At 41.8% G+C, this 231735-nt stretch overlaps 57 protein-coding genes across 85 annotated transcripts; 29 read left to right on the top strand and 28 right to left on the bottom strand.

The window, feature by feature from the left end:
* Positions 1-286: 286 nt before the first annotated feature.
* Positions 287-1520, top strand: BCIN_16g01930 (hypothetical protein). Its single transcript, XM_001553330.2, has 2 exons — positions 287-1163; positions 1219-1520. Exons 1-2 carry the CDS (start codon positions 342-344, stop codon positions 1258-1260), a joined length of 864 nt encoding a protein of 287 aa, XP_001553380.1. The 5' UTR covers positions 287-341; the 3' UTR covers positions 1261-1520.
* Positions 1521-1928: 408 nt separating this feature from the next.
* Positions 1929-7084, top strand: BCIN_16g01920 (hypothetical protein). Its single transcript, XM_024697946.1, has 2 exons — positions 1929-2273; positions 2326-7084. The coding sequence occupies exons 1-2, from the start codon at positions 2111-2113 to the stop codon at positions 6579-6581; spliced, it is 4419 nt and encodes a 1472-aa protein (XP_024553763.1). The 5' UTR covers positions 1929-2110; the 3' UTR covers positions 6582-7084.
* Positions 7085-7327: 243 nt separating this feature from the next.
* Positions 7328-9235, bottom strand: BCIN_16g01910 (hypothetical protein). The gene is made up of 2 exons (XM_001553333.2): positions 8888-9235; positions 7328-8835 (listed from the first exon to the last, which is right to left on the bottom strand). Exons 1-2 carry the CDS (start codon positions 9147-9149, stop codon positions 7565-7567), a joined length of 1533 nt encoding a protein of 510 aa, XP_001553383.1. The 5' UTR covers positions 9150-9235; the 3' UTR covers positions 7328-7564.
* Positions 9236-9722: 487 nt separating this feature from the next.
* Positions 9723-10874, bottom strand: BCIN_16g01900 (hypothetical protein). The gene has a single exon (XM_001553334.2). It carries the CDS (start codon positions 10641-10643, stop codon positions 9996-9998), a length of 648 nt encoding a protein of 215 aa, XP_001553384.1. The 5' UTR covers positions 10644-10874; the 3' UTR covers positions 9723-9995.
* Positions 10875-16545: 5671 nt separating this feature from the next.
* On the top strand, positions 16546-19438 carry BCIN_16g01890 (hypothetical protein). Its single transcript, XM_024697945.1, has 4 exons — positions 16546-16912; positions 16973-17142; positions 17197-17941; positions 18004-19438. The coding sequence occupies exons 1-4, from the start codon at positions 16892-16894 to the stop codon at positions 19399-19401; spliced, it is 2334 nt and encodes a 777-aa protein (XP_024553762.1). The 5' UTR covers positions 16546-16891; the 3' UTR covers positions 19402-19438.
* Positions 19439-19728: 290 nt separating this feature from the next.
* On the top strand, positions 19729-21134 carry BCIN_16g01880 (hypothetical protein). Of its 4 annotated transcripts, XM_024697941.1 has the most exons (3): positions 19729-20108; positions 20301-20816; positions 20870-21134. In XM_024697941.1, exons 1-3 carry the CDS (start codon positions 19872-19874, stop codon positions 21035-21037), a joined length of 921 nt encoding a protein of 306 aa, XP_024553761.1. In that variant the 5' UTR covers positions 19729-19871; the 3' UTR covers positions 21038-21134. The 4 variants fall into 4 exon arrangements, with proteins under 4 accessions (XP_024553761.1, XP_024553760.1, XP_024553758.1 ...); XM_024697942.1 differs by having other exon boundaries at positions 20301-21134; XM_024697944.1 differs by having other exon boundaries at positions 19729-20816.
* Positions 21135-22178: 1044 nt separating this feature from the next.
* Positions 22179-23689, top strand: BCIN_16g01870 (hypothetical protein). 4 transcript variants are annotated; one of them, XM_001553341.2, is made up of 3 exons: positions 22179-22796; positions 22941-23179; positions 23276-23689. In XM_001553341.2, the coding sequence occupies exons 1-3, from the start codon at positions 22434-22436 to the stop codon at positions 23436-23438; spliced, it is 765 nt and encodes a 254-aa protein (XP_001553391.2). In that variant the 5' UTR covers positions 22179-22433; the 3' UTR covers positions 23439-23689. The 4 variants fall into 4 exon arrangements, with proteins under 4 accessions (XP_001553391.2, XP_024553755.1, XP_024553756.1 ...); XM_024697939.1 differs by having other exon boundaries at positions 22941-23689; XM_024697938.1 differs by having other exon boundaries at positions 22179-23179.
* On the bottom strand, positions 23682-25731 carry BCIN_16g01860 (hypothetical protein). The gene has a single exon (XM_001553342.2). The coding sequence runs from the start codon at positions 25659-25661 to the stop codon at positions 23883-23885; it is 1779 nt and encodes a 592-aa protein (XP_001553392.1). The 5' UTR covers positions 25662-25731; the 3' UTR covers positions 23682-23882.
* A 1365-nt stretch (positions 25732-27096) lies between these two features.
* Positions 27097-28011, bottom strand: BCIN_16g01850 (hypothetical protein). Its single transcript, XM_001553344.2, has 2 exons — positions 27706-28011; positions 27097-27637 (listed from the first exon to the last, which is right to left on the bottom strand). Exons 1-2 carry the CDS (start codon positions 27733-27735, stop codon positions 27296-27298), a joined length of 372 nt encoding a protein of 123 aa, XP_001553394.1. The 5' UTR covers positions 27736-28011; the 3' UTR covers positions 27097-27295.
* A 1216-nt stretch (positions 28012-29227) lies between these two features.
* BCIN_16g01840 (hypothetical protein) lies at positions 29228-30687 on the bottom strand. Its single transcript, XM_024697937.1, has one exon. The coding sequence runs from the start codon at positions 30162-30164 to the stop codon at positions 29334-29336; it is 831 nt and encodes a 276-aa protein (XP_024553754.1). The 5' UTR covers positions 30165-30687; the 3' UTR covers positions 29228-29333.
* Positions 30688-32344: 1657 nt separating this feature from the next.
* Bcpks14 lies at positions 32345-38053 on the top strand. Its single transcript, XM_024697936.1, has 5 exons — positions 32345-32789; positions 32848-33076; positions 33137-33211; positions 33266-36670; positions 36727-38053. The coding sequence occupies exons 1-5, from the start codon at positions 32470-32472 to the stop codon at positions 37963-37965; spliced, it is 5268 nt and encodes a 1755-aa protein (XP_024553753.1). The 5' UTR covers positions 32345-32469; the 3' UTR covers positions 37966-38053.
* A 779-nt stretch (positions 38054-38832) lies between these two features.
* Positions 38833-40132, bottom strand: BCIN_16g01820 (hypothetical protein). The gene is made up of 2 exons (XM_001553348.2): positions 39714-40132; positions 38833-39654 (listed from the first exon to the last, which is right to left on the bottom strand). The coding sequence occupies exons 1-2, from the start codon at positions 39813-39815 to the stop codon at positions 38989-38991; spliced, it is 768 nt and encodes a 255-aa protein (XP_001553398.2). The 5' UTR covers positions 39816-40132; the 3' UTR covers positions 38833-38988.
* A 732-nt stretch (positions 40133-40864) lies between these two features.
* Positions 40865-42221, top strand: BCIN_16g01810 (hypothetical protein). The gene is made up of 4 exons (XM_001553349.2): positions 40865-41453; positions 41508-41630; positions 41684-41911; positions 41969-42221. Exons 1-4 carry the CDS (start codon positions 41174-41176, stop codon positions 42187-42189), a joined length of 852 nt encoding a protein of 283 aa, XP_001553399.2. The 5' UTR covers positions 40865-41173; the 3' UTR covers positions 42190-42221.
* Positions 42222-42696: 475 nt separating this feature from the next.
* BCIN_16g01800 (hypothetical protein) lies at positions 42697-44309 on the top strand. 2 transcript variants are annotated; one of them, XM_024697935.1, is made up of 4 exons: positions 42697-43443; positions 43497-43607; positions 43662-43786; positions 43843-44309. In XM_024697935.1, the coding sequence occupies exons 1-4, from the start codon at positions 43092-43094 to the stop codon at positions 44116-44118; spliced, it is 864 nt and encodes a 287-aa protein (XP_024553751.1). In that variant the 5' UTR covers positions 42697-43091; the 3' UTR covers positions 44119-44309. The 2 variants fall into 2 exon arrangements, with proteins under 2 accessions (XP_024553751.1, XP_024553752.1); XM_024697934.1 differs by having other exon boundaries at positions 43662-44309.
* Positions 44294-49819, bottom strand: BCIN_16g01790 (hypothetical protein). Its single transcript, XM_024697933.1, has 6 exons — positions 48728-49819; positions 48363-48677; positions 48134-48307; positions 47472-48084; positions 47064-47419; positions 44294-46936 (listed from the first exon to the last, which is right to left on the bottom strand). The coding sequence occupies exons 1-6, from the start codon at positions 49113-49115 to the stop codon at positions 44394-44396; spliced, it is 4389 nt and encodes a 1462-aa protein (XP_024553750.1). The 5' UTR covers positions 49116-49819; the 3' UTR covers positions 44294-44393.
* Positions 49820-57690: 7871 nt separating this feature from the next.
* BcFar1 lies at positions 57691-63078 on the top strand. Of its 6 annotated transcripts, none has more exons than XM_024697932.1 (6): positions 57691-58805; positions 58913-59281; positions 59376-60051; positions 60104-60336; positions 60394-61096; positions 61156-63078. In XM_024697932.1, the coding sequence occupies exons 1-6, from the start codon at positions 58580-58582 to the stop codon at positions 62390-62392; spliced, it is 3444 nt and encodes a 1147-aa protein (XP_024553748.1). In that variant the 5' UTR covers positions 57691-58579; the 3' UTR covers positions 62393-63078. The 6 variants fall into 6 exon arrangements, with proteins under 6 accessions (XP_024553748.1, XP_024553746.1, XP_024553747.1 ...); XM_024697930.1 differs by having other exon boundaries at positions 59349-60051; XM_024697931.1 differs by having other exon boundaries at positions 58913-59302.
* Positions 63079-65772: 2694 nt separating this feature from the next.
* Positions 65773-68999, top strand: BCIN_16g01770 (hypothetical protein). The gene is made up of 9 exons (XM_024697926.1): positions 65773-66690; positions 66740-66876; positions 66923-67002; positions 67053-67165; positions 67210-67402; positions 67448-67797; positions 67844-67988; positions 68041-68766; positions 68857-68999. The coding sequence occupies exons 1-9, from the start codon at positions 66068-66070 to the stop codon at positions 68908-68910; spliced, it is 2421 nt and encodes an 806-aa protein (XP_024553743.1). The 5' UTR covers positions 65773-66067; the 3' UTR covers positions 68911-68999.
* Positions 69000-69145: 146 nt separating this feature from the next.
* Positions 69146-70492, bottom strand: BCIN_16g01760 (hypothetical protein). The gene is made up of 2 exons (XM_024697925.1): positions 69906-70492; positions 69146-69816 (listed from the first exon to the last, which is right to left on the bottom strand). Exons 1-2 carry the CDS (start codon positions 70280-70282, stop codon positions 69213-69215), a joined length of 981 nt encoding a protein of 326 aa, XP_024553742.1. The 5' UTR covers positions 70283-70492; the 3' UTR covers positions 69146-69212.
* Positions 70493-71631: 1139 nt separating this feature from the next.
* Positions 71632-73076, top strand: BCIN_16g01750 (hypothetical protein). 2 transcript variants are annotated; one of them, XM_001546479.2, is made up of 4 exons: positions 71632-71890; positions 71944-72342; positions 72397-72664; positions 72720-73076. In XM_001546479.2, exons 1-4 carry the CDS (start codon positions 71834-71836, stop codon positions 73007-73009), a joined length of 1014 nt encoding a protein of 337 aa, XP_001546529.1. In that variant the 5' UTR covers positions 71632-71833; the 3' UTR covers positions 73010-73076. The 2 variants fall into 2 exon arrangements, with proteins under 2 accessions (XP_001546529.1, XP_024553741.1); XM_024697924.1 differs by having other exon boundaries at positions 71632-72342.
* Positions 73077-74029: 953 nt separating this feature from the next.
* Positions 74030-75498, bottom strand: BCIN_16g01740 (hypothetical protein). Its single transcript, XM_001546476.2, has one exon. The coding sequence runs from the start codon at positions 75249-75251 to the stop codon at positions 74265-74267; it is 987 nt and encodes a 328-aa protein (XP_001546526.1). The 5' UTR covers positions 75252-75498; the 3' UTR covers positions 74030-74264.
* Positions 75499-76439: 941 nt separating this feature from the next.
* BCIN_16g01730 (hypothetical protein) lies at positions 76440-78454 on the bottom strand. The gene is made up of 4 exons (XM_024697923.1): positions 78251-78454; positions 77943-78193; positions 77815-77887; positions 76440-77761 (listed from the first exon to the last, which is right to left on the bottom strand). Exons 1-4 carry the CDS (start codon positions 78375-78377, stop codon positions 77001-77003), a joined length of 1212 nt encoding a protein of 403 aa, XP_024553740.1. The 5' UTR covers positions 78378-78454; the 3' UTR covers positions 76440-77000.
* Positions 78455-78832: 378 nt separating this feature from the next.
* Positions 78833-82828, top strand: BCIN_16g01720 (hypothetical protein). Its single transcript, XM_024697922.1, has 5 exons — positions 78833-79107; positions 79146-79255; positions 79307-79695; positions 79752-80025; positions 80078-82828. Exons 1-5 carry the CDS (start codon positions 79055-79057, stop codon positions 82279-82281), a joined length of 3030 nt encoding a protein of 1009 aa, XP_024553739.1. The 5' UTR covers positions 78833-79054; the 3' UTR covers positions 82282-82828.
* A 3991-nt stretch (positions 82829-86819) lies between these two features.
* On the bottom strand, positions 86820-88445 carry BCIN_16g01710 (hypothetical protein). Of its 2 annotated transcripts, XM_024697920.1 has the most exons (3): positions 87870-88445; positions 87714-87809; positions 86820-87654 (listed from the first exon to the last, which is right to left on the bottom strand). In XM_024697920.1, exons 1-3 carry the CDS (start codon positions 88072-88074, stop codon positions 87236-87238), a joined length of 720 nt encoding a protein of 239 aa, XP_024553737.1. In that variant the 5' UTR covers positions 88075-88445; the 3' UTR covers positions 86820-87235. The 2 variants fall into 2 exon arrangements, with proteins under 2 accessions (XP_024553737.1, XP_024553738.1); XM_024697921.1 differs by having other exon boundaries at positions 86820-87809.
* A 2255-nt stretch (positions 88446-90700) lies between these two features.
* BCIN_16g01700 (hypothetical protein) lies at positions 90701-91822 on the bottom strand. Its single transcript, XM_001546467.2, has one exon. It carries the CDS (start codon positions 91567-91569, stop codon positions 91165-91167), a length of 405 nt encoding a protein of 134 aa, XP_001546517.1. The 5' UTR covers positions 91570-91822; the 3' UTR covers positions 90701-91164.
* Positions 91823-93423: 1601 nt separating this feature from the next.
* Positions 93424-94513, top strand: BCIN_16g01690 (hypothetical protein). 2 transcript variants are annotated; one of them, XM_024697918.1, is made up of 4 exons: positions 93424-93720; positions 93803-93949; positions 94004-94188; positions 94238-94513. In XM_024697918.1, the coding sequence occupies exons 2-4, from the start codon at positions 93919-93921 to the stop codon at positions 94241-94243; spliced, it is 222 nt and encodes a 73-aa protein (XP_024553735.1). In that variant the 5' UTR covers positions 93424-93720; positions 93803-93918; the 3' UTR covers positions 94244-94513. The 2 variants fall into 2 exon arrangements, with proteins under 2 accessions (XP_024553735.1, XP_024553736.1); XM_024697919.1 differs by having other exon boundaries at positions 93803-94188.
* Positions 94514-95819: 1306 nt separating this feature from the next.
* Positions 95820-96814, bottom strand: BCIN_16g01680 (hypothetical protein). The gene has a single exon (XM_001546465.2). It carries the CDS (start codon positions 96515-96517, stop codon positions 96014-96016), a length of 504 nt encoding a protein of 167 aa, XP_001546515.1. The 5' UTR covers positions 96518-96814; the 3' UTR covers positions 95820-96013.
* A 1495-nt stretch (positions 96815-98309) lies between these two features.
* On the bottom strand, positions 98310-102924 carry BCIN_16g01670 (hypothetical protein). 2 transcript variants are annotated; one of them, XM_024697916.1, is made up of 3 exons: positions 100941-102924; positions 99186-100892; positions 98310-99123 (listed from the first exon to the last, which is right to left on the bottom strand). In XM_024697916.1, the coding sequence occupies exons 1-2, from the start codon at positions 102492-102494 to the stop codon at positions 99210-99212; spliced, it is 3237 nt and encodes a 1078-aa protein (XP_024553733.1). In that variant the 5' UTR covers positions 102495-102924; the 3' UTR covers positions 98310-99123; positions 99186-99209. The 2 variants fall into 2 exon arrangements, with proteins under 2 accessions (XP_024553733.1, XP_024553734.1); XM_024697917.1 differs by having other exon boundaries at positions 98310-100892.
* Positions 102925-103102: 178 nt separating this feature from the next.
* Positions 103103-105465, top strand: Bcrmd1. Its single transcript, XM_024697915.1, has 2 exons — positions 103103-104398; positions 104451-105465. Exons 1-2 carry the CDS (start codon positions 103235-103237, stop codon positions 104874-104876), a joined length of 1590 nt encoding a protein of 529 aa, XP_024553732.1. The 5' UTR covers positions 103103-103234; the 3' UTR covers positions 104877-105465.
* Positions 105466-105660: 195 nt separating this feature from the next.
* Positions 105661-107318, bottom strand: BCIN_16g01650 (hypothetical protein). The gene is made up of 3 exons (XM_024697914.1): positions 107149-107318; positions 106616-107051; positions 105661-106539 (listed from the first exon to the last, which is right to left on the bottom strand). Exons 2-3 carry the CDS (start codon positions 106874-106876, stop codon positions 105910-105912), a joined length of 891 nt encoding a protein of 296 aa, XP_024553731.1. The 5' UTR covers positions 106877-107051; positions 107149-107318; the 3' UTR covers positions 105661-105909.
* Positions 107319-107457: 139 nt separating this feature from the next.
* Positions 107458-109427, top strand: Bccct8. Its single transcript, XM_024697913.1, has 4 exons — positions 107458-107575; positions 107631-109023; positions 109074-109247; positions 109297-109427. Exons 1-4 carry the CDS (start codon positions 107517-107519, stop codon positions 109312-109314), a joined length of 1644 nt encoding a protein of 547 aa, XP_024553730.1. The 5' UTR covers positions 107458-107516; the 3' UTR covers positions 109315-109427.
* Positions 109428-109888: 461 nt separating this feature from the next.
* Positions 109889-112206, top strand: BCIN_16g01630 (hypothetical protein). 5 transcript variants are annotated; one of them, XM_024697909.1, is made up of 6 exons: positions 110161-110476; positions 110546-110716; positions 110768-110852; positions 110901-111496; positions 111554-111638; positions 111701-112206. In XM_024697909.1, the coding sequence occupies exons 1-2, from the start codon at positions 110334-110336 to the stop codon at positions 110604-110606; spliced, it is 204 nt and encodes a 67-aa protein (XP_024553727.1). In that variant the 5' UTR covers positions 110161-110333; the 3' UTR covers positions 110607-110716; positions 110768-110852; positions 110901-111496; positions 111554-111638; positions 111701-112206. The 5 variants fall into 5 exon arrangements, with proteins under 5 accessions (XP_024553729.1, XP_024553728.1, XP_024553727.1 ...); XM_024697911.1 differs by having other exon boundaries at positions 110529-110716; XM_024697908.1 differs by having other exon boundaries at positions 110161-110492.
* A 56-nt stretch (positions 112207-112262) lies between these two features.
* BCIN_16g01620 (hypothetical protein) lies at positions 112263-113745 on the top strand. 2 transcript variants are annotated; one of them, XM_024697906.1, is made up of 3 exons: positions 112263-113101; positions 113150-113610; positions 113670-113745. In XM_024697906.1, exons 1-2 carry the CDS (start codon positions 112734-112736, stop codon positions 113262-113264), a joined length of 483 nt encoding a protein of 160 aa, XP_024553723.1. In that variant the 5' UTR covers positions 112263-112733; the 3' UTR covers positions 113265-113610; positions 113670-113745. The 2 variants fall into 2 exon arrangements, with proteins under 2 accessions (XP_024553723.1, XP_024553724.1); XM_024697907.1 differs by having other exon boundaries at positions 113150-113745.
* Positions 113746-113817: 72 nt separating this feature from the next.
* On the top strand, positions 113818-115071 carry BCIN_16g01610 (hypothetical protein). Its single transcript, XM_001546459.2, has 3 exons — positions 113818-114284; positions 114362-114472; positions 114523-115071. The coding sequence occupies exons 1-3, from the start codon at positions 113880-113882 to the stop codon at positions 114994-114996; spliced, it is 990 nt and encodes a 329-aa protein (XP_001546509.2). The 5' UTR covers positions 113818-113879; the 3' UTR covers positions 114997-115071.
* Positions 115072-115133: 62 nt separating this feature from the next.
* On the top strand, positions 115134-117021 carry BCIN_16g01600 (hypothetical protein). Its single transcript, XM_024697905.1, has 2 exons — positions 115134-115772; positions 115827-117021. Exons 1-2 carry the CDS (start codon positions 115175-115177, stop codon positions 115859-115861), a joined length of 633 nt encoding a protein of 210 aa, XP_024553722.1. The 5' UTR covers positions 115134-115174; the 3' UTR covers positions 115862-117021.
* Positions 117022-117322: 301 nt separating this feature from the next.
* Positions 117323-119032, bottom strand: BCIN_16g01590 (hypothetical protein). Its single transcript, XM_001546457.2, has 2 exons — positions 118742-119032; positions 117323-118676 (listed from the first exon to the last, which is right to left on the bottom strand). The coding sequence occupies exons 1-2, from the start codon at positions 118890-118892 to the stop codon at positions 117562-117564; spliced, it is 1266 nt and encodes a 421-aa protein (XP_001546507.1). The 5' UTR covers positions 118893-119032; the 3' UTR covers positions 117323-117561.
* A 5088-nt stretch (positions 119033-124120) lies between these two features.
* On the bottom strand, positions 124121-125839 carry BCIN_16g01580 (hypothetical protein). Its single transcript, XM_001546454.2, has one exon. The coding sequence runs from the start codon at positions 125586-125588 to the stop codon at positions 124824-124826; it is 765 nt and encodes a 254-aa protein (XP_001546504.1). The 5' UTR covers positions 125589-125839; the 3' UTR covers positions 124121-124823.
* A 289-nt stretch (positions 125840-126128) lies between these two features.
* BCIN_16g01570 (hypothetical protein) lies at positions 126129-128852 on the bottom strand. The gene is made up of 6 exons (XM_024697904.1): positions 127977-128852; positions 127700-127898; positions 127320-127629; positions 126853-127249; positions 126649-126798; positions 126129-126580 (listed from the first exon to the last, which is right to left on the bottom strand). Exons 1-6 carry the CDS (start codon positions 128102-128104, stop codon positions 126241-126243), a joined length of 1524 nt encoding a protein of 507 aa, XP_024553721.1. The 5' UTR covers positions 128105-128852; the 3' UTR covers positions 126129-126240.
* A 599-nt stretch (positions 128853-129451) lies between these two features.
* On the bottom strand, positions 129452-132245 carry BCIN_16g01560 (hypothetical protein). Its single transcript, XM_024697903.1, has one exon. The coding sequence runs from the start codon at positions 131640-131642 to the stop codon at positions 129819-129821; it is 1824 nt and encodes a 607-aa protein (XP_024553720.1). The 5' UTR covers positions 131643-132245; the 3' UTR covers positions 129452-129818.
* Positions 132246-135200: 2955 nt separating this feature from the next.
* BCIN_16g01550 (hypothetical protein) lies at positions 135201-140062 on the bottom strand. Of its 2 annotated transcripts, XM_024697901.1 has the most exons (5): positions 139668-140062; positions 138994-139251; positions 136893-138814; positions 135743-136836; positions 135201-135622 (listed from the first exon to the last, which is right to left on the bottom strand). In XM_024697901.1, exons 2-5 carry the CDS (start codon positions 139235-139237, stop codon positions 135529-135531), a joined length of 3354 nt encoding a protein of 1117 aa, XP_024553718.1. In that variant the 5' UTR covers positions 139238-139251; positions 139668-140062; the 3' UTR covers positions 135201-135528. The 2 variants fall into 2 exon arrangements, with proteins under 2 accessions (XP_024553718.1, XP_024553719.1); XM_024697902.1 differs by having other exon boundaries at positions 135201-136836.
* A 1004-nt stretch (positions 140063-141066) lies between these two features.
* Positions 141067-143335, top strand: BCIN_16g01540 (hypothetical protein). Its single transcript, XM_024697900.1, has 3 exons — positions 141067-141484; positions 141542-142681; positions 142744-143335. The coding sequence occupies exons 1-3, from the start codon at positions 141418-141420 to the stop codon at positions 143001-143003; spliced, it is 1467 nt and encodes a 488-aa protein (XP_024553717.1). The 5' UTR covers positions 141067-141417; the 3' UTR covers positions 143004-143335.
* Positions 143336-147045: 3710 nt separating this feature from the next.
* BCIN_16g01530 (hypothetical protein) lies at positions 147046-148581 on the bottom strand. Its single transcript, XM_024697899.1, has 2 exons — positions 148384-148581; positions 147046-148312 (listed from the first exon to the last, which is right to left on the bottom strand). Exons 1-2 carry the CDS (start codon positions 148412-148414, stop codon positions 147324-147326), a joined length of 1020 nt encoding a protein of 339 aa, XP_024553716.1. The 5' UTR covers positions 148415-148581; the 3' UTR covers positions 147046-147323.
* A 295-nt stretch (positions 148582-148876) lies between these two features.
* Positions 148877-152658, top strand: Bckar3. 2 transcript variants are annotated; one of them, XM_024697898.1, is made up of 6 exons: positions 148877-149064; positions 149143-149418; positions 149473-149713; positions 150221-150346; positions 150407-152190; positions 152243-152658. In XM_024697898.1, exons 1-6 carry the CDS (start codon positions 149041-149043, stop codon positions 152294-152296), a joined length of 2505 nt encoding a protein of 834 aa, XP_024553715.1. In that variant the 5' UTR covers positions 148877-149040; the 3' UTR covers positions 152297-152658. The 2 variants fall into 2 exon arrangements, with proteins under 2 accessions (XP_024553715.1, XP_024553714.1); XM_024697897.1 differs by having other exon boundaries at positions 149473-150346.
* Positions 152659-158551: 5893 nt separating this feature from the next.
* BCIN_16g01510 (hypothetical protein) lies at positions 158552-161126 on the bottom strand. Of its 2 annotated transcripts, XM_024697896.1 has the most exons (4): positions 160788-161126; positions 160348-160609; positions 159411-160296; positions 158552-159351 (listed from the first exon to the last, which is right to left on the bottom strand). In XM_024697896.1, the coding sequence occupies exons 2-4, from the start codon at positions 160534-160536 to the stop codon at positions 159113-159115; spliced, it is 1314 nt and encodes a 437-aa protein (XP_024553712.1). In that variant the 5' UTR covers positions 160537-160609; positions 160788-161126; the 3' UTR covers positions 158552-159112. The 2 variants fall into 2 exon arrangements, with proteins under 2 accessions (XP_024553712.1, XP_024553713.1); XM_024697895.1 differs by lacking the exon at positions 160788-161126 and having other exon boundaries at positions 160348-160705.
* An 18319-nt stretch (positions 161127-179445) lies between these two features.
* BCIN_16g01500 (hypothetical protein) lies at positions 179446-182669 on the top strand. Its single transcript, XM_001545213.2, has one exon. The coding sequence runs from the start codon at positions 180090-180092 to the stop codon at positions 182136-182138; it is 2049 nt and encodes a 682-aa protein (XP_001545263.2). The 5' UTR covers positions 179446-180089; the 3' UTR covers positions 182139-182669.
* Positions 182670-186500: 3831 nt separating this feature from the next.
* On the top strand, positions 186501-188667 carry BCIN_16g01490 (hypothetical protein). Its single transcript, XM_024697894.1, has 4 exons — positions 186501-186816; positions 186883-187819; positions 187898-188167; positions 188292-188667. The coding sequence occupies exons 1-4, from the start codon at positions 186625-186627 to the stop codon at positions 188486-188488; spliced, it is 1596 nt and encodes a 531-aa protein (XP_024553711.1). The 5' UTR covers positions 186501-186624; the 3' UTR covers positions 188489-188667.
* Positions 188668-189266: 599 nt separating this feature from the next.
* On the bottom strand, positions 189267-191379 carry BCIN_16g01480 (hypothetical protein). Its single transcript, XM_024697893.1, has 4 exons — positions 191043-191379; positions 190447-190991; positions 189985-190392; positions 189267-189767 (listed from the first exon to the last, which is right to left on the bottom strand). Exons 1-4 carry the CDS (start codon positions 191254-191256, stop codon positions 189444-189446), a joined length of 1491 nt encoding a protein of 496 aa, XP_024553710.1. The 5' UTR covers positions 191257-191379; the 3' UTR covers positions 189267-189443.
* A 410-nt stretch (positions 191380-191789) lies between these two features.
* Bcrny1 lies at positions 191790-193149 on the bottom strand. The gene is made up of 2 exons (XM_024697892.1): positions 192612-193149; positions 191790-192556 (listed from the first exon to the last, which is right to left on the bottom strand). The coding sequence occupies exons 1-2, from the start codon at positions 192923-192925 to the stop codon at positions 192001-192003; spliced, it is 870 nt and encodes a 289-aa protein (XP_024553709.1). The 5' UTR covers positions 192926-193149; the 3' UTR covers positions 191790-192000.
* Positions 193150-193344: 195 nt separating this feature from the next.
* Positions 193345-195119, bottom strand: BCIN_16g01460 (hypothetical protein). Its single transcript, XM_024697891.1, has 6 exons — positions 194815-195119; positions 194604-194766; positions 194467-194553; positions 194154-194344; positions 193826-194102; positions 193345-193764 (listed from the first exon to the last, which is right to left on the bottom strand). Exons 1-6 carry the CDS (start codon positions 195021-195023, stop codon positions 193498-193500), a joined length of 1194 nt encoding a protein of 397 aa, XP_024553708.1. The 5' UTR covers positions 195024-195119; the 3' UTR covers positions 193345-193497.
* Positions 195120-196198: 1079 nt separating this feature from the next.
* BCIN_16g01450 (hypothetical protein) lies at positions 196199-197518 on the top strand. Its single transcript, XM_024697890.1, has 2 exons — positions 196199-196376; positions 196435-197518. Exons 1-2 carry the CDS (start codon positions 196299-196301, stop codon positions 197374-197376), a joined length of 1020 nt encoding a protein of 339 aa, XP_024553707.1. The 5' UTR covers positions 196199-196298; the 3' UTR covers positions 197377-197518.
* Positions 197519-197792: 274 nt separating this feature from the next.
* BCIN_16g01440 (hypothetical protein) lies at positions 197793-200178 on the bottom strand. Its single transcript, XM_001545599.2, has 4 exons — positions 199693-200178; positions 199507-199637; positions 198717-199451; positions 197793-198666 (listed from the first exon to the last, which is right to left on the bottom strand). The coding sequence occupies exons 1-4, from the start codon at positions 199923-199925 to the stop codon at positions 197939-197941; spliced, it is 1827 nt and encodes a 608-aa protein (XP_001545649.1). The 5' UTR covers positions 199926-200178; the 3' UTR covers positions 197793-197938.
* A 1343-nt stretch (positions 200179-201521) lies between these two features.
* BCIN_16g01430 (hypothetical protein) lies at positions 201522-204288 on the top strand. Of its 4 annotated transcripts, XM_001545598.2 has the most exons (5): positions 201522-202100; positions 202192-202502; positions 202642-203001; positions 203137-203613; positions 203730-204288. In XM_001545598.2, exons 1-5 carry the CDS (start codon positions 201931-201933, stop codon positions 204173-204175), a joined length of 1764 nt encoding a protein of 587 aa, XP_001545648.1. In that variant the 5' UTR covers positions 201522-201930; the 3' UTR covers positions 204176-204288. The 4 variants fall into 4 exon arrangements, with proteins under 4 accessions (XP_001545648.1, XP_024553706.1, XP_024553704.1 ...); XM_024697888.1 differs by having other exon boundaries at positions 202192-203001; XM_024697887.1 differs by having other exon boundaries at positions 201522-202502.
* A 474-nt stretch (positions 204289-204762) lies between these two features.
* On the top strand, positions 204763-206706 carry BCIN_16g01420 (hypothetical protein). 2 transcript variants are annotated; one of them, XM_001545597.2, is made up of 2 exons: positions 204763-204991; positions 205073-206706. In XM_001545597.2, the coding sequence occupies exons 1-2, from the start codon at positions 204911-204913 to the stop codon at positions 206627-206629; spliced, it is 1638 nt and encodes a 545-aa protein (XP_001545647.1). In that variant the 5' UTR covers positions 204763-204910; the 3' UTR covers positions 206630-206706. The 2 variants fall into 2 exon arrangements, with proteins under 2 accessions (XP_001545647.1, XP_024553703.1); XM_024697886.1 differs by having other exon boundaries at positions 204763-206706.
* Positions 206707-207589: 883 nt separating this feature from the next.
* Positions 207590-210147, top strand: BCIN_16g01410 (hypothetical protein). Its single transcript, XM_024697885.1, has 7 exons — positions 207590-207878; positions 207930-208023; positions 208300-208726; positions 208785-209084; positions 209141-209251; positions 209363-209559; positions 209624-210147. Exons 1-7 carry the CDS (start codon positions 207650-207652, stop codon positions 209796-209798), a joined length of 1533 nt encoding a protein of 510 aa, XP_024553702.1. The 5' UTR covers positions 207590-207649; the 3' UTR covers positions 209799-210147.
* A 2381-nt stretch (positions 210148-212528) lies between these two features.
* Positions 212529-214192, bottom strand: Bctip41. The gene is made up of 3 exons (XM_001545593.2): positions 213555-214192; positions 213111-213501; positions 212529-213062 (listed from the first exon to the last, which is right to left on the bottom strand). The coding sequence occupies exons 1-3, from the start codon at positions 213872-213874 to the stop codon at positions 212943-212945; spliced, it is 831 nt and encodes a 276-aa protein (XP_001545643.1). The 5' UTR covers positions 213875-214192; the 3' UTR covers positions 212529-212942.
* Positions 214193-214489: 297 nt separating this feature from the next.
* BCIN_16g01390 (hypothetical protein) lies at positions 214490-216089 on the top strand. Its single transcript, XM_001545592.2, has 3 exons — positions 214490-214733; positions 214790-215737; positions 215788-216089. Exons 1-3 carry the CDS (start codon positions 214644-214646, stop codon positions 215959-215961), a joined length of 1212 nt encoding a protein of 403 aa, XP_001545642.2. The 5' UTR covers positions 214490-214643; the 3' UTR covers positions 215962-216089.
* Positions 216090-216126: 37 nt separating this feature from the next.
* Bcatp23 lies at positions 216127-217055 on the bottom strand. Its single transcript, XM_024697884.1, has 2 exons — positions 216473-217055; positions 216127-216416 (listed from the first exon to the last, which is right to left on the bottom strand). Exons 1-2 carry the CDS (start codon positions 216977-216979, stop codon positions 216189-216191), a joined length of 735 nt encoding a protein of 244 aa, XP_024553701.1. The 5' UTR covers positions 216980-217055; the 3' UTR covers positions 216127-216188.
* A 100-nt stretch (positions 217056-217155) lies between these two features.
* Positions 217156-218853, top strand: BCIN_16g01370 (hypothetical protein). Its single transcript, XM_001545590.2, has 5 exons — positions 217156-217284; positions 217341-217528; positions 217587-217697; positions 217747-218017; positions 218082-218853. Exons 1-5 carry the CDS (start codon positions 217245-217247, stop codon positions 218786-218788), a joined length of 1317 nt encoding a protein of 438 aa, XP_001545640.2. The 5' UTR covers positions 217156-217244; the 3' UTR covers positions 218789-218853.
* Positions 218854-231735: the final 12882 nt, after the last annotated feature.

Raw genomic sequence — 231735 nt, 5'->3', positions numbered from 1 at the left:
GCAATTCGTCTTTGTTTAGCCATTGTGAATCGTATCAAAATGTATGACTGTATTCAAAATCCAAAATGCATAAAGTACCTTGTAGAGACTGAACGGCTTTAAAGTACGTACAGCAAATAATGTACAGATAGTATCTTCAAAAGACAAAAATAAGTGAATTCATAGCTAAACAAGTCAGATAATACTGGAATAAGTTCAAAAATAAAAGGTACCACTGCTTCGGTTATTTATCTTTAAGTTCGGAGGTTGTCTAAACATAAACAACAACTAGAGAAAGAACCACTGGGATCCCTTCAACCTCACAACTCTCAAATTTCTTTGCACTGGCTACCATTACAACCATGGGAAGAACCAAATCAACACCTATCGATGCAAGAAACTTGGAATGTATGAACGCGGCTCGAATAATCCCTTCCACAAACTTCATCGGTATTAATGCTCAGGAGAATCGCGCTGTCAGATGCATAAGGGGGCCTCCATTTGTCACCTTCAGTAACAGCGGAGCCATAAACGACATTTACAAAATTCACAGAAGAGCTCAAACTAGCGACGATATCAATTTCAGGACAAAATGGACTTCACAAGCCTTACTCCGAGAGGAAGAAAACTGGATTGCCCATCAGTACGCAGATGGGGTTCCTGGAAGCAAACAAATGATAAAAGACATCGCCAAAGAGGATGGATTTTGCGCGCAGCAAGAAGGAAGAATACAAAAATACATGGAATCAAGTGACGAAATCACTCCACGCCTTCGCCGCATTACGGATAAAATACGACGTCGCCCAAAACAACTAGAGCTTCCGCCAGTCGTCGATGGTGTCAATCGGCTTGCGGATCGGCTGAAAGAGAGGGAATTCAATGGCCAGACATCCTTTCTTAAGTACTGGCACAATGATTCTCGCCAATATACTGAGTTGAAAGGCAGGGCTAAAAACCTTTCGGCAGAGTATGCAATTAAGGTGCCTATGGAAGATCTCGAGGTCGATGAACCATATTCTTCGGGAGGAAGTAATTATCGTCTAGCACTTTCTCCGAGACAGCGCGCGCCTACAATATCACCTCGAGCCTGTGTCAACTGTTATGATCGACATCATGGGTGTGACAGAAGTTTGCCTCGTTGCTCTGTCTGCAGCGCAATTAATGCATACTGCGTCTATCCCACTGTAAGTCCTCCTGGGTTAGATCATCGCGATTTGACAGCTGATATGTTCTTTGAAGGTTACTGCTAGAGTATCTCCAAAGAAGCGGAAGAAGTGGTAGCTGGATATGTTTGCATGGGTGATATGCATTGGTTTTGTCAGCTATAGGGATTTCCTTGGGCGACTAGATTGCTTGTAATATGTGTTGATATTAGATGATTATGGAGAAGGGGGAGAAGGGGTGGACAAGTCATATCGTGCATAATCTTAAGCAAAACAACCTCGTCTCCGAGGGGAACAGCTTATACAGCGCATTGAGTTTTTCACGAGTAGCTACTCACAAGGAGGAACATGTCCGGCAGCGTACAAAAATAGTAGTAAAATCTGAAGTAAAGCGTTCATCCTCATCATTCCACTACACTAGCTACATGTAATGCTCCCAGTGGTATAGCCGTGAGACGACCAGATGGTAAGCCCTGGAGAGCAAGAAGCTCGTCTAGCCTGTAAATTGAGGTGGATCTCCTGTGAGATTGAGGACTTGGTGAACAGTCCACTGACAGTGCCATGAACTTGAACATCAACAGGACTTCGAAATGTTGACATACGTATATACAACAGCTGTGTTGACATTTGATCGAAGTGAAGCAATGAGGTTGAGTGACTTGGAGTGAAGTTAAGAATCTAGCCTCGGGATGTGCCGCTACCGGGGACCTTGAACCATTTACCAATCATGCAAAATAGTCACCGTATAACAGGGGATCTGGTATCCTCGTCGTCTCATAGTAAAGAGATAGCTTTACGACAATTCAATTATTTGTCATATTTCACTGTTCTTTGGTCCTACAAATTCTCGGACATTTAATTTATTATTTCTAAGAGCCATGAATCTCAGCTTAAGCCGGTAGTAACATCATCATATCACGAATTCGAGCTCTACTTAGCTAGGCGCATCACATCCAAATGTTCTCACAATGCTCGATCAGCTGTCGCCCGTTGCTCCTGCGAGAGTACGAGTTGTGCTGCTACCAATTGGGCAAATCAAACGTGAAAGATTTCTGAGCTTCGTAGAAAGGTTGCAACCTCAAAATGTTGTACGTTTGGGAGATATCAGTCCAGATGGACGTCCTAATAGAAGTGAGAATTGAACTCTCCTTGGTGCGCATTTGGCAGCGCTGACAATTAGCAGATATGTTCTCCCCATTAGCTTTTCCTCTAGGGATGATTGTTTATGACCTTACAACACATTTCCCACCCTCTACCCACCTCGCGTTGTCTCCTTTTGAATTATACAGAGAGCCACTCGTTATCATAGCACTTGCGGATGGTGCCGAGCTTGAGCATACATCCTATAAAGGGGTTTCGAGGAAGAGTCCCAATGGCACTGGGGTATCACGGTTAGACCAAAATGTGCGGAACTTATACCAAGATTTGGAGGATTTGAGAGATAGATACCCCAAGGCGCTGGTCCACCAAGTATTATTGTTCGACCATGTACACGAGAAGCCTGCTACAGCCTTGCCAGAAGGCCTAGTTGCTATACCACCAGCTGCTGAATGCGGTTTAACGACAATGAAAACTGTTATGTGCGACATATCTGCTTTGCTGCTTGCGGAGATGACGACACTCGCAAGGTCACTCCAAGCCTTGACCACGATCGAGTCACCCAGTCAATCAGGGAATAGGCCGTACAACGGAGGATCTTGGGGTGGAGGCTCGCCCGATGGATCCTCAAGACGGAACTCTCAATTTTCAGTCCCTCAACAAGACTCCAGATCTTCTTCTCCCGCCAGCGCCGTTGATCGTGCAAACTATCGAATGTCGATGCCAGTAATTCGATCAGCCTCGGACTCTGGAAAATCTTCCCCCCTAGGCCGTTCTGGCAGTCCTGCGACCGGTCTCCGCTCTGACTCGCCACCAACCTTCGATAATATAATTGGGGATACTGGACTTACATCGAAAAATTTACCTTCTCGACTAGGCACTCCTAGTAGCACAAAGATCAGAGATAGTAGCAGGGACAGAGTGTCAATTATAGGATTCGGATCAGGAAGCACTAGTGAAAGATCAAGAAATAAAGGGAAAAGTCGTGTTGGCATTGTCATTGGGTCGATGTATATGTGCGCAGGGCGGTGGAGTGATGCATTACGCGAGCTTGTCGAAAGTGCCGCTATTGCAAAAGCAAATCTTGATCATTTATGGCATGCAAAGGCACTTGATAACATTCTTGTGAGTATGCTAATGCTAGCCTGGGCTGGTTTGGACTTCCAAATTCCACAAATCTGTTATGTATCTGCAGATAAAGCCCCGTCTTTAACGTCAGCTCTGGAGCCAAGAAGCCCCGCGAGCAATCGTCTAGTCTCGCTACAGAATCTGGCAATTTTGCTTCCAGAACTGTTGGATAGAATCTTAAATCTCTATACCCGTGCTGCGAATAATAATGGGGAGGCTATGCCGCAACATCCATTTTCCGAAACTGTTATTCGATATGCAAAACTTTCTTCAGCTATGCACATAGGCGGTGGCCAATTAAATAACGAAGTCTTACAGCTAGTTGTTCTCGGAACCCCCTTTCAAAAAGCCCCCAATCTCGCGACGCCTCGTTTGAACATACAACCTACCCGTGGAGAAATTCTTAAAACCATACTAAGAGCATTTCCTGTATATTCATCCTCTGAAAATATCGTTGTTGTGGATCGAATAATAATATTGAGCGGCATAGCTTCAGTTCTCGGATCAATGGGATATAATAGGAAAAAGGCTATGGTAATCCGTGAATTAGTTTCAGTATTGATTCCAGCCCTCGTCCAAGCTCGCCTCAGAGGAGCAGCCGAAATGGGAGTCCATCCAGCTGCAGGATTGGCAGCGCTGAGTGCGAACGGGAACACCAACGGTGCTGGGGCGCTTGAACTTGGTGAAGGTGATATGGAGAATGGGGTAGACTCGTTTCTCTCGTTACTAGGTCAAACTTATGGAGTTGTAGCTTGTAAAGCTACTGCCGAAGATGCATTTGATGATTCAGATGAAGCAACTATTCTTAGGATACTTGATGATTCTTCGATCCGCTCTTTTGGAAGTCAAGCCTTGAAGATGGAGGTTCTGAGATCCTGTATTAATCTTTCGGAAGCATTGCCGGATTTCCAAGGTGTTTTGAAGTTCACTGCAGATTTATTAAGAACTGCTGGTAGTGGTGTAGCACCGGGTCCACGAAGTGAAGATGCATCGCCCAATATGAGTCGTGAGGAACAGATTCGTCTGATGACTAACATCACTCGGACGCTGGGAGCTGCCAGAAATCTGGGGGTTCATGAACTTTCCGCGGAGTACTGGGATGAATTCTTGGTACGAGGCGTTGAGCTTGAGCCTCTACCTCAATCGAGAACCCCAATTCCACACACACGGGGAGAACTCCCTGATGGAGAGAATATTGCTACAGCAAGAGAGATAAATCCTTTCATATACAATCCTTTCTTACGCCCACTAAATGCCTCTATTGTTGATCACATCATGGTTGCTGGTGAGGGAGCTGTTTTCAAGGTTACTTTGCAGAATCCATACGAGTTTGATGTGGAAATAGAAAGTATCAAGCTGGATGCTGATGGGGCAGGCTTTGAATCTGCCATACAAAAGACTGTCATCGGGCCCTACCGAACACAAATTCTCACCATATTAGGGACACCTAAAGGCCCGGGGTCTCTCAAAATTACTGGCTGCATTATTAAAGTAAGGGGATGCCGAGAACGGCGATTCCCAATATTCTCGGATTCATGGTCACCGCAAGGCGATGTCAAGATCAAGTCTATTGGCGTGGCAAAGATATTCGGCCAGAAGGCTCGCCCTACAAGTTTTGGCTCTACATCATCTAGTGGGATACCTTGGGGTGTCACACCTCCTCTGCCAACTACTGTAGGATTGAATGTCATTGACAAGCAACCCATAGTCGCAATAAAGTCTACTGATCTATCACAATCTGCTTTGATGGTATTAGAAGGGGAACGCCAAAGGTTCTCTATTACTCTAGAAAATCTTTCGAAGGAAACACCTGTAGATCTACTACTATTCTCTTTCAAAGACTCTACTCAAGCGCCACTACAAACAGCGATGAGTAACCGTGAAGCATCACCAGCAGAGCTATATGAGTACGAATTAATACTGGCACGCAAACAAGCACTTCGGTATATTCCAAATCCTGACCAGAAGCCATATATCGAACCTGGTGGAAGGGCCACTTTTGAGTTAGAAATACTGGGAAAACCCGGTCTAACAAGTGCCACTGTTCACGTGGACTATGCTCATCTTGGTATACCCCAGTCAGAGGTTGAAAATGGGTTTCATACTCGTCAAGTGAGTCTACCACTTACAATAACCGTAAACGCAAGTATAGAGCTGGCACGAATGGATGTTATGCCATTTACCGGAAACTTACCCCTATCTTTGTGGTCTAAAATCGACGGCACTGTTGCAGCTGACGATTTTACACCGCAAGATCATTGTTTACTAATTCTTGATCTTCGAAATGCTTGGCCAAGCAGTATCCATGTCTCGATAGATATTGAGAAAGGAGGCAAAATTGAAGAGGAAGTGGTCCCGGGTAATACGTCCCGCATAATGTTTCCTATCCCTCGGATATATTTAGAAAATCCAACTGCCTCTATCCCAGCTCTTGACCCCTCGCGACAACGACAGTTCGTCGTAAGCGCAGGCCGAATTTCCGCAGATTCAGAACGAGCCACTCGGGAAGCATTCTGGTACCGTGAAGAAATTCTTAAAATTCTTAAAGGGACCTGGGAGACGCGCTTTGGCGTTCGTCGCAAAGGAAATATAGAATTACGTGGTCTTCGTCTGAGTCAACGTGTTATCGACGTTATCCGAATTGAGGACATTTCGATTGATATCTTAATCAATGATGAGCCAGGTCCAAAACACGACATCTATACCGACACATTTTCTTCGATAACAGTACGCATCAGCAATCGATCGTCTAACCCTATTCATCCACTTCTTCGTCTCCAACCGTCAATTCGCAATCATTCACTCACTCAAACTCTCGATCTATCCAAAAAGTTTGTTTGGAACGGTGTGTTGCAACAAACTCTCCCACAAATTCCTGGGAACGAACACGTCGAACTCAATATCGGCATGACACCGCTTTGTAGGGGCGAGTTTGAACTCAGTGCTTCAGTCGAAGAAGTGAGATTGGTTGAGACGCCGAAAGAAGAAGTCACGGTTAAAGAAGGTGGGAGAGCCAGAGCTGATACGAAAAATTTGATGGATGCGATGTTGGGGGTCAAGGAGAGGAGGATCTGGCATTCGAGAGAACCTTCTTTGTTGGTTGTAAGGGATGAGGATGATGACTCTGAAGATGAGGAACAAGGAGATGCTGACGATCAAGATAAAAATGATGACAAGGTTGAAAGTGCTGAAGATGATCAGACAAACACATAAATGAAGAGCGAAGGAGTTGAATTGTATTGTACTGATGTCTGTAGATTTGCGGTGTATTAAGCGTGCATTTGGAATTGTATCGGAGAGGAGACGAGATGAAAGTAAAGCAAAGAAAGACACGCAGTGATGAGAACTCAATACACGTTGGCATTTTTTTTTTGATATGAATGTTCATTGCGTGGGTGGCTCGGTGGGTAGGGTATAGAAAGAGAAATAAAATGATATGAGTATTGGAGAGGTGCTGTCTGTGTTTGGGAAAGAACGAAAGGGATTAATATAGATAGATAGGATGGATGGATGAGATACCATAAATGATATGATGTATGCTTATGATACTTTTTCTTTACTCTTACTTGTACTTGTACTTTGGCTGGGACTTGAATCTCAATTCTGTGTTCGCTCGAGACCGAGACGCGAAGAAGGGATGAGATTGAGATTGAGATTCAGTTTGAGTTTGAGTTTGGGGGATTTTTATTAATTACCCATAGTTACATATAGTTACATATAGTTACATATATATATGTAGAAGGAAATGTAGTTTGTATCTATCAAATCGATCAGTTCCTCGCAGCCTGTGCAGTGTGCTGTATCAGGACTTAGGATTCGATTCACATACACGAAAATTCCCCATTATCGATGAATTTAGTAAAAGCGTGTTGTATAGTTATATACTAGAAATTCAGCAGCATAAGCAACGATACAATTTCTCACATTGCTCGATCTGATGTATAAACACGCTAATGATATGAACTGCACAATTTTATAACTATCCTTGTCAACGAAGACATTTATTCTAGATTCTAGTAGTAGCCGAAGCCACCCATTCGACATGCAATAAAGCAATCATACAATGAATTTTGACCCTCCCATTATACAACACCAGAAAATAATGTATAGCTATATACAACGCACACACACACAACATTAAGCTTATTTTATCGTCCACAACGAATTCCTCAACATCCATATCCATTTCCGATCCTTTAGAGAGCTCCATGTTGTGTGATGCTTCCCTGGCTTCTGAGACCGCCTCTGGTAGATTCTTCCGGCGCCTTAAAATTACGCTCCACCAAACTTTTAAGCTTTTGTGCCATAATTTGATGCTTCTCTTTTGGTTTATAATCGACTGGAGGTTCAAAGTCGGCAAAGCCGGTTCGGAATTCTAATTTCCTCACGTTCTTCAGATGCCTCAAAGTTTTGAACAAGCCACAATCCATGAAAATTTCTGTGGCGGCAATATTAGCCTCAAGATCTGCCATATCTTGCTTCTCATCCATTTCCTCCATTTCTTCTTCATCCTCTGTATCAATTGATTCGGCATCTAGACGTGTCTCGGCCGTAACTTCGACAAGCACGTTAATGGTGAGCTGATTGACGACTGAAGATTTAGATAAAATCTTGACAAAGTCCTTGACGAAGGTCAAATTGCGTATGTAGTTGCGAAATCTGGTTTCATCTTCAGAATCAAATTTTCCAGTCTCGACATCGAAAAATAGTTGGACGTTCTCGGTATGTTCTACTTCCAACGCACAATCGAGGACAACCTTTTGAAACTTTGCGAACATGTGAGGCTCCAACCATCCACCCAAGTCCTCTTGATCATACTGTATTGTGCCACCTGGTAGTTTTTTCGCGACAGCTGTGAGGGGGTTGTACCTCCAAGGATTCTCACCGAAAATGGTACCCATTCTGAAAGCCTTGTTGCTGAGAAAGAAAAGGTCGTTGCAACAGATGACGATAGTGGCTTCAGTGAAAAACATGGAAGAGGCTTCTTCGTATATTTGTTTGTTAACTCGCAAGATCTCAGGCCACATGCGATATTTTACTGCGAAGTCGGTTCCATCGGAGCTTGTAGAGTTGGTTTCCCACTTCCCTCCGTCTTTTGTTCTTGTAGCCGTTCCTCCATCTTCTAAGTTTACAACCTCAATATCGTCAGGTGCAGGCATTGCCGGGTCGACTTCGTCGAGAATCGACTCTGCTTCGGGATTCGACGGGAACTCTGGATCATCATCCAATTCGATTGTACCTTGTTGCTCCGCCATTGACCACAATAAAGTTCCCAGCCCATCGACACCCCCGGGTCCATCATACTCTATCTCCATATCTGAATTATCGCCATCGAATGAAATCGTGTCTTCGTCGCTCCAATCATCCGATGAACTATCGTCAGAACCCAAGTGGCCACCGCTCCTTCGCCCGACGAAAACGTACTTCACAGGAAGAATCAGGTATCGATATATCTCTAGTCGAATTTCTACAATCTTTTGTTAATCAATGTGTACAAGATAAGCATGCCGAAATATTACCTTTCGGGAGAGAGAGAAGCATAGATGGCATATCTGGTGTTGGAGTGGCTGCAGGATGATTTGCATAAAGTTGAACTTCTGGTGGTAGAGGCATTTTATTTCCGCTTTGAATGCAACGGTCAAACTCTTCTTTCTGTTCACTAGATGCTTTGCCTTCTGCCACGATCTTTGCCAGTGTCTTTAACGCGAGATCCTTTTTTAAACCTTCCACTATTCCCTTTGCCATCTCGACTCGGATACCATCGAAATCGTTGTTGGCCATTTTTGAGTACTGGAGTACTGGAATGATGTTTGGGTGCACAAAAGTTGGAGAGTAGAGATTGAAGATTGAAAATGATTTATGACCTCAGAGAAATTCTAGATTAAAGGTTACCGCGGGGTACTTTGGATTAACCTGATTTGGCAACGCGTCAAATTGACTGTGGATAGACGAAGGGGAAGATGGAAGGCGCCATGAGGGTCACTCGAGATTGGGAGTTGAGGAGTATTTTATATGCGAGCCGTGATATATGTGTCTACTTTGAATCTAAGTATGCTTTCACTGCGACAGTCTGTAGCTGGTTCCTGTATTGTGAACTTGCTTGAGAAGGGAAATCTACATTCTCGATGGTAGTTACCAGTGTCGTGTAGAATCCATCCCGTACTCACCCATTTCATTCTAAGACCCTACGGCCAGGATGAAGCACATATCAATTGCCATTTTACACATCAGCTCAACAGGTACAGCTAGTACAAGACCATATCTATTGTCATGCTTTCGAAGGAAGAACGAGGTCACTGTGCCGAATGATATATCATGGAGATATTCTTACCTCGTGTCCCTGTTTCTGGAGAATGCTCATGGAATTAGATGGATGATCTAGACACTAAATATAAGTCCAAAGACAAAATCGATTTGCTCAGAAAGTAAGTGATGAGTTTCAGGTATACCATGATATTCGATATGCAATGGCGGACTTCCTGTATGAATATCAAGATATTAAACATGACATGGATTATACACGTAATTTCACAGATTCACTCCACGCCGTCATTTCAACACATACCTAGGTACTATCTACCATCATCGTCGACGCGAAAGAAAGAAGAAGAAATCGCCCTCATCATTTCAATCTTCCTCATCCGCTTCCGTCCAGATACCTCCCTCGACCACCCCAAACTCTTTACCTAACCTCCCATGCACGAGCGTTACCCTCGGACAACACCACTCCGGTTTCTCTCTTCTCATCTCCTTCAACTCCTTCATGATATTGTTCAAGTAATGCCCCTCTGGCTGCCAAGTATTGAGATCCTCTCCTTGAGCCTCCAATTCCAATTCCTGTAATCCGCTCATGTTGGATATTGCTTCCAAATTGTAATGACCAAAATATGCCCCGTCCGAAACCACCAACTCCATTTTCTTTATCCCATCGCGTTCTTCTCCATCCAAATAAGGGATAATCCCATCCGCAAGTTTTATGGTGTCGGTGCTAAAGTTTATGTAGATGTAGGATGGGGAATGCTGCGTACGGAAGAGGGGTTTGTAGTGGGCGAGGGCTTCGGCGCGAGATTCCTGGCAGATGTGTAGGAGGGAAGGGATGGGAGTTGGTGATTTGAAAGACTTTAGGTAGCGGCGGCGGGTTGAGATAATAGTGGCCTTCTCACAGTCTATTTTGACGGTGCGAGCTTCATTGAGAAGCATGCCATAGATCTTGAGACGGAGCTCATAGGGAAGAGAGGAGAAAAGGTGAAATTGAGTCAATGGAGACGTTGCCATTGTGGCGATGCTTTGGTGTCAAATTCGAGTTTTGAGAGAAATCAATCGTGATTGAATGTATCGCTTTGGTTTTTGTTATTCAGCATGAGAGCTTCCAGCAAGTTGGAATTGTATTCCATCTGAACTCGACGTCTCCTTTGATTGATTATCGTTTGTAGTGTGCACAGAGATGGGTGCTGATGGGTGGCACACGCTGTACAAAAAAGCCGGCTTACCAAATCATTTAAAATCAAAGATAAGAATAAATTAGTCATTTAATACTATGAAATTCAAATGCAAAGCAATTTGAATATTTTATTATTATTTTTTATCAATTTCAAATTTAAATATGAATAGATTGATTTGATATAAAATTTTGAAAAGGGAGCACTGTTTGAGTCTACCGGTTTTTTCGTACAGTGTGCTTGCTTTGCATTTTGGGACCGATACCGAAACTAGGCCTAGGATATAAGCGCGAATGCCTACCATTGGCGGTACTTAACACACAGAAAAGTTTAATATCCTTCAACCTTTTCCCTATACTTGTTCATTCCATCCTTTCCTTTTCACTTCCCATCAAAGCTACATACTCATATGTGACCCTCGTGAAGTGACACACGGCAATCAATGTTATAGCCGAGTGCTTCCATCTTTACTCAGGGGTAAGCAATGATGCTTGGTCTCACGAAAAGGTCGCATCGTGCAAAGTGGCTAAAATAGACACCGAATGAAACGGTTCCCATCACACCGTCACCTGGCTAAGATGCCATGCATTCACCCTTCGGGAACAGGCAAAGATCACAGGCATCATTGCGAGGGTGGTACCACATTATGCAACCTAAATACGTAGTGGTGGCTGTCCTTAACCAGAATGCCGGGTCCCCTCCAAAACCTAGAGCTCCTTCAAAGTTGCGGGGATTATTCTCAGCTCAGTCCTTTTCCTCATATATTGAATTTGATTGTTTCGCCGTTTTTTGCTTTTTGTATATGCCTTTCAATACTTTATCAACTTAGGAATTTCTTTGGTGCTTTGTTACTTTGGTAAGTATGTTGTGGATAAGACAGCGATATCCAGCTGAGTATAATTTCCAGCCCCCCGGCCTTGTCTAGAGACTCCCAACACCTAGTTCTCTATGCTGCAAGTAAGTCCTCCTAGATGGTTTGATTTTAACAATAGAGATGCTATAATTAAACAAAGAAATCTAGCCTCAGTGCAGGTCTCTCAATATTAAACTCGGGGCATAGACTTCCATCTCGATTTCTATTCGGGTCCCCAACTTCCACTCCTATCAGAAACCACACAAGACAGAACGTTTTGGACAACAATCAATAAAGCCTCGACATATCTTGCTCGCACGCAAAACTAGATACATCCATTCAACGAGAGTATACGATGTTTTATGAGTAATGGTTCGTCAATTCCAAAAGGCACGTTAAAGTCTAGAGCCTTTCCAGCCGAGAAAGGTTCCCGCATATTGGAGGATTTCATGAACAGATACGGCGGACTATAAGGGACTTCCTCATCTCTCATTTATCAAAAGACTATCAAGTTGGGTCGGTGGGGCGGTTTGAAATCTTGAAAGTCTTCAATCTACAGGGTGCTCTGCTTAGCATGCTAAGACCATGGAAACGGATTACACAAAATTGTCCGAGATGTCCAGAGCTCAACTCCATAGTCCACAGCCCGACTTATAAAAGGATTCAGGCGCCACTTCTGTCACTTCTTGAAGAATCTCTTGAGTCATATAATCGTCTAGGCTGTTTGATAATACTATCGAAAAATCTCTTGCCTGGACATTTAAGAACATTTGGAATATGCCACTCATCTGATTATCTGGGCTAGTTTCGCACGTCAAAAATCCTCAATTCACGTGGGACTTGAAAAATCGACCTTCTTGTATGATTACATCCAGTCCTTCGAAGTCACTGACATGAAAGTTTCGCTGGCCAAGGCTCCACGTTCCTGTGGAGGAGAGAGAAGAAAGACAGATGCGTTTCATGGAGTTACTGATTCATCCTTCAAGCTTTAATTATGAGCGCAAGTCCATTGCATACGCCACAGCGAGATAAAACTTTGACGGTCAGCCCATGCCTGATAATACTACTCTTCACCTCTCATTGACAACAAATCATGGCAATCTGGCGGGACCACTATCAGAAAAAGGAATCACTACCAACGCTGGGGGTTCCTCAAATATTAAGCCATGAATGATGGACTAATGCGGTGGGAGATTATGCATCTGTCGTGAAGCTACTTGTTTCCAAATGTGTTAAAGCGGAACTAAAGATGACGCGAGCAACGCGGATGGGCCAAATTAAGACGTTTTAGCAGCAGTAGCTTGAATTGGTATGATCACAATTCTAGAAGCTTATGAGGCTGCTGATAATACCTGAGATTAATGTGGGAGTACTTTCGGGAGCTTCACATGCTTGAAAAGCCTCACCGTCTAAGTCAAATTCGGTCAGAGGTGCTTACATAAGTGCGCTAAATAGTTGTTGACATGAATACGTCACAGCCAATAGCTTGTTAGTCTATTCTCACAACTTACAACCTTAGAACTTTGTACCTACTACCTTGGTGGTAGAGCCATTGAAATCGCAAGAAGGCTTTGAATTGAATCGACGATCATTGAATGCTGAGTCGTCATTCTACACAATACCTACTACCATGACGTTACTCAGTATCTCCGCCGGCGAGATTTCTGTACAATCCCAAGCGATGACACCCGACGAATTTAGCATGAAATCTGGAATCAAACTACATTTCACGGCATAACTCAGTTTCTCCATAATCTCCCAATTCTGCCTCTTCGATGAGACATTTTCAGTCGTGGAGCAAAGTGCGCCAATGGTTTCTGCAGCATCAACTTTGTTCAATCTTTACGAGCCACCCAATGAGAAACCTGAATTTGCCTCTACGCGCTGCAGAAAATCGGCCATTCCGGAACTAATCAAGGTACAAAATTCAATTCTAAGTTATCCAGTAGCGTATTCTGACCGTGCAGTTTATTGTCAAAACCTTCAGATCTTGCTAAAAATCTCTTCAAACCAAAGATGGGATTACAATGCAAATTGATAATCCCGAGAGGTAAATGATTCAACGGCAGCTCGGCAGGAAGTGATAGAAGTTGACATAAGCGTTGCTTGTATAAGCACTAGACTGTAATACATGTCAATAGATCCAATCGAAGAATCTCATGTCTTGATCGCAGCTTCGGCTAATACGCAGGCACTCATTGAAATTCCAGGTTTGTCGCAATGGCTACTACAGAAGCTCATCCTAATCAAAAGTTTCTGTATACGAGAAACGAAATCTACCCATGCCCATGTTCGATCCCATCATTTCAAAAATGTTCTTCAGCGACCAGCATCACATTAGTAGTTCTGCAAAGTGAGGCTAGGATGACAGCAAGTGATTCCTGATTGGAAATCACATCACCAAGCATTTTAAAACCAGCTGATACTAAGTCAAGCGATATCTAGATTATCCAGTGTATTAAGGCTTAGCTTGCCATACATTAGCCCAGTAGGCTGGTGTCGATCCACTTCCCACTTTTCTATACTACAGGTTGTTTCTCTTCATGGACCGCTGGGACCCAAACTTAACACTATTCCTTCAACTTCGATTAAATATAAGAGTTTTAGCCTGTTACCGTCTTATATTCACTAAAATATTATTCGTCCTTCTTCATCCGCATTCGCTCTTCAATCATCCTTCGACCCATTTCTGGTCATAAACGGATGGGATCTTCTTTTGCTCCATGTTGTAGATGAAAGTGTGGACAGCCCCATGGGCCAGAAGCTGTTTGTAAGACAGGTTTCATTAGCGACGCAGGGGATATCATAACTTGGGTTTCGTATGGCACAATGCTTGCAGAAAGATCTAATATCTCATCTAGTTTTTAGCGTTCTTAAGCCGTCTTTTCAACTTCAGCTCTGCTGGAAAACCTCTTCCATTTTAGAAATTCCCATTAGTACTGCTATTTATAAGATATCCTATTTTGGTCTCTCAACTAGTGCAGAGGGACAAAAGATCAGGAGCTGGTGTTGAAACCCTCTGTCAGCGTACTCTGATTTAAGAAGTGGAGGTCGATCATGTGTAAATACCGTCTGTGCATGCATCTGCAGCTTATACAGATGTCGTTGGGCCCACCGCCTGCCTCCTCTCAATCCTACCCAAGCACGAGGCTGGGTTGGATTCACGGCCAGCGTGCTGGGCCGATTCGATTTGAATGACCTTCCTTCCCACAGGGTGCGCTGCTGCAGATTGTTGGCCGTCATCTTCCTCCTTGTTTAAACGGTCGCCATCGCCAAGTCAAGTTCCGCAACTTCCACACACTATACCCATTTCAAAGAAATAGTGGGGTCATGGGGTAGCCCCAGAATTGGAGGAAAACTAAAAATTATGGGGGAGGGAAAGACACAAACTTTAATTCACTATCTTGGCACGGCTTAGGGACAAGAATAGCATTTCACGTGAAAAATGAAAAAGGTAACAATACGACAAATTGAAACTACCACTGATCTACACACGAAATAGTCTAAATCCAGGAGCACAGTTGAACATCCAGGGTGCAGCAAAGTGACAGTCACTGTGAGCCATTCATATTTAACCATTGATAAAAATAATACCGAAGCGTCCTGCGGGAAGCACAGAAGCTTAATTTTCTTCAATCTCTTGTCTGTTGATCTTGATGCACGCGCTCCTTCCGATTGGTAGTTAATAGCGGGCCAAGCCAATTGAGTGGGTTTTCTCGGTTGATACTAGTGGAATCTTTCGCCTTAGCGATAACGTTAATTCGTGATTAGACTTCCAAACGCCACCTGCATCATTTTTACACTACTATATTCGCAATGCCGCCGTCGGCAGCTTTGGAAGAAGGTTTATCGTAAACTGTAAAATCAACATACGGTTGTAGTTGGTTTGATGGCGCAAAATGAAGGTTGATGAGATTGAAACGTACGTGATGATAGCGTCGATAATGGCACTTTTGATACCGAAAGTTAAACTCAATCTCACCCGTGGGAAACTGAACTATGCCAATATGGAAAATTCTAAAATCTCTTTATTCCTGCCCATGTGAAATTATCTTGTCTGCCAGTCAGACAACCGGCTAATGATAGCCGTACGCACATTTTGCGGAGTGGGATACGAGGGCTGAAGAAGCGCCAGTCACTGCCTCAGGCAATTTAGTTAGCTCGATCCTCTTGGTCGTATTACTGCTGCGACTCTTGAAAGGCTTGATTACGGACCATCACGCAGCCAAAATAAGGAGATGCGGAGAAAATCAACCTGGCATGGCGTGGAAGAACGATTGGAACATGAAGATGTCATATTGCGCGGTATAGACTGATAACTCGAGTTGATTTACAACCATCCGCCTTGTAATGGTACGAGGGTGGTTTGATTTAGAGCTGACGTGTGCTTATATTTGTCGTCACTTTTGACGTAAAATGCAATGATGTTTACAGAAAGTTATAGTGCCGGCTCGTGTTACGGGTGGTGCCGTTTGGAGCCCCGTTAAACTATCGCTATCTGAGTTAAACGTTATGCGCGAGTTTCAAGATTAATTCAGCTTCCAGATCTTCTGCAGGAGTGAAAGCTTATTCCGGTATGAATCCTGATGATGGATCAATTTCTGACTCTGTTATGAAGCGAGAAAACTTCTGAGTAATATGCTTAGGGAGAACTACAGTAGAACTTGGTTATACCGGAATGAAAAATGCGATCAATCAAATCCGGTATAAAGAAGATTCCGATATAAAGAATAGTAGTCTAAGCGTTTAAATTAAAACTTACATCCGATTTCAGCTCCAAACTTTGATGTTTTCAAAAAAATATTATTTGATATTAGCCAGTCAAACTTAATTATCCAGAAAAGCTTAATCACCTTAATCTACCACCAAAATCTTACAACTATCAGATTCACAAAAAAGCATCCGGTATTTCAGTTTTGTCTTAAATTCCGGTATTGCCATACAAAAAGTAGTCGAATAAAGAGATTATTCCAGTATATCCAAGATTTCAGTGTATCCCAGTCCATTATAGCTAGGTTCTACTATAGCTGCTACTAGCAATGCTTACACAAAGTCAAACCCCTTGATCAATGGCATATTTAATTTAAGCTTATATAGGAATATCACTACGTGTTTCCCATCTGCCTACAATAAAGCCAAAGCCATTATATCAATCATATGTTTGTATCTGCTTGGAGAGATTCTACGAAAGCAAGCTGAATTAGATCAAAATATTCTTCAAATCCCGCAAAATGTCTGGACATCAGAAAAGGGTACATATAAAGATGTTCATGTTGTTGACTATACCACATTTTCGCTAACTGAGCGAATAGAAACAAAGTCACTCCGAGGATTCTATCTCAGATCAGACATGCACTCGCTGCCGTGAGCGCAAGATTCGTTGTAGCCGTGAGCTCCCACAATGCAACAACTGCGAGCAAGACGATAGCGTGACATGCATTTACCAAAATCCTACCAAAAGAGTCAATCACCTAAAATCACTGTGAGTCACTTTACTACTCTCAATAAGATGAAAATTTGTCTAATTAGTACCCAGATTTGACAGCGTGAATGGAGTCAAAGAGCGCCTAATCAACATAGAATCGTATCTCGGTCGCCTTTCTAACAACATCGCACAAAATACAGACCAGGATTACTCTTCCTCAAACTCATCGACACGACAAGCGTCTGTGGGTGGAAGCTCCGATGGAGATGACGATGAAGATTATCCGACGAGCCCTTCCCTATACAGCGAAGATTTCGCCGACTTTCACCTCTTTTACAACCAGGTGGATAGAGTCGATTATTATCACGGCCCACTATCACTTTTTTTTCTCTGCAAGCAGTTTCAATCTTGTGTTGTTTCTGCAAACAATGCTGAATGCAATGCTACTTTACCTGATATGCTGCAGAGTTTATGTGAAAGGGCCGGTGCAATCGAACCATTCCCACCTTTCGGAAGCCAGCCCGTTATCAACCTTCTACCAAAACAACAATTCACCACCATTATTAGCCATTTCTTTCAGCACGTTGACTGTGAAACCGATATTTTCGTAAAGGGTAATCTCATTGCCCATGTCGAACGTATATACTCGAATAATCCTGAGCCTGGGGATGACGTATGGGCCATCTGTTTTCAGGCCATTACAGTGCTTGTTTGGGGGATGGAAATTTCTGCCCAATCAGGCAACGGTCTATTTGGCGACTTCGCACGTTCTTTCCTCCCGAGTCGAGCTGCGCTGGTTAATTCTCGATTACTGACTACGCCAAGACTTATCAACGTTCAGACTTTAATACTTCTAGTATGTACAAGTTTAATTGCACGTTGTTAATTATCACCCTAGCGAGCTAATCATTTGTCTAGAGCGTCGCAGCACAAAAATTTGACCCGCCAGGATGGGCTGAACTTATTTTCACCAACGCTTGTGGGCTTGCAAGAACCATGGGACTTCACCAAACACAAATCTTTCCCGATGAAAACAATACATATGAAACATTGGAGCGAGCAAAAGTCGTACAGTCCCTATACGTTAGGGACAAGAGTTTGTGCACTACTCGAGGTGCCGTCTCCTGGCTGCCGACCCACGATTGCAATATCGCTCCTCAACTAAGCGCTGCGATAGAACGCCAGGTGCCTTATTCGGATAAAATACAACTAGCAATGATCCAAGATGATGTTTACCGCTTGACGCACACTGCCTCATTTCGGACAAGTAAGGTTAGAAAGTCAAAAGCTTCTAAATTACTGCTATCCGTCGAACGCCAACTGGACCAATATACACAATTTTTTGGTATTCTGAATTACAAAGCCTCCTCTTACAATCCTCGCCGCTCCATGTTGACTTTGGAGTTTCTGGCTACCCGTATACTTGCTCTACAGCATGGATCTGGGCAAAAACATTCCGAACAATTACGTTCCGATGCAAGAGCCAGTTGTCTGTTATTGCTGATAGCAAACGGAGTGCAAGATCCTCAAATAGTCGATGCTTTCAACGATCTGGCTTATCAAAAGACCGCCAATCCTAACCGGGATGAGAAGCTACCCACCATTAAAGCGAACACAGCCTCATTTGCCAGTATACTTGACGCTTTCTCACTGCCAGCATTCTTTATACTGCTCAAAGACCTCCTACAGTCCTCAAATAATGACCTCGGGTCCAATGCCGATCTTGAATTATTGCGCAGAGTATCCACTTGCTATATCAACAGCACAGAGCGGATGCAGTCCAATAGCTACCACCGCAAGGTGGCGTGGGCATTCGAGCAGCTACTTATAATAATCAATTTGATGAAGAATCCCGAACAGCATCACCCGATATCTATTGCTTCAACAGCATCCATGTCTGATATAATGATGTCTCTCAATACCCAAACGGATGATTTTTTCAAGATCTCCCCACCAGACTCAATAGGAGACGGATCTATTCTCTCTTTCTCACCACAAACTGCTGCGAGCACACCTTTTTCTTGGGACATCGGCTCATCCCTCCCATCTTCATTGGGACCATACACACCCTTCGGTTCGGCATATTCTACAGATGCTTCAGATGCTGGTATATCAGATATACTCAACCAATTGAGACAAAGCGGTACCAACGGTAGCCCAGAGCAAGCTATGAAATGGCCTGAACTGGCCCCTGATTTTCCCAGGAAGCGTTTGCGAACTCACGAAGAGCCAAGTATTTCAACAGAGAAGAATGGGTCGATTCATATGAGTTTTAATACTCAAGACAAAAAGTTTTCTTCCACAAATGTAGTGTAGCAATATAATATAAATTAAATCAAATATGTCACTGTCAAACATTGCACGATAATTCAGCCACTAGAGAAGTTTAGCTACAACTATTACCAGCCTAGCTCTCAACTTTCCATCACTGGTTTCCTGCGGCAGGAACTCCACGGCGTCTAGCATTGCATCGTGACAGACTCGGAATTCGGCACATGAATTCCTAGGATTTGATAGCTGCGCTCTGCTTAGACTTGAGCTTTGTTTGAACTGAAACTTGTGCATGGAAACCTTATAAATGCCCCCCAAAAAATGGCTTTGAAAACAGATGTCCAGCCCGGCCACCGAAGCGAGGAATTAGCCGAAAAGTGGACGACCGAGCTCTGATTCAAACTAGAATGTCAGACTTCTGCTGACTCTTCCATGTATTGGAGAATATATATAGAATTGTGAGAGCTCAAGCTCCAATAGTGAACATCATAACGAAAAGCACGTGAATATTCAACATGTCTTCTATCAAAGAGCTCAGTGAGAGAATCGCTAGAAAATCAGCTATTGTCGAGAAATGGTTGGCGGGCAAGAATGCCAAAGTGTCGTTTGATCAGGAGGCAAAAGATGAATACCCCGATACTGATGGCGAATCTGAGATTGGAATGGTGCGGATGGTGGTTATTGATGACACGAGTGCATTTTGTGACTTGTTTCTTGGTCCGCGAGAGGTTCTGGCTCCGGTTTGGGGAGCTGTAAGTAATATTGAGAATTGTATGTAGTGTTGGAAAGATGGGGCACGTGCATCTTATATGCATTATCTTCCACTTCCGATTTTAGATTTAGATCACTACAGCGAATTCTACATAGTCAATAATATATGTATTCCACTAGCCTGCTCCCTTAATTGTGAGCATGGAGCATGATATGCTAAGATATGTGTCTAGGCCATTGACAATGCGGCTCAACAATTTATCTATCACTTCAATATTCTTCATGCAATTCCACTCGATGGTGAAGCGACTTATGCGGAAATATCTGCAAAGGTTGGCTTGTCTGAGAGAAAAGTCAAACCGGTTGTGCGTAAAGCAATGCTGAATCAGATGCTGCGAGAGGATGTTCCGGATCATGTTTTTCAGACTGCCTCGTCTGCTCTGCTGTTGCGTGATCATAATATGATGAATTACTACGGCTTTTTCGTTGAGCAAATTCTTCCTGCCAGTGCAAAGCTAACCGAGGCGCTGAAGAAATATAAAGACAGCACCACTGCTCAAGATACCGCACTTAGTCTTACCCTCAACACGAAGGATGTCTTATTCAAATACCTCGAGCAAAGCCCCGAGTTGATGGCTCGATTCGTCGGTGCAATGGAGGGTGTTGACAAGGATCCTAGCCAGAGTCAAAAGCACGTTATAACAAGATATTCATGGACAGAGCTTGGAAAGCCACTTTTATCAATTTCAGTTTGACTTTCTTCTCTGTCCCCTTCCTGGAAAGTTAACTCAAATTCGTATAGGTTGGTGGCTCGTCCGGGTTTTTGAGTGTAGAACTTGCAAGAAACTACCCGAAGCTAAACTTTGTGGTAGAAGATTACAAAAAGAATATTGAGCAAGGAGCTACACAGTTGTTATCCGAGTTGACCGAACGTGTCAAGTTTGTACTGCATAACTTCTTTGACCCCTAGCCCGTAACGGGCGCAGAAGTCTATATTTTGCGTCATATCTGTCACAATTGGTCGCATGAGAATAGTGTCGAAATCATTCGTCAAATTTTACCGGCCATAGAGCCTGGAAGCAAGATTCTGATGGTTGAAATTGCTGTTTCGCCATCAAACAAACCAATTCCGAGTATTGCAGAACGATATCTACGGTTTATTTTGCACTTCAAAAGCCGGCCATTCTTTGTTAATGTTTTGCTAGATTCAGGGATCTCAATATGGTTCAAATGCCAAATGCACAGGAGTGAAGTGAATCTGAGTGGAGAGGGATCATCACTGAGGCACATTTTAATCTTGAGTTGTCATGCATCCTCGTAAGAATTTCTTCATAAGAACATTCCGTGATCGGATTTGAAGACATCCATAATAGACAGTACTGACTTCTTAATGGTATAGATGCCCAATGGAAGTACAGACTCAATAATTGAGATCTTGTTGAGGCAGAATTGAGGCAAGAATCCATTAATGACTGCTTTATTGTTCAGGCTCTGGATACAGAGAAGCGTTTATAGTATATAAAGATATTTCATAGTGATCCTAGTGGTGGCTAGGGTATCCAATAGTCCGGACTGCAGTGCGACGACCAGAATCTTTTGATAGGTGAATGATTCAAGTATTAACACCTGATTCGCGTTAGATGCTGTACTGATCTCAAATATTGAAAACTTACATCCGACCTGCTAGTCTGGACCATCAACCGACCTGGCGATGAATCAATGGGGGAATTTTCAAGGGCCAGAGGCAACTTGATTACAGCTTGATGGTCCAACAGGTTTTGCCTCTACAATGAAGGCTAGTTTATTTACTCAACAGGCTCTGGCTGAGTCTCATATTCCAATCAATGAAATCATTAACGTTGTATTGTGTGACCCACGTGACTGTTTACTGTTAGCATATTACCGGAGTCACGCCGTCGATAAGTGGATATAGAACTTGTGGAATAACAACACCGTTGAGGAAGGTGACTCGTATTACAGTAACGGTAAGGTATTGGGCAGTCGGGCATTGGAGCTCGCGACACTTATTAAATTGTTAATGTTGATTTCCAAGCATTTTAACCCACACCCGCGCGGCTTACTTAAGCCGCGCGCCGTTAATTCTAAATCATGGATCTGTGCATGATGCACACTGGGTTTATTAACCTGCAGGGCCCACTCCGCCATCGTAGCCAGCCAAGAGCAAGGGCTCAAAATAGGAATGTAAGATAAGATTTCCAGGAATATTTTGAATGCGGCGCGCGGGTTTTGGGCCTCATCCCCGCGCGGCTTATAACAGAGACTCGCTGATATAAAGAAGGAGTGGTTGGCCTCCATAAGAATATTATACAGCATTTTCTCCTAACCTATACATATACCTTGATTTCATGAGATTAGTCTGTGCAAAGTTACGTTTCAATACACGAAGCTTCTCGAAAACTCCGATAAAAATGGCCACCAAAACTGTTCTCATTCTCGGCTCAGGTCCACGTATCGGCGAAGCTGTGTCTGAGAAGTTCGCTGCAGAAGGATACAAAGTCGCCATTGTCTCGAGAAAAGGTACAGACTCAGTCAACGAAAAGGGCTATCTTTCTCTCTCAGCTGATTTCGCCAACACCGACCCCAGCATCTTAGCTTCTGTCTTCGACAAATTTAAGAGCGAGTTCTCAACGGCTCCTAGCGTAGTCATATACAACGCCGGTTCCATCACTCCCCCACCCGATGCAGAATCAGCCTTGTCTATTCCAAGTGTAAGTCGCCATCAAACGAATTTCCAACCTTTGGTTTCAGCTCATAAATCCCCTCTCCATCTCAATGTTTTGAAGAAAATTTCCCCGCATCTCCCTTTAGAAGCCTTCCTTATTCACAGAAATGCTAAATTTGTTGCTCTGCAGGCTCGTGTTGCCAATGATTTGAACGTGAATGTTGTCACCCCCTTCATTGCCGCACAAGAAGCCATCAAAGGCTGGGAAACTCTGCCCGAAGAGAGCAAGAAGGTGTTCATCTACACAGGCAACATCTGTAATGTCGCGGTATTGCCAGTGCCATTGTTGTTGAACGGCGGTATGGGAAAGGCAGCCACTGCCTATTGGCTTGGTGTTGCTGACGGAGCATATACAGCCAAGGGTTATCGGTAAGTCGTTGTCTATTTTTTCTCTTCCACATCATGTTCTCCACAGAAAGAAACAGTGATTTGTTGTAGATCGTCTTCTAACACGTCCCCCCCTAGATTCATTTACGCAGACCAGCGCCAAGCGGACGGCAAGATCGCAGGCCAGGCGGTTAACGGCCCCGCGCATGCCGATTTCTACTCGCAATTGGCGGCGAGCGGCGCGGAGAACGTCCCATGGCATGCCACATTTGTGAAGGACCAAGGTTATACCAAATTTTAGATATCGATTGGCTTTATAAACAGCGCGTTTAAAATGGCCACTTAAAAAATAAAAATATTTCATCTTATCAATTCAAGTACTCAAAACAGACCTAGCTCTTTCTTTTCCTTCCTGTGTTGATTTAACTGGAGACGATCTCTGCCTTCTAAAATCTGTAATAAGTTGAATACCATCATAGGCCAGATAGATCTAAACATATTGAAAATTTAATCTGAATAAGAAAGCAATGAATTAGAGAATGAATGAATACAAAAACCGCTGAATTGACTAAGCAAGAATTGAAAACAGACAGGCTAAGATCGATCACATTATAGAAAATCGTATAATTTGCGGAAAAGAGCCCCAGAATTGATAAGAACACTTCTTAATATCCATAATAGTGTTTGAATACAATTTGGAAAACTTGAAACCGACAGTCAAAAAATCAAAATGGTTCTGACGCCTTTAAACGAGTAATACAAGAGTGATATCACTTCGAAAATATGAAGCGAATTCGCTGGCATTACCCATGGCCCTATCGCTCCACACCTTTTCTATAATGTCAAAGCCACGGCGCACAGTGCTAAAGCGGCTGGCTGGTCGTAGAGAATCTACCATGTCGCGTATCCGGGCTTTTTGCGCAGATTCTGTCAAGCAACCTACAACGCAAAATGGCCAGGCCATTGTCCGCAATAATGCTGGGGGTGATACGTGACGAGTTAACAGCTCGAGAACTTGAGCTACATGATACCGTACATCAGGGTTAGCAGGTTGCCACCCAGATACGACAACAGATAGATAAAGGAAGGTACTATGTGCCCATATTCGTGTTACTAATGAGGTTTGCCGAGCGATTGTCCGAGCTTGTCCAGTGTAGTCTTCTGCTGCAAACATGTCGTCCAGTAAGTTGCTCTCCTGGGATACAGACGCCAGATCAGATTCGAAACGTGAAACCTGCGCCTCTAACGTTTTCTTGATGGCTGCTGCGCGCTGTACCAACTCAATAACATCCAGATTGCCAGCTGCCTTGCAGTGCTTCTTCCATGCATCCAAAACAGCGATCTCACCGATCTGTTTAAGCACCCAATTTTGACACCCCACAGTAGTCTCAAGGTTAATAGGAGGGACCGCATCAATTCCATCGTTTTTACAAAGGAGGCTTTGGTGATAGTCGTACAACTTCGGACGCTCCTGCAAAGCGGTGCTAGCGATGATGTCATCGAAGATCAACAGAGCTGTTGAGAAGCGAAAAGCAGCTTGCTCAGAGCTAGATATTTCAGCTTTTTGGCCTGGTAGGATCCATGTAGGGGGACCCAGAAGACTGAGAATACTTTGAAATGTGTTGGAAGAGCTAGCTAGGTTGTCAGCTCCAACGACATCAACGACTTTTCTGAAAATTGTTAAGGCCGCATTGAGATGCGCTTGACAATTGTCAAAAGAAGTGATGGCAATCTCGAAACGTTGCAGCTGCATGACAGCAGCCATGGCGCGAACGCTACCAAGTATGTGCTCATTTTCATTGTAGCTCTCGATGATTGTAATAGAATTGCGTAACATGTTAAAAGCATCTCTTGTTTGTTCAAGTAAAGCTTCCCACATTCGATCGTCTTTGATGGTAGAAGTTCCGTGTGCCAGTGCAAAGAAATATGAGCTCTGACAAAGGATGGCTTGACGGACGACGGGGCTGCTGATAGCCAAATCCAGAATCCATGCTCGGCCGCCATGGAGTGGCGCAGGCCGATAGAAAGGAAATAGAAACGGAAGGATCCGTTCGAGGTAAAACACAAGTAGCACTGAGTCTGACTGTGCGAATGGTCTTATCTGCAGTACTTGCTTACAAATCTTTTGGGCATTAACAGGAGACGTGACATTCGATATATCTATAGAAGTCGCGCTAGTATCATTTGTATACGACCTGGCTTCACTTTGAACTCCGGATTCTGGAAGAGAGGCATTGAAACTGGTTAACTTCTGATCTCCAAGTTCGGGAATAGAAACGTTGAGATTAGAGGTAGTCGACTCCCGTTTGCCACGGCGGCGATAAGGAGCATGCTGCTTGACCTCCATTTTGATCTTCTTGGTCATGGCTTCCTGCCTTATACCGCCGTCCATCCATACCGGCTTGGCGCCATAGTTGCAGGTAGAGATGTGGAGCGTCATGCACTCGTTGCAAACAGGACGATGCTCATCGCACTTTTTGCGCCGAAGTCGACAAGTCCAGCAGCCGCGAGAACTTCTGTTCATAGTGATTGGAATCAGAGAATACCAATGACGTGCATGGAATCGAGAAGTGACAACTTATGGATATACATGCAGAAATAATTGACAATTGATGTTATTGTAAAGCAGTCCCAAGGTCAGCTCATGTTAGGTAATCCATCACGCCTAGGTACCCTGCTTTGATGCCTCAGGCATTTACAGATCGCATTCCATAAATTAATGGCAGTTTGGTTCAAGGGTTACAAATGTTGGATCCGACGAAATGGGAGCATCGCAAATCATTCCACATCTTGTGCCCCATTTGTGAGCAGCTAACATTGCGTTCTACAAGAACGCGCAATGACTAATTTCCACACGCGATATATCTTCTATTGGCACATACTTGAACAGAATCAACCACGATAACTTCAAAACTCGATAACAAGAATCAAGAAACGTGTGATGGTTGAAGTGGCCAGATTGGAGATCCTGTTCAATGACACCGGTATTAGCGAGTGCTATAAAGACAACTGCTCTAATTTTTCCACAATGGTACAGAAAGTTTCAAGAGGCTAGGCCTTTTCCAATCCGATAGAGTGCCTGCCGCCGACGAAGAAGAAGCCTTGATTGTTAATACCGATAAGTCGATGCAAAGACATATGCCTCACATTATTTTTATAGCCAGAAATATTGCGAAAGTGAATTCGTATTAGAAGAGTGCTGCACGGCTACCTCGTCGAGGGGGCTCAAGATCGACTTAATGTCCCTGTTACATCGATAATTTACGTATGAAGACCGGCATTGCTATTTATTTCTGAGATATCTAAACATCCACCAGGCTTACTTGAAGTCGCTGCTTCTATTCATTGTACAAAAATCATTGTGCTGATATCATACTCTCTATATAGTTTGCCAGTGCCGTTGAAAAGTACGATGTATTGTTGAAGCACTTATACGACTAGGATGAGGAGAGCTCTCCAAACTAGTCTAGGGAAAATTCCGACCGAGAATACTACGACTGAAACATACAACTGTGATAGAATGACAAAGGATAGATAGGTAGCACGAATGAGAGGATTTTATCACTTGGATCACTTGCATCTGCACTCATTGCACTACGATCCAATCTAACATTTGAAGCAGAAGTTAGGGTTCCATATGGTACCTCGGTCGATGGCCTTGGTGTAAAGGTTGAAAGCTCTTATTTGGGTCACCCTCTCCCAATACGTTTGGCCCAAGTGGCGCACAGATGCATTCCCATGGTTACATATACGTCCTATGCTGGTACATCAACCAAACCCAAGATCGGTCGACTTCGTATAATGGCTACACATGGTTTGTTTCTAATGGTGAGAGTCGTTTGCGCCGATAATGGAGTTTCTTCTACAATTTTCTCTAATATGATTTCAGATTAGCTCTATATATACCATCGAGAATTTCAACTATAAGTTGTAAACCAATTCCTATCCCGCCCTTCAAATGATATATACATGTGATATTTCCTCCTCTTCTATGCAAGTGGGATTAAATTAACCATTTTACATTCTTCAACCACCTCCTCTCGCATATGGACTTGCCTCTCTCAGCCTGTGCCCAAAAACCAGAGAATCAAAGCTCCAGCATAGCCAACGGCTAGGACCGCGAACCCGAGCACACTATTACCCCATCCATAACCAAGTTTACAATACATAGCAGGGGCGAAAAGCGGGAACCCAAACCCAGTCAAACTTCTCAGCACCAATGTATGCCGAAAGCCAGAAAGTCCTTGTTTCAGCGGACCACCCATACATGAAAAGTCCCGCTGCAACCAATAAGGCGGAGAAGAAAAGAAGAGGCACGCGAAATTCGGGTCTTCCAGTATTATCTGGTGATCGAGCTTTGAGGGTCTTGTATACATAGTCTACAATACGCCCACCTCCTTGTGCACCGATGCTCAGGCCGATCATGATAGCAATATAGTTGAGACCACCTGTGCCGACGGATTCGTGATAGTAAGTCGTCCACAGCGATGGGAAGTTAGACTAAAGATAAAAAATCTCAAATTAGTTTTTGATCTAGTATTGAAGATAAAAATTTAATGAGTACTCACCAGCATAAGATAGATGATACCATAGACCATCGCAAAATACACGTAGAGGAAAATGACGACGGGCTAAGTGGTAAGCAGTATTATGACGCGAACGAGCGAAGTTCGCATGATAGAGACAAGACGCAAATCTTTAAGCTCAAATGCCGTCCGCAGTTGGTCATTCCCGGTTTCTTTTCGTAGCTTCTCGGCTTTTCTTTACAGGATTCGTGGGCCATATGTTTCTTTCGGTGTAAAGAAAACGAGGGTTTAAACAATCACTCCGAAAATCGTAATGGAAAAGAAGCACCATTTTCATGTAGACCTCTCGACAATCCAAGCTTCAAGTAAGGGTCCGAGGGCAGGAACAAGCAAAGGAGCTAGAGTGTACAGTCAAATGGTCATATCGATTTCCTCTGGGCGCCATAGATCAGACAGAACACTACCACCAATTGTCAATGGAGCACAAGCGCCAAGGCCGCTAAGAAAATGGAAGACCAGGAACTCGCCTTCAGTATCTGCGAAGCCGTTCACAAAATTGAAGATTAAGAAGAAAACATTGGAGGCTTGAAGAATTAACGAACGTCTGTATACTTCAGAAAGCGGAGCTAGTATCAGGGGTCCAATGACGTAGGCAAGTCGAATGATGGAGAAGTTGAGCTGCTTTCGAAAAGAAGTTTGGATGTCAAAATTTTCGGCAATGACATCACTAGCAGGCGCGATAATAGCAGAAGATATTCCTGTCATGAATGCAACAAGCGAGACTACAACAGTTATGCCCTATTTACGCTTGAAAGACCAATTCTTGGGATTACTGGGATCGTCTGCACCGTCCCAGGACACAATCTTGATGGTGGCACATAAATCAGCTTCTCGCATCTGTATTTTTAATCCTGTGGACATACCATTTGCTCATCTTCATTCTCAACTATCGCCTTTTCAGAATCAGTCTCTGGTAGCTTTTGAGAATGGGAGGTTTTCGTAGACGGCGTTAGTGTTTCAGATGGCTTATGATTTAAAAGGGCGACATGCTTCGTACTTGTCTTGTCGTCGACTCTTGCCATTTTTTATCTATATTCGGAAAGCATATCAATCCAATTGAGATTTTCGAGTTATAAGAACAACGAAAGAAGATGAGCCAATCTAACACTGCAACCTCCGCTAAGAAGGGAGACCGCGCGGTGAAGAGGATTCTAGGCCACATTTCGAATAGAAGGGCGCGCGCGTCAATATCACCTTGCTTTCCAGGAAGCTGAGACAGTACCTGGGGTACTATGAATTCCAGTTAATTGATATGGAAAAGCCGAGAATCTAAGCTTCATGGGAGGATAATTCACGAGTGTAGAGCCTATCTTTTGTCATTCGAGTTTATTTTGCCGAAGGCTGACCTAACGCGCGCGGGGTATGGGAACAACAATATTCTTAGGGTTTGATACTTCGTTCAAATTTAATCTAGAATAGCCACTTCGACAGACTAAATGTCTAAAGCGGTATAAAATCATGCATTTCAGAATCACCTTTATATCAAATCAAATCTATAGTAGGATGGGCTCCAATTTTTTACGAAAGCTTTTAAACCCAAAGAGGTATTTGTTTATATTCTTCTAGAAAGGCATTTTACTAATTTAATGCCTAACAAATTCGATCCGATTCTACCCTAGAATCTTTACATCTTGCAATTTTACAGTCTTCGGTGGCATCAATCCGGCTTCCCTCCCGAATGTAATGAATCTAGCCTCTTTGCCGTAGGCCTCAAGTACGGTGTTGGATACGCTAGACGCGAACTTGTTGCGTGAAACCATATCTGCGTTGAACGCCGAAATAAGATTGTGAGACTTACGTGGGGCCATCGAATGTGCTGCATCGCCAATCAACAACACCCTTCCAGGTGGCAATTGTTCAAGTTCTAACTCCACACTTTGAAGCTGGAAGCCAGGAGTATTGTGTTCTTCCGTAGGAATTTTATCGATCAGAGAGCAAAGCTTGTCCGGGTAATGATTGGTTTTCCCGCGCGCAAATGCTGCCAATTGTTCCTGTGATGCTGATTCCGCCCGTTTCTTCTCGCTTACGTTAGGGGTGTTCTTATCTACCCAAAGAAGAATATAGTAGTAATAGCGAGTCTTGCCATCAGGGCTTATTCGGTTGAGAGCGCAAAAGATAGCGGTCTGCTCATCCCCACCGAGGCTAGGATCCATGATGATAAAGTTTGAATGTGAGTTGGTGAGCTGTTTTGAGAAGCTGTCGCCTCTGAGTGAGATCTCGCCGAATATTGAGCTGATCGGTGGTGGTTTCATCATATCCTGGCCTTTAAGGAAGTGCTGCCTGCGCACTACACTACGTGTACCCTCGGCAACGACCAGGAAATCACCTGTTGCCGAAGTGCCATCCTCAAAATACGCCGTTACTTTATCACCTTGCTCCTCCACACGAAGCAAGCGCTTGTTGAACTGCACGTCGATACCCTGCATCAGCCATTCTCGCATTCTTCGTCAATTTGCTCGGACGACCTTGAGAGTTCCATCCGTGATGACACCGACCCGGAACTCTGGATGAGTGATATCATAGAAAGAGAACTGTGTGAGCGAAGTGAATGACTTCAATTCGATTACCACTGTAATATAGTTACTGTAGTAAAGCCCTAAGCGAATGCGAAAGAGACTAGCTCTTTCAGTAAGTCTATATAAGACTTACTACTTTCAATATGTAGCTAGCTCTTGAGACAGAATACAATTAGACATACAGGACCTAGGCAATTCGTGGGTGCTACGTCTTCCGCATCCTTCTCGTACCAACAAGAACTGTGGTTGGAGATCGAGAGGGTAAAGATGGCTTGTCTGCTCCACCGGTCCTGATTCCGATGGCATCAAAGTCTTCATCACGTCATAGGCTTCTCCAAATAAGGAGAGCGCCCAACCTTGATCACGAGAGTCATTTTTCACGTCTCGCTCGAAACCCGTGAAGGAGATGTCATTTTTCTTCAATTGTTGCGCGAGCGTGAGTCCACTCATAACAGCACCAATAATAATCACGTGAGAGGGCGTCATCTTTCAAGTAGTTATAGTTATATAAATTGAGTGTCGTGTATCACGGTGCATGCCAGAAGTTCCACAATCTATTCAAGAAATTTTCACTCTTAGTCTAATCATCGCTTTTCCGACGAGCGGAGCAACTCTCACGGCAGATTTCTATAAAGGTCTATAATACAGACCTAAACCCTAAACAAAGCCTGGAGATTAATGAAACTTGATTATTAATATTAATATATTAAGCCCCTAACAGATCTTTGAGCTTTAGATATTATACAATGGATATATTTCGATCTTCAAAGGTTTATTAGAACTTTAGCACTGATCTTTGTACAAACCTTTACAAAGCTTTGCAGTTTGAGTCTCTAAAGAGACAAGGAAACCTTAAAGTGAGAATACCTCGGCTATTATATATTCCGATTTGGACCTAAAGTTGACCTTCATAATTCGGCCCCCGAGCTCCGTAGAAATTTTTGACCGGTGTCGTACGGAAACACTCACGGAATCGCGCGGTGCGACGGAAAATCTTCACCGAATATCCCGAGATCCAGATAATTCTATAAGCTAGATATATAGCGGGCCCACTTGGATCTCACTGGTGTCATGGAAAGATACGATTCGAGGAGCTTTGCAACTGTTCCGGTAATCTGTGTGTCGTTTCTGAATGTTCACGTGATGTCAGCCTTATTCGACCATGACACTTTCAACAATCTGTCGATCCGAACTAAAAAGACAATAGTGAGAAGGCTTTGTTGCTTGGATTCAACATAAAAAAAATCGGTCGTTTAGGATACTCTAGTCCACGAGATCATTAATAGCATTCAAAATGTTCGTTTTGGCACTTTGCGTGTACTGACTAATCACTCAACTTGAGGGTTACCCTGTATTTTGCTTATATTGGGACCAATTGGAGTCCACTTTTGCTTAGCTTATTCCAAGGCGATACCTCCAATTCATTCTGAAAGACATCAACAACGTGCTTAATCCAATCCGAAAGTCCTCGGTTAGTCAACGCATGGTGAACCATTCAAGGTTTTGGATTAGTAGATTAACCTTACTTGATTTTGAATGCTTTGGCCTGGAGATGCATCAGCATCCTAGCGACTTAACTCAAGAGACGTCAGAGTCCAGACAGTATCGGTCAACTGAAGATTGAACACTCTACAAAGTCGAGCACCAGATTCACTTGCCTTAGCTGGCTAGACATGTGGCGGTGCTTGAAGCAAGGTGGTTGTATGTTGTACAATCAGCGATCGATTATACACAAGTTACATATTCTCCCCGTTAGCTCGGCCGGAAAATTCTCCGAAGAAATTACTCCATTCATAATCAGTGTCTTTCAAGAAGTATTTCTCTTGAAAAGGTATACTGGCAATCTCAATATCTTGCATCCTTTCCAAGAAGATCCTGAGCAGTTTGAAAATCGTTTGGTGCTTACTATCGGCCGGAGGCCCGATATGATCCAAGCTTCGGGACTCGGCTGCCATGGATCAATTACCAGTATTTACCTGGACTCGGATTCCGAATCCCTCTAATTTATCTTTAATCATGTATGTAGATAGATTTGTAGGTAAGTTAAATCAGTCAATAGGGCCTCAATCTCCCATCAATCAATTAATCACTTCAACGTACTCATTGATCCATTTCGACGTGATCACTGACCACTGACTTATTTACCTTCTGCTACGTATTAATACTTCATTTGTACTGAATCGCTGCAAATACGTCGAATGATAAAGGTCCTGTACGAAGCTTTAGTACAATGACACGTGCGAAGATTATCTACTTGTCTGGTGAGATTCCTCAAGGGGATCCAGAAGGAGACCAGCGCATTTTGTTTAGAAAACTACATATCTTAAGCAAAGAGAGAAATCACCCTATTCTTGCCTCGACCATCGATGCGATCACTACTGCTCTGAAGCAAGAATGCCGGCGACTGGAAAAGTCAGAAAGGGAATTGGTACCTGTATTTGAGAGCGTATTAGACTTGACCGATAGTGTCATTGAGCTCAGGAAGACCCCACTGGGTGGAGCTATTGAGCGAGTTCTTGTTTTGGTCTTTCAATTAGGTATATTCATCGCGTAAGTTAAGATGCAAATTGAAAGGATCGAACTAAAAATGCTGACCTCTTGTCCTAAGCTACCACGAAGCTAATCCTTTAGAATACGATTTTCGAGCAGAAAATGCCGTGCTTATAGGACGAGGCCCAGGTTTGCTTTCCGGAGCAGCCATTGCACTTTCTCCCAGTCCGCTGCTATTTCCAGCCATGGCTGCTGAAATCGCCAAAGTCACATTTAGATTTGGTCTTGTTGTAGATCAAGTTTGTCGCTCACTGAATGTTTCACCCAACGAGATCACTGCTGAAGGAGTAAGACATATCACAGGGTCCCTTTTTTTCGCAAATTATTTACTAACCTTTGTGTCTCAGGCTTGGGTATATTGTGCCCATGAGGCTGATCTAAAAGATGCTCAGCAAGCAGTAGCAGAGTTTAATTTGGAAAAAGTGAGCCCACAAACTCGATTGGCTCGAGGATTTTTAGCTGATAAATAAATTCAGGCATACCCGGAAGCCAGCATGGCGACGGTTTTCAACTCTGATGGTCAATCGGTGAGCATTAGTGGCCCGCCATCAACTCTTAGATCTCTTTTCTCAGAATCAGAGTTCTTCAAGGGAACGAAAAACATTCCAATAAGAAAGGTTCAGGGAATGTGGCATAGCAATAAAGCCTATGGTCTGGAGCATGTGAATCAGATCATGGAGGGCATCACACCAGATAGCCACCTTTGCTTTCCCATATTTTCTCCTGTTACCGGCCGACCGTTCGAGGCGACAGATGGTACATCATTGCTCACAGAGATGATGACTGAAATATTAATGGAAAGTATTCAGTGGGATAAGACCATTGATGGCGTATCCGCAGGTTTGAAACGGCTTTCACCAGATGCTGTACAACTCTGGAGTTTACAACCTTCACATTATATGGAGAAAGTCCTTGGTCGATGGAAGACGGAGCTTCCTTCTACAACTCTATCTCAACAAACGATGATGCCTACCGTAATGAATCTGATTCTGGAACAAAGTCCACCACGTGATGCAAAGTCCGCCAAGATAGCAGTCGTTGGTATGGCATGTCGATTCCCTGGTGGTGCAGATGATACCGAGAGGTTTTGGGACTTATTGGCGCAGGGTCGTGATGTCCATAGACCGGTACCAGCTGATCGTTTCGATATCGAAAGTCATGTAGATCCGACAGGAGAGAGGTCTAACACATCTAAAACGCCCTACGGCTGTTTTGTTGACAACCCAGGACTATTCGATGCTTTGTTCTTTGGTATGTCTCCGCGTGAAGCAGAGCAAACCGATCCTATGCATCGATTAGCTTTAGTTACAGCTTATGAAGCCTTGGAAAGTTCAGGTTATGTTCATGGCAGAGGTATTCATCAGCGTCGTGTCGGTACATTCTACGGATGCTCTAGCGATGACTACCGTGAAGTCAACACTGGTCAAGATATCGGAACCTATTTCATTCCTGGTGGATGTAGAGCTTTTGGTCCCGGCCGCATAAATTATTTCATGAAGTTCTGGGGACCAAGTTATAGCATTGATACAGCTTGCTCATCAAGTCTGGCAGCCATTCAAACGGCTTGTACTTCTCTCTGGAGCGGTGATATTGATATGGCAATTACTGGTGGTATGAATATTATCACAAACTCAGATTCTTACGCTGGCTTGAGCAAGGGCCACTTTTTATCACCCACTGGAGGCTGCAAAACGTGGGATGAGGGAGCAGACGGTTACTGTCGTGCTGATGGCGTTGGAAGTGTGGTTCTCAAGCGATTAGAAGACGCCGAAGCTGACAATGACAATATTCTCGCGGTCGTTCTTGCTGCAGGTACTGATCATTCGGCTGAGGCTGTGTCCATCACACATCCCCACGACTTGGCACAAATTCATCTTTTCAACCAAATAGTGAAGCGCTCCGGAATTGATCCATTGTCTGTTGGATATGTCGAGTTTCACGGAACCGGCACTGGTGCGGGGGATCCGACCGAGATGAGTTCAGTTACCAAAGTCTTTGCTAACGGGCAGCCGAGAACCACTGACCTTCACATTGGATCTGTGAAATCAAACGTTGGCCATGGAGAAGCTGCTGCTGGTATTATGGCATTCATCAAGACTATGCTTGTTTTTCAAAAGAGCACTATCCCTCCACATGTTGGCATCAAGACTGGGCTGAATCCGGCCTTGCCCAAGGATTTGGATCAAAGAGGCATTGTTATACCATACACTGCCACGTCATGGGAAAAGAGCAGTAGTCAGAAGAGGTTGGCGATGGTAAATAACTTTGGAGCAGCAGGAGGAAACACGGCAATGATAGTAGAAGAAGCAACAGAGCGTCCAAGGATTGGCGAAGATACTCGACCTACGCACCCCATCACAATCTCAGCAAAGACACCATATTCACTTCAAGAGAATATCAGACGTCTTGTGAACTTTATGGAAACTCAACCAGGTGTCTCTATCGCAGATTTATCTTACACTTTGTCTGCACGAAAGATGCACTACAACTACCGGGTTTCGGTACTTGCATCTTCACTCAACGATGCTGTTAAACTTCTTCGTCCACATATCGATACCGCCCTAGATCAGCTACCTACCGATCCAAAGCAAGCGCCAGTAGCCTTCGCTTTCACTGGCCAGGGGATATTCTATATCGGTATCGGAGCACAACTTTATCGCGACTCTAGGCCTTTCCGAGAGCAAGTAGACCGACTTGACGGTATTGCACAGCGTCAGAAGTTTTCTTCCTTTTTGCCTATCATCAAGAACACCTGCGATATTAAAGATGTACCCACAGTGTCTCTTCATCTAGCTATCGTTTGCATAGAGATTTCTCTAACACGACTCTGGGCTTCTTACGGGGTGACCCCAAGTATCGTTATAGGTCACAGCTTGGGTGAATATGCTGCATTGAATACAGCAGGAGTCTTCTCTGATAGTGACACTGTTTTCCTTGTCGGAACACGCGCAAATCTGCTCGAGACACACTGTAAGCCTGCTACACATGGTATGCTATTCGTTCGAGCGTCCCACGAAAAGGTCCAGAAAGTAGCCAATGGTATTCCTTATGAAGTTTCTTGCATCAATGGCCCCGAGGAAATAGTACTCGGTGGAGAATTAGAAGACCTGGAGGCTCTGGTCAATGTTCTCGGGAAAGCAGGCTATAGTACCATAAAACTTAATTTGCCACATGCCTACCACACAAGCCAGATGGACGTTTTAGTTGATGATTTTATCAAATTGACGAATGCTGTTGTTTGCAAGCCACCCAAAATCCCTGTCATATCACCTCTCTACTCCAAGGTTCTTACATCTGGGATCGATGCCAGTTACTTGGCCAAGGCAACTCGAGAAACAGTTGACTATGTTGGTGGACTCAATGTTGCTTGGGAATCTGGCTTTTTGTCAAAATCCACCATCTGGTTAGAGATTGGACATTATCCTTGCTGTATCAGCTTCATCGCAAAGACATTATCGGACACTCGATTGACATCTCCAACAATGCACCGAGACCAAGACAACTGGACCACGCTCGGCAAGGCACTCACCTCTCTGTACAATGCCGGCGTAAACATCGATTGGACAGAGTTTCACTTACCTTTCGAACAGGCTCTTCGACTAGTCGATTCCCCAACATACGCATGGAATAACACGAACTATTGGATTCAATACAATGGAGACTGGAATTTGACCAAGGGACAAGCACTATCAGATCCCAACTTTACCAAGGCTATAACTCAAGTTGTCAAGGGTTTCCGCACTACAAGTATTCACGAGATTCGCTCGGAAAACTACACTGAAACCTCAGCCCAAATTGTGACTGAATCGGACATGACTGATCCAGCGCTGAAGGATGTTATCGAGGGACATACCATGAACAACTACGGAGTTGCTTCTTCTGTAAGTCTATCAATTTGTATTCATTGACTATGATCCTCCTTTTCTAACATTAGCAGTTCCTCCATGCAGATATGGCTTTCACAGTCGCGAAACGTATCCTCGATAAAGGTATCCCAAATTCATCTAACATTGGCATCAACGTTACCGACTTTGAGTATCATGAACCTGTGGTCAAGCATTACAATCCAACAGAAGCTCAGACAATTGTGGTTAGTGCTGAGGCCGATTTAGAGAAAAGACAGGCTCATGTAAAATGGTACAATCCCGTCAAAAATCTTTGGTATTGTCACGCGACTATCTCTTACGAAGATCCATCATCTTGGTTATCAGCATGGTCTCGTTCATCAGGTCTTGTAACAAGCCGTATTGCAGCTCTTAACGATCTGGCCGCCAGCGGTCAAGCCGATAAATTGACAACCAATCTTGCATACAGCCTCTTTGGAAAATTGGTCAATTACTCGGACATGTATCGAACAATGAAGTCGGTGATTCTTAATAAAGATGAGGCTGTGGCTGAAGTAGAATTCCCTGCGGACACCTCTGGTAATTGGACGGTACCTCCTCATTTCATCGATGGATGTGTCTCCTTATCAGGCTTCATCTTGAATGGAGGCACGCATTTTGATAATAAAAAATACTTCTACATCACACCATCTTGGAAGTCTATGAGGTTTGCAAAGCCGCTTTCACCTGGCGGAAAGTATCTAGCCTATGTCCGAATGGTCCCTGCGGATAATAACAACTTCGTTGGTGACGTCTACATTCTCCAAGGAGACGAGATTGTCGGTGTTGTCGAAGCCATTGTTTTCACTCAATGGCGACGTGTCATGTTAGATCGTATCTTTCGCCCTCCCCCTCTCAAGGCGGCATCTCATGCTTTAGATGCCTCTCAAGTTGCTCTCTCTCTGGCTTCGTTAGGTTCAGGTGCCACTACCTCTAAGTCGCAATCGTCCCAACAATCATCATTTGCGGGTGACTCTAAGATCGTCACTGGTCTATTAACCCCTCCTTCACCGGCACGGAGCGTCCACGAAAAAGAAAGCAAATGTGAATCACCGGCTCCGAAGGCAGAAGCGTCAGCCTCTTATGTCCGTGCTAAAGAAATCATAGCTGAGGAGTTGGCCATTGATATTCGAGTGCTGACTGATGATGCAAATATTGCTGATTTCGGGTTGGATTCACTAATGTCTCTTGTTATATCTCAGAGATTGCGTGAAGAGCTCAAGACTGAAATTAGAGACTCATTTTATTTGGAGATATCGACTTTTGGGGATATGAAAACCTTGATTGGGTAGATATACAATCGTCTTGTATGGGCGTTTAGAGTACTTGGATATTAGAGTAGACACTAGATAATTATTGAATGTAATTTTTTCTTAAGCAACACGATTTCCGTCTAATATTTTTACCTAGGTATCTAGGTGTTGTCTGAATGTCATGTCTGAACGTCAAAAGAGCACCAGATGGCACTTATTGCTCGGTTCCATGATTACACCACATCTTAGATTTTCAGACTTATTCTTTTTCAAAATTAATTTCATAAAAACACAAACAGGTATAGCTAGTTCGAATGTTAGTTTGTTCTCTTCGACTGTTATACGAATCATGGGTGGTAGGATTTCAAATTAAATGGAGACGGAACGAACAGATGGATTCTTTATCAGTATTGTGGCAGAAATCTTCATTGTTGAAGAAGGTCGATTTTGTCACTTCACTTCAGCCCCTTCCCTTCAAGTGTTTTCATTCTTTGTACTTTATATGTAACTTTTGCTGTTTTGAAAAACACAATACATCTCAACATGGTCATATTTTTGCCTGATACCAGTTTCGGCACGAAAATATTGATCATGAAGAGCAGTAGGGGTGTGCTCAAGGACTCTGGCGGTATGCCAGAACTGGTCTCCTTGTGTGCTTTAGGATTGATACAATAGGTCATAGAAGGCTCTAATAGATTAAGTTGTTTCCCAAAACGAAAAACATAGTTACTAGTATCTTCGAGCGACATCTATAGTATATGAAAGAAGTCCATAACATACCTCCCGCTGTCCAAACGCAGGAAACCATGTCAGCTTTGAATGTTGGGAGTCACCAAGCTTGGCACATAGGAAGGGGAATCTCCAGAAGTATAGTCACATGAGAACCGGTTCGATCACTTATCCAGTTGAATATTTCTCTATGATTATAAAACGACGCTAATACCTCGTCTTCCCCAAACACTCATTCACATTTATCTGTAATGAAATACAATATATTCTCTCAGATACCCGACCATCCGACCATTCAACACGTTCCAACAATTTACAGCAATCCAGTCAAATCTATTGTCCCTTGGATTTACCAGCTTTGGCTGCCTTAGCAGCAATCTGCGCCTCGGTGTGGTGTCTAGTTTCAACGTCGCGTCCATTCTTCTTTCCGGCTTTCGCCTCCTTCGCTGCGATTTGTGCTTCGGTATGGTGAGGTTCTCTCTCTTCTACGTCACGTTGATTCTTAGAAGCTTTTCCTTTTTTCGCTGCGATTTGGGCCTCAGTATGATGAGCCTCACGTTGTTCCACGGCGCGTCCATTCTTTTTCCCGGCTTTCGCTTCCTTGGCAGCAATCTGTGCCTCAGTATGATGAGGTTCCCTCTCTTCTATATCACGTTGGTTCTTGGAAGCCTTTCCTTTTTTCGCCGCAATTTGTGCTTCGGTGTGGTGTCTAGTTTCAACGTCGCGTCCATTCTTCTTTCCGGCTTTCGCCTCCTTCGCTGCGATTTGTGCTTCGGTATGATGAGGTTCCCTCTCTTCTACATCACGTTGATTCTTTGAACCTTTTGCTTTCTTTGCTGCAATCTGTGCTTCAGTGTGATGCGGCTCTCTCTCTAAAACATCGCGCTGTCCTTTTCCTTTTGCCTTTCCCGCCTTAGCGGCGATCTGGGCCTCGGTGTGGTGACGATTGATGAGAGCAGGAATATCACGAGTCTCAATGGATTCTATGCCTGTGCCAGCCTATGAGTTTGTTAGTGACGCTCTGATGCATTTAATTGTGTATGAAGGATATGACTTACGATAGACTTCTTGTCAATCGAAGGAATAGTAAGAGCTGATGTGAATGGGGTAGAGAAGAGAAGGCCCACAGCGAGCAAGATATTGATGGATGGAGTATGCATGATGATCGAAGTGGAGTGTATCTGAGATAAAAAAAATAAATAGATTTGAATATTTAACAGGGGTACTGGCCGGCAGTGAGCGAATGGAAGAATGCAAAGAAGAGAAGTAAGAAAAGAAGCTCAGAAGGTGGCGTGAGAAGTGGTGTGAGAATGGAGAAGGCATGAGAGAATTAGAGCGACTTTATACATATACAAGAACAACGCAAACAGATAAGATAAGATAGGGGTAGGTGTTGTCATAGGTTTCTTTCGAGTGCTTCCCGACTTTGGACCAAATTCAGTACGCTGGTACAGGTTGCTCCCACCCCCAGTGTACCCGAGACAAGATGTGAATGATAGTCGCAATCGATTTCGTATACAAAGTTACAACGAACTCATTGTGATTGGTATACGACGTGGTGCACTTGCATCATTGTATTGCCTGAGATAGATCAATAATAGCTATTTTAAGAGCCAAGTATCCATACATTGTCAAACGATAGTCGCCTCTGAAGCAAATGCGGAGGATTGACAAAGTTCAGACGGTTGCTTGAATATGTTGAGGCATTAATTAACATTTGATAGATGGGAGGAAAGTATAGCCTAGCTATCACAACCACACACTTCTAATGCTAGAACTTCAGATGTATCAGATGCAACTAAGAAGCCTTGTAAAGATTCAGATAAGAGAAATACATTCCAGATACTATGAAAGCAATAAGCATTCTCAGGGCTGATTTAGACTTCTAAGTGGGGCCAACCGGACTTCTGGTATATTGATGTATAAATCAACGGCACAATCATAAATACGATCCACATGTATCTCCATAGTTACTGGCATATTGAACGCATCAAGCCAATGATCTTGTACCAACAAAATTGATCTTGATTTTGATCGTTGATGAATTTTTGCCGGGATGGAGCGTCCGCTTACATAAAACGTGGGCCTGTCGCGTAGTTTCACCCAGCTAGAATAGCCTAAAATATCCGGGGACTCCTGCCATTTCTTTGCTTCCAATTCTCTCATGTCTTACAATTCTCAAACATCAAAGGAAAGATTTCCTTGTTCGGATGAGACATTAGCTGTGTTGGATATCGTGACAGATTAATTCAACGGTCGGAATCACTCCAATGACATAACAATGATAACCTATTGACCTTATGGATATCTGATATTGTCATCTGAAGTTTTTGAAGGTTTGAATATTTGTCTTCGTTTGCTCTTCCTTTCCTCATCGCTGGCCGTTGTCTTTTTTCTTCCATTGTCTTTAACTTTGCTTCTGGTTAAGCTATTCTCTACATAATTTTTACTTATTTTCGATTGTTTGTCCGCTCAAATAAATATAATCCGAGTTTTGTCAACGAGAACACGATCAAAAATGCCGGCTGAATATCATCGAGTTGATAATGATGAAAAGTTCATCGATGTATCCCTCGGTCGAAGGTCCACAGACAGCTTGAATTCGACTTTGTTAGATTCAGAATATGATGAAAAGGCTCAAGATGTAGAATCTATACCATTGCCTGGACATACATATGATAATCGATGGATGTGGTTGGTGCATGCTGTACTGCTTTCGTTTTCATTTGGTTTATTCATATCGGCATATTTTACAAGGATGACGACTCTCAAGCACGTGAAGGAGTACTCAGCATGGTGTAAGTAAATCTTCACGATGAATGAGAGGGGTTTGAACTAATTTGAACAACTAGCTCCTGCTGCAAAAGCGGTTGAGTATCAAAAAGTTAAATTCAATAACACGATGGGAACTGGTTCACCGTATGTGGGCTACGGACCAGACGTTGACAAAGCATGGAGTGCTATTTCATACGACGGTAGGCTTATTAATCCTCTTTCGATCAAAAGGTTCTAAGTAATTTGCAAATAGTTGGTGATCAAATGATCTTACCGGATCAACTGGACAAAATCGGGATGCCTAATACCCACCTGAAAGTCAAGGATCCAAAAACCGGAGTCGAAGGTTACAGAGTTGGTCTGGAAGTTTTCCATCAACTACATTGTATTAATCTTCTTCGGCAAGTCACATACAGAGAGTGGTACGAAGATATCAGTGGAGAGTTCAAAGGAGGACAACAGGGCCTTCAAATGCACACAGGTACTCCTCGCTTACTTACCCCTTCATTCATGAGAAATTCTAACAACTAATTTTCAGATCATTGCCTAGAGATCCTACGCATGAACGTACAATGCAACGCAGACGTTGGAGTCTTCACACTCTATATGATAGAAGATGATCCTCTTCCTTGGCCAGAACTCAACTCTTGGCATGTTTGTAGAAATTTTGATGCCATCGTAGATTGGGCCATGGATAATTCAGTAGGAATCATGGAAACGCATGATAACAACACGGATACCAATGGTTCTACTTCATAGATATTGGAAAATTTATATAAATAAAAATTACAAAATAGATATTTAATACTGCATCTGTATTTGATGTACTTGATTTCAGGCGGGCAATTTTTACTACTTGGCTCCTGATTACTAACCGTCTACTCGTCCGTATTGTTTTCGCAAAATTTCTAATGTATAGCAATAACACAGCAATTAAGACATCGAAATCAAGAAAAGTACTTTCATCGCACCCCCCCCCCCCCCATCCACCATGTCGAATATCAAACTTCTACCCCGCTTATTTTGCCCCTGAATTGGTAATTGTCCACGCAGGGATTCCCCGACGGGTCAAGTTTTAGAAGTCGACGTTTTACATCAGATCGAGACTAAAAATACCATCTGATTGTCTATTTTCAACACACTGGCCAAAATGAAAGCGATAGTCGGGTAAAAGAAGAGAATGGAGAAGGAAAGTGGTGCCGATGTTTTGTATCATGTCGTTGGTACTTCATGCTGCAAGACGTAGTCTTGTGTGATGCCAGCATGGAAGCGCTGTCAAAAGTGCGGTGATATGGAACGTTAGATAGAAGATTGCCTATCGATTCGAATTATGAAACTAGAATTCATGGGTGGAGATGGAAACGAGTACGAATTAAGATAATGGCAAAGTTGTGTTTTATCGGCTGGTCTCTTGAAGCTCATCCTTCTGTGCAACCCTCTCATCGTCGCTTTCTCAATAAAAATTTTTGGGTACAACGAGAGCTGGTTCTTGTATTTTTTTCTTCTATCAATTTTCTTCAATAACCTATTTGCATCGATTGTAAAGTTTTCGCTCCCCTCAATTTAGTCAAAGAGCTGGTTCTCAATTTCCTTTCCTCCCTCCTATATCTGCATCTCTCTAAAGACAAACCCATTCTAAACTAAACAATTTCCAAAAAACAATGTCTCCAAAAGAATCCGCCAGTATATATCAACCGATCTCCGAAATGGATATTGAAGAGATCGATCTTGAAAATGACTCCGACACTACCCTCGGATCACATCGTGAAAAATACACGACCACAAAACTATCTCCGCCTTCGCGTCTCCGTAAAATATTTAAAGATAAGAAATCGAATAGAAAATTGAATAATGTTTTGATGTGGGCACGATGGGGTGTTGTTGTTTTGATGCAGGGCTTGATCGTAGTTTTACTATTGAGGAATGGAAAAAATAGCGAGGCGCATAATGAGGAGGGCTGGGTGCCAGGAGATACGGAAACTGGGGGAGATATTAATGGGCTTTATATTCCTCGTAAGTCCATCTGTCATTCTTGTAAAGAAAACGATGCTAACTTTCTGACATAGAATCTCATAATTGGACACTTCTTAAAGGAGAAGAATCATCTTTCTTCCCAAATATGACAAGTAATGATGATCGGATGCAAATTCGTCATAACTGGGATATGTTAATGCCATGTGAGTAACATGCGAACAGAGTAGAGGTTTAAGAAGCACACTAACCTTGAACAGTGGGTAGTGGAACTGTCAGAATTCCCGATTACGAACAACATCCCATGTTAGGTAAACCTATCGTCGACGACCCCATCCGTTCCGGTCCCATATTCGAAGCATCTTGGACCCATGCTTTACATTGCGTATATTCCCCTCTTTCTCCTATTTCCATGAATCGCTTCGCTGACCACCACGATAGCTCTACTACACGGTAGACACCTATCATCAACTGGTACTCTCTTCCGGACAAACTTTTGGGTTCGACGGCGCTCGAAACGATATGCATGCCTCACATTGTTTCGAATATCTGCGTAATCAGATATTATGCATGGCAGATATGACGTTGGAGGGAAGCGAAAGTGTGCTTGATGCTACGGGGGAGGGGCAAGCCCATGTTTGTAGGAATAGGAGGGAGGCTATTGAGTGGATTGAAGAGAGGAGGGTGGATGATATCCAGAGTATTGTTGGACCTTGAGGTTGAGATGAAGCTGCACGGATTATTTGCCGTACATGTAGGAAATTGGGGATATAAAATCGTATTCAGACCTTCATAAGAGCTCTCCGGTTGTCTGTATGTTCTCTCATGTGGGATAAGATCGAGCTGTCTATTACACCAAGTTGATTTGCATTGGGTAGAGCTTTGAATACTCTGAAACAATGGATACATTTACGTCGAAAAGGGCAGAAACTTTGATATAAATACCGAGGCAAACATTAACCTACCACTGCGCTAATACGTGATCATTGTGATTAATTTGGTGAAAGACTCGGGAGGGGGGAAGAGGCAGAGGAAGTAGCAGATTTTTTCGGACGTGGCGGCGAACGTGGATTCATAAATAGCGCATCATCTAGAGGCGGCGGATATGCTTGATCTATTACAGATTGTGGTTCCGTGGATTGTCGTACCTTATTCTTCAAAAATGTGTATTCGCCCTCCATATAAAAACAGAGATTCCTGATCCGACTGGGGCCGGGTTCCGAGAGGTAATGTGACCTTTTGCCAGGAAGAATGCTGATTGTTTCATTAGATACGGGCAACTCGAAATAGTTTTCTATTCGAACTTCATTTCTCTCTGTGGGTGTTGCTCTTTTGAGATGTTCCCGTAATATTTCTGTGGAATCCGGGCTCTTGCCTCTCCAATGCCAAAGAACCCAAGAATCTATATAGCAGGCAACATTGGAATAAGATTTTGACTGATGATACTTGCCCCGTGCTAAGGCTCGATCGAATAGATCGCCTTTGGCAAAGAAATTTGTTCTGCATCCCCATGCAACTTTCGTCGGGTCATCACCAGAAATTCGAACTTCCTCTAGTAGCGAAAACATTTCTACAGAATCCATCATAATAGCGCATGTCGTGGCAACCTCAAGTATGTCGTAAAAATTATTGGGAAGGGGCTCCAAAAGTAGGGCCTCCACAACCTGGGGTCGATTGCAAATAACAGCCCATACCAACGGAACGGCTGCTTTAGACTTCGTATGGCCATTGCTATGTGGCCAGAGATACTCTCCAATTTCCTGTGGGATGTCTGACAAGTCTCGAGCTGCATATTCGTATCTTCTATCGAATAGCTTCCGGCCTCCCAGAAAAATGACTCTTTCAGGCTTGTTTTTGGCAATTGCCTCTGTCAAAATCCAATCTGATCGTTCGAAGCTAGATACGCTTGAAATTTGATCAGCTGTCTCACTAGCATCACATATTGCTTTAATGACCAAGAGCCTAAATTCTTCCGGGATTTGCGCTCCGACGACATACTCGAAAATAGATTCGCCATTTGAGCTCTGATCATAGACTTCAGCAGGTATTGGGTCGAGCCAGTAGTAATGATGACTACAGAAATCAGTGAAAAGCATATGCTCGATAATACAAAGTTGAGAGAAATTTATAGCTGCCAGAAAGGCGACGTTTCTGTCAATGATATGTTCGTAAAAAGAAGTTGTGGACTGATGCTCAAATATCGTGTTAAAAGGACTGCAAAGACTAGACGAGGCTGCAGTAATGATAGCATTATTCCGGTAATGTCTGACCTTTTGCTGATAATATTGGTCATTAGATCCGAAAAATGAATGCGATCTATAATCTACGTCACCACTCTTATTCAGAAACTCAAAAAGGCGTTTCAACATTATAGGACTGCCGGACTCAACAACAGCTTGTAGATCCCTGGTTTGAATAACAACAAGTTTAGCTCTGTACGACACCGGACACCATTTAGTCAACAAGTAATCGGTTATTTCATCACAAGGAAGAGTTATTGCTCGTTCCAAGCAATTGAAATAAGTCCCACTGTACTCGTAAGATATCCATGGGTGAAAACGCGTATCGGTCTGGAAACTTTCAACGAGCTTGAGATGACCGTGAATGGTTGCTTCCAATTGTAGATGCGAGAGCACAAGTGAACGCAATGTTGGAAGCAACCTAGTCCCAACAAAGTCGGGTGTTAAATATTTATCAATACACTCAATGCAGATATTGAGAATTCCACGGTTTCCTTGTCGACAGGCGATTAACATCTGATTATAGATCCAGAAAAGACATTCTGTCTTCGAAGACGCATTTTCAAGAGAGCGATGTTTCAATATCTTGAGACTTTCATCTGATATGTCAATCCCTCGTCGCCTTCCATTCACTTCGCGATATTCTATGGTGTTCCAGAACTGTAAACATGCTTCACTAATGTAATCACAAGCCCACGGGTTATTTGCTAGAACTTCCTTGAGTAAAGGCAGGTGGTTTTCGTTCATAGCCCAACACAGAGGCGCAATCTCGGGACAATCCCTGATGGAAAGCTTCTCCCAGGGCTTGACAGAACAGACGAGTTTTTTGTTAAAGAGGAGATTTTTGAACAATTCTCTTAGGTCACTCTCAATCACCTCTGTGAAATCTTTAGTGTGCGAAAGCCAATTGTCTTTCAAATAATCGATCAACCGATACTTGTCGAGAAACTGCCGGTCGGCCGTTCCGCTTTTTCGAATTTGAATATGCCGAGAATAATCGATACTAGTTTCTTGGTCCTTCTTGTGTCTTTGCAACATTAAAGCAGCTTTGGCGACTTTGGCTGGTATATTTGATGACTGTGAAGCCTTCAGTATCAGAGACTGGGTGGTAACGGCGTCCTGTAAGGCCGTCATGTTTGGACTGATGGTATTGTGGTATACTGTGACTTGTGCTTCGAGATCAGTGAAAGACAAATAAGTCACACATGTTGCGCCCAGTGCTCTATTCGACGCTTCCCTTGTGGTGTGAAAGTATGCTAACTCGGAACTTTGCGAATGGAGGATATACTGTTCAACTAATAGAGTATATTATGATCAGTCACCGTTCATTCCTTGTGTAGGTTGCTGGTGAAAAAAGTGGCGAGAAAGAGAACCCCCCCCCCCCCCGTTTTCTTGCATGATTCGTTGTATAAATTATCTTACCTGTGTAGTGTGCAAGATGCACTTCTAGGGTTTCTTCATCGATCATAATAAGATTTCCACAAGCTCTAATCAATCTTCGAAGGTCATTGGGTATTTTCGTAGCATCCCATGATCTATCCCCGATGGTGAAAGCTATGGCTTCTCGGAGCTCATCCATGTGCAATGGTCTACATGAACAAATAATCCAATCAAACATTCTTCTCACAAATTCACGCCTTTCGATCCCAATAATTCGTCCAAGAAGTCGGTCATAAGTCTCCTCAAGATTGCGAGGAAGATTCTGTAGAGCTTTTACTATCGTTGCATCCGTTTCCATACGACAGAGTTCTTCAAGCTGAAACTGGACCCAAAGAAACCTTAGAGCAATTTCAGCATACTTGCATGGCGGGGGGGGAAGAAGACACTCACATTCCTTTTGCACCATCCCTGAGAACATTGAGAATATCCTCTTTGAGAGCCAAGTTACCCAGCACTAAGTACCCAGTCATGATCAGCTTATCGATTTCATGTCTGATATACGCCTCGATATCTGGAGAGATAGAATTCGTTTGAAGGTGCACTTTAAAAGTGGTGATACCGGATAAAGATTGAAAAAGATAAGTAACATCCTCGCGACTGGAAACAAATAATTTGACTGGCGATTTTACCTCATTGAGGATCTTTCTCAAGATTGAGAAAGTAAGCTTCCGATCTGACTCAGGCAGTTCGTCTAGACCATCAATAAACATAACCACACTTGAGAGCTCATCTATCGCCTTTATCAACAAAGCGACTATTTGATCTAGGCTAGGTGACGTTGTCTCGTCTGGATAATCAGCCTCGAGAATGGCTATCAAAGCTTCAGGAATTTCATTCATATCACCAAACAAGTTCTGAGAGATAAAACTAAAAAGGCCACTCGGGGAAAGTGTTCTCTTGTCGGCATAGTCGCAATAATAATAGGAAACGGCAATATTGGCAGCAAATTCCATTTTGAAGCCGTCTATTAGGCTTGAAACTAAGACCGATTTGCCCGATCCAGCTGTTAGAATTTAGCATTTGCCAATCCGAGAGTAATATATGCAGCTTACGAATGCCATAACATGACATAATAGAAGATTTATTCTGGGTTCTCCAATTCCTGTAGTCGGCCACACTGGCTAGCCAGCTCCCAGTCCCATGATGCCGTATATTCTGCAGTCGACGATGCCTGTTTCTGCAATCAACTGTGGCCATTTGGGAAATGATCCTTCGTTGTCTGTCTTCTAGTCCGTGGTCAAAACACAAAACAGCCATATATAAGCCTACGATGTAACTTACTTCGTTCTTGCTCTTTGCTCCTCATTCTTTCTCTCAATTCAAGTTCTCTAGACTCCTTCGCTTCGATAAAATGGCAAATTTTAGCTTCGCTATCCACCGCTTTACGGTGCTCTTTAAATGTTTGCACAGCATTGTCAAGTTGCTCTCCAAGAGATGTGGACAAGGGAGATCTCAAACGCTTCACGAAGGAAGATTTTTGCCCGGTCAATATGGATTTGAAGTTTAAACAAAGAACAATTATGTCGAGGTATGCTGCTGACAATGTCTGCGTGAATTTTGGATGTTTCTGCTGGTCAAAAATTGCCTGGTAGTCGCCTATCTTGGGGTATTAGAATACAAAAAGTATCTCAAGGAACCTTACTTACGCAATCTTGGAAGTGTATCTCCCACGCGAGCAAAAGTTTCTATTATTCGATCGTAAAATTTTCCGTGGCTGCTAGCCAGGACAAGTATAACACGAATGCTTCCCCATATTGGAGCGAGGTATAATGGGGCAATATTAGTGAAAGTATCCATCGCCGCACCATACTCTTGTATGGATTTCGTCAAAGGCTCGAGAGACCTCAAAATCGCTCGAGTTTTGCTGGTTTTCTGATCGGCCTTCTGGATGTTGCTAGATTTGTAGTAAAGATTTTCTGGTGTAGCCTCATTGAATAGTGCCCGCTCTGCAGGATCGAGTTGATCGATAAAGCGATCCTTTGCAATGAGCCATGGGTCATGAGCGTTGGCAGATACTGCTGCAGGAGCTGCCATTGCGAGAGAGCCGTAGAATTGATGGAATTGGGCTTTACACCGAGGTGGAGGAAAAGAACGTTTTCAAGTATTAAGAAGGATATCACCATACTATCTGGGCGCAGCACGCTCCCTTAGCCTTGTGGTGCATCTAATCCATGAAGGCCATGCATGATTGAAGTGAGAACAGCCTCCTTAATGGTCATTTGAGAAGCAGTGACTATCGACGTCGGGTCTTAGGTCAATGCCATTTACTATCTTAGCATTACTTCTATTCTTGATCGAGAGAATTGATTATTCGGATGAGATCGGCGCGAACATACCGCCAGTACAGGAGAATCGCTTTTAACCGTTTTCCTGTCTGCTTATTCAGCTTTCATTACAATAAATCTTCCATATATTGCAATGCATGCAAAGCCAAATTGCTCCTAGGCAGGAAGGACACAGACAAATTGCCTATGTTTTTAAAAACAAGAATGAATGCATTCAAAGGTTCTTTTTTACAGCAATAGTTGATTTCATGTCCTGCAGTCTTCGAAACTCATGAAATGGCCTTATTCTAGTGCGATAGGCAGTGGGAGACACACAACCATCTGTTCGTCCGACATTGCGTACTCAAATGTGAAACTTCACGCGAGATGATTCGTTGCAGACAGTATGACAAGACAGACCTTTAAACGGGAGAGGATCAACTCAGTTCAGAGGTGACCACTTGGGGAATTCTCTGGGGCAAATCTACCGAGAGCACCATTTTGTGTCGCGCGACACCACAACCTGCCATGGTTTTCGATAAAATCTCAACATCGATCGATGGAAGCTCTCGGTTATTTCTATCGCGGCTGCAAAATTTGCCCTATCTATGTTCAGTCCTTGGATACGTCAAAGATGGCTGCATCTTTTTCTCTATTATGAGTATTCTGGCAGATTGGTTTTTTACCACGATAAGACAGTCATTAGAGCACTTTAATCTACTGTGATGCTCATGGCTCCTAGCCATTGCACGAATAGGCCCGCTCGTGAAAAGCTTCCTCGACTGCGTTGCATGTACTCAAAGCCACAACGACATCATTTTAACATGTGACATACATCAACACTCTAATTCAATCACTACCGCCGATAGCTAATCCCCGGCTTGACTTACTGTCGGAAATGTGTTCGGATCCACAGGCGGGGGACACCCCATTTTCGAGGCTCGCTTGGAATATCAAAGTTCATCACCGCAGACCTGAAACTCACATCCCCAATTTCATCACGAAACTTAAAGCACCTGCATGTCGGCTCCGACTGGCCCTTGCAACTATGCTGTTCCGTGTACCGGTTCCAGCTCCATCCACACCCGTGTGAGGAAGTTTCAAAAAAACTTTGTTTGGTACCGAGAAGCTCGCCCCATATCTCAATGCCGTACTTGGATGAAGCTAATATGCAGCCCCGTTTTTTGGGAATGATTGTGGATTTGTTCGGTAGTCATGAGCAGAAGGTGCAGGAAAGTAAGACTTTCTGTGATGAGACACGCAAGACGCATCGACGAAAATGGAATACCGAGGACCGCATATCACATATTATTATATTATATGCTTTCCTCATATGCAAGCCAAGGGAGATGCAGTTGATCCATCCGCATCAAATTTGCAGGTGCGAAAAAACAGGCCATTAATTTCCCAGACGAAGTCGACTGGTGTCAAGATGGCTAAGTGCCAAAGTTTAGGGAAGACATCATCCTTGAGATGGATCAGATGGATGACACGATATGGGCAGTTCGAATGACATGTGAAAATAGGTTGGGGAAATGGTTCTTCACCCACTGTTGAAAGTGGAGACTTGTGAATATCGGTCAATCTGGATCCGGGATGGATTCGGTATCACAGTGTGGCCCGTCGCTGCCCGTTAAGTTAGCCTCGGCTCTCCGCATACCACAACAATTGTGCTATCACAATCCTACCGTTAGTTGTGGCGTGATAATTACTGAGGATGGCGGCTATGAACTTACTCAGCTGGGGTATGAGTAGTCATTGCGAGAACAATCAATTCCGAGCAACGAGCGAGACTACTATCAAAAAGATTGCCCAGAACATCGATGGTTTTGATGGCTTGACCCTTGACTCAGGGCATAAAGACGCCTCTCGAAGAGATGAATCGCCTGGACTTCCGAGGCTTGGATCGTTGGTGAACTCTTGGTAGTTTATCGAGACCGAGAGTGATCAAATCCCTCATCTTCAAGGCTAGTAAGCGCCATTCAGATTGTGAATATGACTTTGAGGATGCGATTTCAACGAAGGGGGTAATGATCAACATTCACTTCCAACCCAAACGACTGATGCTCTGACAATACTCCAGTTGTATTCGGATTTCTCGGTCCACCGTTGGAGATCGTCTCTCAGATGTACCAGGTAGTGGTGCTCTTTCTATTGATCAAGGCGGAGAAAACCCTCTCTGTCTCATACACTGAGATACCACATCAGAGTCAAATAATGTGAGGTGAGCCATCAAATCACGCAGTCATAGACATTTCAATCTTAAGCAAGAAATTAAAGGAACAGGATTGACCTCCGACACCGGTTTACTGGTCCCCAAAAGCAAAGAAAATGATTACTTCCACGCCACCCCCGCGCACGGTATCTATCATCAGTGCATCACCGGCATTTGGAAACTAAGAAGCAAATACGAGAAGTAGAATGGCCAGAGGTATATAATAGTCTGTTATTAATTTGATATACTTTCGGCACCATTCCGTATTTTGTTTTCTGCGTTACCAACTAGATGGTTGGCCTATCTAGTTTACTGATATTTTCCACGATGGGAAGGAGGTTTGTAGTATCATTTACCAACAGTATGGTTACGGTTTCTGGACCCTGACTGGATCTGATATATCACATTCTATCTAAAACTAGTCTACTATTTGAGTTTTGCAAATCTTCCCAGCATCTATCTAATCTTGGGTAAATAAGCTAAAACTACGATTCAAATGTTTGTAGGCTCTTACAACATTCGTACTTGAAAATCCAACGTTCTCTGCGCTTTTCGTACCAGTGTGTCAATGATTAAATCCAGTGCAGGCATCTAGATAGATTATCAGTGATTCGTTACACACGACGAACGGCATGAAATCCATCTACTTCACATCCAGGCACCTTGTAGAACCTACAAAATTTGTGTTGGGGGCTTTAGTAGTGCATGCCGGTGGACATACCCCGCCAAAGTGAGCTCGAGCCCTCGCCTTCCAAGTATCTCATCCCGAGATCCCCTCTTTGAAATCCGGGTGATTTTGCACACTGCGGTTTTCAAAGTTTTGCATGAGTTTTGGATATAAAAGGCCCGTAGCTAGGGCTGAAGATTACGTCTTTTTTTTGCCTCCGCAGATTAAAGTTGTCCGTATGTACGTACTGGCTTTCGCAGGACTTACTTCGGGCTCGGGTATATTATATGGGTATTTAACTGCCTGTTGTGTGTGTGCAAGGTAGATACCTAGGCGGATGGTGGCAGGTACACAAACGGTGTATCGAATCATTTCTGAAAGCTGCTCATCTGCATGGCTATACAGGAGAGCTGTACGTATCTGGGATATGTGTGTTTGTGTGTCAGGAAGTAATAGGAATGTGGTCTTATTGGTTATACTCATAGTGAGAAGCTGAAAGACACTATGAGGCGCAAACGCACCGGGGAAGTTGTGTGTGTTATGCTTTTGTGGCTATCTGATGGCATGTGGACGGCTGGTGGGGTGGTATTATCTGACCTATGATGGATGTCCTTATCAAATAGATACTGTAATTGCAATATCTATCAAACTCAAACGACCGTCAAAAGCACACGGGAGCTCAAAGTATCGACCCGGTTGGGTCTTCATCGGTTGAACCGCGGTCTCGCGTTTTGACTACTCAAGGAAGTTCTAGTCTACTTCGTAGATCTTAGTGTGCTGCAGTAATTGTAGTAAAGAAGGGTTTCTTTAGCTTGGACAAAGAGTGTGGGTACTCTACATGCATGGGCAGGAATAATGAGAGCATTTTGAGTTTTCACGATTCCTCAATCTGCCTTCATGTCGTCTTGATGACTCGGGCTAATTTCCTGCCAAGACGGATTGTTGCTAAGAGTGTGAGCATGGGATCGAAATTATTAACAGTAATGTGCCATGTTGATCAAAGCGTACCGGTTCAGGTGGATTGAAAAAGTATAACTATCTTAATCGGCGGTGTTAATGTTGGTTGCGTCTACATTGTGCTGAAATCTGCATATAAGAAATCTTAGCTTTGCGGGGTAAATGACGCGAGCCGGGCGGGAGTGGACTGGTGATGTGTTGGGTGAGCTTGAATAGGGGTGTCGTGTATATTGAGTTTAGAAAGGTATAAGATTCATGTGACGATATTAATCCGAGTGTGATAATATGGAGAGGTAATCAGATCTGAAAAGTTGGCCCGTTCATGATCATGGTAATTAGCTTGTTGACGAGTTGAACTGTCCACACTATTCTTAGTCTTTACACTTTGGTTTGTTCAAGACCAACCTCAGTCGATCAAGTTTTGAAGTCGTTTGAGTCAAGCAAGCCAGAGGGGGAAATCAATATCCGAATCGTTGAATAGAAGACATTAAACCAAACTTACCGCTTTGGCATTCTTATTTGTGGATTGATGGGTTTGATTAGAGGTGGAAGCTAGAATTGCTCAAGCAGTGAGCACTGACAGAACCTTATAGGGCAGAAACTGGCGAGCGATCCAGATGTAGAGAAAGCTCCATTCTTTGACAATGCCACCATGAGATACGCGGAACGTGAGGCTAAGAATGCGAGGTTGGATTAACAAGCGACGAGGCTCGAAATCTCGAATGCATTGATGCACAGATATTCAACAAAGGTTACATTCCAAATAGTAAGAACAGATAAAGTGCAGAATAGGTCGATCTTGACAAACTAACAAGGAAGCAAATCCAGTTACGTGGGCCAGACGTCTTTGGAACACTATTGTGAGCCGCCTCTGGAAAGCACACGTTTCGTGTGATGTGATAAACGGGAAGCATTTGCACTGACACCCGCGATGTTTCCATGGAACTGATCGAGAAATGTACTCAGAATCTGAAGCAGATAGATCTTGGAGGCGTTTTTGTAGATTTAGATCACCTATGAAAGTCGAGCTGCAACAATCTGATGGATTGACATCGTTCGTGGCGAAGTATACACGACATGGATGATAGAGTTTGCAATGCATTACGACCGAATTAAGTCCAGCTTGAGAAGTTCATACTATGCAACAAACGCCAATCTAACAAAACGATCTTTTCGAATTACCAATTATAGTATTGATGCTTGCGGATATCATAGTAATCAGAGCCCATGCTCAGCACATGACGATCTCATGAACATCTACCTACATGAACATGCAAGCCACAAAAAACTGATCGTTGTCAAAAGGGGTTGGGGTGCATTAGAGAATGCTTGAAGAAGGTTACATTTGGACAAGAGATCGATGTGAATTTATTATGTTGGTGGCTGCATGATGTTTCAAGGTGAGGTTTGCGAAGGATTTCTTGTAGAACTACCACACTGCTCGTAAAGCAACTTCCAAAAATGGTGGTAAAGTTGTCAGATGTTTCCTTTTCGGGATGATGAGGTACTCGGAGGGTAACATCGCAGCATATTTTCTGCGCGATAGTGGGTTGAAAGTTTGAATGATGATATCTTTGTCATTAGGTAAATTCGTCGACCAATCATAACTCTTTTGCGCTTCGACAGCATTTGGTTTTTGTGCGAATGTTCTTTTTATATGTATGCGAGCGCCACTATTCAAGCTGCAATGACTATCCGCGGCGCAGCTACATGAAGCTGACATCAGAAACTGACTGAAGTTCTGGGAGTAGTTCGGGTAACATCAAGCCACGCTGTCTAACATCTCATATTATTTAAACGAATCAGATGTGAAGAAACTCGGTTGTTGCTCGCAATTGTACGTTTTGAGCTTGATACATACGGCGATAGTTTAGAAATGTCAGCGTTTAGTTTCCATGCTGTAAGCAGATTGCATAAATTCCAGCTCTTAGTATTTGTTAAGAAATGACAATACAATATTTACTACTGATGCGGGTGTAGCGACTGACGAATTCATATAGTACAGAAGGGTAGATAGTCATTTTAGCTGCCGAAGTTGCTTTTAATAAGCACACATTTGCGGGTGCACCCAATTAAATCCAGAACGGAGGTGCCGCGCAAGTAATTCAATCCTCTGAAATCCTTCTTGGGATTTAGTAGCTTGAGATCAGATCGATCGTGCAACTTTCCATAATTAGAGGTATACTAAAATCTATTCTTGAACCTATCCCAGAAGAACGCTCAGGATGAAAAACACAATTTTGATATGCATCTAAATATGAAAGCTCTGACCACACGATTCGAAGGTTTCTAGAAGACATTTGAGCAGTCTCGGAGTAATTATTTGAGCCTAGTGGTTGTGGCTTGAATCTTCTCAGGTTGTCTAGGCCTTTGGCGTACAACATATACGACATGTACTATGTAGTCATTGCGGACTAACAGCATGCCATTTACGTTTCTAGTTCCTTGACTCCTGTCATATTGCAATAATGTCTATCGAAAGGTAATGACGGCGGACATCACTATTTCCATTCCTAATTTCAGTGGCGGCATTCCCGTAGTTTTGACGATCGAAAGTGGATATGGGGATGAGACATTGATATAAATCGCGTGGGAACCACGATGTTCGCAGCAAAAATAAGGAGTTAGGACTTGGAAGGACCCAAAAATCCGGCCTTTTCCCTCGTAATTACTTTTGCTTACGCATGTAGCAGAGGTCGATCCGTTTCTTATAGGGCAGATCATTATTTGTACTTATTTCATGCTTCATGCTGTGGGGTTCGAAATCTTTGGAATTTTTCCATATTGGGGCTGTTAATAGGAACCTTACCCACCGGACCACCGGTTCTAACCTCAGGATCGATTGGAGTGTTAAGAATGGGGTCTGAATCAATATGACAGATGCCAGAATCAAATAGTTCAGGATAGTGCGCAATAATGAGTCTAGTTCCAGTTTTCTAGAACATTGTCGGATTCGTCTCAGATAGTCGATAGTCAAAGACGTTAAAGACTTCCTTCGTATTCGAATCATTTCTTTCTACTGTTTACGGAACGAAGAAACTAATCAACTATTTTTCTCCCCCGATCGGACTACTAACAAACAACTAGAAGGGAACACTGGGAAGAATGGGGGATTTCATTCTTCTTTGGTATCTTTTTCTCCTGAAAACTCGAGGCCCCGAAGAAAAGTTGCGAGTATCATATAAATATATCTCTTTCAGCCGTTAATGACCATAAGAAGGAATGATCGGATAGACAGACACTTATCCTGCAGGACCAAAAGATAGTAATACTCCATGACTTTGGCTATGACTGGCTACCTCTACACCCAAGATCTTCCTTGTTTTGTGTACCCTGTAAACATTTTTGCATGCATAATGGAGATAGACCCTAGTGGGCTTTTTCACAGACAGGGATATCCAAGGGGATAGGCGGGTAACGGGCGCGGACCAGGGATAGCAGCACTATGATACAATCGTTTGATTGGTAAGACGGCTTGAATGCTAGAATGTGCAGTTGGGGACTGCAGAGAGCTGGGATAGCAATATCGTTCTTTTATCATATTATATTGCCTGGAGACTGGGTGGGGGGTTGGTGGGGGTTGAAAATTGAAGATAAATCCACGAGGAACCGAGTATAGAAGGTGGTGAAATCAAGAATGATGTGTCGAGCACAGTGTAGAACACAGGTGTACTTACCGTACTACACACATCTGCAAGTTCAATCAACTGCATGCTGCAAGTTACCGACATGGAGATTGGTTCTTTTCTGGTAAAATTTCCGAAGTTCATCTTATACTAGGTATAGTAGAGCATATGGTCTATATTAGACATGCAGCTACTGGTACAGCCTAAAGCCACAGTTCCTGTTGATCTATCTTGTTTCGGCTTGTGTCAAAGTAGAAACAAAACTTGTCCCGTCAATCTATCAACCTGTCATTATTATGTCAATATGTCTCCAATAAATGTTGGTAAACTGGAATTCCGAATTATCTCAGAGAGGACAAAAAGCCTGTTGTAAATTTTCCAACCTTATAGCCCCTTCATTTTGATATCGGACTTATCGTATGATCATCGCTAAGCTTCCTTGCAAAAGCTGCTCAAATTACCGTGTACTAGACTACTAGTACCCGAAGAGTAATAACTCTCAAGCTTGATAGGGAAATTCATTATTCTAACTTTCGTGTTAGTTATAAGTTTCTTATGCAAACTATAGTATGTGGTTCAATTCGTAGATCCATGTTTTCCGGAGGTGTGCTAAACTGGAAGAAGCTTACTAAATACCCGAGGTCTGTCTACTTCAGTCAGTTTGATCATTTTGCGATATCATGACCAAGATTGTTACCTGAAGTCGTTAATGCGATTAATCATTTCTGCACCACAATTACCAAATCTTCACCAACCCCTCCATTGGACCAATCCCGTCATGTTCTTTCTTGTGAAGCCAGACTCCGAAATCCTGAAAAGCATTCAGTCCTGTAGGTATCCCGGACAGCGCCCATCGTTACGTGCCCGAATCCATGTATTCGAGCTGTTGGGTAGAATGGAGTTCCGGCATAACATTACTCAATTTTTCTTGCAGACAGCTACTTGCTATCTTTACTGCCTAGATATGGTGCTACCATCTTTTACTACCTACCTACTGTAAGTGGGCGGCGTGCACACTTGTCTTTCCACCTCTTGCTGTCCGCCAACTTCTTCTCTTCACCCACTTCATGCTCTCTCTCAAACTTTCATCATATTTCACTTGGCTCCCCACGAATGAACTCAATTACCCTGTAGTCGCGCGATTCGCACAATTGCACAATTCGCAAAACGCAAGTCTCGCCCCTCCCGTCTAGTGATTCGCAAAACTCTCGGACGCCAACTCGAATGAATTGCATTTGCATTATTGGCCTACGGTAACCCTTCAGCTCGTCTTTCATAACTGCAGCCCAGTAACCAAACACGGGATCTCGAATTGCATCGAATAGTGGCCACTCCTCCCTCAGATCCTATTCAGTTACTCTGACCTAAGCCGTGAATCAGCACACTGAAGAGTGGAAAGCCTGTTGACCAAAATTCCCCGCAACGTCACACCCTCTGGATTGCAATTAGCTCCTGTACTCATTCCCGGTAGTCCTGTCCTCATTCCCATACCCAAATTTAGAGTCCCGAAAGATAGAGATTGATTCTCACAGCGCGCAATTCTTAGCATCGCCACCCCAGACCTTCCTTGGTTCGGGCTTTTAGGATTTGGCCGGATCTCAACTCGCACAAGCGAACGATTGACGTGCTGAGACGTATTGCATTATTGTTCATAAATCTTAAATCGATTGGGTTTCTAGCTGCGGATTATATTCAGAAAAAAGTGGGCGACCAAACTTAATATTTGCGGACAGAGCTTTTGAAAACAAGACCCTCTGGAACAGTGGTTCATGTCGAAAAGGTTCTTTGGACATAACACCACCCCTTCCACTTCCGACACTGGCAGGAATCTCACTAGCTTTAGCCGCAGAGCAGAGGAACAAAAAGACCAGGTTTCAAGGTTGTATGAGCTTGGACTACTCAGCGACTCGGATAAAAGATCCAGGAGACGAGAGAGAGACAAGGTCAAGGATTTGACCAGTGGAGCCCGCGTTGCAGGATCCCATCCCAAAAAGGGTACGCAGTAGCCAAACTCCAAATTGCCATTACTCCACCCCTCCGCTCATACTAATGCGTGAAAATTACCTTCATATTGACTAACTTGTATACTTCTTCTTCATCAGATAATCGAAAAGTTCTTGAACATACTCGTGGGATTTCCGATACCTCGTTCTCTTCGGTCTCCCCTCTAGCCAGTAAGGCGAATCGTGATTTCAAACAACGAGCTGGTGGTGGCATGTCAGGAATGTTGGACACGGATAGAACTCGTACTAGGAGGGAGAGGACGTTTGTTGGAAGTGAATGTTCTGTGTGTGAAGAGCCATTGGAACACACACTTCGAGGGGAGCGAATACTACAATTTTCCTGCGGCCATGTCTCACATGAGGCATGTTTCTACGAATACATCAAGGAAAGCGACGCTCAATATTGCCCAACTTGCAATGCGCCCTTAGGTCTGGATACGAGTCGAGGAGGCAATGTTCTTGACATTGGTAAGACTTTCAAAAGTAGTGGTTCGTCTTCCCTGAAAACTAAAGCTGATTCCTGCTGCCCCTCCAGAGAAGCTAAGTAGTATTGTGCGTTCAGTTTCGGCCAGCGACCAGTCCGCGAGGTCAACACCCACGCCCTCGAATTGGGAATCCCAAACCGTACGACCGCCCAGTCGCGAATCCAATGCTCGAACTACAAGAACAAGAGCGAACAGCCAGGATACCTATATCAGAGACAATAGCAGAGATAATGGTAGCAACAGAGATAGCAGGGACAGTCGAGAGCGCATGGATAGACATGCACAGCCTTCGAGAATCTCGCACCAAAGAAACGATAGCGAAAATGCTCCATCATCTGTTGGGTATCCAGAGACCGCCACAAGCGGCCCACATCGCCGCCATGACTACGATGTGCAAGCGATGGAATCGAATCTTATCAGCCCTCGAGCAAGTGTTACAAGAAATCCCATACCAGCTCCAGTTGTCAGCATCCGCTCAGAGTTCCCAACTTTGAACAGGTCCAGACAGCAACAAACTTTGACCTGTCTTATCACAATCGAGGTTCCTGACAACAAATGGCGACCCGACCCAGATGATATTCGAGGTGCCCCTCCACTACCAAATATTCGACCTGAAGATACCTATGCTCGACCCCCATCTCCCGCCCAAAGCGCACCACGTTTCTACCCATATGAATCTCCAGAGGTCTTGGACGAAATCACTGAAGGTTTGAGGACTCGGGTTGAGAACTGGCATGGTCTAGATTTCAATAGGTACACATCATCATTCAATGTAGGAAATGGACAAAATACTAATAGTAAGCAGATTTGGAAAACTACGATTGTATGGAACTATTAGAGTTGGAAAGGACAGGCAATCTTGGCAGGAACTGGAATGTTTCTTGTTCGCAGAAATGCTTATCTGCGTCAAGGAAAAGAAGATTTCATCATCACAGCCTTGGGATGAATCCAACGGCGCTCGCAAAAGTACCCGATGCACCCTCAAAGGTTCAATATTAATCAAAAAGCACTTAAACGAGGTGACTGAATCAGGATCTGGTAATTCTCTTGGACAAACCGAAAAAATCACCGCAGCTAACTTACGCCCAACTGAAGATAACAACATATTGACCTTGAGTCTCTCAGTGGCAGAACTCCCATCATTTCATCTCAAATTCGACAATCGCAATCAGCTAAAGTTGTGGCAACAGGCATTATTGGATTTGAACGCCATTGAGGGATCTCCCGCACGCAGTCCAGATTACGATCTCTCCGAGCCAGAAGAAGAAGAATGGAATCGCGATTCTACAGGAATCCAACGAGCGTCGGTGACTTCCTCGGCGTATGGACCCAGATCTGCGACCACCGCACCGATAGATTACGCAAATGCTCCTAGAGGTCTACGGTTACCACCGGCAATACACGTTCCTGTTGATATTGTAGTTGTCATTCCAATATCTTCTTCGATGCAAGGTGTCAAAATCACTCTTGTCAGAGATGCGTTGAAATTTATGGTCTCAAACCTGGGAGATCGTGATCGTATGGGTTTGGTCACATTTGGTTCCAGTGGCGGTGCAGCACCGCTTGTAGGAATGACTAGTAAAACATGGAATGGATGGCAGCAAATTCTGGCTTCGATCAGACCGGTTGGACAGAAGAGTCATCGAGCCGATGTTGTGGAGGGTGCCAATGTGGCAATGGATCTTCTTATGCAACGGAGGTCAAACAATCCAATTGCTACAATTCTTTTGATTAGTGATTCATCCACATCTGATACAGAGAGCGTGGATTTTGTGGTATCAAGAGCTGAAGCGGCGAAGTAAGTGATTCGATATTATCAATTTACGGAGAAAACCATAGCTAACAAATTTTCCTCAGGATTGCTGTTCACTCTTTCGGACTCGGTATGACACACAAGCCAGACACCATGATAGAATTATCAACACGAACCAAAGCTTCTTACACATACGTCAAAGACTGGATGATGTTGCGAGAATGTCTTGCAGGTTGTCTTGGAGCCCTGCAGACAATGTCACATCAAAATGTGAAATTAAAGCTTAGACTTCCTGAGGGATCGCCAGCTAAATTTGTCAAGATCAGTGGGGCTTTACAGATCACTAAGCGTGCAACTGGTAAAGACGCCGAGGCTTCTTTGGGGGATTTGAGATTTGGCGATAAGAGGGATATTCTAGTGCAGCTAGTTATTGCTCCCGATAATGCTTCGCAAGAGCAACTCGCTCAAGACCCATGGGACTCTATAGTTTCTGGTCTTGAAGCTCTTGGTGGGTCACTTGATCAAGAAGATCAAAGAGTTGTATCAATAGAGGAAGTTCCTCTGATCCAAGCTGATCTCACCTGGGGAGATATCCTCAGAGATGGCACACTTACTCACTTACCCCGCCCTTCACTCTTAGCAATCACGATGCTTCCTGCACCAACAAATCAGAAGAAGCACACGACGTGGAACAGTGCACCACCCATTCCACCCCACCCAAGCGTCGTTCAACGACGCATGGAACTTCTTACCTCCGACATGCTCACACGGGCTCTCACATTGGTTTCTCGCGGCCAGCACGATCGCGCACAGCATCTTCTAAGCGAGACACGATCCATTCTGAAAGGATTGGGAAAAGGTGGACTCCCACCTATTCCCCCTCCACCTTCCAAATCTCCCAATCGCAATCTCTCATCCCGCACGGGTTCTTCGTCGCCCACGAACCGTACCCCAGATCGACGCCGTACCCCTTCTCCCACATCTGCTACAACGATGACCTCGAACCACACTCTCGGCGCGATTCCCCGACATCGATCGAATGATGCGCTTTCGGCAATTGTTACAGCACCAGGCATTGATCTCAACACCGTTGCGGCTCTGGATGCGGAGTTGGAGGCGAGTCTCGAATGGATTAATCATCCTGCTGTGTTTGGTAGGGATAGCAGAAAAGCCGTCCTGCAAGCTATTGGAGTGATCAGCAGCCAGCGCGGATATACGTTCCGAACCACGGTGGAAAGTCTCTGGGCAGGACGCGTGAGCGGGATCAAGAGAATGACGGATCGGAGTCGGGAATGGAGAGAGGAAGGAGGTGGTGAGGTGGGGATTATGGAAGAGAGTTAATTCTTCGTCTACTCTGCATTTACTTGCATTCTTCTACTCTCTCACACACTCCATCTTTTCATTTAAATGATACCTCATAGTTGTTTTCTTACGACTGTCTGTTTTTTTTTTTTTTTTTTTTTTTTTTCACATTTCATGATCGATTCTTCACGAGATGGACATTTCATTATTTATTGTACCATATTTTCAGCGCGAGGTTAGCGCATTTTGAGCACGGCGGAATCGTTTTTCTGGTTACTATAACACACATACCCCTTTTGTTATCCATGGATATATTTTTTTCTCTTTATTTCATTTCTTCACGACTCGAATCTTTGTCCTTCGGTCGTTATTCTCTTTTTCTCCCCCTCTCCCTTCAAGGGGCTGTGGAGAGGATTTGGTGGTGTTAGGATATGGATTGGGAAAAAAAATTGGATTATAGGAGGAATTCTTCGGGGCTTGAGATGATCCGATTTTTTCTTTTCTTTTATATGATGTGATGATGATGGATGAGAGGATTTTGTTTTATAGTTGCTTTTGGGGGTGGTAGGGTAGGGTAGGATGGGAATTTTGGAGTGGATGGAGATGGGTTGGTTGGGGAGTGCGTGGTACGTGTATGCCATGAGATGGATGGAATGGAATGACGTGATAGGATGGGATGGGAGATAGATAATGAAGAAATGGAGAGAGATATCTTTTATTGCCCATTTGATTTTACTTCCTGATTGTGATTTCATTGTTTTGTTTTTGTTTTTGTTTTTTGTTTTGGGTATAGTGATGATGTTATCCTTTCTTATCTTGTGACTTTTAGTGAGTGAGTGAGAAGTGTTGGGTGTTTCTAAATTGTGTGGAGTGTTTCTGTTTTTGTTTCTGGACCAACGAACGGCTCGGCGGGGCTTGGCTTGGCTCTCGGCTCGGCTCTTGAAACTGGGTTGGATTGGTGTGACGGAGTCTTTTTTGTTCGTGGGCGGGTATGTGGATATGCATATTTATGTATATATTTATATATGTATGTATGGTATGTATTTGTGTATGTGTATAGGTATGGATGAAATTCCAAGGGTTTCGGGGAATGCACAAGGATGGCATTAGATTAGTGTTGGGGTTGGATGTAGTGAGTGAGTGAGTGAGTGAGTGAGTGAAATGAGGTTGGCGGCTTGGTGTCGGGATCGGTATTGGGAGATTTTAGCATTTGGGAAGGAATTTTACACACTATGAATTGTGGGAATATTCTGTGGAAATTGGTTGGGTTGATGATGGTGATGGTGATGGTGATGGTGATGGTGATATGTGGTTGTTTGGATGCGGATTTGGAATTGGATTTGTGGGTTTGGAAGTTTCTGGGTTGGGGTAAAGGTGGGCGATGTTTGATAGTGGTTGGGTGGATGAGGGAGGGATGGAGGAGAGGGGCTGGAAGGGCTGGAAGGGGGAAGGGGACTGTACTTGGAGAAAGGAGAGAGGATCGAGTTTGGGGGGTGGAAGCGAGGAAATTGAGAAAAGGAATTAGTCATGGTAAAGTGCGGAGCGGAATGTAGAGATGGAGATGTATGAGGGAGGGATGTGGGTGTGGTGAATTAGTGGTAGGGAGTGAATTGAGTTGGATAGGTAGGAAGCTGTGGTATTAAAGGTTTGAAGGGAAGAACTGGTTATGGGAGGGTATGACATAGATAGGTAGGTAGGTATGGGATAGTAGAATGTAATATCAATCGATGGACGGGATAGACCTAGATGACAATCCTGGCAGTACTTGGGTAGCTGCAAAATCCCTGAGTTTAAAATCAGAGCTGTTGGCACTTATATTTCTGGTGGTTTCGTCTTGGGAGCTGCTCGTATGGGTTGTTGTGGTTGAGGGTGTGGGTGCTTGTTGATCGGCTTTTCTCTCGTGGTGGATGAAAATGGGAAGAGTCGAGAGGTCGAGGGCATTATGATGGATTGCTTGTTCTGAATATCTTCTCTCACTGTGGTTTGGTGCTGTCGATTTATCATCTTAAGGATTATTGTTCCGGATCTCGTCTTGTTTTCTAGAATCTATTGCCTCACACTCGAGTTAGATGAAAAAATGAGTTTGGCGGGGATTCTAACGTTGCGCCCTTTGGAAATATAATAGCACACTGCTTTGGATATGAATTGTCCGCTAATCATTCCGACGTCTCGCAATTGAACATAAAGAGAGACATTGAAAATGCAAGTAACTTTTGTAGAATTCAATTTGTGACCATGCTTGTAAAATTGGCTGATGTGCTTCGCAAAAGACTCCTTGGTATAACCAGAATTCATTCATTCGTGGGAATGAGAATTTCAGATCATCGGCCTCAGCGTGTATTTTAGAATTTCCCCCACTATCTTTGGTCTTACTTGCATGGTCTTACCGGCGTTGTATATATCGTTCAAGGTATATCAGCTTGATCGAACTTCCTTACTCTGACGATGGCCAATCAGCATGTAGCGAGTGGCCTTGGAATGAGCCGTGATCGAGAGACTCCGCGAACCAAAACAGACGACATTTCCCTGAAATGCAAAGATCATTGGGAATTATCCACCTATAGCTCCAAAGGAAAAGCAGCTTCAAGTCGTTCATACTGTGAACCAAATGACATTGCAATGCCCAGAATTCGCTTCTGGTAAACATGGCAATGTCAAGAATTCGGTGTTATCTCTAGTGCTATCATGGTAGACTGCGATAGAGAGAAGGTGGAGAGAAGGCGATGGCTAGATTGGATTAGATAGATAGATGTAGGGGTTGCTTATGAATAGTTCTAGACCCAGACTCCAGCGAAGTGACTGATATCTAAGGGCTCAACGAAACATAGCTACTGGGTAGAAGTACATCTGTTTCCTTCATATTGACATCTTCACATACCTAGTAAGGTGTGTAAAGAGGTATACAAAGATAGAGGGCTCCCAATAACTGTCATCTCTCTCTCGCCATGTCTATCGTGTGCCGTGTTCAACACCAACACTGGTAAGAAGTCAGCAAGGCAAACTTGCATGAAATACACGAATGCGAATGAGATTTTGTGGAAATTGAGCCGGCCCAGAGCTCGAACAAGACAAGTTAGAGGACGAGCATATCCATCCCACATTAACGGGAGGCTAGCCGTATTGGCTATACTGTGGGTATCAATGGAGGTTGAGTAAAGTATCCCAATCACATTCCAGCATTTATAGCCTTTGCAGACGATAAGATTGGAATCTTCAGACTTTTCCCCAAATAGCCTATTCATCTCGAGTGAGACGTGCAACAAAATCACGTGATGCTTATGAATCTTCCCAGGATTGGATTGTGCCCATTGATGATTGATGCTGAGAGGTTACGATTGCCAGGCACCCAAGCAGTCCAAGGCGTCAATCGAAATTCGTCGTCCAACAAGGATTTGCATAAATCCAACAAGGATGCTTGGGATCAGAGAAACCTTAATTCTCTCTGTCATTGACGTGAAAAAAGGCTTACTTAATATCACTTGTCGAATCTAGCTAGCCATTCACCCAACGATATGTTTTAAGGTTCACGGCAAAGGAGTTTGACCTTCAATGCTGCTGCTGTTGTTATGCCAAATGCATCTTCTGTTCTTAACTTGATACCAATCTGCGGGTAATTTGTCTATCTCGTCCTTTCTTTGTCTCTCACTCTCACACACTCTTCCCTCCCCCCCCTCACCCCCCATCTCTCTCTATATCAATCATCAAGCCTTTGCCATGTCGACTTCCCCGGAGCAAGAGGCATCAGCCTCATCTACAACCGATACCGCCGCATCGCAAAATAACCCTGCCAACAATACATCGGGAGAGGTCAAGGAGAAAGGCGCCGAGAAAACAATATCATGTGTATCGTGCAGACGGAGGAAATTGAAATGCGATCGGGTCAAGCCCAAGTGCGGGACATGTAGCAGGTTAAGACACGAGTGCGAATATCCCGAGAGGAGGAGGAATATAGGTACAAAGAGGAGAAATATGAAAGAACTGGAAGCTAGATTGGCACAAGTGGAAACCCAGCTCGTGGCAGAGACGCAACAACTCGCTGCGAATAATGCGAATAATGCGATTGAGATGAACGTAAATATAAATGCGAATGCGAGTGGCACTGGGAGTGTAAACGCACATACAAATGCAAACGCAAACCCAGGCCCGGATTGGAGTGCTACGAATATGGATATGGAGTTGAATTTCACCAATGAGGGAATGCAAAACATAGGATATGACATCTTGAGTGGAAATGTCGGGACTGGATCTTCGGTACCAGCTGGAGACTACTTTTCCCAAGACGTCATAAGTTTAGGACTACAAGAACCTCTGCCTCCCGATAATCTGATGGATGAATTGTATGTTTGGATTCTTAGTGCAAAGAATGTACATGTACTGATGGAGCAGATACCAATTATATTTCGAGAGATTTCATCCAACTTTGCCTATGATACATAAGGGCCGGTTCTATGCCGCTCTGAATATGCCAACAAACTATAGACCGCCGATTGCTTTGCGATATGCTATGATGATGGTAGCAGCATGTATGAATGTGCCCCCCTTTGGCGCCACGGAAGCTAACAGGAACAGCAATTTCGGACAACTACCAGAGTTATGCTGAAATCTTCTACGAGAGGACCAGAAGATACGCTGAGATTACAGAGATGAAGGTTTGTCTTCCAAAGAATGGTTTTACTTTCTTGATTTTGATGTGATTTAGGGACAAGGACAGGCTTTGATGTGCATACAACTTGTTCAAGCTTGGGCGCTCATCAGTAACTACGAGGCCACAAACGCCTATTTTAGTCGAGCGTGGATGAGTACTGGAAGATGGTAAGTTTTACAATGCACCTCAAAATCTCATACTCACAACCTAGCGCACGATTATGCCACATGCTTTCACTGCAAAGGCTTGATGCAGAGGGGCCTTTTGGAGGAAAGAAATTACTACCTACATCAAAAGATTGGATCGAACTAGAGGAGCGTCGAAGAACATTCTGGGCATCCTACTATGGTGACAGATGGTCTAGTTGTGCTACCGGATGGCCAATGATGTTTGATGAGGACAAGGTAGGAATGGATTTCGTTGATGAAGCATGAGACTAATACTTGTAGATCGATACCAACCTACCATGTTCCAATGATGCATTTGATTCAGGAGTGGAAGAGAACACATGCTCGTTAGCTGCGGCATTAACTCCCGAGGGTGCTTCTACGATATCAGCTTTTGCTGGAGTTATACTGTCAGCATGTCTGTTCGGTCGCAATGCCCATCACATACAGAAGAGTGGTCCAGACGACGGTGCCAACGATTTCGCCAATGGTGAATTCTGGAAGACCCATAGGAAAATGGACAATATACTGTCTAATACATTTATGTTTCTGCCTGATCACCTCAGACTACCTGCTGGACTAAGAGATCCAAACATCGTCTTTTTCCATATGAACATACATTGTGCAACGATGTAAGTACAACGCTAGATAACGTTATTACTTCTGACCATGAATTAGCTGTCTACATCAAGGAGCAGCCTTGACTGCTGAGCGGGAAAATATTAGCCAATCAGTTGTAAGCCAAAGCGAAGCGAGAAGTTTGATGGCGGCCGAAGAAATAACGAACCTGATGCGCCTTATCAGTCACCTAGATGCATCCAAGGTATGTTCTCTTGTGAATGAACCTTCCGCGTGTGAGATTTAATGTCAAATAGATGACTTCATGGATAGGCTTCTGTCTTTATGTTGCTTCTGGTGTTATCCTCCAGGATACAAAGAAAGACAGGCCAAATCCACAAAGTTCCAGCAATTTGGAATTTATGCTGTCAGCTATGAAGGCTGTTGGAAAAAAGCACATCATTGCAAAACACTTTACTGCTCAACTTGAACTTGAGATGAAAACACAGAGAGTCGATCGCAATAATATGGCAAACAGTATTTATGACTTGCATAACTCGCCAGACGTAGACGACCCAGGCCTTTGCGTTTTCCCCCATTCCTACCGACGGAAAGTTCCAAAAGTTAGTTCTTCGCGTAGCTCCATTGATACCGGTCAAACAGGAGCCATGTCCATCAATACACCCCCTCAAGCCACACAACAAACACCATTCGATGTCATCTCAAAAATAGCACCTGCTTGGCCTTCCACAGCAAACTTCCCTCCAAAATTAAATCAGCAAGGGGACTCAGGAAGTGAAACAATGGATACTGACTTTAGTTGGCCTCAAACTGGAAATACACCTTCTTCAGAATCTTCGACTTCCAATACAACATATCCGTATCGCAACTCAAAATCTACGGATTCGAATGCGAATTGGGTTTTTGATCCAGAAATGATACGATTTACGATAGATCCATTGGTGTTGAATGTCCCGCGGAGAGATGTGGAGAATGAAGTGCAGGATAATGTGTTATTAAATGATTTGTTAAATGGTGCACCTGTGAGTTGATTTGTTCTGTTTTTGCAATATTTGTTTTCTAGGATATAGGTTTCCTCTCGATAGACACCTGCTAACGAACACACGATTTAGTGGGATAGTAATTATCAAAATGCTGGTCAGGATCCGCGGCACTCTAGTGGATAGTGTTTTGATTGAATGCGAAGGAAACTTGTATAATTAATACATGTATATATACATACTTAGGAATCTCCAAATATTAGACAAGATTTCCACTCCTTCGAGCTTGGGTATTGTATGCGCAGTTCTTGTTGGTGAATATGATGGGTGTTGTAGTAGCGGAGAGTATAGAAATGCTGGGGTTGAGATGCAAGCTGTGATTACAGGTAGTGTGAAGTTTCACTACTTAACGATCGTTTTCTCATTTATAGCAGGGGATTCTAGAGGTATGTTATCGTGTTCTGCATCACTGTATTTGTTATTTCTATTCAAACCTCCAACCGTTCCACAGACGCTCGAGAGCCTCCCAACTCGACATTCCGTCCCCTCACACCCCCAATCTCCTCCTCCGTCAACGTGATCCCAAAAAACTCCCTGAGAACTTCCACTCTCTCACTTTCACTCTCACAAACCTTCACCAACTGTGTCTTCCCCCCCATATTCTGCTTCACCTCCCCATTAAGCAACATTCTCTTCCCCACAATCTTTTGCTGTCCCTCCTCATCCTCCCCTCTCACAAACCTCACAATCAACACATTCTTCGTCTGGAAATTGCGCTCGCTCAGGCTGGTACTCACGTAATAATTCATGATTTCGAAATCCTCGTGCAGGAATTCATGTTCGGAGAATGCGTAGAAGGAATTCCACTCTTTGCTGGGATGATTGCGGTATTGATAGATCCAGAGTGGCTTGGACTGGTCGACTTGTTGGGGGATGGGTGAGGATATGAGGCGCATTTCTTGGGTTCCGAGATTGCGCGTTGGGGGGCCGGATGTGAGGGGTAGGGGGACCGTGGCCCCGTCGCCGCCGAAGGCTACGTCGATCATGTATTTTTGGGTGGAGGGGAGCGTGACTATGTTTACGATGTGGAACCTGGGGAGTTGTTAGGGCGGAGGGGTTGGAGATGTAAGCGAGGGGTTTGGGGGTTAGATAAGGAGGGATTATGTGTAATGGCATCTTACCAGCCGATGTAATCTCCCCGCGGAACACCATCGTGTATAGATCTACGTCGTATCCTGACGCCGGCGGTATATACTTGGAATCCTAGGGCTCGCAACACGTGATTGAAGAACGTGCTGCCTTCTAGACAATAGCCGCCTCGTCCTCGCGCGTTGGTTATGATTTTTGTGAAGAGTGCTTGCGGGTCTAGAGATACGGAGTGAGAGGGGGAGTAGTGGAGGAGCAGGTTTTCATAGGGGATACTGGAGATTTGATGGATGTGCAGAGAGGTTAGATAGTCGAGAGTGAGGGCGGGATTGTTTCTTCGTCGGTATTTGGAGGGGAGAGAAATGTATTCTTCGTACTGGTCGATTTGTTCAGGTGAGTATGCGGATGCCATCTTGGAAATGTGTCGATTTGGAAAAGTGTTCGTATCTTGACTAGGGATTGAGCTGATTACCTATCTTACCTGTACTTACTGCTTAACCTTATATAGCCTAATGTAGGTATGTATATGCACAGCAAACTCACCGGATGAGTCAATTCTCTTACTCTTTGGAATATATCGGATCGGATTATCTATGAATACCTGGGAATCAACCATTTGATCATTGGAGTATACCTGACTAGTAGGTACATAACAATACTATCGTGGACAGTGAGGTCGATTGTTCAAAGTGGAACCGAAAAGACGTGCTCACCAGCCACATGTGGCTTGAGGTTAAGGTTACACATAGACAATCAGGCGTTTCGTCGCAAACTCCCCGTTGTCTCGTATTTGTAAGATTGCGAAAATCATATATCGATTGACGAGTGTATGTATGATGGTAGCGAGAGAAATCTTTGCTGCCCAACGGATTCCGTATCAGAGACACCTATCTTTCGCTTCTTCGGAGTTTAGAGTACTCGTCCAACTATTGGTGCATCAAACGCGTGTATCTCTTGCAAGTCTCTCGCGACTCTAACCCTTATACCCCTTTTCCGATCTGCAAACTGAAGAAATATTCTCGTCACCCTTGCAGGAATCGCCGCTGGGTTCCCCGAATAGCACGCAGGATGCAGCTATTATCACATGCAGCGTTGTGAAGCTTGCAGATCGGTAGGAATGGATGCTTTGAAGCTTTGAATCCAAGGACTCGAGTAGCCAATGAGCCATCACCGTGTTCAACGCTTTTGGATTCGAGCCACCATATATGAGCGAACATGGAACTCTCGTCTGATGTAACCTAGTTCCATTTCAAGGGTCGATAGAAGGGTTCTGCCCAAGTGTCACCATGATTACCTCTATCTTACGCGTTTGCGGAGCTGATTTCCAGTCCGACTGGTGGTACTAATCTGGTACTAATCTGGAACGAGCTTTCTATAGTTTGGGAATGGAACGGTCGGATGATGCCTCGGAAATCTGAATTCTTGTCCCGCGCATGAATTACAAGGATATATTTTGGTCCTTGGCCCAAATCGAGATGCCCAATATGGAGTATGTCCATGGAATCCATACTGCTGGTTTTATATGGGTTTCTTAAACTCGCATGGATTGGCAATGGCAATATTCTTCAAGGTGAAAGAAGGGTGGTTCTTTGAAGCTATGTTCCCTCCATGTCTTACATCATTTTCCACCTCGATCGAAATGAATATCCTTCGTTCAAATGAACGAATCATCTTTCATTATTCTTACGTCTCTTCTCAAAATATTACGATCGTGGCTTTGGCACCGTCGAAAGTAACCTTTCTCAAAGTAGTAATGCTCACGAAGTTGTGGGGATGCGCCCCCACTAGCTCTAGTTAGAGATCGTTAGTGCTCGGAGAGTATTTCATACCAATGGAATAGCCATGGAGCTAAGGAATAAGGTCGGGATTTCCATGTCCTTGGGACCTTGGTTTCGTAAAGTCTATATCTCTTGTCTGTGTTGATATTTTCATATTCCATACAATCACATTCAGTACCTTCAAGATGCATTCTCCAGAATATCTACTCGGTCTTGCCAATATCAATGCGGAATTAGAAGAGGTATATAGTAACAACTGTATTTGTTACTTGTGCTTTGTTACTAAAAGAAATAGATCTTGAAGATTTCACCGGTGAAGCGGAGAATTGACGCCAATACCGATGTTCCCGAACTAAGAAAACGCCTGCTGGCGACGAAGAAAGAACTTCTTGCAGCCAACACAGCATCATTAGGCGAAGCTTCATTCATCGAAGAAGATCGACAAATACCAGCTCGAGATGGTTTCTCTATTGGAATCAGAATTCACAAACCGAAGAATCCTCCTAGTGGAGGCAGCCCTGTCTTTGTAGTCTACCATGGAGGTGGATTTTGTTTAGGTGGGTTAGATAATGAGACTGTCCTATGTAGACAGTGGACGGAGCTGGGAGGAGTGGCGATAAATGTCGGTTATAGACTTGCACCTGAATATCCATTTCCTTCAGGCGTGAATGATGCTTATGATGCTTTAAAATGGGTAATTGTTCTATCGTACATGACGCTCCTGGATATATACTAACGAATGCAACAGACTGCTTCGAATTTGGAACAGCTTGGAGTCAACCCTACCAAGGGCTTCTTAGTTGGAGGAATATCAGCCGGTGCCAACTTTGCATCTATAGTCTCACATTTATATAGAGATGAGAAATTATCTCCGCCATTGACTGGTGTCTATCTCTCGATTCCTCCCGTTGTTACCCGCAAAGTGGTACCAGAAAAGTACAAGGACACGTACTTGAGTCTGGAACAGAATAAAGATGCTCCTTTATTAAATAAAGAAATCGCAGGAACATTCGACAGTAAGTCATATTCATGTCTCGCTCGAAACATACCATTCCATTCCTAACAGATTAGGACTCTATGCGGCAGGCGAACCAACACACCTATTAACCCCAATATTATTCGAATCGCACAAGGACTTGCCCCCGACATATTTCCAAATTTGCGGCATGGACCCTCTGCGCGATGAAGGATTTATATATGAAGATATATTGAAAGAAAATGGAGTTGAAACCAAGACAGATATATATCCAGGCTTACCGCATGGTTTTTGGTCATATTTCCCCGAAGCGGAATTCACAAAGAACTTTATAGAGGATTGTATGAACGGCATGTCTTGGTTATTGGAGAAATCGCAGAGATAGTTGGAATAAGATGGTTAAAAATGTTTGTATGATAAATCGCAGAAATACTGTATACTAGGTACCGCCAAATTCTTGACTTGTATTTCATATTTCATACCTTAGTCTGCCACCCCCTCGAACCAAAACCCTTGGAGAGCCAGCGGAGCGTCATTCTCCATTTCAATTAGCACCTTGTAAGACAATATGGGGGCAAGCCCCCAAACCCCCCTTGGCTCGCTGCGCTCGAGTTTCTTTACTTGTCTTCATTCCTGTTCCTTGTTGTCTTGCGCGTGCTGGCATGATGATATCTTGAGCGCGTAATACGGTACTGCCGTGTAGATCGCTGATCGCTGATCGCAAATCGCAATTGTTGAGTGAGTGAGCGAGTGAGTGAGTGATTACCAAGATACTATATCAGAATCTCCAAATCCCTTGTCACAATCTCTAAATGCCATTCTCCTTCTCCTTCTCCTTCTCCTTCTCGTTCTGCAAGATCCGGCACAGTAAATCTCACATCTCGCCCAAATTGTCTGTCCCGAATATCAATCTTTGTTAAGCAAATCCATTCGCGTTGAATTGGCCATATTCGTGTCATGTAGTTACGAGAATTAAATAAATCTACACAAAATGCATACATACATACATACATACATACATACATACATACATACATACATACATACATACATACATACATACATACATACATACATACATACATACATACATACATACATACATACATACAAGTAATTCGTGGAGAGATTTGTGCTTGGTGGGGTCAGAAGCTGGGGAACCAATAGGCAGGCAGAGTGAGATTGTGAGAGGCGTTCTTTTATCTTCATGAATATGGATATGGATATGGATATGGATGACTACTCGGTACTGAGGCTGTCGTCGCTTGTTTTTGATGATACCTAGAGAATTTTATTTTTGGTCCACTGTGCGTTTTACGATGTCCGATTGCAGAATTTTTGAGGTTTTGCTTCTTGGGTTTGAGCGCGACACAATGATGTTGGGCTTCTGTCTTGGTGTGCGACTTGCGACTTCGATGCATTTATGTCTGTATATTCTGGTGTTTACTTGATGGGAGTATATTTATATATATATGTGAGATATATGGAATATATAATCCGGATACGAAAACACGGCATCTTTTGATGCGGATCCAAACCCAGATAGATCTATGTCCCAGATCTATCGTTACCCAAAAGCATCCGTAACACCAAAGGAAACTCCAACCCAGCCGAAAAGAACCACGATCCAGACCAAACATCTACTCTCTCCACAACCACTTCTCAAACTCCTCGTCACTCACCCCCTTTGGAATATCCTCAACCTTACTCTTCCACCTTTGCGACCCGCCATAACTATCATCTTTCTTCGGATCCCTCATAAACACCAACGCTTCCACCGCGCCCTCGCTATCCTCTCCCTCCCCTAGTATCTTACTCTCTCTATACTTCTTCGCAAACGCGCTCGCCCTCGCCAAATCCCCATGGCGATTACAGATCTGGAACGCATCCCAGTACACCCTCCCAATCCTCTGATCCTTGATTCCCTCTTCCCGATAAATCGTCTCGAGAGACTTACACGACCTGAGCACTTTTTCCGGGTTCCTCATGACGGTTTCCGCATGTCCGATTGCTTGGTCTAGAGCCGCCGCGCGGATGAGTCGCGCGTCTGATTTTTTGAGCTCTGCCGCCGGAAGACTGCAGAGACAACAGCTACAGTCGAATTTGAAGTATTCTTTCAATTCGGCTTTGCGTTCCGAGGAGGGTCCGCCCACGTGATAGGAAGTTGTGATTTCTTCTCCGGGTTGGATTTCCCGCACGGCGTGCACGAGGAATTCCTGACGTTTGGGATTCCAGGAGTGTTGGGTGGTGGGGAGACAGGAATGGTTGATGCGGGAAATGTTTTTGAAAATGCCGCCGATGGGGGAGGAGGGGCCGAGAGGGTACGCGTTGGAGCGGATGATGTTTGTGAGGGGTGAGCCTTGGCCGGGATAATTGTTGTGCAGGGAGAGATAGGCACGTTGGGATTCTTTGGGGAGACCGCGGAGAAGCTGCGCGAGTTGTTTCTCGGTGGTGTCGGGGGAGGTGAGGGTTTCGGTTGTGAGGAGCGGTTTTTCGTGGAAGAGGAGGGTTCCGGGTGGGATGGTCTGCGTTGCGAGAACGCCTTGCCCTTTCCCCGGGATGGGCTTGATTTCCCACATTGGGGGGGATGAGTCGTCTGATGGACGAGTGTCTTGGCTTGGAGACATGATGTGGTATGTTATGTTATGATGTGATGGGGTGTGATACGGATGACAATACAGGGATTCCACGGTACGTTATATTTATACAAAATTTAACCAGGGCGAGAAGAGGAAAGTGTGTACGAGCAAGCGTGGGTACGGTAAGATGGGTGAGATGAGAAGAGAAGAGAGCAGAAGAGCAGCGAAGCGGTATTAAAGTGTGGAGAGAGTGTGCAAACGCGGAAGCAAATTTCTATCACGGTACGTACGTGTCAAATCCGGTATGATGTATGATAAGATAAAATCTTTTTTTCCCCCGTCTCTTAGTTTTCACCTATGCGCTACTAAAGTTTGAGGTTTTTCCCCTTTGGGTAAAATTGTCGAGGGAGGTGGAAACTCGCTGGGTGGCTATGATGTAAGAATTGGTGGGATTGGTGATTGGTGGGTTGGTGGGTTGTGAAAGATCGACACTTTTTCTTCTTCTTCTTCTTCCTCTTCCTCCTCTTCTTCTTTTCTCCTTGCTCCTCGTTGCTACCCCCCTTCCTCCCCTCCTCCATCTTGTGAGAATGGTAGATACCGTGTCATGCTTGCATGCATGGGATAGATGAATTCCTCAAAATTTCTTCAAAATTTGAGATGTTGCGGATTCGCTGGATGTATTATGTTATATTATATCATCTTACACTGGTAGGTAGTTGAAATCCCACTAGTACACACAGAGACTAGGTACTTACATTACATTATATTACATTACAACACAGCACAGCACAGCACAGCACAGCACAGCACAGCAATCCATACATCATAGTGTAGGACCTATAGCGTACCGAATCTCCGAGCTTGCGCCATGTGGATAGATGTCGAGACCACCAACGTAGGGCTGAATGCACGCTACGGTTTCGTAGCACCGCTACTCAACTCCATGATGATATGACATGATGTATATATAGTAAATAGTTAGTTAGTGAGTTAATTTTCCAAAACGAAATCTGTGTTTACATTTATATATATTCCTCGGATGTATTTTCTGCGTGCCGTTTTGTGATTGTCCAGTTCACGTATAATTTTCTTTTCTTCTAGGAAATTTAGAGAGAGAGAGCCAAGAATACCGAGGATAGGCCGACACCACACCAAACTCGTGTGGAGAGAAAAACTCTGCGGGAGGAGGTTTATGGTTACACATACATTTAATATCATTGGATAGGCGGTAACTACTGTAAACTATATCTTTCGTACACTGGGAAATTCTTATATGTACAGACGGACTGGCTAGATATCTATAAACTTCATAGATCGGAGGTATATACTATGCTCTAATAGGTCACTTTGATTGCCTCTTTACTTAATCCACTGCTCCGGTGCCTATTGCGATTACAGTGCTATGATCTTTCTGCTTTCTTTAAACCTGTCTCGACCGATGAGATTTGAGCAATTTTTTTCTTCCTTCGCGTTGGAGATCTTTGTGTTGACTTTGGGTCAGCCAAGGCCACTGGTGGGTTGATTTGGAAACTTTTGAGGTGATGACTTCTCTCGCCGGTCCTGCCGTGGTGATTATTTGTCTGAAACACTCTGATTTCCATTTTAGCTAATCCACTAACTCCTGGTTGGATTTTTGGTATTAAGGAAATTTTTCGCTTTTCCCTATAAGATGCTCACATCTACATCCAGTAGAGAGGTATGGTTGTAACACGCCCCTTCCCACCCAAGTAATTTTATTAACATTGTTCATTGATTCTGACGGGGCTAAAAAAAAAAAATCCCCGTGAAACAAGAACCTCAATGTGCCTTTCCCATTCGTTCGCCTATCTCACTCACAAGCATGCGTAGCCCCTTTCGCCTCGCTGCTGAAGTACTGCTCAAGAATAAAGCGGCAACAGGCCATGCGTGAATGCCACCTGTTTGTTCTTGTCCTCGAATTTCTACCTTTCCTGATTTTTTGAGAAGCATGATGAGATCACGAGTCTCTGGAGCAAATACCTCTTCCGAACCATAAGTGATGAAAAACCCTCGGGTTGGACTGGCCATTCTCCACCAGTCCAAATCTTTACATGCTCCTGGTGAAATTGAGGGGTCAAAGACAGAAGCTCGAGATCCCGCATATTGGTGAGCATATAGATGTAAGCTATCAGCATCTAAATAGTCGCTTGAAGTATTCTTATGTTGTGGTGATTCGAGGGTCGTCCAAGGAGATATCAAAACAGCCATTGCAGGGGTTTCAGTGTGTACTCTCTCAATGCTTGGATCCGAGTTGGCAGTATTTGGCCTGGCAATGTGAAGAAGCAAACTGAGAATCAATGTTGCTCCAGCTGAATCGCCACTGACACAAATTTTGGAGGGGTCGTCGGTCATTGACAAGACATACTTGTAGCCGGCAAAGGTTTCATGGAGCTGAGTTGGATATGATTCATCGGGTACCAAGCTATACTCTAATGCGAAGATGGCAGGATTTCGAAACTTTCTTGATTCTTTGAGAAGATTCAACCATGCAAGAAGAAATTCGAGATAGAAATAGCTTGATCCCATTGCAAATCCGCCACCTAAAAACTCTTTAGCGTTTCCGAAATTGAAGTACAAAAACACATACACATACCATGAGCATAATAGATGACAATGTCTGGTTCCTTAGTTTTGTCCGCAATGATCCAAATCCCTTTCACGTCGTCCTATAAACTTCTATTACTTTGACGTTATCGGCGATCGAGGGTGTGTAGAAATTACCTGGTTGACCTCATTCCAATGAATGGGAGATTCAGAATATCCATGACGGAGCATACGAAACTTAAAGAATGGCAATGCAACATCTTTTGAGAAGAAGACACGGCCAATGTTTGCTGGGATATAGGCAAATGCATAACGGACACAACGGATGACTACATCCTCAAACCATGAAGCCTGTTGAACAAAAGGTGGTCGTTGTTCATGGGGTGTCAAAAAACGTTCCCGCACGAATGATAGAGGAAGATTGATTACTGCGCAGTCGTTAGTATAGTGCTTATAGTGTATCTTTGGATGGGAATATCTTATACATAAAAATGGCAATGCTTGTAGACCACAACTAGCAGTCTGGATGAAGCCGACATGGATGATCAATTGAGGTGCCAGGAAGAACAGAAAGACGACAATATCTAGCCACGAAACTTGACCTAGAAACATGATGAAAGTTACGTTGATCAGTGTGACATTATTGAGAGGATGCAAATATGAATAGAAGGGAGAGTTTCTAAGAAGTCCAAGGTACTATCTATACCACGGCTGGACAGCCAAGGGCAGCTAGAGGCAAAGTTCATTTATTCGCTAAGCCACTTCATGTTAGTCAGCACAACTAGCCACAATGACTACTTTACCCTCACTTCCGAGTGAATCAATGAATCAACATTCAATAGAGAATCAGCAGCTTGCTCATAGGTCACTGTACCATTGCTGACAACAATTGGAATAAATCTAATAATACCGAACAAGCAGGCAATGTTTGTACACTACAATACAATGGATCGTTCTGCTGTCAAGCGCAGAGTCACGTGACTGTGCTCCCAGCAGATCGGAACTAAAAAGTTTAATTGCCGACCACTTTGCAATCAATTTATGTATGGCAAGCAAGCTAAAAACTTGACATCTGCCTCGTCGCAATCGCAAACGCGACCATTGTCAAACTCAACATCTTCATTAATACCATGAGCCTCTTTGTATGACTTTTTTTGCATTCATGCAAATAGAGAGCTGTCCACTCTTTTACCCTTTCTTTCCTACCTCAATATCTGGTTCGCAACGAACCAGCATTAATCAGTACATACACATCTTTCAATCTTTGAATTCGGGTTAGGAAGATCAAGATGTCTGCGCCCACGGCAGCTCAGGCTGAAATCATCAGGTATGCTTTTCAAAAGTTGCAGTATAAGTTGAAAATGGCTCACACTGCTACAGCTCTCTATCTCAAGATGAGATTCCAATAAAGTTGCGATGCGCCATATGTAGCAAGTTAGCCATCAATGCCTTTCGTTTGCCTTGTTGTGACCAGGCTATCTGCGAGACTTGTAAGCTCACCATTTGCGCATTGAAAAGTGTCAATGGCTAACATGTCAAAGGTCATTCTACTCTTCCTTCCTCCTGTCCAGTCTGCGAACATACGCCAGTGGCTTCGGAGGATTGCAAACCCCACAAATCATTACGAACCACGATCAAAGTCTTTTTGAGAACAGAGGAAAAGAAGCGCCTTGATGCCGCAGCTAAGCAAAATAAAGAAACGCCACCAGCTACGCCTGCAGAGGCTCTACCAACTCCAACAGAGCCGAGCAATTTAGCCGGACCTGTTGATGGCACTCCAAACATACAGGAAGACACTGCATCTGCCAACGAAGTACAGACAGATGCCGAGTCTGCTAAAGCTGCGGAGAATGATATCGCATCGGCAGAAGCTGGCGCATTGGAGGAAGCACAATCAGAGGGGCATGATGTTCCACAGCCCTCAATTGAGGTATGACTACAGCTTTACAATCATAATTGGAACTTATAGAAACTAATACTGATTAGGAAATTGCGCCTGGACAGGAGTCTGATGAGGATGTCAAGCAGGTAGATGCATCAGTTGACGGCGACAAGGGCGAGGAAAATGACACTACAGAGAAGGAGGGCCAAGATGGAACAGCTCAGACTGCGGCTTTTGGAAGTGGTTTCGGGTTTGACCAATCTTCTTCTGGTGGCTTTCCTGGCATGGGCTTTTCCGGCGACTTCAATCCTATGCAGATGATGATGGCGATGCAGAACGGGATGGCTCCAGGAAGTTTCGGGAATTTTCCCATGATGGGTATGTTTAATGACAAACTATATAGCGAATGGAAGACTAACTACTGTTGTAGGAATGCCAGGGATGAATATGGATCCAATGACGATGCAAAATATGATGATGAATGGTGGCTTTGGTGGGGCAGGCATGGGCATGAATGGCATGAACATGGGTATGGGCATGGGAAATTTCGATGGTGGTGTAAATGCTGGTTTCAATAATGGGTGGAATCCCCAACAATCATGGAATGTCGGACCAGATAATTTCAATCATCCAAATGCTGCTGGCATGGGCCCTGGTGATTATGGAACAAATAATTCTGGTTTTCCACAAAATTCTGCAGGATATAACCAAGGTAATTATGGACGCGCAAATCAGTACAATGACCCTCAAAACAGTTATTCCCAATTCCAAGGCCGTGGACGAGGTAGAGGCAGAGGTGGCTGGCAACAAAATCGGGGTGGTTATGGACATGGTTTTAACGATCACTCCCATAACTCACAGCAGCTCTTTGGCCAAGGTCAGCAGTCTTCTGAATCATATAATGAAAATGATCCAATTTCTGCAAATCTGAAGGAAGATAATGAATCTGGAAGCGCGCCTAAAGTCGATGAGTTTGGCAGAGAATTACGCCAAGATACTCCTAAGAACGAAGCAGAAGGCAGTGCTGGTAGCATTGACTCTCAAAATGCCGAATTTTCTGCGACTAAGGGCGCCAAAGAACACCAAGTAGATCCAGAAGATACCGCTCAAGATGTCTCTTCGGGATTTGGGAATGATGACTTTGCCCCACAACCCATACAATCACTGGAGGCAAATGAATCTGCCGCTTTTGCACCGATGCCCATGATTGGAGATGGTTTCAATGCTATGCCCCCTGTAGATCCAAGTATGCGCTATTTTGGCCACCCGAGAGGTGGATTTTCACAATCACGTGGTGGTCGTGGTGGGAGTTTCACTGCCATGCAACCTCCGTTTGTGAAGCCTGTTGACATACCTATCAACGCACCCACTGGACCGAAAGCTATGCGCGAGGGACCAAAAGCAGCCCTTCCCCATATAAGAACTCACAGCTTTTCCATTGCAGGTAAAGCTGGCGCTAGTGCGCGAGGTAGTATTAGTGGTGTTAGTGTAGCGCCAGAATCTGCCACACAAGATAGAGGGCGAACTAGGTCTCCCTCAGAACAGAAGGAGAAAGAAAGATCAAGATCAAGGTCTAAATCTAAGGATCGTAAGAGAGACAGAAGTAGAGAACGACGTCATAGACGCAGACATAGATCCGCTTCTCGATCTCGCTCTGAAGATGAGGAAGAAAGTGAGCGACGACGAGAAAAGAGACGAGAAGAGCGTAGACGTCGTCAACTCGAGAATGAAGCAGATTCCTCACGTAATGCAAAAGATTCTAAGCCCGAGAAAAAGAATGAAGATGATAGGAGAAGAGATGACGAAGACAGATCGAGATCAGCCTCACCACAAGAGTCAAAGAGATCGAGTCATCGAAGCAGCCGTCGTGATCGCGACAAATATCGTGATAGAGAAAGAGATGATGACAAACATAGGTCTTCGTCTCATAAGCATCGTTCCAGTCATCGTTCTCACCGTGATGAACGTTCTAGAAGTCGAGAGCGCGAACGTAGCGAACGTGACCGTGAAAGGGAACATCGTCATAGACAAAGTCGGCATGCATCTCGTGATGCAGAGGAGAGGGTAAAAGGCGACACTCCCCTTCAAACTCCTACTGAACCGAGTCATGCGTCCAGAAAATCGTCACTCGTTTCCAATGGACTTAATGGTATCGAAATTAAAGGAGCAAGCTCTCGCAATAGATCCTCCAAAGACATTGATTTGCCCTTACATATTCCGACCGGACCGAAAGGTGGGCAGCGGGACCGTGATCGTAAACGTGAGAAGGATCGTTCAAATCATCACGCTGAATCTCGCAGTTCTCGTAGAGATTCGGAGCGGAATAGTACAACCTCCCGCGACCAAGAAAAAGAACGCACAGAGAAGAAAAGAGAAGATGTTGACCCACATACCTTGGAGCGAGAAGCACGTAATAGAGAAAGGTTACTGAAAGAAGCACAGCGTATTGCAGGTCTAACAAGCGCTTTTGGCACCGGTAGAAAGAGGAGTCGTGATGACATTGATGATAGTGGGAAGAAGGTAAGGAAGAGGGGCAAACGAGGCGGTGTAGCAAATAGAGACGGTGGAGATGACACCGACGAGGCGAGAATTGCTAGGTTAGAGGCAGAAAGGGAGAGTTCGAGGTGGGCCTAATTAACTCTCTTTGTGGCTTGGTATCTCATTGTGCCGTACCACATTTGAACAGAAGTTTGAGATTCGATGATTACTCAGCATGAACATAATTGGCGCATAACGATTTCTCGGCTGGTAATCACATCGAAATCATAACTCCATCAATGATACAAACGACGATTTGAATCAAGCTAGTCTGTCTGCATTTTGCAGTTGCGCAAGTATGAGTTGTGTGGAATAGTTAGCTTCAGTTATACCCCGCACTCCACTTTTGGGTCGATGAACTGGATCATAAAATACATGAATCGAGCGAATTGAGCTAGTCGGCGATGAAATAGTGGAAAAATAATGATATTAATGAATAAATGTTGAGGTGTTTGATTTGTGATGGGCGATGTGTGATGTGGGATCTGTGATTGGTACATGAGTGCGAATCGGCCGTCTTTTCAAGTTATATGAGATATCAAACTGTATCTATTGTATCTATTCTATTAGCTGATGATCTTGGGTATGTATGTATTGGGAGATACCTATAGAAGTGAATATTGTATTATTAGAATTTATATCAATGAATTTACTTTCGCGATATTAAAGATGTTAAAGATAATAGAGTAGAGGTATTGATCTGTTTTACTTTCGTGCCCTTGGGATTTTATTATAGGTTTTTTGAATTCAAATGATCAGGTTTTAGATTCTAGTCTATATTTGAGAGAGAGGAATCGTGAGGTTAGGAGGGAAGAGGGAAGAGAAAGAGAAAGAGAAAGAGAAAGAGAAAGAGAAAGAGAAAGAGAAAGAGAAAGAGAAAGAGAAAGAGAAAGAGAAAGAGAAAGAGAAAGAGAAAGAGAAAGAGAAAGAGAAAGAGAAAGAGAAAGAGAAAGAGAAAGAGAAAGTTGTAGTGTATTTGTAGAATTAGTCTGGAGTGAGTAGAACCTATTCTCTCTCATGCTTCTGGAATTATATTATAGATTTTAATCTCAGATTACCAGATTCTAATCGTTATAAACTGTGGTAAATTACTCTCGTACTTTATGAATATTTATACTTGTTTTACTCTTGTACCCCTTAGATTATATGATAGATTCTGTGATAGATCATGTTGTAGGAAGATAGATCCTATAAATTCTATTCTCTACGATTATATAATCTACCTTTATACTATAGAATTCATGATTTTAATATAGATTGAAACCTGTAACCATAGAGTCTTTCTTCTCGTCATGAAATTTAGAGTCCTAGCCTCCTGTTAGAGAATCTATAAGCTATATTATCGTACCATATAATACCGTTAGTACACTAGAATACTAGAATTCGATAAGTTAATTTTCAAGTAGAAATATTAAAGTTATTTCTATTGGAATTTATCATCTTTTGATTTCGAAAGGAATATAACTGAAACCTTTGAGAATTTACAGAATTTCAGTATTTCTGTATTTCCGCATCTTTCCGGTGGCATTTGATATTCAATCTTAAACCGAATAATTCTGGTGATATAGAATTCAATGATATATATTGAAATACGTGATATGGTATATATATATTAGAGCGTATACAGAATATGTTATTTACTATTCTAATGACTAAGGGACATAAGAGTAAGTTGTCTTTTAATCTTTAGGTGCGGAGTAATTTACCTTGATGGAGAGAATCAAAGTAGGACAAAGAATAATACTATGAATTTGTTATTGTTGAATTGGGTAGTTGCCTCCCTCTATGATTGAAGGTCTGTGATCAACTCGAGATGCTTCATCATCAATCTCGTTGTTGTCAAAAAGTCTAGGCAGGCCTAGGCTCGAAATATGGAAACCTAGATGGGCAATGTCCGTGATATCCATTCGGTACTAGGTATCAATCCGTGCGAGGTGGTTGGGGTGAGACAGTGAGATAGCAGGGTGTGTGACGGGATGGCATGTTCTACCGGTTATTATCTCTTGGAATGAGAGATCATTACCATATTTATGCTTGCTGGTAATATTGAAACTATACTCAATCGCCGATCCTGTTGTATGAGTCGAATCTGGAGTCCCATATAATTATGGGGTAGAGTCCCATTATATTGACGGTAACGTCGGATGTCTTTCGAGGCGGATTGATTGGTGTGCGATGCCTCCCCCCCCCAAAGAAGCTACGACCAGCCCGGAGAATACTCCGAAATGATATAGTAGCATGGCACCCCGGTACTGCTCAACAACTGCCGACCAACGCCACTGTCAATGGGTGAAGTAGTCTAGATGGCTGATAGTGTAGAAAAGTGGGAAGTTGATCAATGCATATTGTTGTTTTTCTAGGCCTGGGTCTTCTTTGAAGATGCAGAGGGAGAATTGGGGCTCTTCTTTATGAGATTGGCTGTTACAGGTTGGGATGTTCAACTAGAGGCATTGACTCTTACTGATATGAAGATGAAACATTTGTAAGTTTATAAGGACTTCTTAAAATAGTCCACAGAGAGCTTAGAGCAATTGATGACTTATGGATAGACTATTACTAATCTAGCATTTATAATTGTTTGGTATGAGTTTCATGAAGTGACTTCAGTATTCTGTTTATAGTTCAGCTCCTTCGTTGAAGGTCCCTCCCTTGCGGGGATTTGCATATACGAGGCACCGCACGCACCTTTTCTAGGCCCCATGATATGTTTGCGTCGTAAGATTCGGATGTTTATATAATGCGATTACTGCAATTGTTAAAGTTTGAGGTGCATTGATTTCCCCAAATGGCGCCACAGGCTCTTGACTAGATGCGATGTCTCCCATGAGAGTCTGTATCCTCGGTTTAGCTTCAGTTCAGTACTCATATTCCAGCACCTGGTGGAATATCCTTTCACACCTTGAACTGAACTATGGTGACTTATGACAGCATATTATCCTACTATGGAAGTTCCTCAGTGTTACGACTTTGTTGTGGGGGTCAATTCGTGGGGGTCTTTGAGTTATGAGTTCACTTCTCCCTACCGGCAAACTGACCACGTGTTCATACCGTGCGCGTCCCACACAGCCAAATATCCGCTTATGTCGATTAAGGGGGTCATAAGCAGTGGGTACAGAGGTCTAGAATCAAAACATCGGATGACATTGTACCGGTTGTAGTTTGTCACAATGTCTCGGTGTCGGCACAAAAGATGGATTTGGCATCAGATCATCGCTAAGTCTCAGTTTAATCCTACAACATTAGTGATCAGACACCCAGAAATGGGAGATGCTTGAGGATCTGCATGTGTGTTATTAAAGACGGCCAACTGCTACCGTTAAATGATTCCAGGAATCCACCCTGCATTGAGAGTCCGCAGTGCATTAAACTGAGGATACTGTCTAACTTCTAAGAGCCATCTTGGCCCTTATCGGGTCCAATTCAATGGTACACACGAGGCGTTTTCCCACCTTGGCACAGCTTACGGCTCATTCCCGGGGCTACTAAGCGAGCTGCTGAAAGGGGGAGGGGCTTGAGCGTCTCGAAGCTTGTGCACCTCAGAAGATAGGGCTGCTTGCTTCCTTGTTTGAGTGTGACGCTACTTTTCCAATATAAGCAATTTTGATGGACCCATCTATCTGATTCTGCAGGTTTGACAGTCTGACCATCTGACAGCATAGAAGTTAGGAATGGCTATGGCCCTTAGGCGTTCCAATTCGCTGGTAGTACGATGCAACCCACATTACTAGATGAAAAAGTCGTAAGTTTAATCTAGACTTTGATACTCGTGGCATTCATTCTTGTATTTTGGATGCCGAATGATTACGAGGCTCGTTCCGAATTCGGCCATGGAATTGGCCGAGAATCTGGGGTGGGCCGAAGATGGAAATTTCTGATATCGGTTAGTGTTGGAATTCAACAAGGACTGTGCGTAGACTAGGGTTGTGAAATAAAATAACGGTCGGATAAATTCGTAGTCAGATCATGTTCGTCAAGCGCTATTTTGCTTGTCCGCCTATCATATCAGCTTTAATACATGGTATAATACTGTGTGCATTTGGAATATTGTGAATTATATGACGGGTCCCATGACGGATTCCGCTTGGACTCTGAAGACTGAATTGTGTATATTTTCGATTGTTTAATATTCTTAGGATGTTATAGTAGTTGGTTCTATTCCGGCCGCAGATGCCCATTCGACGGGCACAACTTGGCCATCGAATGATATTTACACTCTAATGGGTAACAGCGGTGAGTTCAATATTCCAGTTTTTCGTGATTTGGATTACATATTCGCTAGGATGTTTGAATCAATGCGCATCATTCGTTGGGTAAGCTTCATTACCCCTGCATAACAGTCGGTGAAGAAAGAGCCTGGCTTTAAATGCTAATTAGGCTTGTCTAAAGATATTCCCCGTGCTTTTTATCCCTCTATGCAAACCTGTGATAACGCGTTGGAAAGTGTTTGCATACTAACTTGAATTTTCTTTAGCTCTTATCACGTTGCATAGCATGGCGCTATGATGCGTGCATGCTTTATCAATTGGGACCACAACTGATGAAATTATATCTCACACCTTCATATTGGAATTTTTTTTCAACGAGACTGATCAGGGCATTGTGGGCAGTATAGTGTTCTACGACGCTGTGACCTGTGCTGATGTATAATTTTTGTGCTATGCATGAGGCAAAGCGAATCTACTAATAATGTGCAACTGTCAAAGCAGCAGCTGCGGGGTATTGAGACTGGAGGCTAACGACAAAGGACAATGTAATCTCCTCATCCGATTCAAATGAAGAGGATTTGGGTTATAATCTCAAGTGTTATAGCTTCTCTCGCACAATGAGGAAACCCCATAGCCCTTTCTCTTTAATGCGGAAATCCAATAAATGTAAGCTTTATAACTTGCATACCCCGAGGAATAAGTCTATCGTATTGATCTCATTTGAAGTGACACTAATGAAAATAACTGCCAGAAAATATCTGTCTTCAAGCACAGCCACGAATTCACTCAGGCCCCTTTTCCAATAGATGCCTAAAGCATCTATGATAGAAGTGAACATTTGAATATCACCATCTGGGATAAAGGTCGTTTCCTGGCTGTCCATATCGGTTCAAATCATATCCATCTTCAAAAGTCGCATACTCGTTCCCGACACCTGTGCCCGCCATATCATTGAGGTCCGAATCCGGACCACACATTGTTAATGGATCAACTTGACTCCAAATACTTCCAATCGCCGCAGTCGTCATTGGTAATGGTTCGAATTCGGGACGTGGTAGGTTGACAACCTGAAATACGCTCGTATCGGGAGGTCGTAGAGAAATAATATTCCGGCTAATCGTATTGGCATGAGGCTGTTGTACGCTAGCTGACGTCAATGGTGCCATCGAAGGAGCTGAGAGGACTTCGTGGGCGTCGATAGGAATGTACCTTGGATTCGATCTGGTATTTGTTGGTGGAGGCACTGAGGTAGAATCTTCAGGAACTTGACACGATTGATTAGGATTATTATTAAAGATTAAATTCTAGTTGGAGACAACCCACTTTGGGAATGCCCGACCTCTGGGCTTCGAGAGCAATCTGCAACTAGAGAATGACTGCCTTGCAGGTTGCTGAAGTCTTCTGGAACAAACAAGTGTTCTTTGCAAAAGTCATAAGCTAAGATTCTATCATTTTCACCTTCCATTTGTGACTACATACCATCATATCCAGGATGCTTGTTTTGCATGTGCTTTTTGAAATCGTGTCGCCGTTTCCCACCACGATAATTGCAGTCCGGTTCATTGCAACAGTACTTTTTATCCCCATGAACGGTTGTTTCGTGACGACGAGCACCTGTGCGACGCGTAAAGGTCTTGTTGCAACCAAAGTATCCGCAGTGAAACTGTGGACGATTTTGAGCCATATTTTATTGCAGAAGATCCAAGGCTCTGGATGAAGAAAGTATGGGGGGATGGAGCATTGCCGGAAAAACGTAACTTAAGGCGGACTGCCCATGAAGTAAGTAGTTAGACATCGGCTAGTTACCGATGCCTCTGGCCGGATGTAGCAATTTACTAATCCAAGTCGTTTCGTCTTATAACTTCAGGCGTCCATAGTTGGATGGACTGCAATGCATGGCTCAAACCAGTAAAGAAATCAACCGACTTAAGAATTAATAAAACTTCGGGGTGCCACGTCACAAAACTAACAAACCCATAACTTGTGCAACCAGACTGATCGGATCAAGCATTGTCAAAGCCTTTGACCTGCTGCAACTTCCCGAATAACAATCTCTTAGTAATGCAGTCAGTAAGAATCTTTGAAGTAATTGTTCTCGGAGATAAACCAGGCAAGCCAATAGTTCCCATAATATCCATAATCTTCGGCAGAATTAGATCGATTTACGCGTTGTGACATTCAGATGCGGTAAAGAGCCTCGAACCCTGGGTGTAAGCCAAATATCCGTGAATTCTGCGGAATTAAACCCTGTCTAAAGTCTGGAACTGACCTGACAATATTTATCGTCATCTGTAGTTGAGTAAAAAGGCGATTCAGATCCAGAGAAGCAGGTTTCGTCGCAGGTCAATGTTGGAACGAGGCAAACCAGGCAAATCTATATGCATCAATTGATCCTCACCGCCTCTAGACATAATACTGTTCAGAGTCCGGCGCTTCAAACCCGGTTCTTATTAAGTATTATGGAAGTTTTAATCTTAAGGCTGGGCGGAATGCAATCAAAGATGTTGATGGACATCCATTGCTGTCAATGCAACCCCAGGATACAGGCCGGTTCGCGCCTCGAATACATGCAACGTGGAATGGGAAAGAGTAAGTTCTACTTTTTTGGTTTGCCCGCTATAGAAATCTGTATGATTCATCTAGCTCACTTATGCAGTGCAAGTCCCGGTCCCTTGGGGTTAATCCCTTCATTCCCAAGAAATGAGGTGCTACCTGTGTATCTTTCCAAAAGAAAAAAAGAAATGCCTGTCGAAAGTAACACACGACTTTTGTTTACTACCACGCGCAGAAAATTACACACAAACTTCTATTATGAAAGAAGCCTTTGGGATATGACTTTATCCACCAAAAGATAGTGTGAGCCCGCATCTTTGAGCGTGAATCGATGGCAAAAGGGTCGCGAGAGTTCCATGGGAAGAAGAAATGCTTGAAATTGTATTTCAACGCATGCCAGTCGCTAAATCGAGTGATCTATTTAGTATAGATACTGAATAAGGGTATCACTTAAAGGGCATCTGCAAGGTTTAACTCTCAGATGTAAAATATCATCGACACGATAGCGTTGCATTGAGAGGAAACCCAGTCGAGTCCACAATTAGGATTTAGATTTGTGGCGGAGCGCCTCGCGAATCAGTTTATTTGCAGAGCGCCCTGTTGGACTATGCAACTAATGACGGCCACTAGAATCTTCAAGCCTGAGTGATGGGTGCGTAAGCACGAGCGGTCTTTAGTCAAGTGTTGTAGTACTTCTCGGGTTCCGATTGTGCGAACTAATCGTGATTCTAGTCATAGATCGGAATGCGATTGTGACCAGGGGCCACACCGAAATCGATGGAAGATTTTAGAGGTTAGGTTGTCTCGAGAAGTTCAAACTACTTGGTGTAAGGCGCATTCCAGGGTCTCGGAAGTCTACCTATCACTTCGTCCGAAGAAAAAAAAGGATGACAACACCATCTTTGAAGTTGCAAAAGGCCACAAGTAATAGAACACGGTGTGAGCCCTAACCATGATTATTTTGACATGGGAGCTGCAGTGATAGTGATGGTACTGCATTGATGCCCACAAGCGGAAAGTTATTCTGTAGATCTGTAAAAAGTGCTTGAAGGTTATCTGCTCAAGATTCCAAGAACGTACCGGAAGTTCCGAGTTAGGTTGATTTTTGCCGATCAAGGTTAGAGTTGCCCCGAGTGTCCCCAAACTCATCGCGATCTGAGATCCTTGGTTCTTTACACCAATATATTTTCGGGATCACAATATTATGTCTCGCTCGCTAGAAAAACATGTCTCAAGATTAAGGGCCCACCAGGCCTTGCGAGATTATGTTCTAGGTGCAGAGGTTCCACCCCATAAAGCAAAACCCCGCATCAAGGATCGGCTATAAGGCTCATCTTGAAGAAATTTGATTTCCAGACGTTTTTGTTCTTCAAATTATCCATATTTGCATAAATCAGGACTGCAAGGTCAGATTTTGACTGGGATGCAGTCAGATATTCAATTAGCTGTAATCGTTATGGTGTTATGTCAAAATTATCCAATTGAAGAGGTCGATGAAAAAGAAATAGATGGTCTTATCCCTATAGCGAGGATTTGCTATAGTTTTCCAGCCAGCCCCGAAATTGTATTCTGTCCAACCCCGGAAGTGTATTCAGGCTTTCCGGGCCCGAAATAGTGGTTCACCAATCAAGCCCCTTCATCAGCTTAATAACCGAGATTCCAAAACGTCAGCCTGTGTATCTCAATTTTGAACACGGATTTTCCGTTCCTGCATCAATAAATTATCGCACCTTCTTGTCATTTTGGTTCAATATTGGTGATAAGTTCCTGGGTCAAAGACATTGCTGTGCAGTTGAAGTTACCTGTTCGGATTTCTTATGCATCGCTGGAGCCTAGACATTCACGCCACAATGGAAAAGTTCAAGGTCACCATCACGAAATGAATGGAATCAAACCCTTGATTTCATGCCGCAGGACAAATTCAATTTACCTCTACGAAATATTCTCTTTCCACCAGTATTTTTATAGATACAACACCAGATAACCATTTCTCCTCACGATATCCGAACCCCAGAATGCAAAACCTCTCTCAAGAATCCAACGAAAATAAAACGATCTACCATATGAGATGCTGCAAAAATCTCCACCGGAATCACAACTTCTCATCCGCCCCCACGTACAAACACCACCGACCCACTACTAGCCATGGTCCAGCAGGGATAAACTCCACGGCATATCAATATTTTGATGCAGCCCTGCCGATTTCCGAATGTCTGTCAATCTAAACGAAAGACCAGGTTCCCTTGATGCGTCCAGCAGACTCTGGAGCAAGAGCCTTGAATGCGGCAGGGCTCAAATCCAAGTCGTATGTAGCGCAGCCCATGCACTTATCAACAACCTTAACAGTGACGGACTTTCCGCCATGGCTGATCTTGATCTTTTTTCCGCAGTTGGGGTTGCCGTTGGACTGGGTTCCCATAAGTCCTGCTGACATGGCAACGACCAATTCGGAGTCGGAATTGGTCACGCCACAGGCACCAAGACCTACAGCATAGTAGGTCAAGTCGCCTGAGTTTGAGCGACGGACGAGCTCGGGCTCGTTTGCCGATACTGGAGCAGGAGCAGCGGAGATGAGGGGAGCGAATGCCATGATGACGGCGGTGATAGCAGTGATTGTGAACTTCATTTTGACTGAGGAAGGTGTTTTGTTTTTTTTTAAAAAAAAAATGGTTTTAATGAAAGTGTGAAGACAACGAGGAGCCGTGTGCTGTGAGTATGTTTTGAGAAGTATGTACTTGAAAGTTGATGTTGATGCGATGATGAGAATGATGTATCTCTGAAGGTATGTAATGGGTTTATATATTTTATCTTCTGTTCTTCCTTCTATTCTGGTGTTCAAACCCGTTTCCTGACGTTGCTTTGTGGATGAGGCTTTCTTCAGCGAAGGATTGACTTTCTTTACTCAATGTAGCACCGAAAGGATTGTAAGAGCACGAAACAAAATTATCTAGGATTTATGTTTAACGGTCATTATTCCTTCATGCTGAGCCCAAAGTAAGTTTTCAAGACAAGAATCATTTATCTTGTACAAAATGGCAGCACGAAGCCCTAAGAATATTACCGAACTGCTAAGGTGGCTCTTTTCAAACCCTTAATTATTCCCTTTCATGTTACGCTTCATGATGACAATTCACTGTAGTTCACCACTACATCGATTATTTTGAACCCTAAATTTCTGAATCTTACTATACTGATATAAATAATGGCAGATCTATATAACACTAGAGTCAAGCTTTTGATAGTCACAAATTTAGGTCCCAAGTTATGGCGATCTAAATTAATTAAATGTTTTATTAGTCTCCATCGGGAAATCTAACCCCTTTAGTTGAATTTCTAAACCGTTTATGGCTATTTGCTCCCTCAAACTGGGAATACAACACTACTTAACTTGGTAGTCACTAAATCCCGATGTAATCTCTAATTTTCAGACATTAATGTGCAAGCCTTATACACTCTCTACACAGCTTTAAGTAGCACAAAATGTAACGATATCAGTGTAGAATAATGTTTGGGGAAGCGTAGGGGAAGTTCATGAACTGACCGACCGATCGGAGTATATTGCGTCTTCTTGAGATCCGCATGAAAACCTTAATGTTTCCGGGGATGGATGTAACTAATTTCACTAAAACTAATGACATGCATAGAATCTGTGGGTCCATCAATCCTCCGAAAGTTTACGCTATCTAAATTTAGCTATTTCGCGCGAATAACGTGACATCCAATCCAAATTCTCGTGATGACGTGGTCAGATTTCCAAGCAGAAAGGATTTAATTATATTTACGTGAGCCTTGGGTGGTATCTGATTAAAATAGCCAAGACAAACAGGACATGAAACAAATTTTGAATAGGTACTGAATACGGAAGGTGTGTAATGGTGAAATTGATCATGAAACGACCGACATAAATCCTTCCCAAGATAATTAATTTGACATTGCTATGAATAGTCCAAATCCAGTAAACTACCGCGAGTTCGCTGACAACGACAGAATCTCGAGGTTTTGACATAAGTATCAAACTTGAATGACATCTGACTGAGATGCAATCGTAAGGAGCAGACACCAAACTTCAGGTCTAGATTCTGAAAGCACTTGACAATCCATGAAAGAGGAGGCTGGCATCAGCAGGCACAGGCATATTCACGAAGTTGGTTCCCTTCATTCCAGAGATATGGAATGTTGGGAGTTCGGGCGTTTGAAGATAATCAATCATGTACGAAGCTAAAGTATTAAAGGCACAAAATTTTAAGTATTTTTGTGGCCATGACCATGGCGCAGACTGTATAGGCACGAGTTCTCGGATACCCGGAAATAAAATGAAGCCACACTTTGTTTACCTACTCAAAATTCATTGGCAGCAATGAGACTTTCGTGGTTGTATCAAAACTTACAACCTGGCCACTGGACTATGGGTGATCTATCATATCCATCAGCTCTTTCCCGACTGGATTATACGATTCCATACCCCTTAGTACTCATCGTTGATTGTAAACTCCCAAAATGAGTTAATCTTATGGAGTCCCAGAATTTCATTCTTAGAGATCTCTGAGGTGAGTCTGGTTAAAATTGGCCAGAGCCTTGCCGCAATGCTTCGTGGATCTATGCAGGCACTGGACTGGGGAAGAGACAACTTTCACTTAGAACCACTCCACATTTTCCAACTTCAATAAACGCCACCAACACGCCAATTCAATATATTTTGTACCCGAAGTGTATCCTCGAAAACTCATAACGGGTAGATAACTGCAATGGGATACGACTTCCTCGTCCCAACATGTTGGTAAGTGATTACTAACGTCATTAAAGGGGTAATCCAACCGTCAAATAACTTTTGTGAGTGCTAATGTTCAGCATCAACATAGACTTCGTGCCATTTCTTTCCGAGGGTACTCTTTGTCTTCGGCCACTAGGACATTGTCCTGCTATAGATTGCAGTGCCAAACCAGCCCAGCTTCTCTTCGGTATGACATGATTCAAGATGATTGACTCTTTTCTGGGTTTTATTCGGTGTAAGATAAGCAAATATCAGGTGTTCAGCAGGTGGCTTACACAAGTGCGGCCAGGTGAATTAAATACAGAAGGTGTATTGCTACTTCATTGTGCATACTTGCATCTTGATCACTCTTTATTAGCGAGTTACGAGCGACTATCAAGCGCCGGGAATTCTCAGAAGTTCATTCTGCGGGAACAAAGTAGCTTGCAGCCCAATCAGAGAAAGACGGAACTTTTACTACAATCACAGCAGGGGGCAAGTACAGCTGAAAGTATTTTGAACAGTTGACTGATTGGTCCTCTAGTCATGAAGATATAAGGAAGACTTGTGATTTACTAGATCTCTTTATGATTGCGGACAATAGTGCTGGAAGTGCGATACGGTTTCATTCAAAAGAGCTGCATGTCGCGGCTGGACATGCAGGCTTTCTCCAAAACAGGAATATCTCCGCGTACATTATGCACTTATCGTATGTGTTGCATCACATACGCACACTTTTCCTCTCATGAATTGTACAGTTAATCGTGCTTTTGCTTACCTCTGGCTTTGTAATGATGGTTGTATTTTTTTTAGTTTCGCAGGGTAGCGTGGCATCTTTGGAGTTCTAGAGAGCATATGTATCTGCTCAATCTATTATCCATTGGCTAGTCCTGCGAATATTCCACGCATATGACTTGGTAAAAACTAGTCAAGACCCTCATAGTTTTGCTTGTTTGTCGAATTCGTTCATCTATCAATTTACTGCGTAATATCTCCAGGGTGGATATTTTTACCCGCTCCCATACTCTCTCCACGAATCACATGCTTTGCAGCGACCCGACAGAATTTGGACCCCTCATTTAAATTCCTACAATGGATTGGGTCCCCACTACCAATTGATTTTCATCCCTTTGGTAAGAAACAAGTCGTAAAAACCAGGGTAGTGAAGTCTTTGTCGCTTTGATTTGTACATATCGCCATCCACGTCCGAGTACGAGGTCCTCCTCCGCATTAAAGCCCTTGTCATTGGCTATACCATGTTTTTCAAATACCGACAAATGCAGTCAGCATTAAAACTGGAACGCTTTCAAGGTTCCTGGATAGTGGAAGATAGTTCCTCGAGTCCAGGAAAGACATCTAGGTTTACTGATAAGGTGGTACCTAGGTGGTCGCCAGCCCCCCACCCCTTCATTTCTTAATGACAGCTACAAAACTGTATTGAAATTCCCGTTAAAGTATTGGTTACCCACTAAACAGTGGTGCAAATGATTGCATACTTTGCTTTGGATAAAACCCCTGAAGTAGTTTGATTGTAACTTGGCGGGATGCTTGCTTCAATGGCGTGTTGTTAGCTATCAGTGTACATCTCAGGCCTGGAATCCTTGTCGAATTTGACCTGGAGAGCATTTTTATCTTTTTCATGTGGTAGTGACATCTATCATCATCCGTGCATTCAATTTTATATATGCAACCATTCACCTATTTGTCAGGAATTGTGAAGTCATCATCACTCATTTCGAACTTAGTAATGATAAGGAAGCTTTCGGGATAGAACATATATATCTATTTGTTTTTGAAAATTACCTGTTCCAGATATATATCTACCTAGCCCCTGAATCAAGAGGTCTTAATGATTATCGGTTTTATAAGGACGCTATTTCTCGAGTCTAACTCAGTCAGGTATTGAATGGATTAGCCTCGTGAAGCTAGGCCTGGCTCACCACATGATTTTATAAGGCTGCAAAATCTAGGTGAGATGGGAGCTTCTATTTTAAACGATTTCATTGCTGTTTTCAATCCAATGAGTCGGTCTGTTTCGGGCCTCACTTCATAATTTGCGACTTATTTGATCCTACGAAGAACACTTGACCTTCTCGCGATGCTAATTATAATAACAAGTTGAACGATGGTGTATTTCCTATTAGTAAAATATATTTACTTCAAAGATATACATACTCGTCTATCCATGTCCATACAACATAGTCTACGTTCTGCACACCCTCCCGTAAAAAATTGACCAATTACCCCAACTCCTAGAAAATTCCAAGAGAAGACCCAAACTCCAAAGATGAATGCACAATCGGCCTAAAAATCGAGCCGCCTAAACAAGACAATCCAGCACTTCGCCCCTCTCCCTCAACAAATCAATCACTGGCTGGAAAAGCATGCCATCAACCCCCGCCCACTTCCTAGTCTTCTCCAACCCCACCCACTCCCACTCACCATTCTTCTCCCCTTCCAGATTTCTCGGTCCCTCTCCCTTTCCATCCCAAGTGCCTACCATCCAAACAGCCACATAGTGTCTCCCCTCCATTCCTTCCTTCCCATCTCTTCTGGGCCCCGCTTCCATAAGACTATTCGTCGCGGTAAGAAATTTCATCTTATTTTTCTGGAGTACGAGTCCTGTTTCCTCTAGGACTTCGCGAACGGCACATTCCTCAAGTGTTTCGCCGAACTCGAGATGACCCCCTGGGTTGGCCCATTGGTCGTGGCCGTGGGGAACAAGCCGTTTGCCCATTAGGAATAGAGGGTTTGAGGGGGTAGAAGAGGGGTGCAGGATGAAAACTCCAACACCAACGCGGACCTTGTTTTTGGACTCGGACATGATGGATAAATGGTTCGAAAAAAATTGGCTTTCGTTTTTTCTTGATTTGCGAGCTTTGCTTATTCGAAATCCGGTGCGTGGTGTGGGTGGTAGATGCAGGTTTGATTGTGGGAAGAGAGCGAAGGAGGATATTCTTTGTGATGATAGTCGTGCTTTGCACCCTTGGTGACGATGTTGAACAGAATCGATAGTCCAGTACACTGGTGGCTCAAATATAGAAATGTAATGGATCTTATGATGGAGTGATCCAGGAAAGAGTGACCCGATAGTACTTAAGTACGACGAGGACACAATGTCAAAACGGGTGAAAGGGGGCGAAATAAATTTGAATCCTTCAAGCAAACACGACAAGTCAACTGGTTTATATAATGGTAAATCTATAAATAATCATTTCAACTGCTTATCTACTTTCAAAAAAGATGATGTAACTTCAGTCCAACTTCAGATCTTGGCCGAGTCTCGTATAGTATCCCCACGACTATTTTTAGTTCACTACCAGTTATCAATCAAATTATAATCTAATCACTTCATGTTGAACTAATTGAAGCTATCTACAGATCATCCACCAATCCAATTCCCAAGGGAAGTGTGAGCCTGTCATGAATTTTCGCTTGTGGGGGCGATGACAAACATGAAGGATTGATTACATAACATGCGAGACGATTATTAAAGAGACATTTAGATCAACACGATGGAGAACGATGTCAATCTGCCGACCTGAAGTTCATATAAAGTTAAAACACGACCCAGATTAAGACGACAGGAATTGGCCACGTGTCTGTGAGTGAAACTTTTCAACTGAATTCGACTGAAGGTTTCAGAACAACATGGTCTCAACTTGAGCTATAAAAATAATCTAATTCTTTTGGTTTCTCTCAAATAGAAATGGCAGAAAAATTATCAAAGCCTCCTGACGTATGTATTCATGATATTGGTCATGTATAAATACCATCGCCCGATACTCCTACATTTCGACTTGAAATCACCACGTACTTCCCTCAAGCGCTATATTTCATTCATCCGAGAAACCTATCTCAACTGAAAACATGTGCTACTGTGATACTACCAATACCCTACTCCCGTTTTAGATTAACTGATTATCAGATCAATCCACGCTTTGCTATGGGTATTGGCTCCGCTTGGTCTTCGCTCAGGGGTTTCCACATGTTCAATCGAACCAATGCTAAGATGATGTAGCATTCCGGCAATCTTCAAGTCCTTTCGTTCGTCTGTGGCATTGCTCCCTTGGTGTAATCCTCATCTCGATCATCCAAGTCTCACATTCGCAAATACACAATTCCAGAACATTAACGACATGGTGGTTCTCGGGGTAGGCGGTGTTAGCTTTTGTAATAATTGCCAGTTGATAGGTACACAATGGGGTATCTGAATGTCAAAGATTTAACAATGACACCATAACTGAAGAAGCTCATGTTGCCTTGATTGCGAGGTAAGTCAAAATTTTAATCCCCTTTCATTTACAGAATTCACCTAACAACTCCACGTAAAATGCTTCTCTTTGTTCAAGAGATGGTGAAGATAGCTATAGGCCGACCAGAAAATACTTCTCCATTCACCAGCCCAAAAATTTCATCTTCCACTGCATGATGGCTCGCTCGCTTGTTAAAATGTGCGATATTGCGTACCGGGAATCGCTATTTGATGAACATCCTGATTTAGTCAAAGACTGAAAAGGGAGCTTCTTTGACATATATCCTGAGTAAAAATTTCCTCCATAGAGCAGCGCATATGTATTCAGCTCAATATCCACAATTCCCTATAATAGAGATAGTAACAAAATGATTTGTAAAAACTTCGGTGGACAAAGTGAGATGTTTTCAGCTGGCACTAGAAAGTAAAAACCCAACAGCTCATCAAGATAAATTCTTGCTCTTGGCACACACGCGTATGATCTCATTACATTCTAATAATGAAGGGCTTCCGACCAGACTGGTTGAATCAATGAAGATGTTTTCAAACGCTAATAACTTTCATGCGAAATCTGCTAATTCAGACTTTGGATGGACTGACAATTCGGGTTCTACTAGCAGCGCGTGTTCAATATACACCTCCGGAATAACTTATGTCTAAATTCTTGTAAACATGGTACTCTTTGGGAAAGGTTTTAAACCGCTGGACAAGTACTGGTGTCCATATTATAAGACGACCTAAGGCCATTTGTTTTCCATAGAAGCTTCTATTGATCGTTAAATAATGAATCCCATCCTTCCGATGGGAGGATTGATGACAGGCAGGTGCTACAGCTACCTGGTTCCTTGCTCAGCAATAATCTTTTCTGGTTGGATCACTCTTAGCTCAGTCTGTATTTATGATACCATAACCACTTCTCCTGCTCCAAACAGCGTGGAATAACCCCAGGAAAAAGCATTTAAGTTTGTTCCGCTGTAGCTGATACTGTCCGAAAAAAACTGCTGGATTTGACAAATAGAGACCGGCAGAGATATTAGACTCGAGCTTCGCCTGTTGGTGGCATCTCCAATGAGCTACGAGAGGTCCTGACAGGTCCCAAGATCTGACCAATCTGTTACTTCTATCTCTGACGTCTCTAATTAAAACTGATGTTTCCTTGAAAATCGGCCTGCGCGCTGGTAATCGACGGCAGACTCGTTAGAGCTGCATCTTTATGCTCTGCATTGAATTGACTTACATTTAAGAGAGGCTCTTCTTCAATTCAGGCAAGGCATTGATTTTGCGGCCTTCCTCTTCGGTCAATGTCCGGGGTTGTTTTTCTTATTGGGGACGGATGCGCTCCCAAGATTGAGAAAACCGAGCTTTGACGTTCTATACCAAGTTGCTTGTTTCTCAATGCCCTCCCTGTACGATCCACCTTCGAATTCGGATGGTCAGTCGATTCTTGAGCTGGAATAGAATTGGGAGATGCTTTGTATACGAGATCATCGGGCGTTGAGAACGAACTGCGGTTTGAAGGTGTTTCAACCCCATCCCATCTGAGCTTTTGTGTATGGATCGATGGCTTAATAGAGGTGGAGATAGCTTTACTCGATGGCGCCTGTTGCATAATAGGGATCCCGCCACGATCTAATGGAGCGAGGAGTTGAGTCCTGTCCGGTTGTCGCATTCTTATATCTGGGAGATAAGAAGTTTTCCCTTGCAGTATGTGTATTCGAACATCGTCAAACTTGCCATTAGTAAGTTGAAGTTGATTCGAATTGTCCACCTTCGGGTGGTGCCACTCCAATATGCCAGGATCTTTCGGCATATTCGGTTCCAACCTCTCGATAGACTCATCTGAAATGCTAGGTCCTCGACGATCGATAGAAGCGACTTCAGTATCGAGCGATTTGCTTGGTATTCCTTGATCGTTTGAAGTTGCTAATAGCTCAAAACCTAAATGCAAGTTCTCGGCTTCTTCTTCGGGGTTGCGGTAAAAAGTTGTCCCTGTAATAACGCGCTCTTTGCTAGCACATCCGTGAATATACCATTCGCCGGCAAGCTGGAGTTGACCCAATGCGAAGTAGACATCTCCCAGCTCGCACATAGATTGCAATGTGGAGGAGTGTTTGGGCCCAAGAAGGGCATTTCGCTTTCGAATTATGGCATGATAGCAGCGTTCTGCTTCTTGGTATCGATGCTGAAGTTTGTAGACTAAAGCTATATTTGCCTTAATATATAGTGCTAAGCCATCCTCTCCTCCACCGCTCAGCAGTTCTAACTTTTTTAGTCCTTCTTGGAATAATTTTTCCGCTTCCAAGAAGTTCCCTCTTTTCATAGCCACCTCACCCAAATTATTCAGTGACTCTATCACAGTCTTATGGACGGGACCGTTAAGTTTTTGATACCCTACCAAGGTTTTTTCGTACATTTCTGTCGCAGAATCAAATTGTAATTGTAAAACGAGGAGATTTGCCAGATTGTTGGCTGTGTTGAGCGACCGTGGATGTTGCGGACCAAGCATGGTATGCTTAATTTCTAATGTTTGTCGAAGTAAAGTGCAAGCTTCTTCTAACCTTCTCGAATCTAGATACATAGCCGCGAGGTTATTCATAGTACTAAGAGTCGCAATGTTGTTTGTCCCCAACAGAGAAATTTGTATGTCAAGAGAATGCATGAATAGACGTTCTGCATCACCGTTTCTATCATGTTGTCCATAAAATGTAGCAAAAGTAGTTTGAAATCCTTCGACGACGCCTCCGTATTCTATAACACTCTGCTGGTCAGTCAAAAAAGAGGATCTGTTCTCAACACAGGCGTCGATATGTGATAGCAGCTCCTGTCGTTTTTGCAGGGAAAGCAGTTCGGTGTCTGTTTCCTGAATAACAGATGCTGTTAATGCGATCGCGAAGCTAACACACGGCCGACGTCTCTCTACAGACTCTCTAAGTTGCAACCAATCCTGAAATTTATCAGCTTTTTCTTGATATGCTTTCGAGAACAGAAATACCTTTACTAATGGATGGAAAGAAAATCGAACCTCATCACTCGTGATCTCCATGTTTTGAATAATTGAAAGGTTTACAAGGCCGACAATAACATCTTGAAACTTGAAAGAGTCCCAAGAGCCCTGTGTGGAGAAAAGAAACCTCCATCCTGGAAACTTGCCACTGTGGATATCATGAGTTTTGAACAGTGATTCACTAATACTCATTGGGCTGAAGTATGCAGCTTGGACCAAAAATTCGCCAATCCACCTCTTCTCCTCATCATTGCCTGAAATCTGATTGAAAGACAGCTCCCAAGTGGTAAGGACTGATAAATGCTCGGAAGTTTCTTGTGAATCGGTCAAGCTACGTTTTTGATACTCCCACAAAGACTGCGGAGTATCTCTCAGTATGAATTCCCTTCGCCGCTGAAAGTGGTCTGAAAATATGTGAAGCGGAAGATGGCGAATTGAAATGTAACTTGCTGCTTGATCAATAGCAAGTGGTAGGTATCCTAATTTTTTTACTATATCTCTTCCCTGATTTAAATCATCCTCAGAACTTGAGACTGAAGTGCATCTGGATGTCAATAACTGTACACTTTCTTCCTCGGTCAGTCCATCTAACTTCAGGTGACTGCCAAGTCTACCGCTTGATATGTGACGACTTGTCACGATGATGGCGTTTTCTTTAGAAGTGGCCTTTGGAAAATAGGATGGCAAATCACTGAAAGATTTTGGATCGTCGTAATTATCGAAAACTAATAGCCATGGTTCCTTCCAATCGCCCAAGATATTTTTCACAGCTGATTTGCTTTCCTCGCCGCCAACAAGAACTGCAGAACTGTCGATTGTCTTCAAAATTCTCTCGAATCCGCGAGAAGCGGACTTCTGCGATGACGCATCGATCCAAAACACACCTTTATAGAGTTTCATGTGCTGGTGAATAAATTCTAGAGCAATCTGAGTTTTCCCTTGACCTCCCACTCCAGTAAGAACGACAATCGAAGGGTCGTTGTGGCTAGCTTCTAATGCTGTTTGAATTCGATTTAGAACATCTTTTCGGCCAACAAAATGTGAAACTCTCGACTGAGGAACATCAAAGTACGATCTTTGTTCAGATAATGACGATCCGGATTTTGTAGTGATGTGAACATGCACTGTAGAAAGGTGCAATGCGATAGTCGACTTATATTCTGCCAGAATACCGACTATCTCCCGCACTTTAGTATCTTTGCCAAAACTTCTGATTCCTTTCCAAGTCTTCTGTAGTTTGGATGCTGTGCTACTAGGTGTCAAGTCTTTAATCAAACTCTCCAGAGTTTGCAATTGACGAAGACATCCCTCCAGGACACGAACTAATGCCTTTTCGGTCGAAGAATCTAGACGATCACGATATTGAGGAGATCTCAAAGACCCAATGGCCGAGACAAGTAAAGGTAACTGGACAGATAAATCGCGAAAAGCAGTGTTTTGTCGATATGATTGAATGCGATTCTGTATCTTGGTGCAAGCATCCACAACTGCTATGACATTGGAAGCAACTCCAAGGACAGCGATAAACTCAACTCCAGACATAATGATTATTTTAGAATGAATGCACTTGGGAAGTGAAGTCGCAGGAACCTATGAAATATCTCAAGGACTCGAATAGGCTGGTAATGCTATCTGGGGCTGAGATATGCAGGTTGAAACACAGCCTCAGCCATAGGGATAAAAGCTACCAATGAGACAAAGTAATCATGACCTTCCCACGCATATAATGAACTCGGAGACCTCTGATGATTGGTGCCATGCTTCTCAACCAAATCCTGTGCCATTAGCTCTCTGATGTATGCCACGTCTAAGATCTTATGTCATGAAGAGGGAGCATTCGAGAGAAAGGCCCATAATGGTACCTGGTTGTTGCTACCGTCGCTTCGGGGTTGGAATCCGATAATGACATAATAAGCTCGTCGTCTTCGAATGCAAATTGAATCCTGATTGCATATAGTCTCGAATCAAAATCAACCTGTAGTAATAAACCGTACCGTTGATATCAAAATCCGATGTGCGGGTTCTGAATACGATATGCTAGCCGTTCCAAATGAGGTTTAACGCTCCCGCACGGATCTCACGATTTGTTCATGAAAGCTTGCCCAAATGGTGCTTCCTCAATAAACGTCATTTCACAGTTGTAAATTTTTGACTTCATGGATTACTACTAGGTACATTAATACATCAATCAATTCTATGCACATATAACTTTCTACTTTGAAATCCTTCTTTTCAACTTCTTGTCGATAGAGATAGAATTAATACACACGACTAACGTTCCTATGGCTTTCACCAGCGCCAGCCCCTCGGAGCATACACCTCTTCTCGACCAACAAACTCTCAGTCCTACAAATACCTCCAAGAAAGCTCCAAGGAATGTTACCTTCAATGACAATCCAACTGTTAGGACAATTGGCTTGAATGAACCTTCACAATCACTCAGGACAATCGATTCCAATGAATATACACAGTCGCCTAGAACAATAGCCCCATCACCACCTTCTCTCAATAGCAAACTTCGACGTCGAAACAGTCATGGATCCCCTCAAGTGCCAATGCACCCGGCATCAAAGATAGGCCCTCAAAGAGCTAGTAAGATCACACAGAAACTCAAGTATCTGCCAGATTTGGAGGTTGGCTCGGATGGACCTGACGAAGAGAGCGGGCGAGACGTTTATTCTCAATTTACACGCATCAAAGATCCAACGGCGCGTAGAGATGCTGCAAGGCTGGGGAAGGCCGATCGCGCTCGATTGCCTCGTGTTACCGCATACTGTACTGCTAACAAATATCAATTGGAAAATGTGATGCGCTTCCTAAATGGTCGGGGCAAGAAGACGAAGGGAGCAAACCCAAAATTGTTCGATGAATGTATATACACACCATTTAGATACGGCAAAGACCATGGGAAGACGCCTTCGGATAGGGACATGGAGGTACATAGTGCGCCGGTAAAGTTGACGGAGCGAAGACATTCGGATAGTGTTATTGAGGTGGAAGACAACAACAAACAACGTCGAGAAGACCTTATAGACCTACATACCAATGGCGGCGATGTTGCTATTAGCAATGGCGACCACTCTCCCGCTAACAACATTCTCCCAGAAATCATGGAGCGACAAATAGAGAACGAGACCGAAGCTCTTATATCGGAAAGCAACCCCGACTTTGATACTCGAATTCATACGCCCGAAGTGTTCCTATTCGGCTATGGAGTTGTGGTAATATGGGGTATGTCTAAAGAGGACGAGCAGAGGTTCCTGAAGGACATAGCGAGGTTCGAGAGCGGCAAATTCGCAGCTAATGATGTGGAAATGGAGTCTTTCAACTTCTACTACACTGTAGAGTATCAAGCTAGGATTTACAACGATTTTATCACATTGAAGGACAAGAGAAATTATATGACCAAACTAGCGATTTCCCACGGCTTGGCGCAAAGTGTTAAGGTATTTCGTCTTTGAATCCGATCTTCGTTAAGGTACTAACTATCTAATTCAGACCTCACTTTTTGAATCTTTAGTAGACAGCACCATCGACGAAAACAAAGACATTCCTACCCAAATCGCGCTCACGGGAGCTATTGATCTCCCACGAAAAAGAATCAATATGCAAATCGGCGAGCTCTTCATCCTCCGCATAAATATCCATCTTAATGGTTCAATCCTAGATACGCCTGAGTTGTTTTGGTCAGAACCGCAACTGGAACCAATTTACCAAGCTGTGAGAAGTTACCTAGAAATGGATCAGAGGGTAAAGCTGCTGAATGAGAGACTGGATGTCATTGCGGACTTGTTGGCAGTTCTAAAGGATCAACTCAGTCACAGACATGGTGAGAAGCTAGAGTGGGTTGTCATCGTTCTGATCGCTGTGGAAATTCTAGTTGCAGTTCTTAATATTGTCGTCGATTTGTCAGTCGGCGAATAATTCACAGAACTACGTACTCGCTCTCTCAACCACTTGGCTATGAAGAGATTTGATTTGATATTTGGATTATTCAAGTGTTCAAAATCGCTTCTATGTTCCAGGGCATCTGAATTCCAAGAAATCTTCATTGTTGGACTTCAATGAAGTTATCATTTAACCAACATTTCAAGCTAGAAAAGAGACAAAGAAAATTGCCATAGCATACAAAATCATCACACGAACATCCTACTGGACATTAACATAATCGCCGCCCACCATTCCAATTCCTTTTACTATTGGTATGGCATTCGAAACATTTGTACACAAGATCTGATTCCAGGGGAACGCAGGCGTTTTTTTTTTTTTTTTCTTTCTTATTTTCTATTCGTTTCTTTGGGGCAGAACTTACAAGCCTGTACATAATAATTACATCACATAGTACTTGAAGGCCTATGTGCGTGCATGCATGGCGTGGAGCGAAACGGGCGTTTTGGTATTTGGATAGATGGGGAATTTGTATTTCGTAGGAAAGGGTAGCTTATGGGGGGGACTTGTATATTTAGATAGCGTCATATGTAAGAATGGAAAGGACCAAGTGAATAAATTTGGATTATCTGTTATGGCAGGATGTGAAGTGTAATGTGAGGTGAAAGATGTTTATTGGCAACCTATTGTAGGTGATGGGGTACAGTCTCAATACTTCTTTGGCAGCTTATATATGTTTGACGAGCTGAACACTTTCTGATCTATTCTCGGGTATATCAAAGGGGGCACTTTAGCATAGTCAAGAAATAGTAAGATCATATGAAGTTAATATTACATCCAAAAGAACTGGACTACCAAATACATACGCAGATGGATATCTACACGAAAGGTTCCATCTCATGAAAATCAAAAAGGAATTCTAATATTGCAAGCAAGCAGCTTGGTTCATCTTCACGCCCCCTAACGCCAAATTTCGAATATTTTCGTTCTTCCATTATCCCATTCGCATATCATATTGATCCAGATCCTTTCCATTTCTCGATTGCCAAGTAAACTCCGAAGATTGTATCTAGCTTCTGTTCACAGATGTGAAGCTGGCAGCCCCATTGGCTCCGTTGCCACTAGGTGTTTCTTCACGACCACTATCACCCATTTCTACATCGTCATCCAAAGGGGTGCTGTTTTCGAGTTTCTTTGCATTTTGCATTGCTTTGAATAGATTTTCGTATCGTTCTGTGGTTGCAGTATCTGCTTCTCTCCATCCGGTTGCCAAAAGACGGTCGATGTCAAGGTTTCCTTCTTTAATACCACGTCTATGCTGTACCATCATGGGCCCACGTAATTCCTGGCAGTATAGTTCGAAGCCCGATGCAGGCGTTTTGGGTGGTCCAGAAGGAGGGATAGATGGAGAATGTGAGGCTGAGTGTGGTGTTCGACCGCCCATAGGAGTAGAATTTGAGAGTGCGCGGCGGGGAGAGATTGGTTGTGGATGGACAAGGGGGGTATTGAAGCTATTAAATGTTCCCTGGCTAGGGTTGCTAGGCATATCGAGATGTGTGTGGGAGAAAGAGGAGGAAGAAGGTGAGATGGCGAGATTGGCGTTTAAGCTGCTGGGCAGAGGAACGGTTGGATCACCGAGGGTATTCAGGAAAGAGGGCTTACGATGGCCACGCTTTGTGCGCAATGGCTTTTCTTGAGGCTATGGGTTTCTGTGTCAGATGTGTGCTTGCAATCATATAGAAACGACGCGGAAGAAGAGATGTAAGTAAACCTACTGTTGGAGGTGGGCTCGGGGAACCCTCTGAATCTTCCACATTTGTACTCGTTCGTTTCGACATTTGTTCCAACAAGAAGGCTCGCTCTAGACGCATCTTGTTAATTGCTCGACGCATTCGTGATAACCTGAGGCGTGCGGCATCATTTGCTTCTTCGACCTCGTTCATTCGAGTCTTGAGTTGAATGCATTTGCGTTTGTATGATTCTTCGACCGATGGGGGAAGTGTTGGTGGGTTTTGTGATGTTCCGTTGGACGCCATTTTGATTTATGGTGGTTGTCCAACAGATAACGTGGAAGTTGTGCTTCGAAGGGGATCAACCACTATCCTGAGCTTCACAGTAATGCGACACCTGAAGTTCTCGAATTGATATTGCAACGGCGATTGACGTGATAAAAACGTGGTTGAAGGAGATATGTTGGTTGTGGAGCGCAATCTGGAGTGTGGTTATTAGCACGAGATTCGTTTCACTGCCTTGGTTTGGGGTGCTTTTTATAGCTATCAAGCCTCATAAATGGAATAACCCAACGTACGTGCTATTGAAACCGATGAATTGATTGTATTGAATTTCCACCTTGGATTTTGCGCAAATTTGATGGTTGTTCTGGCGAGTTTTGTGTGATGCAAATGTCTGTACGGTTTTATAGGAACTGCGTTGGTTGTCTCAAATTTAAGCTCCAGATCGCATTTCATTCTTTGGTTCCATGAAGCTATTCAAGTCGGGTAAACTATGGCATGGCACCTCCTAAGCAAGCATGGAAAATTATTGATGCCTCACAAATTAAGGCCAACATCCACGCTTCCTCCACCAAAAAAGGCAGATAGACGCGACTTTTTTCCCTGAGCAGGAAGGGAAGGATAATATCAACGCAAGAGATCTTTCTACTGAACACATTTCAAGATGTCTCTCAATATCCCAAATGCCCCAAATTCTAACCTCTTCAAACAAGGTTACCAAAAGTATGAGTTTCTCCCCAAATTCCGTACAAACTACAAAAGCTAACCCCCTCCAAAGCTATGATTCTGAAGATGGAGCCGTTATTCGTAACATCGATGCATGCCGGACTATTGCCTCGACCGTTCAAACTTCTTTAGGGCCTTATGGACGAAACAAGATTGTCATTAACCATCTGCAAAAGATGATCCTCACATCAGACGCCGCAACTATCCTTCGAGAACTCGATGTTGTCCACCCCGCAGCAAAGCTTATCGTCATGGCCAGTCAGCAACAGGAAGCTGAGATGGGAGATGCTACAAACTTAGTCATTGTTCTTGCAGGAGAACTCTTAAAGAAAGCTGAAGATCTGTTAAGAATGGGATTAAAAACAAGTGATGTGGTTATAGGTTACGAGCGAGCACAGAAGTTTGCTTTGGAAGAGTTAGAGAACTTAGTGGTGGACAAAGTAGAGGATATGCGATCGCAGGCCGAACTCAGCAAAGCTATTCGAACTGTTATTGCAAGCAAACAAAACGGCAACGAGGATTTCCTAGCAAACATGGTCGCCGAAGCTGTTTTAGCCGTTCTCCCAAAGAATCCCATCAATTTCAACGTCGATAACATCAGAGTCGTTAAGATTATGGGAGGAAGCTTGGAACAAAGTAGGGTTGTCAAGGGTATGGTTTTCGGCCGTGAACCAGATGGATCAGTCAAAAAGGCCAGCAGGGCTAAGGTTGGTGTGTTCTCATGCCCAATCGACATCAGTCAAACAGAAACCAAGGGTACCGTTTTATTACATAACGCCAAGGAGATGTTGGATTTCACAAAGGGAGAAGAGAACCAGTTGGAGACTGCCATCAAGGAGCTTTACGATTCCGGTCTACGAGTCGTCGTTGCTGGTTCCACCGTAGGTGAACTTGCCATGCATTACCTCAACCGCTTCGGTATTTTGGTCATCCGTATTCTCAGCAAGTTCGAACTCAGAAGATTATGTAGAGTCGTCGGCGCTACTCCGCTAGCTCGACTTGGAGCACCAATGCCTGATGAGATGGGAAGTGTTGATATTGTGGAGACCCTGGAGATTGGTGGAGATAGAGTCACAGTTTTCAGACAAGAGAACGAAACCACAAAAACTGCCACTTTAGTTCTTCGAGGAGCAACAATGAATCATCTTGATGATGTCGAGCGTGCTGTTGATGATGGTGTCAATGTTGTTAAGGCTATCACGAGAGATCCAAGACTCGTACCAGGTGCCGGAGCTACAGAAATTCAATTGGTTGAGAGGATACAAGCATTCGGTGACCGAACACCTGGTTTGGCTCAATACTCCATCCGCAAGTTTGGCGAGGCTTTCGAAGTTATTCCAAGAACAATTGCAGAAAGTGCTGGTCTTGATGCCACAGAGACATTAAGCAGACTTTATACTGCTCACCACAAGCACGATAACTGGAATACCGGTGTTGATATTGAGGTAAGCCCTGTTGGTACCATCTCGTCAGATTTATACTGATTTTGCAATAGAACGAGGATGATACTGGAACTCTTGATGCAAAGCAAGAGGGTATCTTAGATCTTATGATCTCAAAGAGTTGGGCTATCAAGCTCGCTACCGAGGCCGCAAGAACTGTGCTCTCTGTTGATCAAATTATTGTTGCTAGACAAGCTGGTGGACCAAAGCCTCCAGGACCAAATCCTGTAAGTTCACAATCCTTCCATTGACAATGACCCTTACTGATTGTGATAGAACTGGGATGAAGATTAGATATAATGCATTAAAAGCGCGTGGGAATGTAAAATACCAAGTCGTCATGAATTATGAAAGACAATTTACGATGTCCAACGAGTATTCTAATTTGTCCATGATTGTCTCTTCCAAACGTTGAATTCTGTGCCGTATAAATCTATCATGCAGTACTAATTCAATTTCATGCTAACCAAAGTTTCGAGTGCTACAACATGAAGTGGAATTGTGTCGCAATTTGATCTCTGGCTTGGAGATATGTTAAATGAATTGGCGAACGAATGAACCGCCCTTGCAGTTAGACATCCTTGTCGTCTGATTTGACGTATAGGAGCTGATGCCAGGGCCGCCAAGCTCGTTTCGACGGTCATCTGAAATTGAGGGCTTGTGTCAAAATCTTTCTCGGGAACTAACAGGAACAAATCCTCCTTCTTTCAGAAATAATAAATCATCTGAAAATTAAACTCAAAACGGAGATCAGATGAACACTCATCATTTGACGAATGATCAGATCAATCAGTGTAGATCAAACAGATTTTCCCGAGACCTGGCCCGAGACTTGACCTCCTAACCGCCAAATGAAACGGCTACACGGGAACAAGATTTGCGACGCGTAGGGTTTCATTGCTTGCATGTTTGCTTGAACAACGTTGACGTTCTGCTTATTCTGTGTTAAGGATAACCATAAGGGGGCTTCTTGGTAAGGTTCCTAATTACCAAGTGTCGTTGCTTTTGAATAATCCATATGCTGTGACCTTTGATAGGAAGTGTTTCGAGGGTCGCTGGTGTAATGTTACTCAAGTATGTAAAGTTGATATATACCGTCGTGTGTTTTCTGCTTTATTGCACATCACAAACCTCAATTGCGATCATTTCTAAATCCCTACTTTCATTACTCTTTCTTAGTATTTCATTCTATATTTTAAATTCTACCTTCTTAAACTGCTGGGCAGTCCTTCATTCTTTTCAACAAGTGTACGAAGTATTTCATACCCCTTGCCATTAATCATTTTAGCCCTATTACATGTCAACCTGTAATCATGTACCCCTCACTTTCATTGTTACTTTTAGCAACACGGGTTTTTGCTTCCCCCGCCTTTCGAAAAAGAGTGGTCGCTTCTCTTGACCAAACTGCCTTTGAGGAAGCACAACAACGGGACAATACTGCAGCAAGAGCTTTCACGTCAGTTCCAATCACAGTATAGTCTTCCTCTGCTTAGGCTTACTTTTTTAAGTACTGATTCAGATTCAGACTTCATCAGGGCAGTGTCTCTTCGTGGATGAACTTTCCGGTGATTTCAGAGCAAACTTGACACCAATCCAAATAGCTGCCTGTGATGGCAGTACGGGGCAGCTTTGGGATGTTCTCACAAGTGGAAAGCACAACAATGTAGCAGATAGTATGCTAGTCGTCAATACTTTGGTGGGCAAAATCAGGCGTTTTCTCGTTTCTTTCAAGGACTAATGTGTTTAGACCCAAGCTTGCTTGAACTTTGATCCTCGCCGTGCGGCGGGTAATACCGTCATTATGTTTTCTTGCGGTGGTCGAGCTGACGGAGGTACGTATTATTGCCTTTGGTCGCCGGGTTCTTACTGACCTGAATTAGATGGGCTCGTCACAAATTCCCAGCTCTTTCCATTCAATGGAACTTCCGGTCCACTTACTCTTTCTCCCGAAAATGCCCCAGGCACCTGTTTATCTACTACTGCTGCCAACGTTCTTGATCAGGCTCCCTGTGATGGGTCTGACTCTAGCCAAACGTTTAATTTCGGTGCCTCAAGTGCCGCGGCCGATCCAGCAATCGCTAGCTTTGTTGCACCAGCGGCCTCGAGCGCGGCAGACGCTTCGTCATCAACTGTTCTGATATCTTCAGTGGCTGTTACCGCAGCCGCCTCCGCTGTACCAACAAGCAATCCAACAACTCCTCTTCCTGTGTCCCGTGCTGGAGGCGTACTCGATCCTTCCGCTGCAGCTGAAGCCAATGAATTAGATGATACTGCCGTAAAGGCCTTTTCGTCCGTCTCTTTGAAAGATGCATCTGGTCAATGTCTATTCGTCGATCCAACTGCGGGCGACTTTAGGCAGAATCTGATTCCGATCACTCTACAAGCATGTGATGGAAGCCAAAATCAAGCTTGGGATATTGTTACAAGTGGGAAGCATAATGACGTGGCCGGCTCGGTGCTTGTAGTTAGCAGCTTGGTAAGTAGTCTTTTTCACTGCAAACAGTCGTCGCAAGATGCTAATAATCCTGAACAGACTCAAGGATGTCTTAACTTTGACCCGAGAAGAACCGCCGGCGATACAGTTATTATGTTTTCTTGCGGGGGAAGAGCCGATGGCGGTATGTATTTTCGAAATCGTTTTATATCATTGGAAAAAAAATTCCGCTAACGTTTTTCACAGATGGTCTAGTAACAAACTCGCAATTATTCCCTTTCACAGAAGGCCCAACAGACATTTTACTTGCTCCTGAAAATGGGAATAATGCAACCTGTCTTGTGGCAAACGCTGCTGGAAAGTTGGATTCTACTACTTGTGCTGGTGATGCTACAAGCCAATCATTTACTATTTTGACAGCTTAGAAACAATACATTTTTGGTGTGGTTACATTGGGGTCGTTTTCCACATCCGGAGTATTGCGAGATAGTTCTCGGGGGAAAGTTTCAGGGGATTTTAAAATATTTATTTGATTGGAGGCAGACATGCATATCGTGTAGGCTGAGTGTCAGATTGTTGAAGAAGTCGGCGGCTAATCGCGTACTGCTTGCAAATGTGTGTTTCTTTTCGATGATTGGCCGGCCTATCCATTACGCGGCTCTGCTATTCCATAAGCAACTGCCAAAAAAAAACTTATATGATTGCCATTCTTCTTGTTCTATAGCGATAACTTCATTAATTTAATTATTTCAATACTTTTAAGCAATTAGATCTCTTTCTGCGACTAAGAATGTCTGATTAGGAAACAGCCTCAAGGGTTAGTTCACTCAGCTCAGATTCCGCCGAGAATAATGAATTGCTCAGATTGCTTCGCGGGATCAACGAAAAGCTTTCCCGGGATCTTGATAGTCAATCAGTTTTGAATGCCTCCAAGCCTAGTGAGCCTAATGCTACTCGACCTGAGTTTTGGCGATGGTACGAAAATACTTACTCTGGGCCACAAAAAGCGCTTTCTGTCGAACTACCACCGTCGAGGCCTGCTTCGCCGGACAAGGGAAAAAACCCGCAACACAAGATAACCGAATCTCTTGAAAATGATGTCACATCTTACGAGTGTCTAGATAAATTTTCCAAGGGGTTGAAATCTTGGAGTCACTCACCCTCAGCTATACCACCCCTCAATTCAGATGTCTCTGAATCCTGCACAAAGATTTTGACAGATTGTCTTGGTGTAGCTTTACACATCCCGTCTGATGGCCGCATAGGGCTCCCTTTCACCATGCAAGGAATAGATAAATGTATTAAAGAACCTGGTTGTGATCCCAGGCAGCCGGAATCGGCCAGAATGAACATCCCTAATCATCTTCAGCTGGCAATGAAAGTATGCCAGTATTTTTTGAAGTGTTCGGAAATTCAATTTTTAATTGAAGATTATAATCCATGGTCGAAGGAAATCAAGACATATAATGTCTCACAACTTTTATCGACGTTCAACCAAGCTACAAACTCTATTTACGCAGAATCTTCTCACCTGGGGTCTTCTCACTCGGAATCTTCTCACTCGGAATCTTCTCACTCGGAATCTTCTCACTCGAATGACATAGATAATATTATGTTAGACACACACACTGAGCATGTCCTATCTACGTAAGTCGGTCTCTGGTATAGATGATTGTTCACTGTTAATGCATTCAGGTCTGAAAAAATAGTAACATTTGATCCTCTGATACTGCCGCAGGTCAAGTTTGCCGGAGAACTTGCTCCTTGGCGGCGTTTGATGTCGGCAATACCTTTGAGATTGTTTCTCTAAGTTCAATGGTGCTGAATGAAATTGACAACTGATGACACGCAGATTTCTCAATGGATTGGCATTTTCCAGTCAACGAAACATTGGCAACGAGACAGAAGCCGGACATATGCTTGCTGACGAATTGCTCATAAATGGATATGCAGGAGAACTAATTAAGCAGCATTTAGCCTGTCGATTCCCGGCGTTTATTTATAGTCCATATCGTTGTTCCTCTCACTATACTCTCACCTTCCTCGAACTAGTTGAGATTACTCCATCCGGAACCAAATCGCGATGGAAGACTGGGCCATTTTTTGGTAACAGGCCCGAATATCTTTTTCGCCGCCTGATGTTTTCTACACTTACTGTATGCATGAGGTACTGTTTCGTCTCACTCTATTGTTTATTACTGGTCTAGGTCTCCAGGTCTCAACTTTTACCTCCAGTCACTGCGATAATTCTACCACCAAATTTGATTCTGGTCCTTTTGCCCCGTTTTACACCATTCTTATACTAGGCACGGATAGACACTCTATTAATAGTAAATCGAGATTTATGCTGACACCTGATACAGCAATTCATGCTGAACTAGAATGCATAGGACTGGCTCTTTCCAATGTTATAGAGAGATGGAGGATGCTAAATTTTCCCTTCCGTGAACTTTTGGACGAAAATTTTTTAGACATTGAGCAATATTCCAACTTGCTTTTTGACGACGAAAAATTCACTCGTTCTCGGAAGTATTTCTGGGCTATTGGCTGCCTGACAGAAGTCGATAATGTCTTATCTGATAATATTAAGCAATGGGACATATACTATCAAGAACGCCTACAGCCATTACTGGATGACACGGATATAATACACCGATTAGATGCCGCATGTCTGTATCCACCAGCAGTGTGGGAAACATCAAGAGGTCATGATATGCTCAAACAGCTCAAGAAATCAATCCAGCAAGTGCAAACACATGTTAACACACTCAAAGAACTACGCAATGAATTCAGTAGGAAGTTGGAAACCACAAAAGCTTTGCGTGATGGGGTAAGTTGTTAATTGTTTCACCAATCTCAAAATTTATAAAATTGGGGGGATCTCTGACACTACAATCCCTAAAATAGTTGTTCAATGCTAGTGCACTCGTGGAGAGTAGGGCTTCAACAAGGCTAGGAGAAAACGTCAAACTTTTGACGTATGTCAGTATATTTTATTTACCTCTTGCTTTCTGTGCGGTAAGTATATCGGCTATACAGATAAACTACATTGTTCTCATATATCTTAGGCGCTCTGGGCTATCCCAAACATTCAGGAAAGTTCTACGAAAGGGCCATTCATCACCACGACATTCATCGTGGGCGCAATAACTTATGCGATTGTCCTTAACATGGACTTCATATCGCAAAAGATTGATGCCAATTATAACCCTCAACGACAGAGATTGGTTGACCACATGCAGAAAGACAATAGTGAATGGTGGCGAGAAACTAGAGAGAGATTCGAAGTGTTCAAACCAACAAATGAAAGTAAGGTTCCAACGGAATGGTGGATACCTATTTATTTGGTCAGGAAAATCTTTCAACGTGGCTTTTGTACAGAACTGACGAGCAAGAAAGATGATGATAAGTCATTTGCGTGCTCTGATTCCAACTCCTTTTCCCAGTGCGGTTCAATCAAAAGAAATCACAAAAGCTACAAACTCAAGAGTGTGTTTGCGAGGCTTCGCTGGGGCAGAAAACTGGAAGATGCACCTGTTTGAATATGTTTATGTACCTTTTCACACACTTACTTGACCGGTGGTGGAACTTTACAAGTAAATGTTGGTGGATACTCATTGGCTGGTAATTGCCGTGCTGCGTCACATGGATCTATTAACGTCTTTCCTCTGGCATGCTAGACAAAACCTTCGGCCATTCGTTTCCATCAGATCTAAAATCATGGTTTCTCAAGTTCTTACCACGTCTTTGACTACTTTTCTGATACGTATATCCATTTTCCTCATGCGTCGCCTTCTATTCTCAACGTCAACAGACAACCCAATCTTCTCTGAAATCACGAGAATCAGTAAGACTCTCGCAGTGGCTCTGCCTGAAAGTATTATTGTACAACAAAGTATCACTACTTTCAACAAGGCAGTAAACGGCTACTGGGCAAAACAGGAATTTGAAGTAAGCCTATGTATTGTTTGTCCCCGCAATGACAAGAAACTTTGTGCAGCTATCAAAATTATCAAGCGCGAGTATGATGAGCGGAAAAAGGAACAAGTCGGTGGAGGGCATGTATCCGAGAGATTGTTCGCTATCCACGGTGGCGGTTATTCTTATAATGCTGGGGCGGCTAGTATCGAAGGAGATGTTCTAATTGATCTTAGTTGTTTTAATGAGGTCATATCCTCTGAGGTCAATAATGAATCATGTGTGATTATTGGAGCCGGATGTAGGTGGGTGGATGTTTCAAAAAATTTGGATGAGAGGGGGCTTGCTGTTGTTGGTGGTAGGAATTCTGCAGTGGGATTTGGCAGGTTGACTTTGGGAGGTGAGCTTATGATTATTTGATATATGGAGCGCTTCTCTAACATCTTCAAAATAGGGGTCTTTTATTCTCCTGTCCTAAATTTGGTCTAGTATGTTCGAAAATAATCAGCTACGACATTATCCTCGCATCCGGATCCCTTACCACAGCCTCCGCAACTCAGAATCCTGATCTCTGGCGTGCCCTCAAAGCAGGTTCTAATAATTTTGGAATCGTTACTCGCTTCACGGCCCGCAGTTTTTCCAGCATCAAAATTTGGAGCGGAGTTCTGTATGTACCCAATTCTCAAACGAGCAAAGTCATATCCGCCTTCCATGACGTTGTGAACCGAGTCGATTGGGATCACCATGCTGCTGGCCCTTTGGCATGCTTTACTTACATACAGCCGCTGGGCCTCCAAGCTATCTCCCTGAACCTAGTATACACGAAGTCCTCCGAGATGAAGTGGCCAGAATATTGGAGTAGATCACCATTTTCGTCGATGTGGCGTTCTTCGGGTACATACAAATTGCGCACGTTAACAAGTGCCACTAATAAAATGAATCCACTGAACCCCCTCCCCTCGCCGGTAAACGTCAAGTACTCGCTACGGCAACTATCAAGAACGATATCGATACACTCAACGCCACACATGCTGTGTATTAGAATGATATTTCTTCACTGCGGAGTGTAAAAATTTTGATCTGTACGTTAGTTATGCAACCTTTGTTACCAGATTGGGTACGCAAAGGTGATGCGAATCCATTAGGACTACACAATATCGAAGAACCTCTTGTAATCGTGAGTTTTACGGTAAATTGACCCCACGTCCGAGATGATGAAGTAGTGAAGAAAACTACAACGCGTGCAATGGAAGAAATTGAAACTATTGCAAAGAAAAATGGAACGGGTCACAAATTAGAAATATTTGAATTACTGCGCGGAGTGGCAGCGACCATTTGAAGGATATGTAGAGGATAATTTACGCTTTTTGAGGGATTATTTCAGAGATGTTGTGTCGGGGGATTTAAGCTTGGCCTTCCTGTCGATGGTGGTTTGAGGGATGATTAATCGTAACGATTATCTCATTTGCTCGAAAACTCTAGACTCTACATGAACGGATTGGTATATCACAACACATGCTAATCTTTTTGAACCAAAGGTCCTTCTCGTCCTTGGTGGGATTTTTAATACTCCGGAAGTTAAAACGATGCCAAGTAAGTTAGATATTATTCTGATATTTTGTAGCACTATAATGTAGTGGAACTCATCACCCTGGAGTGTCTATAGCTTCTCGTGCCACAATTTTACCCTTGCTTGAAACACCGTAGGAAGTATAGTAACTGCTAGCTTACAGTACTAAACAGTAGTTTTAAGATCACCATAGCAGTCACAGTAATTCAATACTCTCAAAACTATATTCAAACCAAGAGTGACATTCATAAATACATATTGCAGTCACCTGATCGTCTAAAATGCGACCATGCTATAGTAGGGGTAGAATAATAATACAAATCCAAACAACCAACCACTCATCATCTTTCCTCGAGCCAAAAAAAAACCAAGAAATAAACTTCACACAAACTCAACAAAATTTTCTAAATGCCAAACAAACAAAACAAGTACCGCATCCCGCGCGTCAAAATGCCAAACACGTCCAGATATATCCATTCCTTTTTACCATACCATCATTGCCAGGTCATTCCATCAAAGATATAAGGAAATTCGGTATGTATAGCCATATGCATGTGCCAATACATTTCTGAACAGCATACCCGTCGAGTAAATTCTAATCCAGATGGGAAAAGAGAGTTTACTCACAGGCAGACCACCAGTCGTCAGTCTTAACACACTTGAAGCCACTTGCACACACAGTGGATCCGGTGTATCCTTCACCTCCGCACTGGCTCCATTGAGGAACAGCTCCAGAAGCGGCAGTAGCGCTTGCAACTGCAGATGAAACGGTAGTTTGGTCATCGGCGGCTTTGGCGGTGGTAGTAGCGGCAGCTTTAGCGGTAGTGGTAGCAACGACCTTGGAGGAGACGACGGTAGACTTGACTTTAGTGGTAAGGGTGGTTGGTGCGGCAGTAGCCTTGGCGGTGGTTGCTGCAGCAGAAGTCTTGGAAGAGCCAGTAGATCCTGAAGCAGGGACGCCTCCAAGTGCTTTGTTGATGTTGGCAAGGTAACCACTGTTTCCAATGATAGTAACCATATCCCAAGACATGATACCACCGAAGCTCTTGAAAGTCTTGGAGTAGGTGATGAGATCAGTAAGAGTGGCTTGGTCAATGTAACCTGTGGTTGCGGCGCTGGTGCTACCTGGGATACCGACGAAAACCTTAACATTCTTGTTCTTGGAGGTGGTTGAAGCCCATTTATCCCATGTAGCCATGTTAAATTCAGATTGAGTAGTGCTTCCTTTGACGAACTTGTTAAGACCACAGTTGTTGTTGTAAAATTGGACGAAGACAGCATCGAAAGAGACTGCACCTTGAAGGAAGGACTTATCGGCTTGATCTGGGTAAGGACATTGCGGGGCTGCGGTCAAGTAGTATTTCTTGCTGGTCTCAGCATCCGAAAGAGTACGGAGTTCTTGAGCGAAGACGTCCAAGTTAGTAAGACCTTGAGTTTCGATATCAAAATCGAAGCCATCAACGACAGCGTCACCGAATGGTCGAGTTGTCGAGGATGAGGTTTTGGGACCAAAGGCAGCCCAGACATTCTTGGCGGCAGTAGTTGCGGCATCAGCACTTGCGAGTTCATTCTCGGTGTAAGTTGCTCCTCCAATGGAGAGCAGAATTGTCTTACCCAGACCCTGGCAAGTGACGATATCCTTTGCGACTTGAGCAGGATCTGCGTTTCCGACATTGACAGTTAACTTGTTAAGAGAAATCAAGAAAGCGATAGGGATGATGTCAAAGCCGGCATCTGTAATGGTTTGTCAGCATTTTGCCTCACATTTTTCAAGAAGATGAATGATTGTAAAGTCTTACTTGAGCAGTATGATGCGAGTGTCCCTTGGTTAGGACCTTGACCCCAGTAAATGGCAACACTGTTAGAAGAGCTGGAGCTAAAACCAGCAATGGCAGATGGAAGGGCTGCGAGCATGCTCGCAAACCCGATGAGACTTTTTGTTGAGTACATGATGAAATGAAGTAGAGAAAAAAATAACAAAATTCAAATTGTAGATTGTAGGTTTCAAATGAAGGTATGAAGGAAAGTAATGGGATAAAAAACCCGAAAAGGAAATAAATGAATGTGAGTAGGAAATGAATGTGAGTAGCTGTTGTTGATGATGCTTTACTTTCCGAGCCGGAAGAGCATACTTATATAACTTCATCTTGAGATCGGTGAATAGATTCCTCATTCAAAGAACCTCAAAGGCCTTCCGTCTCGAAGCATTCATTTGCCATGAATAGAATCATGATGGATTGCGCCTTCCTGGAGTAGCTTCGGGTTGCAGTGGGATCATTTCTGAGATGAAGTACGAATCCTATGCCAAGCCACACCAGTCAGTACACACAAGCCTTGAATTCCTTCAAAGGAAATAATAGGGTCTGTAGATATTTTGTTGACCAAGATCCATAAGTCTTCCTGAAGCAGTATCATCATTAAACATCGATTTTGATGGCCATTAGCAACACCTGGACCAAAGGATATGTTGAGCTAATCCGTCCCTCGCCAATTGTACGGTTCGTTGACATCCTCCGCCCAAACCTGCTGGTCAGCATCTAATTCGACCCCTGTCAACTGGCAACTGTGCCGATTAGCATACGTGCCGATTAGCATACGTGCCAACAAGCAAAATTTACGATCTTTGAAGGCCCTACTATATGGGCTCTCTCAAGAATTCTAAAATCTTTAAACCGCTTATAGCATATGGTATTTGAGTTAGTATTGCGACATGGCCGTAGCCAAAGTCACAAATGCCGATAGCCTACTAGCTAGTCTAGAACAATACACCAACTGTGTTTGCGTAATTTTTGAATAGCATATATGAGGGATGGAATCAAGCAAAATCCTCATTTGGAGTCGATATCGACAAAGCAAGAAGCTTATTGCAACGTTGCCAGGTTCATGTCATCCGTTTGAAATTAAGGACTTGGACACTGCGGCGAAGGTCGCAACTGATACCCCATGGGATCTCTTGCAAATGCATCCAAGAAAAGAAATGCAACCTGCAGCATCTTGAGGAGCACTGCATCTCATCTCACACAAATCGCTTTTTGGGTGCGTTTATCTGATAGAGATCGATGAGATGTTGGAGCAAGATGCAACACGCTCAACCCCACACTGCCATTATTCAGCGTGTTGTTGGGGGCTTTCTGCTTATCTAATGGAACAGGATACCCCTGAAGCTAGACCCCTTTCGACTTTCGTGTAAAACGACTCAGCCGCGAAGGATTAAAATTTTGCTGACAATCTGCTTTTCCATATGGATGATAATCAAAAAATTATCTCATTGAAAACACGTGAAAATCTTAACACCAGAAGAACAATTTGTTTCACTTGCTGATTAGTATATTGTGTGTGTCCCGCTGTTTCCAGAATTCCGAGCACCATTTGCTGACTATGAGATGAAGAATCCTTCTTTCTTGATCGGGCTCATAATCTGATAAATTCATACTCCCTCTCATCTATTCTTAAATTTAAGCTTCTGACCACTTTCCTAATAATATCATGTGCTTGTGTTCCCCTCCTTCATTTCGATGAAATCAGATTATCAGGGAATGCAAAAGCACAATGTCCCTCTAGTACTTCGCCTAACGTCTATATTCGGCGTGTTTTATAAGGCTGGCGTACAAGCCCTAAAGGAATGCATTGAAGTAACAACACATTCTTTCTATATTTGTCCACATCCTTTGTGGAGCCAATCGCACCTCCGTTGTTATCTACCGGCATGGAATCAATCATGTTCACGTTACATATCGTACCTGAAGTTTGATGTTTGATACCGGCAATTTGGTAAAGGATTGCTTTTTCGGTTGAAATTGAAAGTCTTTCTCGGTGTTGCAGGAAGATTGTGGCAAAGTGAGATTTCCAATTTCCCCGCGAGAGCCTCCCGATCTGACGCAAGCAAACTTCGTGTGAAGCTGATGATACTTTTTTGTCTGACTTCCATTCTTTGTCTCTCGTAAGCATCATCTACTTCTTCGTCAGCACTCATTTCATTCATGACTGACTTGGTAGCAATTGATGATTTTGTTACTTAATAGGTGCTCCTCGAGCATACGAATCCGTATTGGAACATGTTCTAAATTTATGAGTAGCTATGATCCATCTTCCTCGTGTTGAAGATTCAACAAAGTGCCCAGTTGTAATCCTCACCAAGGTCTCATTTAGTCGCCTTTCTCAATTCCCGGTCCAGTAATGCTGGAGTCATATATCATTGTGCAGGCATGAATGTAGCGACCTAGAAAGTTCCTGGAAGCAATCTGCGACAGCCTGATGATTTTCATGATAATACTAGAGGAAGTTACAATTTTTCATATTGCTAACAGGCTTAGCAGTGCTAAGACTGTTTGGTGCCAATTTACGAAATCAAAAAAAGCATAGAGCTATGGACAAGGAGGCATGTTGCGAAACTAAACCCCCCTCCTAAACCAGACAACAATTATGTCTGCAAATTCCTGAGAGTATTTTCACTGCTTATCCGAACCCAAATCTCACAGACAGTGATGAAGGTAACTGAGCAACAGCGCAGTCGGTGTTCAACTGTCGGTCACAGTAATTCCAGACAAATTTCTGGTCTATGAGATATTCGACTCTGTTGTAAGCTGATTAGGAACAGAAAATGTGGTTCAGGTTGGTGATTCTCGACACCTTCACTCGAGCTTCTGGGAAACGTACTAGAGCTGCATTGATCGCTTTCAGCGGGGAAGAACCTCGATACATTTTACCTTTCGAGAAGAGATTGCTCGTCAAATCTTTCGATTTTCCAGTCATTATTTTGTACACGAGGTTCATTGCCGTGCAAGGATATCTTGATTCAGCTGAAACGAAGATGAATAGAAGTCAATCCCAAATTCTTTCACATCGTGCAAGATGCAATACGGCGCCCGAGAATGGGACCATAAAACATAGGAGAGTACAGCTACCACCGTCATCCATGACTAACCCAACCTTTGAAGTTGAGATTATTTACAACATTCCCTTTTCTACCATTTTCGATCATCAATTCAGTGCCGGATTTGCTTCCATTATTCTGTTTCATGTAAAATCATGTATTTCGATACCATTTACCAAAGGAAAACAATCGGGTCTCGAGATAGCGACGGTGTTAAACAACGAGGATTCCATGACTAATTAATTCCACTATCAGAACACCAGTGTAGTATCTTTCCATATATTCAACCGGTTGCGCGAAAACCGGAGAAACCATCGTCGAAAATGGTTCTTACTGCACACAACTATTCATATAGCCGCCGAAACACAGATAGTCCACGGTCAGGCGCTGCGGCAATTACAACCGCCCTTACAGCGCGCCTAGAAATTACCATGGCCGATTACGACATCCAGATCCACGAATATGACGACTGAAAATAAGCATTGGGAGCCACAGAAGTAGATGTGGAGGCAGAGGTTGACATTATCTCGAACATTTATGTTAGGTAAGTCAAGCTCGGAGCTACAGGTACATGAACAAGGGGAGAACGTCTAGAGTTCCCTTATGAATGCATAAGCACCATAGACAACGTATGGTAAACCGGGATGAATGGTGGTCGTGGTCGTACGCTCTATGTTCTATGAAGCAGATTTAGGTAGTTCGGCTTGGAGTAAGAAGTAAAGAGCGTATTTGAACTATTCATTCAAGCAAAGAGGGGAAAGACTATGAAGGTGTACTCCGCATCAAGTACAATAGAATTGCAATACAGACTACGACAGTGCACTCTGTTAATATAATGGGGCCCAGAATTTGAAGAGCTACACGATGAGATCTCTAAGCTTGAGCGAAATTTTGTGTTCTTCAACTGAAGTGTAGCTACAAGAGACTTTATATCACACCAAAGTTAACCTCAAACTGTTAGAAACTCACTAACTCACTTGATTATCCAAACCAGCTTCAGACATTCCAACAGAGCGGGATAGACCTAAGAAATTTCACTTTTTATTAAAAATCAAGAAAGCTATCCCCTAGTAGTCTCAGGGGAACGACATCGCAAAGTGCCAATCCACACACCGTACGTAAATGGACCTGGAGAACTTTCGCCATGTGTCTACCATAACCCTCACTAAATCAATCGCATTCGTACTCATCCCTCAAGCAACTTATACGTGTCATAACTTAAGAAGTATTCGCAGATTCTATTGCAAGATAAAACCAAACAACATCACCCTCACAATCGATTATTCGCGTATTTATCAATGAAGGGGTTAAGGTTAGACGGAAGTACAAGGAAATGATCATTTCCTTATTCGCATATATTCAGCGAGCTCTCAAAGTATGCCCATGTTACATTCTCATCACAGACTAATGTACAGAGGCAAGAAAATTATGGCAATGGATTAAGAATTCGCAAGGACACCAATTTGCGTGGCGTGAACAATTGATCGTGTTCATGGCGTGGGGTTCTGGTGGTTGTAAGAATGCGATTAGTCATCGCCAAAAAAAATTGTAGTGGCTTTGATTTAGATTTCATTCCCACTACCCACCTATCTCATACATATCTGTTCAGCAACAACATCTGTAGATATAAAAATAAGGAGACGGCCTATCTCTCATCAGCTCCATCGAAGAAGTTGTAAAATAGTGCACCTCATTTTTCTAAAACAATTACGCTTTCCACCACCGCAATCCGATATGATAGGCTACTTACTCAATACAAGCACGAAATAAGCAAAGGAGTACAAAAAGGATCCAAACAATCAAGCAAGCACGTTGCTTGGATCAAACAAAAGTTCAGCCCCTGAAAGAGTAGCGAGATCAAAATAAAAGCATCTCGTACCCAACCAAACAAATCGGCGTCTAAAAGGTGTCAAAGAGCAAAAAGTTAATTTTGCAACTGTCGTGAATCGAACACGAACCTCCACCTTGGAAGGGTGGAATCCTAACCATTGGACCACAGAAGCTTGATGCTCAAGCTTAGAAACTTAGATGTTTGCTATGTTTGATGCGGATTGTGCTTTTTTTAGTAACATATTGGTATGTTGTGTGTCAGATGAAAATTCTGCTAAGTGGATCAAATGGCAGTTGCTGATTGGGTGGTGTGACGAACGGGCGGATACATATCTCAAAGACAACGGATCCACACGGTATGGGATGTGGAGTAAGACGGGACAGCAGTCGAGCATATAAATTAACCTTTCATCTAGGCCGAATAGCTCTAAATTCCCTGTAACATCTGCTGTGTAAAGACTTGAACTTCCAGCAATGTCTTGTCTATAGACCAGATTGTATATTTTCATATCCCAGATCTGCTTTGCTAATGGACCCCTTTGTATCCAAAAATCTTGCCTGGATTAGCCAAACTCCTCCAAGATCTAGGGCTCCAACAGTAAATCTATCATCTGATACTCCCAGCAATCTTCGTTCTAAGTAATTAAAATATGTTATGTTACTAGCGGTATCTGACCATACATTTTCTAGCGCAAGTCTTTTGAAATATGAGGGCATAATAAACATCATGCAGTCTCATCCGATTCTGGGAGCTGCTTATCTATGTCTCGATTTCAAAAATAGTGAGATTCCATATTATAGTATCCCAAATCTTCAGACGGTTATCCAATACTACATACACCGAGAGTATCCGGACAACCTGAACCCCTATTCGAACTTACGAATCGACAACCTTTTAACGATGGAGATTGCTTCAACATCCCACACTGTGTTATTTCTTGCAAGCTTTCGATTTCCCCACAACAGTACCCTTGGTGAGTCTTCAACCAAGGTATGGGTATGGTCTCACCTCTGGTAATCATTCCTAGCAGTATCTTCTCGAGATAATACCTATGTTCGAGATCTTCTCTAAGGCTCACTAGGAACTAGTGATCACGCGTTACAATGCAATGCAATGCAATCCCATTCACTATCCCAAGCAAAGCCCACACACCTCTCTTCACACTCCCACAGTCCCCTCAATGAGCCATCCCCCCATTAACCTCCACCACACTCCCATTAACATACCTCGCCTCCTCACTCATCAAAAAGACCACCACATCCGCCACCTCCTCCGGTAATCCAAACCTCGCACTCGCCACCATGCCCTCCATCTTCCTCACCTCCTCCTCACCCGCCAGCACCGACACATTAGTCGGCGTATCAATATACCCAGGCGCCACCACATTCGTTCTGATCCCCCTCGGACCCAACTCCAACGCCATGCATTTCGAGAAGCCCACCACCGCATACTTCGTCGCGCAGTAGACCGAAAACTGCAACACGGGAACCACGCCACACACCGACGAGACATTCACAAACGACGAGCCGGAGGCGAGATGCGGCGCCACCGCGCGCGTGATATTAAACGTCCCTTTCAGATTCACATTCATCAGACGATCCCAATACTCATCCGAGACATCCTGAATCGGGATCGCAGTAGGGTTAATCCCCGCGCAGTTAAACACGTGATCGATCGTGCTGTGTTCGCCGCGGACCAGATCGTGGATATACGTATTACATGCTTGGGAGTCACTGACGTCGAGAGAGCGGGCGTAGAATTTCTGGACAGACGGTGATTCCAGGTGCGGACAGAGTTCTCGGGTTTTGGAGACCGAGTCGGGGTTGATGTCGGAGAGATGGAGAGAGGCGCCCAGAGAAGCGAGTTTGATGGCGGTGGCTCGACCGATGCCGCTTCCGGCGCCGGTGATGATGATGGTTTTGTTTAGGAATGAGGAGGGCATTTTTTTTTGGTTAAAGTTGAGAGAGTATGGAAGATGCGAAAGATCTGTTTCTGTATGTGTGTTTCTTTCCCCCCTTCGTGTGGTTTGTGACTTGTCTTGTCGCTTCGCTTTGTGTAGATACATGTCGATCCCGAGGTGGGGTAATTGATATGGGATCTTGTCTTGTCTTGTATCTACACCATAAGCTTCTCGGACAAGAGGAGAAGAATTCTTCGAGGACTCAATACTATGAGTAGAAGCACCATGAAATCAAGCTTTTCACCATCAATTTTCTGTGTGTCAAATATAACATGCGTACTTAAACTCCAGCGTTATCACAAGTGGTGGGTTACAAGAACAGCCCACAATGTTACCTCGTACTTCATTTCACCAATGTTCCCTCTCCCCTACTCTTCTAATGTCTTTAAACCTGAGTTTTCCTTTTTTTTATCCTCCCTCTTCTCCTATATGCTTGATATTTGCAGAAGGCGGAATTGTGTAGACTTCGAATCACGAGTCTTGAAACAGAGTCTCTCGAGGGATATATATCGAGACAGCAAGTCAGCAACTCGTATTGTTATTCATTAATCCAATATCATCTTTACTATCCCAGAATACATTACTACAAAAACAATAACCCAATCTCCATTTTATCTATTCAACTCATCCGACCTCACCAAGTCCACCACCATTTCTTCACCACCTCCAAACTTCCCTCCTCTCCACTCTCCCCCTCCATCTTCAATCCTCCTTGCACCACCTCCGGTTTCTTTCCTAACCTCCTATTCGCAAAAATATACCACACCATCAAGCCCACCACAATGGCAAATGTCGCCGCGGCAAGTATATACATAGCCGTAAAGGCATGCGTATACAGCGGGGCATCCGCAGTGCGAAAGACTTGCGATCCTGCAATAGCCGCTGAGTTAGCGGCCATGATAATCATCGCCATGGCTATACTACGTTCCTGAGGAGATTTGCAGTTGATGGAGAGCCAGGAGACGTTGAGGATGCTAGAAGAAGGTTAGGTATGTTTAGTTGAATTTGAGCCAAGGGATAGTGAATGCAGGGGACAACTAACTGGACGTTAGAATTTGTAGCCATGGAGAAAACCACTGCAGCATAGCGATGCCATTTACTTTCTCCAATGGAAATGCGTAAGCAAGCATAGGCGATCACGCACCAAGTAGCGCCGAAAACGACTGCAGGGCCACGACGTCCTGTTTTATCTCTGAATTGAGACGGTTAGTTTGAGATTCTACATGGCTGAAAAGGGAATACCAACGCAACGAATCCAAGAATCACTACCACAAATGCCGCGATAAAATTCCCAACCGATGCCATAGCATTTGCTCGTACCGTTTTGAAACCTAGACTCTTAATGATCGAAGGTCCATAGCCTTGTACCGCGCTAACAGAGATTGTAGATGTTAACGTGATGAGGTTGTGAACCAATATTCTTGGTTTTCTAATCGTTCTCAGGACTTCTTTTCCGGAGATCCGGAGCTGTCCTGTAGTTTTGGCAGGATCATCGAGGAGAATTCGTCGCACTAGAATGTATTGTTCCCGGGGAGTGAAATAACTCCATTTACCACCGCTGATCAGTGGAGAGCCGTTTGAGACGCTGGGAGGGAGGAAGAGAATGAAGATGAAACCGATTCCGATAGTTATCAATCCTTCAACTATGATGCGACAGCAAGTCAATATACCGCATAGCAAGCTAAAGATCAAACTCAAAAGACATAAACTTACTGATAAATAGCCATCTCCACCCCGCAATACCATATCTCCCCGACATTGACAAGATCCCCGCTCCAATAAGAGAAGTCGTTGCCGAAGCCAACAGATTCCCCAAGAAGAAAATCGATATCCTCAAACTCGATTCGGATTTCTTATACCAAAGAGACATGGTATAGAGAGCCCCGGGAATAAATCCTGCTTCGCACAGTCCTAGCAAGAGACGAGTGACGATATATCCCGAGTAATTCGTGATGAAGTTTTGAAAAGTAGCCACCAATCCCCAAGCTATAATTTGACCTGCTAACCACTTCTGTGGTCCGATCTAACGATATCTTAGTTACATGTCTTCTTGAGAATGGAAGCGAGTAGATCCTCCACGAAAATCAAAATACCTTTTGCAATAGAACATTACTAGGAATCTCCAACACTACGATTCCCGCCGATAAAATACTCGATCCCGCATTAATCTGATTCGTCGTCACGCCCAAATCCGTCGTGATAGTACTCGTCAACGCATTTGCAATATTTCCTCTATCCAGCTGCAGAGCAAAAAACGCAAGTCCAAGAATCGGGAGAAGAATAAAATCGATTCTGGAACCATTGTCAGTCCTCAGAAAGTATATCCAAAAACACAGCGCTCGACGTTCGTATAGGGAAGATATCACTCACTTTCTCTTGGCCAATCGTTCTTCCTCCTGCGTCCAATCAGGCTGTATATTCTCTTCCACACTGATAGCTGCAACTTCTTCATCACCAGCTGCTTTGAACGGCCCATCACATGTCTCTTGAGCGCCCATTCTGTTCAATTCTCCTTGCTTTCTTGCTTTCTTGCTTGCTTGCTATCCTCCAATTCTTCTCCAAATTACAGAAAAAGCACAATTTCACACACCAAGTCTCAAACCGCTGAAGAAAAAGAGGGAGCAAAGCAGAAAAAACATCCTCCAATACACATACACTACCCCAATATATATACAACCATCCCCCCCCCAAAAAATACCATCTCCCCATTTTTCCTTTCCGAAAATGTAACAAGCATGCATGCATGCACTTGCATGATATACACATAAATCCATCTATACAGATGCACGCTCATCCCGACCATCCCATCCCATCCCATCCCATCCCATCCGCCTATCTCAGACCCTCACCACACCCAAACCCCTCTCCCTCCCATCTCCCATCTAACCACCCACTCAAACTCCCACTCCAACTCCAGAAAAAAATCGCAGTACGTACGTCCACCCATCCTCAAACCCACCGCACTAAAACCCGTGCATCCCTCCCAACCTCCCCGGTCCAGAGTGAGCGGGGGTGTATGCGCGCAGAATGTATGGCTCGAATATTGACGTGATGCTGCGAAGTCTTGACGTGCTTTTGGCGGGAGGCACGTGATATTCTCTTCACACTTACCCCCTGTTGGTTGCATCGAATCGTCGAATGGAATGGAATGGAATGAAACCAATCTCCTACACACCTCATCATGACGATCATGATGATGATGATGATGATGATAAGAGATTATTATGTAAGGCTGTGATTTGATTCGAAGAAGTGATAGGAAGTAGGAGATGTGAAAACAAGAAAGGTAATATTTGTTCGTTCTTATGCGGGAAGGCTTTAAGTGGATGAGAACGTCAGAATCGTAGAACAATGAATAGTACATTTGTTTCAATACACACACACACACACACACACATGTATATAATCTCAAAAAATATATCCCTTTCCGATGTTTATTTATCTATTTATCTATTTATTTATTAACTCTAATCCTATCCTTTCATTAACTAACTCTCTACCTACCTAAAATCTAGACTTCCTTTCCAATCCTAACCCCTCTCTTTTTCTCCCTTCCTCTCCTCTCTCCCCTCTCTCTCCTCTCTCCCCTCTCTCCCCTCTCTCCCCTCTCTCCCCTCTCTCCTTTCCTACCTCTCCTTTCCCCATCCACATCCACATCCACACCCTCAACATTCCATTCCAAAAACTACCTAGCTAATAAGTCTCACTTAATATCAATCTCTATCTCTCTTCTTTTCTCTCCTCTCTCCTCTCTCCTCTCCTTCAATTTCACATTCACTTCACAACATCACTTCACAACATCACATCACATCAAAAACCACCCCCCAAAACACAATTCAGAATATTAAAAGAGTATAATTTCCTTATCCATCCATCCCTAAATAATCAAGATAGAATGTGCTATCCACAAAGAAACCCTATCGCTTATATATATAGATAGGTAATAGATATATCCCATATCCATCCATTCATCCACCAGAAGAAAAAAAGAAGAAGAAAACTCTTCAACGCCCTACTCCTATCATTCCCCGACTAGCTATTCGTCAAAGGGGTCAAAGCCGATCGATCTATTTTTATATCCCAATACATATCGCATGCGGTTTATTCGCCAAAAAAAAACAAAATGGTTTATCTTCAACTCATCAATCAATCAATCGAAATTCCTCCTTTCTTTCTTCCATCCACCCACACAAACAAACTGATGGCATAAATTTATACCCTCGTCGCATTAGCTTCCCTAGGCGGTACTTCCCCTCTGAGATTTACCCATCCTTTTTCTCCAATTCCAATAACTCCCTCTCTCAAAATCGTTAATTGTCTTACTCCACAGTATCCTCCCTTTCGGGCTACTCTCTCATAATCCACGTAACGACCCTCTCTCTCCCAGTAACCTTTTGGTTTTGCTAACGCATTATCACTTTGTGTAATCTGTCGTTTCGCATGCATGATTCTCGATGGTGGTGGAGACGTCTTGGCACGGGGTTTAAGACCTCCAACTATTGCAGAGAAGTACGATGATGAAGATGATGCTGGAATAGAATCAAACCCTTGCCAGGTCGAATCCTCATCACCTACATCTCTCTTTCCGTGCTTCTTCTTTTCCATAGAATCAGAAGCGTTTCCATATTTTCCACCAAAATTCTTTTGTAAATCAATCATAGCTTGCTCCTGTTCAGGGGTGAACGAATTAGGAATCCACAATCGATCCTCCACAATGTCTCCCTCATTTTCCATCCTCCTATCATTGTATCGAGGAAGATGGGCAAAATGGTTGATGATCGCTTGCCATGGTGTAAATAATCTCTCAAATCTCTTCGCATACTTAATGTAGTGGAATGATTTCGCATCATATGTCACCCTTACAAAAGGATTCATGAAAATTCCTTCGCCCCACGCTTCATTGGTATTGGTAGTGTAATCTGAGAAATCGGGTGTCGCGAGGATATCAGCGTGAATGAGACAACACTCGGACGAATCCCAGAAAGATTCTGGTTCGGATCGAAATTTGAGTGGAAGTTCTGCGAGCGAGGAAGAACGCTCGTAGACATGATCCGAGTTTTGGGCTTCTCTCTCTTTCGAACTCGAAGTCGTCGACTTGGCGATTTCCTTTTGGAAAAATCTCCCATCGAACGCCACAATACCCCCCCAACAACTCTTAACCCTGACCGCATCCTTTCCAGCCAAAACATCCTTTCGACTCGTGCTATCTCCTCTTCCTCCAAACCACGGAAAGATTGGTACGCCGATACTATAGCCCTCCGTATCCCTTGTAGCATAGGTATCATAGTATTTCCAGCTCGTAATAAAATCCGCACCACAAACGGCCTTGTACTCGGCCTTTCCCTCTTCATTGACATTCGTCCCCCACAATAATCTCATGGCACCCTCCACGTCAAAGATAACATCATTCAAGAAGAGCACTCTCTCATACTTCTCCGTCACCTCTCCCGATGTCATGGGGTCCAAAGCCTTGTTCCTCACATCCGCCAAATATTCAATTCTCTTCACTCTCGTCACGCCACTCGGCAAAGTAATGCGATGTAACGTGGAAAGATCAATAACATCATCTGACTCTGCCACAATTCTCTTCTGCACGCCGGGTAATCTCGCGCTCAATCTCATCAACGAATCTTTAGGACCTCCATAAACACTCACGTAAACCCTCTCCTTTCCAATCGCATCCACCAGCGCGACCAAATTATCACCCCACAGCCCATCTATCATTTTCGGGTCCACAATATTCGCTGCGATGAAGACCTTTTCGTCGCTAGGGATTGAGAATTTGGGAGGATTGGTGTAGCTGGCGTTGAAGACCACCTGCCAGCATATAAATAGGATGAAGAAGAGGAAGATGTATGTTGGTTTGCAGATTCTCCGACAGGCTCGAAGGAGTTTGGATGCGATGCGCCGCGAGGAAACAGATGTATCTTTGTATTCGTAGGTATAGTCGTTGGCATCGAGGGAATTGCGAGGGAGAGGAGCGTATCGAGGGGATGATGATCGCGACATCTTGTAGAGTTGGTTTTTGATTCCCATGATGAGATTTGCTTTTTCCGAGTCCTAATACAAGTTGTCCTTCATCTGACAAGCGTGGGTATTATTAAATTCGGATCCGTGTTGGTGGTATGGGTGTGTTTGCTCTTTGTGTAATTGATTGAAGTTCTTTTCCTTCGTCGTCGTCGTCGTCGTCGTCGCACTCCCACTCCCAACAAATATATTTATGATGATATGAGAAAGGGCGGAAGAACTGCCATGTGATGCCGGAAAGTCTTGGTCGACGTAGAAATAGAAGTAGAGGTAGAAGGAGAAGAAGAAGAAGAAGAAGAAGAAGAAGAAGAAGAAGAAGAAGAAGAAGAAGGAGAAGAAAGATGGTAAGGATTGAATAGAAGAGAAGAGAAAAGAAAGTAATATGTGACAATGCAACGGTGAAGTGAATCAATTGATTGACACGGTAGGTATTCACAATTAAAAATGCATAAACCCAAGGGGACAACAAATGGTGAAACTATGTGATGGATTGATTGTGTGTGTGTGTGTGAGTGTGAAGATGAGGGTGAGGGTGAGGATGAGGATGAGGTTGTGAGAGGATGAGCAGGTGTGAGGATGAGATGGAAATTGAGAATGAGATTAATAAAAATCATCTGTTATTATTACTATTATTGTTGTAATTGTGATTGTAATTGTAATTATAATTATAATTATAATTTTTAGTCTTCAGTGTTCAGTGTTCAGTCTTCACCTTCACCTTCACTTCCATCAGGGTCCTTGGTCCTGGTCCTGGTCTTGGTCCCAGTCAATCTCTCCTATCCCTTCTCCCATTCTCTCCCATTCTCCCCCCCCATCTGCATAGCCCCAGAATCTAAAGTCTCCACTAGCGGTCTCTAGCCTCTCTAGCCTCTCTAGCCTCTTGCAACTGACGCGGCCAATTGATGAGACAAGGCCCGAAACCCCGACAAAAGGGGAATTTGCCTGAGAATGATCATAAAATCATAAAATCATAAAATCATAAAATCATAAAATCATAAAATCATAAAATCATAAAATCATAAAATCATAAAATCATAAAATCATAAAATCATAAAATCATAAAATCATAAAATCATAAAATCATAAAATCATAAAATCATAAAATCATAAAATCATAAAATCATAAAATCATAAAATCATAAAATCATAAAATCATAAATCATAAACCTACCTACCTAGTACCTGCGTCTCACCTATCGTATGAATGATTATGAGCGACCTATAAAATATGATGAATGATTTACGAGTGACCTATAAAATATGATGAATGATTTACGAGTGACCTATAATATATTATGAATGATTTACGAGTGACCACCAAAAACACCACCTCGGTAATTACCACCCAATCATTTCCGCACATTTTCTTCTCCCTTCCCTCTCAACCAATCACAAACAACCATCCCAAATACTTCCTCTTGTCATTTGTCATGTGGATGCGATGCGAAGCGATGCGATGTAGGTAGTACAGTACGTACACAGAAGGAGGCACAGTCCATACAAACGGTGCACACATACTGCGCACACATAACGTTATATAATGTAAGCACATGATTCAATAATCATTGGGATATTCAAACCCAAAACCCAAAATCCAAAACCCGAACCAACCAATCACAATCCTCCAAAAACACCCCCAACACCCATCCAAGCAAGTAAACACGTACCTGACTAATAATAATAATAAACCTACTCCATCCATCCAATCCATCCATCTACTCATCATAAATTCACCTCCAATGAATAAAATAAAATAAAATAAAATAAAAAAATAAAATAAAATCAATCCCCTGCCACCCAATCCCAATCATCAGTATCACCCACCCACCAGCCAAAAAAAAAAAGAAGAAAAAAAAAAACCTTATCAACAAAAACTCATTTCAATCAAATTCCAACTTTGATTTTGACTTTTCCTTTTCCTTCGCACGCATAACTATACGCATACGCATACGCATACGCATATATATAGATACATTACATAGATAGATAGACAGATCAGTATAAAAATAACTTACAGTTGAACTCCCATCATTTTCTCTCTCGCATCTCGCATCTCGCATTCGCATTCGCATTCGCATTCGCACTTATTCTTATTCTGATTCTTATTCTCATCATCTTGTATATAAGACAGACAGACAGACAGACCGACCGACCGACAAACCGACAGACAGACCTATATGAATCCCACTTTTATTATTATGACACTATGATTTATTTATTGATTTTCTTTCTCGCATTTGCGTATTTGCCCATTGGTATCTCTCAACTGGACAGACAAGATTATTTATTAGAGGTGTATTATTTGTAGGGCTGTTTTTATATTTTCGTTTAGAAATACATACATATAGAGATATACACAAACACATACACACAGATATACACATACACAAACACATACACAAACACATACACATACACATACACATACACATACACATACACATACACATACTAATACTAATACTAATACTCACCTCCCCCAGCCCTCCATACAATACAATACAATACAATACAATACAATAACCTCTCAAAAGAGCTATATGATTACTATACATACAATATCAAACCATATCAAACCATACCAAAAGATACCATATGATTACTATACAAACCTATATGTACCATCCCATCCCATCCAATTCCATTCCATTCCTCCCCTTCTACTTCTACTTCTACTTCTACCACTACCACTACCACTACCACTACCACTACCACTACCACTACCACTACCACTACCACTACCTCATCCCCCCCCTCTCTCTCCCTCTCCCTCCCTTCACCATCCCCCCCATCCCATCCTATCCCCAAAAGAAAAAAATCCCGCATATCCCACACCAACACCCACACCTCCCCCCCCCCCCCCCAACCTAACCCAAACCTCGAAAACCCCCCTCCCAATACGATAAATACGATCTCATCTCATCCACCCTATCTCATCCACCCTATCCCATCTCATCCCATCCCATCCCATCCCAAAAACCACACCTCCAAAACCCACCACCCTCCAAAACCCTCCCAAATCCCCCCCCCCCCCATAAATTCCCCATCGAGACACAAACCGCGTACCGACCTAGTCCCAAAAGAGACCACCCTAACAAATCCCCTACCTACCGAGCCGCTCTCCTAGCCTCCTAGCCTCCTACCAACATCACAAGAGAGAGAGAGACCCATTCAAATGTCCCACCGTGGGATCCATAATCCCACAATTCCACAATTCCTTCCCGAACGTGTGCCTGCATTCCACTTCTCGAAAATTCGCGCACAGGAGGTAGGTGATAGGTATGCGTGCCCTGAGTGAGATAGATGCTCCATCAAGCAAACAATCTTTGTTATGAGTACTTATTAGGCACCAGGCATATCCCTACCCATCTACCGGCACATACACATACATCGTACAACACACAAACTGGCAGCAATTTAAATTCTACATCCATCCTAGCACAAAAATCAATCTGCCCACTCACACTTATACATTTACATTTACACTCATACTTATATGCTCACACTCACACGCACACAAACTTAAATCATATATCATATATCATTTCATATTTCATATTTCATAATTCGTTTTCGTTTTCATTTGGATTCTAGACTACTCAAATACCATTAGTACCAAAGCGTCAAGAACGTTAGGATACTATAATTACAATGCAATGCAATGTAATCTTGTAAACAACCTCCTCGAAAAAGACAACTCCCTTCACCAACCATCAATAAAGGAATGAATCAATGAATCAATGATTGATTGCGTCGTTAAACCCCTTTTCATGCATCATTCATCATCCTTCCAACCCTTGTATTACCTCCTCCCCCCTCTCTCCTCCCCTTCGATCAAAAATGGGCAATTCGCGAAATAAACATAATCCGTTCCGTTGCAAGCAAGCAATTGTGTTCAGGAGCTAAGACCAAAACCAAAATTGGCCAGGCCAGATAAGTACAGGATGGGTGCAGTAGCGACGATAAGGAGTGCAGGAACGGCTATAAGCCTAATTTTCATGTTAAGGGTACCGATCAGCTTGATGCGAGTCCAAAGGTATAATAAAAGACTCGAGGGTATCATGTAAGAAAATAAGGAAAGATCAAGTCCAAAAGGAAGATTTCCTTACGTGTGACGTCCGCCACCACATAACTTCCTAATCAGTCCTCCAATCCAATCCACAAATACTACCTGGAAAAATGCTCGGAGAAAGTTGCGGGATTTGGCGTCATTTCCGCCAGAACGCATGGAAGACGGGGTAATCGATCGGTCGGGTGCACTAGATGATGGTTGTTTACGAGCTCTCAATTGGGAGTCATTAGCCTCTTCCGCGAATGATGTGGTCTTAGCAGCATCCTGCTCAGAGGGAGATGGGTCGACCTTTACATTCACACTCGCAGCTGGAGTTGCTGGTTGGACTGTGATGCTTGGGCTATCCTGACCTGGAACTGGAGAGCTGGTTGTAGAGCCTTCCGCACGATCAAGCGATTTATCTTCCACGAAAGGAGTTAAAGGCAAATCTGGAAGAACCGGTCGAAGTTTACCTGAAGCCTCGGTGAATTTTGTAGCTGATAATTGAGGCGATGGGCTTTTGGAAATCTCGGTAGCTGCAGGTTCAGACAATTCTGCTACATCTGTCTTTAAAGTCTCGGCATCAGTCGTTTCAATTGGTTGTTCACCGGATTCTTCATTCGCTTCATCCGGACCATTCCCATCAGCTTGGGACTTCTCCATACTAGGTGGTAAAGCAGTCAATTTGGATTCCGATTCACCTTCTGCATTTTCTTCCACAATTGGAAGCAACGACGGAGAGCTTTCATGTGCAAGCGATTGTGGCGAGGGCGTTGTTAAACTGGCAGTTGCATGATGATTGCCATTCGTAGTAACAGGGGAAAGCGGGTTTCTTTCGGCCTCTGCCGGATCCTCGGTCAAATGATTTTCAAGTCTTCTGACATGCTCCAATATCTGATTAAAATTGTTAGGAAATGGCTCGAGGCCAGGATCATTCGGATCAAATTCTCGAAACATTGGCTCTGAAGCTGGTAGTTGAGTCTGAGCGCTCTCGTATTTCAAACGCTCTTCAGCGGTAGGGGGTCCATTGCACTCATGGGCAAAAAGTGGTGCCCGTTCCTCAGATGGCGTTTCCGTGTCCAAATCCCGCTCCAAATCGTCAACGCCACGCGAGACGAAGTCCTGCTGGGTTGGTAGCTCGATTGAAGTTGGCTGTGAGGGAGGTCAATAATCTGCATACGCGTATAAAAGCATTATGGGCGGCTTACCTTGGAATCTTCATCAATCTGAGCTGCCGAATCGGCAACCTCGGCAGCAGTTGCTGCAACCTCTGGAATTGGTGTATGTGAGAGTCGTCTATACCCAATCTTGCCAGCCTCCGTATCTGACATAGGAGGTGTTGGTGGTGTTTCATCAAGTAATTCAGCAGAGTCTGCAACCTCAGCAGCAACATTGGCTAAGTCTGGAGTGGTTGCTTGCTGTCTGATGGTGATGTGATCAGGTGAAGCATCCTGGGCATGTAAACTATGTGCGTCCTTTTGCGCATATGTTGCGTTACTCCCGAAATCATCGCCAAGACGTGGCTCGGAATCAACCTTTTCGACACTTACAATCGGGGCCGATGCAACTTCGATTGGGATGCTTGGATGGCTATCGTCCTCTGTAAGACTTTCCGTGCCATCGACAGGTTTATCGGTTTCACCTTGCTGAACAACTTCCTGGTCAGGGCTTTCTTTGCTGTTAGAGTCAATCTCATCATTTGGCTTTTGTGCTTCAATTGTCCCGTCGACTGATGTTTCAACAGCAGATTTTTCTTCTACCTCGGTTGCTTTGGAGTTGTCGTCTTCCTGAACCGCATTTTCCTCGCTAGGGGTGGTCGATTCGATTTCAGTCGGTTTCTCATTTACAATTGGTTCAGACACTGGCTGTTCTTCTTTAGGTGTAGTGTCAGTTTCCTGTGCAATCACTTGATCCGTAGTACCAGAATCTTCTGAAACACTTTCGACACTTTCCTTGGGAGGTACAACATTGGAAGCATTAATCTCAGAGCTCTCTAACTTTTCGTCCTTGAGCTCGTCCTTGGGCTCTTCAGCTACCTCCCCAGTGGTTTCATCGGCGATGACTGGAATCGAAATGAGGGGCTCAGAATGTGATTTGCTTGTGTCTGCCTCTTCCGTAAGTTTTTCCTCAAGATTGGCGTCACCAACTGCCAAATCAGTTTCTTCTTTTGGTTCACTCTTGCTAGCATCTTGTTCTGGCTCCAATGTTGATTCTTCGATGTGAGCAACAACTGGTTCTTCCTTGGTATTATCCACGTCTTCGCTAGTAACAGGCGCTTGTATGGACGCTGGCTCTTCGGCGTGAGTAGTCTCTTCTTTTTTCTCACTCTCACTAGGATTGGATTCTTCGATTGTGGAATGGGCAGGCTTTTGTTGTTCTGTGAATTCGCCATCCTTTGTACCGGTCTCGGCATGTAGTACCTCATCATCTTGACTTATGATTTCCTTAGATTCTGGCACATTCGATTCACCAGCAGGGGAGTCCTCGGAGGTCTCACTAGCCTCTTGGGCGATTGAAGTTGGATGCAAGTCAGGAGTTTCTGTTGTTGTCTTCAACTCGTTGGCAGTCTCTTGTTGAGCATGTGACTCCGAATTTAAAGGCTCTTTAATTTCAGTATCTAAAACTTCAAGTTCGTCTACTGGTACACTTGACGTGTCTGGCAGATCTGCAGTTGCTGTCTTTATTTCCTCGGTTACTGATTGAGCATGTGATTCCAGATGTTCTGGTTCATCAAATCCGGTAGTTGAAACTTCGAGCTCTTCAGCCGGCACGCTAGCCAAACCAAGCTCTGGAGCTTCTTTTCCAGACTCAACTGCATGGCCAGCTTCGGCAACAGGTAGTGATTTTTCATGCGTCTCTTCGGGCTTCTTTGATTCAGTTTCAACGCCATGATCCGACGGAGAATCCTTTACTGACGTGACTGTCTCGACATCCGGGTTATCAGAAACTTTGTCTTTGGACTCAGTGTGCTGAGTTGGCTCGATTATGGTATCCATTGTTGACGCCTTGATGTCAGTTTCGGGTATTGTGCGAGGAGTTGAGTTCTCTTCGTCGGAAGAGGATTTGTTGTGTGAAGATGGTTTGGTCGGAACAGAAAGAAGGTTGTTTCGATTTCCAATATCATCGACAACTGTGAAATTGAATGTTAATTAACTGCCCGAAAATTTAAATTTGTTTATCATGCATCGAAAAGTGGATTAATGTATGAAAATCTCGCTTCATATGTGGCAACCAAATTTTGCAATGTACGAAGCCGTAGACGTTCTGGAGTCGTGAGGGTAAAGAAAAAGATGAGGGTAATCCACATACCAATTGGAGCATCTTCATCCGACATCCACCAATCCCCATTACCAATCCTGAATTTGTATTGATATTCTTTCCCCTCTTCCACTTCGACGGCTTTCGAGAATACGTAATGATCATTTGAAACATTTTTATATTCCATCTCCCGAGGTTGCCATCCTGATTCAGGAAAGGAGCCGGCAAGATATATTGGTGGGGCGGTTCCTGGTTTGGAATATGTAATGACAACTGACGTCTTTGTGTCTGCCATGTTGACCTAGTATTCTGCGAGTTGTCATTACCAGTGTTCAACGTATAATTAGGATCAAGAAAAGAAAGGTATCACTGCTTCGTGATATGTAAGAAGTGTCGGTTCATAGGCAGCGGAGAAATTGACGGGAAGAATGAGAACAGTAGGTGAATGAAATGACGACAGGGTTTTTTTGCTGGAGGTTTCCGGAACAAGCAGAGAATGATACGGCAGCGTGAATGCAGCGTGAATGCAAAATAATTCACCGAGAGAAGGAGAAGCAGTGACGACATGGGAAGTGGTTTGTAGAGAATGGGAAGGAAACGGAGGAAACGGAAGGAAAGAATGAAAGGAAGGGAAAGGACAGGACAGGACAGGACATGAGCGAAGAGAAAGAAGGAGGGAAAGAGGGGAGGAGGGGAGGAAAGAAAGAAAGAGCGCTCATTCGTACCTGTTTCGAGATAATTAAATAAAACTGATGCTATCCAACTTTTCCTCGACAAGATTATTCACCAAAGAATGCCTTGCGGTGGAAATGGCTTTTGGTCGTGCCTAGGTAGTAATGTAGAGAGCCCAGTTGATTTTATACCTCACAACGATGCATGAATTGAGGGTGATGTATATCCAAAAGACGACGTCGAAAAAGAGAGTATCCGGAGGTTGTTGTCGTTCAGATAAGGCTGATAACGACAAGGCTTATCGGCTCCAGAGACTGATAGGATGAACCAGATATCAAATGGGGGCGTAGTAATGTTTCTCTTCTGTGAAGAGGTTTGAAGAGATCGAGATGAGGGACGAGGGACGAGGGACGAGGGATGGAGCACGAAGTACAAAGAACACTCGATCAGATCAGATCAGATCAGTTGTTGGTTGTGAGGGTTTACGACTAATATCAGGATTTATTGGATTGGCAAAGCAACACCACTTTTTAGATTCTATGCAGGCTTACGAAGGACTCCGTACTCGTCCTAGTCCTTCTAGATAAACTTCCACCCTCTTCGTTCTTTGGGTACAGCAGCATTTGGGGAGGGGAAGACCTGCGTCACATAAGAAATTCATCCTTGACATATGCACATCTGGACGAATGAGAGGCGTGATATCCACCTTCTATCTGTGCGACATTGCTGGCAGCCACATCACAGCTCACGCCACGGATGATTGTTGGGCTTCTCCGCCGAGAGAAATTTTCACTGAGGGCGAGGACGTGAACATGACATGGGCATGATAGGTGAATCTGGAGGGTTGAGAAAGTATATTATACGATTACTACTCTGTGCAGTTCCTGACCTCTGGAGGAGTCAAAAGAAACACGTGAGTGGAGTGAAGGGAGAGAAGCATGAGTAAGCGGTGGGTGAGCGAAGTGAAGTGAAGTATGAAATGACAAAAGACTGGTGGGGTGAACATTCATTCATTCATTCATTCCCTTCCGCACAAGTAGATCTGGAGTGTTCCTTCGTATGCTCCTTCGTATGATAGGCCTAGCCTCCATTAGCTCAATTCAAAAGTGGGGAAACCTATCAAAGCAAGGATGGAGCTGTGAAAAAAGCTGCACATGCTGACTAATGGTTGGTTCGTTTAACAGAGCCAACGGGAGTGGCCACCGCAGCACTACAGTACGATCATGGCAGGCATGTGATACCTCAGCCTTATCATGCAAGGCTGGAGTCCTAGCGCGAACAAGCAAAAAAAAGGGAACCAAAACACACTCACTCTTTTCAATGTTCAATGTTCGATATCCAATAACAATATCAAATCCAACAACCATTGCTTGGGATTGAATGTTGAATGATGATGTTGGCCAGCTATCAATCTATCATGAGTAGTATTTCAATCTAAATTGTTCTCGTTGTGAAATGTCCAAATACCTACATGTTTCAATATACGATTCGATTTCCAGTGCTTTGGTGTACCGCTTTTTTTCCATCACACTGAGGCTGAACCTCGACAATCTTAATTCACTACCTACTGAAGACTTCGAGGACCTCGAGGACTTCGAGGACCTCAACCTTACTCCTGTATTAACCTCAACCGTTCCACAATCTATTGATAAATATCAACTGTATTATAAACACAAATTCCATACCAGTATCTCCGTGTCGACATTGAGATATAATCGCTGTGCAATCTTGTTTGATCTCCCGCAGAACTTCTTCTCGAGCATCCCTTGATCCCAGGTCGTGGTCTCCCCATTCGATCTAATCATGTCTCTGCCACCATCAATTATTCATATCAAGAGGAAGGCCACAGATCTACCTCAAGACTTTCTTCGTAAGCTAGATTGACACTCTCTGCGCTGCTAATAGTTACTAACTCGAGTCTGGATAGGTGTTGACGATGCCGTCACAAAACGACAACGTCGGACCACCGATTTTGTTTATTCTAGACAACAAACCCCACAAGTCGATACTACCCCCTCTACTCCTCAATCAGCTCCACTGGGACGACGCATCAAACCTTTACACCGTTCCACAAGCTCTCGGTCTTTAACTGTCAAAAAACAAGGGAAAAGCGAGGGAACTGTTCAGTCAATAAACGAAGTCAGTAAAGAGGATCAAGATGTCAATGCCCAACCTCCGACTACCAATATTCTTACGACACAAGATGATGAAGTAAATCATACTTCAGGCAGCATACAACCTTCAAGTAGTGAGAGCCCGTTAAGTAGTGGAAGCACAAAGAAAGCAGTTCAACAGAGACGATTCCATCTTTCGAGAAGTGCAACACCCTCCATTTCTCCAGGCCCAAGTACTGGAGTACGAAAGCGCAATGCCACAGTCTTCATTGAGCGCCGTGTGCGACAGAAGACCCAGGAAGAGAAGTGGACATCTGTAGCTAACGCTGCTATAAAATCACAAAATGTTGCGACCCAGAAACAAGACCAAGAAGAAAAACCGCAGAAGAAGCCAGGCCGAGGATCGAGAGTGCAAGTAGCACCCCCAAAAGATGCCAAAGATAGCAAAGATGAGAAGGTTGAAAATGAAATACCTACACCTCAATCAAAGCCACCTTCTGCGTTGGTCAACCCTTGGGGTCTGGATACAGATGATTTGGCAGCACAGATGCAAGCTTACACACTACAAGAAATTGGTCGTAGTATTGCAGAATCTAAGGCCGCAGAACCTAAACCATCTGCACCAGTAGAATCATCTTATCGCAAATCAACATCTACTAGGTTCAAGCCCAAAGTACCAGCTTTGCGCTACAAAGAACGTCATCCAGAGGAAAATACCATGGAAGTTGATGAAGAGCAAATGTCTGGAGTTGAGACTGATGGGGATGTGGATACCGACTCAGAGTATATCATTGAGACATATATTCGTGTTCCTGCTGAAGATATCGATAATGAAGATAATAAGATCAATTTTGGTATTCTTGTACTCGATGCTCAATCAGATATTGATGAATTTTATCAAGATTGGGATACAGACGAAGAAGTAGAAGATGAGGCAGAAGAAGATGAAAATGGTTCGTTCCCCTTTTGACTTTTTTGGTGTTTCCAAAACAATCATGCTAATACGGTCTTAAAGATGAGAATCATTACACAGCTGATTATCCTGATGCGGAAGTCGACTCAGACGACGAGTATAACAGAAATGCTTATGCATATCGCACTGGTAACGCTTCAGATCTTGAGGAATTCGACGAGGATGATAGTGATGAAGATGAAATGGGGTTTAGTGATGATGAAACTGACAAGTTGAAATATCCATGGCAGAGAGTTGCAGCTCATGGACGGAGAAATCAACTTGCCAGTGGTGAGGAGGATGAGGATGAGGATATGGAATAGGGGGGTGGGAAACGGTTGGTTGACAATATGGAGTGGAAGGGAATTAGGATGGCTAGTTGAGAGGAAGGGAGGTGGATGCTGAAGGGCTACTTGTAGTAATGGGAGAAATTTGATGGCAATATGAACTGGAAATGGTATCCAGAATTTCTGGTGAATTTTGGGGTTTACATCGATTATGCATAAAAACGAACTGTTGACAGCCATGGAACAAAGCTTAGTAAAACGATACCATATGGCAAAGAAAACAATACATAATCCTTCGAGGAATCACACCTAGGAGAGAGGGGATATCAAATCAATGAAAAGTGTCCAATAGTACAGACTGCAGTCCAACAATTTCAGACTTAGAAAATTTTCACCCCTTTTAGATATGAAAATCATTGTAGGTTTGGTTTTGAAGGACTTTGAAATGATGGATTTGTGGAATTGATAATATAATGCTCGGTGGGTTGGTTGGATTTGGAATGGATGTTAGATTCTGGATTTTGAATTTGGTGGATTTGGTGGAAATATTGGAAATGTATGATGGTTTATATTGGAGGGGGGGAGAGGTTTCTTGGGGTGGGGTGGGATGGATGGATGGGATGGATGGGTACAGTGGTGAGGTGAGGTGGGGTGGGTGGCAGATGATTATTTGGATGGGAATGGGGACGTGAATGTGAATAGGATTAGAGAATGAAAGATTAATGGGAATAGAGATTCAGGTTTGACGAGAATTAATATTAAAGGGAGAGGAAGAAGGAGAAGGAGAAGAAGAAGGATAATTACGCGAGGTGTTGGGGCTAAATGATGAGTTATATCCAGGGTGGGTATATGGTGTTTAAATTTGGAAAGTTGGATTTCTTTTGATGCTTGAGGTTTGAAGTTTGAAGAGGATGTTTTGGGAAGGGAGGGGGTGGGGGTGTATGTGTTGAGGATGAGGGGAGAGGGGATGGGAATGAGGATGAGAGAATGTGAATGAGATGGGTTTGAAGGCTCGTAGGTTTGGGGACTAGGAAGAAAGAGAAGAGAGATGAAGGATGAATTGGGTGATGGACTATTTTGTAAAGAGAGGGGAAAGAGGAGAGGGAAGAAAGAGAATGGAAAAGAAAAGAAAGGAAAGGAATGAGAAGATATAGAAAATTAAAATAAAGAGTTTGGTTTGTTTATAAAGTTAACTTTATATATGTGCATATTAGTATGAGGATCCGGAATAGGGTGGTGATGGTGATAGTGATGTTAATCGTAATGAGATCTTTAGGAAGGAGGGAATAGATGAGTATTTGATTCTTGTGGTGTTTGGATAGAGCAGAATAGAGGAGAGTAGAATACATTGAAGTTTTATTTTATGATTTGTTATAACGCGTAATGAAATTTCATTCTAAAACAGAGAATATAGAATAGAAGAGAGGGTTCAGAGGAGAGCAAAAATGAGGTTTGGGAATGAGAACTTGGACATTGAGAATGAGAATGAGAGAGCGTGTGTATGTGCATATCTAGAGTGTTTTCAACCTACCTGGAAAAGAAGATAGATCTCTTTCTGTCTAGCTATCCAGGATGTATATAGAAACTCGGATTCTCAATAGATGAATTAGTCAGTGACTAACCCATCAATCAATCAATCAATTAAGCGAGAGTGTTCGATTTAATCATGATTTGATTTATTGAGTGGTGTGATGATTGGATGATAGGTAACTGGTATTAAGATTCTTCAAGATTTGATTGATTGTTAAGTTATGAGTTTTGATTTTTGTGTGTGTATCTGGATATAATACACTTGTTTACATGTATATGCGAAGTAAATCCAATCAAAATCGAGATTAACCCCGCCCCCCCTTCCTCTCGCTAATTTGTATCCTGCGGCTTGCGACTCACCCCTATATATTAGCTCGCTAGCTAGATACATAGATAGCTTTTTGGTATATAATACGATATGATACAATTACCTCCTCAACTGTAATCAAAAATATCAACAAAAATTCAAGAACGACGAGGTTTTTGCATCTTGGATCTTGTGGTTTTGTTTGGGAAATCGATTGGGGTATGGAGTTCACTCCAAGAAATGAAATCAAGTTAAAAAAAAAAAAAAGATATCAATAGTAAATTACTATAATCAAAACATCTTTACCGTCTAGGTTCCACTGGAAAATTATCGTAGCGAGGGTTTAATGTGATAAAACAAATATAATACAGGAATCTCCAGTATCAAACCTCACAATTCTACACCCCCCCCATCCTCCTTCTCCCATCTATAAATCCTAATCCACCAATCCCCCAATCCTATTTCCACTCAACATTATCATTCCAATTCCAAGATTTTGTAATAGAATAGTTAAAGCGCTGCAGGGTATTGACTATTGAGGAGATTAAAAGAAAGAGGGAGTGGGGGATGGGATTAGTTTTATATTGATATTATAAATCATTTCTGCATTTCTGCTTCTACTTCTGCTTCTAAGCTGGTGGTGGATTTGGATTATACGTGCCATTGTAATCGTAATCGTAATCGTAATTGTAATTGTATATTCTCAATGACTGATTGATGTGGATTGGGTTTATAGATTGACTAGATGGGAATGGTGTAGATGTGGTATGGATGTGATGTTTGGATGTATAGGAATAGGAATCTCCAATAGGCCATGGCAGATTTGAAGGATTCGAGATGCAATCTTACAAGTGATGAGATTCTTGGGTGCGGGTTCGTGGGGTTCTGTTTTGGTTGTTCGATGTTCTGGTATGGTGGTCTTATGTTCTCGTGTATCTAGTACTCATATTTGGATTTTATTTTCTTGCCTTGGATGTTTATTATTTTCTATTTATCTTGATCTTGACCTCTATCTTTATGTGTACGCCTACTCACCTCACTGCGTAGAGATATCTTTTATTGATTTTTTTCCCTTATTGTTCTTTGTACTGTTCATTTCTCCTTCTACGCCGTAATCACTTCTATCATACTCGTCCTTCATCACTTCGCGCTTACTCGATCTCTCTCGATCTCAAGATCCTTTCATACCTGATTCTTCTCTTTTACCTTAATCAATATTTCCCTCCGTCTTCACTTCTTCCTCCTCATTCTCCTTCACCATTCTTCCCTTCCCTTCATTCCCTATTCTCTCCCCTTCAAATACCCAATACCCCAATCCCCAAATCCCCACAACCAAATCAATTGCCCATCCACCAAGTTTCCGAATTTCCAAATTCAGCATCCAAAACATACAGCTCTACACCTCAAAGTAACCGCTCCCAACCTCCTCAAGCTACTCTACAAGAATCCAATCTTGCAAGACCGCATGTGCATGTGCATCTGGACTTCCAAAAAGCAATTCTACCTATGCCTTCCAACAATATGCAATACGGACTTATCATTTGAGTGAAACGATTCATACTTGCGCAAGGGATTGAAATGCAAAGATATGTCTCCTTCTCGTTACATCGACATTGATTAAATCTTGTTCTCTTCTCGCTTACAAAGCTTATGCTTTACTCAAAGGTGGCTGAGGTATACCATATCTTACATCTTACATCTTATATCCTACTCATTGGCAATTCTCACCATGATGTGGTATTTATGTGTACCTGGTTAGTAGTTTCAATACATGATGATACCATGGATATTTTACTTCGATGTATAACTAACAGCAGCCAGAAAACCTATGCAATAGCCTGGGAGATAATAGATCTTGCGTGGAGGTTTGAGGTATGAAGTAGGATGATGGGTCAGCTGGATATTTGGTTTTACTTTAAGAATGAAACCTTGTTAAGATTTCTTTATGGAATGTGATATTTTGAGGCCAGAAGTTGGAGTGCAAGGGATTTAAAGGGAACAGGGGAGATCAATAATTAAGCAATTAAGCGGAAGAGAAGGGATGAAAAAGGAGTAAAGCGAAAGAAGATTTAATAGAGTCAGGGTAAGTTAATTTGAGGGGTGGGGAGGAGGGGAGGAGGGGAGGAGATGGGTGGATAATAGGAAGAGTTTAAAGAATGAAGGTGAAATGCTCAATGCAAGTGAACAAGAACAACAAGAATAACAAGAACCAAACCAATATTTTCCAATCAGTATTGATGGTGGATGTATCATTCTGACTCTTATGAGATATCCTTTATCATGAACTATACCATTGAAACTTGATAAATTGCCCACCCCTCCAACGAATGAAATACTCAAGACTGGTAGCAATATATAATTGAAGACTTTAGGGATGAACAGGAGTGAATATTTTGTAGTAAATAAGTAGGATTGGTTGTAAAAAACCACTAGGTATCAAACCACCCTCCCAATACATCAAGTCATGATTTTCATATGATGTTTTTTATAGATATGTCTTGAACACCATCTCGTTTCTGCTATTTTTTCGTATTCCATGCATCCACAAACGCAATTTTATCCTTCACAGTCAATCCAACTCGTTTGACTCGTCCCAATCGTGCCAATGCTTCCCCAACTTTATCCAAGACACGTTGTTCTTCTGATGTTGTTTCTGCTGATTGATCGTTCTTAGATGTGAGAGTATCAGTGCTGCTTGTATACGCCGTATCTCCGTTGACACAATCAAATTGATTCTTCAAGTATTTGGTGGCATTTTCTGATTCGGACTTGGATGTATTGTATACGACCTCGGCGATTCGAACTTTAATGCAATGTGTAGGTTTTGAAAGAAGATTCCAGAAGAATGACCAGTATTTCCCTGGAACGGGTGTTGTAATATCTGAGGGCGAATAGCGGAGACTGATTGGGAAGATTTTGGTTCCTGAAGGAGCAGTCAAAAGACTTTGGCTCACAGGTAGGATTCCTTTTCCATTTGTGGTTGTACATTCCGGGAAAACTACAATCGCACGTCCAGGAAAGCGAGAAAGTAGAGCGGACAAATCGGTCATTTTTGAGCCCTTTGGTGGATATTCCTTAGGACTTTGGAGTGCCCGGAAGATTGCACCGAGGAGAGAAATTTGATGAACTTGGCGGGTATGTGGGTAGGATACTGTAAATATAGGATCGAAGATGGCAGCCAAATATAAAGAATCGATAGGTGATGTAAAGGAAGATGCGATAATATCCGAAGGTTCTGGTACTCGTCCTTCACGTTTCTTTGCCAAAGAACCTTTCTTTACTCCATCAATCTGCAGATCTATCCACCACACTCCTGGTATGCCAAGTATCATCCATAATATTGCTTTCTTGAGTAGTGAACCCAGGGGAAACCATTGTAGGAAGAGAAAATAAGTCGTGGATATTGTGAGGAAGATGGGTAATTTGAAGAGGAAGAGAAAAAGATGAACGGGGGCATAGATGCCGGCACTGGGAGTTTGAACGGGCAAGAACGGAGCGATGCCAGATCCTGAATGATGGGTTGAATTAGTTGGGACCTTTCTATTCCAGTAGATTCATGTGGATGTGAATGGTACGTACCTCTGTCGCGAAACTGTGAATATTTCTCCATGGTAGATAGATTTTATGTGTGCTAAACAGCCAGCTGGATGAAGGAAACTTATTCGGAATACTATAATATCATGGCTTTGTTGATATTCTCCCTGCGACAGACCGTATACTGTTCCGTATATGAAGAATGTTGTAGGATGTTTGAACCAGATAGCATCAAATACTTTCTTTGGTGGGCAAAAGTAGCATCTTTTTTCCCATCACGCATATGGAGTACTAGGTACATTCGAACACCAGCTAACAATAAGCTTATTTGACACGTGAAGATGACTGGATGACAGCTGGAGGTATGTGATGATGTAAGCTAGATTTGCATAAAATTCTCACAAACAGGGCCAGAAACATAAACGTGCATAAAATCGTCACCTCGACCTCTGTAATTTCTTAGTCATCGGGTTTCTCCCCAGCAACCAAAATGGATACCACTCGAGACCGGGATACTGAGGTAAACAGAATCAAACTCGAAAATACATCAAAAACGTTTAAAGTATTCATTCAACTTTACCATTTGACAAGCACAACCATTTGCTCCTCGACCTGGACGCCTTGCTAACCATTCAATCCAGTTCTTTTATCTTTGCATGTTCTATTTAGTTTAATATTGTGTAGCATTTGCTACTTCTTATAATGGAATATCAAGAAGAAAATCAGGTACCGTACAATATCTATTCCAAGTAAACAAATAAAAGTGCGCACAAATACTGACAAGGAACCTTTCTTATTGAATAGTACTCACACACATCACAATCCAAACCTTCCATGAGTGCCATCCCTTCTCTCGGAAAGCCTCTTGCAGAAATGACAGACTCCCATGGCAATGTACGATCACGACTCCCATCAAAGATGCCACAACCTACAACCTTGAAGCGTCAAAGTGACAAGCCAAGCAACGAACCGGCACCCAAACGCAAGACACTCGCTGAAAGAGCAGGAGAGCCAGCTTCTACAATGACTCGAACACCTTCTGTACGCAAACCATCCGTGAGAGGAACTTCTATTGTAGATGTGAGTTGAGTCGGGTTTTCTGCGCATTCGGATTTGTTCATTGACAGGCAATAGATAAAGAACAATTTCTCTCAACCACGAACCACTTCAGCTTCATCAATGTCATCTCGAACACCATCAGTATCTTCCCGTCACACATCAAACAGCAGCTTCTCTCAAAGTGTTGGGCCTGGACGACCAAAGTCTGCTTATGGTTCACGCCCGCCATCCTACAGCCAATCTACAACTTCAAGACCCAATACATCCCAATCCAAAGGTCGAACAAATGCCTCGAGCACCTCTTCGGATGATGACGGTATGCCACCCCCTGGAGGAAGACGAAAGCCCATGATCCCAGTACCTGCTTTTACACCCTCCCAACAATTGAATGGAAATACCGAGTTGGAAGTTATGAAAGTCCGCGGTCATCGTTCAACCAACTCAATGAGATCTCAATCCCAGGACAATCTACGAGATCTATCCGTTAGTACGGCATTGAGTAGGCTCCAGATCAATGACGAGCAGACTGATCCAACCACGGGATACAACTTGAATTCAACTCCAAGGAAGGACCCTCTTCTTCGACACAAGTTTTCCCAGAGCGTAGGATATCAGAATTTGAGAGTAGACAATGAAGAAGCCGCACTTGTTCTATATCAGGCACCGGTTCAAAGCTCAGTAGCTCCGAAGACGCCTTCTCATATTCCTGTCCTTGCTAAGTCGGAATATTTCAATTCTACACCCATTACTCCTTGCAAATCTTCCAGATTTTCCCCTACCAAAAAACCATATTTAACAAAAGATTCTAATGTTTCCGGAGTAGCCTTTGATGTACGTAGTCGCCTCGAATCAATGGAAGCAATGTACGCCAGGCTCGCATCAACAGTCGACGGCACAGGCAAGGATCACGACGCACTTAGAAATGCAGTCAGTGAATACAAAACCAAACGTGAGTAACAAACTGTAGCTCTCTGAACTAAACAATGACTAATCTGTTCCAATATAACAGTCGATGAGCTTGAAGGCCTCAAAACTCATCTTTCGTCTTCCAACCAGACCTTACAAGCCAACTTGGATGACACGACTCAGAGACTAAGTATGATTCAGCAGAAACTGATTGACGCCACAAATGCCTTGGATGACAACATTCGAGCACACCGTCTTGAGATGGATGACGTAAATCGAAACCATCGCAACGAGACAGATAAAATGAGACGAGACAACATCGATGAGCTTGACCGAGTTCTTCGTACTCACAGAAACGATATGCTCGAGCTCGAACGAAGATCGGCTGTCGAACTTGAAGACCGAATCCGGAGTCTCGAGCGACAAAGCGATGCGAAAATGGAGGAAGAGAGAAGCCGAAGATTGCGTGAGGTCCAGGAACTTGAAAGCCAAGTCACTACGGGTCACCAAGGTTTGAACCTTGCGTTGCAGATGAAGGAGCAAGAACTTCAAAATTTGAAAACAGAGCTTGAAGAATTGAAGATTAATATTGAGAGAGAGAGAGAGTTGAAGGAGAATGCTTTGAACACCATCAAGGAGGTTCAGCAAACCATGCAGAAGACAGGCGTTGAAACATCAGCAACGATTGGAACACTCGAAAGCACGGTCGCCAGCCTTCGCGCAAGAATTCATTTCTTGGAGTCTGGAAGCAAAGCCCAATCCGATAGTTTTGTTGAGATGGAAGGCCGGCTCCAGGAAGCTCTTAACTCTGCCGAGGAATCCAAACAGAAGTTGATCAAGGAGGAGACTCTACGTCGCATTCTTTTCAACCAGGTTCAAGAGTTGAAGGGAAATATTCGGGTCATGTGCAGAGTTCGACCAACTTTCAAAGAAGGTGCAGAGGGTGAATGCGCAAAGATCTTATTTCCTGACACCGACAAGGAGTCAAAGGAGCTATCAATCATTGGAAAGGAGAAGAGGAGCAACTTTGGAAAAGTCTCGATAGAAACTCACGCATTCTCCTTCGACAGGGTCTTTGGACCATCGAGTCAAAATCAAGAGGTTTTCGAGGAAATTTCGCAACTAGTCCAAAGTGCTTTAGATGGATACAACGTTTGTATATTTGCTTATGGACAAACAGGCGCTGGAAAGACACATACCATGTCATCTGCTGATGGTATGATTCCTCGTGCCACTCATCAAATCTATGAGTCCGCCGAAGCTCTTAAGGAGAAAGGATGGACTTATACGATGGAAGGTAGTTTTGTTGAAGTTTACAACGAAGAAATTCATGATCTACTGGGAAGCTCTAGAGACCTTGACAAGAAGAAGCACGAGGTCCGACATGACGATAAGAAGAAGCAAACCACTGTTACTGGATTGGAGACTGTGCTGTTAGATTCACCTAACGCGGTAGAAGCAATTCTTAGGAAGGCGGACAAGAATCGTAGCGTTGCTGCCACAAAATCCAACGAACGATCATCCAGATCACACTCTGTCTTTATCTTGAAGCTTGTTGGACGAAACAGTTCTACAAATGAGACTTCCGAAGGTACCCTCAACTTGGTTGATCTGGCAGGTTCCGAAAGACTGAAGGTGTCTGGTGCCGAAGGTGATCGAATGAAGGAAACTCAAAATATCAACAAGAGTTTGAGTTGCCTGGGTGACGTTATTGGGGCATTGGGATCAGGAAAAGAGGGTACTCATATTCCCTACCGCAATTCCAAATTGACTTATCTCCTACAATATTCCCTCGGAGGAAATTCGAAGACACTCATGTTCGTCATGGCTAGTCCATTGGAAGCTCATTTGGGTGAAACATTGACAAGTTTGAAGTTCGCAACAAAGGTAAGCTTCTACGAATTTCAACAGCATTACCCAATACTAACAATAATACTAGGTCCACAACACACATATTGGCACAGCGAAGAAGTCGACAAAAGTCCGAGATTAGTAAATGTTTAGCGTGAAGACATTACGATAGCAAAAGATACCATTAATGTTTGCATTTGTGTTTTTATGGCGTTTCATTTTCGAATCCTGAACATAGGATAACTACTAGGAAAGATGGGACAAGTGCTCAATTCCACATGATTTTGAGCGAAACTGGGGGATGGCGTTAGTCTGGATGATGGAGTAGGGTGTTTTGTAAGTCTTACGATGGATAGAAAGAATTTGGATCTTCTTCCTTCTGAGTTGTATAGTTCTTTGGTATTTGGATGAACGGATTGGATGAATGAAGGGATGAATGGGGTGATAAGCTAGAGGTGGTGGTGGTGGTGGTGGTAGTTTGTCTTTCAAATCTGCACATATTCAGGAAAGAAGATTGTGATGTGAATAGACTAGAATGAATGAAAATCTAGTATGATTATAACTGATTGGTTTCTCACTTGCAATAGTAATACTGAGAGGTTTAAAGTTTGAGCGAATGACTTCATTCTTGGATTGAAGTTGATAGGAGTTTTGCTCAGGTAACTAGGAATGGAGTGGATGCTTGAGGTGGTGAAAGCGGACATGATCTTGGAAAGAAGATACAATATTAATTCATTGATTGATTGAACTCACCACTATAATTTCAAAAGTGGTATGGTTTTTGGAGGGAGGAAAGAACGTGGGGCATAGGGTAGCGGTGAGGGGGGGGTCTTTGGGTGTTGGTTTTGCAGCTTCTTGGGAGAGATTGATATGATTAGAGAGAGTGGTCAGAGAGTGAGGGGGTACGAAGTGGAAAGAGATAAGTGGGGGAGATATGGTTGATTGTTGGTTTTATTTCGGTTGGTGGTTGTTGAGGTAGAGGACGCGGAGGAGACGGGAGGGAGAAAGTGATGTGGTTAATAAGGCAAATGAGGCGAATTGAGTAAACGGAAGGATTGAAGGAGATGAGTGGTTTGTATATGATGGGAATGGGGAATGGAGAATGTAGGAGATTTGGTAATGGTGGAAGTGGAGAGGGAGGGGTACTGAGGAAGGATGAGAATGAATAAAAGGTCTCAGCAATACTCACATCCCCCACTTCAACATTCTCACATAGCTCGGAGAAAGATGAGGTTTGGGTGGATGGGAACTTGAAGGGGTGAGTTGTTGGGGACGGAGAGGGGAGAAACTCTGGGTTTGTTGAGTTTGTTGAATTGTTTGCTGAGGGGGGTAATGTGTATGTATATGATTTATGTGGTGAGAGGTTCCGAGCGCAGTTTTGCTAGATTTATGAATGGATGGATGGGTGGATGATAGGAGGGAAAGGTATTGGGAAAGCTGCGTTTGAGGATTATTGGCTTGAGCTACAATTGTATGTCCAAACCTAATCTTGATATTCTTTTCTCCGTTTTCGTTCTTGGTCTGGTTCTCGTGTTTCTGTTGATGTAGGGAAGGAGATGGTTTGTATAGATAGAGACCCCATGGATCAATCGTGGATGTGCATTACGAGAAAGACACTCAGGGGATCGAGAGGAACAAGTATTCTGGATTTATGATATTGGAATCGATTAGATACTCAACAACTTCTTATTATCTGGAGATGAGAACAATGAGGATAGTAAGGACGGTGAGGATGATAGAGAAGAATGCTCGAGTGAATGATGAAGTAGGTGAGGTTTGTTGGGGGTGAAAGAGAAGTGCTTCGTTCATTTTCGAATGGTATCTACATACCTAGATAGTGAGTGGTGCTTTTTAGAGTTGTTCCTGATCAAGAATTGGTGTTGTGGACTGTGAGCTGTGAGATGTGAACTGTGAGCTGGAACCTGGGACCTAAGACCCGAGAACTGGTAGAGGTTAAGAATCTTGGTTTTCTCAGTTGTTTATGATATATATCTTACATCTCGCAGTATAAACTTTGCTGGAAGAATTGCAAGTGCTTTTCAAAAAAGACGTGTAGCATTTTGTTCGCTTGTAATTATTACCAATCCGTTCCTTCCCTTTGCTGTTTATACACACTTTCCTACCGTGTTACTCCTAACACCCGTCCACTCATCAAATACATTTCGGCTGCCCCTTTCGCTCACAAATAACACAAAACTCAACCAGCAAAATCCTTTCTACGAAGCCGACCATAACCTTGACAGTATAGGTTCATTCGATTCATGTCGAGTCAATTGCCAATCCTCCATCCTTGAGAACGGCATGAACATTCCGGTTGATGGATGTTCTGTTTGAAAGAGATCAATCTTCCCTACTACTACCAGGTAGGATGAACCTTTATTCAATGTCTCTCGCCTTATGGATTCAAAGGCAGTTTCAGAGAAATTTGACGCTTCTTGAGCATTGTTGACTTTGCCCAATTCTTTCCAAGTGTTCCATTTCTCGCCTTTTCGCAAACCACATGTTTCAAACAAAGTACAACATCGTTCACTTATGCCAGTTGTTGAACCTGGCATCTCTATTTTTACATTTCATGAAGACCTGGTTTCACACAGATTGATGATTCTGATATATCTGGTCCAGACTCCTGAGATTGCTATAAATCACCACGATGTGCACTGCCACACGTCTTGACTTGGGACTCCCAAGTTCATTTGATGTCCACCTGAGCCGTGGCGCTGGGTGGAATCCTCACTCGAGGCGGACACTTTTTGCACTAGCATCCCAAAGAGAGCAATATATATCTTCATGCACTTTATCAGTGCGTTCGGACGGGAATGTTGCACAATCACATCATCATTCACTGTTGCTTTTTCTCTCACACGTGGGCAGCGGGTCTGATGAGGAAACTCGTGAATACTTCTCCAATTCCCCACTGCCCACTGTCCCTCCCAAAAAGAAAACAATCACAGAAATAAAAAGCAGTTGCTTTTTATCATTCCAGAACATTTCGCATTCGCATTCATTACTTGCATACAAACAAGGCTATCCCTTTTCCCCAGCATAATGCTGACACTGTCCGTGATTTGACTTCAGCCAATCGGCGATAAGCGAAAGTTCATTCCACAATTTGAAACATCGTCTCCTTCGGTGTTCACATCAGGATGTGAACACTTTTAACACCAAATTCTGGCTGCAGTAGATCATCTATGGAAGATCCTAAAAGTCATGGAATTCATTGGAGCTCAGGTGCCCCCCAGCAGGTGGAGAAAGACACCCGGACCTTTGAGTCGGTAAGAGACCATTTATTATCATCCAAACGAAGATCATCATCACCACCTTCATAAGTGCCTGACTTGCAAACACGATCAACGAAGTGTTAGAATACGATTCGGGTCGCGGCACAGGACCTCACTTGGTGTGACCGACCAGTTCTGTGTGGTGGCAGCCACTTCCAAAAAGGATCATCTCAAAATTATCTGTCCCTGTTGTGGACTTGTGACGCGGGCATAGATCCAAAATAGGCTTTTTTCACACCAAAAACATACGAGCTGCTAGTGTGCACTTGCGTGTATGTGTGATGCCCACTGAACAAGTGATATTCGAGACGAGATAGGGCCTTGTTTGACGGGTGACCCTTGATTATCCAAGTGGGTCTTCGGAGGATCTTCCACGGTAATTGATTGGTCGGGAATCGGGATTGATACGATTTTGACAAGATTGATGTGCGCAGGGGACACACGATTCGAGAAAAAGCTTATTTCGTTCGTCCCCGAAACAATTCTCCTACTTTTTTCTTCTTCTTTTGTTCTGCACATTGATGGTCAATTGGGCTCCAATCAATGGAAAAGCAACGAGCTACAAATAAGCACCTGTTCAATGGAAATCTCAATCGGGTTCTCAATACTTAGACTTCGAATCTTCGTCTTAGATTCTGGTCCTGTGCCAGCAGCGTGCATACTCGTCTACTGCACCCCGATTCGCTAGCACTCTTACGGATAAAGCGAATCTGAATAATACACCGTGCTATTACTATGACAAAACAGATGGCATTAGTTAATATCTAGTAAGGGGCAGGCACTAAGATTTTCTATCAGCGTCGCAGTACCATTATGTATTGACCGTGGATGATTCAATTGGGTACCACTGACATCAATGGCGGCGGTCTGTATCCCTAGCATATTCGGGCTTCGCTATTCATCAAGAGGAAGGAACCTTTTTTTGACCAAACTCAGTAGCAGGTTCGCAATCCATTGTCATGGTCATGCTGGTTTTGAAACAAGGAAGAGCACACACTAGCGGATATCCAATATCCTAATTAGTACCTAGTCGACTGATCTACATCAAGTCCCGAAAGTGTTAAGCTCCGGGTTCTCAACTAAGGCTTGGTTTGTGACAATAGGCAAAAAAGAAAATGTACGTGGAGTAAAAATGTCAAGTGACTGGCCGTGGCATGCATTCTTACTAACTGTCACCGGAGATGTTACCGGAGATATCAGAAAAAAGTTGGGATCTGCCAAATATTTTCCTTGTCATGTCAAAGCAGTTCGAGGCGGCATGGAATGAGACATTGCGAGATATTTTTCATCCTGAATCTCGATATATGTTTCACCAGGGGTATTGTATCGAACGTTTCTTGCCCGCATGATCTAAGAAATGTCGAGGCAAATTTAAGTTGATCGTAAACGTTCGGCGAGGAAACCCTCTCTCTCCCATGGGATTATTCCGCTCCGCCATTGTTGATACAACGCCAGTGAAAATAGTACTCGCCTATTTCAAAAACTAAAACAGTCCACGGTCCCAATACCCTCTTGACCAAATCGCAGCCTCTCCAATAATAAACATAATTATCTTGCAGTTATTGTATCTCACGTTTGTTTTGGTTAACTGGTTGTTGTCTTAATATCTCGTTGCTTTTCGTTCTACTCATCAGCTCATGACCATATCATGTGACTCATGCTTGACCCCAAAGCTTCTACTAACACTTACACTATATCTCGCCATGCATTCCGAGTTACCGAACACTTTGACAATTCTATCGCCATGACCTACGACCGATGCGGTCTAATTTTTTTGCCATCGGAAATTCGTTGACACACTCGACACACCGGTAGTTAATAAAGCCCTCGAATGACAGGTTGCCAATCATTTTGACCCTCGGTACCGAAGCTTGTCCTCCTAACTCTACATGGAAATAATTCACGGTGTCTAGCTCATGGAATGCATGTGTGCTTTGTCCCCCTCTGCATCTAGATAACTCTAGTCATTCTACGACATCGATCTCAAACTCAAATTAGAGACTATTGATTGATGGAAGGTTAAGAGAAGATTGTCGAGTAGCATTTCTGTGGATTTGTGCACGATAGGTGCACGCTATCATGTACTAAAAAATTCTGACAGTCGCTTTCCAGTACTATGATTCCGTGACTGAGTAGTTACTCAATGACAAATAGTGATGCCTGTCAGTCAGTCAAGTGTTTTTAGTGGCATCCTTAATTTTCTTGGTGGTTGATACGATGATAATAATGGCGTTTGTTTACTTCTTCTCTGCAATGTCAAGTGAGTTCTTGATTGATCCTTTAGGACGAGCCCCTGCCAAGCTTAACCTCAGTTTCTGCACATTTCAACAAAGCACTGCCATGTGAAAATCATCATGCAGCGAGGGCTTTTGCAGTAATATCAATGGTATCTGAAAAATAAGCTTGTCCAGCCCTTGCAGTCGGAGAATTTCCTGCCTTTCAGATATTAATACTCGATGCTAGTAATGTATAATTGTACTCATATGCCGTGAGCAAACAGGTATCAAAGTGCCCACATTTGAGGCCTAGACATCACATGGTGGTGAAGGGCTCGTATAGAAAACTCAAATAACAATGATCCAAATGTATTGATGTCTGACTGAAAAATTTCAATGACGTATTGTACTGTTCGATGATTCTTTCCTTCTATGTGGCTTCTATGTGGGTGGGTGTTGCAGATTTGAATCTGAGACAACAAAACATACTATACCACAACCACGCAGCTGTGCATAGTACATTGTACTAACCCCTAACTCTCGGGGAGTAACAGCGGAGAGGACGAATACCACGAGTACCGGTGAGTAGAGGAATTTTCGCAGGCTGCCTAAGTGCGGCGAAGTGATCGACGTTGAAAGCGGAAACGTGGAAGATACTCGTCAAAGTTGTGCAACGCTGAGGGCGGAACACGGATATATATGCAAAAGTGGATGTGTACCCGAATAGATTACTAAGAAAAAGGTGAGAGGGGAAAGATTGAGCGAACAAATGAGCGATCAATGCGGGCATGCATGCGCGATTGGAAGTGGACGGACGCATGGCACGAGGGATTTTCACCCCAAGGTAATTTTTCTGGGGTTCAATCTGCAATGTGTGTGTATGTGTGTGTGTGTGTGTGCGTGTGTGTGCGTGCTTGTACAATTTGTAGTACAGTGCAAATTCTCAATTTAATAGCTGCTATGTAGAGATATTCATTACAAGAAGCGAAAATATAATAAGAATTAAAAAAAATTAACAAAGATGCTCGCTTGTAATTCTACATCAGACTCTGATATGAAAGTCTGTAATTTGACTCCGCTGTACTCATGCGAATTTGGTTTCATCGAATAACCCAAATATTGGTATCTGTTGCTGTCCATCCCAAATCCAATATACCCATGTTGTCATACATATTCTGATAATGCTCAGTGTGGTTGCCTTCTCTACCACTTGTGAGAAGCATGAAAATCCCCCAAATCCAAATCTAATTTAACAAGAGAAATCGTGTAATTAATGTGATACAAGAGAAGTCGTAGAATTAATGCAATACAAGTGCAGACATAAAAAAAACAAAAGAAACTAAGAATAAAAATCGAACAAAACTTCTGCCTTTCTGGCACTTGGTTCGAAAATCGTGTTCGTAACAAAATATAAAGTGCGCCTTCAATGCTGCTATAGAATTAAGAGAAAAAAGAAGAGAAAAATTAATAATGTTCTTGGCTGTGACGCTCTTCCTGGCGCGAAGGCCATCCTTCATTAAATGCAGATGCGGCTCTGGGACTCAGCCCTGGCTCGCTGTTGCAGAGACTCATGGGACTCTGTCCCCCATCTGCAGAGTGCATTCGGTTGTGATGCGATCGGGCAGCGTTTTCTGCACGAGCGCTGTTTTGAAGTGCGGGCAATTTACGACGACGGGCATTGATGAACCAGTTGGAGATTTGGTCTGGGAAGTTTGTTAGTGATGTGTAGGAGAAAGATTGGGGGTTTTGCATGGCTACTCACTCAATTGTAGATTCGTTTGTCTCATTAATAATTGCTTTTCTTCTTCGTTTGGGTAGGGATGTTCCAGGTGGTTGATAAACCAGGTGGTCAAGATATCAGTGGTGGGTTTTGGGAGATTTCCTCGACGCTTGCGGGGTTTTGCGTCGCCCATGTCTTGGGATTGGTAGGGAGCGGGATTGTAGTTCCCTGAATGGTGTCGGTTGGTGAATGGAGTTTGGCCTGGGTGGTGAGGGAAAGTTGCAGGTTGAGGATAACCCTGGTCTCTGGGTTGGTGGTAGCCATAGTCGGATCGTGAAGGGGCGTATTTTTGTTGGTGGTATGAGCGGGAAGCCTCCAATGCATACTCGTTTCTTGGGTACTCATTTATGGGGGGGTATTCGCCGTGTGGTCGTTCTATAGGATTCTGAGAGTAAGTTCGTTCGTAAGATCTGTCGGGTGTGGTAATACTTGGGAGGCTTGGGCGGTATGTCGTACTTGATGGCTCAGAGATTGGAGAGTGAAATGGTGGCCTCGAAGTGTGGTGATCTTGGTTCTGGGCTCTGCGTTCTGGGATTGAGAGGATAGGTTGCTCTCGTCCAGACCTTGAAATATAAGGGCTTCCGTGGCTAGAATGAACTCTGGACTCCCGGCGAGCATTCGAAGAGACTGGAGAAGAATTTGCACTGTGATAGCCGTAGGTCGCTGTCATTGGGCTTCGACCGCTGCTAACTGACTGATATCTCTCTTGTTGCTGCTGGCTTTCCTCATCATAGTAGTCTTCGGATAATCTCATTCTCTTGTTTGATCCAGGAGATGTGTTTCTTTCTGTTGTGATGGGAGAAAACGACGTAGCATGTCTGTACTCGGATTCAATGGGTCTTTCGTGGCTCTCAAATCCAGAAAACATCTAGTCGGAGGTCAGTACTTCCCTGAAAAGCAACCCGGAAGTTTCACTTACTGTTCGAATGGATGGAAGTGATTCCCCAACATTGGCCATGCGTGGTTTTGACCTCATCTCTACGGGTTCGAGGCCCCGCCAGTCCGAGCCAGAAAATACATGAGGTCTCTGTAGTAAAGCCATGGTGGAATGTGTCTCCCGTGGATTGGTATCTTGGTTGTAAGATTGTTCTGGTGTTTGAAAGTTCATTTCAAAGTGTTTGCCCGATATGGCTCTGTGTAAAGAAGGAAGAGAAGATATATAGAGAGTGGTATTGATTATTCTTATATAATATTAGTGAGAGTATAACTTGATGACATTAATGATTGAAGTATGAAATGAAAGTGTGAGATGATTGATTGCAATAAATGCCGACTTCGAGATTTATACCAAGATGTCCAAACTCTCAAAGTTCAAACTAGATAATTCGGAAGGTGTAATTGCCTAATTCGCTGACTTACCAAGACAGGACCAAGACTAGATCGACCACTACCAGTGGCAGGATCAAACCCAAAAATCAGTTCCGTAAACAATAGTGCTTCCAGAACGATAAGTTTTATGGGTATTTTGCTTAGGTGCAAATCTATTATGTTCCAATGGTAACTCGAATGTTTCCCAAAGATGGCCTCGAATTAGACTATAACGACTGGTGACGTTACTCTCGGAATACTGAGATTCAACTAGGAAGATTTGATGGCGATATTGGTAAAAAAGGGAAAGGATCGAAATAGAGTTCTAACAATGAACCGTATGTAGATTTGGTGTGTGCGTTGTGATAAATAGTAATCCCACTTTAGCTCGACTTGATATAAAACATATTTTGACTTTCAAAAAAAAAATTGGAATGAGGACTGAAGACTCTTAAGTATAATAGATTAGTTGAAGAAGGTAGATCAACGGGCCGCTGCACAGCTGCCGAAATGGGATTTCCATAGAAGGCTAAGAGGATGGGAGGACAGGATCAAAGTGTCAGGGGTGTTTCCCACAAGAGAATACCGCAGTGTCAGAGGTGGAGCTAATGTCCGTCCGAGGTTTGTGCTTTGGTAAAGAAGGGGGTAGGTGAGGTTAGGATAGCCTCGTCGATGATGCTACATGGAATCTGCTTGCGTCAATCCAAAAGAAAGAATAAGAACGGTTATAACTCAGTGGGCGTCTAGTGTGGCGTTTCCCCTGGAAAGTTCCAAGAAGGTTCCAGGTGTATGAGTTGCGAGAAACGGAATAAGAACTGAGGAACGCTTGATAGCATGTATGACTGGAGTTTTGTGTGGTAGACTCTATCTAGTATGTACTTCTGAAGAAGAATATTAGTGAGATGCAAAGATAGTGTTCGCCGCAAAGAAGGAGCTGCATCCCACGAGCTAGGTTCTAAGTCAAGTGCCAGCGTCACGATGCCGGGGTCTTTTATACACTTGCGCTCTTCAACCGTGCAGCTCTGCAGCCGCTATATTTCCCGGTGGAAACATTCCATGTTATTCAATACCGAGCAGGGGGATGTTCCAAACCTGCAACTTTACTGCATCTTACCGAACGAATGATGAAGGTCAAGGTGACAATTGACAATTGAAGGAAGACTTGCGATTTGATCGGGTGTGTATTAGTTAGCATGAAGAAACATCATACACAAACAAACTCATGGGATGTTTTGTTTTAGTTTTTGAGTGTCCCAGCATCCGTTGATATAGTGACCTAGTTGAGTAAGAAGGTTTATGGGTCGGATATATTTCTTGCCCCTTATTGCTTAGCTGCCAAAGTCAAGGCACATTAGGTGATAGCTGATGGATGGAGACTTGTATCGAGATGATGTTCAATTTGGCAGGTTTGATGGTCAATGGTCATAGGTGGAGTTCCTCCCTGGTCAGTCTGCTGGTAGGTGCTCACCGTGCTCCTCTTTCTCTCTGTAGATTGTTGGTATGTGCATTGATTCTTGAACAATCTATTCATGCTTTCTGGGATCAGCCTTGGCTTGGGTGTTTCCCCTTCTGTCTTCCCACATATCAGAATACGACCTTACAAAGGTAATATCTGTAAGGATCCTCCTGTGGCTGACAACTTTTTTTTTCTCATTAATGTATCCGTTACTAACCTTTCGAAAGCCTCTATGAGGATCCGTCTAATTCGACCTACCCGAATCAAAACTTCGAATGTGCATGGATTAAAGGACGAGGAAAGATCATTACCAAAAAGACATTAAATTCTCGTACATAACCTAGGTATTACTACTTGAATCACGGTGGACGGTGAATGATTTGCTGAAAATTTTTATTGCTAAAATTAAAAGCACACGGTTCTAGACCATAATGAGTTATAGTAACGGGAATACCTACAAGGCCCTCTAATGGGAGGTTAAACTATGATTTGGGGTTAGGTGGCTATTCCGCACTGTAACTAGCAGGGCAGGTAGCACGTCTCTGAAGTCATTAATTTATGAAATCCACAATTAGAAAGTTTACGAGGAAAGATACTATAATTCGATATCTCACATAAATGAATTTTGATAAAACTTAGAGTTTTGCTGTTATATATAGGGAATAGTAAGCCAGAGATATCCCTACGCATTTTACAGTATCATTGTCGTTGAAACAGAGCATCTAGCACAGCGTCTAGAAGATATTGGGGCTCAGTTACTCCTGAATTTCTACTTTCCTAGGTTACGATAATACACTATCTAATCATCTCTTGCGGACAGGGAGATGTTCAGATATCAAAATAGAAACTGATGAAGTCAAGCTGGAAATCATTTCAAGCACGATAAAGTTCAAAGTACAAAACTTGCCTATGATTCCCTATGGTTTCTCGTTGAGAACGCATGTCTTGCTTCTGATCGTGCTACTACGATGTATTGACCGATTGGACCGAGGCTACAATTTGCGGTGACACAAATTTAGCTTCAGCAGAATGAATTCATAATGTGGATGACCTAAAAGCTGAATTCATGGAGATCATATTCCCCTTCCGAGCGAGTCTGTGAAAATGGCAATACATAGGGCAAGACATCCAAGGGTAATCTTCCGGGTTCTAGGAAGTAAGTTTGAGATGTTTGATTAGCTCACCATCCGTTTCAACTACTACCGATCCCCCCTCGCAAGCCACGACGTTCAGGCAAAAATGACTGGCTTATTTCTACCAGTAACATGATCGACACCGGGAGTTGATGATTTTCCAAGAGATCCCAGGGCATGAATGGCGAAGAAAAGAATGACAGCTGTACAGAACAGGGACATTGTCATGAGCCGAAAAAAGCTTTGGCGATTGACAAATAAACTGTCTAGATCATTGTCAAAGATTTATTTGGGGAAATCCAAATCGCCGAATACCCACCACTTAATATGCCTTTGATCTTGGGATAAGGTAACGCGACCTATCACTATTGCTACTGTTCACGCTTGCAGGACGCAGAACGATGGGATCTTGCAGTTTTTCTCCCTCTGACCCGAGTGACCCGTCTGCTTGGGACCAACCATAACGATTTTTCTATTTGAAATAAGAAATGAAATGCTAGAACGGCTGGAAGTCGATAAGCACTCTCGAGGCACCTAGTCTAAATTTTTCAAGAGTCAAACGGAACTGGGTGAAGGAGTTCGTTTATGATTCATCCGTTCTTCTCCATGTAAGAGAAATGTGAATCTTGAAACTATCTGACAAGTGACACGATCTTCGCAAGTAAATCTCAATATGGCAATTTTCGATCCTCAATGGGATTCTTGGGGATAGGGCATAGCAAAATTTCGCCACCAAATTTCAAACTTACCCCCGAGCTCTCCGAAATCGTGGGGCTCGGTTATGGCTTGGGGCATGGGCATGACAGATTGTAAGGCCCGGATACTTTAGTTTTTTATGTACCGTTTGGCAGGTTTGATGCTACAGCAGACATGCAGCGCAGACGACTAGCTGGAATTATACGATGACCTTTCGAAGGCATCATCATTGCCGTCACAAATCGAGATAGATGCCGTTATGGCTGGGTGACACGCATAGTCAAACGTTTAGACTAGTCACTTAATTTGTGAGATTGATTAATTTGAAATTGTAGAGGTTTCTATGGCCGTGTTGGGCTCTGCCAAACAAAGTCCCTTCAATCGCGATGATCTGTGGGGTTTTGTTACAATGCAGTTATCAATTTATATATCCATGCTTGATGTACCTGCACCTGGCCGGATAACTTGGATTTTTGGAGAATGTACACAAAGTACCAATAAGCGAATCATTTCCTGGAATCCTCTTCTGTTTGCTATCAGTACATTGAACAACAGCAAGTAAGACATGTGATCATAACATCCTGCAGCCATCCTTCTCATGATTCTAGTATGCTATAGATGCTCAGCTATGGGGGGAGATGGCATGGCAACTTCAGATGAAAGATACCATGATTGCAATATTTGTACAATCCTCCGAATGTCGTCGTTCCGAGACACCATGTTTAAGGAAATTCGTACTGATCCCCTTAGTATTTTTGGAAAGTAGAAGCCAACGCAGTGAGAGTGCAAATTGCCATGGAAAATAACCGACTTCTCGTGCTTTGGGTTAGGTTGTCATGCTTTCTGTCCTCCGGATTTCCTTACTTGCAGCATCTTGTGCTTTATTTGGTTCGAAGCATCTAAGCCACAATTTAACGTGGAGGGGCCTTGAGCCGCCCCTCGAGCCCATGAAACGACCAGAGATCTCAAACAACCTAGATCCAAGCAACCCTCAGTGTCACGGCAAGAAGAAAAATATCCAAGGATATTCGAGGATGCTACCCAAATGGCAGCGGGATTCATGGGCCCCATAGTGCAAAGTGTCATCACTTCAAACTTTGCAACGGGTGTCAAGGAAATCGCTGATGTTTCCAGAATAGGAATTTGCAACGAAACTTCGAACGGTTGCATGTTTAGCAAAAGAAACAAATATATGCAAACTAAAGCCTGCCAAATGGTTCATCGGGGAATTCTCTTGCACGGACGGGTTCTAAGACTTGACGGCCTTCAGAATTGAAAAAAAATCCCTATCTATTCATGCTAATTGTGATATGCACACACGTTTAAGATCAGAGAACCCTTAACTAAATCATCCTATGCCATCCAATCGACAGCTTCAAAGCTTTGCGATTGGATGTCATATCTGCAGCTGTATGCACAGCTGCTATGTGCAACCCCTCCATCTGTCAATCATTAAAGTTAATTCACATCAACAGCGGCACCTTTCCACTGACAGGGAATCAGGACCCTGGTATGTACGAACAACAGCATTGGTTGCTCGAGTGTCATGGTTGTATAAGCTCGCCACCAAATTGTTGTATGCAGAAACTCGCAACAATATCTGGAAAAGGAAATGCTGACGCTTATTATGTAATCTATTATGCCCTTGCCCGGAAAACTACCTGTATTGTACTTCTACAAATGTATAATATGTGTGATACAAACACACCAACAGCCAAGTTCAGCCAACATCTGGAAATGACCCATACAACATTCAATCCTGAGGGCGCAGGCTCAATCCATCAAGTGTAGTATGTGCGGCATGGTGTGCGGGTATGGCCGTGTGGAAATTCCGGGGTTCCTAGAACTTGCAGCCGGAAGGGAAAGCCTGAAAGTCACAACAGTACAGAGTACGCAATCCTAATTTACTGTAGGACGCAATCTTCGTTTAGACTGCTGTGGTTACGTTGTGTAATCGCCCACAACTCACCAACGGTCAATTCCAAGATTCCAAACTTTGCAATGCCGCTCCTTTTAAGTGCCATGCACAAAGCACCATCAAGCATTATCACACATTCGGTACAGAGTAACCCTAAGAATGTTCCACCGAATCACAGGACTTTACCCACGAGCTGATGTCCTCGAGACTATCGCACCTTCGCCAATCTCAAGCGAGCGGAAGCCAGCAGTATTGGGGACATCCGGCTATTTACATATTCAATGTGCAACAGCCCATCGAGTCCACATTGTTACCAGCTCGGGGACCTAAAAACCGAGTAGACGGCGCAGCACATCTCGCTGCCTGTGGCTAGCCTTTAGGGTAAGTAGTACAGATGCTGCCAGTCTTGCACGCAGCTCGCCGTCCCAAAACCAGTTCATCGGGATCTTATGTTCTTTTGGTTCCGATTTTTGAAATGATATCTGGGAAACGGGTATACAGGTAATTGCGAAAAATTCTCTCCGATATCTGATGTCTCATTTTGATAAGCAACCATCCAAAGCTTACTGCCTACTTCGAATTTCACTTCTCGCATATAGCTACGAAGATGTAGTGGTTTGCTACGCCTCGTGGATGCCATATCCAGGAACGTTGCAAAATCAAGGGGTGCCACCCAATGAACATCAGCACAATATCTTAGCCTTTTCGTCTTTTACAATACTGCATGAGTCTCAGTAAGAGTTACTGCAGTCATCAATCATGATTTCCATGGTCCCCACGCGATCGTAATCCTTCGACATAGTTCCTGTCTGATTTTCCTGACCAAGATCAGAAGTTTGTTTGAAACGTTAATTATATCTTATTCGAAAGAAAGCTGTGCCCCTTCCGGAAGAACTGAAGGCCATAGTTTTAACGCAACGCCAATGAGCCTCAACATACTACTAATATGCACATGGCAAATTTACGCGCCACTATCAAAACCAAACATCATCTCACATACAGATCGAGATCGGTCCCAGGATTGGGATCTCACGGTGATCCTAATGAGAGGGGGCCGGTTTCAATCGGTCATAAAGGTGTGAGCTGCGAGGATAATCTCAACGCATTCCAATAAAAGACCAGAATATCCTGGAAAACAAAAGGCCCAGACCTATCAAACCCCTCCAAGCACCACCATCATTACTGTTCGGTGCTACATTATTCAAGGTCTTTTGCATGGTATAGCATCTCAAAATTCGGTTTTCAATGGTGTTTCATGGATGCACAATGAGCTCTCTCGCTATGCGAAGACAATATTGACACCAACATATGATCATCATCATCATCATCATCATTGGTTCACTATCCCAACTTTCAGCATGCATATATCCTACATTGCCTCTCAGGGCTTCATTACTTTCTAATCTTTGCTACGAGTGGTCAACTTTGTCATCACATCACTGCATCTATCAGACTGACGTGGAACCTGCAACCCCCTCGAGAGCAGTACGCCGAATATCTCGGGTATATAACTGATACCAATGTTTCCATGGTATTCTGTCTGGTCCCTGTTCTTTGGTTACGACGAAATGAATGCCAGACAGGGTTTATACCCCACGCTGAAGTCGCATTCTAGGTTTTAGCACACTTTACATGAGAGCGTTCTAGGATCTTGATCCTCATCTCCGACAACTTGCATGCATGCTCTGGGCCCTCTATATTGTCTAGTTTCAATGTTTCTTTGGTAGCGATATTAACCGGATATAAGATCTTTATGGAGGGTTACAGGCCTGAGGAAGGATTCTCATTCTTTGGGAATTCCTCGGCTCGAACGGCCCTTCACAACATCCTTCCGAAGCGATGTTCTTTCGTAACATCAAAGATCAAAGATCCAATCTTGATCTATACAGTGATTGAAAGTTTCTCCTGCTTCTTGCACAAATTTTACTTGATCTTGTGCCTCGAGGGATTCACGTGCAAAACACAGTATGTGTAAGCTCGTACCCCCTCCACACACCCCTCCTTCGTTAGTTCCTGTCAGCGCTCCTTCTTCACTCTTTGACAGATCTGCGCAAACGAAAATCATCCCATCTTAAACAAATAATATATCGCATCATCTTCGCCTATCAACAAAAAATAGTGGGGAATGTCACAGCCCATTCAAGCTTTTCGTATAGCGTCGCGTAGCATCACTTGTCATTCTTGCTTTGTTCTAATCGCTGGATATTTCCTGCCTTTCGAGCCGAATTTCCTATTTTACAATGTCAAACTTTGCCGGAAAGGCCAAGATTTATGTCAGAGTGCCAAGTTCCTTATTACATCTCAGTGCCGCCCGCTTGTTTACTATTACTCCATGGCTCTTGGTTAGTGACCCCTTAGTTTTGTTAGCTTTTGAATTTATGCATAGCTCGGAGAACACATCCGAGATCAGACACTACCAATATTTGACAACGGATTACTTTCTTCATTCAGTAACTTTCACCGTAAGATGATAGACTTCCAAAGTTCCGTTGATCTTAGGGCTGGACGTGCTCAAGTTTGTTTAGTCTTGAGAGCTAGACAACTGTGGGGCCCGAGACTGTCAGTTCATAGACTAACTCGTAACATTACACGGCACGATTTCATTTCGTCATGAACTTACGAGTCATTTAACAAATACAATTAGCGCGGCAATTTAGACAGGGCTTTCAGAAATAACGATCTACGAGTGTTGTTTTTCCCCTGCACAGTATTTTCCCACGTTTTTGTGAATGTCAGTGTTTCCCGTCCCCCACTTTTGAATCCTGATATAATTGTGGCGACTATGAGCGGCACGGAGTATATGTATCTTTCAGTTAAGTGTCAAAAGAAACGGCTGAGAATAAACAAAATAAGAAATCCACAAGTACCGAATTTGTTCGGGAATCTCCGAGCCGTGCGGGCTTAACGGCGGAACGACTCTTTATGGTCTCATCGGTCCCTTATTTGGATACCTTAGGCCACACCTTAGGTGTTGTCTTCATAAAGTAGCTAGACATAGCATTCATTCTTCGCCGATTCTAGAGTGGAATGATGATCCTCAAGAAGTCCAATTAGATGCTTTGTTGGTGTTGCCAAGTTACTACTGTGAGCTAAACAAGCGCGAGGCGCCATACCAATATTTAATGTCAGTATCTCCGTCGATTTCAAATACAAACATGACAAAGGCTTCACGATGAACAGAAACATCAGCAATCAAGAGCAACGACTTAATAAAGTTTAAATTGATGATCTAAGTGGCAGTAAAGTGGCTGTTTTTGTTGTCGATCTTTTGAATGTGGAGAAGTGGCGGTCAGCTTGGCTACTCCTGGAGAGATCGACATTTCACACATTCTCAGTTATCTCTGCACCAGTCATTATGATTTATTGAGGAATACCGAAAGTTCTAAACTTTAAAGTAAGATTCTAGTCAAAAGACTAAAGGCTGGGGAATGGGGTCGCCCTTTGCCTCGGTTCATGCTATCAATGGTGGGAAATGACATTATGATCAGACTACAGGTAGACAGATTGAGATCTGGAAAGTATAGTCAGCGCTATACTGTGATAAGCTGGCGAAATGGTAGATCATAGCTACTTACTCCTTGTGCGTTATCCTTTGAAGTTAAAGGAAGTGTATCTGCCAAACCCTGTGATCCCGAATTTTTGGGTCACCGTCTTTCAGGAACCTTCTTTTAGTGAGATCAAAATCTGCATGATACTTGCCCTGCTGGACACTCTCATGAATTGCCAACGATTGATTGACTCACTGATTACCAGGTTAAAGGATCAAGTGATTCGCCATGGACAGGAAAACATGGATACCGGCCTTTCAAATTGTGTCGGTGGAACATACGGAGCAAACATTATCACGATAACCGCTCCAGAATGTCTCAAGGTTAACCAGTATGGACGTTCTTGTGGCCATTGCGTTCGTCTGAATCAGCAGTGATATCCCTAGTGCTATATTCTGATGATTAATCTTCATCGTTTCATTCAGAACACTATTGGCGTGTCAAATTTTCAGTAGTTTCCAGCCCCATGGAAGCCATAAGATTACCATCTTCTTCATCGCATCATAGATTTTTGCGAATGTCAAAATTCAGCACTGAGTTTAGAGGAAATTGTTGGGCTTGTCAATAGCCTGATACACTCCTTTGCCTATTTGGCATTCCTGTTCCTGGAAATGTTCTATCATGGAATGTATTTTGTCTTCTAGCTTCCCGGAAATAAGAACTAAGATTAACTATTTACTTGTACGGCTAAGATATGCATTTTTGTGCGGATCATTCTCGATCAACTAGAGTACTAGAGCTGCATAGTCCAACATTTTGATTACATGATATAGAGGTTGAATGCTTCAAGTAATGTAATCTGGATCGATAGACTAAAATAGCTTAGCCCAAAGGTAATTGCTGAATGCTTGCCATTGTTTTCAAATAATCTAAACTTTTTGGATACATACTCATTTCTCGGAGAGTGTTTGCAAGCACAGAGTACAACGGAACGGTGAATCGAATAGGCATTAAAGATTCACGAGCAAGGGGCCCCGCACGTATTTACATGTCTGAGTTGGTATACTGTAAGCTTAGGGGAAGGATCTCTATCTATGTCGAAGAATATTGAATACTTGAGTTTTTGCTTTAGCAACCTTTGCATATCCCAACAACTCTTGTTCTAGCGGGGACTAGCCATATTTCGAGTCACTCGATTCATGTCTGCTAAACAAGCAACCAAGCCTTCTGCAACTCCTCAAAGATCTGATCTGTAGTTTCTTTGCGGAATACTCAGATACCCGAGGTACTGACTCCGAGTATCTCAATGGACTGTCTATAACCAAGCATCCAAATAAGTTTTAAGCTTAGTATCATACTTTCATGTCATGGGTCAATCACAATGTAAGTTCTTTTTAACAACGATCAAAGCGACATGAGTAGCTACGAGTTGTAACAATATGAATCAGATTTGACTTCGAGATCCAGGTACTCTTTCTTTCACCGCACAGCTTAGGCGTATGTGACTTTCGATATTATGCATGTGTCATCTGTTGTAAACCATGAAGTCTATCACTCTATGTACGTGAAAAATCACAAGTTACTGTAAGAAGTAACCTTAACTGATTGTCCCCTATACCCATATTCCGAGAATTTCAGAATACGTACGGGTCTTTTGTCGGCCCGGTTTCGCAAACACTAACATGTTGTCGATGCCCTGGAGCCGGTCTCGGGAGTCATCCCGCCATTCTTCGCGGTGTATCCACAGTATTGTTTCAGGTTGAAATTCCATCATCTTATTCAGAAACATTACTGGTTCATTCAGTTTTCACATGTTGCCCGCGACTACCACGATACAAAATCGTATGGAATCTTCCGACGAAGCAACAGCCTTGCTTCTCTAAGATTCGCACACATCTTTTCCCTTATTATAAAATTCCCCTTGCTCAAATATTCAAAGTGCCGCTTGAATGTCTCGCATTGTCAAAAGTGTAGGTCAAGCTAATCTACTCTTCTTATTCTTATTAGTACTGACATGTGAAAGTGGGAGATTTTCCTGTCGATGAATCGACTATCATCAAATTCAACAGGTTCACTCTCATTGATCTATTCATTCACTTCATGCCGTGTATCTCTTTAGAGTTGCATAACACATACGAGTCTTTGTTCATCTACTTCTCCTCTTAGAACCTCATCTCTCCAAGAACCGAGACACGATATTTTCATCTCAGCCAAAATTGGGGAATACTCTTCTCACAGCCTCTAAGGCTCGTGAATAGGTAGTGAAACTGCCGCGATTTTAATGTCAAAAACCAGCACCGAGTTCATATCACATTCACGAAGACTGATAAAAATGCGTGATAATCTCGCACCTTGATGGATCTTGTACACTTGACTTGAAAGCACACAATCCTTAGGGACAAAAGCTTGATGCGACAGTCAGGTCGACTACAAAAGAGGCGAAAGGATATAAAAAACACGTGTATGACCAACAAATCCATAAAGCTTTGCAATAGCTGTACAATAGGTTATGTTGTACAATATAAAAATATGATTTCAAATAACGATTCTACATACAAACAATATTTCGAACAACATCATCAATATCCAGATTTGAATTCTTAAGCAGACCATTAACATTGAGATACCATACTAACGAAATATGAAATGACCCAGCAACTTGAGATTGAGGTCTTTTTACAGTCCCAAGGTTCTTTCCGCTGCTGCCGGCGCTAGGTGAGCATGATTATATACCGACTAAACAATGAAACTTTCATTTCTACACGACCCTGCCTCTATTTCCAGTTCCATTCAGTGTGATCGAATGACCGCCCCCGGAAAACTTATTGCATCATCTCGAAATTGGCGAGGACGGATGTATTGTTTGAGCATGGTTTCCAGTCAATACAAGATTTGTAACCACCTAGGTTCGAACCCCGATATTAAGACGGTGCAGGCTTTGTCTGATGTTCTGAATTCATTTAGCATGTTGAGCACCATAAATGGAAACTTGGTTCGGAGATTCACTCTCTTTTCAACTGGCATTAAACTTTTCATGTTCCTAGAACCAACTTGAGTTTGACGTACTCATCGATGGATCTCACCGAGAAAACCATCAGTAAACCAAACAGTCCGCGATACACCCCAAGCATTCTCCAGTATGCCAATCCTGTCAAACTCACATGCGTCTCCAGGATTGGGTTGTCCTCTTTCAAAGCCATCACATGTACTCTTGATTCCGCCCAAGATCACCAAAGTATCCAAGAACTATCTTTTTGATACGTGGAAACAATGCAAGCTATAGATGCATGGCATGATACTAATACAACATATGAGTTCGATGTCGGGACAGAGAAGAAAAGGAAGTCAAGGGGCTATTGAATTTACATCTATAACACACCCAAAGAGAAACAGAGAATGAATAAATTTTGTTAATACATCCCCTCACTATACATTATAGACGCCCAAATACATGTATAGAAAAATAAAGCTCGAGAAACCAATCATCAACAAAACCAGAAATGTAAGCAACATCCACTTAAAGATGCTGGAACGTATGGTCTACAGTGAGATAAGAAAACGTTAAAGTAAATAAAGTCATCGCGGGATACTAGTCTCCAAACCGACCAAAACAGATGGAAAAATTGTTTATACACACAACATGTGATTCAACTAACTTCTCCATCTCGATTTCTTCTTCCTTTGTAGAGTCTATTCTCGGATTACATGCTACCGTGTATCGAAAGAGATGCAAAAAAACACCCCCCAAAAATTTACTCATCTCCCTCATTCTTCACATCCTCGATTCCCCAACAAAAACAAAAGAATCTTTCCGAATCCGGGAATCGAACCCGGGGCTACTCGGATCAAGAAACTCCTTATTCGAATGACGAAGAAGAGGTATGAAAGCGAGTTATGTTAACCCCTACACTAATTCGGAATGCTAGATGCTTGTTGTGAAGAAGCTGTTCGTGTTTGAACATATGAATAAATCATGAATGAGGGATGAGAAAAGAGAGAGGAACGGGACATGAATGTGGATGTGGATGTGGAAGAGTTTTCCTTAGGTGGAGAGGGGGTCCGAGGGGGCGCAAAACAAGAAGCGAGGAGGGGCTGATGATTGATGATGATTCGGTGGCTATGAATTTATGCTATGAAGGAATTTTCGATTCCCTACTCAAACTGCTCCTTGGACCTTACTAGATATTGATATCCTGAAGATAAAATCATAGGTCAGCATATCTATCCAGACTAGAAGCATCATTTCCGCAAATCGAGCATGTATATAATCTTTCACCAAAGCAGCTTCAATCTTATTACTCCGTATGTTAGTATTCTCTCGACCATGAAGTGCCAAGCAACATCACAATCCAAGTGGACCAAGAGACATCCATTCACCCAAGTGGAGTGATTCCGTGAAGAAGTTGGAGAGAACCCCCACATTTACATAAATGTTAATCAACATATCAAAAAAACTTATCAAGAAAGCCTCAAGCCACAAAATCCGATCCGACTATGTTCTGTAGTGTCTATAATCATATGGATGAAGCAAAGCTGTAAATTCAAAAAAGCACATCGAGGACGTAAAAGTTCCAGCGTGAAGGTCGGTTCGAGGTCTTCTGATTAAGATGCGTAAAATCCTATTATGTGAGTCTATCTCATGTAGTACTTCCTACCTACCTATTCCCAACACATTATTATCTTCCGCAACCCATCTATCTCATGCCCCTTCCCCTCCCCTCCTCAACAATCTCCTACCCCCAAAAGACCAAAAAGTATCCAAACCATACACCAATCCATCTCTACATAAATCCCTTCCCATCCCACCTCCACCCCCAAAGCAAGAACACCCCCAAAACTTCCCTACGTACTCATCTATCCCTCGCCTCTCAACATCTCCCAACTTCCCAGCCCCAATCCAAACCCTCACTCACCATACCCCTCGATTCCAACCCGCCTTTGCAAAGCAAAAAAAGAAACACGTGAAGATCACCGGGAATCAAACCCGGGAGTCGTATCCAGACACGGACGGAAAAGGAAAGATCCGACGAAGGAAAGAAATTTTCCAGAAAAACGGAGTAAATAATGGGGCTATCGAACAAATGCACACAAAGGGTTTGAAGTTTGCACGAAAAGAGTTTGTTTGCTTATCGATATCGATTCTTATCAGAGGAGGACCCGTCTGTGGAAGAAAAACGCGGCCAGACTTCATCGTCCAAGTTAAATTCGATAATAAATCATACGAAATAAAATATTGGACAATCTTGAATTACAGTTATCACAATTCAAAATACCAAGTTTTTTTTTCAACTGAAATGAAATGAGATGGAACAATCAAAATATCGAAGAGTATCTGCTATACATAGTTGGTCAATTCCGGGGTTCCTCTTCGACGAGTACGTATGATATGGCATGCAAGTAAAGAAGTGAAATATAGAGAAGTAGTACATGAATATTATATATATCACACACTATGTATCGTAGCGAAAGGTCAAGAAAGGGAAAGGTAATGAAATCCATACAGTATAAGATCTCTATAGAATAAATCGATGTGGAATTAACAAGGTGAACTTCTACGATCGATAATTTCCTCATCTTCTCTCCAAATTCTGATACATGAATACATACATACACACATACAGTAACCATACTCCCCAATCACCAGCACCAGCACCAGCACCACAACCCCATGCATCTATCCACCCCCATTTTCTGTCCAATATATTCCCCTCCAACCCCTCAATTCTTCATTCAAACCACCAATTCGGGGCTGTAACTCAGTGGTAGAGTGCCTCGTTTGCATTTCCAGAGATCTTCACCGATCCATCTGATAAATCTCGATGAAGTCCAGGGTTCGACTCCCTGCCGCTCCAGTAACCTTTTGCACTTTCTTTCATCTTTTTATTTGGGAGTTTGGGTTTTTAGTTGATTTTCTTAGTTTTTGTTTTTGTTTTTGGGGAGCTTGGGAGGGGGGGGGGCGGTTGGAGACGAGTGGAAGCGAGATGGGATAAGATAAAGAAGGGGATGATGGATTGGGAAGGAAGTAGTAGATGTGGATTCTTAACGGTATGATTTATATCTACATTTTGCTTTCTCAAATCTGAAAGGTTTGAAGTTTCATATTGTGATGTGCATACAGATAGATAGCCAGAGTACATCAACAACAGACCAACTTCACAATTTCCCAAGCCACACTATACATACATACAATATCACGACTCTCTCTATTCTATTCTATTCTCTCAAACATTTACTCTTTGGCATTTCAAATCCTTTATGTATAACATTCAGCCTTGAAGTCTTGATCAAACTTGCTATTTTCTCGAACATCTTGTTCCCCGAGTGCTCCTTCGATTCGACGAGGAGGAAAACTAGATCTACAATGTGGGAGTTCATGATATTGAGCTTTGGGCATTTGATCCAATTGTACAAATTATGAGGAGTTCAATCATTTAGATTTAGATGCCAAGTAATATAACTTTTGATGCTTTGTTTTTAAACTGCTGTGCTCTAAAATCTAACTCAACAGAAGAAGAGCGCTCAACTCTCCTCGTCTGTCACGTTCCTTTCTCTTCCATCTCCTCTCCAGAACTTCCAAAAATCATTACCATATTGTTTGTCCTTGCAGACCAACGTCTTCATAACATCATATCCAACCTCCAGATTGATTTTTTTTTTTTCCTTTGCTTAAGCCCACAAGCTGACAGGAGTAAAAAAATGGAGCAAGAGTGTTCATTCAAAAGACCCTCTATCCCTACCAACACCATCTCGAAACATACAGTGAATAAAAGCTTTATTCCTACTCATGATGAAGCGCGCTTACCGATCCCTCAAGACATGCTCGTTTCTCGCCCAAAGAGGCGAAGCACCACTGCCTATCTATGCCTCAAAAAAATGCAAAAATATATGATTGACCAGACTGGGGCACGATCCCAGGACCTTGTCCGTATTTAACAAGTGTTAATTGTTAAGGACACGTGATAACCAACTACACCATCCGGCCTGTTTTGTGGTGACTTGTGGTTGAATTGAATATATATTACAGCAGTGAAAAATCATTGTGGAGGTGGTGGAGACTGACAGTGGAGTACTTCTAGTTCCATCTATCATAGAACAAAAGGAATGGGACATTCGGACATTAGCTGATAGTAAAGAGGAGGGGGTAGACAGCAAAAGATCCATGATTTATTTCTATGAATCTAGTGGATATTTGACCTCGACCGTATGCATAATGATTAAAAACTAATGACTCTTCGCCGCTACCTAGTCGTGGCAAATCAGGGCTATAAATTCAGCTGTGGATCATTGAATTCCAATAATAAGTGACAATGGCAAACAATTGGTGGGTGTGATAGAAGCAAAAAATCTCTCAACCATTATCGGGATATCAAGCATTCATCCGAAGCCGCCTTCTCGTCACCCTCCATACTATCCATCAAAGCATCTCTCAGGACAAACTGGCAAAAGAGACAAAATAACATACAACAGTAGGGATTCGCTGGTGGTCACCCACCCAACTACTAATCTACCGATCTGAGGCTTGTGTATGGCAGAGCGGACGGGATGCCCAATTCTCCTCAGTCTATGGTCGTATGTGACAGGAATAACTGAACTTGATATTATATAGGAGCAGAGTATGGTTAACTTGGCACTCCTTCGTATCTCTCAGCCCCGTCAAGCTTATACCCATCTTCATTACACTGCCACGCTCACCTCATCGATAGAAATGAAGTAATGGATGTTAAAATCGAAGTGCTGGTCCGAGAGCCATGTCATGAGCTATGCCATGAGCTACTCGGATTATTTCACTCTCGTGTAACCACTTGGTTGTCATATCAGTAGTAGAAACGTTCAAAGTAGATTCATCAACCTTCATTTCAACCTAACTTAACAAAAGCTTTCAGCTCATACATCTCAGATCAAATTTGACAACAGAACCATAAAGGTTTCTTTCCCCATTATCGAAAAGGATATGAAATTAATGAGTCTCAATCCAGGAGAGAGGATAGCCAGTGATTGCCTAGAAGGCATCAATGTACCACACAAGCCTAAGCTGAACTTCCAACTTTCCAAGAAACGAGTTCATGTACCACCAGCATGTAAGCTCAACGTGCATAAAGTTACACATGTTAACAGAGGAATGATTGGTATATCAAACATCAAACGGGAATTTATTGCCATGCTCGCTTGAGTATTGGCTGTAGGTATACGCAAATACACGATCAGGTACAGCATCTCAGATGTTCATCTGACGATATCAATATGACTGATTTAGGATTCGATAGGGCATATGGAATGTGCAATGAAGAGAATTGTGGTACAAAGGGTCATCATCCGTAAGTTTCCGAAAGTTGGAAGGATTAATGAAACATTCAAAGTACTGATTCCATGATAAATTGCTTGTGAAGAATGACGAAAGAATCTCGATGAAGCCGAGGCAATTATCAAAAGGAGAGTTTCAATCTACCAAAGATCAACAGATTTCGGATGAGAATGTCAAATAATGTCCTTCTCTGCGACAATAATTGACGGACCTATGGACTGCTCTTCAGTGGTACAATTGATGATCTCGGCGAAAGAGTCTCATCGCCAGTCTTGTGCCGATCGCATTTGGGAGCCAAACAATCAATATTTGGACATTTAACTCCGGTACTTGGGCCACGTAAGTATTGCTCCTTGTCAAGGTTAATTGACTTCAAAAGATAGATGACGCCTCTCTGAAGGTAAAAAGAACCCCCCGCCTCGCCACGAAGTTATCCGGTCAGTACAACACGTGTAGATATGAAGGAGTCTGATATAAGATTCGCGAGTAGATGAACACCTATGCAAGATGCAGCGCCTACTTGGGTAGATGCTCTCGTGCTGCTGCAGCACATGTGTGTGTGGTAATCAGTCATGATCCATCGCGATAAGAAAAGTGTATGCAACACGTGATAGCTGGCGGAAGATTCCAAGAAATGTTGATCCCCTTGCATTAAAGCATGGTCTACTTTCAAGGTTAAAATCTTAATTCTTGAATTCTTGAGGTTGGCTGGAGATCTGACTCTCCGAGCGAACAGAGTATCGGATTACTGGCTGGTACAACATCGGTGTGATGAACACTGCAGTTGATCGATCAATATCAGAATTCATGCCGGTGTCGGCTGGGCGGAGGAGACATTGGAATACATATATATGTAGGACAGCATGATCCATGTCACCGTAACCATGTAGAAGATGCACACGATAGGATGATGAGAGTGAGGAAAGGGCAAAACGATGGAGAAAGCTGCATCGCATATGGGAGAATCATCATGGCAGACATGTAGCAGAGATTGGATTTACCTGTTATCTATCTGGAAGAGCAACGACAATGGAACCTTGTTCGATTGAGCGGAATCGACGGCAAAGGAATATCATATATATATCTACCACTCAGACTCTCTTCAACTCGAAGCGTTACGCTTGGTACTTTGGCCATGCGAGTTTCTCCTATTGTATTGTGAATCTCGCAGATACTTGCTAGTTTTCACAGAAGCCATTCCCTCGAGCTCGCGTTGAAACCGACTGACTCACTCGTTTTTGATTCCCGAGGAGCTTTATACGAGTAGCAGACCCATAACGCCCATTGTATCTGTGTCCGTCGTGTCAATCTAGAACCATTTGACGCGCAATAACTGTCTAGACTGATACGAAAACCCCATATATTTTCGAATCCTCCACCGATGGATGACTGGGGAGGACATGTCCAAAGTCAAGATCAATCCAAGAAAACAAGATGAGTGCCCAGGTGTGCAGGAGTAGTGTTATATATAACCGGATTTGAAGCCTTCCAAAAGCACAAATTCCATTGATAACACCTGTCAGTAGATTCAGGACCTACCAATGATTGACGTCTGTTCCTGGGTTGGGAGTACATTTTTGAAACTATTCAAGCTAGATGCTCTAGTCCGTTGCTAAAGATCCTTTTTCACCGACTTCAAGCCGCGCCTTAATAAGAAAAAATAATTTTCTAATCGTCAGTGAGATGTGACATGTGTGTGATGTGCATGTCCCTACAGAGATACATACATTCGTTCCAATCATATAATTCAACAATCCAGAGAGAGAGAGAGAGGGCGAGAGACAGACAGACAGACAGACAGACAGACAGACAGACCGAGAGAGAGAGACTGAAAGAGGCAGAGAGAAGAAAGCCGATGATCAAGTAATACTCCACACGTTCCAACCGATTACACAAATTGCTTTTGATATCAATTGGATTATATCATCGACAATATTCAAACTTTCTTTCTATCTATCTATCTATCTATCTCGCCATTATCCTTCCTCTCTATTATTCCCTTCACACCTTCACACCTTCACTCCTCCACTCCTTCACTCCTCCACTCCTCCATACCTCTTCCGACTCCTCCACCACCTTCTGCTCCCAAGCAATCCTATAGGGTATCTGAGAATGGATTGAGAAGACCAATTGACCTATCAATTGTACCAGTTCTACCAGTTCCACCAATTCCGCCATCTTCCTCGATCCTCATCAATTCTCGTCAATTGACTCACTCATTCATTCGTTACTAAACACTGATCCCGTCCGGCCGAAGATTCCCACACCCAACCGTCATCGCAAATCTCTCCCCAAACCCCCGACTCTTGATTTTTCCGCCGTCTAGACGTTTGGAATAAGCAACGAGACTCCTGCAGATCATGGACGAAGCAAGCAAGCTCGTAAGAGAGCTGTCTAACAAGCTTACCGAGCTTGATCATAAGGTTGATTTGTATCGGAAGGACATGAACAAGGAATATATTAAGTATGAAGAGGATTTATTAAAGAATGTCGCTCCAAGCATTTCGCAGGAGGTTTCCAAAATGATTGCCGAAGAGGTAAAGAATTGCAAGGCTCTTTATCCATTCGCCGAAAATGTCGATATCGATAGCTTAGACTCATGCGCCAAAACTGCAAACACAGGCACAGGCACAGGTACAGGTACAGGTACAGGTACAGATACAGATGTAGGCATAGGCATAGGCACAGGCAACAACAATCCCAGCTCCAGCTCCAGCTCCAGTCCCAGTCCCAGTCACAGTTCGAATTCCACTCTCAATGGTAACAACACAATCGGAGTCACAAGCACGCCGCATGAGAATTCAAATGTGATGACAAACGGCATTTCCAAGGCCATGGACTCACCACAATTAGGTTTCGGTACCTCGGCGTCTTTAATTCCCAATAATACGAAAAGGGCAGTAGCAGCAGATGAAGAGGAGCGTCCGAGAAGCCCACATGCGCGAGAGAAGGAATTCACAGGAGTCTTTACACCAAGTTACTTGCCATTGTTAGATTCCAACAGTCGATACGAACGAAAAGCGAATGCGAACACTGAGCTCAACAACAAGCCAAAGGATGCACAAATGGATACCTCATCGCAATCACAGTCACAGTCGCTTGTTGACGCAAGTACAGATACTAGATCTTTGAATGCCTCTCCAGATCCCAGAAGTCCTTCGATACCCAAACGAAAAAATACCGATGAGATTTCGATCGCGTCCAATAGTAGTAGTGATGGACCACGTCGCAGAAGCGCTTTACGAAGAACATCTACTAGTTCGAAGAATACAAGTCCTCGAAGAGTTCGTTTTGATGTGGAAGGAGAAGAAGTCTTACCAACAGCATCGCCCAAAGAATTAGAGCCAATTCTTCCACCTTCCTTCTCAGATGATTCAGATGATGAGGCTGGGTGCGAAATGGTCGAAGATATTGATGCGCCGCCACCAAAAAGAATCTCTTCCTCTCAGGCATTACGAGCCTTATCGAGAGGTCCTATAGAGGATGACGGAACACAATGGACCACTGTCGTTGCTCCGCCAGATGGATCGGCATCGGTTGACACTTTGGAAGATGATGTTTATACTACCAATTACTTCGACTCTAGACCAACTCCTATACCCATCGCACCTCGAGACGAAAATATCCCACCGATCTCCATACCAACAAAAATACCACAACCCGAACCACAGGCTCAAGTGAAGCACATAGAGGCTCTACCGGAGGACGATACAGATGTTCTATCGGACGACGATATGCTGGATATGCCATCTTTGCGACAAATGAGAAGTCAAAACAAACAACCTGCGAGCATTCTATCCCCGAAAAAGAATGAGAATCCGGAACCAGCAATTTCCCCCTTGCAGATGAAAGTGCCAAGCAAACCACTTACACTCGAGACTATGGAACCTAGAGGAAAGGGTGATGAGAAATCAACCAGCTTGACCTTCCAGGATGACGAACAAGAGGATTTATTTTCCTTTGACGAAAACCCCAGTCTCGGAAGCCGTCCTCAAGATGAAGAAGAAGATGAATCGGATGTAGAAGAACCTACTTCGCCGAGTATCGAAGAAGACCCTGACAATGTCGAACTTTCTAAATCTCCTGCTCGACCAATTCTGAGTAATTTCAGTAATAAGAAAGTAACAACTGCTCCTGCTCCTGCACATGGAATCGTTGGTTCTTACAAAGGTCGTCCATTCAGTATGCCAGTTGTCAATGATGCAGTACATGCCAGTGCCGCGTCAATGGGAGCTATGAATTCATTTGTTGGAAGTGTCAATGGTCGTAGTGGGCTTGACGCAAGCGATATCTTGAGTTTTAGAACAAGTGGAGGAGTGGGTAGTTTTTCTGGAACCCCAAAGAGTATGAGTGAAAGGATGATGATGGATGATTTGATGGAGGCAGAGGGAGAAAGCCAGAAGAATTAGGATCTGCTATTTATGGACACTCAAGAATTTGGTACAAGAACTGGGAAACAAGCATACTAGGCGATGGGGGCATACAACGTAGGGGAAATGGGACTCGTGGTGTATTTATGTTTGTACTCTTTACAATTGCATATCTTTTGGCGTTTTACGGATGGATCATCGATTTCTACGTCATTATAATATGACGAATGAGGCTAGATGATCATAAGCATGGTATGGGAAATGGGGCGGCTTCTTTTTTTTTCATTGAGGGGCGCTCTCAGCTTTGGTTCGGCTCGGTTACATGATTGAGTGAAGAGTTGTAGGCTGTAGCATAGTCTATATTTCACGCATGGGATTTATAGGGGAGTGTGTGGTGTGAAGTGGAGTGGCGTAGCGTAGCGTGGCATGCATCAATTGATTGTAATCAGACAGACAGTAGATGATGAATTGTGTATTTCGCACTGCGTATGTATCAGGCATATGGGTATGCTTGCACCTATTTATCTACATATTAGGTACGGGATCTTTTGCACGTACAATACATGCTCATCTATGCTAAATGAAACGTTGTATTTAGCTATCTGTCTATTGTGCATTGTGCATCGTGAATAGTCGAGATATTCAAATGATGTGATGTGATCTGTATACTGGGGTTTGATCGCAGGAGGAGTTGGAAGTTGCGTAGGTGGGTAGATCATGATGAGGGCAGAATGACATTCATTGTATGGGTTGGTGTGCGCAGGTGTTTGTATTTGTACCTATATCTATGTTTATGAGAAGTACAATCCTATTGATTTATCTACTTATCTACCTATCTATCTATCTATCTATCTATCTATCTATCTAGATAGAGGTATAGAGAGAGGTATGGAGGTATATGTGCATGTATATACATCCTATGTATGTGTATACTAATGTGTCATTGTACCATGGTATGTATATATGCGGGGTAATGCGATATCAGGAAAAATATCCTTGCGTGATGAGTGGCTTGCTGGATAGGGAGGGTAGGGGCGTGAGTGTGGTTGTGTGTGTTATTGGGTGAGATGGAGATGGGTGGGTTGATGGGTAGATGGGTTGATGGGTGGATGGGTAGATGGGTAGATGGGTAGATGGGTAGATGGGTAGATGGGTAGATGGGTAGATGGGTAGATGGGTAGATGGGTAGATGGGGACCCCTCTTTTGTCTGGTTCTTGGGTTTGGGGGGTTGGTTGAGGTGTTAGTGTTTGGAGGGAGGGAGGGAGGGGGATGAAAGGATGAAAGGGGAGAGGGGGAGGGGAGGGGGATGGAAGGTTGGAAGGAAGAGAGTGTATGGGTGAAGGGGTTGAAGGGATAGGAGGGATAGGAGGGGTATGTATAGTGGTTAGTTGGAAATGGAGATGAGATGAGGTGAGGTGATTTTCTTGTCTTGATGTTAGTCAGGTCGTGTGTGAGCTGTGGTAAATGTGGTGGATGAATGCAATGGGTGGATGCGTTGAAGAGGTATATGTGATTGTTATTTGGGCAGGGGGAAGGCGGTGGTTTCTTCATTCTGTAGCAAGCTCGCGGGTGTGGGATGGGAGATATATAAGTGCAAGTTATGTGTAGGTGGATGGACGGATGGACGGAAGAAATCTATATAATTGTCATTTGGGCAGAAGATTGGGGTGGTTTCTCCGTTTCGTAGCGAGCTCGCATGTATGATATCTGAATTGGAGCGGTAAACGGGTGAGGGGCGACGGAGTTAGGACATTTGCATGACATGAAATGACGTAGAAGAGTAGGATATATAACGGATGAGTTGGTGTTGATTTAAACCCTAGTACGGACTTTAGAAGTCCGGTAGTTTGAACTGTGTTTGGGACGGGACGGGAAAGGGTCCAGGAAGTGTGGTCATGTTTATTTGCACTTGCAGCGGGTTTTGCTGCAGCGGATACTCGGGATTTTGGGATCCGAGGGGTTAGAGCTGAGGTTGTGTGGGGTAGGGGGTAGATATCGTTAGACGAGGTTGATGAAGAATGCTTTATTTCCATAGGTATGGAAGCAATGTTGGTAAAAGAAAACTTTATCCTACTCGGAAACTCTAATCTTCGTCCATCTCTGATTCGTGGACTTAAGTCATTGTGGGTTATTTCGACTCATCAATTCACATACCGTATTCATTTGGAAAATTCGCTTAAAGCTAGCAAGGATTATTACTTTAAGGTTGTTTTAGAGCCAGTTGGCTTCCCTCTAAATACTTCAACATAGAATTTTTCATCAGAAATGTAAGGCATTCGATGAATAATCCATTGATATAACGAATCAAACAGCTCTGGTGTTTTCCACAACCCTAACCCACGATAAGCTTAAATAGTCAATCCTTGCTAGCTTTGGGCGAATTTTCAAAATGAATACGGTATTGAATCATTATCTTGGCGAATAGAGAGCTGCACATACGCGTAATTGCGTTGCATGTCACAGCTTTTAAGATCTTCATATTCGTGTTACACAAACAGAGTGTGACTTTCTTCTAGAATTTCATGGGAGGCATAGAAGAGAATATGTATCGGATGCGGAACTGTTTCTTTCCTCCACCCCCTTCAACGTTCGAACGTGCATAAGAATAGCATAGCTACATAAAAGTATTGCATGCGGTTATAGGACACTATCATTGACGAAGTTGGGAATTTAGATAGATACGATGTTTTCTCTGAGACAACTCGAGATACAATCTCCCCACTGCATAACGATCCGAACCTTAATCTTAGACATCGATGGGATGAAGAACCAATCGCAATCCCATGGTTCCGAGCCTTCTCGTATTTGTGTTGTTGCTATTTGTGAGGGTATTTGTCTCAGTGAAACCAAGTTAATATGCACGTCGATCCACCAAAATCAAAGGATTAGAAAAAACACTACTTGTTAGATATAGAATACTGATAACAGATCTTTTCTCCAATATTATAAAATATCAGAAATATATTAACCATAAGCTGCCAGGCGATTATTCTCTACACTTGGGTGGAAATATTGTCAGGGAGCGATCACCTGATTGAGTATATATAGTAGATTCACTGTTTCGGAAGCATTCGGAATACTCCACGCTTTTGTGGGTCGTCGGTAAAGTGTATCATCCTGACAGATATTAATAAAATAGTTAATAATTAAAATTTGAAAAATAGATAATGTAGTTTAACACCGAGTAGGCTATATCACTGAATGGGCTATTTCAAAATCTATCAAAATCAATGCTTTTTTAATATTTGTATTTTAATAATCAATTATTATTTTTTAAAAGAAAGTTAATTTGTGAAAATAATAATAAGAATTTAGCTTTTTATAAATCTAATTTTAATACAAAAATTTCTTATATTTTCTATAAAGAAAAAGTGGAAATTGTTACGATTTTTGTTACAAAAGAAATATTTCTATAATAACTATTATAATATTGAAATTGAAAGTTCTTCAAAAATTCTAATTTGTAATGTTTTTCTCATACAAAATAAACGATTTTTTATAAAATTTTATAAATTTCAATTTTAACTCTTTATAAATCTACTTAAAAAATCGAAAAAAAAAAATTATTCATTTTTTTATAAAATTTTATTGATAATATCATTTCGCAATTTTCTTATTTTTTATATTGAATAATAATAAAACAGAGATATTTCAAGTTTGTCAAGTTCCGACGGTATATGGCGCATTGTAGACTAGTAGTACAGTGCCGGTGCATTAACGGCGCATCAACGGTATATCAACGGTATTTATATGATGCAAATGTCAGATGGTTAGTTCAACATATCCTAGGTTGAGAATCAAATATTATGCGGCTGGGTAATGTTGTCCGAGCCGATTCGTGAAATCAACTTGCGATATGAGAAGACCAGACAAGACCAGACATGACAGTGAAAGCATGGAACTTGAAGTCCGTAAGGCTACCGGCAACTTCAATGCCGAAAAATAGTTACAAGGGACGCGATGCAGTTAAACTCAAACGGTGAATGATCTGCAAGAACTGCCCAATGTTTTCATGAAGATTGAAGATTGAAGATTCAAGAACAAAAGTTCTTTTATCCTTGTCCACTGCATGCGCAGGTCATTTGGCAATGATGATGGGGATTATGTAGGTCGGAGTTTAGGGAGGAAACAGGAGATATGGGTTGAAATGAACGCAGTTGTGTCCATCCGTCTGTGTGAGGTTAGATGGTAGATTGACTGGGGATTTACATGACAGGTGGGTAGCACCTCCTGCTTGTCGGTCACTGAGTTTGATTGGTTTTTGGATGTCAGGAAATAGGAGGTTTAGGGAAGGGGTTGAGATGGGATGAATACACTCGAGTATATAAATAAGTCTTCGCTGCCCTCGTAAACACTTTGAATTCTGTACCATTCAATCTTTCTACATATTTGTTTCCACTGCCTTTTTTTATAACTAGGAAGTTTTGGATGAGCTTCAGTTGCTTCATTTCATTCTTGGGTTTTACAACTACTGAAGACATACGAATTGATTGAACTAAGGACATACATCGAATATCTTTCAAGATGTCGCCAGCACTCTTCGATAAAAGCAAAGACATGACCATGTCACCACTCTTCTTAAGTGCTTCGGCGTTGATTGTTCTAGCCTACGTTATAAAAGCCATACTTTCTCGGCCCCAAAAGTTGGATCTTCCAATTGTGGGAAAACCAGGTGCTGATTATTGGCAAGAGGCATTACTTGAAGGAACGGCCAAAGTAAGGATATTTCCATCAGCTATTCGTCTCTTGGGATCCCAGTATTAATTCTAGCTCACAAATCAGTACCCTGACACTCCCTTCGTCCTCCCCAGCGATCCTCCCATGGTTGTCCTACCCCATTGCACTCACGAAGAAGTCCGCAACCTCACCGAAGAAAAAGTATCCTTCCAGAAAGAACTTCACCGCATGTTTCTCACACCTCATACCAAACTCGCCAAGGATTTGCCTGTCGTCGTTAAAACTGTCAAAAGTGATTTAACTCGCCATTCTCCATCAACTGTTAGTGCTCTCGAAGATGAAACGACCTATGCATTAGAAACAGAATTTGGCACGGACGAATCTTGGAACAAAGTGGCTTTGTTTGAGAAAGTAGTAAGAATCGTGGCATTGGTTAGCGGGAGAGTCTTTGTGGGAAGACCTCTTAGCAGAAATGAAGAGTGGATTCAAGCTAGCACTCAATATACGGTCGATTCTGCAAAAGCGAGGGATGCTGCGGTTGAATGGCCGGTATGGGCAAGATACTTTGTTCTACCATTCCTACCAGACATTAAGAAGGTAAAAACGCATACGGCTAAGGCAGCAGATTTGTTGAAGCCAGTTATCAATCAATATCTTCAGAGGGCTAGAGAGGGAAAGGGAATTAGAGGGGAATCGAGTAATGGAGTTGATGATGCTCAGGGAACGTTTGTTGGCTGGATCATGAAGCACACAAGTCCGGAGCTTAGAGAGGATCCTTACACCTTGGCCATAAACCAGTTGAGTCTATCGTTCGCTTCAATTCATACAACGACTATGGCTCTTTGTCATATCTTGTTCGATCTCGCTTCCCACCCGGAATTTATCGCACCTCTCCGCGAAGAAATCGAACGTGTGATCGCAGAAGATGGGTTTGAAGTTGATAGCAGCGGAAAGAAATCTCTGAAGAAACAGTCAATGGTAAAACTCAAGAAATTGGATAGTCTCATGAAAGAAAGTCAGAGGTTGAGCCCCGTTGCCATACGTAAGTTGACCAGTCTTTTTCCAATTTATATCAAGATAAAATATAGAAAATACAAGAAAGCAATTTAACAAATACCAGTTACAAACACCCGCATAACAACCAGTTCTCTTCACTTATCTACCGGCCACACTATCCCCAAAGGAACCCGCATAGGATACGATGCCCAAGTACTCAACATGGCGGGCCCCGATCTCTCTTTGCTTTCCCAAGATCCTTCCACTATGCCCCAGCTCGATCCTCCCAGTGTTTTCTCTCCTTTCCGCTTTGCTTCAATCCGCGAGACTCCAGGAAATGAATCCAAATATCAATTTGTGACAACGAGTAAGGAAGCTATGAATTTTGGTCATGGTATGTATTCCCTACCTCCTATTCTCATCTCTCTCAAATTCATTGAATCTCCTGTCAACTTCACCTAAGCCCAGTCATAAAAACGAAGAGTCCTCCGAAGAATCAACAACTAATATTCAAATAGGTAACCACGCGTGCCCAGGTCGTTTCTTCGCAGGAATTGAAATGAAAATAATCCTGATAGAGTTTTTGAGAGGGTGGGACTTCAGAAATGTTGGGGATACAGAGATGAAGGGAGGAGGAAGACCAGAAAACTTCGGTTTTGATATTTCGATCAGTCCAAATCCGGTAGCGGAGATCGAGATCAAGAGAAGAGTTTAAAGGCCTAAAAGTTGGAGAGGAGTGAGGAGCAGGGGGATGAATATCAGTGCGTGAGAATGAGATAGGTGCTATTAATTTGATCACTAGTTCGGGTTTTGTTTTATTTTCATTTGTTAAATATTTACAAGTTGGTTTCACCAGTAAAATTAGATTGACAGCAATATATATTCTTTTATCCACGATCCAGTCAACTGCAACCACCGGGAATATGTTTTAAAGCCCGCAAGAAACTATGGTGCAAAGATTTTTGAGGGAGATTTTTTATATGTCATAAAGGGTGTGTTTGTTGTATTAACCTTATTAGTTCATATGTCGATATATGATCCAATTTGTTAATAGTGGTATACAATAACCCCTTTGATGTTGGGGGCAGTGAATGAGAAAATATTAAGAAGAGGAAGACAAAGAAACACAATATATGCAACACACACCAGAATAGTGTTTGAATATAACATTCGGTCTTCGATAACTTAGTTGACTGGCTCCATATGGTGTAGTCAAGGCACTATAAACAGAATTCCAAGAGAGTTTACAAGCGATACGAACACACCGATCTTTCATCAGGTATATATAACTCATTACGAAACAAGAAATACGTAATTCACTATCACAGTCGACCAAAAAAATTACTGTATATTTATTGCATGAGTGCTGAGTTCTGCAAATTCATCTGGGAAATGTTGTTTAAAGGTGTACTAAGATTGAATCCTATATAGATACAGATACACGCAAGTTCCAGTGCTCGACCTAGAGGTATAAAGAACAACTGTAGTAAGAATACCAGCAACGATTCTAAATAGAGAGCGTGAGTTCGTCGATAGATGTATGGTTTTTGAGAATCATGCGTCGTAACGTATACATCGATCACAATCCGAATTAGAAAGCAAGATAATCAATCCTCTCAGCCACTTTACAATTTCTTTCCTCTCCAACCCTTCATTTTGAACCAACCCATCTACCCAACCAAAACCCTCACTCCCCTCCCACTACTCGCCGGCACGAAATAATCACTCGTACATTCCACATCCCCTATATCCGTATCATGCAACGCCAAATTCCCATCTCCACAATTCAACTCTCCAATAACACCCTTAACACACAAATACAGCTCGGCCCATGCTAAATTGATACCCAAGCACTGACGAGATCCTTTGCTGAAACTTACGATATATTTTGATAGAGAAGGGTTTTCGAGGAAGCGGTCTGGTGAGAACGTGTTGGGGGAGGGGAAAATACGTGGGTCGAGATGTTGGAGGTAGGAGGACATGGATACAGGCGTCTGAAGTGGTGTTAACTGCTGGAGATGATGGAGGGGAAGGAAAGTAAGGATAATAATTTGGATTGGTGGGATGGATGTGAACTTTCACGATATTTCAAACCGTTTGAATCTTCCAGTTGTACTCAAGAATCGAAGATTCTTCCATTGTCGAAGTACGATTTGAGCTAGAACCCTTGGGGTGATGAGATGTACAAAAATGAATCGGGAGAAAACATACACCAGGGGGAATTTCCCAATCATGAAACTTCAACACTTGATCCGGAGATATCCTTTGCAAATGTGCCACAACTCCAAAACTTAATCTCAACCCCTCTTGTATCACAGCTGTCATATATGGCAACTGCTCTAATTCCTTCAATCCATTTTTCCCCTCCATCTCGGCAAGAAGCTTCGATAGAATATCAGGGTTAGCGAGGACATGGTAGGCAATCACAGATAATGTCCAAGCTGTTGTTTCAGTACCGGCTCCGATGACTGTTTGTCCTTCTTGCCAGAGACGAGCTACTGATTTCTCGTTTGGGGGAAGATCACTGGAGAGTATTTCGTGGAAGATTGTCGGCTGAGAGGAGCGTTCATGATTATTGTTCTTTCCATTGATGATAGCACCAATCTGAGCTTTCATTTCCTAGAATCCAGTCAATGCCTCCAATGTCAGAAAAATAGTCAACTGCATGCTTACCATTTGAAATTCCACAACACTAACAGTTTTCGAATCAAGAAATTTTATCAACGACATTGGCATGCACTGCATCAACGTGAATATCCACGGAAAGACCTTTGTAACATGTGATATGTTACCAATGTTTTCAATTGCATCATGGAAATCCGTGTGAAAATCGTCAGAACTCTCAATAGAACTATTTGTTTGTCCCAACGCGTATTCCGAAATGACATCAAAAGTAAAACACGAAAAGGCCCACGAGAGATTAATTGGTTTCTTAGAATCTTTGTATGAACGGAGCCGACGCACAAGTGAATCTACATACTTCTGAATCATGGGTTCGAGGCGGAAAACACTGGCTTTGGAAAAATGACGGTTCATGACTCCTCGACGAAGACGATGGTGATCGTGTGAGACAGTGCCAATCATCGACTCGGAATTACCAAATTGCTTGGTGTAGTAAGGGTATTTATCACGTCTCTTCCCCCCAGCGGCATACAGTTCATCGTAGTAGTCCGGATCACTGATATGAAGCTCCCACGGATTGATACGGATTATGGGTCCTATTCGAAAAGTATCAAGCTCATGTTAGACAATAGGAAGGAAGGACTTACCATATTTCTCATGCAACTCCTTAATCTTGAAGGTATATTTTCCTCCCAAGACAATCTCATGATATATTTCATAGAGTATGGAAATGGCAGCCAACTTTGGTCCGGGGAATTCGGCAATTGGACTGAAGTATAGACGCCATACTATCCCATATGCAATGTAGGATAACAAAATAACAATGATTGGAACCAACATTGTATTCAACATTTTATCCATACAATTCGAGATTGACTCCCTCGAGGATATACACGAATACAATGCTTCACCAAAACAGAGAAGTCCATAAAGAAATAAATGTGAGGACCAAGCAGATGGGAATCTGCAGATACCCACCCACTCGAGCTGTCAGATACCCGTTTTTCTTTCCATTGGGAAAGTGGAGGACCCAAGGGCTGGGATAAAACCACACAATCACCATGATTGACGGACTGTTGCAGAAACCGGGGTGCTAAAATCTTTAACTAATTAATACATCCGATACCATTGGACAATGCAGGAACTCCCCGCATTTGTGTGACAACGAAATGGCCCATGAATATGCAAATGACGGAGCTGTAAAGCCAGCATAAGATAATAGTATTGGCTAGGTCACTTTCGAGATACTGGGGAACCAATCGATAATGCCTGTACAAGATCCGAGTTAATCAATGCCGAGACAGTTATGTTCCGAGTGAACGTGTCAAGGTGCAAGAAGTCAAGAGGTATTATTCACCGTCGGGGCATCAGATCATCAGACAAAGTGGGTGGTTTGGGGGGAAGTCGTTGAGACTTCCGTAAGGTACCTTCTATTCCACATTAAAACCCTAATAGGAAATACCATCCAATGCAATGCCATACAATTCCCTATTCAAACAAGCCATCCATCTTATAAAATCCAAAAGCCCAACTGAATCCTAGGTGTTTCCTAGATATACAAATGCAGCAGTTTAGCCCGCATCAAACGATTATAAAGAAACGCGATTACTTCTTCTTGGGCAAGTATTTAATACCCTTTTTAGGGCAAGTTCCTCTTCCACCTTTTCCAGCCGGGTCTGTAGCCACAAATTCTCCCAACTGCAAACTTCCTTTGACATTAAAGCTGTACCATGCTTGATTCAATCTGCCACTCGAACAGCCCAACACAACCTCACTCCCAGTAACCGCAGTCAATGCGGTCTGAATCTGATCCTCAGTATAAGTAGCCGAGTAACTTGGCACAATTCCCGCCTTCTCGAGTGCTTTATAAGTATCCAACTCTTTGAATAATCCTACAGCCCTTGTAAAGAAATCGACGACTTCATCACCAGCTTCGTATTTGTCGCCATAACAAGCTGGCGCGAGAGTATTTACGCACGTTCCATGTTTGTTCATCTCATGCTCCCAAAAGGTTTCGGCAGAGCCTCGATTGGGGAGCCAATATTCATGCATGTATGCGAGAAGATCAGTTTGGGATGCGGCTGTTAGAATGGAGGTTATGTTGTGGTATTGAGGAGTACTATGGCAATATGTGGGATAGGAACCATCGCAGAGATCCGGCCTAGGAGACTTGGTAAGCTTTTAAACATGTGAAAACTGGTGGCAGGCGAACAAACCAAAGGCCATGAAGAGTCCAGCTATCGGCCGGCCCTATTGCGGGACTGTAATCCCAGAATTGAGTCTGGAGAAGCTGGCCTCCGGGATAGATGAAGCAGCAAGAATCCGGAGCGGCGGTGCTGTTGTGGCAGGAGAGAGGAGAGGTCGATGGACAAGACGGTGCATTTCCAAAGGGGATGTAGGGTCTGGGGGCTGTGACTGCCGATGAAGAAAACGATGGATTATTGATCAATGGTATTTGTGATAGGAGACCACCTGCAAAGGAGATGGCTTTACGGATAGAAGAGACGGAAGAAGTTGTGTTGGACGCCATGATGGACGGATTGACTCTACGTTGATTGATTGCGAGAGAGGAAAATGGGCATGAAAATGTATCTGTTGGTAATCTGTTATATCGGAGAAGGGAGATGGATTGTGTTTATGTTGTTGTATTTATATTGAACATAAGCGGTTGATCTATTGGAAGAAGGGAAAAGGAAGCATGCTGCTGCTGCGGATTCCCTTCCCTTGCCTTCCCTTTGAACCTTCTTCAAGCTCAGATAACGCGCAGGTGAGCTACGTAAGGTGCTAAATTAAGTGTGCTAAGGGTCTGATAAGCGTTTGGGCCGGGCATGTGATAAGATAATTCGTCGATAAGCCCCTGTAGATTCGCCCATGTGCCCCTGAATGTTTCACCCTCACTGAGTTGTACACAAAGAACGATCAGGTACCGCCAGTACTCGGCCAAGCAAGTGATGAGCTAAATGAATGGAATTCCTGTGTCTCGATGGAATATACATTTCAACACATCGTTTTGGGGACGTCATCTTTGTTGCTGGAGATGTGATCTCGATTTAATGGTCAAGACAACGATGGCTTTTCTTTGCCTGTGCTTCTTACCTCGAATCACACATAGATGTAGCACAGTTCTCCATTCAGCCCTCCTAGTGTGTTCATCAGATCTTGCAATGGCACAGGACCCGCATTATATCCAATATCCTGTAGATCCTCCAAGGTGGTGTTTCTACTAGGAGGGACGTTGTTCAAAGTCATCGTTCCCGAGACGGCATCCTGTCTCTTTGCCAAATCCTGAAGTTGCCATATCCACCAAACCCGATCTATCATGCCGTGATGAAGATAGAAAGCCGGGTCGCCGGAAGATGTAAAGAAGTCCTGCGTGTATTGTTAGTACTTACGATCTCCAGGAAGGGGTCCAGAGAAGAAATTCACTTACACCGCCCGGATCTCCGCCCACTGTATAATGCCCTCCGGTATGAACGCCCCATTCTCCTATGCTGAACAAGCCTTGCATCACAGTCTGGAACCAATATATATCTGCATTTGAAGGTTTTGTTATGAGGTCGTAAGTATAGTTGGTTTTCGTAACAGCGGCACTGTGAACATTGACATCGCGGCGGAGGCATCGTGGATTGTAACCGAAGCCGTCGGCTTGAGGGTTCACTGGTGTGCCGGATATTGTCCCGAAGACTGGGCCAAGGTGGACAGTCATACTACAAAACTATTTAGCACATTGATAACATAATGTGACCAAAGCAATATACTTCTTAAACGGACCTGTGGTAACACATCCACCACCAACACCAGGCGGGATAATGTCGAATGGTGCCGGCGCGAGGTTGATAGGGACACCAGTATGATTGTAATACAAGCCATTGCCGCTCATGCTAGTAGGACTTCCGTCAAAGAGCGGGGAGTGTATCGGGTCGTCGGCGTATCTGCCCCAGTTCCAATACTGGAGTTCGTCAGTGGCAGGCTGTGAGAAAGTTTGAAGTATAGGACCGAGGAAGGTTTGGGGCAATTGAGGTGCAAAACACCAATTTGGGGTAATGGAAGACAGACGGAGTCAAGACTCACAGGTTGATATCCTTTGTATCCACATTCTTCGCGGAGTGCTTTTTCGTATGTATGAACGTAATATCTATGCCAGCCCAGAAAATTGCCCTATATCATTAGTTCAGATCACAGGATACTTAGATATAGCATGTACCTACTGTACCATGAATGGTAAAGCTCTGATTTATATGCGCGGCAACGAAGTCATCAAAGCGACTTCGAACACCCGGCACAACTTCAGAAGGCGTGATAGGTTCTTTGGACTGTAAACAAAGCACGGCATTTGTGTATGCGATTCGATCCTGCCCTGAGAGATCGCTCCTGCAAAAGATTAGGTCTGGGGGTAATTGGGTACTATTATCACCTTACCATTCGCGACGCTTTATAGCATTTTTGATCGTGCAAGTGCTGTGTGGATAGTTTATAGCTTGATACGCCGCCAGTTTCGCAAGACCTTTTGCTGCTAGTTTATCTACTGCATCAGGGGCATAACGCGGATACGAAGCTGCTTCAGCGACATCAATACATGGCTGAAGAACAAGAAGAATTGAAAGAGCTCCAAAGTAGAGGAAATGCATAGTGAAAAAGAAGTCAATCTAGCGGGTTTCATAGTACAAGTAATCATAAATGCCATTGAACACTATAAATACTTCATAAATTTCTGTTCTTCTTTCTTGTCTGACGCGGTTGTGAGTGTAACTATCTCGAAGCTCTCCGGTCAGTAGCTGACTCTTCGGCTTCCAGACTCAAGAATGGGATGCTTTCGGACAGTTGAAAGCTTTAGAAACTCTTGGCGAAGCGAGTCAAAACTTTCTATGGTGGTTTGACATGAGCAAATGCATATATGCAGATACAAGCATCTGAAGCCCGATGGGTGATATCGAATGATACTTGTTGAGGCGTAACATTCTCCCTCGATATCCCCTGAAGTCATTGGCGAAAGCTAAGCACTTGCACTGCTTACTCCATACAAAAGCATCCTATAATTATACGCCAACACATGTATACATGACCTCCTTCCACCGCAATCAATGGCGATTTATATGACTGCACTATCCTTGGGGTGTGAGCATCGAGCACAGGATACAAGGGACGTTGTCGAATAAGTGGATCTCATTGTACGACTGTCTTTCTTGGCAAATTCCTTTCTGTTGGTAAAGTCAGTAGCATCTTGGGTATTGATATCGCCAGAGTAAGTTTTGATGAAGTTGGAATATTTCAGTGGCTACATCGCACAAGTGCTACGCATCTAAAGTCATCACACTACTTAGCCGGCAGTTTCCCTACACATAAGCACAGTCAGACTTTAGTTTAGACGGTTGATAGTGGCGTAAGAAATGAGAATTCTGCAGAATATCCCCGCATTATCAACGTCTAATCACCTCCCGGAGGAGTCCATAGCTCGGCTAGGTCGATATCAAATTCTTGATTGTATATCAGAAGTGCCAGACGGCATCTAACTTGCAGAAACTTCAAAACAAAATCTACATGGACTTACAGTTGCGATAAGCGGTGTGTCGTACATGTAGATTTCTTCCCCTCTAATCAATGTACAGCAGAAGAAGGTTTTCCGTCACACAGAAAATATGATGAGATGGAAGACCTACATTTCGATTGATTGCACAGCGTCAAGCCACAGACGACTAGTAATCTTAGTAAGCCATATGATGTGTCACGTGAATGCCTAAACTCCCAACACTCATCAATCACGTCCCTTCTGCCGAATATGAATGCTTGTTCTTGCAGGCGGTGGGAACTAATTGATATTGGCTAACATTTTTCGACTTTATCGCAACAATTTCATCATAAGACGGCATATAACAGGCCAGGGTAACTAGCTTGCTTATTCCACCATGGCCTTTCTCGTTGGATCTCGATCATTGGGCCTCCATATGCAGAAATCGTCGTTACGACCAGCTACACAAACTTTAGTATATCAAACCCTGTCCACCCGCAGTTCTAAGTAAGCCAATATCTAATTACCTATAGTCTCGTCGGATTTCTTCGCGCTGCATGCACACTCGAGATTTCCATTCTTCGTTCTTCAGCTCCGTTAATCCAAATTCGCTGGTTCGCAAATTACCTCTATTGAAGGCTATCTCATCAAGTGGCTCTCGCCCCTTCTTCTCATCTACCCCATTAGCACGTGGTTCCAAGTGGGCACAACGCGAGCAACATGCCAAAAGCAAACATCAAAATAAACATACGCAACATACGCAACATGCTCAAAATGAACACCAACCCATCGATCCCGCCCCGACAATCAGATATCGCAAACCCCGCTCTAGCTACCCACTTGCGATTGTAATTGCTGTAGGATGTACATTCGTAACCCTCAGCTACAACCGTTCTCCATTCGTTGACTTTCCCCTTCCCAATTTCATTCCAAAACTCACACCAGAATATTTCGAGAAGAATTTCGTCCTCTCTCAGCAGAATATAGATGAGGGACGGATCCATACACTCATCACTCACAGCTTCATGCACCAGACATACTACCATCTTTTCGCGAACATGTATTGTATGCTAGCCATGGCTCCTTTGGTTAATCCTCTGACCTTCGTAACTATCTGGGCTGGTGCCGGTGTTACATGTTCGCTTGCCTCTCTGTACATATGGAAGCACGGCGTTCCATTCAACCAGAACAAAAGCTCTATAAATAGTATAGATCGCGGTTGTGGTGCATCTGGCAGTTTGTCAGGCCTAATTACCATGTTGGCGGTCAAACACCCGAACGTGTCTTGGCAATTCATGTTCGTACCCATAGGAATTCCGGCATGGTTTTTGGTAGGAGGAGGAGCTGTCTATAGTATTCTGGCCCTCAATAACGGGTGGCAGCCGGGTGTCGGCCATGCGGGACATCTTGGGGGTTCGGCATTTGGTATCTTGGCCGGTGTTGTGAGTAGACGATTTGGCTTGAGGGGACTTTGATGCGGTCTTACGGAGAAAGTGGTGGCTCTGAACAGGGTTTGCCCTACACTGATATGGTCTCAATCCCGTAATATAGTAGACTGGATGTGAGCCTTCATTGGTTGGATTATTTTAATCGAATTCGAGACCTGGAAGCTTTTCATCGTCAGACTATTCTTCGAGTGAACGGAAAGCCTGATTAAGTGTACAAGAAGTAGAATGATGCATGTGATCGCTTTATTCATATGGTGAATCGCCAGAACCAAAATCAAGTGAAAGGGAAAGATCAATCGAAAAAGAGTCACCCAATATTCTATATCTCCTCTTTCGCAAAACCCGAATAGCAACCATCGCCGCCATCGCCACCCACACACAGGTACATGGTTTATACCCTCATATTCAAATCCAATCTACAAATTACCGCTTCATTATCCAATTGAAATTAAACATTATACTTCTATTATCTAGTTGTCTTTTACTCGATGTGGTTCTATAGCTCAAAGTCTAACCATCTAACTTCCCATGAATCTCAATTATATCGAGAATCTTATCTATTTTGACATTTCCTCGTCTCTTGGAAACATTAAACTAAGGCTGCTTCTTCTTTCCTCTCCACTCTACCTCCGATAACTCTCCCCTTGACTTTATCCTCTCCTGCATCCAACTTGGCATTCTTAATCACCAAAGATAAAAGCACGATCGGTGCACTCACACAGAGCGCCACGATGAGCAATTTTTGCATAGTCTCTTGATACGCCCTGTTGATTGCGATTCTCTCAGGTGTTCCCATAGGATACGCGAGAGCATTGGTAATACTATTGTAAACGGCCTTACTATCGATAGTGGATGAGTATTGGGCCAATTTCTTAGGAATATCTTGTCCCCAGATGACGCCAGAAATGGCACTTCCAACAGCGCCGCCCATCTCTACACAAGTCAAGTAAACGGCTGTTGCGACAGCGACATTCTGATGACTAGGAACGGAAGCTTGGACGGCGAGTTGAGCCGGGACGTTGAGCATTCCCCCGCCGATACCGACAGCAATTTGCGTGCCAATGATCTGTGCGATAGATGAATTTTCCCGGCGGTAATGAAACATGAGTCCGATACCCATCAGGTAGATGAGCGCTCCAGCTGTAATGTACGGTTTGTAGTATTTGGTATACTTGATAAAGAAAGATATGATGACAGACGAAATAGTTGCAGTGAAAGAAAACACCTGTGTTACGTGACCGGCAGCGGGGATAGAGAGATCCTGAACGACAAGAAGATAGGAGTAGAAGTATGGTTGAACCGAGAGGAAGAATGCCACTTGAAAGTATTAATACGAGAGCTGGCTAACCGACCAAAGTGAAACTTACTGAAGTAGAAGAATCCAATGCCACATCCTGCACAGAATGTACGGGATTTCAAGAGACCTAGGGGAACGAGTGGATGCGGTGCAAGCGTTTTGACAGATTCCCAAACAGGAAAACTGATAAAGCAAATGACTCCTAGAACGATCATTGCGATGATATCCGGGCTAGCCCATCCTTTCGAGGCTTTAGACGCAATGGTGAGTGGAATTAGAATAAGGGCAAACGCCGCACTCAACAAAATCATGCCTCCAATATCCAAGTCGTTCCAGAGAGTTGTTGTGATTGCAATCGGACCTAATTTCTTCAAAGGTGACGGAGCAGTGAGGCCAGCCTTCTTCGCCTTTCTATTGTTGAGGAACAAAGACAACGCCAAGGGTAAGAATACGACTGGCAGGATTATACACCATATACCATAACCCCATCTCCATGTTGTAGTTTTAAGAATCTTGTCTCCAATTGGTGCTCCAATCCAAACAGTGATCAAGAATGGAATTTGCGGCAAACTAGACCATAAAGCACGATTGAGGAGATTAGTCGTATCAGCAATAAAAATTTGCTGTAGAATTTGAAGACCGGTGGAGCCAGCTGCGTAGAATATTTGGGCGGCGGCATAAGTTTGGACATCGTTGGATATGGCCATTGTGGCGCCGCCGATTATGGCGAGAATTATCGAAATGGTGAAGGCTTCGAGTCGACCAAATACATCGGCGGTTTTGGCCATGGGCGCTTTAATAACAGCTATCTTGAATCAATACATATACACAAAAGGTTAGCAGTTACGGAGCTCACTGACCCATGACGACGCTTTGAACGACTAATACTGTTGAAATCAAAGAGTGGTTGTTGAATGAGCTTGTAGCAAAAACAGAAAGGGACATGACCACTTGCGATTCGAGCGAAGTGGTGAAGGAGATGAGGAATACTCTGTCATTTTTGTTAGAACATTGAAGATCCACCGATATCATCCGAAGAAACGCACCCAATGTATGCTATTATTAAAGACCAGGTTGTCCAGGTCATTGACACGGCCTCAATATTTTGTACACCAGCTTGGGTGGCATTTCCAATGTCATTATTGGCAGTCTCGATGTCTTTTTCACTTGGGCCTGGGGAATTTGCTCCTACTCGAGCTTCGGAGTCAATTACCGAATTTTGGGTCTTGGATATGTTTGTAGAAGACTCCTCCGAGTCGACAGCAGTTCTTTGCTCCATAATAATGGATGTCGATGGGTTTTTTGAGGTTGTGATGTATCTCGAGGGCGAGAAAGAGAGCAACGAAAATCGCGAATCATAATGGAAGAAGTAACAAGCCTAAGATTGAAGATCATTCTCTAAATGCGATCTACACATCTGCCAACTATGACAAAATCATGGTTGAAGCTCTGTGTTGCGTCATTAGTAACAACGCCGTTGCAAACCTTAATCGGCACTTGCAGCTTGGAGTCTTTTTTTATCAAACTCAATCATGGATGAAAAAACCTTTGAGTAACCATTTTGAGGAAAACCTTGAGCGGGGTACGATAAAAAATCGAAGCAGAGGTAGATCATGATGGGTGTGTATAATTCGTCTCCACCTTCTTCTATGTCGTGCGTCCGCTATGAGAAAATATACGAACAAGTTACATTAAATTAAGCTAGTTTCTGAGGACTTTCCCAATACGCTCACTGATGAAAGCTTGTATCCTCAATGTTCTTGAGCGGATCGTCGCGGTTTGCAAACTCTTTAGATCGGCAATAAAATTATACTTCATTCCCAAAAATCCGAATCATCAGAATGAAGACTTGCTCTTAATCCGACAGGTTGATGTTCAATTCTCAGAAACCCTTTCTCGACTACGAGCTGGCTTGGAACGAAGTGTATTGTTTGAATGGTAGCATTTGGCACTGAAAAAGAGACTTGACGAGTCAATATCTTGATGGTAGAGATAGAGACAGAGATAGAGATAGAGATAGAGAGGTTGAGTGGCACGAGTGGCCGTATTTGTGTGAATCGGTTAATTATAGACGATGAGTCTGGGGTAAAGGGTAATTGTCGGTCATAAAATTCCCAATCGGATTTTGAGCATGATAACTAAGACTTGCGAATCTCTGCAGACATGAATTGAACCACAAATCCATACATAAGGGTGCAAACTTTCGAGGGTGGCTTGCCCGTTTGAGGTATGCAGGTTCGAGGTGTCGTAAAGTGACCTTTTAGCTCATCGACTGTGGTTTCGATAATCCGTGGACATTTGCAGCTTCCTCATTCGTAGTAGATGGCCGTCTAGATAGGTAGATATCGCTATTTATCTCGAGACGTCGTGTTTGCCCTCAGTTGGTGGCTGAAATCCTGCCGGTTAAAATTATATGTTGTGAGGTTGAAGTAAGGCTTAGATATCTAAGATGCTCTGATATCCGTCCTCAACGCGATAACCACAATGTGTGTGGCAACAGTACCGGTACCCACCCGCACTCAACGCGTTCGTGTCATCCAATACAGTCAGACTCGGGCATGTCCGACCTATCAAGCTATCAAGCTGATAAGCCATCCCAGAGACTGATCATTGAGAGCCAAAGCCAAGATAAAGCCATTAGAGGAAGTTGATCGTGTGTTTTGGTCACTTATGCCGTGTTGTACCCCATACAACCGAGACTCCGATGATTGTCCATCTTGGTCTAACTGGGTTAAGTGTCTCGTCCGACAAGTTTTTGACCGTTGCTCGCGTTGATAACAAGCGTCCATTGGAAAGACGTCCACGGTGGTCCAATGCAATCCGTACCTAGGCATGTAAATCGGTCCAAGTCCGTGTCCACCACCAACACGATCCAGACCAGTAAAATTTGCCGGGTGGTCGATACCTTTCCCTCACCAGCATTGAAGCTATCCAGGCCATTATCTATCAGAAGAACAGGGTAAGTGGGACTGGAAAGAATGTCAGTGAATTGATTGGTAGTCGTCCTGCGGTAGTGACTATCTAAGTGGAGTTTGTGTCTTTTCTTTCCTCAGTCAAAAACTGTAAAGCTCTTCTCTCCTCTTCCTCCCCCTTTCCTCCCTCTCCCTCTCTCTCTCCCAAAAGAGAGCGCAATCGATTGGAGCATGATACCTATCTTCTCTTGACATTTTTTTCGTGTGAAGATCATCAGCTCTTGGTTTCCGTGGTTGTCACTTTGTTGGTATCCGTCCGTACTTCCTCGCAAGATAAAGTACTTGTGTGTGTCGATTGAAATTTTATCCGAGATGTCCCCCGCCATGAACGTCGCAGCTCTCAAGGCTCAATCGGCGGAAAAGGTTGGAGCTTTCAAGAATGCCTTCACGAGTCGACAGAATTTCATGGACTATGTGACGGTTCAAGATACTGCTCTCGATCGCCATTCGGGCTCGAACAAGGTCTGGTCCAATGAAGATCTGTAAGTTCCAACATTAATTGGTGCGCAATTGGACTTTTGTCGATGGATTGGCGCACGGCGAGCAGTTCAGCTACTAAATTCGTTCCTGTAGTGATCCAACACCTCCTGAAAAACGGACATGGCGTTGGTGGAACTTCGTTACCTTCTACCTAGGACTCTCCTTTGGCAATTGGACTTTGGGCTCGAGCATGGTGGGAATTGGTCTTAATTGGTGGCAAGCTATCATCGTTATCTTTGTCTCTCAGTTGATCAGCTCAATCGCCATGTACTTCAACAGTCGATGCGCCTCGGTTTACCATATTGGATACCCTGTCGTGGCCAGGAGCGTTTTCGGAATGTATGGCTCTTACTACTTCGTTGGAGCTCGCGCTGCCCTGGCTATCATCTGGTATGGTGTGCAACGTAAGTGGTCCAGTTCATTACTCTCGGCGCATGGAAACACTCTGTGTTTTCTTGCCAGGACTGGGCGATCGAAATCCCATTCCATCCTGCGATCGATTCTCTCTCTTGCGACATTTTGCTAATGCGCTGCCAATGACAGTGTTCTCTGGCGCAAGTTTCATGAGCAATATCTTGCGATGCATTTTCGGACACAACTTCACTGATATTCCGAATCATATTCCTGAATCGATCGGTATTACATCCGCAAATATGCTTGCCTTCTTCCTCTTCTGGCTAGTTCACTTTCCATTCTGTGCTTTCCGACCATATCAACTGCGAGCCTTCTTCTGGTTTAAATCAATTGTTGTTTTGCCAGCTGTATTTGGACTTTTCATTTTCTGTATGGCCAATACAAAGGGAAGGGTTGGATCAGTATACACGAGCACACTTGGTGAAGGGGCTGCCTATGGATGGTTCATTATGTATGGCATCAACAGTGGCATGGGTAATACTGCGACTTGTAAGTTTGGATTCACTATTTTCCTTCGATTAACATTTCGCCATGCGACGCATTTCCCCAATTCTTGCAAAGCACCTTTTAAGATCTTGCATACACAATGTGCAACGAAAAACTGCTAACTCGTCACTCATGTAGTGATCACAAATCAACCGGATATCGCGAGATGGAGTGCGACGAGATCGGGTGCACAATGGTCGCAACTTCTTACTCAGCCTCTATCCGTGACACTATCTGCCACATTTGGAATCTTGGCCACGGCTGCGATCAACAATAATTGGGGTTTGGATCTATGGAATCCTTGGGATTTGCTGAGCGCCATCTTGGATAGATATTGGTCGGGTAGCACACGTTTCGCTGTTTTTCTCTTGGCATTTTGCTGGATGGTATCTATTCTTGGTACAAACATTGCCGCAAACATGATTCCATTCGGTGCGGATAGTACCATGTTGTTTCCTCGATTTCTCACAATTCCCCGCGGGCAATATGTTGTGGAATTCTTGGCTTTTGCCATCTGTCCATGGAAGATTCTCGCTTCAGCGTCGGTTTTTACCACATTCCTTTCGGGTTACGGTATATTCATGGCAAGTGTGGTTGCAATAATGGTCTGCGATTGTAAGTTCCTCTACCCACAACATATATCCTATTTGGATAATACTTGAGCTATCAAACTTGACGATAGTTGGAAGCAGTTCATTTTATTTTGTGAAGCTAATGCTAACCTTTCTCAGATTATGCACTCACTAAAGGCAATGTTTTCATCGGGCATCTCTACAATGGCACAAAAGCAAACAAGCATTACTATTATTTCCATGGTTGGAATGTACAAGCGATGATTGCATACATTTGTGGTGTTGCGCTCCCTTTTCCAGGATTTGTTGGTACTCTAGGCGCATCCGTGTCTGAAAGTGCTACGAATCTCGGACGTCTCGGATGGTTGCTATCGTTTTCTGTCAGTTTCGTTGTGTACTTTGCTCTTTGCAAGATATGGCCGACTCAGAACCAGAAATTAATCAAGGAGATGGGTCTTGGATGGGAATCACAATACGGTGATATTGTAATTGCTGAAGATGGCACACAAATTGCAAGCAATGAAGACGCGGTTACAGCAATCAGTGACGATTCTGAATCTGTCAATAGGACTACAGTGGCGTATCGAGGAGAAAAGGAATCTTGAGGGTCAAGAACTGGGATAGCTTTACGATAATGAACAAGAGATTAGTAGTAGTGTTTATGACGAATACTAAACAAATCAAATACTTTTAAAATTAATTTGGTCCTAGTACGACAAGCTCTTGGGTTATATACAACACAGCAATTTCAACCATCTAGAGGATGTAGCTGGAGACGAAGACCTTATTGTTGGACACTTGATATGTCGGTAGACAAGTAGTAGTAAAGAAGGTGCTGCAGGGTGGGATAGTCCATACTGCAATAGGGTTAGTGCTTATCAGCAGAGACACGAACATCTCTATTCTCGTGTAGCCGAATACAACCACCTGCAACATGAAATACAACTACACTTCCATCACGACTGTGATAACAACCACCAGTTTCCCACGTTATTCACTCCAGTATACCATACACGAAAGCCAACGAATTTACCTACTCCCAAAATCTTTTAGGGCTAGGTTGGGGTTGGCTTAACCGTATTGTATTAGTGGGTTGAGTCCACCGCATACTATATATCACTAGGTAGAATTTTAGCGAAAGGCGCACACAAAGTTGCCACCACTGTCCATCACAAGAGCACCCATGCTCTTTGATCTCTTTTTGATTTCTTTGATCCATATTATCACACTCGAGACACAATCATTCATTCTAGTATATGACATCACAACATTGAGTAAGAGAACTGATTCAACCCGCCAACAACTTTCCTCGCCAGTCTTTCTTTTCTATATTTGTCAGGATGGATTCACCATGGAGACCAGAGTTATACAAGCCATCCTCAGCTTGTGAAATTGCTCCTCATCAAGTTTTAGAGGCCGAAGTTTGTCTCAATTTTTTCTTTTCCTTGTAGTCCTGGGTAGGCTGCTTGAAGTTTTCGCTGATCAATTCCTTCTCTTCTTAGGCCTTGGAGTCCGAAATCCAAGACTTTTCTCAATTCACAAAGGATATTACAGAAACCCCATACGACCCGGAAAACTGGCTTAATCGGGGAAATTGTCTCCGCCGATTAGGGTACCCAGAACTTGCTCTTGGCGACGTTCAAAAAGCCAGGCTTCTAGTCGAAGCAGCCTTAGAGAATGATTCTACATTGGGCACTGACGCTTATAAAGCATATAGTCAGAAGATATGGCAGCTTCATCAAACTCACCCAGCATGGATGCCCAGAAAAGCACAGGTTGCTACGCCAGAATCTCTTCGGGCTTTAGTTACAATTTTGTTAAAAAGACTGGAGCTTCAGATCTGGTCGGAGCTGATGGAAGGGTTGATGGCCTCCAATTGCTGCGCAGATTATCTCGAGGTAAGTAAAGACGCGGTGGCCAAGTTTCCAGATGATCAGGTTTTCCCTTCGGAAGTAACGAATGCGGAATCATGGTTCGAGCAACGGCAAAATATCCTTCAAGGGTATGTTGACGATGAAGAGATGACAACCGAAGCCATGAAAACTACACTTTACAATGGAAGCGTCTACCCAACAGCATATCCATGGATGACCGAAGATGTTATTGCAAGATCCGACGAAGTAATAGAAAAGGTTGCGTTCGAATTTGCCTCTGCATCATCCAATTGCGTTGTCTCAAAGAGCACAATTAGATTGGCTCAATCGCCTGAAGAAGTGTCGGAGATAGACGTACTTGGCGTTGTGGCAACAAGAGATATTCTGGCACAAGAAACAGTTCTTGTTGACCCTACGCTTGCTGCTGTAGTTGACAGTGCTGATCGCTGCCCAGCTTGTTGTGGACCATTCTTGGACAAAATCGAAAATTCGTGCTGTAAAACTTTGTACTGTAGCTCTTCCTGCTCTCAAAATGCACTGGATAGTTATCATACCATCGTTTGTGGTAAAGATCTAGATTTCTTACTTGGGACCGAGTCAGAATCTTTGTCAAACTCCAGAGAATCGTCTATGGGATCCAAATTATTTCTCCGCGTTCTCGCCCTTTCTTTGAAAGAAGATGTCGCCAGTCCTCTGAAGACTTCTCTCATCTCACGTCTCACACCCGCATACAATCCAAACAGCCCTCAACTCGTTGTGTTGAATTTCAAGGATCACATCATAACGCCAATCCGCATTCTTCGTGAGCTTGGTATCGATGTATTCGCGAACAGCGCATATGATACATGGGTTTTGCACACTATTTATTGTCGTTTGCAAAACAATAAACACGGGCAAACTTTCGACGATATCTGCGGAACCGGCGTAAATCCTTTATATTCGATGTTCAATCATAGCTGCGATCCCAACATTGATTGGAGACACGACGATGAAAATAGTACAGTTACCATGTTTGCTGAGAGAGATATCAAAAACGGGGAGGAAATGTTTATTTCGTATATTGGGAAAGGCAAGGGTCTTGAAGAAAGACGACGGAAACTTATGCCTTGGTTTGGCATGGATTGTGCATGTCACAAGTGTGACGAGGAAAAATTAGAGGCGATGACAGCAGCTATCACCGTCTGAGCCGCGAGTTTCCAGTAGCCAATTTTTTAGATAAATATAAATATCTGACAAAATTTTGTACTCAATCTTACTCATCAAAAACTACCCACTATTTATTGTTTTTTTGTTTCTTCTACCCATTATAATTGGCCTCGACAAGTCTAGAAAATGATCGCTTATTATCTAAGCTTCTCGCAGATTTTTGTCTATGCACGTATAGTACAATAGTATAAGTGTTCTGTCTGTTATGTACCGTATAAAACTCGACAACTTCACATGATATAAGACCCTTTCAAAATGAAGTCATCGCGCATTCCCTGTTCCTGGGTGAGAATTTCGGTCAAATTCATCAATTTCGGTCCACTTTAACAATCATATGTCAAAATTCTATTACACAACAGGGAAAGTGTGATGTAAAGTCGTGGAGTTTATATAACTAGAAGATCTATATGATATATCATAGAGTTGGATCTGCTGACATTGAGAAAGATTAATCATACGCATGCATGCACATAGCCGTGTCAGCGAGAAATAATAATACCAATCACGTTTGGCCTGTGCCATTGAGTGCTCTTGTTCTCGTATAGGAAAATCAGAAGCCGTCAGTTTCCTCCTGCTTCTCAATACAAAGACGACGTGCTATGCATCGCCTTATTTCAACCCGTTAATGTTTTGTCCTCCAATGATGTCTTGATGTTTCTTGCTTATCTGCGGGACTGTGGGCCTTGTGAAATGTCCTCCAATGATGCGTCACATTCCCTTGCATTGATACCCGTCATCGTTCTACGGCATTCAACATTATGCCTGTTTGTGCTTACGATATCCCAATGAAGAGCCTGTTACATTACGTTAAGTGGGTTCTTAAACTTCCGCGAGCTCGGCAATTGCGTCGCAGTTCAATGGAAACTTGTGCTGCCCATATATCATCTCCATTATCCCGAGACACTGAGATGCGTTACTTCCATCGCTCAATAATCATTCGAATACTGCACAGACATACAAAATTTAGGTTAATTTTGATAGCATGAGCTACATGCCAAGATGTTTTTCTCCTCCAACACGACGAACATTACTTATCTAGAAATTATACTTTTTTTATCCTTATCACTGTGGACCATCTATGGCGTTATATATCGTCTATATTTAAGTCCCATTGCCAAGTTTCCGGGCCCAAAGCTTGCAGCTTTGACATCGTGGTATGAGATCTACTTCAACGTCGTGCGTGATGGACAATGGCTTTGGGAAATCAAACGAATGCACGAAGAGTACGGTATGGTTAATTGTTCCCTCCTTGACTTTTCATCGCGACTGAAAATTGCAGGCCCAATCGTGCGCATTAATCCTTTTGAATTGCATATCAATGATGTGGACTATTATGACGAATTATACGCGGGCAATACCAGAAGACGTGAAAAGTAGGTCATGGACGAATTTTATGTTGAGTTTGGAAGCTTTCTCGCTCCAGTGTCTTTCTGTGAAGCCCTCAAGTCGGGCCATTTCCACTCATGCAATCTCCTAGCAGTCATTGAACTGTTGATTTCTTACACCATACTCGTGTATTTTTGAAATACAGAGAATGAAAAGAACGACAAGGTCGATTGGTGTGTCTAAGAATGCACTTGTGCTTTTGGTTCACACCTCAAAAAGTCATTAGATTTTTTTGCGGTGCTTGTACTAATAAACGATGACAGATATCCATGGTTTGTTAATGCTGGTGGTTCTCCAGGAAGTTCTTTTGAAACTATAGGACATGACCTTCATCGCCTTCGAAGGAACGCCGTCAACTCTTTCTTCTCCAAGCGATCTATTGTGGCTACGGAGCCGCTTATCAAATCCAAGTTATCTCTACTGTCTGATGTATTTCAGTCGCATTGCGCGGAAGCAAAGCCCATCAACCTTCGAGTGGCGTTCTCGTCCCTTACTTTGGATGTGATTTCCGATTATTGTTACGGAGAAGCCTTCGGCGCTCTGACTGATGAGAATCTGGCTGAAATTTGGAGCACCACCCTTTCTCAAGTCATGTCTATAACGACTATTGTTATGCATTTCCCTATACTGTATAAAATTTTATCTTGGCTGCCTGATAGCCTAGCTGGGCCGGTAATGGGACACCACAGAGTCAGTCGAAAATCTTTCTTTCCATATTCACAAACAGGCACCTAACTGTATTTAATAGAATTCAAGAAAACTAGTGGCACGTATTTTGAATCATGAAGATGTTGGGGGTCGTCAAAATACAATATTCCACGAACTCCGCGATAGTAATCTTCTTCCTCCCGAGGAAAAGACTATTAAGCGCTTGGCTGATGATGGAAACATCATGGTTGGAGCTGGAGGTGAGACTACGGCTCAAACTTTAGCCGTATTGTTTTATCATCTCCTGGACAATCCAGAAATGCTATTGAGAGTCAAGGATGAAATTAGCACCTTGGGTGAAGACATTACATGGGGGCGATTGGAAAATCTACCATTTCTGGTGAGCCAACTGGAGACATTGAGAATGTAGATCGCTACTAACGAACGTCCTCACAGTCGGCGGCTGTGACCGAAGCATTGCGTCTGTCAAGCGTGGTAACCTCACGTCTCCCTAGAGTCGCACCTAATGAAGACATGAAGTTCCAGGAATGGACAATTCCTGCTGGTGTATGTATGACCCTTTTCCATGGCCGCTTGTATCGATTTCCATCGATGTCTAAAGCTCTCCTTACCATTTTCTTTCCCCTGGCCACCTTTATCATTTTAACGTAAATCTAGACACCAACAAGCATGTCTTACTATATGATCCACTACTCCCCCGAGATTTTCCCCTCTCCTAATGAATTCGAGCCCGCCCGCTGGCTTACAGATTCAGTCTCAGACGATTCGGCAGCCAAAGATACAGTGCGCAAACATAGACTAGACAAGTATTTTGTACCTTTTTGCAAGGGGACCAGAATATGCCTTGGTATGAAGTATGAAATTCACCATTTTCCTACCTCTTCAGTATTCTGACTAACATAATAATCTCAAAAACAGCCTAGCGTATGCAGAGTTGTTTCTCACAACAGCGTATATACTCAAACGTTTTGATCTTGAGCTCTATCAAACTACGAAGAGAGATGTGGAAATCAAGAGAGATCGTTTTGTTGCAGCGCCAGCATCAGGAAGCAGAGGTATTAGGGTTATAGTCAAGCATGATAACGGGGAGTAAAGAAGCGGCGGGGTGCAAAATTTGAAATAGTTATTCAGCTCTGTTGAAACTCTATCGGGCGTCTGTATTGCACTTAGGAGCTTGAACCACCCGTCTTTCCGCTCGTTATTTCGGGGTAAAGAGTTTTTGTTCCATAACTATGCGATTGCCTGCTATAAGGAGATCATCAGACAATTTCGGGTATTAGGATCTACAAGGGAGTTTCGTCTCGTCTGCTGGATGGGTAACAATCTCGTCTTGTAAGGTGATGAGGTCTGAAACCTGTTCCATTGGTACCACTGTTCCATCCCTTTTCTGAAAAGTCCATCGTAGATTCGCTTTCAGACAATTCACCATGACTTCGATATCAGAGACGTCCACTGCTTTGATAGCGTCTGCTAATGTGAATTCATTGTGACAAGTCAACCTTGAAGGGTTTCCTCCATCGGCAACTGGAGGAGGCATCACAGAAAATGAGGCTGCGGGAATGCTACCTTCAGTGTACAGCCTGGCGGTGAACCTCTCATCAAGTGCCATAGACAGAGCCTAAATAGCCACCGAATACTCCCTGCTCTCATATATCTTCCTCCTAGAGCCGCTGAACACTCTCCCAAGATTGTACAATGCATTCAAAGTTGCAGTGATATTAGCAGAAAGCTCAGCTGCGTTTGTAATGATCGCTCTGCGGTGGTTGATATTGACTTTTTTGTTAGAATTAAGCCAAATGTAAAAATTCAAGCATATATACTAAGTTGGAACGTCGTTTTGAAGATCCAGGATATCCTTCATGCAAGTCTGGTTCCAGCCTGTGCATCGATGCCAGTTTTAACGCCACTAATGGGATAGAATGACGACCCGATGCTATGAACACAGGTGAGAAGAGAGATGGCCAGGCAAAGTGACGTAATTGCTCTGCCAAACATCATTTTGAGGAGCACAGAGAATTCAGGTAAGTGATCTCGTGTGTATGTTTTATGGGCAATAGAATGTTGGAAATCACCGGCTAGAGTTAAAATGGGATCAAGAAGGGCCCAACAGTTCCTCTTCGTAAAAAGAACGGTTAAGGTTGTTAATTTGAGAAGCCTCCGTCGGATACCCAAACTAGAATGACCTTCGATCCAGGAGTATACTAGGACAAAAATGAAGATATCGCTAGGAAATCATCATAAAAATTTGTCCATCCTATGTTCTCTCTTTGATGTCTACCTCTACGTAAGTTGTAGAAAAAGGCTGACGGCCCCGGAAAGCTTGCGCTCCCAAAGATAAATGGCACGGAAACAGGAGTGTTGGCGCGTGACACATGTATATTGGAGGCTATAGCGACCAGGCAACTGGCCGATTCATCAACTACCACGTGCTGAAATGACAAAGTCTTCAACAATCACATTGGATTACCGAGATGTTGAAGAACATACGTTGAACCGCCCGACTAGATCTGGATAAATTGGCAATCAGGTCCAATTTTCCCCCTTTAGTCCTAACGAGCAACACACTTGCATACATTAATACCGATCGATACGAGCTTATATACATGTGTCAATAAAGTGACTAGGTCCAAGTAAATTGTCACTGAGTTTGGTCACGTCTTACCTCTAAAGGCCCTGTTCCTGACTATACGAGGTGCAAATTGGAGCTGGCTGTAGTCGGCAATCTGTTCAATCGCCATGCCATGAATTCCTTCTCTAGATTTCGCATTCTGCAATGCTGTTGATACCGTTGATTCGATGTACCTTCCCACGATCTTCATCTCCCCGGAGTAGGGAAATCTGTATTCGATAAAATGAGAGAAATTGCTCACTAACGAAAGTTCGCATGTTCATAAATGATTGTTGATGAAATGAGCTATACGACTGGAGCCCGCTTCCGTCTCCGGGGCGATCTTGGATGGGCACGAATCTGAAAATTGAAAAGCTTTACTTGTCAAGTAAAGCCTCTTGAGTCATCACTAAGAGGTGCATAGTATGATTATGGCCATGTGGAACAAAACTATATATGCAACAGATTCATTCTAGCCCCCATTTGAAGAAATTGTTACAGAGCTGAACTTTTAAATCCAGTGATGATTGCATCGTCATGTGAATAACTTCGAGGTAATATTGTAACTATGAATAATGAGAGATTCAAGTCGGTTTATCCAAGGCATCGGTGAGTTAATGGGTGTTTTTTTAGGCATTGAACTTTCTTTCGATAAACAAAGATGCTCCCTTCGTGTCGAGTCATTGACGCTCACATCTTCCATGCTTATAGTTATCTTGCAATCTAGCGATGGTCTTTTTACTCCCAATATCATATAGTTTCAGGAGCTTTGATGCAGCAATTCTATATCCGCTTCATAGCAATGGTCAAATATCATTTTTTGTATAAAAACACCTTGTGCGTACAGGTAAAGTAGACGCGGAGCGTGTATAGAAGTAAAATTGTTCCCGCAAGCATAAAAAATGGCTGAATATGAGGCACACTAGTGCTGAGTTGTTGCTGATGGGAATTATGGCATGTTGTTGGATCCCCCAACAACAAAACGTGGAAAGTGTTGGCCGTATTTGATACTTTTGCCTAGCATTACACAGCGCAGGACAATTTACCAACTCTTCCAAGGCATGGTGTGGCTCTATTATGCTGCCGTCCCTGGAATTCTCGAAGTTGGGCTCGCCTGAGTATAGAGCTTGAATACTAGGTAAAAACTTCATTGATATCAAGTTTCAGGTGAAGATTGAAATGATATGAAATATAAACTTCGATAAGGGTGTGTATTGCGTTCATCCAGATTAGCCTCTGCCTTATGCAATTGGCCACCATGGGCCCCGAAAGCTATACACTCATTCTTGGAAATTTTATGCCCAATTGTCTGGCACAACAGAAATCATTAGTTGTGCGCCTGTTGCCAAAATGTTGTGACGAAATTATTAACATTATTCTTGGATGACCCCCAATTTCCAACCCCTTCGATTTTGTCCACTTACGACAGCTGTGAGTTACACCTATGGTTTGCGATAGGCTATGGCTCTCCCAAGCCAAGATACTGTTGTGTTTTTGATATTGTATTAGTTCATCCTTTGCAGAGCGACGCTAATTAGTTTCGACACTGAGTCCTCATTCTATTTCGCACCCATTAAGTGGCGTTCTCTTATTTTCAAATAGTATTCAAGTCTATATTTGGAGTAGAGCTTAAGGAAGCGTCAGATTCTCGATCGTATGAGTAACTTCTGGTACTAGGTGGGCAATCTGATTTGGATCACGCATGGCTATAGTAAGATCGTCCGGTAGTTTACCAGAGTAAAGGAGGTTCTACTATAAATTAGTGAATTCTTTGAAGAAATTGATGATTTGACTTACTTTTTTGACAGTGTCAAATGCATCTTCTCTCTCGGTGTAGTCCCGAATTACCTTGCTTGTGTTGAAATCGACATAGATCCTGGTATCCCTGATCCTAACAAGAACATTATCAAGTCTCATGAACAATCTGCACAAGAGAAGCATTCGGTCAGGCATAACCCGCAATTTGCAAGAAAACACAGATATTCCGTTGTCGTCTAGCTCACTTTCGTATAAGACAACCTCTTCGAAAAACAGAATAGGATCTTGACGCTTAAGAAGGGCAATAGGTATCGGATCGGAGTTGTCCAATGTGAATAATTTCCCGTTGGTTATAGTGCCTTTGTAATCTGTTGTATACGACCAGTCGAATGGCTTAACGATTTCTTTGATGCCTTCGTGGGTTTTCTCCCTGAATCATGTCAGCATTGACATGTCGAAAATCAAAAAATTCCGATTCTGTACCTGCTACTTGACCACTCTTTTGAATAAGCTACTTTTAACATATTTTTATCCGTCTTGTCCACGCGATCTAGGGCATCGTATGCGTTGAACTCCATGCGCCACCCACTCGCTACGTGCTCGATCGCAACCATATTATCACCAAAGATCATCTCTGGAACCGGTATACCGAGCTTCTCTGACATCTCATCTATTGGACCTGATTTCGAGATTGGAAGCTTACGTGCGCTAATCTTGAAGCCTTTCTGAGTATGCGACACAGTAGCGGTATCTGCCGCACTGGGCATTGGGTAAGTCTCATTGATAGGACCGTTGAATGCCATAATTGTAGATTGTAGATTGTAGATTGGATATGTGAGATGATGCAAATGGTCAACTTGGTCCGAGTCTGGTTCAGGTCCTGATCAAGTTCAAGATGGCTCTCTTCGACTTTCGTCTTTGGCGGATATGAAATGCGAGCCAAGGCAAAGGAAGAGCTTTAATCCTAGCTCAGTCGAGTAACAGCTTAGGTTCGGGTTTGAGTTCGGGTTTGAGTTCGGGTTCGAGTTCGGGTTCGAGTTCCAGTTCGAGTGCCAGTTCCACTTCTACTTCCACTTCCACTTCCACTTCTAGTTCAAGAGCGATGTGATGATGGTATATTCTGGAGGGAGGTTGACAACCTAGGGCTGGTGTGAATGCATGCCATCTATCTATGCCTGTTTGGTGGGGTGAGACGAAACAAGGCTGCTTTAGTTGTTTGAGTGTGCACGTGGCGTGGTGGGTGGGGGAAGCTTTCCTCTCTCCGCTCTCCCGCTCAAGCCTCTTCCGAAATCTCACTCTTCACTGGGCAATTCTCGGATCCGTTTCGTGTGTTGCTGTGTCAACAAGCATTGACTTTTTAGCCGCTGCCTTTTCCAGCTTTTCTAAATAATAAACTCTCGTCTCGTCCCGTCACCTTGGATTTCCAAAGATCTCTCGAATATATCAATAATACTCTCGCTATCATCCACTATTTTACTAACCTAGCAGTCAAACACCTTCAAACATCTTCAATCGACCAGATCCTTTCATCATTTTCCCTCAATTCTTGCCCTTTCTTTCGGATAGTTCACAATGGCTGCCCATGCCCTTGAATCGCGCTTTGAGCGGATGTCTGTGAATGATGAGAACGATCCAGGGGAAGGAAAGAAATACATGGCCAAGGTGAACAAATTTGGCCTCAAGATTCAAATACGTCGTAGCTAATGGATACTGAGCAGATCGCATCTACTACATCTTCCAGCACACAATTATCACAAAATGCCAATCGAGCAAACCTTCTCAAGATGGCCTTGCAAAATAAGAATACAGTAAACACAATCACAACAGTCGCAGGTTCATCACAGGAGCCAGCTTCTCCTTCAAGAAAACCAACTACATCATACCGAGATTCTGAACAAGCTGTCAGAATCGAGCGCAAATCGAACCCCATGTATCAGGAGCCAGCTCCAGTAAAACAGTTTCATCTAGGCATGTTCGAAATTGGTCGGCCTCTCGGAAAAGGCAAATTCGGCCGTGTATATCTCGCAAGAGAACGTAGCACTGGATTTGTTTGTGCCCTGAAAGTTTTACACAAAAATGAGATACAAAAGGGCAAGGTAGAGAAGCAGGTCCGACGGGAAATCGAAATTCAGAGTAATCTGCGGCACCCAAATATCCTCCAGTTGTATGGCCATTTTCATGACAGCAAGCGAGTCTTCCTAATCCTAGAATTTGCTGGCAAAGGAGAACTTTACAAGCATCTTCGTAGAGAGACAAAATTTCCGGAATGGAAAGCAGCTCACTACATTGCGCAAATGGCTGCCGCTCTGAAGTATCTCCACAAGAAGCATGTCATGCATCGGGACATAAAACCAGAAAATATTCTGGTTGGCATCCATGGCGAGCTCAAAATCGCAGACTTTGGTTGGAGTGTTCATGCACCTAACGGCAGAAGAAATACAATGTGTGGAACTTTAGATTATCTTCCACCTGAGATGTTGCAGAGCAACAGCAACTATTACAACGAGAAGGTCGACTTGTGGAGTCTAGGTGTGTTGATGTACGAGTTCCTAGTCGGCGAGGCTCCTTTCGAGGACACTGTAGTCATGACACACAGGAGGATAGCAAGATGTGAAATGACAATTCCAGGCTTTGTTTCCTCCGAGGCAAAGGATCTGATTAAGAGGGTATGTTCAAACTCATCTCAACATTCGTCTCACGCTAATTATTGTCATAGCTACTGGTACTTGATCCCGAGAAACGAATTCCCCTCGAACAGGTTGAGAAGCACCCCTGGATCATCAAGCACTGTGTGAAGGGTGAGCGAGCTAGCATGCGGGATTCAAAATCCACTGGTAGCAAGTCTCCGCTGGAGAGTAGCAAAACTCCCTTGGAGACCCGTGAGGAATGAATGACGAATTCTGTTTTTTTTTAGCATTGGCGTTTAAGGAGTAGAATGATTGAGATGACTCTCGGGGCGAAACAAGTTGAGTAAGAGTTTGGGATTTGCATCTAATGTTTTCATTACGCTGGCGCCTATCTTGATATACATTTCTATACCCGAGTACCTAAGTACTGAATACGATTATTTAACAAAGCAAACTTTCTGTTATTACATGGGCATATCTCATAACGACCTCACTTGTAGATCTCGTCAAAGGGTCGAGTATCTGAGTAACATGAATCCCAAACTTCGTTAACTACCCTCACGGCTTGAACATCATCCTTACACCAAGGTCTGGCCAATACCGACTTGACTGCTCTCCTGCGCACGCAATCCTGATGTTGTTGCGTTACCCTGTAGTTATTTCTCGTCCAGAATTCTCTTGCCCATCTACATTCTCCACTCAGACTCGCTGCTCTGATCTATATTATCGTTTAGCTGTTTTTTCTGTACTCGTACTAGGCCAGGGCAGACAAACCTCTGAACAAGCTGCATGTCGCAGATCTCCCCAGTCCACCTTCCATCTTAAATGATCCCAGGCGTGCACCATTTCATGTGCCAGCGTATCTTCCACATGTTTACTATCCCTCATCTCATTCGCACACAATTGAATGCCATGCTCGGGGCTGAAACCCCCGCCTTGCCTCACCGTTTTCCCATCTTCTGTGATTCGTGTGGGACATCTCCTGCAGCGTATGTTATCTGCATCAAGCTTCCCATTGAGATCTCGTATGTTTTTTTGCATGAATATGACGATTGGTGAGTATTTTAAGTTATAGTCCCGCCATTCTTCACATCTGTCGCAGTCGCGCTTCTCATGACGAGCATATTGATCTTCGCGATAGAGTATCTGGTGGGATGGAGGCATTGTGCCAAGGAGGATAGAGAACCAATTGCGTGTTCGAGCAGTTGGGTCAAATTGCGGTTCCGACTCCTTTGTAGAGTCTGGAACAAGCGGAGGCTTATTTCCCTCCGAGGATGACATCGTGGATACGTAGCTACAAGACTTACGCCTTTCGATGTACCAAGTAGGGCGCTGTTTGTGGATACAACAATTGTTCACAGAAACGACTTTTGGTGGGCGGTGGGAAAATTCTGCCGGCCTGAGATTGATATAAATCAACCCAAGCTCGAGCGAGCCAAGACAACATTCATTTCTTTGATGCCTTGCGAGGTATACATATACGTTATACGCCGTTTTTAAATATCTTGACAAACATATTCTACATCACAAGGTGAACGTAGGCAAGATGAAACCCCCAAAATCCTTAACTATAGTTATAAAATTAGGTACGTGCAAACCTCTTCTTTTCAAAGGCCAGAAGCTGAGTCACGGGATATGACAGGAACCAGTTCCATCGTGGATGAGAAAACTCATGAGCCGTTGTTGAGTATTTTGAGTTTAATTGTGGAAACTGCTGTGAGGCTTCACAAAGATGGACACAAAGTTATTATTGTATCCTCCGGAGCCATTGGGGTTGGACTTCGAAGAATGGACTTGGATAAGAGGCCAAAACATCTTCCCCGAGTACAAGTATGTCTCGTTCAAAGCAGCTAATCAGTAAATATTTTGCTGATAGTGATGGTTGTAGGCTTTAGCAGCAATAGGACAGTGTCGCCTTATAAGTCTATGGGATAGCTTGTTCGCTCACTTGCAACAACCTGTTGCACAAATTTTACTCACAAGAAATGATATCGCAGATGTAAGGTCACCATGTCAACATGAATAACTACATGGCTTACACCTTTTAGCGAACCCAATACCGAAATGCTCAGAATACGTTACACGAGCTTCTAGAAATGGGCGTCATCCCTATCGTTAACGAGAACGATACTCTAGCTGTAGCTGAAATCAAATTTGGAGACAATGATACTCTATCTGCAATCACTGCAGCTATGCTCCATGCAGATTACTTGTTCCTGATGACTGATGTCGATTGTCTCTATGATAAAAATCCTCGAACGCATCCAGATGCACAAGCAATTGAGGTCGTTGAAGACATCTCCGCATTACAGGCCGATGGTAGTCGTTCCCCATTCAGTTCTTATGCCCTCTCGAAACATATACACTGACTTTCCGTCTTCAGTATCAAGTGCCGGCTCTAGCCTCGGTACAGGAGGAATGTCCACAAAAATAGTTGCTGCCCGTCTCGCCACCTCCGCAGGTGTAACAACTGTCATAACACGGTCCTCTAGCCCAGGGAACATTGCAAGTATTGTAAGCTATGTTCAATCCCTCAAACATTCTACTTCAGGCGGCAAAACCGGTGATGTTGTTTCGCAATCGCAGACACCGGAAACTATTACAAGATCCAATTCCACACTGTCCCTTACTGGTGTAGCATCATCACCCGTGGAGCCGCCTCTGCATACCCGGTTTCTTCCATCGCATCAACCGATCCGGGACCGCTATTTCTGGCTTCTACATGGCCTCTCTCCACATGGAACGATTTATATTGATGCTGGCGCTCATCGAGCATTGGCGGCCAAAGCTGGTCTGCTTCCTGCCGGGATCGTAGATGTGGAGGGCAGCTTTGCCCAACAAGAAGCTGTGCGTCTAGTAGTTGTTGACCGTCCAAGCTCGCCAGATACAAAGATTGTATCAGGGTCTGGAGTTGAAGTGGGTAGGGCGCTAGTGAACTACAGTGCAATGGAGATAACTAGGATTAAAGGTATGAGAAGTAGTGAAATACACGGATTATTGGGCTATGCAGATAGTGAGTATGTTGCTTTGAGGGAAAACATAAGCTTCTTCGAAAGAGGGAGTAGAAGTGCGACACCGGTTCTCAGTTGATTAGATCTAGATTCGAAAATGAAATTCATTTTATCACTCAATTAAAAATTTAACAATTCTATTCAATGTAGTAAATACAATCAAATAAAATATTTGAATTCAATTGTTGGATTGATAAGCTCGAAAACTTTTTATGGAATTATCAATTTATTTCACTGGTGATTTACTAATATATTCGTTATATAATAAATTCATATAATTGAATAAGATCGAAATACACTTTATATCCTAACATACAGGATTTAAAACACAATTCATAACTAAAAACTAATTAATCAAGAAAAACTACAAATACCCCATACAAAAACATCAAAATACAAAGCTCAATGAATTAACAAATTAATTAACAAATTAAAACTAACAAAATTGCAGAATGGAAATGAAAATTATTATATCATTTTTTGAATTGAAAGCTTCTTAATGATATATTTTTTATATTGATTGTAAAGAACATATGCAAGGTAACGACTAGTCTATAATAGGATACAAAAGAGTATAAGACTTTTTATTAATTCTTTAATATTCCTTCGAAAGTAAAGCTATATATAATATGAAAACTCTCTATTGAATAAATGATTGATTCGATGTTGACTTTATATTAATGTTTTTGTAACAAAGCTTTTCTTTTTACGGTTTTCGTTTTCAAAAGTTGTAAAAGCTATGAAAGTTTTAAAGGAATTAAAAGTTTTAAAGCTTATTTGATAGGTTCTTTTTATTATATCAATATATCTTTGAAGTTTTATTAAATTTATAATAATAGATCTATTGTAGTATTTATATTTTCATTTTATGAAATTCAATTTCTTTATAATTTAAAGAAGCTATATTATAGTATAAAATTACTAAAAGCTAAAATTCTATTTCTAATTTCTAAAATCTAATGAATCGATTTTTTCCCTTTATTTTAGTAATATCGATTAGGTGTTGGTGGAGTGGTGAATTGTATTCGATATAATTAGGAGTATTTAATATAAAACTTTTCAAAAATCCAAGAATTCAAAAAAATTGAAAAATGCTATATCCCTTTTATTTCATTAATACTGATTCTGTTTCGATAAAATGATAGATCGCAATCGACAGAATTGCCTTCCTCTTCTAGGTTTTCGTTTTCAAAAGCTATAAAATAATTGAAAGCTTTAAACATGAAAGTTCGAGAATCTAAAAGTCTGAAAACTTTGAAAGCTTGAAAATCTACAATTATAAAATTAGAATCGACAGCGCTCAACTAGCATATCGCAATAGGACTAGGCATAGAAATTCTGGAAATCCTGAAAGTTTTTGAAACCTTATAAATCCTAAAATCCTGAAACTCAAAAAAGCGGAATCCCGAAAATCCTATAATCCTAAAGCATAAAAGAATGGAATCCCAGAAATCCTATAATCCTGAAATATAAAAAGACAGAGAATCCCAAGAATCCTGAAAAAAGGAAATACTAATAATAATAGTAATAGTAATATTTATTAATATCCAGTGAGCCAGCATAAGGCTAATTTTAGAAACCTTTCAAAGAATATGGGGATGTGTTAAATTATAGATTTAAGATATTACTATAAAAAGTAAATTATGTATATAAAAGTTATAAAATCTAATTGAATAATTCCTTTTTTATTAATTAAAATAAAATCAATTATATTTAAAGGATTTTAAAGAATCAAATATGATTTCAAAAAACAATATATATAAACTATAAAAATAAATATTTATAAAAATGATTTATATTAATATATATATATTAAAAAGAAAAAAAAGAATTCCAATTATATTTTTAATTATTGTTTTAATAAAATATAAATAAAATAGAATCTTTTTTAATAAAAAAAAAGAAAAAAAGAAAAAGAAAAAAGGTGCTTTTAATAAAAACAAATATTAGAATAGAATTAAATAATTCTAATGAATTTAATCAAAACTAATAATTAAGATATAAGAAATAAAAAATAATTAAAGTTTTTTATTATTATAATTAATAAAAATAAAAATAATTGTTTAAATCATTTTTTAAATTAAATAAATAATTTGTAATAGAATATCAAATATTTAGAAATCTTTTAATAATTATAAAAATACTTCAAATTAATATTTTAATATTTAAATTATTTATAATATTATATAAAATCTTTATATTTAAAATGAATAATAAGAATATAATATAATATTTATTTTAATAAATTTAATTTTGAAAAAAGCTTTATTATATAAAAAAGATTTTATTTATTATATATATTCAAAAATATAAATTATTATTTAAATTATCAATATTATTTTATACAAAAACTTAATTCTCTAATTATAATATTAATCTTATTAATAATAGATTTTAAAACAAATCCAATATTCTAAATAAATTTATAAATATTAAAATTAATAAATTTATTAATTACCTTATTACCTTCAATTTTAATATACTTAAAAAATCAATAAATCTAAATATCGAAGATTTGTATAATATTTTAACAAATATAAAAAATCTATTACAAAAAATCAAATACATTATTATATAAATATTAAATTATTAATATATTATTTATATAAAATCAAATATAATATTAATTGAATAAAGGAATTTTAAAAATATATTTGAAATTTATATATATTCTAATTATTTTTATATCAAATATATAAAAAATAAAATTGATTATATTTGATTCTATATTTAATTACTTTTTATTTTAATATATTATATATTTATAATTAATAAATCTCCTTTTATTTTCAATTTATTTAAAACCATTTAAGAAAATTGAAACCTTATTAAAAAGAAATCGAAATTATTATTTTTTAAAATTAATTAAAATAATCTTTTTATTTATATTATTTATTAAATCGATTCTATATTTTAAAAAAAAATAAGAAAATTTTAATATAAACCATACAATACTAAGAAATAAGATTCCTAAATATTGAATTTTCATTTTAGAGATCTATTAATAATTGATCCTTTTGTTTTTAATAATGAATAAAGATAAAATTCAATAAATTATAAAATAGAATATATTTATTATTTGAATATATATAATAAAGCAGAATTTGATATTATTTAATAGAATATTAATTAAAGGAATGTTTATATTTTGAAAGAGAATAATAATAAAAATAGTTTTTTAAATAAGGAAAATACTTTTGATTATAAAAGCAAGTATTTGTTTAATAAGATTAATATATCAATCTATATAAAAGGAAATAATAAGATTGTAATTAATATATTAAATACAAAATGATTTCGTTTTTTTATTAAACTATATTTCTATTTTATAAATAAAAAAAAGAATAATATAAATTATTATTGCTTTATATAATATTGAAATTAAAAAATTATCGATTATTTTTGTAAAACTATAAATATAATATACAATCATTCTAACTTTAATAATCCAAACAATTACATACCTTTTAAAAATAAGATTGCAATTAAACTATACCCCAAATTATTTCAGAATTGATTAAATTCCCTTCTCAATAATAATAATAAATATAATAATAAAATTCTTATTAATAATATATTAAAAAATATAAATATTTTTCTTTTAAATTAAATATATTATTTCGAATTTCTTTAAAACAAAAATGATTTTATTATTATTATTTCATTTTAGAATCTTTCTTATATTATTTATTAAAACAAAAATATTCAAATTCAAAGATTTAAAAATCTAATAGAAATATAAATTATTAATATATTCAAAATAAAACTCAATATTTTATAAAATAAATTTTATTAAATATAATATATATAATATTAAAAAAAAAAGAAAGCTTTAGAATATCCTATATTTCATATTATAATTAAAAATAATCGAATTTTTTAATCTCACCCAAACAAATCGATTAATAAAAAAAGAATTTATTAATTTCAAAAAGATTAAAAACTAATCTTATTTAATTATTCTTTTTAATAATTATTATTTAAAAAAAATATTAAAAATCTTTTGAATATTTATAATAATTATAATAATCTTTAATTCTTAAGAAAACATAACCTTTATATTATAAATAAAACAAATAATTAAATCCATAACAACCCTTTTGAATAAGATCCCTCCATATTATAAACTAAAAATTCTATTAATCAATATAATCTATATCAATTGATAAATTATAATTCTCTTCAAACCTTTTAAAATACAAAAAATAAATACAATTGATTTTCAAAAACAAATAGAAATTTTATCCTTTTTATTAACCTTAAATAATATAATTATTTTAACAAACTTCTAAATATATAAAAAGAAATTGAATATTATATAACAATCATATAAACTATAAATAATATATCCAATCATTAATCAACAAACCTTAAATATATATATTATAATACAATCTATTTCTAACAAAATATTAAAAACTCTAATTATATTATATTCAATTTTCTTTATTAAAACCAATAACAATTATTTTAAAATATCTAATCTATTTCAATTTTTGAATAAATCTTATTCGAAATCGTTTATAACAATAAAACAAATAAGAATCTTTTTTTATAAAATCTCAATCTTTTTTATAATATTTTCAATAAAAATATTATCAATATATAAAAAAAACAATTTCAAATTAATTTTTAATTTATATTAATTAATAATCCTATAAAGCTTTTTATCATTTTTAACATTATTTATAATATATTTTCAATAATTATATTTCATTCAATATACCATAATATAAAAAATCCAAATTATAAATAGAATTTCTTTTTTGAAATTACATCCATAAAAGTAATTCTAATAAATCTCCTTATATTTAAAAATCTATTATAATATTACTTTCCTATTACTATAATCAAATTTATTAATTATATATATAATAAAATTCATTATTATAATAAAATCAACTATATATAATTCAATTACTTTTTTATTATTTAAAAAGAAAAGATTTGGGAAACAAACAATATTGACTTATATTAAATTTAAAAGTTTATTTAATTTTGAATTCGAAATTTTATAATAATATTATTTCAACAGAATTATATTTTATCCTGAAATAATTATAATTTAGATTTTATAATTTGAATTATTATATATATTTTCTTTAATAATAATATTAATAAAAAAAATATTGAAAAATATAAAATCAATAATATAATTTATTTTGTAAATAGAATTATTAAAAATATTAATATAATTTATTTTATTATTATTAAATTAATAAATGAATTTTATATTTTTATATTATAATTATATTTCTAATTCAAAAGTATAATATCAAATATTGAAATCCCTTTCAATCAAATAATATAATAAAAGAATAAAATATAAAATATAATCCATTATCTTTTTCATATCTGGTTAATAATATAAATTGAGAATTATATTACTATTTATATCGATTTAGAAAAGAATAGATCTATATTATTGCATACAAAAGCCTACTCTTTTACATATATATATTATAATCCTAAATTGATTAGATTCTTTAGAATTTGTGAGATCCCAAAAGTCGAATAAGATATAATAATTATAATCTAAATAATTTTGTATTTATATATTTACAATTATTTAGGATTTCTGAATATATATAATATCGATTTATTAAAGATTAGAAATTACAAGAATTATTATATATACAAAAATACTTTTATTAATATTAATTTAATAGATTTGAAGATTATATTATTGAATCAATTGAATACAAATTCTATTATAAGATTTGAAATATTATATTAATATTAATAAAAGATTTTATTAATATTTGAAATATCTAATTTATTAAAATTTAATATAAAAAGGGATTTATTCTTTTTTTTTTTTATTAGAAATCCTAAAAGGGATTTTAAATAAAAAAACAAAAATTTGAATTAGAATTATAAAAGCTTAAATTTGATCTTGAATTAGAATTTAATTAATAATAAAAAGAATTCCAATTTATTTATATATAATAATTATTTTATTATATTTGTATTTATATTTATTAAAGAATATTAGAATTACAAATATATTAAGTATTTTAGCCTTTAAGAATTCAATAATTGTATTAACTATTTTATATTAGATTTCCCTTTATTTTTCAAATAACTTTAAATTCATTCTTAATAGGAATATAAATATTATCATTTTTATATTATAAGGTGGCTAGATATTCATTATAATCAATTTTAAATAAATTGTAATAATTAATATATTAAAATAATATAATATAATTAATATTAATAGGGTTTATATATTTCTTTATTTTATTATTATAATAAATATAAAAAAGGATTTGTTTATATTATATTAAAATATAATATCTTTAATATCTTAAATTATATTAAAAAACAATATACTTCTTTTTAATATATTAAAAAGGATTATTAATATTAAAAAATATATAGAAATAAATAATCTCAATAAATAAAATAATTCAAATGATTTTACTAATATATTTATTAATTTTATAATTAAAGGATTTAATATATATTAAGTGTTTTTTAATTTATATATATATTTTATTAATAATAAAAGCTTTATTTATTATTATTATTTTATTATTTAAATTTATAAATAAAATAGAAACTTTTATAATTATATAATTATATTAAATCTCAAAAATAATTAAAAATATAGTATTTAATGTTTATAGAATATTTTATTAATTATATTTATTAAAAAGCAAATTATAAATATTATTGTTTATTGAAATAAAAGTTTAATTAATGATTGTAAATATTATATTCGAAATATTAATTAAAAAAAGATTCTTAATAATTTTCATTAATTTTTATTATAAAGAAAAGATAGAGGATTTGTTGAATAAAATAATAAATTTATATTTCACAAATAATTTCCAACTTTAATATTATATATAAATTAAAATAAAACTTTTTTTAATATAAAATTATAAAAGATTTTCTCAAATAATATAAAATAGAATTTATTAAACATTATAATATTTTTGTAACCTTTAATATTACCAAATCTTATCGCCTTTATAAAGATTTTAAAATTAATAATAAATATAATATAAATAAAAGATTAAATACAAATATTAAAAGATATAAAAAAAATAATAATATTTATAAAGTTTATAAATTCCTTTATAAATTCTTTATTAGAAATATTTAAATAAAATATTATAAAGGAATTAAATAAGATTGTAAAAGCTATAATAATTATGTATTTATTTTTAATATTGTATTCAAAAATATCAAATTGCTTTTTAATAATATTTGATGTATTAAAATTGATATTGAAATTATTTTAATTATAATAATCGATAATAAAAAATAAAAATAAATAAATATTCATTTTGTTTTTATATTTTTTATTTATATATAAAAGATTGATATTGATTAAGAATTATAAAACTTTCAAATATATAAATCGAAAATTCAACAATCGAAAAAAACAATCCGGAATTTCGAATGTATTATTTAGCAATATTATTGCAAAAGCAATTATCAAATTGAATAAAAGGATTCAAAGAAATGAAAAGAGTATTCCCGTGAATTTAAAAATTGAAATTCTGAAGATACCTCAATTTTTGAATATTGTATCGATCTTGATTAGAGGTTTTGAGGAAATACTATTAGCTTCCTATTATAAGATTAACATTTAGTTTATATAAATCCTATTCAAAAGTAATTCCAACGAATACTATTTCACTGATTGTTTAATTCTAACAAGCCGATATAATATCAACTATATATATTCAGTTTTCACTAATAAATTTAATTGCCTATATAATAATAAGCTATATCCTTCCCTTTATAAGAAACACTATAATATTATACAAAGATTTCAACCCGGAACTCTATTTTTGTCTAAAAAAATAGTAATCATTTAATAAAACCATACCTATATAAAAAAATTCTTTCTTAATTTTCTTTTAATTCAATATCTTTTATAAATAAAATGAAAGTGTTTTAATAAATCCTTTAAAGAATTTTGAATTCTGAATCTTTTAATAAATATTGATGATGTTTTGCTTATGTTCTACTAAAATAAATAATTTTTGATATTTTGAAGCTATTCCGAAAACTAATCGACGGCTTGCTTTTTATAATTGAATGAAAAGAACTGTAAAGAATATATACAAGGTAACAATTAACCTATAATAGAATATAAAAGAATATAAGATTTTTTATTAATTCCTTAATATCCCTTTAAAAGTGAAACTATATATGATAGGTATAAAAACTCTACATTAAATAAATAGTCAGCCCAATATCGGTTTTATATCGATATTTCTGTGACATTTGTGAGTTATTATTTATTAAAAAAATAATTAATTCAAAAATTGTATTGAAGAAGCAAATTAAATTTTTGAAAAACTGAGTAAATATTTCTAGTTGGTTTGAAAACTCAGAAATGTAATAAAAGAGATAATGAATCCTAGGCTTTTAGATTTAAAAAGAGATTTATTAAATTTCTTATATTTTAAGGATTTATAAAAAGATTTAAAAAGAGATCTATTAAATTTATGAGGCTTTATAAGATTTATTAGATTTATTAGATTTATTAGATTTATTAGATTTATTAGATTTATTAGATTTATTAGATTTATTAGATTTATTTTTGGTTTTGAGGCTTAATTTCACCTCCAACGCCTTTATACGAGCTAGAAGTGAGAGACTATTATTATTATTATTATTATTATTTTAAAAACTCAAGGGTTCAATATATTCCACCTAAGTCTATACACAGATCACCATCTCAAAAAGCTTATAATTTCTGAATAACTTCAAAATTCATATTTAAATAGAATATAACTCTTATTTATTTTTAGAATTCTAAAAGTTGTGTGGTATAAGTATAGGTATAAATCTTAAGTGGTGTTAAGAATAATTATGGAGAACTATTAATCCATGACGAAGGATTTATATATATATATAACTTCAAAAAGAGATTTTCAAGAGATTTTCAAGAGATTTATAAAAAGTCTTATATTTGATTTACACCTTCATAATTATATTATATTAGTCTTCACCTTATATTAACTTCAATATCTAAAATAAAATGAATTTTATATAATAATAAAAGATGAATTTTTTATAGATCTAATTTTATGTATACGCTTCTATTGTATTCAAAAAAAATGAAAACTGTTATAACTTTTATCTCAAAAAGAAGTGTTTTAGTAATGACTTTTATATTAATTTCAATTTTTAATAAAAAATCAGCAATTCTTATTATTCATATAAATAATTATGATAGTTTTTCAAAAAGAAATTAAATAATATTAATAAATAAAGAGAGTATATGATTATATATAAATGAAATTTCTGTGTATCTAGAGTAATCTATTCGATGATATGATCTACTTGATGGTAAACAATACTATACTAATATCTTGTTGATTATTGGAATTAGCTTTTTTAATTAAAACTAATGATAATGAGATTCTAATCTTTACTCTTTTTTATAATAAAGAATTCAAAAATAATAATCTTTTGCTTTAAAAATTGTTGAATTTCATATGTATAATACTAAGCAGTATACTAGTAATAAATTTCTTTTTATATTTTAATAAAAATAAAAAGTTATTGGTTTTCGCTTATTTTACTAACAATTTTCAGAAATTTCAAGATTTTCAAATAATATTAACTTCTTATATAGATTTGATAATTCATAAAAATCCTAAAAATAAATAGTCTTATTTTTATTAAACTACATTCAAGGTAGAACAAATTAATATAAAATACATGAAATTAAATATAGAATAATATTAGAAAATATGTAAACTATTTTATTATAGGGACTGTCTTTAGGGTTATATAAAAATGTCTAAAAATTTCTCGGAATAATTTAGATAAGACGTCAAATGAAAATTCAATAAAGTTGTAATTAATTACAATTCTTATAATTGTTTTGAGTCCAAAGTCTTATATTGCAATACAATCTATTTTTTTTAAATAAAAAAATTTGGGGTTTGAAGTTATTCGATAAGTTAATTAATTCAATAAGTCGATCGACGTTCAGTTATAAAATATTGATTCTATAGTCTTGATTAAGATTATTGTTTATTTAATTTGTGCTTATTATTTAGTTTTTGTTTATTAATTAATTTATAATTGCTATTTATCTTACGTTTATTGTGAAATATGTGTTAATAATAAACAGATATTTATTTTCGAATTATTTATTATTTATTTGGTTATTATTGTTTTTAATCATTTTATAATCTTATTATCTTTATAGTATTGTTTTCATAGATTCTAATACTGAGGACTTATATTTATTTTATAATCCATATTATAGTATAGATATCTCCGTAACAAGTATCTATACTACAATATCGATTATATAATTAAGAAAGTAATTGATTAAAATCGGCTTTATAATAATGGATTTGTTGATTTATGAAATATAAAAGCTTATATATAAAGAGATAGATTTTGTTATAATACAGAGTTTTATATTTAAGACAATTATTAGTTTTGTATTATAATTATGAGAATTGTAATTAGTTTTAACCTCATTAAATTTCTGTTTAAAAGATATTTTAATACTTTTATATAACCCTGAAAACAGCGCCTATAACATTTTGATATATATACCGATATAACAAAAGAGAGTTCATTATAATATAATTACAATAAAAATAATTTTCAACGATTTTGTAACAATTTTATACTTTTAGATAACATCAAAAAAGTTAAATTGTGTTAATTTTAACATTTTGAAATAATCCTATTGTTTTCATATATTAATAATACTGTAACGTAATTCACCATCGAGTGGACTGCTTCAAAATATATACAAAATTGGCCTGTGTGTAACCATGCATTTCCACCACTCATTGATACAATTCTATAAAATCTGAAATTGTAGAATTTAACTTAACTGTATAATAATTATACAATATAATTGTTACATAAACAAAATTATTAATGAGAAAATCGAATTAATATAAGAGTTATTATTAAAGTAGTTTTTTAATAACGAAAACGAGGACAATTTCCTTTTTTTCTGAAGTAGAATAGAAGTATCTCAATAAAAATTAGATTTTTTCATAGCGAACCACTTATTATTATTTAATCTTTTTTCTTTCTAGAAAATACTTGTTGATTATTGAAATAAAAATATTAGAAGAAAGCTAATTTTAGTATATCTTGAAGTGATCCACTCGATGATAGACAACTTTATCTAGTTACATACCCAGGTAGTGATTTATAAATAACAAACTCTAGATATTGAATATTACCTAGGTATCTTATTCAAAAAATTTACAAGGTCAATATAATAGTCAATTATGTACAAAATTGAAAGATTTTTTTTCTTTCATATTCATTTACGATTGTGACCTAATGGTGATCAGATTAATTACACTTGCTATAGTTACATGTTTTTGTGTTATGAATTCTATAATAGATTCTGTACAGATTCTATTGTAAAAGATTTAAATGCAACAAATGTGAATTCGAAGGCAAAAAAGTAATTAAATTGCTTTTAGTGAATACAAGAGTAATCAATTTCAAGTATGTCATGTTTGATTGAAGATATAATTTTGATATCAAATTTTAATTATACAGTAAAAAATCGAAAAATGTTATGAGAATAAAATCTAATTTCTTTGTTTACTTTTTAATATAATATTTATAATTCTGTATACAATATACTTTTATTGTTTAATAATTCTTATATATATTCCCGTTTTTTATTAAATTCCTACAGTATATTAGGATGTTATATCAAACTTTAATATTGAAATTGAGTAATTTTTCGAGTATACAGAAGTTCAAGAATGAACATAATCAATTTATTATTCGAGATTAATATAAAGATGATTTTTTTTGGAGAAATAATCATATTTTGTTAAGAAACTAGATGAACAATCTAATCAAAACGAATAAAATGATTAATAAATCATTTCTAATAGATAACAAGATGGAAAATTATTTTCTTATAAAATGAAAATGATTGTACTTGTGTATTATTATTTATCAGATTTAAATTTAAACTCAGTCTCTAAGAAATTATAGAAGATTATTCTATTTGAACAAATATACGTAGATACAAATCGTTTTTTTGTTAAAATTTTTAAATCTTCAAATGACTTCAAGATTCTAATTTAAATAAAAGAGTAATTAAATCTTTTGAAAAAAGGTTTACATTTCTGAAAGTTAAATAACATACATATAAACATATATTTTAAAAAATGCAGAAATATTATTATAAAAAAGTGTTAAGGAATTCATTATTACCTACTGTTGATTTGAAGGAGGTAAAAAAAGACTAGACATTCTATATTGTTATACCTAGGTATTATATTTTGAAGATTTTGCTTCTAATATAAGAAGTCAACTATATTACCCTGTTAATGTTATTATTAAGTAGATCTAATATAATTTATAATTTGAATAAAATATTAATAAATTGTGTTATGTATTTTTCAAACTCTGATGTTCTTTTATATAAATATAATAAATATTATATTCATGAAGGATATATAATTTTAAAGAATAAGAAGTAGAATATGTTTGACTTGATTATATATTCATTATATATAATGAATGTATAGGTAATCAAATCTATATACTTAGGCAGGAATATTTATTCTACATTGGGTTGAGAACTTGTACATATGTGTAAAGGTTAATTGATCTTTTAATGATAAATACTACATATAATTAAACCACCTAGGTATATAGTTTTTGTTGCAAAAGAATAAAAAAAAAGCTTGAGATTGATTCTCTCTGACATATCTTATTGGAGTATTTCATATTTGAATTAAATGAATATCTCTTTGTACTAAATATGAATCATTAATAATAATAATAAATTATATCATACTGATATCAGATAGATAAAAATAAATTTTATAAATGAAATAATGTTGTAAAAACAGTTTTATAGTGATTTAAAATTTTATATTTAAACATTTTACAAGAGAGGTTGTATACTTGGGTATAAAAACAAAGATTGTTGAAAAAAAGCACATGAAGGATAATTTTTCTAAACCAATTCTTCTCTTTTTCAAAAATATGTTTTTATTTAAGAATCTCGGTAATATATTTAAAATATTTATAAATGTT

The sequence above is a fragment of the Botrytis cinerea genome, chromosome 16 (assembly GCF_000143535.2).
Source record: "Botrytis cinerea B05.10 chromosome 16, complete sequence".
Taxonomy (NCBI): Eukaryota; Fungi; Ascomycota; class Leotiomycetes; order Helotiales; family Sclerotiniaceae; genus Botrytis; species Botrytis cinerea.
This window is presented reverse-complemented; position numbering and strand designations above follow the sequence as displayed.

Coding starts and splice junctions, on each gene's coding strand:
- Bccct8 (XM_024697913.1), top strand. CDS start 107,517: ATGTCTCTCAATATCCCAAATGCCCCAAATTCTAACCTCTTCAAACAA. Junction 107,576..107,630: donor TTCAAACAAGGTTACCAAAA/GTATGAGTTTCT, acceptor CCCCCTCCAAAG/CTATGATTCTGAAGATGGAG. Junction 109,024..109,073: donor ATACCGGTGTTGATATTGAG/GTAAGCCCTGTT, acceptor ATTTTGCAATAG/AACGAGGATGATACTGGAAC.
- BCIN_16g01930 (XM_001553330.2), top strand. CDS start 342: ATGGGAAGAACCAAATCAACACCTATCGATGCAAGAAACTTGGAATGT. Junction 1,164..1,218: donor CATACTGCGTCTATCCCACT/GTAAGTCCTCCT, acceptor TGTTCTTTGAAG/GTTACTGCTAGAGTATCTCC.
- BCIN_16g01890 (XM_024697945.1), top strand. CDS start 16,892: ATGTCTGGACATCAGAAAAGG. Junction 16,913..16,972: donor TGTCTGGACATCAGAAAAGG/GTACATATAAAG, acceptor CTGAGCGAATAG/AAACAAAGTCACTCCGAGGA. Junction 17,143..17,196: donor GTCAATCACCTAAAATCACT/GTGAGTCACTTT, acceptor ATTAGTACCCAG/ATTTGACAGCGTGAATGGAG.
- BCIN_16g01440 (XM_001545599.2), bottom strand. CDS start 199,925: ATGGAGCAAAGAACTGCTGTCGACTCGGAGGAGTCTTCTACAAACATA. Junction 199,638..199,692: donor TTAATAATAGCATACATTGG/GTGCGTTTCTTC, acceptor CAAAAATGACAG/AGTATTCCTCATCTCCTTCA. Junction 199,452..199,506: donor CGTTCAAAGCGTCGTCATGG/GTCAGTGAGCTC, acceptor GATTCAAGATAG/CTGTTATTAAAGCGCCCATG.
- BCIN_16g01820 (XM_001553348.2), bottom strand. CDS start 39,815: ATGCATACTCCATCCATCAATATCTTGCTCGCTGTGGGCCTTCTCTTC. Junction 39,655..39,713: donor CGATTGACAAGAAGTCTATC/GTAAGTCATATC, acceptor ACAAACTCATAG/GCTGGCACAGGCATAGAATC.
- BCIN_16g01430 (XM_001545598.2), top strand. CDS start 201,931: ATGTCCCCCGCCATGAACGTCGCAGCTCTCAAGGCTCAATCGGCGGAA. Junction 202,101..202,191: donor GTCTGGTCCAATGAAGATCT/GTAAGTTCCAAC, acceptor TCGTTCCTGTAG/TGATCCAACACCTCCTGAAA. Junction 202,503..202,641: donor CATCTGGTATGGTGTGCAAC/GTAAGTGGTCCA, acceptor TGCCAATGACAG/TGTTCTCTGGCGCAAGTTTC.
- BCIN_16g01790 (XM_024697933.1), bottom strand. CDS start 49,115: ATGGCAGCTCCTGCAGCAGTATCTGCCAACGCTCATGACCCATGGCTC. Junction 47,420..47,471: donor AGGGATGGTGCAAAAGGAAT/GTGAGTGTCTTC, acceptor AATTGCTCTAAG/GTTTCTTTGGGTCCAGTTTC. Junction 46,937..47,063: donor GCATCTTGCACACTACACAG/GTAAGATAATTT, acceptor ATACTCTATTAG/TTGAACAGTATATCCTCCAT.
- BCIN_16g01630 (XM_024697908.1), top strand. CDS start 110,334: ATGTACCCCTCACTTTCATTGTTACTTTTAGCAACACGGGTTTTTGCT. Junction 110,717..110,767: donor TGCTAGTCGTCAATACTTTG/GTGGGCAAAATC, acceptor TAATGTGTTTAG/ACCCAAGCTTGCTTGAACTT. Junction 111,639..111,700: donor CGGGGGAAGAGCCGATGGCG/GTATGTATTTTC, acceptor CGTTTTTCACAG/ATGGTCTAGTAACAAACTCG.
- BCIN_16g01600 (XM_024697905.1), top strand. CDS start 115,175: ATGGTTTCTCAAGTTCTTACCACGTCTTTGACTACTTTTCTGATACGT. Junction 115,773..115,826: donor TGGCAGGTTGACTTTGGGAG/GTGAGCTTATGA, acceptor TCTTCAAAATAG/GGGTCTTTTATTCTCCTGTC.
- BCIN_16g01510 (XM_024697896.1), bottom strand. CDS start 160,536: ATGAACTTTCAAACACCAGAACAATCTTACAACCAAGATACCAATCCA. Junction 160,297..160,347: donor CACTTCCATCCATTCGAACA/GTAAGTGAAACT, acceptor ACCTCCGACTAG/ATGTTTTCTGGATTTGAGAG. Junction 159,352..159,410: donor ACAAACGAATCTACAATTGA/GTGAGTAGCCAT, acceptor CAAACTTCCCAG/ACCAAATCTCCAACTGGTTC.
- BCIN_16g01920 (XM_024697946.1), top strand. CDS start 2,111: ATGCTCGATCAGCTGTCGCCCGTTGCTCCTGCGAGAGTACGAGTTGTG. Junction 2,274..2,325: donor AGATGGACGTCCTAATAGAA/GTGAGAATTGAA, acceptor GACAATTAGCAG/ATATGTTCTCCCCATTAGCT.
- BCIN_16g01670 (XM_024697917.1), bottom strand. CDS start 102,494: ATGTCTGGAGTTGAGTTTATCGCTGTCCTTGGAGTTGCTTCCAATGTC. Junction 100,893..100,940: donor CTTTCCATCCATTAGTAAAG/GTATTTCTGTTC, acceptor GATAAATTTCAG/GATTGGTTGCAACTTAGAGA.
- BCIN_16g01490 (XM_024697894.1), top strand. CDS start 186,625: ATGTCGCCAGCACTCTTCGATAAAAGCAAAGACATGACCATGTCACCA. Junction 187,820..187,897: donor GTTGAGCCCCGTTGCCATAC/GTAAGTTGACCA, acceptor AACAAATACCAG/TTACAAACACCCGCATAACA. Junction 188,168..188,291: donor AGCTATGAATTTTGGTCATG/GTATGTATTCCC, acceptor ATATTCAAATAG/GTAACCACGCGTGCCCAGGT.
- Bcrny1 (XM_024697892.1), bottom strand. CDS start 192,925: ATGGCGTCCAACACAACTTCTTCCGTCTCTTCTATCCGTAAAGCCATC. Junction 192,557..192,611: donor TGGACTCTTCATGGCCTTTG/GTTTGTTCGCCT, acceptor CAAGTCTCCTAG/GCCGGATCTCTGCGATGGTT.
- Bckar3 (XM_024697897.1), top strand. CDS start 149,041: ATGGAATATCAAGAAGAAAATCAG. Junction 150,347..150,406: donor CAGTGAATACAAAACCAAAC/GTGAGTAACAAA, acceptor CCAATATAACAG/TCGATGAGCTTGAAGGCCTC. Junction 152,191..152,242: donor GTTTGAAGTTCGCAACAAAG/GTAAGCTTCTAC, acceptor CAATAATACTAG/GTCCACAACACACATATTGG.
- BCIN_16g01390 (XM_001545592.2), top strand. CDS start 214,644: ATGGCTGCCCATGCCCTTGAATCGCGCTTTGAGCGGATGTCTGTGAAT. Junction 214,734..214,789: donor GAAAGAAATACATGGCCAAG/GTGAACAAATTT, acceptor GATACTGAGCAG/ATCGCATCTACTACATCTTC. Junction 215,738..215,787: donor CAAAGGATCTGATTAAGAGG/GTATGTTCAAAC, acceptor TTATTGTCATAG/CTACTGGTACTTGATCCCGA.
- BCIN_16g01710 (XM_024697920.1), bottom strand. CDS start 88,074: ATGGCTCAAAATCGTCCACAGTTTCACTGCGGATACTTTGGTTGCAAC. Junction 87,810..87,869: donor CAAGCATCCTGGATATGATG/GTATGTAGTCAC, acceptor ACTTTTGCAAAG/AACACTTGTTTGTTCCAGAA. Junction 87,655..87,713: donor AGAGGTCGGGCATTCCCAAA/GTGGGTTGTCTC, acceptor AATCGTGTCAAG/TTCCTGAAGATTCTACCTCA.
- BCIN_16g01370 (XM_001545590.2), top strand. CDS start 217,245: ATGAAACCCCCAAAATCCTTAACTATAGTTATAAAATTAG. Junction 217,285..217,340: donor AACTATAGTTATAAAATTAG/GTACGTGCAAAC, acceptor GGGATATGACAG/GAACCAGTTCCATCGTGGAT. Junction 217,529..217,586: donor AACATCTTCCCCGAGTACAA/GTATGTCTCGTT, acceptor TGATGGTTGTAG/GCTTTAGCAGCAATAGGACA.
- BCIN_16g01840 (XM_024697937.1), bottom strand. CDS start 30,164: ATGCGAGAATGGCTGATGCAGGGTATCGACGTGCAGTTCAACAAGCGC.
- BCIN_16g01740 (XM_001546476.2), bottom strand. CDS start 75,251: ATGTCTCCAAGCCAAGACACTCGTCCATCAGACGACTCATCCCCCCCA.
- BCIN_16g01580 (XM_001546454.2), bottom strand. CDS start 125,588: ATGCCCTCCTCATTCCTAAACAAAACCATCATCATCACCGGCGCCGGA.
- BCIN_16g01500 (XM_001545213.2), top strand. CDS start 180,090: ATGGACGAAGCAAGCAAGCTCGTAAGAGAGCTGTCTAACAAGCTTACC.
- BCIN_16g01760 (XM_024697925.1), bottom strand. CDS start 70,282: ATGGCATCCGCATACTCACCTGAACAAATCGACCAGTACGAAGAATAC. Junction 69,817..69,905: donor CGGGGAGATTACATCGGCTG/GTAAGATGCCAT, acceptor ACAACTCCCCAG/GTTCCACATCGTAAACATAG.
- BCIN_16g01410 (XM_024697885.1), top strand. CDS start 207,650: ATGTTTTTCTCCTCCAACACGACGAACATTACTTATCTAGAAATTATA. Junction 208,727..208,784: donor CGGTAATGGGACACCACAGA/GTCAGTCGAAAA, acceptor TGTATTTAATAG/AATTCAAGAAAACTAGTGGC. Junction 209,560..209,623: donor AGAATATGCCTTGGTATGAA/GTATGAAATTCA, acceptor TCTCAAAAACAG/CCTAGCGTATGCAGAGTTGT.
- BCIN_16g01540 (XM_024697900.1), top strand. CDS start 141,418: ATGTCTCTGCCACCATCAATTATTCATATCAAGAGGAAGGCCACAGAT. Junction 141,485..141,541: donor TCTACCTCAAGACTTTCTTC/GTAAGCTAGATT, acceptor GAGTCTGGATAG/GTGTTGACGATGCCGTCACA. Junction 142,682..142,743: donor GGCAGAAGAAGATGAAAATG/GTTCGTTCCCCT, acceptor ACGGTCTTAAAG/ATGAGAATCATTACACAGCT.
- BCIN_16g01730 (XM_024697923.1), bottom strand. CDS start 78,377: ATGTTTCTAGGTCAAGTTTCGTGGCTAGATATTGTCGTCTTTCTGTTC. Junction 78,194..78,250: donor ACAAGCATTGCCATTTTTAT/GTATAAGATATT, acceptor ACGACTGCGCAG/TAATCAATCTTCCTCTATCA. Junction 77,888..77,942: donor ATTGGAATGAGGTCAACCAG/GTAATTTCTACA, acceptor AGAAGTTTATAG/GACGACGTGAAAGGGATTTG.
- BCIN_16g01680 (XM_001546465.2), bottom strand. CDS start 96,517: ATGTCCGAGTCCAAAAACAAGGTCCGCGTTGGTGTTGGAGTTTTCATC.
- BcFar1 (XM_024697927.1), top strand. CDS start 58,580: ATGTCGAAAAGGTTCTTTGGACATAACACCACCCCTTCCACTTCCGAC. Junction 60,052..60,103: donor CATGGTCTAGATTTCAATAG/GTACACATCATC, acceptor AATAGTAAGCAG/ATTTGGAAAACTACGATTGT. Junction 61,097..61,155: donor TCAAGAGCTGAAGCGGCGAA/GTAAGTGATTCG, acceptor AATTTTCCTCAG/GATTGCTGTTCACTCTTTCG.
- Bcrmd1 (XM_024697915.1), top strand. CDS start 103,235: ATGGCTTTCACCAGCGCCAGCCCCTCGGAGCATACACCTCTTCTCGAC. Junction 104,399..104,450: donor GCTTGGCGCAAAGTGTTAAG/GTATTTCGTCTT, acceptor TATCTAATTCAG/ACCTCACTTTTTGAATCTTT.
- BCIN_16g01690 (XM_024697919.1), top strand. CDS start 93,919: ATGATTGACTCTTTTCTGGGTTTTATTCGGTGTAAGATAAGCAAATAT.
- BCIN_16g01810 (XM_001553349.2), top strand. CDS start 41,174: ATGCCGGCTGAATATCATCGAGTTGATAATGATGAAAAGTTCATCGAT. Junction 41,454..41,507: donor GAAGGAGTACTCAGCATGGT/GTAAGTAAATCT, acceptor TTGAACAACTAG/CTCCTGCTGCAAAAGCGGTT. Junction 41,912..41,968: donor GGGCCTTCAAATGCACACAG/GTACTCCTCGCT, acceptor ACTAATTTTCAG/ATCATTGCCTAGAGATCCTA.
- BCIN_16g01590 (XM_001546457.2), bottom strand. CDS start 118,892: ATGTACTCAACAAAAAGTCTCATCGGGTTTGCGAGCATGCTCGCAGCC. Junction 118,677..118,741: donor ACTCGCATCATACTGCTCAA/GTAAGACTTTAC, acceptor AAACCATTACAG/ATGCCGGCTTTGACATCATC.
- BCIN_16g01880 (XM_024697941.1), top strand. CDS start 19,872: ATGTCTTCTATCAAAGAGCTCAGTGAGAGAATCGCTAGAAAATCAGCT. Junction 20,109..20,300: donor TGGCTCCGGTTTGGGGAGCT/GTAAGTAATATT, acceptor ATATGTGTCTAG/GCCATTGACAATGCGGCTCA. Junction 20,817..20,869: donor AGCCACTTTTATCAATTTCA/GTTTGACTTTCT, acceptor AAATTCGTATAG/GTTGGTGGCTCGTCCGGGTT.
- BCIN_16g01480 (XM_024697893.1), bottom strand. CDS start 191,256: ATGGATAAAATGTTGAATACAATGTTGGTTCCAATCATTGTTATTTTG. Junction 190,393..190,446: donor GTGTTGTGGAATTTCAAATG/GTAAGCATGCAG, acceptor ACTGGATTCTAG/GAAATGAAAGCTCAGATTGG. Junction 189,768..189,984: donor ATTGGGAAATTCCCCCTGGT/GTATGTTTTCTC, acceptor ACACCACTTCAG/ACGCCTGTATCCATGTCCTC.
- BCIN_16g01860 (XM_001553342.2), bottom strand. CDS start 25,661: ATGAACAGAAGTTCTCGCGGCTGCTGGACTTGTCGACTTCGGCGCAAA.
- BCIN_16g01450 (XM_024697890.1), top strand. CDS start 196,299: ATGGCCTTTCTCGTTGGATCTCGATCATTGGGCCTCCATATGCAGAAA. Junction 196,377..196,434: donor GACCAGCTACACAAACTTTA/GTATATCAAACC, acceptor AATTACCTATAG/TCTCGTCGGATTTCTTCGCG.
- BCIN_16g01720 (XM_024697922.1), top strand. CDS start 79,055: ATGTCTGCGCCCACGGCAGCTCAGGCTGAAATCATCAGGTATGCTTTT. Junction 79,696..79,751: donor TTCCACAGCCCTCAATTGAG/GTATGACTACAG, acceptor AATACTGATTAG/GAAATTGCGCCTGGACAGGA. Junction 80,026..80,077: donor CGGGAATTTTCCCATGATGG/GTATGTTTAATG, acceptor CTACTGTTGTAG/GAATGCCAGGGATGAATATG.
- BCIN_16g01910 (XM_001553333.2), bottom strand. CDS start 9,149: ATGGCCAACAACGATTTCGATGGTATCCGAGTCGAGATGGCAAAGGGA. Junction 8,836..8,887: donor GCTTCTCTCTCTCCCGAAAG/GTAATATTTCGG, acceptor AAAAGATTGTAG/AAATTCGACTAGAGATATAT.
- BCIN_16g01850 (XM_001553344.2), bottom strand. CDS start 27,735: ATGGTCTATGGTATCATCTATCTTATGCTG. Junction 27,638..27,705: donor GTATCATCTATCTTATGCTG/GTGAGTACTCAT, acceptor TTTTATCTTTAG/TCTAACTTCCCATCGCTGTG.
- Bctip41 (XM_001545593.2), bottom strand. CDS start 213,874: ATGGCATTCAACGGTCCTATCAATGAGACTTACCCAATGCCCAGTGCG. Junction 213,502..213,554: donor AAAGAGTGGTCAAGTAGCAG/GTACAGAATCGG, acceptor GACATGATTCAG/GGAGAAAACCCACGAAGGCA. Junction 213,063..213,110: donor CATTTGACACTGTCAAAAAA/GTAAGTCAAATC, acceptor AATTTATAGTAG/AACCTCCTTTACTCTGGTAA.
- BCIN_16g01550 (XM_024697901.1), bottom strand. CDS start 139,237: ATGGCAGACACAAAGACGTCAGTTGTCATTACATATTCCAAACCAGGA. Junction 136,837..136,892: donor AGATTGATGAAGATTCCAAG/GTAAGCCGCCCA, acceptor CCTCCCTCACAG/CCAACTTCAATCGAGCTACC. Junction 135,623..135,742: donor TGTGGTGGCGGACGTCACAC/GTAAGGAAATCT, acceptor CATGAAAATTAG/GCTTATAGCCGTTCCTGCAC.
- BCIN_16g01700 (XM_001546467.2), bottom strand. CDS start 91,569: ATGAAGTTCACAATCACTGCTATCACCGCCGTCATCATGGCATTCGCT.
- BCIN_16g01620 (XM_024697906.1), top strand. CDS start 112,734: ATGCAAGGAATAGATAAATGTATTAAAGAACCTGGTTGTGATCCCAGG. Junction 113,102..113,149: donor ACTGAGCATGTCCTATCTAC/GTAAGTCGGTCT, acceptor TAATGCATTCAG/GTCTGAAAAAATAGTAACAT.
- BCIN_16g01560 (XM_024697903.1), bottom strand. CDS start 131,642: ATGGGAATCAAAAACCAACTCTACAAGATGTCGCGATCATCATCCCCT.
- BCIN_16g01460 (XM_024697891.1), bottom strand. CDS start 195,023: ATGCATTTCCTCTACTTTGGAGCTCTTTCAATTCTTCTTGTTCTTCAG. Junction 194,103..194,153: donor ACCACAGGTCCGTTTAAGAA/GTATATTGCTTT, acceptor ATAGTTTTGTAG/TATGACTGTCCACCTTGGCC. Junction 193,765..193,825: donor TGGGCGGAGATCCGGGCGGT/GTAAGTGAATTT, acceptor CAATACACGCAG/GACTTCTTTACATCTTCCGG.
- BCIN_16g01610 (XM_001546459.2), top strand. CDS start 113,880: ATGCTAAATTTTCCCTTCCGTGAACTTTTGGACGAAAATTTTTTAGAC. Junction 114,285..114,361: donor CAAAAGCTTTGCGTGATGGG/GTAAGTTGTTAA, acceptor TCCCTAAAATAG/TTGTTCAATGCTAGTGCACT. Junction 114,473..114,522: donor TACCTCTTGCTTTCTGTGCG/GTAAGTATATCG, acceptor CATATATCTTAG/GCGCTCTGGGCTATCCCAAA.
- BCIN_16g01650 (XM_024697914.1), bottom strand. CDS start 106,876: ATGGCGTCCAACGGAACATCACAAAACCCACCAACACTTCCCCCATCG. Junction 106,540..106,615: donor CCCCGAGCCCACCTCCAACA/GTAGGTTTACTT, acceptor AGAAACCCATAG/CCTCAAGAAAAGCCATTGCG.
- BCIN_16g01870 (XM_024697938.1), top strand. CDS start 22,434: ATGAGATTAGTCTGTGCAAAGTTACGTTTCAATACACGAAGCTTCTCG. Junction 23,180..23,275: donor TATACAGCCAAGGGTTATCG/GTAAGTCGTTGT, acceptor GTCCCCCCCTAG/ATTCATTTACGCAGACCAGC.
- BCIN_16g01750 (XM_001546479.2), top strand. CDS start 71,834: ATGCATTCTCCAGAATATCTACTCGGTCTTGCCAATATCAATGCGGAA. Junction 71,891..71,943: donor TCAATGCGGAATTAGAAGAG/GTATATAGTAAC, acceptor TAAAAGAAATAG/ATCTTGAAGATTTCACCGGT. Junction 72,343..72,396: donor CTTATGATGCTTTAAAATGG/GTAATTGTTCTA, acceptor CGAATGCAACAG/ACTGCTTCGAATTTGGAACA.
- BCIN_16g01420 (XM_001545597.2), top strand. CDS start 204,911: ATGGATTCACCATGGAGACCAGAGTTATACAAGCCATCCTCAGCTTGT. Junction 204,992..205,072: donor ATCAAGTTTTAGAGGCCGAA/GTTTGTCTCAAT, acceptor TTCTCTTCTTAG/GCCTTGGAGTCCGAAATCCA.
- BCIN_16g01570 (XM_024697904.1), bottom strand. CDS start 128,104: ATGGGCGCTCAAGAGACATGTGATGGGCCGTTCAAAGCAGCTGGTGAT. Junction 127,630..127,699: donor GTAATGTTCTATTGCAAAAG/GTATTTTGATTT, acceptor AGATATCGTTAG/ATCGGACCACAGAAGTGGTT. Junction 127,250..127,319: donor GTGGAGATGGCTATTTATCA/GTAAGTTTATGT, acceptor GTCGCATCATAG/TTGAAGGATTGATAACTATC.
- Bcatp23 (XM_024697884.1), bottom strand. CDS start 216,979: ATGTCATCCTCGGAGGGAAATAAGCCTCCGCTTGTTCCAGACTCTACA. Junction 216,417..216,472: donor GACATGCAGCTTGTTCAGAG/GTTTGTCTGCCC, acceptor ACGATAATATAG/ATCAGAGCAGCGAGTCTGAG.
- BCIN_16g01900 (XM_001553334.2), bottom strand. CDS start 10,643: ATGGCAACGTCTCCATTGACTCAATTTCACCTTTTCTCCTCTCTTCCC.
- BCIN_16g01530 (XM_024697899.1), bottom strand. CDS start 148,414: ATGGAGAAATATTCACAGTTTCGCGACAGAG. Junction 148,313..148,383: donor TTCACAGTTTCGCGACAGAG/GTACGTACCATT, acceptor CCCATCATTCAG/GATCTGGCATCGCTCCGTTC.
- BCIN_16g01770 (XM_024697926.1), top strand. CDS start 66,068: ATGTCGACTTCCCCGGAGCAAGAGGCATCAGCCTCATCTACAACCGAT. Junction 67,166..67,209: donor TGGATGAGTACTGGAAGATG/GTAAGTTTTACA, acceptor CTCACAACCTAG/CGCACGATTATGCCACATGC. Junction 67,403..67,447: donor TGATGTTTGATGAGGACAAG/GTAGGAATGGAT, acceptor TAATACTTGTAG/ATCGATACCAACCTACCATG.
- BCIN_16g01800 (XM_024697935.1), top strand. CDS start 43,092: ATGTCTCCAAAAGAATCCGCCAGTATATATCAACCGATCTCCGAAATG. Junction 43,444..43,496: donor TAATGGGCTTTATATTCCTC/GTAAGTCCATCT, acceptor TTTCTGACATAG/AATCTCATAATTGGACACTT. Junction 43,787..43,842: donor GGACCCATGCTTTACATTGC/GTATATTCCCCT, acceptor CCACCACGATAG/CTCTACTACACGGTAGACAC.
- Bcpks14 (XM_024697936.1), top strand. CDS start 32,470: ATGACACGTGCGAAGATTATCTACTTGTCTGGTGAGATTCCTCAAGGG. Junction 32,790..32,847: donor CAATTAGGTATATTCATCGC/GTAAGTTAAGAT, acceptor TCTTGTCCTAAG/CTACCACGAAGCTAATCCTT. Junction 33,077..33,136: donor ACGAGATCACTGCTGAAGGA/GTAAGACATATC, acceptor TTTGTGTCTCAG/GCTTGGGTATATTGTGCCCA.